The sequence below is a fragment of the Pinus tabuliformis genome, chromosome 9 (genome assembly GCF_031772625.1).
Source record: "Pinus tabuliformis cultivar Carrire ecotype Pingquan chromosome 9, CPIR1, whole genome shotgun sequence".
NCBI classification, from domain to species: Eukaryota; Viridiplantae; Streptophyta; class Pinopsida; order Pinales; family Pinaceae; genus Pinus; species Pinus tabuliformis.
The window spans coordinates 1356412497-1356700854 of record NC_142307.1 but is presented as its reverse complement, the minus strand read 5'-3'; the positions used below and the strand labels follow the sequence as shown (position 1 = coordinate 1356700854).

Here is a 288358-nt window from a genome sequence, read left to right as displayed (position 1 = left end):
TCTTTTGGGCATAGGGATATCTGTACGGCATGATGTTTGGAGGAACACTTCCTAGAATCAAATGAATAGTATGATCATGATCACGAATAGGTGGGAGACCTTTGGGTGTCTCAAATACCTTGGAATGATTGTCCAATACTTTTTGAAGATCTTGAGAAATAGATGATTTCAATGTGGGAACCTCTAGCGAGCATAATTGTGCAATTACACCTCATTGTTCCTTATTTAGAAGCTTTGTCATACTATTAGAGTTGATTATCTTTCCCAGCTTCCCTGCAATACCCCTTAATTCAACTTCCTTTCCTTCCGCACAAAATTTCATGAAAAGTTCTTGAAAATTAAAAACTATTGTACCCAAGGATTGTAGCCATTAGACTCCTAGTACAACATCAGCACCACCCATTGGAATGGAAAGAATTGGGCTATTCAATACATATTATCCCATGGATAGCTTGCTATTATGGCACTCTCCAGAGAAATTTATGGTTCCTCCACTTGCAACCATCACTCGACACTCTGGTGCTGGATATAGGAAGCGATTCAATTCCTTTGCTATCTTACAATGAATAAAATTATGGGTACTTCCCGAATCAATCAACACTATTACCTTTTTCTTCTTGATATGTCCTTCTATCTTGATAGTTTGAGGAGTGGTATTCCAGCCAATGCATTACAGGATATGGTCGAATTCATTTCTTCTTTATCTAGGGTTTGTTCCTGGAGTATATCCTCTTCTTTTGACATTTCTTGTTCCTTTTCTTCCTCCTCTTCACAATCTATGTAGAATAATTTCTTCTCATCACACTTATGACCTTTAGTGTATTTGCTATTGCAACTGTAACAAAGCCCTTTTGCTCTTTTTTCTTCCGATTGTTGTGGTGTCACCCTTGTAGGTTGTGGAAAGCTAGGGGCAACAACACTTCCATCTTTGTAGTTGTGAGTGGTAGGCTTCTTAGTTGCCATAATTTTGCTTTCCATTTTTCTTGCTAACCTGAATGCCTTCTCCAATGAATCAGGTTCCCAAAGGCGCACCCCATGTTGGATATTATCCTTTAAAGTCCCTATGACACATCAATCCTATGCTCCTCTAGAATATCTTTTACCCTTATGTTCAATTTTTGGAAGTCCTCAATGTGCTCCATCATTGAACCCTTTTGTTTTAGATTTATCAATTTGCTAAAAAAGGTGTTGCTTTTTGTATCCTCATAATGTGCTATCATTTCTTCCATAAAAATTGTCCAAGTGACAATTTATTTACGAGAGTGAAGCCATCGATACATACAAACTGATTTGGTTCCAAATATAAAGTTGCAATGCGTACCTTTTGTGTGTTTTTCACATTATGGAGATCGAAAAATTGCTCCCTCTGTAGTATCCATGTTCCGGGATCCTTTCCATCAAACTTCCTCGTATCGATTTTTGGAACATGGTGGGTCTTCAATCCAACATTAGAGTCTATGAAATCATGATTAACATTTCTTTTGTTCTCATCATGAGTTTCCTTTACTACCCTTTCACCACTAGTGACCATTTCTTGTAGCAACTTATTCAAATTTATCTTCAATTCTTCCCTCTTATCGTCCATGCCATTCATCTTAGCATCCATGCCATTCATCTTGGCTTCCATGCCATCCATATTAACTTGCATGCCATTCGTATTAGCTTCCATGCTATTCATCTTGGCTTCATTTACCTTTAGTGAGAGTGAAATTTGTTGTACTTGTTCTTGTAATTTTGATATATCATGTTGCATTTCTTCCTCTTCTTCACGAGTCATGCTAGAGCTTTCAAGTTGCTTACTAGGTGTTTCCACTTATTTCTTCGGGGCATTAATTAATGCTAATAATTCTTCACTATTCCCTTTGAATTCCTTCAAACTAAATTTTCAAACCAATCTTATGCAAAATTAACAAAAAACTACACACCTTTTTTATCACTTTGTAGGAGCTCGATATTGAATCTGTTGTATTTCTGTAACTGTGGATCTCGAATATCTGAAATCTCATTCTATAGTAGCCCTTTGAGTCCTATTTCTAACCACTCAAATTTGATCAAGATTGGATTCTCCAAGGAAGAGTTATGCCAAATCTCCCACGGTGACCTGATTACACACTAGTTCAGTAGAGCGAACTTGTACGACGTGCCACGTGTCACTATTTCAACCTTAGTACCTGAAACTGATCCACATAAAACTATAGGTCATCCTCTTTCTGAAACTTCTTATGAAATTTCAATCTGATTCTCAAAAAAAAAGTTATGACAATTTCCCCAGGTCAACTGTTTGGAATGTAATTCGATAGTCTACAAAAACCATAACTTCCTAAAATCATATCTCCGCAAATATAGCGAGACAAGCTCTGAAATTTGGACCCGAAGTTCAGAACAATTTCAGCTCAAATGGGTTTTTTTTGTAGCTTCTTAAACATCGTAGAAAAAAGTTATATAGAAAATGCCACGATGACCTGTTTGGAGCAGCGAAACCCTAGAATCGAAAGCTCTAATACCAAATGTTAGGAAACCAGCTCACAAAAAGATAGAAAAGATAGATCAACCCCTTATAATTCAGCCTCTTCGAGGGGGAAACCTCCTTTACATTACACAAATGAATAATTCTTAGATGATACAAATGACTAAACCTCACTTCTATATATAAGAGTCTAAGGGGTCATAATATAATCAAGTCGAAATAACAATAATAACATAAGGGCACAAAAATAACAATAGCGGGTTTCTATCGGGCATACTAATAACAATATGGGGACAATAGGGGCACAATAATAACAATAAGGGATACAATGACAATAGTAATGGAGGAATCACTAGTCTTATAGGGACCTAACAAACTCATAAAACCTATGCCAAGAGGACTTTCAATCTCTCTCAATTTGCATTCGAGGTCTGCCTGCAGTCAAATAAAATATCATAACTAATTTTAAAAAGAATTAAAAATTGTAAGTCCATAAATCCCTCCTCAAATAGTCATCACTTCAAAATTTTCAAGGCCGCAAATGGGATTCACACTTTAATACATCCGAAAGAATACTCGTTGAAATTCCATCGCATAATAGATAACATGAAGTGTCTTTATATAAATTTGGGATGTCACTAACCTTGGAAGCCAACTTACAAAAAAAAATTGATTTTAAATCTATTTCCAATTTGACCCAATAATTAAATTTAAGATTACAACCAATAACCTCTTAATCATTTAATTTGATTTTTCTTTTGTGGAACTTAATAATAATTTTCCATGTCATTGTGATGTTATGTCAATATCCATGGAAACTGCCACATCATTCATCCAACCATATAATGCCAATTCAACAACCCTTGGGGTCTTAGGCCACAAACTAGGTCTTCAACTTCAATTGGGCATATCTCACAAATCCTAAGGACCCATTGGATGCTTCGTATACCACCGGAATCAGCATGACGAGTAAAATCTAATGGTGAGGGCCTTCAAGGGAAATACATACATGTACTGCCTGAAAATCCTCAACACGTGTGGGGTGTGACCATCATCCAAGAAACCAAACCCTGTGGCTAGGTTTTCAGCCAATAACTAGGGTTTCTTTCTCCACCTATAATATCGACAACAACCATGACCCAAGAACATCAAACTACATCATCATTCTGCACAAGGGTTCCAAACCCTAGGGTTAGGGTTTCATCCTGTCAATTAGGATTTCTGCTCCAACTAGGGTTTCATGGTTAAGTTGCATCATCTTGTGAACCAATCACATCAATGGCCTCCAAGACCTAACATCAATGAAAATACTTGAACGTACTCTACATCCTGCACCAACCTCCACTATAGTACATGATTTTGCTTTGACATCAATGACAATATACTAAAAAATCTCCCCCTTTGACTTCAATGGCATAGGGTGATTCCTTGATAATCTACTTGATCCTACGGAACTTTGAACTAACTCACCCTGTCAATATGCCTTCCTACTGCATCTTGTAACATCATCGGATCTTGAGTTGTTGCTTCCCTTGAACAATATGCTTCTCCTACAAACTTCCCCTGTCTTTGTGAATCTACCAATCATGTAAGAGATCATTGAGAAACTTGTTTTCTCTGCCAGATCCTGGTGGTCTTATCTTCCAGCCGTGTGAATAACCTTCCTTCCTGGTTTTGCGAGGTCCACATCAAACTGCTTCTGCAATCTCATACAAAATGTCGAAGGTTATGACATATGTAACATTTTGCATTCCTTCCTTCTTGGTTTTGCGGGGTCCACTTCAAGTTGCATTTACAATCTTGTGAAAAATGGCCAAGATTATGGCATAAATAACACTCTACATTTGGTCTCAATAATGGAGAAAAATAATTGTAATTCCTACTCTCATAGGTGTATGGGACTTTGTCTTGTTTTCCAAAAAATCCATTTTTAGGGCTTTGATAAAACCCTTTATCAATACTCCTGTGATGTCTCATGTAATCTGAAGCTTTGTTGTTATCACTTAAAAAATGATCACCTAGCCATTTCTAACTAGGTGGATCGAAATACACCATGTAGGATTAATTTTACCATAGTAAAATCAATTTCACCATAGGAAATAATTTAGTTAACCATTTTTATTAAATTATTTATGTTTAAAGTTAAAAAACCCATGAAAATAATTGAATAAATCATTATTTATTTAATTTTCTATAGAAATAATTATTAAATCCTTATTTGATAATTACTTCTCAACACAATTGATTAAATCGATTTGGAATAATTAAATAAATCACTATTTATTTATTATTCATTTTTCTTTTTTTTGCAATAATTGTTAAACCATTATATAATAATTATTTCAAATTCACACTTTTCTTAATCTTCACAAAGTGATTAATAAATCATTTTATTTGTTAATTACTTCAACCATTTTCTAAATAAAGATATTTGACCATTTTGAATATATTTCCCTCTCCAAAAAATATAATAAAGTATTCCTAAATGTTAGCCTTTGATTTGGTCAATAATATTTTATTTTCCATTTCCTAATTTAGCTCAATACTTTGTTATAAATACAATGGTTTTGAATTCATTCTTCACCGTGATCATTATCATCGTCACCATTATCGTCTCACAACATTTGAGCTCCCACTTGAGTTCCATCTTGCTTTTGGGTTTTCTACACATTTGAGAGAGAAGAACAAGATCATTGAAGCACAAGGACATCAAAAGGACCCATCCCACGGAGGGGGATCTACAAACCCGTGATGTAAATCTTTCCCATCAGGTATTTTAATAAAATATTATTCATTTGAAGTCCTTCTATTGGGTTATTTCACTTTTCTTTACTGCTGCTATATGTTTTGGGCTTGCATCATATATTTTCTTACGGGGTTTTATCATGTTTTATTGCAGAACTGAAGCATAGAAGCAACCATTTTCTGTTGTTAGGGTGACATGTCACTAGTGACTTAAGTGAAGTATTTTTGGTACACTTGCTAAGAATTTTCATACTAACAAAATGGCGACTATGTTGGGTCTTTAGCTACATAGTCATCAAAAAATGGCGACTCCACTAGTGTAGTAATTTAGATCCTTGGTGACTATTGTTTCATCCCTCTTCTATGTTTTTCCAACTATTTTTAGCCTCTCATTTCTATTTTTAGATCTCCTTTGTCTTCTGGAAAACTTTTGGTTTATGTTGGGGTTCTGCATCTTTCCGCAGTCAAGTACCACCTAAGCAGGAGATGGCACATTCTGGGTGAGATATGTCAAGCGAGAGTTGCAGGAACAAAACACACTTTTTGGACTCTTTTTTGTGTCCCAACGCATTTTTTAGGACTTTTCTTGCATCCAGAAGCACTTTTCAGGTCAGTTTCTGCATTTTATCATATTTCAAAATTTCCATATTTTTCAATTGTGTTGCGTATGTGCTAGGAAGGGTTTCCATTCTTTCCTGAGTCACCCCTAGGCTTAGATTCTCTTAGTAACTTCTCATTGAGTAAGGAAAAATCCCCCTAGATTTTAGAGTACACCTCCATTATTTAGGAAGAGACTTATTAAGTAGAGGATTCTAGCGTACAATACTTTCAACCACTAATTTCTAGGGTTTTGTACATTGTTTTACAACCCTTTTGGATAGGTTTCTTCATCATCTTACTCTCTTGAGAGTTTAGTGTTTCCTCCCCCCTTAGGATCCCCTTGTGCATCCTAGGTTTCTGAGCTTCTTGCCTATCCTTTTCTAGCATTTTCACCTCTGATTTTTGCTTGTTTTTTGCCCCATTTACAGTAGATTGTTTTCTTTAGATCCCATTCCCTTTGACCTTAGATATTTTGGCCATAAGTGTGTCTTTGAATAACTTGTTTTCCACATCTCTCTTTGTTGCTTATTTTCCCATTTAGGTGGGGATTTGTGTGCGTAGATTGATTGTTTATTTTACTGTCAATTTTTAGCATTATTTACAGTTTTTCAACGCTTTATTTTCAGCGGCACATGGCATCATAAAACATGCTCAATTAACTCATCCACTTGACATGTCATTTTCACACACACACACCCTAAGCGAAGGTGAGATTAGTTAACACTGCAAAGCCAAGACTTGAAACAAGCCACATAATAATATCTTAACACACATAGATTAAGCCCACTTGGGCACCACAACCAAAACAATCTATGTAATTAGATGTAGGATCAATGGTATAGGCTTCCAATAACACCCACCAGTCACTTACATTGAGAAATAAATTTTTGACATATTAGGGAGCTTAAAATCTTTCACCATCCCTTGATTAAAATGGTCCATAGGGGGTTAGGCTAGGTCATCATGCGAGCAATTCTCTTAAGGGCTACCCAACAGGTGACAGGGAATCACATGCTTTGGATGATCAGCAAGAATCTCAAACTCGACCACCCCCATGGGACGAAGGTAACCATAGTGACCAATAATAGGAAAACACCTTATAGGACTGGTTGTGCGTAGTAGTTGCTTCTCTTCCCCACCTTTCTATAAACAGTTCTGCTTGCGGGGCTCATATTCCATCAACTAAGAAGTCTCTTAGAAGGCCATATGAAACTGTATATATAGGACTTGTTCGAGGATTTAGATCACCTATAGGTTAGAGGTCATTTTTTCTTTGATAGGATGTGTTTGCTTGAATTAGAGTAGCATATTAAAATAGTTAGTTTGCACTTGCACCATTGCACTAGTGTTTGCTTGTTGTTTGTTACTCTTTTCTCCTATCATTACCCTTTAGTCTATTGAGTCATCATTGTATTGACATCATTGCGCCCCCTAGGCATTTTTCGTGGAGACTTTGTGGCCTTTTCCCCTAGTTTCCTTTAGGACATCTTACTCCTCCCCGTTGAGTTAGAGTTCATCCTCCTATTCCTCCATTGAGTCCCCATACAGACTGTAGTTCTTCTTATTCTTCTACTTCTTCCTTTGATTACGCATCTTCCCAACCCCGTATTGCCACCATGTCAGGCACCAACGTGGCTGCGGGAAACCAAGGTGGTAACCAAGGTAACCCCATAGGTGGAACCTCTATCGGTATGGTCACTAACCTCCCATTGCTCCCCTATATGGTTGGTTTGAGCCTCCCTGATTTCAACCAACTCATCAACGATCCTATTCTCCATGACCCCAATTGGTATGTTATGCCCACCAAAATCCTTTCGATATCCCCAAGTTCAAAGGTAATCCTGGAGAAGATCCCACAAATCATGTTTGCTCATTTCATATGTGGTGTTCATCTAATTCGATCACTGAAGACTCCATTTTTCTTCACCTTTTCTAATGCACCCTTATAGAAGTTGATGCCAAATGGTATCTGAACCAACCACATGCATGCCATTCCACTTTCATGACTCTCTCCAAAGCGTTTCTTTCCTATTTCCATATACCTCTCTGATACGACACTGATACCAAAATTTTGATCTCTTTTCGTCAAACTTATGCCACCCATGTATTTGACCATGTTAAAAAATGGCGCAAAAGGAGGAGCATGTGTAGGGCCCCTGAATTTAAAGACTGTATCTATATGGATTAGTTCCTTAGAACACTTTTGGCCCTCATAGGTAAGGATGTCACCTCTCACTTCCCTCAGTTTGAGGAAGAAGCACTCCAGATAGATTTGAAATATGACCTGATATATGCATAGTTAGGTTATGTTTATATTGTCCTTACCAATCTGCCTCGACCTGGAGTTGCTAATGCACCGAGGGCATCTCATGTCGCTGACGGTATCGTTGGACTTATCTGACACCCTAAACCTGCACCATATCCTCAACCTCACATGATTTATGGTCAAACCCAAGGGGGGTCAATTCCACTTATACTTGTCCCCCTCTCAATCCTTTGTGCGTCATTGCTTACCAAGTTACAAGAACATCATATGCATATCCCCATCTGCATCAGTCGATGCCAGGGTAAGTTATTGCTCCCTTAGTTATCATAATGTTGTCATGAATCCTTTATATCCTTATGCACCGCCCATTGCTCTAGCCCCTTCGGCACCAACACCTCAACCTCCCATGCCTCCTCCACCTTTGCCACAACAGCAATCGCCTCCTCAAGGTCAAGTGTATGCTCAGCAGAGTGAAACCAATGCCCCCCAACCTCAAGAGAAGGAATAAGGAGAAAGGTAACTGGAACCACTCATCTCAAGGTAATCAAGGAAACCAAGGTCCACCACCTAATGCCCCTATGGGCGACCAACCTAATCCCACGACCCAACAACAAGGTGGACAACCTAAGAAAAACAAGGATTTTCGAACGAAAAAACCTTGTGGATGTTGTTGTGTATTCAACCATTATACTCACGAATGCCCCCTTTTACCTCAGATACGCCAAGCATGGGAAGCTCAAGCAACTGCTTCTAGAGGACCTCAACCCATTGCTCCACCTCCTCCCCCTCCTGCTTCATCACAACCAACTGTGCTTACCAATCCTTTTCCCCATTAAGGATATGTAGCTGCCCAACCCACACAAGGTAATGCAATGCCTCAACCTTCACAATCTGGCTAGAACAATTACCAGATCCTCATGATGAATTCTGAAGAAGTTAACATTGAACAAGTCAACCTCCAGACTCGGTCGCGTTAATAGACCAACCCCCTGCAAAGTCAACGACTGATTCCCAACCCAAAATTTCCACTGAGCCTCTGTCGTCACCAAATGGCACCTTACAGATCCATCTACCTAAAGTTGAGGTTACCCCCAAGATCCCCAAAGGTCCATTACATCAAACTGTTACTTCATTTAAAGCCACCAATACTTATAACATAGTAGATGACTTGGCACAGTCTCATGTTGCCATGTCAATGCTGGAAGTCCTCTAAACGTGCCTATCCTAATGGAAAGCTCTACTATCTGCTTTGGGCACTTTGGATCCCTCCGATGATCATTTGGTTGTCTTTGATGTTGAAAAATAGGAACATCCCCCCCTTCCTTCATATGTTTCCTTTTAAATACCAGTCTCCATAAAAAATGCCATTGTCCAATGGTGTATAAAAGTGAAGGTGCCTCCACTTGTGTGACGATTGTTAGTGTTTGGAAGCAACTTCGTTCGCCTCACCTGTCTCCATCCACTATCACTCTTCGTGCTTGGGACGGTCACCGTTCGCAACCCTCAGTTTATATCCCAACTACCCCATCATTGGTGTTGGCAAGACAATCTTGATTGATATTGAATTCATTGATTCCCCATTAGATTATAACATCTTGTTGGGTCATAGTTAAACCTATGCCATGTATATTGTTTCATATGTTGTCTTTCACAAGATGAGCTTTCCTCACAACGGAAAGATCGTCACTATCAATCATTTGACTTATTATGACCCTTAGTCTCATACATCTCCTCAGACAACTATCTCATAAATGACTCGTGATGAGCACCAGTATTGCAGCAAGAATGTTGCAACTCTTGGGGCTCCCAACTTTACTTCATCAACCTAGGGTTCGTACAAAATTGGAGGTGACAATGTTGTATACATAGTAGATGCAATGGTCCACTCTTGTAACTTTGCAACTGGGCGATGGACCACTAGGGTTTTTCAAACCAGCCTTCTATTGACTAGAAAGAGTCTGACTACCAAATGGAAAAGGGAAAATTATCCTTAATGCAAAAATGGAATGTTTCCTACTCTAGGAAATGAAAGTGCTGAATTGGAAGGTACTATAAACTAAAATGAAATCATCTAGCTAAAAATCTACACATTTTGCTTGCAAAAGAAACCTAACTTAACCTTGTTTATAACATTTAGTGACCTAGACTAACTAAGCATGGAATTTGATCTAAGAACTATTATGACTGTTGTGTGCAGGTGCTAACTTAGAAATTGCAGAAAAAGCCTTTTTGATGTTTAGTTTTATGAATGCAAATGCTAATTTCCAACTTGTTATTTGGCAAGGGAGACAGGTATCGAGGAAAAGGTCTGGACTAGTTTCAAGGGTATGGAAGCTAAGTGGAGGCCTAACCTAAGCTTATATGACCATTTATGCTCAATTCAAGCTTAAAACATTTTGGTACAGGGTTTCCCGTAGTACTACAGGATGCCTTAGTTCTACTATATGATGCCCTATTTTACGACAGGAAACAGGTTGAAAGCTTATAAGGAGGTAGGAAAGGTGGAATGAAGTGTGGGAAAGGTGTCTAATGGGGAAATAAGGCATAGATGAGGTGCACACTTCCCAAGGCTCAGTCAAATGCTTCAAGATGGTTGGATTTTCTCAATGGAAATGACCACTTTGCTTACAAAACAAGAATTCAAATTAGGGTTTGGTGGACCTTGGCAGCATAGGTGGAGAAGACTTGGATGAGGCAAATGAGATGAGGTCTCCCTACAGATTAGAAGCTCCTGCAACAACATACACTCTTTTCTTCATTTATGCACAAATTCATTTATACATGGAAAATATGAGTTGAATGGAGGAAAACAGAGTTATTAATAGCTAATGGCTAAGTTTATGAATGGAAGTGCTTCTAAACCATAGCAAACTCAAGATATAAAAATGATAATTGCATATACTTCTAGGAAATTTAGATACAATAATCTATTCAACAAGAAACCCTAGGTTATGCAGTAATCAAACAATAAATTTGTTTTCTTGGGTTGTGTGAATGGAACCCTCAAATCATGATTCCATAAGGGAGATGAGGTGAAAGCCACTATCACAAGATTTTCTGAAGTGTTTACTGACACTAGGATACCACTAATCTATCTATCCACAAATGGAAAAAAACTAATTAATCATCCAAATACTTGCAGATTAACAAAACCAAAATCACTTCAGCAGCAAACTATAAATGTAATCTAAGCATACATGTACAAAAAGAGGGACCTCTACTGCTATGGTTGGGCCCTAACCCAAGAGCTTCAACCCTCTGAGTCATCTTAGTGCTAGATCAATGGAATGCTTCTCATTTTCATTAAAATATTAAAAATACATAAGAGTTATCAGTCACAATGCCTTAGCTCGAAAATGCCTTTTGGCTACAACAAAAAAAGTCGAATCTTAATGAGGCTCTAGGCCTTCTTATTTCTACAACTAAAGCTACCAACAACTTCCTTAAATTTAGGGAGGCTTGGTTCCCAACTCAAGATCAACTTGTATTCAACTATCGTTGTCTTGGTTGCTTGTAAATCCGAGCTGATGAGATCTGGTGGAGGAATATTCGAGTAAGTGAGGAGTTAAGGAGGGAGATACAATCTCCAAAAATTTGTCTTTCTTGTCTACTTCGAGTTCCTGCTCTTCAATTAGCAAAAATTGCACCAAATCCTGCAATTAATGCACATTAGGCCACAAGACATAACATCTCATCTTTACCCTTCTCACTAAGAAAAATATAACAAAACATGTAAATAAATGTGAGAAAAGTTGATTTTAATAAGCTGGAGAGTGGCATTAAGGTCCATATAATTTACCCATTGATGAGCCTCATCATCACCCCCTACTGAAAGTGTTGCTCATCCTCTGAGAAACTCAATCTATGTCCATTTCTTTCATTGCTCTGGTGGCCTCTTTGACATTCCAAGATTTTGTTGATGTATCCTCCTCTTGTGGATAAAATCTTGCATGCTTCTCTATTTCCTCCCACTGATTTCTTTCTTCTTCTTCCTTTCTTCCTTCTAACATACCCAAGAGCAATGGTGGACTAAGTTTCAAGCCAATCCAGTTGATTTTGAGTCTCTGCAGTTCCTTCTTATACAGTGGGGTCCTCTCTAGTGCATCCCTCATTATTTCAGGGGAATGATACTCCCTGATCTTTAGGCTGTATTGTAAGGTTCCCCGTCTCCTTTGGCATGCTTGTTGGCTTTCATCCCCTAGCAATCTCAAAGTGTCCTAAAAATGAGTGATTGCTTGCTCTTGTGTAGCTAGGTATCTTGGTGCAAGTTGGGGATCATTAATGATGAGGTTGTGGGTGTTAATGACAACCATGGAATTGATATGTTCTGATCTGATGTAAAGGGGCTCTATTTCTTCTCTTTCCAACACTCTTTTACTTCCTTAGCCCTGGCCTCCTCATGACTCATCCATGATGCCAAGGCCATCAGTTGTAATTCTCGCAGCTTTGGATTGGGGTCCCACACATTCAAGTATGTTAAGGCCAAGTTATGTATGTAGAATTAAGATATCTTGGCCCTATCCTCCAGGGTGCTTTGGTAACAGAACTCAATGAACTTCCTATAATCTTGGAAAGGCATAGTCCCTCGTTGTGCTAGGGTCTTTATCTGAAATTATATCCATTTCTCTTTTAGGTACAAGGCATATGATTTTGTTGGCATCCTACACTAGAGTGCCTCCATTGAGAGACTTGCCATAGTGGCCAATTGCTCTCTTTTTCATGTACCTGCCTCCTCAACCATGTGTCCTAAGCCTCTAGTTGAGATTTCATCACTCTTTGCCTATCCCTTATCTCACTCAAATCTCTACCCATCTCTAGCAGCTTCTCTTCCATATGGCCCACATCCTCTACATTCTTTGATTTAGCAATTTGCATCCAATGATGTGTCCTTGCTCTCTCCTTTTCAAGCTCAAAGAATAGAGGGATGGAAAATTTCTGTGGTATTACTCTACCTCCCTCAATGAATCTATAATAGGAGCTGAGATTGGGCTATGGGCTAGGTTCCTACAACTCTTGGGATTATTCCTTTACTGTCTTTGGAGTATCTGTCTCCCCCTGTACTTGTGTTTTTGCTTCCTTTCCTTTCCTTTGTCCCTGTTGTCCTTCCTGCTCCTTTTTCTGTGTTTCTTGTAGTGCTGACAGAGTTTCTTATAAGACTATCTGTGTTTCCTGTAGGAGGCATTTCCCATTTTGAAAGGGGATCAAATTTTCTTTGATTTGCTTCGCTAAGGTTGACCTGGTGATAAGCCTCCTAACATAGGTGATTGGTGACCTTGGGGAAGCTTGTTTTGATGTGCCCTCTTCACCTTTCATTCCTGGGGAGACTAGCTTTTCTTATCCTCTTGGTGAGTCTTCAATGATGATAGGAGTCTTGGTAGGTGTTTGTGGTCTCCCTTGTTTTATCTTGGTGCTCCTCCTTGTTTTGAAGTATAGGGGAGTCTGCCTCTACCTTTTTCCTGTTGACTTTATGGGTGTGCTTAGGGCAGTCAAGGTAGAAGCTACCTCCTTCTTTGTGGGTTCAGGAGACACTCTTGGGGATTCCTCCCCTTCCTTGCTATGTATTTCAGGGCTTGTCTCATCCTTTTGTGCTTCTTCCCCACTGTTCTTCTCTCCCTCTGTTTCATTTATCTCTGCCTCCTCTTCTTCCTCTGGCTCATCCTCTTCTTCTTCTTCTTTGGGATCTTCTTCCTCTTCTTCTTCTGGTTCTTCTTCCTCTTCCTCATCACTAGAAGTTGGGTCTCTTTCATACTCAATCACTTGAATTACATATTCTCTATCCATGTTTGCAAATGTGGACCACAAAATAGGGATTCTTAATTGGCTTAGGGCCTCTTCTAGTATGAGCTTGATTAGTCCATGATGTGCCAACTGCTGATGTTTTCCTTCCTGTACCTTGATGCTCATGTCTATTATTGATTGCAAAAAGAAGTAGGGCACACTAAGTATTCTATTAGGAGGTAACTCTTCTCCAAATCTCAGCTCATGGAGGAGTCTAAACTGGTAACCATAGACTATATTGAGCCTTCCCTCACAAGAAATATACTTGAGAATGTGATATTTTATTTCATTTCAAGGATATGGAATGCTCTCCCTTCTAATCCCAATTTTGTCCTCAATTGGTTCCTACTAGCTTTATCCTCTTTTCTCCATTTTAAACCTAGAGGAAGTGTAGTGATTCTGCTGATGCTTTCAGGGGTAATTGTTACTGACAATCCTCTCACTGCAACAGTGGCACTGACTCTAGCTTGAGGTGTGAGTAACATTGCAAATTCCTGAGCTAAATCATCATCACATCCTCTAAGCAGCTCGAAGAATCCCAACCATTGATTCCTTCTAAATATCTCTACCAGAGGAGGATGGACATGTATTCTAGTTATTCTCGTGGGCTCCCTTTTGTTGAAACCTCCTCTCATCTGTTGTCTATGTCAATCTCATTGTATGTAGTTTGGTGGCTTTATCTTAATAGCTTTCCCAGGTAACTGAGGGTTTAGAGTTTAGGAGAGTGATGACTACAATTCCTCCTTTATCTCCACACAGTTCCTCCACACAATTATGTCTATCTCTATGCACACTGTAATTACTAGAAAAATGACAATTTCTTTTCCTTTCCTATTTACAAATGAAATCACAGAGGATACGGGCCACCTACATTTCACTGGAATGCCTTGTTTGAGGAGAATTATTGAATAGTTGGGCCCTAGGCACCCCCTCGTAGAATTTTTGACAATTCTCACTATTTCCTATAGTTTTCTTGCATTTCTTGTAGTTATCACGCAACCCTTTCTCGTAATCATCACCCACTCCTGTACAAATTAACTCGACCACCTTTCCAATTTATTTCCTTTGATGTGACCTCGCCACATGTCCAGCTGACTAAAACTTAAATTTTTGTTTTCGGGTTGAGGGTGGCCAAGTTAACTGGCCACCTTCAGCTTATAAAACCAACTTTTTCATATTCCTACAGTTTTTATCATATTCGTACTTAGGAGAGAGTGTGGATGAGGTGCCATACCAGTGGCTTCCTTTGCTTGGTTGATGCATGCTGGAGGGTGGCTCTGTTATGATGCTTCTGGTTCAAGTACATCTTCTCTTTTGCTCTTGTTTTGTTGATTTTCTATTGTTGATAGGTTGTCTTCTTGTTGTTATGTGCAGGTGTTGGCCTCTTCTGTTGCTATTGAGATTTAGACAGGTGCCATAGTGCTTGTAGGTGTGCTACTAGTCATCCTCTACATGGGTACTAAAGGAGGAGCCTGGAGGTTGTTGTTGTTACAATATAGGCTGCTACAGGGTTTCATGTAGTACTACAGGAAATCCTGTAGCTGCCTCTTTCTGATTTTTTTGTTTGTTTTTCTTTTGCTTGGAGGAGGAATAGGTGTTGAAGTAGGAGTGGAAGAGGAGGAAATGGGGATATGGAGTGGTAGGTTAGGTAGGCTATTGATGGTATGGCCCTTTGACTTTTCTTTGTTTCCTCTCTCTTTTTTTCTTATATATATATTTTTTCTTTTTCTCAGTGGATTTCTTGATGGACACATGGGTGACATGGTCATGAAATGGCTTTGGTTGAGATGTGGTGAGGTCAATGGCCTCCTCCTTCAACCCAAAACAGGCTTGCATTATGATTTCTCAACCAGGATTTCATTCCTGTAGATTTTCAGGACTTCCTGTAGTACTACAAGAAACTCCTATAGTAACTACAAGAAATCTTGTAGAAGTCAGAAAATTGCCTGAAAATTGGATTTTTGATGGTTGGAGATGAGTATGGATGAATGAGACATGGTGGTCATGGAAGATATGAAATGAATGAAGGAAGAATGGGGTTTTTCATGGCTTGCTTCCCTCTGAACTTGGTGTCCATTATTTTCTTGAAAACCTGCAAAAACCAGGAACTGTTATGAGTGGGCAGGTTTGAGGTCCCTGCCATTACATTTTTGTGTTTTTCTCTCTCTCTTTTTTTTGAAAGACAACTAGGTTGCCTCAAAGGAGGTTTTCAACCTGATGCCTACCCTAGGCACCTCAAGGGAGGTTTTCACCCAAGGGTCTTTTTTTTTCTTCTTTCACTCTTGGGCTACCTCAAGGAGGTTTTCAACCCAAAAGTGGGCCTTAGGTGCCTCATGGAGGTTTTCACCTAGGTCTCTTATTGTTTTTTTATTTTTCTTTTTTCATTTTTTTCAAAAATTCAATAGTCTTCAAGAATTTGGTGAGGTGGAAGTCGAGACTCCTTCAATCACCATTACTGCCTTACTGATACTACTGACGAACTCTTCCTTTGACAGAGGCTTTTTGTAGGCTTTCAATCTATACCCATTGACAAGCAAGGGGATACCTTATTCATCAATGGTTCTTATATGAACAACCCCATTGCCATGGCACTTTTATATCACATATGGGCCCAACCATTTGGTCATCATTTTGCCTTTGAAATCCTTGAACATAGAGTCATACAACATAGCCCAATCAGCTTCTTGAAACAATTTGTCTTTGATATTTTTGTCATGCCAAACCTTTCTTTGTACTTGAGTCACCTATGTGTGCAGGAGGGCCTGCATCTTGAATTCATCTAACCCATTGAGCTGGAGAAACCTCTCTTGTTGTGCCCTTGTAACATCCAAATCCAACTGTGCTTCCATTCTTAAAGTGTTGTACTCAAACTCAATGGAGAGCAAAGCCTTCTTCCCATAAACCAAATCATAAGGGGTGAAGCCAGTGGTTGTCTTCCAAGTTGTATTGTAGGCCCAAGTGGCCTCCACTAGTCTTTCAACCCAATCCTTCCTGCTGCTGCTCACCACCTTTGTGAGAATGCTTTCCATTGCTATGTTGGTAACTTCTTGTCCATTGGCCTAAGGGTGGTAAGGAGTTGATTTCATGTGCTTGATCTTATGTTGGCTTAACAGATACTCAATCATGTGTGAGGTGAATTGAGTGCCCTAATCAGTGACTAGCTCTCTTGAGTATCCAAACCTGTAAAGCACATTCTCCCTCAAGAAATCCAACACTTTCTCTTATGTGGCTACCTTGACAACCTTGGTTTCAACCCACTTTGTCAAGTAATCAGTGCACACAATTATGTACTTTTTCTGTCCTAATGGTGGATCAATGGGCCCAATGAAATCCATGCCCCACTTGTCAAATGACTCAAAATTCACTTGAGGTTGCAAAGGCATTTCATCCCTGGGAGCAGGTTTCCCCATTATTTGGCACCGACCACATTGGCTGGTATATCTTCTTGCATCTTGGTGGAGAGTGGGCCAATAGTAGACAAATTATAGTATCTTGAAGGCTGTCTTTTTGGATGCAAAGTGACCTCCACAAGGCCCATCATGACAGGCTGGAAGGATGTCAAAAAATTTCTCCTCCCTGACACATATTCTCAGAATTTGATCTGGGCCTAGCTTGAAGAGATTGCCCCTCATCCAAGTGAATGGGGCGCTTTTCCTTATAATTCTACTCTTTTACTTAGAGGACAGATTTGGAGGGAATTGTGTAGCTACTAAGTAGTTGGCTATGTCAACAAAACACAAAGAGAGAACTAAAATAACGAATAAATTCTCATCTAGAAGCTGGTCATCAACCATTCCTTCCTCACCTACAGGCAAAGCCAATGTCGACTAAATTTATTCAAGGAATGGACAACAACAAGGAGCTATTTTTCAGTCACAATATAGTTTAATTCAGCCTTGGACAGGTTTTTGTTGATGAAGTAAATGGCATAAGGTAGCTTGTCATATCTCTAGCCCAGAGAAGCTCCTATATCTTTGTTAGAGGCGTCAGCATGGATGTGGAAAGGAATATCCCAATTTGGGCCTCAGAGTATAGGTGCAGTAGTCAACTTGTCCTTTAGGGTTTCTAGGGCCTCTTGGCAGCTTTCTGACCATAAAAATTCGGAGTCCTTGGCCAATAGTCCAAACAAAGGTGAGGCTACCTTGCTGAAGTCTTTTATGAATCTCCTATAGTATCCAACTAAACCTAAGAAACTTCTAACATCCCTCTGCTTCTGAGGAGTAGGGACCCTCTTTATGATAGCTATCTTATTTGGGTCCACTTGTAGTCCTTCCTGGGATATTGAGTGACCTAGAACAGTCCCTGCAGTCATCAAGAACTCACACTTCTCAGGACTAAGGGATAAGTTCATTTCAATGCATTTGTTTAATACTTTTCCCAAGTTAGAGAGAGCCTCCAGGAAATCACACCCATAGGGGGTGAAATCATCCATATAAATTTCCACAGAGTCATGGACTAGCTCTGCAAAGATGCTCAGGACTGCCCTCTGAAAAGTGGCAGGGGCATTGCATAATCCAAAAGGAAGGACCCTATAAGCAAAGGTACCCCAGGGACAAGTGAAGGTGGTTTTATCTTGGTCCTCTAGGTTGATCTGAATTTGATTGTAACCATTGAATCCATCCATGAAAGAGAAGAACTTCTTTCCTGTAAGACCATCTAATACTTGGTCAGTGAAAGATAGAGGTAAATGGTCCATTTTTGCGGCTTTGTTTAGCTCTCTGTAGTCCACACAGATCCTCCACCTCCCATTTTTTTTTGGAACCAGAACCAGAGTAGATACCCACTCACTATCTGAGATGGGGTAAATGAACCTTGCATCCAACAACTTTTGCAATTTTTCTTTGACTATATCCTTGAGGGTTGGGTTCATTCGCCTCTAAGGTTGGTGCACTGGCTTGCATCCTTCCTTGATGTAAATGTGTTGATTACACACCGAAGGGTGAACTCCCTTCATTTCCTTGTAACTCCAGACAAAGGCATCCAAATGCTTTCTTAGCATGTCACATAACTCCTCTTCCTGATGTGCAGAGAGAGGGGTTGATTTTCAATGTTCTTTCTGGACCAAATTCTATCATCTTGACATGAGTAGGACTTGAGTCAACTAGGCACAAATCAATCCAAGGGTTATCTTCAACTTTCTTCACTAACTCCTCAAGAGACATGGTGTTGGGGGGTTGATTCTGGAGGATTTGCTCAATCAGGTCATCTTCATCAGGTTTCCCCCCTCCTATAGTAGCATCTAGGGTACAGATTGGGGAAGAGTAGACTTCATCTTCCTCCTCCTATTCTAACCATAAAGGTAAGTCATGCTCCAAAGATGGTTGGGAAGGAGGGTACAAGACCAATTGTTTGGACAAATGCCCATTTTTAATGGTCATATTCCTAGCCCTGCAACTTATGTAAGCATCAACAGTGGCTAACCATGGCCTTCCAAGGATGAGAGGATAACCATTGAACTTGGTCTTAGGTTGGAGAACTAAGAAGTCAGCAGGGTATTCCCAGGAATCTTTGGAGACCATAACATCCTCAACAACTCCCTTAAGAGCTACTATGGACCTGTCTGCAAGTAGCAAGACTGTTGTGGTCTTTCTTAATGATCCTTGGAGATTCAGTTTAAGCATAGTCTCCTTAGTCATCACATTGATGGCAGCCCCAAGATTGATCAAGGTATGGGGGACAATAATGCCATTGATGTGCACATCTACCACAAGACTTCTGGGATCTAGATACCTTAGGCAAATCACCTGCCCCAACATTAAGTCGGACAATTGTCCAATGACATTAATGGTAGGATGTCTTTCTTTCACCTCCCGGGATGTTTGAAACATTTCTCCTTGATTAACTTGTTGTAGATGCAGACATCCTTGATAGCTTGGAGGAGCGGGATTTTAACACACAGGTTTTTCAATTCACCCAAAAGTTCAGTCTCTTATGGGGTGTTATGGACAGGATGGATTAATCTCTCAGGAAAAGGAGGTGGATTTGCTTGAGGGACAATCTCCTCTTTTTCCTCTTCAAGCTCCATAAGCAGAGATGAAGGTTGATTATCTAGAAGCACTCTTCCAGACCTGAGGTTGATTTCTTTAATTTCCACAACAGAGGCAGGGTAATATGCTTCCCCATTGTAGACTTGTTGTGCCTGTCTATTATTCGGGTTCGAATTTGGTTGAGCATGCATCTGAGGTTGCTTAGGTGGAGAAGGGTGCAGGAGTTGTGGTTGAGATGGAAGTGGAGGCAGTAAGGCTAGAGATTGGTTGTATGGGGGCCTCCACCCTTGGGATGGTGCATTCCACTGATGTTGTGGAGGAGCATATGGCTGAAATGGTTGGTTGGTAGGTTGGGAATGGTACTGAGGTGCAAAAGACCAGGGAGAAGGTGTGGACCATGAAGGATGAGTAGGAGGGCACCAAGGGGGAATGGATTTATTATGGTTAGGTTTGTAATATGAATAGGATGCACCTTGCATGCCTTGCTAGTATGGTCGAGGTCCTTGAGACCTCCTTTGGTTGATATAACGGAGTTGTTCAATCACCCCTTCAGTTCCTTAATACACAACTTTCAATCTTGGAAGAGAAGGGCACTTGTCTATGGAGTGGTTCTCCTCATAGACCGAGCAAATATCTATAAGATTCAATGGACATTCATTCTTAGGGTGCCTTCTGGTGCATCTAGGGCAGAAGACAACTAAGGCTCTTTTTGCTTCCTCTTGATCTGCATGGTGTTCATTTGTAGATCCAGGGTATGCAACATCTCACTTTTGAAGTGTTCCAACATGTTCCCAATTTCACTTTTTATGGATGTGTTGGAGGAGGATGAACTCGCCAAAGCTTGACTAGCCCTACCCTTCTTTCTGGCAGCCTTAGAATGATTTTTGAAAACTGTCTTGATATCATCATAGGGTAACTGATAGATGTCTCCTCGTGACAACAGGTTTAAGGTTTCTAGGAGATCTTCCGTGATCCGTCTAAGAAGGACTAGCTTAAGTGATTTAGGATCGAGGGTGCACCTAACCCTTTTGTAGCTGAGTTGAAACCTTTCCTCATAATCTTCCAAAGATTCATCATGTCCAAGGACATTCTAAAAATGTCCTCTTTGGTATCTTTTGACTTGCAATAGTCCATATACTTATTGTTGAAGGCTTGTTACATCTGAACCTAGGTGGTGATGTTGTCCCCAAGTAAACCCATGAACCGGCGCAAGGTTGCATCTTTGAGGGTGGGGGAATAATTTCAACTTTTGGTCTTCAGAGGTGTAATCATAAGTTCTGCATATGACAACAAACTCAAACAAAAAGGTATCTGGGTCCTCTGAGGTCAAGCCATGGAAGTGAGGAAGAGCAGCAGGGCTTATTTTTTTCATCCTAGCATCTCCATTAGTTTCTCTAATGGAAAAATCACCCTCGGCTCTATTTTTATCTCCTTCCATGTCTCCAATCCCATTTCTATTTTCAGCCATGGTGTAGGTAGGTGGAATGGTCTCTTCTTCTTCCCCAATAAGCTCTTCAAAGATCTTTGGTTGTTCACCTAATGGGTCCTCTAGCTCAAAACTACTGAAGAAGTGGGAAGGTTGGTTGTTCGATGCGATGGGGGTATTTGGAAAAAATTTCCCTAAGTTGTCTCTACTCCTATTAGGCATGAAAGGAGTTTGTTTTTTACAATGTTTTTTTAGAATTACTTGCAAAATGGAAAGAAAGAAAATAATTGCAACTATTTATTGAATGAAACTACTTGCAGAATTGGATAGAAAGAAAAGATTGCAACTGTTTGTTGAATGGAACTAATTGTAGAATTGGAAAGAAAAAAAGATTACAACTATTTGTTGAATGGAATTACTTGTAGAATTGGAAAGAAAGCAAAGATTGCAACTATTTTCTAAATGGAACTATTTGCAGAATTAGAAAGAAAGAAGGAAAGCATAAATCACATCTACTTAGACACCTCCCTGACAACGACACCAGAAAATGATGAGCACCAGTATTGCAACAAGAATGTTGCAACTCCTGGGGCTACCAACTTTACTTCATCAACCTAGGGTTCATACAAACTTGGAGGTGAAAGTGTTGTATACACAGTAGATGCAATGGTCTAGTCTTGTCAATTTTCAACCGGGAAATGGACCACTAGGGTTTTTCAAACTAGTATTCTATTGACTAGAAGGAATATGACTACCAAATGGAAAAGGAAAATTATCCTTAATGCAAAAAGGGAATGTTTCCTACACTATGAAATGGAAGTGCTAAATTGGAAGGTGCTATAAGTGACATGAAATCATCTAGCTAAACATCTACATATTTTTCTTGCAAAAGAAACCTAACTTAACCTTCTTTATAACATTTAGTGACTTGGACTAACTGAGCATGGAATTTGATCTAAGAACTATTATGACTGTTGCATGCACATGCTAACTTAGAAATTGCAGAAAAAGCCCTTTTGATGTTTAGTTTTATGAATGCAAATGCTAATTTCCAACTTGTTCTTTGGCAGGGGAGGAAGGTATGGAGGAAAGGGTTTGGACTAGTTTCAAGGGTATGGAAGCCAAGTGGAGGCCTAAACTAAGCTCAGATGACCATTTCTGCTCAATTTGGGCTTAAAATAGTCTGCTACAGGGTTTCTTGTAGTACTACAGGATGCCCTGTTTTACTACAGGAAACAAGCCAAAAGCTTATAAGGGGGTAGGAAAGGTGGAATGAAGTGTGGGAAATGTGTTTTATGGATAAATAATGCATAGAGGAGGTGCACACTTCCCAAGGCTCAGTCAAATGCTTCAAGATGGTTGGATTTTCTCAATGGAAATGACCACTTTACTTACAAAACAAGAATTCGAATTAGGGTTTGGTGGACCTTGGCAACGTAGGTGGAGAAGACTTGGATGAGGCAAATGAGATGAGGTCTCCCTACAAATTAGAAGCTCCTTCAACAACATACACTCTTTTCTTCATTTATGCACAAATTCATTTATACATGGAAACAATAAGCTGAATGGAGGAAAACAGAGTTGTTAATAGCTAATGGCTAAGTTTATGAATGGAAGTGCTTCTAAACCATAGCAAACTCAAGAGATCAAAATGACAATTGCAGATACTTCTAAGAAATTTAGAGACAATGATCTATTCAACAAGAAACCCTAGGTTATGTAGTAATCAAACAATAAATCTATTTTTTTTGGGTTGTGTGAATGGAACCCTCAAATCATGATCCCATAAGGGAGATGAGGTGAAAGCCACTATCACAAGCTTTTCTAAAGTGTTTACTGTCACTATGATACCATTGATCTATCTATCCACAAATGGAAGCAAACTAATTAATCATCCAAATACTTGCAAATTAACAAAACTAAAATCACTTCAACAAATAACTATGAATGTAATCTAAGCATACATGTACAAAAAGAGGGACCTCTCCTGCTAGGGTTGGGTCCTAAACCAAGAGCTTCAGCCCTTTGAGTCAAATCAGTGTTGGATCAAGGGAATGCTTCTCATTTTCATTAAAATATCAAAAATACATAAAAGTTATCAGTCACAATGTCTTAGCTTGAAAATACCTCTTGGCTACAACAAAAAGAGTCAAATCCTAATGAGCGTCTAGGCCTTCTTATTTATACACCTGAATCTACCAACAACTTCCTTAAATTTAGGGAGGCTTGGCCCCCAACTCAAGATCAATTTTTCTTCAACTATCACTGACTTGGCTGCCAATGACCTCAATGGCTTGGCTACTTGTAACTTCAAGCTGATCAGATCTAGTGGAGGAATCTTCGAGTGAGTGAGGAGTTAAGGAGGCAAATCCAATCTCCTAAAATCCCTCTTTGTTGTCTACTTCGAGTTCCTGCACTTTAATTAGCCAAAATTGCTCCAAATCCTACAATTAATGCACATTAGGCCACAAGACATAACATCTCATCTTTACCCTTCTCACTAAGCAAAATATAACAAAACATGTAAATAAATGCGAGAAAAGTTGATTTAAATAAGCTGGATAGTGGCATTAAGGTCCATATAATTTACCCTTTGATAAGCCTCATCAACTCTTAATAATAATATCCCTTTTTTAACTGATGTTTCTCCTAGAGTCTACAAAAATTCCACGCTGCTTGGGGTTTATTATGGCCCACCGCCTACTCCTTTTGAGCCTATCTTTTCGAGTGTTTGCATGATTCAAGCATCATGGGCTATAGGCAAGTGATATAGTACTCCTTCTCAGCAACCAGGTCCTCCACAAACTCCTACTCCCAACTCAACTAAGCCTTTAGGGACAATTTCTCTTGGCCAGTTTTCGTTTGCTGGTATCTCTACCAATCCTTTTCAACTAAAAATTGTACCCCCACATCTTAAGCATCCCAGAGCTGTTCCCTTAGGTCATTACATTTTTGGTCAGATACCTTTCTTATTCCCGCCACCGGATTCTTTTCTACCCCTGTAATGGCTACGTTGAGTCTTCCTAACACCGCCTTAGGGATCCCAATCTAGTACATTGATCCTATCGCAACACTCCTCCTAACTACCTCAAACCTTATACAACTTTAACTTTGGTTCAACGCATTGTAACCACCCCTTTATTTGCTTTAGTTCCTCAACAACCTCAACAGGCCACCACTCTTGTTCCAAAAGAATCTGGTGAGGGGGGGAAATCCCAGGAAAAGGGAACTAAAGACAAGGCACCCCAAGCAAATCTCGCTCCTCCTAAACCACCCGAGCCTTATCCTCCTTGCGCTTTGTGTGATGTTGTTGGGTATGCCACCAATAATTATCCTAAGCTCCCTCATATCAAGAATGTGGTCTCTGATACCTTTTCTAACTCTAACATTCTTGAGGTCCATGTCACCTTACTCGAATCAGCTAAAAAGAACAAATCCTTATGCACGAATCACCCATGTGATTTGCGTGATAAGTATGGAAATTATTCCCATCATTATCCCTGTCTCAAATAATTTTGTGATACACTTCATGTGCTTCGTAAGTTAGATACCACTCGTAGTGAATCCACTTCTCCTCTACTTGCGAATTCTGGCCCCACTGCTATGCCAAAACAAGAGGTTTCCCAACCCACCATCATGATTCCCCTTCATGATGTTGAGATGACAGATAGTTCTGCTCCTATTCTATACCTGTCTTCATCCATGGGATCAATATATTCCGAGTCTTTATGAGTTTCCTATTGTGCGTCTTTTGAACTTACCTAGGAAGAAACTCCAGTTTCAACATTGGTAGATGTCACATATACTAGTCATCTGTCCAACCCTTCTTCCAATGCGCATTGAACCATGTCTCCCATGATGATGATTGGTTCCACCACCCCTTAATTTGAACCCATGAACTATAACCACATGCACCTTGTGGTCACTACATTGCCACACAATGTTTGGGTAAGGGGGCATCCATTTTTTGAGAGTTTAAGAGAATCAATTCTCCCAAACCCTCTTAGTGCATGTAGTAGTGTTGAATCTAGTGCCACTATTCTTCCCCATTTAGAAGAAACTCTAGATTCTCATACCACTTCAGATCACCCTAGGGGTGATCTGCTTAATCATTCCTCTACCTTACATCAACAACACAATCCCTTAGACATTGTTGTTGGTCAACCACAATGTTGTCTAGGTGAGCATCAATTCATTATATCTGAAGCCACTCTTTGGTATAGTGACACCATGTATGCGAACCCAAAAATTTAGTCCATTTGATTCATATATGTAGTGCCAAGTGAGATTGGTAATCCACCATTTCCTTTCTCATACTGCACCCATCATACATTCTTCCCATAAGAAGACAACCATAAACAACAAATGGCAAACAACGTCATCCAAATATGTTTAGAGTCCACTATTCTAAATACATTATACATGTCCATAACATGTTGCATTCATCCATAAAAAATTGGGGGCACCTATTCCCCTACATCTACTCATCATCCTCTAGAGGATCTCGTGCCATTCGGGCCAACTGCTTGAATCCCTTATTTGATCACTTGGAACACAGTGGTGCTCCACAAACTCCTCTAGCTAGGGGCATCATTCTCACCTTTTGCATACCCGATCAATTCCCCTCCACCACATATGCTGAGGAACAATATCTCATGCTTGGGGGCATGATGGCACCCTTGGCCGCCTTCTCACTTGATTAACATAAGTCTTGGCTTAGACCCCAACGATCTAGGTATGGTAGATTATCCTTTCATTCCATGGATAGTTTGTCCTACTAGCCTCTTCGACAAACCATATACACATCACAAATTGTAGATGATTGGCACCGTCTATTCAAACATTCTACTCTATGTGATGCCGCACTTACTACCCAGTCCTCATGATTGACTTGGCAGGCAGAGATGATTCTAGACCTCCTCTAGTATTTCATTCCCTCATTTTTCTTTCCTTAATTCTTCACTAGGAACCATCCTTCCAGGAAGCATTAAGGCCATTTTAGACAAGTAAAGACACCTACCTGAAAGTCCCAAATCTAATTCCGATGGTCATTTTTTTGCTATGAAATTGCCAATATTTAGTTCCTTCTCCTTCTCTCCAAATTCTCCAACAACTCAATGTGTAAATCAATTGGATTTAGGGGAAAGAAGCCCTCTTATAGGAATAATATTAGTTTTTTGGTCACTCATTACGACTAAATTGTAGCTCAGTTTGACGAACCATTTGTACTATTGGAAAGCTCTCACCAAGATCTATAATGGGTCTCTTTTTGTTTTTGGTAATTTGACACTTCACCAGGAAGTCATTTTTACTGCGAGGTCTCACTTTGTCGCCATTAAAATCAAATTTCTTCATATGAGATGCTTGTATTCTGGTACCACTTTACCTTTTCACTGGTCAACTCACGAGTCAATTTTTGTCATGAGTAACCATTACTTATGTTTTTATGGTCCCCTTTAGGCCTCCCATAGGTAGCAGCATTATTGAGTCACCCTTATTAAGAGCATTCGAGATGAGTCACCCGTGCATCCATGGCGTCTGTTCAGAGTCTCACTGAGTCATGTTACAATGTATCATCCACCTTTGTGTCACATTCATCCCATTTTTCTCATATTTGGCCTCCAACTATATTGCTATGTCTTTGAAAAGCCTTTGTTTGAGTAATTGACCATCCCCTCCGAAATTGAGTCAGTCGCTGTCAGGGAAACCATGCATTTCCTTCTCTGACAAGGGTAATTGTCAGTTTGCCTCTCATCTTATATCCTTCCATCATCATCCCTGGTGTCAGCCCATCAGCCACATTACTATGACCCTCGTGCCTTTATTGAGGAATCCTCATTGTCTGACCTATGGCAGGCCCTCTTCTGTCGACTTCAACACATTTATTCCAGGAGAGTGGTCTAGAGGACGATGTACCTTGGTTCCAACTTTCATCATTGTTTGGTGCCTCAGATCAAGTAAATGGAATCATCATTTCCCTTTGACTTGGTTGTGTCTCGCGTGCTCGATTCCAACTCATTATTTCATGATTGAGAATCATACACTTGATGGTTCGGTGATCCAATAGATTGTACCAACGTTTCCCGAGTGTGTGTGAGATGTTAAAGATCTCATGAGAGGGTGGCCATTTAGGTAGCCCTCCACATGCCCGAATGTCCACAACTCATGATCCAGCGTAAGATGTCGTTCCACAGATTTGATTGGTTCAATTTCAACTGCTTGCAACGCCCACAACATGCATGTCTCCTTCAGATAGTCCACTCAGATCTCCAGAGCCCTTTCCTGTTCAACCAAACTTCTTTGGTTGTGATCCCCCCCCCCCCCATCATGGCAACTTGAGGGGCATTATGTATCATGTACTTAGATCAACAAATGTTATTATATTTAGTCATGGTCTCTATTTTCCAGGCACATTATGTATATGGTACCCATTGAATTATTGTATCACATTCTATCCCATTGATGCTAGCATATCATGTATCATGTATTTTGTAGCTTAGTCCCACATTGTTGGGCACACCATTATTATTTGTACTCATTTATCTAGGTGGGTATGGGTATGCCTCCCCCGCCTCATTTGAGATCATGTAATCCAAAATAAAAGGAGACTTATATCATATTTGTAGGTATCGACCCTTCATTTCCACGTCCTTCCTTGCATTGCTTCAACTCTTTCTCTCTCTCCCCTTTGGTGTCTCCTGGAAGTGTAACATACAACATATTTCGGTCATACGATTTGCTCCTAATGCTCGTACGTTGGAGGGCAATTTGTTATCACCTAAAAATGATCACCTAGGCATTTTTACGTAGGTGGGTCGAAAAACACCATGTAAGATTAATTTTACCATAGTAAAATCACTTTCACCATAGGAAATAATTTAGTAAACCATTTTAATTAAATTATTTATGTTTAAAATTAAAAAAACTCAAGAGAATAATTGAATAAATCATTATTTATTTATTTTTCTCTAGAAATAATTATTAAATCATTATATGATAATTATTTCTTAACACATTTGACTAAATCACCCCGGAATAATTAAATAAATCACTATTTATTTATTATTCTTTATTCTTATTTTTGGAATAACTGTTTAACAATTATTTAATAATTATGTCAATTTCACACTTTTTTTAATCCTCACAAAGTGATTAATAAATCATTGTATTTGTTAATTGCTTCAACAATTTTCTAAATAAAGATATTTGACCATTTTAAATATCTTTTCCCTCCCCAAAAAATATAATAAAGTATTCCTGATGGTTAGATTTTGATTTTGTCAATAATATTTTATTATTTTCCATTCCTAATTTAGCTCAGTATTTTGTTATAAATAAGAGGGTTTTCCACTCGTTCTCCACCATGATCATTATCATCGCCACCATTATCGTCTCACAACATTTGAGCTCCCACTTGAATTCCATCTTGCTTTTGGGTTTTCTACACATTCAAGAGAAAAGAACAAGATCGTTGAAGCACAAGGACATCAAAAGGATCCATCCCATGGAGGGGGGTCTACAAACCCATCTTGTAAATCTTCCTCATCAGGTGTTTTAATAAAAATTATTCATTTGAAGTCCTCCTATTGGGTTATTTCACTTTTCTTTACTGCTACTATATGTTTTGGGCTTGCATCATATATTTTCTTACAGGGTTTTATCATGTTTTATTGCAGATTTGAAGCATAGAAGCAACCATTTTATGTTGTTAGGGTCGCTTGTCAACAATGACTTAAGTGAAGTATTTTTGGTAAACTTGCTAAGAATTTTCATACTAACATCTATGTCCATAGTTAGAACATGTATAATAATAACCATAAAATGCGCCTGTATACCTGGGTGTATAGGGTGAATATCTGCTAAAGGTGTCTCGCCCTTGAGAGTATCTTTGTTGCTCTCCACTTCTGAATGCTCTATTATGAATTGGTGTCTTGAATGCATCATCCTGATTTCTTGTGGCATAGGTCTTCCAACTTTTGGTGTTGGTTGATTTGTGCAAGACTTTGACTTTGGGCTTCTCTCCATTTTTGGCATGAGGCTTCCTCTCATGAAACTTCTTTTCTTCCTTGACATGTGGTTGCTCTTCACCTTTGGGATGAGGCTTCTCTTCATCTGGTTGCACTTCATCATTGGGATGAGGCTTTTCTTCTTCCTTGACATGTGGCTTCTCTTCATTATTGGAGCATGAGGACTCACCAACATATCCAAGACTTGTCTTGATAAGTGGTGATATTTGGCAATTGATAATGTCATCCAAGACCTGTGAACTCCTCAATTTTTGTTTCAGCCTGTCCACTTCTGCTCTTAATATGAGGATTTCTTGCTCATGGTTCATGCAATATTCTTCATTTTACTTCATTTGTGTCCTTACAACTTCCTCAGTTCTTTTGGTTTCTTTAAGTTCCCTTTTAAAAGAGGTGATATGCTTCCCTTTATCCTGCTCATTTCATTTATTCGGATTTTATTTTTCCTTTTCCTTGAGCAGGATTGTCAATGTGCTTTCTTTCTTGTTTGTGTCTTCTAACATGCATTTGAGATGCTCCACTTCCTTCTTTGCTTCATCAAGTTCTTGATCCTTTCTTGATGTTTGTAGTTCTTTAATTTGAGCTTCAAGCCGCTTGATATCAAGTATGGAAAATCTCCAACTATCGTAATACTTTTTCTTCTCGGCCTTCAGATCTTTATGTTCTCTATAAAAACTATTATAAAATCTCGTGGTCCTATCCCTGTCCAATGTCATTGCTCAAAGTTGGTCCTTGAGGGAATCAACATCTTATTTCCAATCAACAACCATTTATGAATGCTATGGATCTGCCTTCAAGCGGTTAAGCCTTTATGAAGGACCCACTCTGATACCTATTGTTGCAAATACTAAGAGGGGATGAATTAGTATATCCTTATTTTATTTTTTTAACCAAAACGAGTATTTTATTAACGGATGACCGAGACCAAATTCAGTGTTACATTTCTGATCATTATACAGCAAATTCTGCTACTGAGAAAATTCAATGAGCGGTATGGATTGCGACTGCCTTCCCATCGAATTTAAACTGGCTAAGATCTAATTCTTAAACAAAAAAGGAAGAATTGCTTTACGGAGTAAAGCCAGGGAGGATGGAGCCGAAGGGCGACTTGGCCGAGACCGCGAACAGGATCTGCTTCGAACTGAGAGCCCCTAAATTCAGAACAAACTACTTGCCTTCCCACTGCTTCCAGAACCTGGAAAATTGACGACGCCTCCCCTGTTTCTTTACTTGGAGGAAGTAAATTCGAAGAATTGGTTTGAAAATAGAACCTCCCGATCTTTAAATGATCAATCAGACCTTGCTCACTCCTTTAAGTCTGAAGAAGATGCTCTCACTGCTCTTTGCCCAGATTAAGGGATGGCTACCATAATCGGTTCGCCTGAGTTTATGCTTATCATGCTCTTTTCTAGATTGCATCCAATATTAGCCAGAGAGTCGGCTTCTGAATTCAATTCTCTGAGAATATGGTAAATTTGGACTAAAGGGATTTCCCTCAAGAGTCTGATCACTCTTGACATCTGTTTGTTCAGAACTAGATCATTAAACCTTTTGTTTTTCCTTAAGGCTTTGATCAGCAATTCTGAGTCTCCGAACACTGCGATTTCCTTTGGATTACTCTTTCTGGCGAGTTGGCAGGCCTTTAAGAGGCTAAGGACTTCTGCCTGGTTGTTGGTTTTTATTCCGAGACCCCAGCAGAAACTCTCTTTGCTTCCGTTCGGGAGATAAATGATCCCCCCCGCCCCTGACCTGCCTGGATTACCTTTCGAGGCTCCGTCAAAAAAGATAGTGCATTTTCCTTGAGATTTCCACCACTTCTGGAAGCCTTCTAAGTTGTCTCGAATCTGCCAATTTTCCTTGAGGAGAGGACGAGAGAATGAAGAAGGGCTCGATGTGGGAATGAAGCCACCCAACCAGATACATTCTTCGTCTCTTAGGGAGTTATCTTTAACGCTGAACTATCTCAAAGTCTCTAATAGCAGATTCTTGGCTTTTTCTGCAACCTTTTCAGCTGATATTTTTGTTTGGTTGAAGATTATATCATTCCGGGAGAGCCACAGTTTCCAGCACACATATTTCGGAATTGCTGTCCACACCTTGGACCAGAGGGACTTGGCAACGATGCTATGGGGATATCTAGCTTTCCAGGACAAGAACATTTCTGATATTGAGCTGTTCACTGGAGGTCTAACATTCAGACCGGCCAAGAAACTTGTCCAAGTCTTCTGAGCGTACTCACATTCAAGAAAAATGTGCACTGTAGTTTCCAGGGCTTTTTTACAAAACACACATCGGTGTGGACCGGCGATGTTCCTTTTACAAAGGTTCTCGCCAGTTAGAATTTTGTTTTGAAACAAGGTCCAGAAGAAGAAATTGATCTTCGGGATACTGAAGCACTCCCAGATCTGCTTCCACACTCCTTCCGGGTGCACTGAGTCTTTTTTACTTTGCATTTGTAAATACCCTTGTTTGGCAGAGTAGACCCCTGTTTGTCCCCAACCCCAAGTGTCTTCCTCATTCTTATGCACAGGTGCAAAATCTGCTATTTCAGCTGTAAAAAGGTTTAACTGATCGTTTAAATGCTCAGGAATGTTGGGCAGAATCCAGCTCTTCCAATTGCCGTCTTCTTCCCACTCCACGATATCCTCGATTTTCCTGATTCCTCTTGCCCTTAGCCAAACTCTTAAATCTGCTATTTCATTTATCTCTGAGAGAGGGGGGTGGCCCATGATTCGGTCCCTCCACAACCATGTCTTTTTGCCATTACCAGGAATTTTATACAGATGCCTTCGGAAAAAATCGATCCCTCTACAACAGAGTCTCCATGCCAAAGTTCCTTTTGGAGAAGAAGCGGGATTGAAGGTAATGATCGATTCGTTTCTGAGATATTTGAGGATTAAAATCTGGCTGATTGGGTGCGTGGGCTCAGAGGTTAGCTGCCACAGAATCTTACAGCCCAGCGCTAGGTTAGCTTGAAGAGGGTCTCTAATTTGCAGGCCGCCCTCATTGATTGGACGCTTCACCAATTCCCAATTAACAAGGTGGAAGCGATTACTGTTCCCCTTACCACCGCTCCACAGAAAGTTCCGAATTAGGCAGGAAATTTGATCTGCTATTTGCCTTGGAGCCAACAACAGAGAAGCTTGAAAGGTAGGCAGCGCGGAAAGAACCGACCGGATGAGAGTGAGCTTTCCTCCAGAGGAGAGCCAGACTCCGCCCCATGCAGCTATCTTCTTATTAAACTTGGAAATTACCTCCTCCCACAAGTTGTTCCGGTTGGATCCCATCGTCAACGGAAGACCCAGATATTTTATTTTGTCCCATTCAGTGAAACCTTTGAAGCCCAGCTCACTAGCTATCCTATCAATGGTTTGCTGATCAGAGTTCCAACCATATACTGCGCTCTTCCTTTCACTGATAAGGGCTCCAGTGATGCTGCAATATTTTTGGAGGATAGACTTGAATGCTTTAGCCATTCTCAAGGAGGCGCCGCCCAGCAGGAGTGAATCATCAGCAAAAAGCGCATGATTCACTGGAGGTGCTCCTTGCACGATTCTTATCCCAGGAATGGTACCACGATGCTGCTCCTGAGTTAATTTCCTGCTTAATGAATCCGCCATCAGAATATATAGAAAGGGAGACAGAGGGCAACCTTGCCTCAGTCCCCTAGTAGCGGAGAAGAAATCTGTTGGTCTCCCGTTCACCATTGGTGCGATCCAGACATTTTCTATGCAGGCTTTGATGATATTTATAAATTCATGACTGAACCCGAAGGCTTCAAGAACCCTGAGCAAGAAAGATCGATTAACACGGTCAAAAGCATTACTCATATCTAATTTGATAATCATACCTTGTTCTTTCCGAGCATGGCTGGAGTGGAGGGCCTCTTGAATTTGGATAACATTATCGAGAATTTGTCTACCTTTCACAAATCCACCTTGAGCTGGAGAGATAAGTTTTTGTAGGAGAGGCTTGATCCTGTTAGCCAGCAGCTTGGCCACGATCTTATATGATGAATTACACAGGGAGATCGGCCTGTATCTGTCAAACGATCTTGGGTTAGTTTCCTTGGGGATTAAAGCAAGGAATGTTGATTTTGTACCCCCTCCCATTTTTGCTTTCCTCAAGACTCCTCTTATCATTCTGAAGAGGTCGAATTTGATGATCTCCCAACAAATCCTATAAAAATGAATTGAAAACCCGTCGGGGCCTGGGGCTTTATCAGGGTCCATGGACCAAACTATATTGGTTATCTCTTCTTCCGTTACTGGGCTCATCAAAGAGACATTATCTTCCACGCTGACTAGATTGGGGATAGCTGAGAGAAACTCTGTTTCGTCCTCCTCCTCGCCATTTCTTTCTGCACTAAGAAGGTTCCGAAAATGATTTACCGCTGCCTCTTGAATTTGGGCGAAACCTTTGTATACCTGACCGCTGGAGCTGATTATTTCTGCAATATGGTTGCGCGAGAGACGGGCCCTGCACTGTCTATGAAAATAAGAGGTATTTCTGTCCCCTGATTTGAGCCACAGGCTTCGAGACTTTAGACGCCAATACTCTTCTTCCTTCCTGAAAGAGCAATACACATTCTTTTGAGCCGATTTTTCTTTGGCAAACTCCGTGACCGAGGGAACAGAATCCTCCATATCGAATTGTATTCCTTCCAATTGAGTTACGGCCTCCTTCCTCTGCCTGTTAGGGGATTGCTCGGATTTCTTTATCCATGCTTTGAGAGCAGTTTTTACGTTTTTCAATTTTTGTTCCCACACGAAGCTTGGGGAACCGTAAACTTCCATTCTCCATGCCGCTTGGACTGTTTCTAAAAACCCGTCCTTGCCTACCCAGAGAGGGTTGAAGCGGAATGGAAGGGGGCCTAAATCCTCTTCTTTTTTTAGACATATAAGGATTGGCTTATGATCCGATGTAAGTTTTGGAAGAATTTTAGTGAAAATAATTCTACCGTCCATCATTAAAGAACTGTTGATAAGGAACCTGTCTAATCTGGCTGAGATATGATTTTCTCCGGTTCTATTATTTGTCCAGGTGAATTTACCCTTCATTGGTTTAAAGTCTACCAAGTCCCAGCGCTGGATCAAATTGCCCACTGTTCTGCTGAAAGGATCTCTGGACTGGATCCCTCCTTTCTTTTCTTTGGGATCTAAAATTATGTTCAGGTCCCCTCCTATAACCAAATTGGTAGGACTGATTTGCTCTAAAAAATCTGTGAGTGACCTCCAACATTCTTTCTTCTCTTCATAATGAACTGGGACATATAAATTAAACAGGGCGAGGGTGAGATTACTTACAGTGTGGCGCAACTCTGTGAAAATCCAATGTTGTGTCACTGAAAATCATTCTAGGGAGAAGCTTTTAGTCCATAAAGTACCTAAACCTCCAGCTGTTCCCCTTGCACTAACAGCCTTTCCTGAGTCAAATTTCCATTTAGTGACGCTGGTGTTTAGAAGGGCTTCCCCTTCTACTTTGGTCTCTTGGAGCATAAGGATGTCCGCGGTCTCTATCTTCAGAAGATCTTTGATAGCCTCTGCCTTGTTGGGATTACCCAGACCCCTACAGTTCCAAGAGATCATCTGCATCATTTACCGCTTGAAGGGGTAGGCCCTCCTCCTTTGGAGGTCCTTGGCCTGACTGTTCTCCCTAGGGTCATTTCAATCGTTGCTTGACTGCCAAGAGATTTTTGTTTTTCTGACTCCTCTTCTCTGGTTTCCTTATTTGTTCTTCGTCCGACCCTTTTTGTTGACTTTTCTAGAGATTCATCGTCTGATGACCCAGTATTCTCTGTTGATTTTTTCTTTTTTTTGATTATCTCTGCGTATGATGGAGAAGAGATTTTGCCTGGAGCGATGCTTTGAGTGTTGCCTGGGTCTAGGGTTTCCATATTCACAAGCTGTAATGATTCTTCTTCCCCTACTTCCGGTGGATCTGGAGGAGGCGCGAGGGCTTCAAAAGGATTTTTATCTCCCTCATTGTCCTTTGGTTCACTACTTCCGGCGTTTTGATTACTTGTGCTTCCGTTATCTATTTTGCTCTCAGGCCCTTTCACCTTGCTTTTGTTGCTTTGCCTGTTTGCTGATGTCTTCTTTGCCTGTTTCCATTGATCTTCTTTTTCCTTCTCTGTTGACTCCCCACTTCTTTTTTTGCAATATCTAGCAAAATGCCCGTACTCATGGCAGAAACGGCACTTAAAGGGCAACTGTTCATAATCAAGCTCTTGGATGTGAGTCCAGTTTGCCACCGAGAGCTGAATCGCTTCGGGTAGTCCTATTTCCAGATCGACCTCCACACAGATCCGGGCACAGGAATACTGATCCTTCCTTGGGGCTTGGTCGATGAAATTTCCGAGAGCATTTCCAATGGATTGTAAAGAGCCTTGATTCCAGCAATGCAGGGGAAGATGCGGGAGGCGCACCTAGACCGGAACCGCCTTAGGCACGTCTTGCACTGGGTCGAAATCAGTTGACCATTTGTTCAAGTAAAGTCCTTGGGGCCCCATGAAGTAAGGCCCATTTCTGAAGATCAGGCCTCTATCTTCTGGACTGTCAAACAAAAAAACAAAAAACCCTTTGCCCACAAAATAAATCTTGATTCCTTCGTTGACCAAAGGAAGCCAGTTCCTTTTAACCCATTCTTCAACTGCTCTCGAGGATGGCCATAAACCGGTGAACTGACCGATCAGGCCGTTCTCTGCAAGATTCAGAGCTGATCTGCATATTTCTTCCTCAGGCAGAGCAACCTTGGGAATACTGTCCAGTTTCTTTACAAATTTCTGCTGCGGGCCAGAGACCGAGCGTTTACCAGAGGCAGAGACCAGGGCCTTGAAGGCCGCGACTTCAGGGGGAAGGGGGGGAGGGGCCTCAGGGCCACCTCCAGACGCCATGAGGAGCAGACGGGAGGGCGCAGGCGCGGCTAGGGCAGCGCAGCGAGCGCAGGGCGGGGAGCGAAAGGTTGAGGAAATTTTTCAAAAAAAAAAAAAAATATTCAAAATACTTACATACTATGATCTGTTATAATCTAATAACCCTAAATACTAAACCCTCAGTCTATACCATCTTAGTATATCCTTATTTTTCAATTGATTAGTTATTAACAATTAAACATTCAGAGCATCAACAATAGTTCAGAAGCATGAACCCTCACATCAGGAATAGTACAAAATAATTGGCTCAACAATAAGCTTAGTTATGTATGATGTACATACAACATTTACCAGGAAAACTTGGAAGGAAGGACAAGACTACCCAAGTATGAAGATATGCAGACTAAGTCTACAAGAGTATTCAGTCTCTGTTACAATCAACAAGTCAACTCATTGTTGTCACAAACATCAACTACCACTACTGTTGTTGTTGCTGCTCTCACTGCTTCTATTGTTGGTGTACACACTCACTGTACTATTGTCCAATATTTTGCTACTAATGTTACTGCTCCATTTGGCCATTATTCTCATTCTTCCTTCACCAAACTACTGCCACGTCAACTCTTCACTGTTCCACTCCTGTCCAAATATTTTGTTGTCGTTGTTGTTGCTCTCACTGCCTCTATGTACACACTCACTATACTATTGTCCACTTACTCTGCTACTGTTTTAACTGCCAAGTAGATCTCTACTGCAAGTCATGATCATTCTCATCCAACCACAATGGTGTTACTATCATATCGAGAGTGTTGTCATTAACCCGAGGTTGCTGCCAAATATCCTTCAAGGTCAAACACACATAAAATCCACAAACTTACATAAAAAAATTAGGCACGAGGGTCATTGTGTTGTCGATGGATTAAGAGTCTTGTTCATTCCATCTCATTGTTACATAAGTCATGGTTTCACTATCTTATAGGGCTCTTTCTAACTATAACAACCACACAAGGATACTTCCAACTCTATTAGATATGTGAATTTTTGTCACTGTTCACCAAATCATCACTTATCAAACCTAATCTACATATTCATTCATATACAAACCAAAGAGATATTCAATACGAGTCACAAAGCTATTAAAGTTGGATGATCACTGTTAACAAGGCCTGTGTAACAAGGTTACAGTCATATTAATGATATTGCCATGAGAGTATCCACAGGTATAACTATTAGGTCATATGACAGGTTGGATAGATCATTGTTATAATATCAATTAGGTCATTGTCAAGTCACTGTCTCAAAGGAACTGTCATCACAAGAACACTGTCGCATACTACATCATAGCATGTGGAAACATCCATATCATTATCGTATTCATGTATATTTCTCATATCAAAGTCACTACTCTTCAGGGCAAATATCAATGTCAAATGTTCTAGATCATTGTTATGTAATTCTCGTATTATCAAGATTTCTTCATACGTTCGTTAGAAAGAAAAAGATCAAATATATGTATACATGATGAGACAACCAATATTTTGTTCAATCTTCAAGAATTCAACAAACTTCAAGTCTTAAAGACGTAGTAACATAGTGGGCTGTTAACATTGGTCTACAAATTTGACTTTCAAAAAGTTGTTCCAGATTTCAGTGACACAGGTTCATAATAGAGACTGCCAGTGATTTATGATATTTTCCAGCATACATCCAAGGGTAAGACCGCATTGATAAGTTAGCAATATTATCCATTACATACACTTGACGAGAGGAATCACCCAAAACCCTATGCCTAGAGGCTTAGGCCGCAAAAATATTTTAGCCACAGATATGGGAGAAATTCGAGGAACATCGCGTGTTGCAGAGAAGTTCAAGAGTCAAGAGTGAGCCCTCAAATGAGTAGAGTATATATGCTCGCGACCAATATCCAATGACCTCATGAAATCAAGAATGAATGCCATCAAGCCAACAAATATCGATCACTTCTGTTGTAGAGATAGGTTGCAAGGATATGTTGCTTAAGACCTTCAATAAGGTAGTTGAAATAACCAAACGAATCTTCAGATAATAACCATAATTATATTCAAGTCTGCCTTCACTCTACTAAGACTTATTAATTTCAAAGATATGTCAGCGGAACCTAGAAAATCTATGCCAAGAAGACTTTCAATCTTTCTTAATTCGCATTCGAGTCCCACCTACAGTAAAAGAAAATATTGTAGCCCATTTTTAAAAGAAAGAAAAATTATAAGCCCATAAATCCATCCTCAAATAGTCATTGCCTAAAAATTTTCAAGGTTGTTGACAAGATTCACACTTTAATTCAACTGGAAGAATACTCGTTGAAATTCCACCGCATAATATATAACATGAAGGGTCTTTATATAGATTTGGGATGTCACTAATCTTGGCAGCCAACTTAAGAATTTTTTTTAGGAGGGAAAAGATTAAAAACTGATTTTAAATCTTTTCCAATTTGGCCCATTAATTAAATTTAAGATTACAACCAAAAACCCCTTAATCATTGAATTTAATTTTTCTTTTATGGATCTTAATAATAATTTTCCATATCATTGTGATGTTATGTGAATATCTATGGAAATTGCCACATCATTCATCCAACCATATGATGCCAATTCAACAACCCTTGGGGTTTTGGACCACTAATTGGGTCTTCAAATTCAATTGGGCATATCTCACAAAAAGTGAGGACCCGCTAGACACTCCACATACCAACATAATCAACATGATGGGTAGAATATAATGGTGAGGGACTTCAAGGGAAATACATTGATGTATTGCCTAAAAATCCTCAACACGTGCGGGGTGTGACCATCGTCCAAGAAACCAAACCCTAGAGCTAGGGTTTCAACCTATAGTTAGGGTTTCTTTCTCAAACCTACAATATCAACAACAACCATGACCTAAGAACATCAAATTGCATCATCATTATCTGCACAAGGATTTAAAACCCTTGGGTTAGGGTTTCATCCCATCAATTAGGTTTTTTGCTTCAACTAGGGTTTCATGGTTAAGATGCATCTTCATGTGAACCCATCACATCAATGGCCTCCAAGCCCTGACATCAATGACAATACCTGCGAGTACTCTGCATCTTGCACGAGCCTGCTCTACAACACCTGCTTCTACTTTGACATCAATGACAACATACTCAACAATTTTCTTTTCTAGATAGTGTGAATTTTGATTTCAAAGGTGTCAATTTTAATTTTGTAGTTGTTAATTTAAGTTCCTTGTTACTTCATGCCATAACTCTTTTGCATATGAACAATGTAAAAATAAATGTTTGTTTTATTATATACTTGTTGATTCTATATCTTTTTTACACATTAAAATCCATGTTTGCCCATCCAAATTTCTTTTTTTACCATTATCCCAAGTCAATATTCTATAATAAATCTTAAATTTTGAAGGGACATCTTAAATTACAGATCCTCACCCCACCACAATTTAAACCAGTATAGATCCATCTTAACCAAAGATTTAGCAAGAGCAGAGAGGGATCAAATCTCTTGAGGTGAAAACTTCTTTTAGAGTGCAAAATTTGAATAAAACATTTGCACCTCGACAAATTTGATCCTTTGAATATATATATATATAGAGCACTTTAATTTTTCATTGTTTATATTGCATTGTTGAATGTATAAAATTGATCAAAATTTAATTGGGCATAAAATAATGTCACTGCTTAAAATGTTTTAACTATAAAAAAATAATTTTTTAATTACTTTATATAATATAAACATAGTTCTTTTTGATCTTTTAACTATTTTATTAATCCTTCCGAGAAAACTTTAACAATATATTTTCTAATGTTTAACTTTATAATATATATATATATATATATATATATATATAAATAATGTTACTAAAAAAGCAATTTATAATGGTCTCAATGGTTTATATTTTGGATATCTTATTTCCACGTTAATGACACATGTAATGGAACCTAATGAAATCAGTGTTTTAGCTGAATTCTATGCCACAACTGAAATTTGTGCAACTGCATTTTCCCAAAGGTAAGAGAACTTTGTTAATGTAATTGTTTTTCAGTTCATGTTACCAAATCGTGTTCCCAAAATCTTGGAATTTTCAGTATTATGTAATAATCATTTTATAGAAAAATCCAAATGACACTGCGGGTGGACAATTTGTTGAGATTATTTAAAAATATAGAGGTGTCGCGCATAACGGGTGGACAATTTGTTGAGATTATTTAAAAATATAGAGTTGTCGCGCATAATTCATACGTTTTGGGCGATCAAGCTGTGGCATTGACGATTTCAGGAGATGTAGATTTATGAGCTATTAAGACACGCCGTTGGATTAAAGCGAGAGACATTGCTTCAGTAGCTGTTTCGTTGAAGGTGCCGCAAATTTCATTTGCAGTGATGGACAATCTGTATTCGAGGTAACGTATTCAAAGAGTGCACACACTTTTGAATATTATTTTTTTGTTTTAGGGATCCTAAAAACTGTGCGGGTTGTTTATTTGAAGAACTGTCATCTACATACGATCTCTATGATGAATGACGCAATTACAGCTCAGAGCAGAGGGTCTGCGAGAGAAGAGACCGACTATGTCTTTCTAAATTACAAGATGACAGGAGTTGGATCAATGTACATGATAGGGCATGGGGACGTTATTCCAGAGTAGTGTTTTCTTACACTTACATGGCTGACATTATCTTCCCACAAGGATGGAATACTTGGAACGATCTCGCCAAAGAATCGTAAGCTATCCTATCTCAGCAAATCGAGTGCATGTCTATGCATGGCCTGTCAAAATCTCATTTTGACAATATTATTGCTCTTCATTGTGCATGTGCAAGAGTATGTTCTACGCACAATACAAATGTTTTGGACTTTGTGCAAACATTAGAGGAAGAGTTTCATGGTCGAATGAACTGAGTGACTAAGAGGCTGCACCTTTCGTTAGCACTTGTTTCATTAATGGGGAGAGTTGGATCACAAACTTGTAATTTCGTCACTGCAGAAAGCTATCAATATGGTTCCACGAATTGGCTAAAATATAATCCCGTAATTCTATTTTTATAACAACACCTCGATCGTTGCAGAGTGAGAAGATATTTTTATGTTGAAGTGCATCATCATTTTAAGCAATCAAGTAAACTTACCCATCGACTAGCGACTTTGACTTGCATGTTTCTGTCGGTATGTCATAAGTTTGCTTTACAGACCGTTGACACCAAAAATCTGTTGGACTTCCTCCTTTCTACCGAACATTATTTATTTCTATTGTTCCATGGTGTCATTATTACCGTGCACAATTTGTGCGATATTGAATGTATATATAAAAATTCACCGTGTATATATTCAATCATTGTTACCGTGCACACTTTGTTCAATATTGAAATATATTCATGTATATATATAAATTCATCATGAATAATGTCAAATTTTGATGGATTCACTGTTTCTTCGGGATTAGCGCTATATTTCTGGATCTTTGATTTTTTTGGGATTTAGGCCAGATTTTAGAATCTCCATGTTTATGTTTGTCATCCATCTTAAATTGTAAAACTGTTTTTTATGGTGTCATTTTTTTCAAAGAAGAAAGAAAGAAAGAAATTATTTTAACATCCACAATGCTAAAAATAGTCTATGGGACAAATTGCTTATTCATTTGCTTGATGTATTTTGCCCTTTTTTTGTGAAGCTTCACAATAAATGCTCCGAGATTCTTGACAAACCTTTCGCTAAATAAATTATCCCAAGAGCTCGCTGCTTATATTTGCATAACTTTCCTTGTTGTCTTTGAAGACCTCGCATTCTAAAATGAAATGTTGTTATGTTTCCACTTTTCCGGAATAACAAAAAATGCATACTCTTTCCTCCCACACTTCTTTTGGCCTTTTGCAGCTCCATGTTCCACAACGGAGTTGATGAGGATTAGTCCTTAACTGAGCAATAGGAATTTTGGCTCTCCAAGAGATATTGGCCTCTATGTATGCTTTTGGTTGATGACTATGAGTGGGATTAAACACTTCAATATAGTACTTTTTCTTTCTTCCTAGCTAATTATCGCAAGTACCCTATAACAAAAGCTTTTATCTCTTTGTTGTTTATGGGACACACGTTCACGCAAATACCTCATTTACTAAACCATTTGTTATTTTGTTTCATCAAAGTTTTTTGTTTTGTTTTTGTTTTTTGTTTTTTTGTTTGTTTGTTTGTTTTTTTTTTTTTTGCACAATTTTTCATTAAAGACAACTTTAGGCCATCTACCCTCTTACATTTGCTCAATTTTTTTTAAATACCTTATGACTCGCACCATAGCAATTTCTTAAATAGGAGCAGCCCCTATTTCACTTAACAAGACAGCATAAGGAATTGCACTTTTAATATTGAATTTATTTGTAATCAAACGCTTCTGAATTTTCTCAATTTGTCTCCAATGCATGTCAGAGGTACCGCTGGCCCATAGTTCACAACCATAGAGAATCACCAGAATCACTAGAAGCCCAAAAAGAGTTTGAGTGGTTTTCCAGTTCCATAACTCTACCTCTCTACACCTATTTTGAAAAGCATAAAATGCTTTCCAACCCCCCAAAGTTCTTTTCTTTCTACACCCATCCCAACTTAGATTTTTGTTGAAGTCAATTCTGAGGTAATTGTAATCCGCAACTTCTTCCAGAATGTTGCCTTCAAAGTAGAACTTATGTTGGTTACGTTTTCTTTTCTTAGAGAAAACCACTACTTTCATTTTGCTGATATTGACTTGCATCCCCACACTTCTACAAAAATGCTCAAGGGATAGTAAGTGCTCTTGCAAACCAAGAATCAATTTAGCAATTAGAATAAGGTCATATGCATACAAAAGAAGCCTTATAACAAACTTGCCCAAATAGATACCATCACCCCCTTGCGAATTTAACCACTCCTTAAGCTTGTCGATATATAAACCAAAAAGGGTAGGAGACAGTGGGCAACCTTGCTTGACCCCAATATCACTTCTAAAACTTTCAAAAATGCCTGCTGAAGTTCTAATTTTGACTTTCACCTCTTCATACAGCCTATGCACAGTTGCTCTCAAATGTTTAGGAACCCCAAGTTCTTCCATTCTGTGCCAAAGCTTATCCCTAGGAATCGAGTCAAACGCTTTTCTGAAATCAACAAAGCAACAAAAGACTTCTTCCTTTTTCTCCCAAACTTTTTCATTGATGTCCCTTAAAGTTATACAATGATCAATTATGGAATGTTTAGGTCTAAAACCTGCTTGCCCTTTAGCACACTTATCTCTTTCTTCTACCCACTTGCTAATTTTATTTTCTAGCATGCTCCCAAATAGCTTTGCAAACAAAGGGTTTATCATAATGGTCCTATAATTGGAGGGATTATTGACGTCACTGCTCTTGAAAAGAGGTATTGCCAGACTAGTTGTCCAATCTGTGAGGAGCCCCTGTTGTATGATGTTGTTGAAAATTTTTGTAATGTGAGGTGCAATGATCTTTGAGCCCCACTTTAGATATTCTGCTTGGAGTTCAACTAAGTCTTTTGCTTTCCAACACCCAACTTCTTGATACCCATCTCTACCTCTTACACCATGAAGAGTTCAGTATCAATGTTGACCAAGGGGGGAGGGTTAACCTTGGGATTCTGTTCATAGAGTTGTCTTGCATAGTCAAACCATTTAGAAGCTGTAATATTATTTCCAGTTTGTATCTTTTTCGGTTGGAGCTCCTTCCAAAATAATTTGGGATTATTTTTCCCAAGGGAGATTAGTTCTTCCCTCCTTGAAACCATGAAATCAACCTTTTCTTACTTAATAACTACTTGTAAGCTTTGAGCTTTATGGTATCCTTGTTTGACTCTTTCCACATTCTCCTTGCCTTTTCACATTCCTCGTCAAACCAAGCATTAACCAGAAAGCAATTTGTTTCAGACTTCTTAATTTTTGCTCTTTTGCACTTTGCAAGTGCGCATTGAATTAAATGTGTTAATTCATGACTATGAAGGTTGTGAATTGTGATTTTCTCCTTCTCGAAGAGCCTCTCTAGCATCATTTTGAAGGTATTACAATTTTTCGGAGTCAAAAGAATTCTGCCCCATGGGATATTTTGTTGGACATGCTGATTTTTTGACTCTAATTATTTCTTTCTAGTCCAAGAGAAACATAAATAAATTGGCTTGTGATTTGATTTTATGTCCCACATCTGATCTTCAATCAAAACTTCCTCCATTTTCTCACACAAACCATGCGAGCAAATTACATAATCTACTACACTTGCTCCATTGTAAGTATTGCAAGTGAAATTACCAAACTTTGCCCATCTAGTCAAGCCATTACAAATGACTAAATCAAAGGCCCCACATAGAGTAAGCAGTTGTTCACCAAAGAGATTGCAACCCTTGTCCTCTGAAATTCTTTCACACTGATGATTACTCTCTTCTGCAAGCCAAATAGGGTCGCAATCATCTTTACAACAAAGAATGTTATCTTGCTCACTTGCGGTCCTAGCATTGAAATCACCCACTATAAGGACTTCACCTAGCTGCAAATATGTTGCAATATCCGCTTTTAAAGTTGCAAATGGATCTTTTTGGTCAAGCCCTCTACCTTTATAGGTTTTTGAAACTTGCGGCGGAAAATAGTGTGTTGCAATTCTAATGTGGTTTCCATTTTCTAATTTGTCGAATCAACTTAATTTTGTCTTGCTTACCAAAATTGAAAATTAATCATTTGGACTTTCCATAAATCTCGTGAACACGGGAGTAGTTTTTATAGTAGAACAAATAACATTAGTATATGTTTTTTTAATGATATTATGCGACGATGGTTGAGTATAACTAAAACTCTACGAGCATCTAAATTATTATGGCGAGAAGCTTAATTAGAGTCGATTAAGAGGTGATGTATAATTGCTTCTATTTTGAATATAAATGGTCTATTATATATATATATATATATATTTTGAAAAATACTATAAATATTTATTAATTTTAATTATTATAATGAAAAATATTATAAATTTTCATTAGTTTTAATTACTATAATGAAAATAATATAAATTTTCATTAGTTTTAATTACTATAATGAAAATAATATAAATTTTCATTAGTTTTAATTAAAGGAATATTTATGGTATTTTCATTATTATTATATATAGAAAAGACATAGTCTAACTTATAAACAAAATAGACTTTTTCACCAAAATCTGACTAAATAATTTTAAGAAAGATGTGATTTTTTGTTGTTTAAAATGCATTTTTCAATTCATAAATGGATTCAACACCCTAAAAAATCTTATGGGCACTCGAATTTTACAGATTAAACAACTTAAACTCAAGTTATTAGAATCTACTGGATTTTGTTTAAAATTAACCATAAAAAATGTCGCGAAAAAGACCATTTCGTCTATAAGTTAGACTACCCCTAAAATGTCAAGGCCTCGAGTTAACGAGCGCCCATGACGACCACCGGCGGACGGGAGAGTCAAAAAACCGAGATCGCGGGTACGGGCGTGCCCATGATGTGTGACAAGCATGCATACATAGTGGCAGACGTGTTCGGTTAAAGGTGTGCAGATGACGAGTTCAATTAAAGGGGTGTGTAGACAAGTTCAGTTAAAGGCGAGTTGATGGCAAGTTTGGTTAAAGGCGTGTACAGACAATTTCAGGGCCCTGACATCCTCTTGCTTGCAGAAACGCACTGCCTACAGAAACCCAGTATGTGGAAACCCGTTCCTTGCAGAAACCTAGTATGTGGAAACTCAACCTGCCTGCGGAACTCGACCACCTGCACTTCAGTTTTGCCTTAGTGAATTTTCTTCTTCTTCCTGCATTCAACAAACCTTGCTTGAGGAATGTTATTATTTCTTAATTGAATTATAAGATTTTGATTTTTTGAGAAAATATAATTGTCAAATTTTGTCATATAAATATGAATACAATTGTGCTTTGTAAAATAATTTCATGGAATAATCATTTTAGGTTAGCTTCTAGACATGAAAAATATATATTATTCTTCTTCATATTATACTAATATCAATTTAAATATTTCATAACTTCTTGTATATGTAACATGCTAGCAACTTCTATAAGCAAATTTCCAATGGCCACTATGCAAATTTTCAATAGCAGTGATTACCTTGCGACACTTGTTTCTTTATAAAAGTTGATTTAAGATAATGTTGTTTCATATGGACACTTAAATATTTTATTTGTGGTTGAGAGTGAGGGTGAAATATTTTTATCACTTCTCCTTAATATGGATAGAGTGAGATTATTGATATTTTATTATACTTTTAATTAAACAAACCAAACACGTATATTCATTTTTGTTTTTTTATTATATTTGACCTGAAATATTTTATTTATGGTTGAGAGTGAGTGAAATAGTTTTACCACTTCTAGTTAGTATGACCATTGAGAGTGAAATTATTGATGTTTTATTGCGCCCAGAGAGGCTATACAACCCAGTACATGAGGGAGATGTTGTCACATAACGTTACGTTAACATATATATATATATATATATATATATATATATATATATATATATATATATATATATATATATATATATATATATATATATATATATATATACATTCAATGTCGGCCATAAATAAAATACTTCAATTTTGACTTTTATTTTACCAAAAAAAAAAAACAACTTACTTTTTAGTATGAGGGATATATGTAATTTCTTCATTGAACTGAGATCTAATGTCTATAGTATGCTAGAAATGTGTAAAGTAAAGTACTAGAAATGTTACATTTTGACTCGATCAAAATAAAATTAAAATATGGTAGAGATGTGTAACTTAATGCAATGTAAATATTGTAGAGCTGAAAATAAAAGTAAAATAAAAGAATAAAAATAAAAATTAATCCTATAAAAATTAAATAATAATAAAAATAAAAACGGCCAATGGTATTGACCCATGGTTTTAAGAATCCATGGTATTGACTCATGGAATTAGTCTGAAATATAATATATTTAACAGGGAAATTAAACTAGCTTAGATCCATTTTAGTTTGATGTTATATTTAGATACATAATTAGTTGTAGAAAATGATGGCCTTGAATCCATCTACCCTATAAAGGTAAAACTTTCGTGTAAAGTAAAAACTTTTTTATGGATATGTTAGACATTTGTCTATAAATGAATGGAGGTGGGGAAATATTAGGAAAATTGTAATTATCAAATTTTATCTAATATTTCTACCTATCTCCATCCATTTTTTACTAGGTTATATTGGGTAAAATGTAATACTATAATATTACATTTTATCCAATATTTCCCCTTAGCGGGTCCACTTCTTATTGTAATTTTTCTTTATATTTGTGATTTAAAAGTAAACAAAGTAAAGTTACATTAAAAAAATTTAAAAAATATACATATGTGTGGTCTAATATATGTATATGGAAGAGATGTTGTGCTTAACGTTACATTAAAATATATATATGTGTGTGTTGGGGGGGGGGGGGGGGGGGTGTGCGTGCTAATATATGTATATGGAAGAGATGTTGTGCATAACTTAGAAAAAAATGTCGGTCATAAATAAAATACTTCAATTTTGACTTTTATTTTACATCAAAGTTAAAAATTAAATAATAATAAAAAATAAAAATGACCTATGGTATTGACCTGATTTTAAGAATCCACGGTATTGACTCATGGAATTAGTCTGGGATATAATGTATTTAACATGGAAATTAAACTAGCTTAGATCCATCTTAGTTTATGTTATATTTAGATACATAATTAGTTGTAGAACCTATAAAGGTAATGAAATGATATTTTAAGGTCCACCAGATTAAAAATAGTTTATGAGACCATTAGTTCCATGTTTTTAGCTTTTTGTAATTCAGTCCTTTTCGATTCAAATTGATGATCATCTCGCCCAACCTACCAACAATCCCCTCCCTAAAAAGACAATGCCAAGAAAATGATGCTAACATGTTCTCATAACTTTATCTGATGTTTTTGAATGCATCACATTCCAAAATGAAATGCTTTTCCGATTCCACAGCCCCAAACGTGCAAAATGTACACACCCATTCTTCCCAAGCTTCTTTAGGCATTTTCCACCGTCCTGTTTCACACCGAAGTTGATGTGAGTTAGTCTTTAATTGAGCAATAAGAACCTTTGCCCTCCACAAATGCTAGCTCCAATGAATTCTTTTTGTTGTAGACCACAGGTAGGGTTGAATTCCTCAATGTAATATTTCTTCTTTCTACCCAACTCTTTTCCCCATACCTTTTTCGAAACTTCTCCATAACAAAATCCTTTAGCTCCTTGCTATTTGTGGGACAGACATTGAGGTAGATATCCCATTTTTGCATCCATGTGTAGTTTTGTTTCATCCATGTTTTCTTTCTTTCACTCATGCCTTCATTGAAGACAACATTAGGCCATCTACCTACTCTCATTTGCTCAATTCTTTTTAGATATCTTATGAGCCACACCATAGCGATTTCTTCAATGGGAGTTGCTCATGTTTCACTCAACATTTTCTCATAAGGCACTGAACTTTTTATTTTGAACTTGCTCATGATCAAGCGTTTTTGGATTTTCTCAATTTGTTTCCATTTTGAGACGGGAGGGCTGCTAGCCCACAATTCACACCCATATAGCATCACTGGACAAACTAGGAGTCCAAAAAGAACTTTAATCGTTTTCCTATCCCATAACTTTGCCTCTCTACGTATGTTTTGAAGAGCATATAATGCTTTCCACCCTCCTAAAATTCTCTTCTTTCTGCAGTCCTCCCAATTGAGTTTGTTGTTGAAATCAATCCCAAGGTACTTTTACTCATTTACTTCTTCAAGAATGTTGTCTTCAAAGAAGAAATTATGTTGGCTCTGCATCCTTTTATTAGAAAAAATCATTATTTTGGTTTGCTAGTATTGAATTGCATCCTCACTGCTCTACAAAAATGCTCAAGGGCATATAAGTGCATTTGCAATCCATGGGTCGATTTAGAAATCAATACAATATCATCAGCATATAAAAGAAGCTTTATCACAAACTTCCCCAACCGAATACCATATCCACCTTGCAAATTTAGCCACTCTTCCAATTTATCAATATATAGACCAAAAAGAGTAGGGGATAGAGGGAAACCTTGCTTGAATCCAATGTCACTTCTAAAGATTTCTGAAATACATGCTGATGTTCTAACTTTGACTTTCACTTCTTCATAAAGTCTATGGACAACGGCTCTATAATGCATAAGAATTGCAAGTTCTTCCATTCTACACCACAACTTATCCCTAGGGACTGTGTCGAATGCTTTTTTGAAGTCAACAAAGCAGCAAAATACTTCTTCTTTGTCCTCCCAAAATTTTCAACAATGTGTCTCAACGTGATGCCATGATCCATAGTAGAATGTTTCGGCCTAAAACCCGCTTGTCCTCTTGCCATCTTTTCTTTACTTCTACCCACTTACTAATTTTGTCTTCTACCATACTGCCGAAACGCTTTGCAAACAAAAGGATCATAATTGTTCTATAGTTGGATGGATTATTAGTGTCTCCACTTTTAAAAAGGGATATTACTAGGCTAGTTGTCCAGTCTCTTGGGAATCCTTGCTGAATGATGTTGTTGAATATTTCCATGATGTGCGGTGCAAGAGTGTTCATTCCCCATTTTAGATACTCTGCTTGAAGTTCAACCAAGTCCTTTGCCTTTCCTATTTTCAACTTCTTAATTCCATTCTCCACTTCCTGTAATGTGAAGGGCTTTGAATTTGTGTCAATCCTAGGGGAGGACTCCGCCTCATATTATTTCTCATAGAGTTGCCTTGCATATTCAAATCATCGATTGGTTGTAATATTATTTTCAATTTGCTTCTTCCTTGGTTGCAGTTCTTGCCATAAAAGCTTTGGATTTTTCTTGCTTAGATATATTAACTCTTCTCTCCTTGTTTGCATGAACTCATCTTTTTTCCTTTTTAGTATCTGCTTATATAACTTTACATTCATCTTCTCCTTTCTTGCCTTTTTCAAGGTTCTCCTTGCCATTTTGCATTCCTCATCAAACCAAGCATTTACAGGAAAACAATTTGATTATGATTTCTTATTTTTTGCACTTCTCAAGTGCACTTTGAATTATATTTGTTAACCCATGACTGTTAAAGCTTTTGAAACCAGTTTTCTCCTTCCGAATTAATCTCTCTAACATTGTCTCAAAGATAGTAGAATTTTCTCGTGTTAGAATAATTTTGTTTCTTTATAGTGATTGTCGAGAGAATTGGGTTTTCCTCTTATGTTGCCTTTCCTATAACCATGATAACCTTATATAAATTGGGTTATCGTCTGATTTTAAGTCCCAAATATGCTCTCCGATACTAACTTCGTCTATCTTTTCTATTAAGCTTTGTGAACACATCACATAGTCAACGACACTTGCCCCATTGTATGTGTTGCAAGTGAAGTTCCCAGACCTTTTCCATCTATCTAGACCATTGCAAATAATTAAGTTGAAAGCCCCACACAGTGTAAGCAACTCCTCTCCAAAATGATTGCTAACTTTGTCATATTTTGAACACCTCACCCATTGGGGATTCTCCTCTTCAGTGAGCCAAATAGGATTGTTATCCTCTTTGCAACAAAGAATGCTAGCTTTATTATTTGTTATTCTAGCATTAAAATCTCCCACTAAAAGAATTTCTCCCTGCTGAGAGTACACAACAATATCTTGTTTTAAAGCTGCATACGGATCCTTGCTGTCAAGCCCCTTATTTTTGTAAGTTTTTGAGACTTGAGGGGAAAAATAACATGCTACAATTCTTATGTGATTCTCATTCTCTAATATTTTCAACGATAAATATTGTTTATTTGCGTCTTCTTTAATCAAATGAATGTGACAGCCTTGTTTTTCTTTCACTAAAACTAGTATTCCCCCATAGTACCCTTTTCCATTTTCTTCTACGTTGTTCCAAACTGCCAACTTCAAATAACCGTCAAACATAGGAGTTTTGCAACCATCATGCTCATGAGTTTCCGTGAGACAAATTATGTCTCTACCTTCCGCAATAGGCCCTAACCCAGGTCCCCTCCTCCAAGGGTAACCTCTACAATTCCAACAAACTAAACTTAGGTAGACCTAGGTAGGATTTGACTGCTACGCAGTTTGGCACATAAGACTCAAATTTGAGTCTTCACCCCTTTTCGTCCATGCTGCTCTTGTTGTTTTCGTCTCTATTATTGAATTCTCTGTTTTTTCTTTACTGCCAGCTTGCTGCCCTGATTTTCCTGGAGGCCCAAACACTGCAATAATGACTTTCCCATTGTACAACCATGCCCTTTTCCCTTCATTTCTTGTTGTTCTAATTTTCTCCACTTCATCCCTTCTCTCCTCTTGTTGTTTTTTGGTTAAATCTTCATCGAGGAAGAAGTGTGAGGCTTTCAAGAGTTTCTTTTTGCCCAAAAGCTATCATTTGTTTTGCACGCTTGCCATGGTGACTTTTATGGGCCGAGGCCTCTCTTCACATATCCTCCCAACCCTTCTTGCTTGGCAAATTTGCCCTTTCCAATGTAGTTTCTCTTTCAGAAAGTCTCTTGTCAAATTGAGAGTACTTTCATTCTTCCCATAATCTCTTATTCCCCTGATAATAAAGTTTGTTTTCCTGTCCTATCTTTCTTTGTGTTCTATTTCCTGTGCTCTATGAGCACTTGCATCTTCTTCTTCCTCTGTCCTTATGTAACCATTAGCATCTTCAACTCTAGCTTTGATTTCTTTTGGACTATCTTTCCCACTGTTCATTTTTGCCTTCTCTTTGGAAATGTCTGTTTGTTGAGATACCTGTGTATCTACCTGAGTTTGTTTAGAAATTATCACATCCCTGTTTGCTGTTATTAATCCTTTCATGCTTTGCCACACTATCTTCATGCTTTTCCATTCTTGTTTTCCTGTCTCTAGAGCCTCTTGTAACATTGTTACATGTTCTTTTAAAATTCTATTACCTTCCATTAGACATCGGTTTGCAACTGTGATCTCTGAAATTTTGCGGTCCCTTTCCTGTTCTCTGGCTTCCAAAATCTCTAGCCTTGTCCTAGCCTTCATCAGTTCTTGGACATATAGATCTGATGACCAAGTAAGAGGTGTAGATGTGGGATTGTAAATGATTGATTCTTCTTTATTTTTGTTTCTCTTATTTATTTTCTTTCTCTTGATTGATTTTCTTCTCATTTGTCCCCATTTAAGGCGAGCAAGCCTACGCCTTAAAATGCCCTCATATTGCTTTGTGTTTACCCAAATCCACTTTCCTGTTTTGTCTGTTGAAGCAATTTTGACTTGACCCAAATGATTTGTTTCCACAAAATCTGAAATTTCCTTGCTCTTTACGCCTTGGCTCTTCTGAGTGTTTACCTTGCACCGATTGATTCCAAACTGTTCAGAGTGCTGTTAGCATGTCATGAGGAGTTATGCTTTGTGCAAGTTTGAATAACTGCCCCTCTAATCAGTCTGTCGCAGTGATTGACATTTGTCTAGAAATGATGGGAGGTGGGGAAATATTAGAAATAATGTAATTATCAAAATTGATCTAATATTTCTACCTACCTCCATCCACTTTTTACTAGGCTATATTGGATAAAATATAGTACCATAATATTACATTTTATCCAATATTAGGGTGGGTGTGACGTGAAATATTAGGTAAAATATAATAATATTACATTTTAATTAGTATTTCCACCCACTCCTTGCCACTATTTATTAGGTGGGGGCGGTTATAAAGATTGGGCAACATATGATATAATATTGTAATATTATATTTTATGTAAGATTTCCCCTCACACGATTAATTTTTTATTAAAAAATTCTTTATATTTGAGGTTTGTAGGTAGACTTAATTCCTTTGTAAATATTTAATCCCAATATGGTAGAGATGTTGTAATATTTAACATTTTGACTAGATAAAAATAAAATAAAAAACATATTATTAACAATTATAATTATATTTATGATTATAATTAATTATAATTAATAAGTAAACCAACCTAGATCCATTTTAACTTTGGATCTCCCAAGGGTTGAGAGGGATCAAATTTCTTGAGATACAAAGCTCTTTTAAAATGAAAAAAAAATTGATCCCTCTTCCCAGTTAAGAAGGATCTAGGGTGGTAATACTTTTAATTAAACAAACCAAGAATTTATATTCATTTTTTTTTAAAGAACCCCTGTCAACTCCAAGTTGAACATGCACACACTTACACATCTCTCTCATACTGAGGTTGTAGAATAAGCTTCTTAACTTGATCATTAAATTTTGTTCTTTTACTAAAAAAAACTAGAAATTTTGATTTTGAAATTAGTGAATATAATAGACATTTTTATTTTTGTAAATCAACAAATAATATGCCTAAAAAATAACTAAATGTACTTAGAATAAAAAAAAACAACAAAATAATTTAAAACAAATGATAATGATAATTTTTTTTCAACAAAATCATTTAAAACAAATGATAATGATAATTAAAAAAAATTAGCTAATTATTTAATAACTTTATCAATTTAATATTAAAACTATATATTTTTTTCCAAATAAAATTATTCACAACACCCATATACTACCTGATAAGAAAAAATAGCAATTAATTTTCAATAATTTTACGTAAAAATTATAAATTATAATCAACTGTATTCACCTTTATCGACCTCTAACTTAACTCCACAAATGAAACTAGAATACTATACTACGTGGCACTCTTACATTCTACCGTGTATAAGAAAATCTTTCACTTTTCTATTCTACCTTATGCTGTGTAAGAAAACATAACTATGGGTGCTAACGATGCTATTATTTTCCAAAATTATGTCGTCAGTTGGGTCTGTTGGTCAAACTCTAGTGTCACAGTGCTGATTCCAATACACTGAAAATCAAACCCAAGCCAATGAAGTTAGATTCCCACCGAGTATCTGCCGAACCATAACCGACCAACGTCAATGCTGCTTAACAAATTCATCTCGTTTAGCTTAATTATGTACCTCATGATCAATTGGGTTTATCTTTTTGAATATAGCCACCAAAATCCGTGATAAAACTGATAGAGAGGTGCCTCCGTGCTCTGCTGGGGTGAAGGAATGTCGAGTGCAATTGGGTCATTGCCACTGACAAGGGACCAAACATTGAGATTGTCAATGTGCCATTTCTCACCCGGTTTTATACGTGTCCGGTCCTTTCCCCTTCCGCTGCAAAATGGCTTCTGCAATGCTAGATGTTCATCCACATTGTACCATACAAAACACTGGACTTCTCTCGCACTAGTTAGGCAATCGGCGCCGAACGAAAAGGGCAGATGTCTTCTATTGCATCCATTCAGTAGAACACACACTTCACACAGGAAGACCTTCAAACGGATCCTTGTTACAGGTTCTTTGCTCTACTTTAACTGTATTTTGAAAGTTTCAGTTTGAACTTGTAAATGAATAAGTTGTAGACAAGACATTAGAGGGGCAAGGATAAACCGAATTCTACATGCCCCTTGCTATATCCACATATCCAGGATAATGAATTTGTGTAGTCAGAGTGTTGTACCTCCCAGTAATAGGCTATTTCCATAATGTGGTGGGTGATTGGTTCTTTTTTATTTTGGGGATTTTCTGCAAGGGAACAGCTCATAGAGGAGATACATATTCCCTCCCTTAGACATTTTTCTGAGGGACCTTTATTCCCTCCCTTAGACACGCTCATTCAACCCAAATAAATGGGATGTGAACTACCAAGCATGGAAATGGCCGACCCAAAATTCCATTTCTCTTCCAATTATTTTTCGTTTGACGACCTCTCACAATATTATTGTTGAGTTGATTTTCTCCATGGGTTTTTTGTGGCCTTTTAACTCTCCAATGCGTTGCACACAATAACTTTTGCTTTCTCCTACTGCAAGCAGAGAGACCATGTTGATTGAAAATTTGTAGAGAACTGGTGCAGAGCTGTTATGAGCTAAAACATGGAATCTCTTTTATGCTTTTGCAATTTAGAAAACTGATAGGTGATAAAACTGACAAACAACAGAAACAAAAAACAACAGCGATAATCATAAAAACCGACAACATCGGATTTAGTACTAGCAACATAAATTCTGGCAATCTCCGAGCTGTAGATTTGGTAGCAGATTCTATAGCACTAACAGCAGACAAAAAGCCAAATGTAGGTACTAGTAACAACACCTAAATGCTCAGAATCCTGGACTCATAAACACTGAAATTTTTGGAGAAGGTACGGACAGCAACGCAGGTCAAATCCATAGTAGCATGAACCCTTTCCTTGGTCCAAATTTTTGGTCCATGATTCTTTGAAATGCTTCAAGTAGTCATTATGGATCCATCTTCATTCTGTGAAGTACACGGAGCAAAGTATGGCCATATGCATGGGAGAGGGAGGCCTTACAGCTGATAGGCAGTGATTTGACATGAATGGTTAGGGAAACTGTATGACTAGGGTGTGCTGATGGAGATGAGGAACAGGTTTTTATTAGGGGGATATCACGGGGTTTTGCTGCAGGTTGGGAGAATGCCTACTGGAAGTGAAGTCACAGGATTGCTTTCCCATGGAGTACATCACCGTCATTTGTTTGGATAGTGACGGATCTGTGCAAACAAGTGGTAATATCATTAAATGTCAAGTTTACACTAGTTGGGGCTTCCAGTTTGAATAAGTCCGAGGAAGATTGGCTACCCTTTCCTTTAATGTCAAATCAGTCACCATGGCTAATTACTCTTTTGATAATTATTGCTCTCATATGCATTTTCAGCCATAAAAACATCATTGTTTACCTAACTGTTGCTTTCCTCTTCAATAGCCTTTGCTCCTTTGTTGATCTTATCACTCATAGGCTATGTCTCAAGCTACTATATGCCATTGTATGCCCTAAATCTGAATATCATAAAAGCCCTAACTTATAACAGCCTTCTTCTAAATGATAAAGATCTTAGGAAAGTGTACTTGAACTCTTGACAGCTCTTATCTCATCCTTTCAAGGTTTGGCCAGCACCTTCCCCTTCAATTGTTAGACCTTGCATGGCCTTGAACCCTTTTTAGTTGAACAGTTTGTCGGTGATCTTTTCAGGTTAGCCTCCCTTGTGGGGATGATATCCACGACTAAACAACTGGAGAGAAGCCACTTGTGGTGAGAGTGGTGGCTGATCTCTTGTTGCCCTAAGACCTAGGTTGGCTAGTGAGGCTTTGCTGTAGGTCTGCTAGATTTTGCGGTAAGACGCTCAATTCTTCAAATCATGCAGGGTGTTAAAGATCTAGCACTTGTCTCATTAAAGTGAGGGGTTGGCCCGCACATGTGAGGTCTTTTAGGCCTTTTAAAGGGTCAAGTCTAGCTGTTGGTGCTAATTAAATGATGAAAAAGGTCAATTACTCAAGGTAAGTCAAGTTACCAAGCAAAAAGGTCGAAAGGAATTGCAAAATTAGTAAAATGGACCAACTCGACTTCCTCAAGATAGGTGTTTGACCTCTTGAAGTGGACATTGAAGGTGTAAAGTTGAAGCTAAGTGAACGCTAGAACATTTGTGGGAAAATCTAGCCATTGGAAGGCGTGCAAGTCTCTCTCCAAGCAAAGCAAGCCTCTCTTCAAGCAAATCAAGTCAATTCAAGCTAAATCAAGCCTCCTTCAATCAAATTCAGCCCTCCTAGGGTAGTTTTCTCCATGAAAGCAAATCAACCCCCTTTTGTGGAATATTTCTCATATAAAAAATAATTTTCATTGTAAAGACTTAGTCTTCGGGTTGTGGATGACAAGTCTTATTTTGGGGAGTGGGTTTCAAACTAGTCGTTAGAAAGAAAATTATAGAAGGCTAGTCCCTCATTCCGTTTGTGTTGTTGTGAACTGTAAGATCATCATGCCATAATAAGAACTTCTTTTGGTGCAAATAACTTGTCTTATGGATTGATTCTTCTATTATCTTTCTTCTTAGCCATTGTTAGAAATTGTTCTTCATAAGTCTTTTGCAGGTTTTTCCAAGTCACACAAAGTTTGTGGGTCGATCCATTGAGGGGCTACATAGTCACGTGGAAGAGGAAGGCTATGATGCTATTCCTCACTTTCTTTTTGTTGGATTAGGGCTATCAAAATCTAATTGTTGGACTCGTTGCCGCAAAATCTAGCAGGTCTAGTGCAAAGCCTGACTAGGCGGTTTCAAAACTCAAGGCAACAAGATATAAGCCGCCACTATCACCTCAATAGCCTTTTCTCTAGCTATTTAGTGGTATTCAACCACAAGGGAGGCTTCCCTAAGAGGATCAACTAAAAGGATATTCAATACGAATGGCTCAAGGTGATTGATGGGGTCTAATGATCAGGATACACTACCGATAGAGCCTAGAGAGCTGATATAATCTTTACCAAAATTTAGGCTATCCTTAGACCATTTGAATCAATTATAGCGCTGTTATAAGTTAGGGTTTTGCATATTTTCAATAATAGGGCATGCGATGTCATATAATAGTCGGAAGAAGAGGTCTTATAATGATGGATCAACAAAGGGTTGAGAGTCGAGACCCTCAATTAGATATGAAGGATCTAGTGTTTACAATGGAGTTTTATGGTTGAAACATTCATAAAACAACAATAGGATGATGATGCCATCCCTAAAAATGGGGTTTAATATGCAAAGAAATTTTGCTTTTAGAGAATTATTCAATGCAATTCCTATCTAAAGAGCAATGACATATCAAAGATAAATTACTTCTTACCAATATTTTACATAAGCTCTAACCCTAATCCTAAATATCTAGGAATTAAGAGAGAAGGTGAAATTTATTTAAGAATAGGGTTTGATCAACACCACCAACATCAGTGCCTTGTTCTAAATGGGCAAATGGAGTCTTCTAGGGAAAATCCAATGAGAACAATTTTGTTGAAGTGGATGGAATGACTAGGGAATCCACTTGTAAACCTTAGCGGCTTCCTTGTGAGGGGAGATTTTAAATTTAAGAGATGCACACTTGGAGTTCTCTTAAAGGATTCTAGGAAAACAATTTTACATATCATAGAGGAGTAAGATTCCAAGATAAATTTAACAATTTATATCATGACACATGTAGAAACCTTACTACACAAATACAACATGAAAATTATATAAAAGAAGTGGTAAACTTACAAAATTTTCCACAAGAATCACTTCAATCAATCCTAGGAAACCATCCTCAAGCAAGATACCATCTCCAAGAGCAATTTGCATCACAAAAGATCACATTTCGGCCAAATAGAGAGACAAGGACTAATGCACACTCCCAAAGAGAGAAGAGTGTGATAAGTGAATGATGATGATAAAATGGAATAAGGCCTCCTTTATTTATATGAGGTCTAACATGCTTTATTTCCAAAATTTTACAAGCAAAACCCTTAAACAAGTTTTCTTAAATGTTAAACGAGTCTAAGGTCACAAGACGACCTTAATATAGCTCAAAAACATAACATAAATGCCAAAAATAGGCCACAAGCATGAGAAATAATGATCTCCACCCTGACATCATCCTCCATAAATGCTTAAGGTTGTTGAATTTTTGTAGCTGTGGTTGGTCTTCATATTAATATATTTTTATTGATGTACTTGTTCATGTGAAGCATGTTCTTCAGGCTCATACGAAAATTAAATTATTCTTGTATTTATCAAAAGAAAAATTTAAATTTTGAATTTTTGTTTTGGCGCCATAAGTTATCCAAGTTAGCTCAGCTACTCAAGGCACCCATTTGGCCTATGGATCTCTATATATTAGAGTCACTCATCCTCCTCTCCATCATCATTCGATCTGAGCATCAAGCAATAGTATCTTCTAACCATACGAAGCAAATGAAGGAGTAGAACAAAGGAGATTAAAGAAGCATCTCAAGGACAAGTTTAATCTTTGTGAAGAAGTTGGATTCTCTGATTTATCTTTCTGTAAGAAGGACATATATCTGTGGTACATTTTTGTGCGAGAAGGCTGAAGATATGTGGTTCATCTCTGTGTAAGAATGGTTGAATGTTGGGAAAAATACTGAGAGGGGGGGTGAATAAGTATTTTAAACTCACATTAACTTTTCATTTCATATTCTGATTTCTATACGCTACTGTCATTCAGGAAACCCGCATATGTATGTGACTGTGGTAAATGCAAATCACGTATATCTAGATAACTAATTTATCATTTATTTTAGTAACTATTCATCCTTAACCGGTGTATCATTACTTCTTATTTATTCATTAAGCAAAAACCATGAGTAGTAAAGAGCAAATAGATCATCAACACACAAGAAACATACCAACACACATGAACACCAGGATTTTAGTTGGAAACCCAATGTTGGAGAAAACCACCACTACCGTCGTCTCTATCTTCTTCTTTTATTATAAAGGAAAACATCTTACAATCTTGTACTGGTGCAAACTCTTACTAGCATGCATGCGTCCAACTTCCTCTCATTCTCCAGCACCCACTGGAAGGGAGCTCCAACCCTCTGATCTCGTTTACTGGCTCCTACTAGAAGGGAGCACGTACCACCTGCACAAATTTACTGGCTACCACTGGAAGGAAGCTCTGACTTCCTTACTGAAGGCTCCAACCCTCAGCACCTTGTGGACCACTTTTCATAGTATTTCATATTGGATCCACCTGACTCAAACATCAAACCTGTAGGCCACCTTTCATCATATGTTCAGACTGGACCCACTTTCAACATTAAGCTCAATATCAAACTGAATACTAAATTTGAACTTTAATCACAGAACCAACTGAATCACTGTACCATCAGCAAACCAATCACTGAATCTCAAAACCATTGCAACAAGATCAAACCAATCCATAACAGATATAAACCATCAGATGCACAATCATATACCAAACCATACACTGCTCATCATCACAGAAATACAGTGTTGTTCATGCAAACCCTGATCACACATATATTAAAATGTATACACTACTTCTCCGAAGCACACCCACGTATGTACGCACTTCCTCTGTATCAACCCGCGCACAGATCTCAAATCACTGACAGCGGAATCTAAATTATTGTATTACTGAAACAACCACTAAATCATGTACTGAATCAATCACAAATCACTGAACCAATTACAGATCACCATACTGCAAGATCATCACTAATCGACATTCCTTTCCATAACCAAATCAACCCAATCAATACTGTCAAACACATATTATCATGATAGAGACATTATCGACAGACAACAACAAATAAACCATATATCATCAATTGTAAACATTAATCATTAAATCAAACCCTAGTTTGTATATCCAACTTCCCCAAGAAATATCTGCGTATGTACGCGCTTACCATACGCAACACCCGCATACATATTTGTACGTATTGAAAATTATTTCGCAGAATATATATGCGACCCTACAGAGACAGATCTGCGTATGTACGCGATTATCTCGAAGCAAACCTGTGTACAGATCTTGAAATTACTGAGTCAAACCTTCACTACAACAACAACACATACTGTGCATACTTCACTGTCACATATCCATATCAAAGCATTATTATCATCACATATCTATCATTGTTAGCTTACAACAGATCAAGCAAGTATATTCATTATTTTTTACTATACTTTCAGATCTATTAGATCCGAGCCTCCTCTATGCTCATTGGTGCACGCCTATTTCAGATCAGATCATACATAGATAACTCATTACTTGCACACCCAACAACTTGATCTCCGTCTCTTTATATAGTATTTGCCTTAGCCAATACCTTGGTTATGTTGTAAGTATTCTTTGGCGGGATAAAATAACCGTTGTTGCTCTAATTATTATGGGCCAATACCATGGTAATGACTCGTGGTATCCAAAATACCATGGTGCGGATTATATACGCAACTTTGACCCATAGGACTCACGTATGTACCCAACCTTTCTTCTTCGGACCCACATATACTTTCTCAGACTTTTCTTTTACCATCCATCTGTTTCTGAACTGACATTCTTTTATCCATATCACCTGTAATATCTGTACTAGACTTCATAATCATTCTGTTACCATAATGTTTCCATCTTTATCAAGTAGGTTGCCATCAAGGACAACACATTAGCCATAATCCCAACAATCTCCCCCTTTGGACTTGATGGCAACCACTTTGGTGTTTGGTCATCACTTGTAAATTTCTGCAAACACACCTGCAAATACCAAGACTGCTCATCAAGCATTCTACAAACACCAATCTTCTTTCCCCCTTTGATATCAAGGGCAAAGGGTTGACCAATGCTGAATCAAGATTGCCTTCCCCCTTTGTAGAGAGGATCACTGTAGATCTGATCTGCTGAGTATGAACACTACATATGACCATGCTCCCCCTGAGCATATGCTGAAATAAAGTACAAGATTTTATGACTGAACCAAAACTGACCTTTCCTATGACGACTGACTAGTGATTGCATTAGTTGCCCAACACAGTGGGTTTACATCAATGTCTCAAAAACTATATAGCAAGACTCAATAGCCTAAACATGACTGAATATTACAATGATTACATCAGGGGTCTTTAAATGACCTTTACATCAAGAGACATATACGACACTTATAACCAAAGACAAGAACCTCAACCATGAGGTAGTAAGACCATAAAATAGTCATCAACAACCATTATTCTCCATATAGGAATCTGCAACATAAACCTCTGAGAGCAACAACATGGACAACAACATGAACATCCTCATCATCAATCATGTAAGGTAAGACAATGTAGCTCCAATATCATTAACCTATGACCAAGTATGCAGTGTCTTCAAGCATCACCAATCAACTGTAGCAGCAACATATCAATAAACATCCTCTTGACTTTATGTAACATGATTTTTCCATATATAGGAAAAGCTATAATCCATAAGTAGCATTATCAATCTTTTGAACCATAATGCCATCATATGCATCCATCAAAGGTAAGGAGAACCTTCAATGTCGAAAATGACCATAACATATACTTCATCAAGTGTATCAAGTAGAATTATCACACCATAAACATCTTCATCAAAATGCAACTCAAGTGATCATCCATAAGATCACTATGTGCAATTCATCCATCATTGATAGCTCGTGACATAGTGACAACAATTTGTATATATCTTCTCATCATTGAGAGATGCCAACAACAATGAGTAAATCATGAACTCATCATCATCAACCAATCGTAGCATAAGATTGTGCAATCAAGCTCTGTTAGTAACTCATCTCCTAGATCTCATATCATCAAGATCAACATGCTCTCTTCACACATAAGAAGAGCCACAATCCTCAAGCAGCAATATCAAACACCATAGGCAACATATAAATGCATTAATGGCATATGTGTAAATAAAGAGAACCTTCAACATAACAACATAACCAACATCTTCAATGGACATAACATATATATCATTCTTGTCAATATTAAGCAGGATTAACTATTAGGTCCCTATAGTACTAGTGTAACCCCTTATTGTTATTAGTACAACCCCTTATTATATTGTTGTGCCCATATAGTCCCATAGTCCCAATATTGTTATTGTTGTGCCCCATTGAAACCCACTATTGTTTTTTTTCCAAAGAAAAAAGCGAACTTTTTATTACCAGGATAAAAAGTTACAAGTATATGCCGAGGCATTCGATTTGCTCTATAACTTGCTGATCATAGAGCTCACTGGATGAGAACATTTAGTCCAGCCAAACATTTAAAGGCACCACTAAGCAGATACACGGCCTCCTCATATGAGGAAATTTCGGCCAGTGTCTGTCAAAGGTGATAAACACATAAAAAAGAAAAAATAAAGACAAAACTGCAAGTGAAAAAGACCACAGCGAGAACAAAGGTGCTGACATTTGGGGGAATCATGACTTCCTCCCCTTTTTCTTCTTGACCTTTCGCCATTCTCCTTGGGGCGGAATTATGGGAACAATTTGGAGTGGATTTTCATCGCCGGGTAGGGGGTTTTCCTTGTCTGAATCAGAGGTGTTTGATGAATGCTGCCTTTTTGTTCCACTTAGTTCCATTGGATTTGAATTCTTTCCGGATTGTGATTCCATGGGCTCTTGTGTAGGAGTCTTTTGATTTTCTGTTTCATTTTGAACTGGTTCTTCCTCTTCATATTCTTCCTCCTCGTCCGAATCTGAATGTATAATTTTCCATCCCTTTTGTTGATTGCCGGTTTTCTTCTTTCTGCCACTGTTCTTTTTATATTCTGGACATGCATTTTGGAGATGTCCAGTTTGCCGACATTTTCTGCACCTGAAAGCTGTATTTTCATAATCTAATGACTGCATCCAGCTGCGATCTTTGTGTTTTAGTTTAATGTTTCCCGGTAATCCTTTACTGAGATCTACTTCCACACATATGCGTGCAAAAGTAAAGATTCTTTCATCTATTCTTTGTGTATCCATTTTGATATATCTGCCTATGGCGTTCCCTATGCTTGCAAGTATTTTTTGATCCCAGAAATGGATAGGGAGATTATGAAGACGTACCCATACAGGCATTTTAGATACAACGAAAGAATTTGCATCAAATTCCGGGAACCATGGAGTTATAAAGAGGCCCGATGATCCCCAGAACCAAGGTCCTTCCTGAATCACAAGATCTCTAACTTCTGATGATTGGAATTTAACTATAAAAAACCCTTTGGAACAGAGGTGGATCTCACAGTCCATAGACCATTTTGTGAATATCCAGTGAAACAGATCCAAGGGTTTGGGCCAAAATCCGTTAAAACGACATATGATGGCTAGCTTCTCATAGCTGCAACATACCTTTTCTGCTTCTGCTGTATCGATTGTTAGTTCTGGAGTTTGCTGCATTTGCTCCACTATGTATGGACTTGGTTCTGATCCAACCTGCTTTGGAGTTGTTGGAGAAGCTTTCCCTCCTTGTAAAATATTCTTGTAAGATGTTCCTTCACTTCTGTGCTGCTGGTGTAGATCTGGGTTGTGATTTGGTTTGGATCCGCTTCCTCCTTCTGTTGATTTGCTTGTTGCTGCACCTCCTCTTAGTCTCATATTGAGAATGATTGTAGATCCTGGTTTGACTTTGTAGTCCTTTATGGATCTGAAGTCCTGTAGCGATCTGCCCCCTGCTAATAAGTGTTGCTTGTCAGCCGGGTAGCCGATCTGATCTGCTATGTTGTTTTTCAGATCTATTACGTTGTCTGTAGCGTTAACCCAGGTCAATGTTGTATTCCCCGTGGGTGTTCTAATGAAAATTTGAAAACGCTTGGGTGTTATCTCCTCGTAGCTGGCGATCTGCGTCCAGGGGCCAGTTTTGTGGTCTTCCCTTCGCACTGAAGTGGCTTCGATACTATCCAGATCCGTCCCATCCAGATCTGCATCAGATCTATGTAGAACCTTGGTCTTATGAAAATAGCTGTGGATCTGCCTTGCCTTGGGGAGCCCTTCTGCGGCTGATCTATGGCAAGAGGAATCTGCGGCAAGAAAGGTCGATTTGTTTCCAGATCTAGGCTTTATCACTACCCACGGCCCAAGATCTAATCGCCCTGCTGCGAGAAGGCTTCGATCTGGCCCTCGGAAGCTCCTCTCCTTTGATTGCATGACAACATTTTGAAACCTCAGATTGGTCTTGAGTTCCTGGGCAATCACCCTCACCAGGCGCCGGAAGGGGGATCGCTCAGTGTTCTTCTGGTACTTACGGATTGCATGGAGGGCACCGGTGCTGAACCTGCCTCTGTGAGTCTTCTTTACTCCTCCCGTCGCTGGAACTGACTTCGGCCCAGCCTTCGTTGCATGCTGCCTCCACGGTGCCTTCTCGCCATTCGGCCTCCAGGCTGTCTGCTTCATGCGGGCCCTCCCTCCGTTGTTGCTCGAGTCAGCACCATCGCTGAGCTCGATTGCATAGGCCCTCGCAGAAACCCTCGCCATCGCCGGTTCCACTCTCTCCAGAAACCCACTATTGTTATTATTGTGCCCTTACATTATTATTGTTATGTCGGCTCTGATTATATTATGACCCCTTAGACTCCTATATATAGAAAGGAGGTCTTGTCATTTGTATCATCCAAGAATTGTTCATTTCTGTAATGTAAAGGAGGTTGCCGCTTGAAGAGACTTATTTTGAAGGTGTTTATCTATCTTTTTGTGAGCTAGTTTCATAACATTTGGTATCAGAGCTTTGGATTCTAGGGTTTCGCTGCTCCAAACAGGTCATTGTGGAATTTTCGCTATATCTTTTTTTATGCGACGTTGAAGAAGCTAAAAAAACCATTTGAGCCGAGATCACACTGAATCACAGGTCCGAATTTCAGATCTTGTCTCGCTATATTTTCGGAGATATGATCTGAGGAAGTTAGGGTTTTCGCAAGCTCCAGAATTCCATCTCAAACAGATTTGTCTTTGCTATATTTTTAGAGATACGGTCCAAGACATTTAGGGTTTCTGCAGGCCCCCAAATTACATTCCAAACAGGTGACCTTGGGAAAATCGTCACAACTTTCCTTCTGAGCATCATATTGAAGTTTCGTAAGAAGTTACAGAAAGAGGACAACCTATAGATTTCTGTGTATCAGTTTCAGGTCCGAAGATTGAAACAGTGACATGTGGCACTTCATACAAGTTCTCTCTTCTGAAAAGGTATATAATCAGGTCATCTTGGGAGATTGTGCATAGATCTTTCTTGGAGAATGCAATTGCGATCATATTGTTGGCATTGGAAAGAGGATGCAGAGGGCTACCGCAGGTAGTAATTTCAAAATTGGAAGATCCGAAATTATAGAGTTACAGTCATTTCAAGATCGAGCTCCTAAAATCAAGAAAAAACGATGTGAGGAAGTTTGATGGCAACGATCCGGTAAATTGGATACTACAGATGGAGCAATATTTTGATCTACATGAGGTGCAACTGTTACAGAAGGTATGTATGGCATCTTTATATTTAGAACCGAATCAATTTTAATGGTATAAAGGACTTTGTTCTTGTAAACCACTTGTCATGTGGTCAATTTCCACGGAGGAAATGATAGCACATTATGAGGATACAAAGAGCAACACCTTCTTTTAGCCAATTGATAAATCTCAAACAAAAAGGTTCAATGGAAGAGCATATTGAGAACTTTCAAAAATTGAATATAATGGTAAATGATGTTCCAGAGAAGCAGAGGATTGATGTCTTCATAGGGACTTTAAAGGATAACATTCAACATGAGGTTCGTCTTTGGGAACCTGATTCATTGGAGAAGGCATTCAGGTTGGCAAGAAAAATTGAAAGCGAAATTATGGAAACAAAAAATCCTGCCACTCACAACTATAATTATGGAAGTATTTTTTCTCCTAGCCTTCCACAACCTACAAGGTTTACACCACAACAATTGGAAGAAAAAAGAGAAAAAGGGCTTTGTTACAATTGTGATAGCAAATACACTAAAGGTCATAAGTGTGCTGAGAAGAAATTATTTTACATAGATTATGAAGAAGAGAAAGAAAATGATCAAGAAACATCAAAAGAAGAGGATATACACCAGGAACCAACCCCAGGGAAAGAAGAAATGAATCCGACCATATCTTGTAAAGCAATGACAAGAATTACTGCTTCTCAAAGTCTCAAGATAGAAGGACATATCAAGAAGAAAAAGGTTCAAGAAGTGAAAGATCACATCGAGAAAGAAGAAATGAATCCAACCATATCTTGTAATGCATTGACCGGAATTACCACTCAAACTATCAAGATAAAAGGACATATCAAGAAGAAAAATGTTTATGAAGTGAAAGATCACATCGAGCATCAAGAAATGAATCCGACCATATCTTGTAATGCATTGGAAGAAATTACCACTCCTAAACTCTCAAGATAGAAGAACATATCAAGAAGAAAAAGATTCAAGCTGTGAAAGGTCACATCAAGCATCAACAACAAGTTATCCAACTTTTAAAGGATAACACCACTCTGGTGCAGAATCGAATGAAACAACAAGCAGATCAACATCGCAGTGAAAGAAGTTTTGATGTAGGTGATTAGGTATTTTTATGGCTACATCTCAAGCAAGCTATTTATGAGAAGGAAATGTTGGAAATACTACATGCACTTAAGAAATGACGACCTTACCTAATGGAAGACACTTCAAGGTAAAAATGGATCATGATAGTCTTAAATACTTCTTGGAACAAAGATTATCTTTAGAAGAACAAAAAAAATGGGTCACAAATATGTTGGGTTATGACTTTGAAATCATCTACAAAAAGGGGAAGAAAAATGTTGTTGTAGATGCACTCTCAAGAAAGGATGAGGATGTGGAAGCATTGTTTTGTGCTATTTCTATTATCCAACCAGATTGGATAAACGAAGCAAGGGATGAATGGAAGAAGGACGAAGAAGTGTGGCCACTCATTCAAAAGTTGCAGAAGATCCCAGTTCAAACAATATTGCCAAAACTTGACGAGGAAGGAAAAATCATATTGGAACCTGGAGCAGTCACAGAAACAAGAACCCGACAGCTACGAAATTGATCAATTTCAGAGTATCTCATTAAGTGGAAGAACTTACCCACTGAAGATTCCACATGGAAGGATAAGAATTTTATACAAAAGCATCAAGAACTACTAAAGCATTGAGGACAACACTTTTTGAAGAAAAGGGGCATGTTAGGTCCCTATAGTACTAGTGTAACCCCTTATTGTTATTAGTACAACCCCTTATTATATTGTTGTGTCCATGTAGTCCCAATATTGTTATTATTGTGCCCCATAGAAACCCACTGTTGTTATTATTGTGCCCTTACATTATTATTGTTGTCGGCTCTGATTATATTTTGACCCCTTAGACTCCTATATATCGAAAGGAGGTCTTGTCATTTGTATTATCCAAGAATTGTTCATTTATGTAATGTAAAGGAGGTTTCCCCCTCGAAGAGGCTTATTTTGAAGGCGTTTATCTATCTTTTCTATCTTTTTGTGAGTTGGTTTCATAACATTAACCAATTTTCACCAAGTGTAAGTCATCATCCATAACTTTATCTCATGTAAACCATGCATCATTGATAACTCATGACAACAACATATGTATCTTCAGCGACAACCGTAGTAACAACTATACATCAACATGATATGTACTCATCATAAACATCATCACGCAACAAGAAACGCACAAGAAACCATAATGCCAACAATGGACCATTTAGAAGCATAGCAAATTCTCCCCCTGAATCTGTGCCAACTATTCACTGTTAAATCTGATCATATCCATCTCATCAATCAGCAAATGCATTAAAGAGCCATCATATCAGCAACAATATAAAGTTTTGCAACCCCATCATGAACCAACATCATTCCTATCATAAGGACATTATTAACAATCTGCAACAAGTTAATATCAGAACCAGAAAGCCATTAATAACTGATTGAAGCATATCAAAAGCTTCCCCTGAGTTTGTTCCATTGTTTCTTCATCTCAGAGAAACATATGCGACTGTCTAGATCAAAAGTCGTGTATATATGCGACTATCCTTCATGTGATCCATGTACAGAAAGTAAACTGCTGATTTTTAATAACTACAACTCCCCTTGAATATGATTTGTTTGTTCCTGTTCACTGTTACTTCATTAGATGTACTGTCAGTAATATAAACATTACCAAAATATCAAAAACATCATGGGTATCATCATCTAGATACACATGCATAGCTCCTTCTGAGATCATTTCTTATTGATCCTGTGGACCTGATAATTATCACTTGTTCTCCATGAGGTTATGTGCCTCACATTTACTTCTGCATAAGAGTAATGGACTGCAGTAGAGAGCATCTTCTTTTATTCTGACTTTAAAGAAGAGGAACTATCACTTCCATTTCCTTTTGAATTCTGTACTAGCACATACAATTTATCTGGATTTCTGTATCCTCTTGCTATAACCTTTCCAGTTTCTTCATCTATAACTTTGCATTTAGTTGATGTAAACACAATTATGAATCCATTGTCAGCTAATTGACCTACACTTAGAATATTTTGGTTTAGCCCTTGAACTAGCAATGCATCAACTGCTTTTCTATACTTATCAAGTTTGGCTTTACCTTTTCCTAGAACTTTTGCTGGAGCGTTATTTCCAAGAATCACTTTACCATCTTAGTTTTTATTGAGAGATTCAAACTTGTCCTTATCTCCAGTCATGTGATGAGAGCATCTGTTGTCTATGTACCATTCATCTTCATCTTCAAATGAACAAAGAGCAAGGCCACACCTTATCTGTTCTTCTTCTTTCTGCTTATTATGAGAAGTGTTGGTGGATCCATCTTTCTCAAGTCTTTTGGTAACAATGTTCTTATCTAGTTGCTTGCCATGTTGTCTGTGAAGATCCATTGATTTGTTCCTGCATTCTTTTTCTACATGCCCAAACTTGTTACAAGCATAACATCTTATATGACTAGAAAATGGAGCTGAGGAATCATAATATGTTTGTTTCATATTCCTTCTATTGCAATCAATAGCTTTGTGACCAAATATGTTGCAAGCAAAACAATATCCCTTAAAGAAACCTAATAAGTACTTGGGAGCTTGTAATATCCTTTTCGGGAATTTTGTGGTATTTTCCTAAGAATTTTCTTTATAAAATTTTATACTGGCATTTTCTCCAAAACCCATGAAATTGCCCCAAAATGCACCAGCAAATAGCAACCCAGAAATTATATAAGCATGACAAATACATTGACAATTTGCAGAAGTAAACCCAAAAACTCAAATAACATCAAAAAATGCAGCACAAGAAATGACCCAACTTCATTTATTATAATATAGCATGCAAAGTACAACTAGAAATATTTGAGACAAAATAGGAAAGATGATAGCTGAGTGGACCTCCAAATATTCTGCTGATATGCTGATCCTGATCTCTCAAAACTCCACAACTGCTGCACTCTCCCTCCAACAACAACTGCCACTAAATCAACTGAAAGACAATGAAGCACCAATTGAGGACCTGAATGATCCTCACTCCAATATCCCTGAAGCTCTATGAAACTCCTGGATGAAGTGTCCTCAAAGAGAGTTAGGTTTTTTTCCAACACTCAACAACATACCTGAGGGTTTCCGTCCTGGGGCTACCAATGAAGTAGAGAACCGGGTTCTCAACCTCTCATACAAGAAGAAATGTCAAATCCAAGATGTCCTCTAATGGCCGCCTCCTCCTCTTTTATAAATCTGATGGACCCCTCTAGAACCTCCTATTTTATTATTATTTTAATCATGGAGCACTTTTCCCTCTTTTATTTCAATTAAAATATTATTTTTAATGTGGGAAAAGGGTAAATTGGCCACCATGCCTCCTCAAGTCACTAAAAATCACTTCTAACCATCCCGTCCTGTAGATCTTCTCGTTCCGGTTCCAACAAGCTATTACACTAAGGTGTTCTTCCAAGTATTCCTCCCGAAATGCCACCTTAAGCGTAATTAATTGAGTCAGGCCCATTAATAACTCTGTTTTTTGAAAGTTGTCGGAATGCAACAAAATGAAAGGCAAACTGTGCGGATGATGGAATATACCAAGCAAATGCCATTAGACCTCATAAAAACTCCTCAAAACCACTCCAAAAGCCCTTGGGCCCGATGAGGACGTCAACCTGCACTTGTGACCTTTTTGCCCCCAACTCTGAAAGTCCATCCTATCCATGCCATAAGGTACACCAAAAAAAGGAATATTATAAATCCTCCTGCCCCAAGATTGCTTGCCCTCAAGCAATCCAAACTTGTGGACCAGTTCGGCGACCCAACGTAACTGAGACCCAATGTCTGGATCCCATACAAACCACTGTGTGATGGTATGCCCCTGTGTCAACCCACCATTAATGGACCCCTCAATGCCTAAATCCCTAACCAATCTTTGATTGAACTTGTCATCAACCAATCGTTCTGGATACCAATGCCACCCCGAACAAGTATTAATGCTCCATGGCTCCTGTTGTGCTATAACTCCAACCATGAGTGCTACTCCATGCACCGCGTACCAACTCATCACCTCTCTCCAATCCAACCCTTGGAATAGACCAAAGTCAATCTCACCATGTTGATGCTGTGTTGAAATACTTATGAGTGGCTAGTCTACATCCTGCTGCCAACTGGAGCATGTGGTATCCCTTACATCTAAGGGCTCTTGTAGTGCAATGCTCCTGACTAAAAATGATACTCCATCAATAGGGTACCAACTCATGATCTCTCACCAATCCAATGCACGAGCACTTGTGTAAGAAACAAGTCGACTAGGTTGATATGGGTCCCTGCTCAACTTAGGATGCTCTATCTGGTCAATCAACAAGATTTGTCTAAGGAAATCCGCCCCTTGCTCTATAATAGGCAAAAGTTGGCAAGATGTGCTACAAGCCCTGTCTATGTACTCCTCGAGAGGGATGCTCCCTGAAAGAGCTGTAGCTCTGCTAGCCGCCTGTGCAAGTACTTGCACCTCATCAGTGGGTTGGCCCAAAGATGGATGCACCACCATCTCAAAAAAATCCACCCTCATCTGGGTAAAAACTCCACGCTCCTCTAGTCTACCAAACTCTTGCAAAACTATCCGTCAGACCCTTGCACTTCCTGAGGACATATGTTTGCAAGTACTGCCACCCTGCTAGCTGTCTGTACATCTGCCCACCCCTCATCAATGGTTGGGCCCAAGGATGGTTACTCATCCTCCTCCCTCATGGGCTCAACATGAACCTCCAACTGGCTCTCCCCAAAAGGCTCATCATGCATACTATGCATATCATCTCCTTGAGCTGACTCATGCTCCACCATATGCTGCTCCTGTTGAATCATCATTGGTGACTCATCATCCCGAATGTCTCCCATAGGGTCCACTAACAGCTCACCATACAAACTAGAATATAAATTTGGCTTGCTGTTAGCAACTCCACATGACTGCTCATGCTCCCTAGAGGCATCCTCGTATGACCCCACAGACTCATCCAAAGAAGAGTCCTCATCTTGAAAGATAGAAGGAATATCTTCCTACTCTACCTCTGCCATCTCCTTTGCATCTCTCAAGCATGAGTGGTCAGGTCCCCAAGGTTCTTTGTAGAGGAAGCAACGACCCCTCCTTCTTAACTCATTCTTGCTACATGGTCCTCCAATCCTGAGCAACTCCTCCTTGGTCATCTGTCTTCTGAACAACACAATGTTCTGCTCAACCAACCTTTTGGCTAGCTCATAAGCAATAGGTGAAATCAACTGTTCCTTCCTCCAAATGGCCAACAACTCAGATTGCATCTTCTTGCAAATGGCATCACAGTCTCCCATAACTGAAGACAAAATGGACAACATGTTGGTTTTGACTGTGTCAGATGATGTTTCTTAATGCTAAAGAAGCATAAGAACCTCTGATGGATCAAGTCATCACACCCCAGATCAAACATTATTTCATATGTTCTAACCATGGCAATGATATATAGAACCTCAAGCTTCTTCCCGAAGGTAGAACTTGCACTGTTGTTCAAGTCCTGAAAAGTCTCTACTATTAGCTTGAAAACTCTCATCATAACATCATCATTGAAAGGATGTATAGGTGCGGTCAGTCTCATGATGTTACTGAGACAAGATGCAACTGGGAGTCTAACCCCTTCACAAGGTTCCTCCAAGAACTTGGGTTGTATGAGAGCAAGCATAGCTGGTTTTAGAGCCCAAATTAGTTTCTTCCCTTATAATTGGCTCACTTTGGAAAGGAGTGCATTCAGTTCATCTAGTTTGAAAAGAGCTTTCACTGTGACCCTCATGTGTCTCAAATATGTCCCCAGTTTAAATATTTTGTGCCCCAACTCATGCTCTTTTTGTGAGTGCTCCTGCTGTAAATCATAAATCCTACTGCAATCACTGGTTTACCATCTCCTACTTGTTTTTACATTCAACAAGTTATTTAATTATTTAAATAGTGATGAAAACACTATTGCAGACTACACATACATACAGATCATGAACTGAAATGAAATGAGACAAATACACAAGGGACACCATTATTTTTGGACAATCGTCCCCAAAAAAACCCAATTCGGGAAAACCGGTGCAACATATAGAGGGTTTGTCTTATTAAGCAGATTTCTGAATACAACTAAGGTGCCAAATCCAACTCACCCAACAGAGAATAAACCCGGCAGAAGTATCTCTATCCAGAGACAAATGAACAAACCCCAGAGGTGACTGCGCTGTTCCCAGCGCTGGCCAGTGCTGGTTGCTCCAAGCTTTGCACTGGAATTGCGTCACCTCCTCTAGGAGTTGCGTCACTGCAACACTGCGTCAGAGCTCTCCCCTGCGTCACTGTGTCAAAGTTCTCCCTCTGCGACATCTGTGACACTGCGACACTGCATCACTGCGTCGGAGCTCTCCCCCTGCATCACTGTGTAAGAGCTCTCCCTTTGCGACACTGCGTCAAAACTCTCCCTCTGTGTCACTACGTCAGAGCTCTCCCTCTGCGTTGTCTCTCCTGGTGCTGCTCTGCCTCTCTGCTATATATTCTCGACCTTGGACTGAATTCCCTCTGCCGAATTGCCTCTCTCACTGCAACTCAGATCACCTATTTGATTTTCTCAACAAACCACGCCCCAAAAAAATCGAATTGACTGATCTCTCAAGTGTATCTCCAACTAACCCTCAAGCCTCCTCTTATACTTTTCCTATTGATGAATCAACAACTGAGATTAAGTCCCTAATCAACGACTACGATTAAAACATACTTGATCCTCGTCACTTAGAAGTTTCTCACCCATATTCTTATTAATACCCATTAATATTTTTATTTTCCTAAGTTTAGACTTAGGAACCCATTAAAAATATTAATTATTTTAATAACTCCTCATTCGGGTGGAATTTCTCCAAACTATTTCTGGGTTCTGGAGATCTCATGTATTCTAGCACCTCCACAAAATTTCGGAGCTAGAGCACATCCGATGCTACCTAAAATCAACACATAGAGCATTAGAGGAGCAAACATTTTCCGATACTTGATATCATTGTCTTATCACTTGGATTCTGTCACACTTGCCATTGAGGCAAGCCCAGGTGCATTAATCCATACTATTTTACTTGCTCCATTGATTAATAAAATGGCTCAGCTGGTTCTACTTCTGGAGTTTTTATGCGCATGTACTGTTTGTTAAAATTTTCTGTGTTGAGAATTGTTTTTGCTTTATATATCACTATTTGTTTAAGTTAGGGACATTACAGTGGTATCAGAGCTATAATCTTGGCTCAGCCGGTGGGAAATATTAGAATCAAACAACATGGTGGTAACCTTGAATGAGGTGATTAGGTTGCAACAAATGATGGTTGATGTGGGGGAGAAGTTGATTCATTCCACAATTGGGAATCCAGACATGATTGCAACTGATGTGGAGTTATTGGGAGCAAACTGGAGGGCATACCAATCACTGGGTCATGGCATTCAGGCGTCCCTCTCTTTTTGGGAATTTTGTGAACTAAGGGGCATGCACAAACCAATGGAGATTTAGTGGGATTTTGCAGGGATGATGAGGAGTATTAAGGAAGAAGATGAAAGAGTAGTTGAAGGAGCCATGGTTGGCAAGGAGACAGTTGAGCATACACCCATTGATGAGGCATCATCCATTGTTGAGGTATCCATTGACGAGGTATCTGGGGTTGTGACTGAGTTCTTAGGTGATAGCAACACACCACAGGTTGATGAGGTGCCGGAAGACAACTCCACCATTGTTGAGGAGCCGATAAGTACAAAGGCCTCTAGGTCCATGACAGAGTTGCCGGACGACAATCACCTGCAGCTGACTGGTGAGCATGTCTTGCGTGTTGGGTTGTCTATGGAGGAGCAGTTGGAGGCTCATGTTGAGTCCATGATGGAGGAGGATGTGCAACCATCCTTTGGGCTAGCCATTGATGAGGGGCAACAGAGAGGCCATGCGTCGAGTTTTCAACACAGTTCGCTTCAGAGGCACACTGATGGGATCTACAACATTATTATCCCACCCTTACGCATTGGGTTGAGGAAGGCAGAGTTGTTTAGACTCTAGACATACCCAAGGGGATCGCCAGGTTAGCAGGATTGAGCGACGTGAGTTGAGTATGACACCATATCATCTTGTAGGGCTTGTTTCTTCCACATGGGATTGTACATTCGATCCCTTCTTTGGGATTGGATGGTACCCGATGGACCAGGCTAGGCGATTGGATACATCCATGGCCACAGTTAAACAGAGGCTAAGAATTACCAGAGGGACTCGAGGGCCAGATTGTTTTTGGGATCCAAGTGGGATTTCCCATCACATCATAGAGTTGTTAGGTGATGGTAGTAGCTATGTGATGGATTTGACGCTTGGGCGCACACACATTTTCAGATCTCCATCAGAGCCCCAGTCAGCACTAGTGACAGGATGGTTTGACAGGCAAGCAGACAAATTTCATGAGTTGTCTTGGCATATTGACTGTGCGTGGAGTCACAGGGTGATTAGCTTACTCTGGCAGGAGCTGGTAGGAGGAGGTGGCATCAACAGGCTATCAGACAGGGCATTGTATGGAGACAATGCTCTCTTATTGACATATGGGACGCAGGAGCTACTAAGGCTAGGCACAATAGTATCACTCCCATTAGCTTGTGAGGAGTTAGGCCACTTAGGTCTATCTGGGCAGATGAGGAGATATAGCTCACATCGTGGAGGGCTTACCAACAGAGTGGTAGTAGAGATGGTGATCCTGAGAGGATGCGAGATGTTGCCTATGGACTCAGTCTTAGACCTTGATATCCAGGGGTGTATAGGGGTATGCGACGATGCACAACAGTATGCAGAGGAGCACAGAGGTGTGCAGTGGTGTGTAGGGTTGCATCGTGGTGTAGGAGGAGCGGTTCACATATTAGTGCATTACCTCATAGAGTGATGGACACATTAATACATGAGGGATACCAGTTGATCCAGGATGATGCAGTAGCATGTAGCAGGGTCGGGCGGTGCACAAAGATGTGTGATTGGGTGCAGTTGTATGCCAGGAGACACAAGGATACATGGTTATATGCAGTAGTGTGCAGGGTTTCACTACGGACTGAGGGAGTGCTACTAGCAGGGAGATTCCTTGACGAGGATGTCAGGCATGTCATTGGGGTGGACATACCCAGGTTGGGAGAGCGGATCGGTCATGGGATGGGTTGGGAGTGTCCACGCGAGTTCTTGATCTTACCCATCAGAACCCACACATCTTCCACTCGTTGGCACCACATGCAGTTGAGGGGAGCCTTGTGTTCGATCCAAACCCATAGTGTGGATAACAAGACTTGGGATATTTTCCTGAGACAACACTATGAGATTCAGTGCCTTAGGGGCACGATAGGTATTCTCCAGTGGAGGAGCAGGGTCGGTGTGCGAGTTGATAGCCACAGGCTGGGAGATGAGGTGATCTTCTGCAGGGGTGGCATATTGTTCATCACTGAGCCTATACCTGGGGAGCTGGTCACGGGGGAGACATGTGCCACTCTTTCCACAAGGCATGTCAGGATCCTGCATGAGCAGGGGATATTGTGTATGATTGAGGCAATTTTCCAGTGGGTGTCCGGGCTCCAGACATTGTATTGGTACATTACCGAGAGGGTGGATGGCAGACTTAGTGGTGATGGTTGGCAGGAGCAGGATGGATCCACATACATTGAGTTGATTGCGAGTATCAGAAACCCATCTATTGGCTGCATTTAGGGGGTAGCTATTTGGCACATGCAGTTTCCAGCAGTCATCAGTACTACGCAGTGGCAAACACAAGGCAATTTAGCATGCACCAGATTAGTTCGTGATATATGGAGCATATACATTGATTGCACGCAGGGACCAGTGATGGGGCACGGATGGATTCTAATAACTGTGAGAGCTATGTCACAACAGGTCTGGGGATCTATTTGGTTGATAATTCACTCTGTCTCATGATGAGCAGAGTCATGGCAGAGAGTGACCTAGTTCACTTTTGGGTTGGCACATGGGGGTACACGGAGGCCTTCATCGACTGGCGAGGTAGGTTTTCTTTGTTGCTGCACAATTTCAGAGTTAGATTTGGATGGGTAGGCTTTGGCGTCATGGAGATGTCTTGGCAAGATGTGTCTCGCCTCTATCAGTATTCCACCATCGGGTTCCAGGAGAGGAGGATACAGTGTGCGCATGATGGGCAGTCTGTTAGAGCCAGAGTGGCATAGCGACAACATGGTGGCACCCTTTTGAGGCTAGCATGGGACCCAGACATCACAGTACTAGACAACTCAACGACCATTAGGGGTGAGCTGGTTGCTACAGGGGGAGGTCACTCAAATATTCCTTTAGGCTTTAGCGAGTCACTGATGACGTGGGGGACTTCTGGTATTTATACCAGACATGATAGTGAGTGGAGCAAGGGGTGCTCCACGTTGATCAGGTTGGCTTGGGATCCTAATATTTAGGGACTCCTTCACTATAGGATAGTACAACTATCAGGGACTATCCAATAGCATATTTGGGACCCTGGTGAAGTTTGCAGCGACAGTGGGGATGCACAGTCAGAGAGGGCGCTTGTTCAGGCATTGCTTGAGGACAAGCAATTTTTGGTGCATTGGAGGAGCTTGCCAGATGAGGATGCTACCTGGGAGGGCGAGCACATACTTGAGCATTCATCACTGAAGTTGCTAGGGGACAAACAACATTTGGGAGGGGAGGACTATCATGTCCCTTCTTAAGTTAATTTGGAACAAGACTAATTATTGCACTTTGGGGGCCAATTTTGGAGATAGTGGAGCCCATTAGACTTACGAGAAGTTATTTTGTTGTGGTTAAATTACACATGAGGGCCACCCACACTAGGGAAATACGCACTACCTAGTTTGGTTTACATGGTGGTGGTTAAGTGAGGGCCCACGATGGAGGTAAAATTGGAGGGAAAAGTGCTCCACGAAATCTATATAAGGAACTTAGCTCTCCTCATTTCATTCATCTTTTGGCATATCGATTTCTCTTTGGTTGCTCGAGCTTCTTAGCTGAGTCACTTACTGTTTAGCAGGAGTTCTTCAAGCAAAGAGCTCACCCTTTCTTTGGGGGACTTCGAGTGCCACCCTAGGAAGGTTTTTCTTCATTCTTCCGTAGGAGGATTCCATTGTGGTTTCCAACAGTTGCATTCACCTCCAGGTGGTGCGTATTACTAGAGGACGCAGTGAAGAGGAGGCTGAGTTTGCTTGTGGTGTCTTGCAGTGGAGTTTGGTTGGGAGATTTTCCGGATAGGAAGCATAGGAGGTTTGTTGTCACTTTGGATAGTTTGGGAGTTGGAGGAGTGTGCTTCTTTGCAGTGTGACTTTCGCACTTCCTGGGCCAGCGCAGAGGCAACACTTGGTGCACACGTGGGAGGTAGAGTATCAGTCTTTGAGGCTGAACTTTTTCGGGGAGGTTAAGGGAAGTATTTGAGGAGGAGATTGCTTCATTTTTGGAGCTTGGGAGGAGGATTTCGTTGGGGTTCTTTGCAGGCCGTTTTTTGGAGCAGCTTGGAGGGCGTAGGGCATATTGGAGGCCGAATTTGGGAGGTTGGATTCAACCCAAACCCTTTCTGGGTTTTTGACAAGGATCCAAACTACAATGTTTCAGCATTGTCTGAGCACCAGAGGTGGGGTTTTCAGCCGTATCTTTGCAGTAGACATTGCAGAATTGTTGGGGATTGCACAGTGCCTTTGAGGGTCAAATTTGGGAGGTCAAAATCAGGCCAAACCATTTCTGGGTTTTTGCGGGTTTTGGTCAAGGAGCTTGGGGATGAGTTTGTAGCATTTTCTGAGGAGCGGAAGTGGAGTTTATTGCAATTCCTTTCCAGCCAGCTGTGTAATTTTCTGGCCAGCGTAGAGCATTAGAGGAGCAGACATTTTCCAGTACTTCATATCATTGTCTCATCACGTAGATTCTATCACGCTTGCCGTTGAGGCAAGCCCAGGTGCATTCATCCATACTATTGTACTTGCTCCATTGATTAATAAAATGACTCCGCTGGTTCTACTTCTGGAGTTTTATGAGCATGTACTGTTTGTTAAAAATTTCTGTTTTGAAAATCATTTTTGCTTTATATATCACTATTTGTTTAAGTTAGGAACATTACGAACACATATTGGAGCATCCCGCGTTGAAGTTGCTTGAGGACAAGCAACATTTGGGAGGGGAGGACTGTAATGTCCCTTCCTAAATTATTTTGTTACAGGTTTAATTTCCCACAATTTTGGATAATTTTGGTGACCATGGAACCCACTCAATTTTGACTTAAGGACTTAGGGGAAAAAAGGAGGCTGAATTATTTTGTTAGTGGAATGTGGGGGCCACCCACATAGGAAAAACGCACTTGGCTAAGTGAGGAGTTCGAATAGCCTTGGAGGGAAGTCGAAAGGCAAGGAGGAGGGGCCCACATGGGAAGGAAGGCCCACGAAATTATAAATAGGAGGAGCTCATCTTCACAAGGGGTCTTTTGTCAATTGAACTCACTTTTGTTGCTCGAGATGCTTAGCCGGGTCACTTGCTGTTTAGCACTGAGTTTTCCAAGCGGAGAACTCACCCTTTCTTCGAGGGACTTCGAGTGCCACCCTAGGGAGGTCAAATCGTACCACTTTGGAGGAGAGCTGGAGGGATTTCAGAGCTTATCTTTCAGTCTTGCTCAACTAGTGCGTGTTCCAGGAGGACGCAGGAAGGGAGCACACAAAGGTTGTTTCAGGGGTCTTCTGGGTAGCACTTGCCGGGATAATTTTGGCACGGAGCTTCAATGTGATATCAACATTTTGGAGGAGTTTTAGAGCTGGAGATTGCTGCTTGTGGGCGTCACGCTTTACAACAACCTGAACCAACGCAGAAGCCTCTCATTGGGCACACGTGGGCGCTTGAGGAACGAGTTGGGGAGCGAAGATTGCTAGGGGAAATAAGGAGAACCTTTGGGAAGAACATCTCAACTCTTTGGTGTGATTTGGGGAGCTTTTTCTGTGAGTTACAAGCATACCGTATTTTCCAACAGTTGGTGGAGGACGTGGTATTTGGGGGCCGAATTTCGGGGGTCAAAACCAAGCCAAACCCTTTCTGGGTTTTGGTGAGGAGCTTGAGATTAATTTTGCAGAATTTTCTGAGCACCGGAGGTGGGGTTTCCAGCAGTTCCTTTCCAGTAGATAGTGCAAATTTCTGGGGCAGCGCAAAGCATCATTGGAGCAACTGTTTCTAGCACTTGGGCTTGTTATTTTGTCACCTGGGCTTTGTCACGCTTGCCATTGAGGCAAGCCCAGGTGCACTCCTTCCACACTATTGTACTTTGCTCCAATTGATTAATAAAATGGCTCAATTGGTTCTTATTTCTGGAGTTTACATGGGTGTTTGCTGAATGTTTGAAATTTCTGGTGTTGTATTTGTCATTTGCTTTGCATATCACTGTTTTTCCCAGTTTGGGACATTACAGGTACTTGAGTAGTCAACAAGCTGCATCCACATGAGATGACTCTTTTCAAAGGCAAATCAGGCTAGGCTAAAACCCTAACAATCGAATAGTGAGAGATACAACAATAAATAAAATGATTAAATAAATGAAACAGAATGAATATAACAATGAAATATATGCAATTATATAGTCGACAATGCATTCTAGAAGTTTTAGGATTTGAATGAAAATTGATTTAGAAGAAGGAATTGATTCATAAAATATAAGATATGCCCAAAAGAAAGGAAATCAAATTATGAAAATGCAAGTATAAACAGGAAAAGCAAGCATAGAGCAAATGCACTTGTGAGAATAGAGAGATGTGGATATTCCCAAGTTCTCGCGAATGCTATTGTGATTCTTTTTTCTTTCTCTTCTATTTACTTAATTCATATCCATGCATATTCCTTGATTCACTTTGTTTCATTGTCATCTCCAAATATATAATGCTTGCTGTATTCAAATTTCAATCTAAACATACTCTAAAGAAGCACTCAAGATAGGATAACTAGAGTCAAGAACATTTGTGACAACTTTGCCGTTATAGCAAATGTATTTTAATTTAGTTTTGAGTTACAAAGAGCCAATCCTTACTTCTTATAAGGGTTTATCACATGGATATCATTTATGGGTTATTGGACAAACTATTGTTTGTTAATGATTACTGTATATAGCAAGGTTTCCTTAGTTTACCTTGCATTGTTTTTTCTTGTGGGGCAATCTCCAAGGTGTTAGATCTCATAAATTTGTATGTTAAAAAGTGCATATACCATTGTCAAAAAGGGAAAAACATTCAATAATGTTTACAAGGATAGCCTTTTTTTTGTTTCTCTCTTTCATACCTGTTTGTGTTGAGAAATATAGCTCAATCGGGAGCTTCTTGCAAATGTTAGGTATGAAGATGCTAGAAGTAGTTCAAGACAACTTCTAGTGACTACTTAGTAAAGGTGGGAAATAATACCATTTTGTAATTTCACTTAAATAAATAAATGTGAAAGTCAAATTTTACGTGTTCTCTTACTATTAGAAATTTAAATGAAATATTCTAGAACATTAGTGAATTAGATTTGTTCTAATATTAGCCATACACCTCATTGTTGAGATAAGGTCGTTGCCAGGATTGAGTAGATTAGTTGCTAAGATATGGGAAATTAGTTGTTAGGATTGAGAAGATTATTTATCTCTCTCAAAGCATCTATAGGACAAGATGGGAGAAGTGGAAAACCCACATGAGAACATTTGAGAGAGGCGGGGACCAGGAGAAGAAGGAGAGTGCATTTAACTTTTAAGGATTTGAGGAGAAAGTGTAGATCTGCTGTAGCAAACAGCAAGAGGGAATCCATATGACAGCAGCATCGTATAGTTGTATAGCAGTAGCTGCTGTCTTCTTTCTTCTGCATATCCATGCTTCTATTTCAGCAGGTTATACTTCTCTGTTCTATAGTGTTTTGTTTACTGTATAGCTGCTAAGTTACAGCAGACTGTGGAGGTACCTTGTAAGCTTTGATCATTGGAATGATAAGCTGATTTGAAGGGAAAAATCACTGTGCATGTGTGTTATTCATTTATTGCTCCACTGTTCATTTTTCCAGCCATATGTGTGATTGTTGCATGTTTAGAAATATTCATTTATGTGATTAAATAAGTTCAAATCTGATTTATTTAATTAAGAGAAACATAGAACAGCACTCATCTAGGGCCTTTTGGAAAATTTGACAGTTTGCCATTCTCACCTTTTTAGATAAATCATGCTATCGTTTTTCAGGTCAATTTACATAATATAAAATGAATTTTGCAGAGAACCCTTTTGTTACTTTTTAATTTCCAAGTTAAATTAACATAAAATTCCTTAAGCATGGGTTTTGATACACACATATACGTATCCCATACCATGTTTCATGTTGGTTTTTAATCAGCTAATAGAATGGATAGTCAGAGATATCTTAGAGTGGTTAGGCACTATCATTAGTCATCATATTTTGAGGCATGCTAACCGCTAGCTTTACCACTGCTTTCCGTGTGGTAGTTTCAGAAAGCCAATTAAAGCCTTGGACTTCAACGGTTGGGGAGGCTGTTAGGAAATCTTCAAATGATAGATTTCTTCAAGTAGTGTTGCATTCTCCACAGGTATGCTTCAAATATATTTTTTTTTTAATTGCAGAAAAACAAAATGGACTTGTTATATCAAAGTTCTGAGAAGTCGTAAAGATAACATCATAGGATTTAACTTGGTTTCTCTTGATCTATGATTCTTCGATGCATTTTTATAGGGAGCTGCAAATATAATCTTAAATTGCATGTCATAGTAAGTATTCTTTGTTGCTGCAAGAATTTAATATAAATTTAGCCCTGAGGGTTAGCTCAATTGGTCGAGTCCCTATCGTTAAAGCACCTTTGCTATTGAGAGGTCATAGGTTCAATTATCTTGACACTCTCGGGGTCAGGCTCCGTGGTTGAGTGGGCAGGAAGTGATCCCATTGGGTGGATCTGCCTGGTATAAATAATCCGTGGACATAGCAATCAACAGTCTCCGGGGTTTGTGAACCACATAGAAAAAAGAAAAGAAAATAATTTAATATAAATTTTCATGGCATTATATGTTTTTGTTAGTCTCAAAGTTCTGTGCATCTTCTTCACAATTTTGTCCATTTTTGGCAGTTGTTATTTGATGCTTTTGCAATTCACTTTAATGTGGTCAGATTGGGATTTATCACTTTACCTAGGTAGCTAGTGTGCATGAGTGCAGGTGCGGGTTCCCTAGGTTTGAAATGTATGTATGTGGAGGATGCAGTACAGACACACACACATATACACATTTAACTATGTCTGAAAATTAAAATGGAAAATAGTATACAGAAATATGAATGCCGATATATAAAAGTTTATAATTAAAATGTGAAATAATATCTAGTACTATAATAACAATGTCACATTCATAATTTCTGTTCTACACGTGATTTAATTTTCAAAAATTTAGATTCAGTGATTCAAAATTTACTATAGTCATTATTTTTAGATTTATAGATAACTACAAAACATGCTCAACGGAAATTACTCGTGAGACAAATCACTAGTGTCTTGTCACTAACTAGTAAGGCCAACAAGTGAGTCTTCTTTATCCTCTAGATTCTCAGTTAAGATGCTCTGGAGGTATTCGTTGCTGTTACGTTCTGGCTTTCTGTTGGGTTTGTAACTAATCTGTAGCTCTACAAGACCATTTGGTTGGCTCTCATTGTCCGCACATATAATGTCATCCATGAATTGTTTCCATATCTTAGAAGTACCTTCCTTGTACTTTGTATCTTTTTGAGCAATAAGATGAAGAGCACTATGAATGCAAACTAAATTATCTGCCTTCTTAGATGCCAATCAGTTTCTGCAGAGGCAAATTGATGTCCTATTCAGCACATATGACCTTGGTAGTTGATAGTCAACTTGGGTAAAACCAAGGTTATGATCCTCATTGCATTGAAGAGTTCTCTTTTCAGTTTTTATTACTACTTGGGCGGGGAGGGGGGAAGACATGGAGATCATCATGGCCTATGCCTACTTGGGGTCCAGTTCATGGGCCACATTTCAGTGTGCATCAGGCCCTCCAGCCATGACTCAACAAGGAATATGGTTCACTTCCCTTCCTTTATAGGCAAATTTTCCAGAACTAATTTCATGACATCTATTCCTCTATGGTTGAAAATCTAATGGCTGAGTTTGCTTTAGATTGGATGGGCCAAGTTTGAGAGAATTGAGACTCTCCTTCTCAGATGCATAATCTGATGCAAGCAATTGTCCCCCAACACATTGTTCGGGCAAAGTTCATAGTCCATCCCTTTTGCCTTGAGGTCTGTCTAGTGCCATTCCTTCATAATGCTCATATCTTTGGGAACTATTTTTTCAGGAGGGATTGGTATCCCCATCCCACACTTTGTTTTTCTGAAGGCCATCACCTAAGTTAACCCCCCTAGGCATGCCCATGTTCTCATAAGCTTCTTGTCTTCTTAACTCTATGGCCATCTGTTTAGAGTGTCTGACCCTTTTCAGCTACTCACTAGACACACTAGGACACCTATTTCCATCTAAATAGGACTTGAATTAGGCTATCAGAGAGGACATTTATAAACAGTATATCCAAACCACCTAGACTGCACCTTCTAAGAGTCCTGGCCCAAAGACAGATTCGTAATTGGAGAACTTTATGGAGCTGACAGAGGACCTTATTCTTTGACTCTTGTCATATGCAAATAATAGATGCATGCCCTCACGGTCCCCTTGGGTCCATTTTGGGGGAGTTCTCACAATATTTGGGTAGAGACTGATCACCACTTCCCGTGACCGGATAGGATTTTCCAACCTTGACTTTTACAAGAGCCAAATTCAAAGGTAAATCTCATTTATTGGCACCCTCATAACTCAAAGGGCTCCCTTTCCCCCTTCTTTTGCTAATTTGGTTGGAGATGCCTTGGTCTCTTTGTGAGAGAGGTTTTCAAGTACAGATTTGTCTTTACAAGCCTTGCCTCGGTTAGAGGCTTTCAGAAGGATCACCTCATATTTCTTGGTCGGGTCATTTGATTTGAGCAACAATTGATTGGCAAAGACCCAAGATATTGCAAAGCTTATATTGGTGAGGCCTTGTGTTTCCTCTTGACCTTGTCAAGACACATGAGGAGTTGTCATTCCAAGTGATAAGATACACACCGTTAGAGGACATACACCACCATACTAGGAGGTAGACCAACTCCAAGTAGCTCTAGAGTCAAGCTCCCCCCTCCTAACATACTACTCATTAGGTTTAGCAGAGTAGCCAGGTTTCTATTAGGAGATTCTTCCCACTGGCCTCAAACGTTAGGAGTATTGATCTCCCTCATTCTTGTGATCCCCTTAGTGTCATACAACTAGGTCTTCTCAATCCCATTCACTCCTTGGAGGATATCATTCACCAGTGCATTAGCCTTTTCATAGTGCTTGACGACTCCGATGGTGAGCCCCTCTTAGTTCCCTTCCTCATCCTTGGCTGCCGACTTTAATACTCCTTGACATCCTCTCTCTTTTGCTCAATATGGAGAAATTTAAAGGTTTTGAAATCTTTCAGAGCTTTTCAATTCTGTTTGTTTTACCAAAACACCTTATCTTATACATTTTTTAGTTAGATGTTTAGCATCTAGTCTCCATCTTGATCTTATATCTTAATATCTTTATGATTTTAACATTATTTTGGGAGATGCCTTGGCACACTTAGTTTGTATTGACATTGTATGTATTATTTTGGTCCCTTTGACCTACTTTTGTGGTTATTTATTGGACATTAAAATGATCTTGTCTTATCTTATTATATGGTCTCATAGTTATCGTATGCGAATTTGGATTTGGATTTAGATTTGATACATTTAAAAAAATCGTGTTGGAAAATCCAGTTCAAAAAAATACAGGAGTGTACATCTCTCTAATGGGAACAAAATTGCAAGTAATGTCCGTGTTAATAGCTTAATACTACAGAAATGACCTAACAATGAAAGTCTTTTGTTTGTTTGTCAAGTGGTTTGAGTTCATCAGAGATTATATCAGGCTTGACTTGTGGCTTGAGAAACCGCGACCCAGAGGCATCTAAGCCGTCAAAATCACCCGGCCTTGGCCACACCAACCCTTAACATGACTGGATTTTTTCCCACAGAGTTTCGAACTGGTGACCTTCACATCAGGGAGTGACTTAACAGTACACCCCATCACTGTCTATTCTACACCCCATGGGCTTAACAATGAAAGTTTTAACCATGTACATAATTCCTATATACATTTGGAAGTAGTCTTCAAAGTAGAGTTGGGGAGAAAATGTTAGTTTTCTTTAGTTTTCTGTACCTACAGCGCTGTCTGCTGAGAACTTCCTGGATCTCTTGCTCTTGAGGAGAGGCTGGTGCTGGTCACTGTACTCGAATCCTGTGACTGTCTGCTTGCTTGTTCTACCCGCGGTCCCTGCTGCTACTGGACTAAAGGATCATCTGATGACTGATCTCCTGGAGGCAACTCTCGAGATCTTTTGAAAGCTCTGTCTTCCATGAACTTTACATCTCGCCTCACTACAATCTTCCTGCTGCTAGGAACGTAGATTCTGTATGCCTTTGAGGTCTCTCTATATCCTACGAGATACCCTTTTTCTGCAGTCTGATCTTGTTAATTTCTGGTAGCATCGGATGTGCTCTAAGTCTCAAATTTTGCAGGGAGGCTTAAACACATGCATTCTCCAATACCCAGAAATCGTTTTGGGAAATTCCACCCGGAGACAGTTTTATTAAAATAATTAATTATTTTTAATGGATCCCTAAGTCTAAACTTGGAAATTAAAATAATTAATGGGTATTAATCTAGACCGTGGGTGAAACTTCTAGAAGAAGGTGAAGATCAAGTCAATATGATCCTAGCCATTCATTAGGATCTAATTTGGGTCGTTGATTGATCAACGAGAGGATTATAAGAGAAGGCTTGATGGGCACTTGGAGAACACACCAGAGGCAGATACTCAGTTACCCGAGTAAGATCGATTTTCTCACTGGTTGAAGTTTAGCAAGAGAAAATCGAATCAGAGGGAGAGTTGCAGGTGGAAAAGAGAGTGAGGGTAATCAACATCAGTCAGGGGTGCAGGAGCAGAAGACGTAAAGCAGAGGGAGGACAACGCAAAAGCTGTGACGCAGAGGAGAAGATGCAGAGGCAGTTTGATGCTGGGACTGCGCAGTCCTCACGCAGGAGCTGACGCAGTAAGACGCAGAGGGGGCAACAAGGCCTCTCTTGGATCAGAAACCAGCCGGGAAGTGTCTGTAAATTTTCTCTTAGAGATTCCTCTTTTATTTTGCTGGTTGTAACTTGTACATGAGATTTTTGATCAAGAATAATAAAGAAACCCTCATCTGCTGCATCGGGTTTTCCACATTGTGTTTTTCCGGGGACGATTGTTCAAAAATAAATGTGTCATCGTGGTTATATTTGTGCCAATATTTTTCTTTGCATTTACTTTCCACAATATTTTAATTGTGAAGGCTACAGTGGAATTTATTTCGATATTTGCTGTAAGAACATTGTGAATAACTTATTTTTGAGTTGATAAGTAGAATAAATAATATTAATCACTGCAGTTGGCTTTCTATTTAGAATTTTTCACATGGTATCAGAGCTAAGGTGAAGCAAGAAGAAGCAAGAAGAAAAGAGCCGGAAGACCAAGAATTGAAGGAAGAAAGGAATTCGAAAATCCTGCAGAGGCAGTAATTCAAACCCCTAGAGGGTTTGCGCAGTTTAGGCCAGGAGGGCTAGATTTTCGTGGTAAATATTTCCCTGAGTGAGTCGACAGAGAGGTAAGATTTCTAGATCAAAATCTGTCAACGGTAGAAGGAGCAGCGCAGCAGAAGAATCAACGAAGAGGGGTTTCTCTGGTGGGACACAATATATATATATATATATATATATTTTATTTTCTTTAATTTATTTATTTTTTAATTTTTTAATTATTTTTTTTGCAGCAGTTGCTGGGGCAGGGTAGCATCAAAAATCATTTGAAAAATAGCACAAAGATGGATACTCAAAGTGTCTCAGAATTGTCTTCCAGATTAGAAGAAGAATTCGCATGCTTAGCAAATTCAACGTCAACAGATGTTTGGTACATTGATAGCGGGGCTTCAGCTCATATGACTGGAGTACGAGAACATTTCTCGAGCTATCAAGAAGAACAAATGGACTTCCAGATTACTATGGGAAACAAAACGAAGTGTACTCTAGTAGGGAGAGGCACCATAGCATTTCAGACGGAAGCAGGGACTAGCATCCGAGCCACCAATGTTCTGCATGTGCCAGGATTAGGAATGAATCTGATTTCAGTGTCCCAATTACAGGACAAGGGATACGATGTATACTTCATTGGAAAGAAAGTATACGTCAAGCATCCAAGTTGGAAGAGGAAGAGACAAATTAGAACTCGAAGCAACAAATTGTATAGGTTGCAGCTTGAGTTTCCAATAGCATTGATAGGCAACAACTATAACGGTGAAAAGGAACGAAATGAATTATGGCACAGGCGAATGGGACACTTACACCATGGAGCACTGAGGATGCTCAGAGAGACTGTTATAGGAGTACCAACCCTTAGTAGTGAGCATGATGACTTATGTAGAGGATGCGTACTAGGGAAGTACGCTAAAGCAGCTTTTTCTAGAAGTAACAATAGAGCATAATGTGTATTGGGATTGATACACTTAGATATCTGTGGTCCAATGTCCACAAGAGCTCTTAGTGGTGGCGAATACTTCGTCACCTTTATTGATGATCACTCTAGAAAAACCTGGATCTATTTCTTAAAGACCAAGGATGAGGTCTTTGATCGATTCAGAGAGTTTAAGGCTTTTTTTGAAAAAATGATGGGGAAAAAGATAAAGATATTGCGTTTAGATAATGGTGGAGAATATACGGACAAAGACTTCACAGATTTCTGCGCAAAGGAGGGTATCAAAAGAGAATGGACAACTCCATATAATCCGGAGCAAAATGGAGTAGCAGAGCAGAAAAATAGAACTATTGTTGGGGCAACCAAAGCTATGTTGTGTGATCAAGACTTGCCTAGATTCTTGTAGGCAGAGGCATGCAACACAGTAGTATATATCTAGAATAGAACTCCTCACAGAGCATTGGGGAAGAGAACGGTTGAAGGTGTCTTCATAGGGAAAAAGCCGAAAATAAGTCATCTCAGGATATTTGGAAGCATGGCATAGTGTCACATTCCAGACGAAAAGCGTAGTAAACTAGATCAAACCGCAAAAAAGGGTACCTCGTAGGATATAGTGAGACCTCAAAAGCATACAGAATCTATATTCCTAGTAACAAGAAGATTGTAGTAAGACGAGATCCAAAGTTCATGGAGGATAGAGCTTTCAGAAAATCTCGAGAGATGCCAGTAGAAGGTCAGTTTGAAGAGGTTCCATTAGTCCAACAGCAACAGGGGTTGCAAGGAGGACAGGCAGGAGGACAAACACCTGGATCGAGTACAGTGACCAATACCAGTATTTCCTCATAAGAAGGAAATCCAGACAGTTCTCAGCAAATGGAACGACAGGATCAAGAGGAGGAGTTGATTGAGCCTCCCACCACTAGTGGTAGAACCAGCAGAGAAGTACGACAGACACTGAGGGACGCAGAGGAGTTCGTTGGAGCTCCTAGAATTAAGAAAAGGCAGCGTAGACAACTGATAGATACTAGGCCTTGGTAGCTCAGGTTGAAGAACCCTCTAGCTTTCAGGAAGCCGTTCAACACCAAGTTTGGGTGGATGCCATGGTAGAAGAGTACAATTCTATCATGACGAACGATATCTGGGAAGTAGTACCTAGACCAAAGGATAGATTAGTTGTAGGATCAAGATGGTTCTACAAGATCAAGTATGCTGCAAATGGAAGTATAGAGAAGTACAAGGCTAGGTTTGTGGCAAATGGGTGCACACAAAAGGAAGGGATAGACTATGAAGAGACCTTTGTTTCAGTAGCCCGTTATACCTCTATCAGATTTGTTATATCCCTAGCAGCTCAAATGGGATGGGAGATTCACCAGATGGATGTCAAGACAACATTCTTGAACGTGGTGATAGAAGAGGAGGTGTATATAGAACAGCCCGAAGGCTTCGAAACTCATGAGAAGAGAACTCATGTATGTAGATTAAAGAAAGCCCTGTATGGGCTCAAGCAGGCACCTAGAGCATGGTATGGTCAGATTGATAGTTACTTGCAGCAGTTGGGATTTGTCAAGAGTGATGTTGATCCCAATCTCTACTATTTAATGGTAGAGAATGAGCCACTTATTCTGGTATTATATGTGGATGACTTGTTTTTAACAGGGTCATCTAGGCTCATACAGGACTATAAGAAGAATCTTGAAGCAAAATTTGATGTGAAGGATATGGGGTTGATGCATTATTTTCTAGGGTTGGAAGTTTGGTAGAAGAATGGGGAGATCTTCCTTGGGTAAGGAAGATATGCTACAAAGATTCTGAAGAGATTCAAAATGCAGGATTGTCGACCCATGGCTACTCCCATGATCACCAACTGGAAGAAAATAGATGCATTAGGAGACAAGGAAGTGGACCCCACCTTGTACAGACAACTCATTGGGTCGCTCATGTATCTGGTCAACACTAGGCCAGACATTTGCTTTGCTGTCAACACTCTTAGTCAGTTCATGGTGGAACCAAAAAGGGTGCATTGGGCAGTAGTTAGACACATTCTTAGGTATGTGCGTGTAATAGTCGGATATGGGTTGAAATACTCCCGAGGGGAGGATGTCGGATTGAATGGGTTCACAAATGCAGATTGGGCAGGTAGTTTAGTAGATCGGAAAAGTACCTCTAGGTACTGCTTCAGTGTTGGATTAGGAATGATATCTTGGTGCAATAGAAAGCAGAAGTTGGTAGCTCTGAGCTCAACAGAAGCTGAATATATGGCAACCAACATAGCTACATGCGAAGCTATATGGCTTAGAAAACTGCTTGTGAGTTTGTTCAGAAAAAGGATGGAAGCGACCAGGGTTTACTGTGATAATCAGAGTTGTATCAAACTCTCTGAGAATCTAGTATTTCATGATCGGTCGAAACACATTGATATCAGATGTCACTTTATCAGAGACTGTGTTTAGCATGGGGCAATACAGTTGTAGTATGTGCCCACAGGAGATTAGGTAGTAGACATACTCACAAAGGCTCTAGGAAGAGCTAAGTTCATTCAGTTCAGAGAGCAGATGGGTATGGTAGAGAATCCGTTTCAGTAGCAGAAACATGTGATTTCTCAATTATAGTGGCGAAGGGAGTTGCAGTACGGATGCAGTGTTGACAAGTGGCAGGGTTAGCAGCAGTACAGATACAACATTTGCGCAGTAGTTGGTGGGCAGGATGTCAGACATCAGCAAGCGCAGAGGGAGATGTTACAGAGCAGGTTGATGCTTCAACAGGTTGCATTATTAGAGCACATTCCTCGCTAAGAGGGAGTGTTGATTTTTGGTAGCATCAGATGTGCTCTAAGTCTCAAATTTTGCAAGGAGGCTTAGACACATGCATTCTCCAATACCCAGAAATCATTTTGTGGAATTCCACCCGGAGATAGTTTTATTAAAATAGTTAATTATTTTTAATGGGTCCCTAAGTCTAAACTTAGGAAATTAAAATAATTAATGGGTATTAATCTAAACTATGGGTGAAACTTCTAGAAGAAGGCGGAGATCAAGTCAATATGATCCTAGCCATTGATTAGGATCTAATCTGGGCCATTGATTGATCAACAAGAGGATTATGAGAGAAGGTTTGATGGGCACTTGGAGAACACACCAGAGGTAGATACTCAGTTACACGAGTCAGATCAATTTTTTCACTGATCGAAGTTCGACAAGAGAAAATCGAATCAGAGGGAGAGTTGCAGGTGGAAAAGAGAGTGAGGGTAATTAGCATCAGTTAGGGGTGCAGGAGCAGAAGATGCAGAGCAGAGGGAGGACAATGCATAACCTGTGACGAAGAGGAGAAGATGCAAATGCAGTTTGACGCTGGGATTGCGCAGTCCTCACCAAGGAGCTGACACAGTGAGAGGCAGAGGGGGCAATAGGTTCTCTCCTGGATCAGAAACTAGCCGGGAAGTGTTTGTAACTTTTCTCTCAAAGATTCCTCTTCTATTCTGCTGGTTGTAACTTGTACATGAGATTTTTGCTAAAGAATAATAAAGAAACCCTCATCTGCTGCACCGGTTTTCCCACATTGGGTTTTTCTGGGGACGATTGTCCAAAAATAACTGTCATCGTGGTTATATTTGTGCCAGTATTTTTCTTTGCATTTACTTTCCACAGTATTTTAATTGTGAAGGCTGTAGTAGAATTTATTTTGATATTTGCTGTAAGAACACTACGAATAACTTATTCTGAGTTAATAAGTAGAAGAAATAATATTAATCACTGCAGTTGGATTTCTATTTAGAATTTTTCACAGATCCAACTTACTACGCTTCTCATCTGGAATGTGACAATCAACCACACTCCCAAATATCCTCAAATGACTTACCTCGGGTTTCTTCCCGGAGAAGACCCCTTTTGGCGTTTTCTTCCCCAAAGTCTTGTGAGGTGTCCTGTTTTGAATGTACACTGCTGTGTTGCATGCTTCTGCCCATAGGAATCTAGGCAAATCCTGATCATACGACATGGCCTTTACTAAACCGATTATGGTCCTGTTCTTCCGCTCCGCTACTCCATTCTGCTGTGAATTGTAGGGAGCAATCCACTCTCTTTTGATACCTTCCTTTGCGGAGAAACCCGTGAATTTTTTATTCGTGTGTTCTCCACCATTATCTGAACGTAGTACCTTGATCGTTTTCCCTGTCATGTTTTCTATGAGAGCCTTGAACTCTTAAAACCGATCAAAGACCTCATCCTTGGTCTTTAAGAAATATATCCAGGTTTTTCTGGAATGGTCATCAATGAAGGTGACGAAATATTCGCCACCGCTAAGAGCTCTAGTCGACATAGGGCCCTCAAATATCTGAGTGTATCACTCCCAACACGCCATTGGCTCTGCTATCACTTCTGGGAAATGTTGCTTTTGCGAACTTTCCAAGTACACATCCTCGACATAGATCATCGTGCTCGGTGATGAGAGCTGGAACTCCTGTTACAGTCTCTCTGAGCATCCTGAGTGCTCCATGGTGGAAGTGTCCCATCCTCCTGTGCCATAGTTCATTCAACTCCTTTCTACTGTTGTTATCACTGCTTATCAGTGCCATTGGAGAATCGATCTGCAATCTATATAGCCTGTTGCTTTGAACTCCAATCTATCTCATCTTCTTCTAGGTAGGATGCTTGACATATACTTTCTTTCCCACAAAGTATACATCGTATCCCTTGTCCTGCAATTGGGACACAGAAATTAGGTTCATGCCCAATCTTGGCACATGCAGTACATTCGTCGTGCTAGTATTGGTTCCTGCTTTTGTCTGAAAATCTATGGTGCCTCTCCCTACGGGAGTACACTTAGTTCTGTTGTCCATAGTGATTTGGAAGTCCATTTGTTCCTCTTGATAGCTCTAGAAATATTCCCTTACTCCATGTTGTCGCACAAAGTGTCTAGGCACTGCGACAACGCTTAGAGTAAGTGCTCTCACTCTAATCCTTATTCCGTTTAGACTCTCTCCTGGACAAGTCAAGGGGGGTAGTCCCTAGGGGTAAATGAATGAAGAAAACCTGTGGAACACAAGCTCTAGGAGACTTAAGGATGAACAACTTGACGAATGTGAAACAAGTCCTGGTTAACTGAGATGGATAGATCAAACAATTAAAACAAATGCAACCTCAAAATAGAAATGATTTTAGACTAGTGCCTTAATATTCAATTAACCATAAACTAAATGAAAACAAGTTATCCAGAGCAATTTATAAATGTGATGAAAGTAACGATCATGAACGATTAAATGTAAATGCTCAAAACTTTATCATGCAAGATATTCTAGCAATTAAATACCATGAAGAGCTATGAAATTTAACTGCTAAGCAATATATGATTCTAGAATTAAAATGATTTTCTTCAATAACCCAGCTCTAGAATTTATCTTTTTCCTTTAGATATGATTCTGAAACATTAATCACGCTTGACAATAGAGAAATCAATACCACAAAATTCTCCCTTTAAAATTTCACACTCAACACAAAAAAGACACCAAGGAACTTTAGATTAGAATTTAATTATCCCTTAGGTAAATTTTTAATGTGCTAAGCTTGTGAAGCAAATTTAATGTGGCAAATATTTAATTAAATTTTTTAATGTGACCAAAGATAAAAATCAAGACTTTAGTTAAATTTAAATTTTTAATAAGCCGTAGGCTAGATTTTATTTTATTTTATTTTTTAAATGTGAAAGCTTAATTCTTCTTTCGATTTATTTCATTCGCTATTTCAAAGTCGCCAATTTTTTTTGTTTTTTTGTTTTTTAAATGTGTTTAAATGTTTTAAACAAAATCAAAATAATAAAATAAAAATAAAATAAAATGAATTAACGTGAAGCCTAAACCTATACTAAAGTTAAAAAAAATGAGATAAAAAGAAAAGAAACAAAATCTAAGTCATAACAAACAAAAGGAAATAAAAAAAACGAAATCGAATTTTTTGTTGGTCCTGTGTATGCAGGCTCTAGCAGTGGCGGAGAGGGGAGGAGATGCGCAGGTCTTAGTAGGTCGACGAGGAGGAGTTCACGAAAGAGCTGGAAGCAGGTTTGTAGATTCGATGAATGGCATAGTAGGAGCTGGAAGCTTAGGGAAACTTGGGTTTTAGGGCCGCTGAAAGGAAACAGATAGCTACGAAGGGATTCAGAGGTCGGGCAACAAGGATATGGCAGTGAGGGAGGAATTGTAGGAAAAAAAAAAAAAAAACTCCAGGCAACAAAATGAATTTCAAAATATTTCTAGAGTCAAAACGCAGCAAAAAGATGGAAAAATGCAGCAAGAGACAGCAACAAAATTTCGAGAGGCTTCCAGGCAGAAAAATGGTAGCCCAAAAACTCCAAAAAAAAAAACCTAGAAAGATTTAAGTTTCAAACCAATATATCTCTGCTTCAAAGTTTTTTCCCAGAAGACCTTAGATTTGAATTTAAAACCCTTAGGCTGTAAAAATTCTGAATAATATCCCTGCCAAGTGATATTGAGGCCAGATCTTACCCTCCAGGGCCTAGATTTGGCTTCAAACAAAAAATTCTCCTTCAAATCTACAACTGCAAAAAGAAAAACAAAACACCTAGAAACGATATATATAATGATGAACTTAAAAACCCAAAAAAAACCTAGTTAAATAGTTACAATAATTACAAGCTGAAGACTCTAAGTAGCCAGATCTATCATTATGTCGCACAATATATATATATATATATATATATATTTTAATTTAAAATGAGGTGCTAACTTGAAACCCTTATGCATCACAAAACAAAAATCTTATGATAAGCTCGGAGCTAATTTAGTTGGGCTCTTCAGGAAACACAGATCGGGAGTTGGCTAGTCCAACTGAAAACTTCCCCTAACGCCCGAGGATCTAAATCAAGATTTCCCTGCAAAACTCGATCCAGCCATTAAAAATAGAGCGAGAAAATAATAATAAAACTTAGACAAATAGAGATACCTGCTATTACGTTCAAAATTTAGATTATTATTCAAACCCTAGCGACTGAGCAAGATACCTGTACTCAAATCACTCTTCAGAAGCTATCATCAATGACTTTAGAAAAAAATATGCATGAAAATAAAACATCTTACAATATTCCCATGAAGAGTAACACCAACAAAAATTAACCCCAAAGTCTTTATTTATTATCTAGAAAAAGATTACACAAAAGCTTCTTGCTAAGCACACGACTAAGAGATCGGATGGATCGGCTAACAAATGATCTCTTATTTAAAAATAAATCCTCCAACAGCTAGTTCGAGTGATCCTCGTCAAAGTAATCTCGACCGTTGATGAAGATCAAAATTTCTTTTAATCTCATCTGTCGAAATATTTAATTTTTTGAGGAAATTTGAAATTTTCATTTAAATGCATTTTAATTAACTCAAAAATTAATTTTTTGAGTTAATTTCCCAAGAAATTTGACTTTGACTTAACCCAGGGATCAAAGGTTTAAAATTGATCAAATAACTAATTTACCTTAGTCCGTGGACCTCTTAAAATTTATTTTTTTAGGACCGACGAATTTTGCCTTTGGAGAATTTAAATTTACCTAGGACCTAGAATTAATTAAATTTCTGGCTTAGGATTTCAATTAATTTTGGGCCAGAAAATTTAATTAATTAACATATGAGGGAATAAATTATTTTTCCAATCCTCAAGGCATTTGATGTCATGATTTTCATATTTTTTACATCATAAGGGGGGAAACCCATTTGTAATAGACCCTCACGGATTACTCATTTCCGCGACACAATTATAATCTTGCAGACCAAGTAATTTGTAATAAAATAATCTAACCAAATATTTATGATTATTTCCAAATTACTTTTACATAGACTCGATCTAGAACACTAGGACTTGCCTAAGATCCTAGCGACACAATCCATTCCAGCTTTGGGGTAAGACTGGATGGAAAAACTTTGCCGAATCGAGGAGACGAAAAACCTCCTAGAATGGAGATCGTCACTAGAAAGGTAGGTTTATCCACGTTGTTACATACATGACACGGGCCTGCTGAGATTATTTACATTATACACATGCAGAATGGGTTTAAATAACATCTTGGAAGTTAGGCTGATAATGATAGCTGGACAACACAGACACATCGATCAAGCGCTATCCCTTTTGCGAAAAAAGGGGGTGTACCACTATGGGTCGTTAACACGTAGTGGTCCACACTCCAGCCATGTGAGACGAAGCTCCGCTATCAATATAGCAGACACCAGCCGAAGCTGATCTTGAAAAACACACAAACTCATCTTCCAATCTGGAAAATAATTCTGAGGCTTCTTGATTATCCATAATTTTCTGTGCTCTTTCCTTCCCAACACTGAATTTGCTGCTTTGCGTAGAAACTGCTGCGCTGACCCCTCTGCCTCTGACAAATCTCGATCCAAAAACTTTTATTCTTTGTCGACTCACTCAGAGAATTATTTTTCCACGAAAAAATTGTTCACTTAGCAAATGGATTGCGCAACCTCTCTAGGGTTTTGAATTGTTGCCTATGCAGTACTTTCGAAATCCTTCTTCCGTCTGCAATTGCGTTCTTGCTTTTAACAGTGCTCTGATACCATGTGAAAATTCGGTGATCCCGAATCCTACTGCATTAACTGATAATATTTCTTCTATTTGTTAAATTACTTAAACAAATTATTTGCAATTTTCTACGGTAAATATCAAAATACATACACTGCAGCCTTCACAAATAAAATTATGCAGTGAATAAATACAAGAAAAATACTAGCACATATATAACAACAATGACAGTTGTTTTTGAAAATTTGTCCCCAGAAAAACCCAACGTGGGAAAACTGGTGCAACAGATGAGGGTTTATTTTATTAATCTTCAACAGTAATTTCTGTACAAGACAAAATAGAGGAAGAGTCACTGAGAGAAATTTATTGGTGAATTTCTCACAATCACGACTCAAATACAATTATGAAGATCGATACTAGTTACATTCTTCAACACATCTATTAGCACAAGTATCTTGTTTTAGGTGTTGGGCTAGAGTAAGCACTCTAGGTCTAGTAGATCTGGGAGGTATCTCCAGATTTCTAGATCTCTTGTGTGGATCAAACCCCTTTTGATCTAATAATCTATTCTTTCGAAGTGCATTGAGTTACAGGTTGCTCCAGCCGTTGGAAATCCCAAGTACCTAGACTGAGTGAGGAAATCAATCTTGTTTGGCCTTAAGCTTTAATCTAACGATTTATTTTTGGCAGGAGGGTTTGGCCAGTATATTAATAAAAAAATTATTCCCATCAACTGCTTTCAAATTTTTATTTGGGCTAAATGAATTTATTTGCTAATTAGAGCTTGAATTTAATTGTAAATAGTATACATAATTTGTAAATTAATTTGTACATATTTTTCTACTAACCCTTGTATAGATCTGACATTTTGTATACATATTTTTGCATTTATCTAACATGGATTGTCTAAATCTTGTTTTTAGTTGTGAGGATTTTGTGTTTAAATACTTTTTGCAAGTGAAAACCCCATTGATTTGAAGAAGTGAGTTATTTTGCAAATCTAAAGATTCTTATCCAGTGTGTGGGGTTTTGAGGGTTTTTACCCATTTTTGGCTAGTGTTTTCATTTGGGAAAGGATTTCGTGGGGCTTCAAAGCGTATAGGCCCTTATTGGGCTCCGATCTACAAAACCCACGTTTTCAAATTTGAACGCTAGGTTTGGAGGAGACCCTAGCCCTAGAGGGTTTATTTGCTGTAGAACTGGGGTTTTTCTTAAGCATATTCCTGATTTGAAGTTTTGCAGGTTGATCTATGTTAGTTTTTGTAGCATTGGATGGTGTTCTAGTCTCGATAGTTGTCAGAGAGTGTGATATTCCCGCTTAGCAATATTGCTAAGAGAAATATCAATCTTGCCCAATTGTCTTATTTTATGTTTGCACTTAGGAGATGTGGGTTTAGAGGTCCCACATGAATTTTGGGATTAAGAGGGGGCCCAAACATTAGGAAGGAAGAGAAATATTGCGGCTCTAGTGGAGCGTGGGGGCCCATGGAGAATTACGACCCACATGTGGAGTACGCTCTCATTGGAGCGAAGTTGGTGGGGAAAAGTCGAGCTAGGCCCACATGGGCATCTCAGAGGCTATCATAAATAGAGCAAGAGGCACTCGTTTGGTCATTCATTTATCTATTCAGAAATTGTGTCTTTGACATAGTACGCTTGAGCGGAAGCCAAGTCTGCTGTGCTGTTTAACAAATGAGTGTCTCCGAGCAGAGATCTCAACCCTTGCTTCGGTGGAATTCGAGTGCCAGCCCAAGGAGGGAGTTCTACCTACACTAGTTCGTACCAGTAGCAGGGAGTGCGAGTTTGTGGAGAGGGTTGGCAACAACAATACATGGACTACGCAACTCTTGGATGAGGCATGCTCAGAAGTTGTGGAGTGAAGGGAGTTAGGGGTTGAAACTTGAGGTGGAGTCCAGGGAAGTGTTGTGGGGGCTTTTCCAGCATTTTGGCGGAGCAGCAAACACAACATTTGCTTCAGGTTACATCTTCTTCTTGTGGAGGAGGGCCAAACATTTGGGGGTCAATTTTGGAGCGCAAAAATAGGACAACCCTTTCTGGGTTTTCCTGGGTTTATTGAGGAGAGGCCAAGATTAATTTGGCAGAATTTTTTGGGCAGATTTGAGGGGTCAAATAGGAGCCCCAACTCAGCCAGCAACTAGAGGAGTTGGGGAAAATTGGGCCGAAATTTCAAGGTCAACAATTGGCCAATTCCCTCGTTGGTTTTTGTGGGTTATTGGTGGAGAGCTCGGGGTTAATTTCTCGGAATTTTTTGAGCATCCAGAGGAGGCCCTAGCAACCATTCTACACAACCAACAACACACTTTCTGGACATTTCAATGCAGAGCCAAGGAGAACCAGCTAGCACTCTTGGAGGAGATCTCATATTCATCACTTGGGCTTAGCTAGCTTGCCTAGGGCAAGCCCAGGTGCATACTTTCCAGCACCTATTGTACTTCATGATTTATTAATAAAATGGCTTAGCAGCGTAGTTTTGGCTTTAAAAAGGGTGTTCTAATGGTTTGAGTAATTTTCTATGTATTTTTGCTATGTTTGCTTTGTGTATCATTGTAAATTTCCATTAGGAATATTATAGTGGTATCAAAGCATGATTTTGGCTAGCTGTGGGTCTAAATCACACAAATGCTCAAGTGCTATTGTGGACTAGAATTCCAAAGGCTAAAACACTAGTCCCATATTATTCTCTAGATTGAGCTTATGCCCAAAAATGTCTCAGTAAGAAGAATTTGAAAATGTTACTAGGAGCATTAAGAGATTGGCGGGGCTTCTCGAAGAATGGTTGTTAGCAAAGGTAGCAAGAAGAACCGTAGTTGCCGACCCGTAGATGAAGGAAATAAGAGGAGCATGATTGTTGAATGAAACGCTAGTAGCAATACTACAGAGACGAAGATGGGAGGCAGAGGTAGTGACGAGATGAGAGAGAACATACCAAAGGAGGAGGGAGTTCACCTAGATACGTTCCAGCTGGTTGAACATGAGGCTAATGGCACATAGGAGGAGCACGAGGATACACCTAGTGTGACGCAGGAGTCACCCCTATTGGAGTTTCCTTTGGTAGCCCTAGTAGACAGATTGGAGGAGTAGTTGGGGGCTCATGTCAAGCCCATGATGGAGGAGGATCTACAACCATCCTTTGGGCTAGCCATTGATGAGGGGCAACATAGAGACCACATGTTGGGATTCCAACACAGTTTGCTTGAGAGGCGCACTGATAGGATCTATAGCGTTATCAACCCACCCCTACGCATTGGATTGAGAGAGGCGGAGTTGTCTAGACATACCAGAGGGGATGACCAGGTTAGCAACACTGTTGGGTCACCTTTACCCATTGGAGAGAGGGAGACAGAGCTACCTAGTTAGATCTCGTGTGTTGACCTCGATGGTGGGATGAGACGATTAGAGTTGCACAAGGTGCAACATCTGCATGTCAGGGTTGTTCTATGTGTGGGAGTTTGTGCATTCAATCCCTCTCTCGGGGTTGGATGGCAAGAGATTTTGAGTTGGTACCATGTGGAGTGGGCTATGGAGATGTTGGTGGACCCGGGTGTAGCTTAGCAGGAGCTTCCAGGCAAAAGGAAAAAGGTATATAATGAAGGGTGCAAAAATCAAGGTCGCGGCACCTCATGTACCACGATTGCTCCCTCCTATACATTACCTACCCAGGTGTGGGCTTCCCCTTATCTAGTTACCCCTATGCCCCACTATGTGGCCCAGGACTACCCCTCTCATTCCCTATTCCATCTCACTTATTTGTCACTTGCCACCCCTATTAGAGGGATGTACCTTGGACATACTATCTCCTTTAAGGGCTGAAACCACCTAATAAGGTACTTGGCTAACCCCCTTTGGAGCTTGGAGACACTAGCACATGTCAAAGCCCACTACGCAAGGGCATGCCATTATGAAGTGCTCAGTTTGTTATCCATGATTTATAAGCTCTTTTCCTCGATTGTTTTAATGACTGGTTGTACTGGAAGCCTAGGGGACGCATTGGATCTTATGCAGGATTACAGGTGGTTTTCATTTGGGTTTGGTTTCCCTATATGGGATCTTAACCCCTAGAGGTCTACATTGGCACATGTAGGGTGTGCATAGAGAGCCATGGGCCTCCACAGCAACAGACAACACTCCACGAGTCTTCATGGATGCTGAGAGACTACCAACGATCCACTTTTGGGATGATGGTGATATGCTTGGTACATTATGCCCAACAAGCCCCCACAAGAGCCCCACACTCTTGACAAGTGTCCCAGGACTTGTACGATGTCATGGAAGCATTCATTCCACCACTTGGACCCTTGTAGATGATCTACAGGAATCTTCGATTCATATGGAGACCCATGGGAAGCACCACGGGTCTACTACTTGGAAAACAAGGGGCCACCCCCTTGTCCATTATATTCCGAGGAATTTATTCCTCAATATGGCACTTCAAGATATTATTGATTCTTTGGAGGGCCTTACGACATGTACATATTATTATTTGGCCCCTTGTGAGGCTTATTTTTACACTTGTGAGCTAGTTTGGTGGGCTTATCACCAATAGGGGTTTTATTTGCACATTATTTTATCATTAGGGGCTAATGTAGGCCCATAGGCTAATTCGAACTCCTTAGGAGGCTATATATTGATGTTAGATACATTCATTTGGAGCATCATTTGATTTGGGATCTCTCTAATCATAAAGAACTTCACATTTTTTCCTTGGAGGATATTTTCTAGAGATGGATGAATTTTGACATATGGATTTCGGCTATTTATCTTGTCTTGGAGCTTTGTCTTGTGAACGAAATGCTGGTTGGATATACTCTATAACATTGTAAGTGAATTTTTATGCTATTATTCTTGTTGTTGCATACTGCTAAAATTAGGGCTAGTTGCTGCATAATCGAAATGTGGAATTGAGCATGTTTTAGCTAATTTAATGTATGGGCCAATGTTATATGAATGAAATGTCCTAGAGATTATTTGTCTTGATAAGCTTGCATCATTTGCTTTGAAGTATAAATTCTTGAAGGTCACTTTTCTTTTCTTTCTCTCAACATTAGATGAAGTTGACTTTTTGGGCCTCCTTGATCAAGAAACCAAGTTCTTACTCATCACCATCCTTGACTCCATATCCCCAAGTGAATTAGGCACTGGTCCCTTAAAGGGGTGATCATTTTAACCCTCTTTTTACCATTTTCCCCTTTTCCCCAAGTCTAGCCCCATTAGGTCACCTAGGGCATCAATTTCCCAGGAATTGACCCAAGGAAAAACTTCGATCTCCTATAAGCTACTGCGTTGGTGGGTCCCCTCCCTCTCCTCCAAATTTGAGGCAATTCTAACGGTGGAATCTCCGGGAATCCCAAGCCCTAGCTCTAGTATCGGATTTTGCCTAGGCATCCCCAAGGCTAGACCTCAATAGGATCAATTGAACCTTTTGAAGTAAATATTCTTGTTTGGTCTTTTCCCCTCACCTTGTCCAGGATAGGAACATCATTGGTTGTTGCATTCCATCCCTGAACCTAGGTTGGGTCCACTTGGCCTCGTGTGATCCCACTTCTCAATAAAGATTATTCGTCAAGGACCATTTGGGAATCCAAGTTTCCCAAGGATTATAGGGATTGAGAACCTTGTTTATAAGACTATCCTTTCTCCCTCAACCCTCCAATCCTTACCCCTTACCCCTGGTGGACCAAGTTCCTTGCTTAAAGAGCAAGCGAGTTCCATTCTTCACTCCATCCTTGGGAAAGGGTTTTCAGGGTCACTTTTTACCTATCCATTGACATATACTTTACAAGTGATCCCTACACTACCGAGACTCCTCCCATTGGTGAAAGTCCGTAAGGAGCAGGGAGACTTAGCTGCAGTGACAATGGGCTAAGCCTCCACCTTTGCCCTTAACCTAGCAGTTGCCCTCTTAGGAACCCTTTTAGGTCCCCTGCTAGTTTGAGTGGTAACAAGTCCCGTACATCAACCCCCTCCTCTCTCTTCCCTCCAAGAATGCATGTAGCAAAGGAGAGCGTATTTTTCCTCTTGGGGTGGCCCCCACCATCCACTAGCCATTTGATTTTCTCCTTTTCTCCTATGTTGGTCCCTTACTTTAGCTCAAAACTTCAAGTGGGGTCCCACAACCCACTTTTCCCAAGCAGTAACCCAAAATTTGACAAAATTGATATTTCCCTTAGCAATATTACTAACTGGGAATATCAAAATCCTCCCTGCCAAGATGTTGCTTGTCCCCAAGCAACTGCAATGCTGGCTGTTGAAGAATCTGCTCACCCTCCCAAGTGGCATCCTCTTCGGGTAGGTTCTTCCATCTGATCAGAAACTCCCTGATGACTCTGCTCCTCAATCTCCTCTCCCTGCTATCCAAGATGGCCTTAGGCCCTAGAACTAAATGCCCATCATCATCTAGTGGACGTAGCTTCGGGACTGCTGTCACTGGTTTACCCAGTACCTTCTTGAGGCACGATACATGGAAGACATTGTGCACTTGGCTCCTCGGCGGAAGCTCCAACTCGTAGGCTACCTCACTGACCCTCCTAGTGACTCGGTAAGGGCCATAAAATCATGGCTGCAGCTTCTCGACCCCCTTTTGCTTCAACGTGGATTGCCTGTAGGGATGTAGGCGCAAAAAGACTAGGTCCCCTACCTCAAAGTGTCTCTCAAACCTTTGCCTATCTGCTTACATCTTCTGCTGGTTTTGTGCTGTTTGTAAGTTATCCTTGAGGACTTTGAGAATGTTTTGGCTCTCCTGAATACAATCTTTGGCCCTTGGTGCCTGGTTGTCTCCAAAAAAATTGTCTGCAAAAGATAAAGCATCATAACCATACAAAGCGTAGAAGGCTGACATACCAATGGACATGTGATAGGTAGTATTGTAGCAATACTCCCCCAAGTGTAGCCATCGTGCCCAAGCTCGCTACTGTCTTGTCACGTAATTCCGCAAATAACCCTCCAACCATTTGTTGACAATCTCAGTCTACCCGTCGGTTTGGGGGTGGTAGCTGGTGCTGGGTGTAAGTTCTGTGCCCACTAACGTGAAGAGCTCCTGCTAGAAAGGCCCCATGAAGCGACTGTCCCTGTTGCTCACTATGGTCTTGGGAAGACCATGTAGTCGAAAAACCTCCTTGAAAAACAACTCTACAACTTGAGAGGCAGAGTACTGGGCGGGAATAGCGAAGAAATGGGCATACTTCGTCAGCCTATACACCACCACATAGATGCAATCACGACCATGCGCCATGGGAAGTCCTATAATGAAGTTCATAGAGATACTCTCCCACTTTCCCTCTGGAATAGGAAGTCGCTGTAATAACCCCGCTGAATGAGTCAACTCCCCCTTGTTCCTCTGACAAGCCTTGCACTCCTGCACATGCCTCAACACGTCCCCCTTGAGGCCCTTCCACGAGAAGCACTCTTTGACTGCCTTGTAAGTCTTCAGGAACCCCTGGTGTCTTGACAGTGGTGAATCATGGGCTATGTGGAGGGTTTTTTCCCGCAACTGCAAACCAGGAACCTAATAGATGCGCCCCTTGTAATATATAACATTTGCCATCACACGGTAGTGCTCATCCTCATAGGTACCCTCGAAGATCTCAAATGCATGACGATCCTTGGAGTACTCCACTAGCAACTTTGCTTTCTAATCATGGCAAATGCTTGTGAGGGAAAGTGTCGCGGGCCTCCTAGATAGGGCATCTGCCACCACATTGTGCTTGCCTTTGACATACTCTATGGCAAAGTCGTAGGCCTAAATCCTACTGACCCACTTCTGCTGCCTGTCGTTGAGGCCTTTCTGCCCCAGAAAATGGCGAAGACTGTTATGATCGGTCTTCACTTAGAATCTGTTACCAACCAAACGCTGTTGGAACTTGGCCAAAGCATGCATGATGGCCAACATCTCCTTGTCATAAATCAAATACAACCTCTCATGAGTAAGGAGCTTTCGACTCTTGAAAGCTATAGGATGGCCTCCCTGTGATAAAATTGCGCCAATGCCTTCACTTGATGCATCGCACTCCAAGGTGAATGGCTAAGTGAAATCAGGTAGTGTCAATACCGGACAACTGCTCATCACCTCCTTGAGGTGCTCAAATGCTACTTGTGCCTTGTTAGTCCATGCAAATGCCTCCTTCTTGGTCAGGTCTGTGAGGGGTGTTGCTAGCTGTGAGAAGCCCTTCACGAACTTCCTGTAGTAGGTGCAAATGCCCACAAACCCTCTTAGCTCGGTCACATTTTGGGGAACTGGCCAATCCTGGATGGCCCTACTATTCTCCTCGTGCACCCGCACTCCATCCTCTCCAATGATGTGCCCTAGGTAGAGCATCTCGGTAAGCCCAAACTCACACTTGGATAGCTTCGCGTAGAACTGTTGTCCCTCCAAAATGCGTAACACCTCCTCGAGATGCCGCAGGTGCTCCTCCCATGTCTTGCTATATATCAAGATGTCGTCGAAGAACACTAACACAAATCTGTGCAATTGCTTGTAGAACACGTGGTTCATGCAAGACTGAAAAGTGGTTGGGGCATTGGTCAGCCTGAAAGGCATAACCAAGAACTCAAAATGGCCATAGTGATATCAAAAAGCTGTCTTGGGGATATCCTGATCCCTCACCCGCATCTGATGGTACCCTGAACACAGATCTATCTTAGAGAAGTACTTGGCTCCTCTAAGCTCGTCCATAAGCTTGTCTATGTAGGGGATGGGGTACCCGTTGTTGAGCGTCTTCTTGTTGAGAGCCCTATAGTCAATGCACGTCCTCAGTGTGCAATCCTTCTTCTTCACCAGGACAACCGATGAAGTGAAAGGACTAGAGCTGAACCTGATGTGCCCCAATGCCGACAACTCATGAATAACCATTTCTATCTTATCCCTATAGGCCTTGGGATGTTAGTATGGAGTCATAATCACTGCATGCACTCTTGGTTTGAGCTCAATAGTTTGCTTAAACCCCCTGTTAGGTGGCCATCCAGGCGGAATGCACCCAAACACTGTTGGATACCTGTCTAAAATAGCTTGTACATCTGGGTGTGGTGGTTGGGGCTTACCCCCTGCATCAAATATCTTCATCTCCACTACCCACTCTATATCACCATGTCTCAAATCGACCTCCATCTTGTGCGCTAACACTGTCGGTGGAGGGTATGAGTGCATGCCTCTCAATAAAACCATCTTCCCGTCAGGCCCCATGAACTCCGTCTCCAGCTTTTGCCAGTCAATAGTAACGCGCCCAAGTGAGTACAACCATTGCACACCAAGCACTACGTTGGTGTCGGGAACATCAACCACAAAGAAGTGGTCCGTCATAAAGTAGTTCCCCATCACTACTGCCATCCTGGGGACATATCTGGTGCACTGCATGGTATGGTCTCCTGGTACCAAGACCGAGAATCCCTCAAAGGATTTTGTGTGTTTGCCCCTCCTCTCCACCATCAGGGCATCTACGAAATTGTGGGTAGCCCCACTGTCCACTAGTATTGAAACATGTTGCCCCTGCACCGTGCCCTTGATCCTCAAAGTGAGGTACTTTGACACTCCCCGAAGTGAAGCAATGACCCCTGCTGCTGGCAAGAAAGGAGGTCCCCCTGGTGGGGGTAGTGGACCTATGCCTCCTCTTTCGGCCATAGGTGGACCATCATCTCCAACATCTACCTCCTACTCCACATCATCCTCTGGCTCGTTGTCAAAAAATACCTCTATGAAGTGGGCCTTGCCCTTGGTACACCGATGTCTCGGTGCCCACAACTCCTGGCAGGTGAAGCACAACTTCCTCTGTCGGAGGTCTCTCCTAGCCTCATCAACCAATTGCCCATGCCCCTGAATGTCTCGATGTGGTGGGGGTTTGATGTCTCTTCCCCTCTGCTATAATACAGGCCTAATGGGCATCTGCGCTCTGGCCTTGGGCAGGGCGATCCTAGAAGTCCCAGGCTCTACCAACTACATCCCTCAAAGTGGTGGGTCGGTTGGACTCACCAAGCCCCTCAATGGCTCTGATAGCCCCTCCAAAAACATGAAGATCCTCCTGGCCTCTGATAAATCTGGTACCATCACTGACAATCTCAGAAACTCCGAGATATAGGCCTCAACACTCCCAGTCTGCTTGAGCCGTGTTAGTTCTCCAAAGTGCTCCTCGGTATCTCTCCTCTCAAAACGCTCTAGTACCCTTCGAGTGAAATCCTCATAGCCCGTAAATCTCGCATGTCTCATCGTGGTTAACCCAGGGAACCACCAATCATGGGCTTCCCCCTCTAAGTGCAGTGTGGCAATTTTGATTGCCTCCCCCTTTGTCATTTGGTTGAGTTGGAAATAGACATCCAACTTCTCAACCCATGCCCTCGTTGAGCTCTTAGGCGATCCATCAAAAGTTGGGAGGAATAACCTCCCCATCGTGTGCTGTAAATCAGTGCCATGTGTGTAGCCTCCTCCACTCTGTCCCCTGCTCCTATTGTTGCCCTTAAGCTGACAAAAGTCCTTGAAGGTGATGGCCTCTCTGAAATCAGGCCCATAGGATTGATACTCCACAAAATAGTCCCCCATGGGCATCTCCTCTTGCCCTTGCGGCCCTCCAACACCTGATGCTAGAAATGTGGGGATGGTTGACCTGGGTGGTGTGCTAGAAACAAGAGGTATGTTGGGTGGATTTGCTACATGGTGGTGCGAAGTACTTGAGCCTTCACCCAGATGAATTTCTCCCTGAATCCCCTTGCCCTTGTTGTTGCTGCAGTTTTGCTGCCTCAGTTCATCAATGCCCCTAGACAAATCGTTGATGGCCTTCAAAATATGTTGAGAAAACTCCTCTTCTTTACTCATCTTATCTCCCTCATTATCCCCCATATCTGGTCTCTCAACCTTCGGCTCAACGATTACTGGATCAGGAGTAATTTGTAGCTGCCTTTCTCTGCTTCTATACCTTTGCCTCCTGTAAGTGACGTTCTACTTATCCTCTGGTGTCATAGACTAATAGCTTCTCCCACAGGTTGAGCCAAGACTATGAGCTCTGATACCACTATAATATCCCTAAGGAGAATTAACAACGATAAACAAAGCATGCATGGCAAAAACACACAATATTAGACAAAAAACTCCAAATTCTGCGTAGAACCGAGCCATTTTATTATGATAAACAAGGGGTACAATATGAGATCGAAATGTATGCACCTGGGCTTGCCCAAGGCAAGCTAACAAGACCTAGGTGATGAAATCAACTGCTCAACCACTAGGAACTATCCCCCACAGAAGCTCTGCATTGGCCCCAGAAAACTACACTGCTGGCTGCAAGAAATCGCTGCTAGGTCCTCCTCCGGTGCTTAAAATATTCCAGGAAATTAACCCTGGTCTCTCCACCAATAACCCACCAAAATCGAGAAAGGGTTTGGCCAAACGCTGACCTCTGAAGTTCGGTCCAATTTCCAGTCACCCCTCTAGTTGTTGGGTATATCGACCCACCTGAAAATATCACTACTAAAGGCCCCCAAAATGGCTGCAATACTTAGCAATTTCCCCTCCGGGATTACCCCACAAGCCTCAACCCTCAATTCCTCCTTCTACTTTCCCACGTGTGGTACAAATGCCCTTGCGCAGGCCCACACAATCACTGATGATGAACTCTTGTGCACAGGAAATCCCCTCCAAATTTGTACTCCACTATCACTCCACCCTCCAACAATTTGTGGCTCCAATCACCCTCAGAAAGCCCAAAGAATTCCCTGCTACGAAATCAACTCCTCCTGGTGAAGCGTATTTCCTTTTCTGCGCCCAATCTTGCTGGAAATCCCCACGAAATGCTATGCCAAACTCCTAGACATCTCCAAATGTAGTGCAAATCACCTCCTTGGGTTGGCACTCAAAGTCCATTGAAGGTAGGGTGAGATTCTCGCATGAAAATCTCGCGTGCTCAACAACACATGCAGACTTGGCCCTTAGCTCAAACGTGCTAGTCAGTGAGTGAATGTCAAATGATCAAAGATACCAAAATGAGGAATGCCTCTCCTATTTGATCTTGGCCTCCAAATCTCCATGTGGGTCCCATACATCAACCCCCTCCTCTCTCTTCCCTCCAAGAATGTGTGTAGCTAAGGAGAGCGTATTTTTCCTCTTGGGGTGGCCCCCACCATCCACTAGCCATCCTATTTTCTCCTTTTCTCCTATGTTGGGCCCTTACTTTAGCTCAACTTCAAGTGGGGTCCCACAACTCACTTTTCCTTAGTAACTCAAAATTTGACAAAATTGACAAAGTTGATATTTCACTTAGCAATATTTATAAGTGGCAATATCACAGCCATCAAGAAGCCAATTGACCCTAAGGAGCTGGAAGTATACGAGGAATTGGATACGAAGGCGAGATTGATCATCCTAGATGGTGTGAAGTGTAATGACCCACCTACAATCACAAACATAATGTGAATATTAGCATGCATACGAGACATGCATATGATAGCTACATATGCATGCATCGCATGCACTACACTAGTATACATACTAGCTAATATAAGATAATGAATTGGTTTTGAAGTAAGTATCTAGCGCATCAGAATATAATGATTATATCAAATGAGGTACTTGATATGCGTACCATGATCATAATAGATGATTTTGATGGAGATGATGGAGACTACAGGAGCGCTGCAGGGTTTGAAGGCGGGTCTGGTTTACCACCACTGCAGTAAGGGATAGTTACCGGCCTTAAGTTTTTACAATATGTGGTCAGTTCTCTAACCTTGAAGAACTAGTGGGGTGCATCATTTGTAATAACGTTCTCCTGAGGAAGTGGCCGACAGTTTTCGTTTGAGCAGACCAATAAACCCTTATTTGTTTATTCAACCCTCGCATTTCAAGACAGGTTTCAAGCTTGTGTTAAGGGTTTATATTGACGGGAGAAGCCTTTGCAGCGGTCACGAGGATTAAGCCGGGTGGTTACAGATCTTGTGGGTCAGTCTTGACAGTTTTTCAAAGAACCGACCTCCATCCTTTGTCTCTTTTCAATAATCTGCTGCTGTTGAAGGGTATCCTCGTGGTTTTCTTGCAACAGCGGGGGAACGGCCTTAGGTCCCAAAGGTTTCGGGTCATTGTCGCAGTTACGAAGTCTTCACTGGGAGTTACGGTCGCTGTAGTCAGTTTACGGAGAATGGGGTTATTTTCTCTGTGGTTTCCCGGGAGATCCTTACCCCAGTCAACAGTGGTCCTCATTCCTTGGTTTTCTTGGAACGGTGCTTGGTTAACCCTGGCAGCTGGTGTTCGGATGGATGAGTAGCTAATAGATTACTCAATTGACTCCCTGACCGTAGAAGACATCTGGGTCAACTTCTCTCGTCCGGTTCCTGTTGTGACTAAGCCGGTGGCAGCTAGTTTACCGGTCACGAGGGTGGAAGAGGTTACTATGCTAATGGAAGACATGGAGGTTACTATTAAGGATCAGGACCTGCAACCGTTATCGGCGGTGACGGAGGGTATTTTTAACTCGGGAGAAGGCTCGGAGCCTCCTTTTCTCTCCATCCCTTCACCTTCAAAACTCCACGCTTGGTCTCAGGCGTATCCGGTGGGTGCAAATCCTCAAGGTGGTGCGGGCTCCTCAGGGGAAGGGGTTAGTGGGTTACGACCTCCTTCACAAGGTTTAACACCAGAACAGTTGGGCCTTCTTGGGTCTGCCCCTTTCTATCTGGCCTTCCAACCAGTGGGAACTGCCCCTCCCTCAGGCTGCTTCAATGGCATAGCCGGGCTAGAGCAAGGTACGAAGGATATCCGATCCTCGGACTCAGAAGACATCGGCCAAGCGGAGGGTGACCAGGTTGCCAATTCGCCGCAGAGGCGAACAAAAAAATCCAGGAACTTGAAAATAAGAGAAAGGGACAGGTGCTTGGTCTTTGGAGAAGGCATCACTGTGGCTCAAGCTGCTCTAACTGAGAGCACTATGCTCGTGGGAAGGGTTCGAGGCAGGAATTACATGCCTCTGCGATTGAGGAAGTGGACCGCGGAGATTTGGGGTAACCTATTGATGCAGCTCCCTGGCATTCTTTCACTGTCTCGTGGCTGGTTTGCCTTGATCTTTTCCCACCCTGATCAGGTAGATTGGGTCCATACCCGTTACTGGCACATTGAGATGACCCCTGTGCTGCTGAAAAGATGGTCGCTGATGTTCGACTCGGAAAAGGAGAATCACGGAGTTGGTCCGATTTGGGTTCGTCTGCCTGCTCTCCCGCTCCAGTTTTGGGCTGAGGAGATCTTCAAGGTGATCGGGGATGACTTAGGAGTTTATTTGGATCATGGCAAAACCTATCAAGACACAGGATGTTTGGCTTTGGCTCATATACTAGTGCATCTAGATACCAGAGAAGGTCTGGTGGAGAGCTACCTGCTCCAGATGGTTGACATCACTCGTCGGCAAATCCTGGTCTATAAAGGCATCCCCTTTTGATGCCGGAAATGTCATGAAGTGGGGCATCTTTACAAAGATTGTCCTAGAGTGACCGAGCTGAGCCAGATCCCAGCCAAATCATTAGTCTCATCTTCCACTCAAACAATGGAATCGGAGTTCCCTCCTCCCGCGGACAATCAAGAGACTTATTTACCTTCGCATCAGGAGTCGCATCAGCCTGCCTCCCATCACGACTCCAAGGTCACAGTGCCTCCTCTAGCCAGCTCTCGATCCAGGGACACGGCCTTCGCGGGTACTCCTCCTTCCTCTTTCCCTCGTTTATCTCATGATGTTTTGGGTACTGTTAATTTTACTTCATCTATGTGTTTTTCTGGGTCACTATTGGAGGCTAGTAAGCTGTGCTCCCCGGTTTCTCCGGTTCCCTCAGCCCCTCCTTCCCTACCAACCTCCATCCCCCATACCTCTGCTGATCGGACCATCCCTTCTTAGGGTGGCAACCCGCCTTCCAGTGGGTCGCATCGCTACTTCCTCTGTTCTCTCCCCGCTGCTCCCTCGTTGGCCTTTGGTCTAGAAACCAACCCCCCCTCCTATTCCCCATAAACCTACTCGCGGCCGACAATTCAAAATCTCTAAAGCCATCAAAAGGGCAGGTGCTGAAGTGGCTTCCGGGGTCCAATCCCCAATTGATTGGGTTCTTAGAGCAAAGGGCAACCCTCTTATCGCCCCCCCATGATTTGTCTCTCCTTTAATTGTAGGGGTCTAGCCAACCCAGACAAAAAACTGGCTCTCAAGAGACTTTGTCTTTCTGAAAGACTGGATGCTATTTTTTTACAAGAAACACTGGGCGAAGGAAGTCAGGTCAATAGGCTCTTATCAAGTTTTCTCCCAGACTGGGAATTTCACTTTCTGGATGTTAGGGGTCGCTCTGGTGGCTGTGCCTTGGGGTTTAATAAACACTCTACTAAAATCCTAAATGTCTGGGGGGGAAGGGTTTCTTGGGGCTGATATAGTCTCGGTGGAGCTCAACAGGCCTCTCAGGCTTATCAATATTTATGGGCCTTGTCAGAACAGAGAAGCATATTGGAACAGGATTATGGGGGCTGAGTTTATGCATCATGAGAATATAATCATAGGTGGAGACCTAAATTTCTCCCTTGGGTTAGCAGAATCGTGGGGTTCCCGGGGTCAAAGCGACCACCTCACGACTTTCTTTGAAAATATGTTGGACTCCCATGATTTACTGAATATTGATCCTGCAAAGATCAAGCCGAGTTGGCGGAACCGAAGATCGGGGGCAGAGGCTCTAGCTAGAAGGCTGGACCGTTTTTTGATCAAGGCTCCTCTCTGGCAAGTTTGAATCTGTTTCGTCAATGGGTGGGCTCAGGAGGGATCTCAGATCACTCTCCCATCTTTTTGGAGTTCAAGGATAATAACTTTAAACCGCCATTGCCCTTCAAATTCAACTCTTCATGGCTTTTGGAGGCGAGCTTTCGGAAATTGGTAGTTGACTCCTGGATTCACTGCTCCCTGGATGACCCCTCCTCTCCGGGGGTGGTTTTTGCCAAAAACTTAGCAGCATTAAAAGCCAAAACAATAATCTGGGCAAAGGAGAAACGAAGGAAAGACGAGGAAGACCTTCTAGGGATTGAATTGACCCTCAAAGAATTCGAAGACTCGGCTCCCAGCAGTATGACTTCGGCTGACTCAAGGGCTCAGCTGGCTCAGCTTGAAACAGAAAGAATCAAACTTCTACGATCGCAAGAAGAGCAATGGAGGCTAAAGAGTAGAGCACTCTGGTTACAAGCTGGAGATGAAAACTCAAAATTTTTTCAACAATATGCAAGGGGCTGGAAATCTATCAATACAATCTGGGAACTACAAGACCATGAGGGCAGAAAAGCAAACTCCTTTGAGTAGTTGGCTGACATGGGGGTTAGACACTTCTTCGAAATCTACAAAGCCCCCACAGGTATAACTCTGCCAAGCATCATCCATATAGCTGAAGCTTTGCCCAGGTTTGTAGATCCCGATGAGGTGGAAAATTTAAATTCCTAGGTTACTAGAGGTGATTAGAAGCGGTGCTGAAGTGCTGATGCAGGAGCATGAGGCTTGAAGACAAAAGACTTCGATTTTATTCCAAAAATACAAAAAAGGTTTACAAGAAAAGGAGTGGGATCCTTTAGCTGTCACTGTACAAAGCTTTCTAGATAGGATTTAGGCTAGAATTTAGGGGTTTGGATTACCTTGTAATAAATTCAAGTAGTTAGGCTTAGTTGAGATTCTCGAGGAGAATATCATGTAGATTAGATAGGATTAGGCAATTTTGATCTTTTAGGATCTGGTTGTTGTATGTACAAGTATTTATGTAAGTTCTGAATGAATGTAAAGGGATTTGGTTGTGGAAGATTAGACTGTAAAATTCGTAATCTCTCTATGTTTCAGTGTATTTTGTGCACGAATGGTCAATCCTGGAGGTTTGAATTTCCTTCGAAATCTCTTTGAATGTCGTTGATTTCCAATTTGGCCTGTTGAATTAGAGTTATGTAGGATCTTGTGTTATCGCGTTTAAATCCTCATTCACTGTGTATTAGGATAAATCGAATGTATTTCGAACCACAGAGCTTTAGTTAGCGATATTCTGAATTCAATAGATAAGAACTAAACTTGGCGAAAGTGCTAAAATCATAGCGGAATGAGAAAAGTTTGACAAATTCGCGCTAAATCCAAAAGAAGAGAGGAAGTCGTCCGATCAATAGATCGACAGATCTATGGTCATCACATGGGTTAAAAGCCTGAAGGTTAATCCAAAACCGGACATGATATTTTATTAAATTGGGTTAAAACTTAATAGCTCAATTAACTTGGCCACCCGATTAAAGGAGGCAGAACCGACGGATATCGCATGGAAAAATGCGTGTACGTTAATTTCATTTTTGGACCCGATGAGTTACCAACTGTGAATTATTCCAGTTGAAGTCCGGTCAATCAGATCCGTTCGTTGTGAAGGGCGCGATCTGACGGTGATCGCATGGTAAAGGTGCACATGGGTTATTTCAATGTTCGGACCCGAGAAGTTATAAACTGCATTTTATTTCTTTCGGTTTCGCGTGGTATTTGGGTTTTGGCCATATTTCAGGTAATTTAACAGTTCTGCTGTTCTGAGCAGAATAGCTACATTTAGTGGTGGATGACTGAAACTCCAAGGGAGATCCGAGAAGAACTTCCACCTGAATTAGAAACGATAGTCACTCGTTTTGAACGGTTATCCCTTACACCTGCAATCACCCCACCATTAGTGGTATCAGAGCAACTTATTGACACTGATCAGGATCTCCAAGATCAGAGAAAGAAATCCAACATGGCTTTCAGAGTTGGAGGAAGACGTGGTGGTGGTCGAAGAAGAGGAAGACCAGTTGCAAATGCTGAAGTGTTGGAAGCTATGCAACAGATGCAAGCTAGATTGGAAGCAGTAGAAATGGGAAGAGATGCAGATGCTGGAGATGTCAGTGAGCCTGAAGTTGAAGCTGCAGAAGAAGAGGAACCTGCAGATGTTACTCCTGAAATGAGATTCTTTAGGTCAGTGTTGAGATCCACATCTAAACCCAGACTTGAGGTTTCAGTTTACACAGGAGGTTTAAATCCTGAGGAGTTGATAGACTGGATTAATGACATGGAGAAATTCTTTGATTATGAAGAAACAAAAGAAGGAAAGAGAGTGAAATTTACTGTCACAAAATTGAAAGGACATGCAACACTTTGGTGGGATGGAGTGCAGGCAGAAAGAAGGAGACTTGGTAAGCAGCCAATTAAAAATTGGAATAGGATGGTGGCAAAGTTGAGAAGCAAGTTTTTTCCAAGTGATTATCAACAGACATTATTTAGACAGATGCAGAACCTTAGACAGAGGTCTATGATAGTAAAAGAATACACAGAGGAATTCTACAAAGTGAGCATAAGAGCTGGACAAATTCAAGATACAGATGAGAAGGTTGCAAGATATGTAAATGGTCTCAGAATGGAGATTCAAGATGAGATAAGTGTGTTGTCTCCTAAAACAATAGAAGAAGCTTATCAGATGGTATTGAAGGCTGAAGAAAAACTCACGAGGAAGCAATCTGCCAGAAATAGAGGTACTTTCTGAGGAAGGGGAAGTCAAGGTGGTAGAGGAAGGTCTACAACACCTAGAGATGGAGCTAGCAACGCAAGTCAGCACACACCCACAGGAGGTGATGCAAGTGGCAGAGGGAGTTTTTCTAGAGGAAGAGGAGGCAGAGGCAGAGGAAGAGAAATCAGATGTTACAGATGTAACAAGCTGGGACACAGAGCCTATGAGTGCCCAGAAAATGCAGGAACAAATCAGAGAAATGCAATTGTTGCTCAGACTGAAGAAGAAGCAGAAAAGGTGCCAAAAGAAGAAAATGTACCAGAGAGGGGAAACTTTGGTAGTTAACAAAGTTTTGGTAAAGCCAACAAAGGAAGTTGTTGAACCAGCACAGAGGAAGACTTTGTTCAGGACTGTGTGCAAGGTTCAAGGAAAATGCTGCCAAATGATAATTGATAGTGGTAGCACTGATAATTTGGTCTCTACAGAAGTGGTGGAGAAGTTGAAATTGAAGACCAAGAAACATCCAACACCTTACAAGGTGTCATGGCTTCAAAAAGGACATCAGTTGTTAGTAAATGAACAGTGTGAAGTGGAGTTGCAGTTGGGCAAATACAAAGACAAAATTCTGTGTGATGTGATGCCTATGGATGTGTGTCACATATTGCTGGGAAGACCTTGGCAGTATGACAGAGGAGCTATGCATGATGGGAAAAGGAACACATACAAATTTGGTAAAGATGGTGTCAATCATACATTGCTGCCTATGGAAGAAGAGGATGCATCAAGAAAGTCTGATCCAAAGACCTTGTTGCTGAGTGGAAAAGAATACCTGCAGCAAATTGAAGAGGATGAGGTAAATTTTGCATTGATTTGCAAACCCAAGGTAATAATTACTTCCACTAAGATTTCTGAATTGCCAATTGAAATTCAAGAGATGCTGGACAATTATTGTGATATCATTGTAGATGATTTGCCTAATGAGTTACCACCCATTAGAAAAGTCAGTCATCATATAGATTTGATCCCAGGGGCAAACCTACCAAATAAAGCAGCTTATAGGATGACTCCCACAGAAAATGAAGAAATCAGAAACTAGATACAGGAACTGTTAGATAAAGGACTGATTAGAGAGAGTTTGAGTCCTTGTGCAGTGCCAACAGTGTTGAGTCCAAAGAAAGATGGAGGCTGGAGAATGTGCACTGATTCAAGAGCAATTAACAAGATATCAATCAGGTACAGATTTCCTTTACCTAGAATTGAAGATTTGATGGATTGTTTGAGTAGAGCAAAGATATTTTACAAAACTGGGTATCATCAAATAAGAATTAGAGAGGGAGATGAGTGGAAAATTGTTTTTAAAACAAATGAAGGACTGTATGAATGGATGGTAATGCCTTTTGGATTATCAAATGCTCCTAGTACATTTATGAGGCTTATGAATGAAGTTCTGAAAGAATTTATTAGTAATTTTGTAATAGCATATCTGGATGATATATTAGTTTACAACAAATCTAAAGAGGAACATGTGAGACATCTGAATTATGTCTTACAGAGGCTACAACAAGAAAAGTTACTGTTAAATCTAAAGAAATGTTCATTCATGAAGGAAGAGTTGGTATATTTGGGCTTTGTTGTTTCTGCTGATGGGTTAAAGATGGATCCAAAGAATATCAAGGGAATCATAGAGTGGCCTTCACCAAAAAGTGTTTTTGAGGTAAGAAGTTTTCATGGTTTGCTAGATTTTATAGGGAATTCATAGGGAATTTTAGTAAGATCAATGCTTCTATTATTGACACTATAAAGAAGGATAAACAACCATTTAAATGGATTACTGAAGCAGAATAGAACTTTCAGCTGTTGAAAAGGAAGATCACTGAGAAACCTATATTAATTTTGCCTGATTTTAACAAACCTTTCCAATTGAAATGTGATGCAAGTGGAGAAGCTATTGGAGCTGTTTTGAGTCAGGAGGACAAACTTGTAGCTTATTTCAGTGAAAACTGAATGAATCAAAGAATAAATATTCTTCTTATGACAAGGAGTTTTATGCAGTTGTGTAGTCATTGAAGAAGTGGAGACATTACTTGATGTCTAAGGAGTTCATACTTTATTCAGACAACCATGCATTGCAGTACATTATGCAACAACCAAAGCTTAGTCAGAAACATGCAAAATGGATAGAATATCTTCAAAGTTTTAATTTTGTATTGAAGCATATAAATGGCCAATCAAACAAGGTAGCAGATGCTTTAAGCAGAAAAAGCATTTTAGTTCAGGAAAGTCAAATTCAAGTGTTGGGTTTTGATTTTCTTAAAGAATTATATGAGAAAGATTTAGACTTTAAAGAGACATCTGAAGCTTGTAAAAATCCTGTTTTGTTAGATAGAAGTAAGTCGCTGGATTTTTTTCTTGCAAGAAGGGTTGTTGTTTAAAAGAAATCAGCTGTGCATACCAAATTGTTCTATGAGAGAAAATTTAATCAAGGAGAAACATAGTGGTGGACCTGGAGGACATTTTGGTGCAGACAAGACTTATGAGTAGTTGAATAGGCTCTATTTTTGGCCAAAGATGAGATCTGAAGTGGAGAAGTATGTGAAAAATTGTAAAGTCTGTCAGTATGCAAAAGGAAGGAGCCAAAACACAAGTTTGTATGTTCCATTACCTATTCTAGATAGACCTTGGGATATGGTAAGTATGGATTTTGTTTTGGGTTTACCAAAAACACAAAGGGGAAATGATTCAATTTATGTTGTAGTTGACAGATTTTCTAAAATGGCACATTTTATTCCATGTTATAAAACCAGTGATGCTACTCACATTGCTAATCTGTTTTTCAAAGAGATTGTAAGGTTGCATGGGTTACCTAAGAGCATTGTTTCAGACAGGGACACCAAATTTGTTGGTCATTTCTGGAGGACCTTGTGGAAGAAACTTGGTACTAAACTGAGTTTCAGTTCGGCTTATCATCCTCAGACTGATGGGCAGACTGAAGTTGTAAATAGAAGCTTGGGTAATCTTCTGAGAAGTCTTGCAGGTGAACATCCAAAACAGTGGGATCAAGTTTTGGCACAGGCTGAATATGCTTATAATGATTCTCCTAACAGGAGTACAGGGCAGAGTCCATTCCATATAGTTTATGGAATGCACCCAAGAGGAGTGTCTGAATTAAGAGACTTGGGTAAAGCTGAAATGAGAAGTGCAAAAGGAGAAGATTTTGCTTTAGAGATTCAAGCAATACATGAACAGGTAAAACAACAGTTACAGGACAACAACATAAAGTACAAGAGCAGAGCAGATTTGAAGAAGAGGGAAGTTAATTTTGAGGTTGGAGATTTGGTTTTGGCACACCTAAGGAAAGAAAGATTTCCAAAAAGGGAGTATAACAAGTTAAAACTTAAGAAAATTGGACCATGCAGAGTCTTGAGGAAATTTTCTGCAAATGCATATGAAATTGAATTACCCCTTGATATTGGAATATCTCCAATTTTCAATGTTGCTGATTTGTACAGGTATGAAAGTGGAAATGCAGAAGATACAACAGAAGACAAGGAAGAACAGGAAGTTGACTGGGTAAAACAGTTACCTACAACAAAGGCATTGTAGCCAGAGAAGATATTGGATAAGAGAGTGTTTAAAAGGACAAGGGGACGAGTATTTTCAGTATTTGGTCAAATGGAAGGATCAACCAATTGCTGATGCTACCTGGGTGACAGAAGACATGCTACAGAAGTTGGGTAGTTTTGTAGAAGAGTTCATGGACATGAGCCCATGAAGAATTTTGTCCTTGAGAGTCTGATGTAGGAGCATGAGGCTTGAAGACAAAAGACTTCGATTTTATTCCAAAAATACAAAAAAAGTTTACAAGCAAAGGAGTGGGATCCTTTAGCTGTCACTTTACAAAGCTTTCTAGATAGGATTTAGGCTAGAATTTAGGGGTTTGGATTACCTTGTAATAAATTCAAGTAGTTAGGCTTAGTTGAGATTCTTGAGTGTTGAAGTTTCTAAGTTTACTTAGTTTAGAAACCCTTCGTGCACTTTTTCTAATTTATTCCTACCTACTTGTTATTTTTTTTAACAAGTTATTTACAAAGTAAATACTGAAAATAAACACCAGTGAATGCTCAACATATTACAGATCAACAACTAAAAGAAACAAGAACAAACACACCACATGACACCATTATTTTTAGACCAATGTTCCCGGAAAAAACAGAATGTGGGAAAACCGGTGCAGCTATCTGAAGGTTTTCTTATTAAGCAATATTAGAGTACAATCTGGGTGCCGAAACTGGACTACCCAACAGAGAATTTCCTTAGCAGCTATACCTCACAGTTTGAGAGAAATCTCTTGGCTGAAACCCCGGAAAATCCTTCCGGCAGCTCCTCAGCACAAAACTGCTCTGCAACCCCAGCGTCTGTCCAATCTGGACTGCGTCAGCCCCTCTCTGTCTCACGCTGGCCCTGCGTCAGCGTTCTGGGCCTCTGCGTCAAACACATTAGCCTCTCTGGTGCTCTGCGCACCACTTGGCTGCCTTTGCGTGGCCCTGCGTGAGCCTTTGCTGGTTCTGCGTCACTCTCTTGGCTGCTGCGCTGCTCTCTCGGCACAATCTCTGCCTTCTCTCTTTCTTTGTACTCAATGCCCCTCAGCTACTCTCCCGATCACTGATTCTATCTCTCTTAGCAAACCCCGCTCTAGAGAATAGAATGACTGATCACTCTGGTGTAATCTCCAAGTGATCCTCAAGTCTCCTCTTATACTTTTCCTGTTGACAATTCAACGACTGAGATTAAGTCCCTAATCAACGGCTAAGATTAGATTTGGCTTAATCCATGTCTTTTGGACCACTCTAACACAGATTCATATTAATGCTCATTAATATTTTATTTTCCCTAAGTTTAAACTTAGGGACTCCATTAAAAATATTAATTATTTTAATATATCCTGATCTGTTTAGAATTTGCCCAAACCCTTTCTGGGTATTGGAGATCTCATGTGCCCCAACCTCTCCACCAAATTTCGTGGCTAGAGCACATCTGATGCTATCCCAAATCAACACTCCCTCTTAGCGAGGACTGTGCTCTAGCAATACTCATTGAGTATTACTCTGATCATCCGGCATTGGTACCTGTGCTGATGCTAGGCCTTCCTGCCCAACATCCTCTGCACTGCTGCCTCCTGTACTGCTGCCCATGGTTCTGCCATTGCCACTGCTGCATCTGTACGACAGCTCCCTCTGCATCCGTGCTGCTGTTGGTCCTTTCTCCCAGCATTGCATCCGCATTGCACCTCCTCTCATCCTGTTGCATTGTGTTGCCCATTGTTGCATTGCAACTCAGTTACTGAGGAGTAAGTAAATGATCTCCCAACTGACCTCCCTGTTGGGCTAGAGACACCCACTGATGCTGAAGCTCCCTCTGCCGCTGACAAGTGCTCCCTCTCTAACCTCTGCGCTGTTGCAACAACTCCTTGCATCTCGCACCGTTGCACACCTCTTTGTGCCATCCTGCACTGGTGCAACACTCCTGTGCCTCTCGCACTGTTGCTGCCTGCTAGCTCTACGCTGTCTCGGGACTCTTGCATTGTAGCTCTCTCTGCCGCTACATCCGCATCTGTCTCTACCCACTCAGCCAGTCCTGCTACTCCTCGTCGGGGCCCTCGTAGCAAGGTCTAATCCAAGAGGCTGGGTACCTCAAGGATCCTGCCCCTCATTGCCTGTAGTCCGCCTAACTACAGCGCGATGTCTCCCCACTTCCGCTCAAGTGGCGCGTGTGCAATCATGGCACAGTCATCGTCTGTCAAAACTTCCATCCCTGCCCGTGTTGGCACTGCCTTAGTCTCTGAAGACTCTCCCTTACTCTTCTTCCTTGGGCACTGGGTCGCATAATGACCCATCTCCCCACAGTGGAAGCACTTGATCTTAGAGAGATCTTTCTTCTTCTGCTTCTCCTGCTTTCCCTCAGATGCTAGGGCCACATCCTCCTCCTCTTGCTTGACCTTGATCCCTTTGCTGCTGTTACCGGTCTTCGATTGCCGTCTGATCTCTTCCTGGCAAAGAGCTGCCCACATCTCGTCCCAAGGTGGGAGAGTCCCTTTGCCCAGGATACTCTGGACAAACACTTCCCAATCTTTTGAGACAGCATTCAGGGTTGTCCTTACCATAAGCTCCTGATCTGGTGTCGCTCTTATAGCAGTCAACTAGTCTTGGATCTCATTCAGTCCTCTGAGGAAGGTGTCAATCGATTGACCCTTCTTCATCTTACACGACCTCATCTGTTTCTCGAGCAACATTCTTCTCTACATAGAAGTATGTTGGTACAGGTTCTTGAGAGCCTCCCACATCTCAATTGCCGTTTCCTTCTCGGCTATATGTGGTACCACATGATCCTTGACCTCGTCAAGGATAATGCACTTGGCCCTCGCCATCGCTTCTTCATACTTGTCGTTATCATTGGGGTCGATTGGGATAGCTATAACCTTCAAGGCGAAGTTCTTGACACGATTCCTGTTAAGCACTGATAAGATTCTGGCCTTCCAGACTGCGAAGTTCAATGCTCCGTCTAGTCTATCCTTGTCTCTTACCCCGTGTAGTGCCATAACGCTCCTCTACTTCCCTCGTGGAAGTTCTCTGTTCGACTCCTCTGAGTCTCTACTTCCCGTTTGGAAGTTCTCTTCTGGACTCCCTCTAAGTCCTGATTTCCCTCCTGGAAATCCTTTTGCCGCTGACGAGATGCCCCATACTCTGATCGTCTTGTGCAACTGCACTGCTGATCCAGGTTCCTCGGCTAGAAACCCTCGGTAACAACTCCTCTGGCCCTGCTCTGTCAGGTACTGTTCTAACTACAATACCTCATCAACTCCACTCTGCAATATTTCTGCAGCCTTCTAGATTCTAGCAACTGCCTCTCTATGAATTGCGTCAGCCCCTTTCTGCCTTGCGCTAGCTCTGCGTCACCCCAAATGGGTCTGCGTCAGCCCTGGGATGCCCTGCGTCAGCCCTCTGGCCCTCTGCATCAGCAACACTAGCCTCTCTGAGGCTCTGCGCAGCTCCCGACTTTTTCTGCGTGGCTTTGGCTGGCTCTGCGTCACACTTCTTGGCTTCTGTGCTGCTAGAAACAACTTTTGTCACTTCGGGACAACTATTTTCTGCTGCTATTGCTCCGCTCGGCTAATGTCTTTTAGTCCTGTGATTTGCAATCACGCTCCAATACCATGTTGAAGTTTCTAAGTTTACTTAGTTTAGAAACCCTTCATGCACTTTTTCTAATTTATTCCTACCTACTTGTTATTTTTCTTTAACAAGTTATTTACAAAGTAAATACTGAAAATAAACATCAGTGAATGCTCAACATATTACAAATCAGCAACTAAAGGAAACAAGAACAAACACACCACATGACACCATTATTTTTGGACCAATGTCTCGAGAAAAAACCCAATGCAGGAAAACCGATGCAGCTATCTGAGGGTTTTCTTATTAAGCAATATTAGAGTATAATCTGGGTGCCGAACTGGCCTACCCAACAGAGAATTTCCTTAGCAACTATACCTCACAGTTTGAGAGAAATCTCCTGGCTGAAACCCCGGAAAATCCTTCCAGCTGCTCCTCAGCACAAAATTGTTGTGCAACCCTAGCGTCTGCCCAATCTGGATTGCGTCAACCCCTCTCTGTCTCACGTTGGCCCTACGTTAGCCTTTCTTGGCCTGCATTAGCCCCAGGAGGCCCTGCGTCAGCTTTCTGGGCCTCTGCGTCAGACATGCTGGCCTCTCTGGTGCTCTGCGCAACACTTGGCTGCCTCTACGTGGCCCTGCGTGAGCCCTTGCTGGCTCTGCGTCACTCTCCTTGGCTACTGTGCTGCTCTCCCGGCACAATGTCTGCCTTCTCTGTTTCTCTGTACTCAATGCCCCTCAACTTCTCTCTTGATCACTGATTCTATCTCTCTTAGCAAACCCCGCTCTAGAGAATAGAATCACTGATCACTCAAGTGTAATCTCCAAGTGACCCTTAAGCCTCTTCTTATACTTTTCTTGTTGACGATTCAACGACCGAGATTAAGTCCCTAATCAACGGCTAAGATTAGATCTGGCTTGATCCATGTCTTTTGGACCACTCTAACACATATTCATATTAATACTCATTAATATTTTATTTTCCCTAAGTTTAAACGTAGGGACTCCATTAAAAATATTAATTATTTTAATATCTCTTGATCTGTTTAGAATTTTCCCAAACCCTTTCTGGGTATTGGAGATCGCATGTGCCCCAACCTCTCCACCAAATTTCGTGGCTAGAGCACATCTGATGCTACCCCAAATCAACATCGAGGAGAATATCATGCAGATTAGATAGGATTAGGCAGTTTCGATCCTTTATTTTAGGATCTGGTTGTTGTATGTACAAGTATTTATGTAAGTTCTGAATGAATTTAAAGGGATTTTGGTTTGTCGAAGATTAGATTGTAAAATTCGTAATCTCTCTGTGTTTCGGTGTATTTTGTGCACGAATGGTCAATCCCGGAGGTTTGAATTTCCTTCGAAATCTCTTTGAATGTTGTTGATTTCCAATTTGTCCTGTCGAATTAGAGTTTTGTAGGATCTTTTGTTATCGCGTTTAAGTCCTCATTCACTGTGTATTAGGATAAATCGAATGTATTTCGAACCACAGCTTTAGTTAGCGATATTCTGAACTTAATAGATAAGAACTAAAATTGGCGGAAGGGCTAAAATCATAGCGGAATGAGAAAAGTCTGACAAATTCGCGCTAAATCCAAAAGAAGAGCGGAAGCCGTCTGATCAATAGATTGACAGATCTATAGTCATCGCGTGGGTTAAAAGCCTGAAGGTTAATCCAAAACCGGACGCGATATTTTATTAAACTGAGTTAATAGCTCAGTTAACCTGGCCGCTTGATTAAAGGAGGCAGATCCGACGGATATTGCGCGGAAAATGCGCGTACATTAATTTCATTTTTGAACCCGATGAGTTATCAACTGCGAATTATTCTAGTTGAAGTCCGGTCAACTAGATCCGTTCGTTGTGAAGGGTGCGATCTGACGGTGATCGTGTGGTAAAGGTGCGCATGGGTTATTTCAAAGTTCGGACCCGAGAAGTTATAAACTGCAATTTTATATCTTTTGGTCCCGCGTGGTATTTGGGTTTTGGCCATATTTCGGGTAATTTAACAGTTTTGCTATTTTGAGCAGAATAGCTACATTTAGTGGTGGATGATTGAAACTCCAAGGGAGATCCGAGAAGAACTTCCACCTGAATTAGAAACAATAGTCACTTGTTTTGAACGGTTATCCCTTACACCTACAATCACCCCACCAAATGCTTTAAAAAGGATAAGAGCCTGGGCCCGGATGGATGACCAGCTGAATTCTACAGCTCCTTCTTTGAGCTAATTGGAGACGATCTTCTTCAGACCATAGAGGAATGTAGAAGAACCGACAGAATGTTAGATGCTTTCAACTCGACCTTCCTGGCTCTTATTCCCAAATCAAACAACCCTTCCTCTTTCGATGATTACCAACCCATATCCCTCTGCAATAGTATCTACAAAATCATCTCTAAAACAATTGCCCTTCGTATCAAACATATCCTCTCCTGGATGATCTCCAAGGAAGCATTTGCTTTCCTCAGCCAGTGCCAGATCCATGGAGCTACTGGGATAGCCAGGAAGTCCTCCATTCGATCAAAAAGCTCCATAAAAAGTCCATCATTCTTAAAATTGATCTGTCCAAAGCCTTTGACTGACCCTGTTGGTCTTACCTTCGGATTACTCTCACCCACATCGGCTTTCCCCATGCCTTCATCTCCTAGATTATGTGCTGTCTCACTTCAGTCTCTTACAGTATCCTCATCAATGGTGCTGCCTCTGGTTTTTTCATGCGGAACGCGGACTTAGACAAGGCTGCCCTCTTTCTCTGCTGCTCTTCCTTCTCATTATGGAAGGGTTTAGCAGGCTGATTAAAAAAGGAAGAGAGGATGGTACTCTAGCTGGTGTTCGGATCTCTGATATGTCATCTCTAACCCACCTTTTATTTGTAGATGATGTTTTGATTTTTTTAAATGGATCCTTTAGTGACTCATATGCTTTCAAGTCCATTCTATCTCTCTTTTGCAAAGCTACAGGTATGGAGCCTAATTTTGAGAAATCTACAATTATCATTGTAACCTGTCAGCCGCATGAAACAAGATTTGCTAGCCAACAATTTGACTATGTGCGGAAAGACATGGATGCTGGTCTAAAATATTTGGGTTTCAGATTGAAACCAAATGGTTATCGAATAGGGGACTGGGCATGGCTCATCGCAAAGATTGAAAGCGAAATTAATATCTGGCAACAACGTTGGCTTTCTAGAACTGGTAGGCTCACTCTGCTCAAATTGGTTCTGGAAGCAATCTTGGTTTATTGGATGTCGCTGGCCTGGATTCCCAAAGGTATTCTAAAAAGAATCCAACAAATTTGCTATCATTTTCTCTGGAGAGGTCAAAGCACAGGGTGAACATTTGCTTGGGTTCGCTGGGATCGAATTGGTAAACCTAAAAAATTGGGAGGCTGGGGCATAAAAAACCTTCAGTTATTTGCAGAGGCACTTGTAGCAAAAATGGGTTGGCACCTCATAAACTCTAGAAGCCTTTGGCAGGAGGTAACTTACTACAAATACATCCATCCGCTCTCGGTCTTGGACTGGATCCGCAACCCCTCCAATTTTACGACTGGAGCCTCTATAATTTGGAAAGTAATTACTCAGTCCCTCCCCCTCATTAAGAGAGGACTGGCATGGAAAATTGGTAAAGGGGACCAAGTGAGAATTGGCTTGGATGCTTGGAGCGGCTGTGGAAATGCTCATATCCTTCCACGACAACTCTGTAATCACCTCCAGGACATAGGTATCACCCATTTAGCGCAAATTGCAAATGCAAATTAGGACTGATGGCAACAACAGAGCTGGCTGGACCACAAGATGCTTAACATCCCAGCTCGTTGGAGTGAGGATTGGCAGCGTTTTATTGGGGCTCTTGAGGAGGCGAATGTGAGGATCAGCGAACAACAAGATGTCCTTATTTGGGCCCCTGACCCACATGGTAGATACTCCCCTAAAGTAGGTTATACGACTTCTATGGAAGCCAGGCAAATTGGAGATATCTCTTGGTGGTGGCGCCACCTTTGGAAATTAAAAGCCCCTCCCAAAACCAGACTATTTATGTGGCGCATCCTTATGGACAAAGCCCCTACTGAGCTTATTCTAATGTGCAGAGCGATCGACGACCCCTCCAGATGTTGCCTTTGTAAGCAGCATGAGGAAGATACAAACCATTTATTTCTCACCTGCCCTATGGCGACTTTCTTTTGGTCAAGGATCACTACCTCCCTAAATTTGCAGATTGTTTGGTCTGGGCAAAATGTAGGTGAGGCTTGGCTCAGATGGTGGACAGAAGCGCAATCTCAGAAAGTCAGGAATCTGCCATTGCTTATTTGTTGGGGTATATGGATAAACAGGAACAAATCTATTTTTATGGATGCCAAGATAAATTGGGAAACCTCCTGTACAATGCTGATGGCTATTTTTAATTTGATCCCGGATGACCCTGTGAGCAAACCCCCTCGGGTCATTATCCCAGAATCTATTGACTCTAATCTTCCCTGGGCTTATTTTGATGGCTTGGCTCAAGCCGATGGCTGCGGCGGCGGGGGGGGGGGGGGGGAAGGGGGGGGTTTGCATATTAAGTTTTAACAACCTTGTGTCTTACAAAATTCAAGTTGGCTTAGGCAGGGGTACCAACAATTATGCTGAAATGAACAGTCTTAAATATCTCTTACTATTTGCAAGAGAACTAAATTGCCAAAAGATACAGATTTTTAGGGACTCACAGCTCACTATAAACTAGATAAACGATGTATATCACTGTCACTTGCACACACTTAGAGATACTCTGGCTGATATCATTACTCAAAAGTCTCAATTTGATTCTTTTGCATGCTCACATATATACAGGGAAAGGAATGAGATCACTGATTGTCTTTCCAAAGAGGCAGCGCAATTGAACAAAGGACAATGGCAGATTCAGGAATTCAGGGAGGCATCTTCTACCGTTTTTACCATCGACCATTCATGGAGATGAATGGGCTCATCACTGAATGATCCCTTGATCATTCCATTTTTGTTTTTCTTGGTTCTATGTACATAATCTTACTACTATACACAACTGTTTTACTTTGGGACCGAACTCAATTTTTATCCTATTTCTGATGTTATTTGGACTTCCTTTGAAGTTTATTATTAGCTACATCATGAAGGTTTTTTGTAAAGCTTATATATACTACTTGGTCTGCTCCTCAGAGATTGCATCTCATACATGCAACATGATACAACATGTAATTTTCTTATCTTATTAATTAAAATTACGCCTTTTTCCATGGAAAAAAAATAGATGATTCCAAAAATAAAGTTAATACAATGGCGATACAAAATAAAAGGAATTTTAATAACTAAAAGAACTTGTATATATATCGTATTAATTAAAAAAAGAGAAACTAAATAAGAATAATGGAAAAAGACAGGACATTATCTTTTCAAAATCCCAAATAAACTCAATAATTAAAAGTAAATTAAATTAATAAATAAATTGTAATAAAATATAAGATCAATAAAAAGACATTAAGAAATTAAGTGGCTAAAAAAAATAATAACTATGATTCTCATAAATTATATAAACTAAGTCCATCACTCAAATCGTGACCATCTCTAAGAAATGAAAGAGCAAGGTGGAAGCTGAAATTCACTCCACCTGTGATCGACAAAGAACCAACAAGAATATAATTTATTAAATCAAGACCTTGAGACCATGGAAGGGCTGATGTATAAGAAGAGAGGTGGGGGTTTTGTTACAGGATCTACAACGACTGTTAGTATTCTCTCTAGAGTTGAAAGAACATTTTTCCTTGGTTCTGAGGGGTTCTTGATCTTTGAAGAAATTTTATTGCATAGTAGGAATTTCAAAGAGTCACTGACAGAAGGAAACTGAGCCTTGGTTGTTCTTGAAGCTTTTGGGCATGGGGGCCAAAGTGTTGCAATTTTGAAGTATTCTGGAGCTGGGTACTGAGGTTGTGCCCAGTTTGGCAGGGAGGATTTGGTCATTTTGGTAACGAGAGCGAATTTGGAGCTACAACATCTCAGGATCGACTTCAAACACGGAAACTAGGTAGATGTTTGTGTATTAAATTGATAAATTCTTGCTTAAATTGTAGCTGGTAAATGCTAGATGAATTTAGAAATTTAATTTGCAAACTTAATTTTGGTTTGGGAAATACATGAAGGACTCCCTAATACCACATTTGTCTGGGAAGAACTTTGCTCATGAGATGTGGATGGCTCTTCAAAATTTGTTCCAGAATAAGAACGAGAACCGGGTACTGGTATTGGAGGACAAGTTGAAGTCCACCAAGATGTTGCAGGGTGAAGGCGTGACTTCGTATTTGACGAGGTTGTCTCAGGTCAAAGATGAGCTTGCTGCCGTTGGTGTGACTATTTCAGATTCTTATATGGTGAGGATTTCTTTGAAAGGGTTCACCGAGGAATGGAAGCCCTTCATCAAGGGGATCATTGTCAGAGAGAAGTTTCCAGACTGGAATAGGCTATGGGATGACTTCATTCAGGAAGAGTTGCGTGTCAAGGATCTTCATATGAATAAGAAGTCTTCAGATGATGATGTGCCACCTGTGGCAAGAATGAAGAGCAAGGAGAAAAAGGACTTGAGTAAGATCAAGTGTTTCCATTGTGGCGAGATGGGTCATATTTCGACAAGATGTCTGATGAAGAAGAAGACGGGAGATGACGAGAAGAAGAAAGGAAGCAGGTTGCCGAGATTGCCACTTCTGCTAAGATAAATACTCTCACTAGGAGATTGGAGGAGGAGCACTTTGCCTTGATCTCTCATTTCTTGCAGGGTACCATCGATGAGGCTACATGGTACATGGATAGTGGAGCGTCGAAACATATGACAGGGTCACAGGAGGTATTCGAGACTCTAGCTGAGTGGGACTTGAAGTTGCACATGGTGTTGGGCGACAAGAGTCAGAAGGAGATTTGAGGATTGGGAGTTGTGCCATTCAGGATGGATTTAGGAAAGGTGATGTGAGTCCAGGATGTATTGTTTGTACTAGGACTCAGATATAGCGTGATATCTGTCTCAACAATCGAGCAGAAGGGGTTTGAGGTCTTGTTCCAGAGTGGGAAGGAAAGACTCATGCCAAAAGGCTCTAGCTCGGTGGGAATTGTGATGGGTTTGAGGTTTTGTTCCATAGTGGGAAGGAAAGACTCACGCCCAAAGGCTTTAGTTCCGTAGGTATTGTGGTTGGAGTTAGAGAGCATGGTCTATACAAGCTGACAGGCAAGCCTATGGCTCATGGGAAGAAGAAACAGGAGGACTAGGTGCAGGTTCCAGAGAATCAGGGACAGGTGCAGGCTTCAGAGGGGTAGATATAGGTTCTAGAGAAGAAGGTCCAGGTTCGAGAGGCTCAGAGGGAGTCAAGTTCTAGAGGGAGTTTGTAGTTTCAGAAGTAGTCTTTGCCACATAACTTTTTGAAGTTCATTTCCATCGGTGTGGGTAGTGACTTGCATTCTGTCATTCTAAATCTTTCCAACAGCTTCACAACATATTTTCCTTGTGAAAGGAAAATCTCACCGGGCCTGTGCCACACCTCAAGGCCTAGAAAGTAATGCATGAGTCCAAGGTCCTTCATCTCGAATTCAAAGGCTAGCTCCCTCTTACACTCGATAATTAGGGGATCACTACCTGTTAAGATTAGTTCATCAACATATAAAACCAAAATCAACGACATACCTTGGACTACCTTGAAGTAGAGGTTGGGATCGACATTACTCCTCGTGGATCCCAACTTCACCAAGCAACAGTTTATGTGGGCGTACCATGCTCTGGGGGCTTACTTAAAACCATATAACGCTTTCTTCAACCTACAAACATGTGTTTTTCGATCCTTTACTTCAAATCCCCGTGGCTGCTCAATTTACACTTCTTCCTGTAACATGCCATGAAGGAATGCAGTCTTTACTTCATCTCATGAAGGGTCCATCCTTGACTTGTGGTAAGGGAAACTATTGAACGAATGGTTGTATATCGAGCCATAGGTTCAAATATAGCATGATAATCTTTTCCCTCTTTCTGTGAGAATCCTTGAGCCACGGACCTTGCCTTGTATTTCTCAATGCTACCATCAATTCCATGCTTGATCTTGAATAGCCACTTTGAAGTCACCACAGATTTTCTTTTCGGTCTCGACACAATATCCATACATCATTCTTCATAATCGATTTGTATTCTTCGGCCATATCATCTTTCCAAACTTGTTCCTTCATGGCTTCTTCGAATGTGGGAGGTTTGGCTTGAATCATAGTGCTCATGGCTGCAACCTATCCCTGGTACGTGCATGGCTTCTTTCTTTCTCTAAATGATCTTCGAACGAGAGTGTGTCTCTCATCATCTTGTAAAGTGTCTCGAAGCCAAAATGGCCTCTTCTTGGCGGGAGGATTGCTTGGAGGAGGATCTAAGGGATCCATGTGTTCCATGGGATTATCAACAATATCTGTATCAGATTTGGGTATGGAAGGACCATCCAAAATATCCATATCATCATTTCTCTCAGGAGGAGGAGGTGAAGGAAGGTCCCTTGCTTTTCCAAGGGCGACATCTTCATCGAATGTAACATCCTTGCTAATTTCAACCTTCCTTTGACTAGGAATATATATTCTAAATGCTTTAGAGTTTTCACAATATCCAACAAACGTACCTTTTCTTCAGAAGGCTTCCAACTTGTTTCTCTTGTCCTTCAGCACATGAAAGTATACGGGGTAGTCAAATATACGAAGATGACTAATATCAGGCTTGACACCTGTGAATACTTCTTCCGGGGTCTTGTTGTCCAATGCTTGATGAGGCACCCTGATTTGAACATATACGATGACATTTGTTGCTTGTCCCCAAAGAAACTTCGACAACTTTTTGATCATGGAGCATGGCACTGGAAACTTCTATGATGGGCCTGTTCTTTCTTTCAGCCACTCCATTTTGTTCAGGAGTATAGGGCACTATTGTCTTTTTATTGATTCCTTCCTTCTTGCAAAAGTCAATGAACTCCTTTGATGTGTACTCTCCACCATTGTCGGACCTGAATATTTTGATTTTCTTCCTTGTTTGATTTTCAATCAAAGCTTTGAACTCCTTGAATATTTCGAAGGCTTCATCCTTTTAAATAATATATCCGCGTCTTTCTTGAAAAATCATCAATGAAGGTGATGTAATAGAAATGGCCATCAAGAGAATGTACAAGCATCGGACCACCTAAGTCATAATGAATGAGATGGAGGATGTCATTTGTCTTGTTCTCGCTAGAGGGGAATGGTCCCCTTGTCTTCTTTCCACTGGCACAACCTGGACATACTCCATCATGTTGGGCTTGAACCTTGGGAATCCTTGAGACCAATTTCTCCAATTTCGGAAGAGCATCATAATGTAGATGGGCCAATCTTCGGTGCCATAACTCGCTTAGATGATTAATATCATGGACCAATGCTAGAAGTGGTCTTCCAGTAACCTTGTAGAGTCCTTCATATCTTGATCCTAATGTGAATGCATCTCTCATAGGTGATCCAATAGGCCAAGTAAGAACATTTCCCCTGATGAAGGCAACCCTCATCCCTTTGTTTTCCAAAGTGGATATTGATACCAAATTCTTCTTCATCCCTGACACATACATCACATTATGGAGCAAAATAGATTGTCCCGAATTCAAATGAAATTTGACGAACCCAAAACCTTTAATGGGATGAGTGGAGTTATCTCCAAGAATGATTTTCAAGTTTGACTCCCTCTCTACCAAATTAGAGTGAACTTCTTTATACCTAGAGAAAAGATGATTGGCCCCACTATCAACCAACCAACTATCCCATGAATCCAGATGAGAGGAACTAGTAAGGGCGGAAATAAGAATATATTCAGATTGTTTGCCAACATTACTTTCATACTTGGAATATCTTGTCTTCTTTTGAGGACGACACTCTTCTTCATGGTCGCTTGGAGCATCTCTTCTTCTTCTTTCATATCTTCCATTGCGATCATTCCTTCAATCATCTCTTCTTCTTTGATCATCAAACATGTTGTTGTTGCTTCTAGCGTTGTAGCGAGGACCATTGTTCTTCTTGGGGCAATCTCGAGCATAATGACCCTTCTTGTGACAATTGTAGCATTCAATGTGAGATGATGTTTTGTCATTCCTTCTTTTTGTATCTTGAGGTGGAGGCTTTCTTGAATTTGATGGACCTCCTTTTTCTTTCTTCTTCTTGTTTTGAGTGATGAATGCAGCACGTTCTCCCTCTTCATACTTTTGAATCCTTCCTCTTGATATCATCCTTGATTCTTCTTGAGTGAGCCTTCCAACAATTTGATCAAATGACATGAGGACATTGTTGTTGTTTATGGTAGTGACGAAAGTTTCCCAAATAGGAGGAAGACCTCCTAGAGTTATGATCACCAAGTCCCTATCAGACAGTTTCCCCAACTCTTTGCAATTGATCTCTAAGACGAGATATCCTCATTATGTAAGATTGCACAAACTCTCCTTTGTTCATCTTTGTGTCTTTGAGTTGATCTTTCAAGGAGATGATTTCATTCAAATTGTTGACTTCATACATGCCAACTACCTTATCATACATGTCCTTAGACCTTCTCAAGTTTCCAACATATGCAAGTAAATTATCTTGTAAACCATCAACTATAATTTGCTTTGCTTTTAACTCACCTTTCTTGTGCTTGTTCTTGACAACAACGAAAGCATTCTCCGGAGGCTCAGGTATTTTTCCTTGAATGTAATCCAAAACATCATTGTTATCAGCTATGATCTCCAACTTGACTTTCCATGCAACAAAATTGGATGAGTCACCCAACTTCTCATTTTCCTTGAAGAAGGAAGTCATCTTGACTTGACTAGATCGACTCTTTCAACTTTCCAAAGATGATTGCTTCAATGCTTGTCTCCTTTTGGGCTTGTCCTTCACCTTAGCTCTGATACCATGTTAAATTTTCAGATTGTTCTATGCTGAATCAATTACTTTAGTCCAATTCAATACTTCGATTAACAATTTTTCAGATTACAACTAGTCTTTCCATTCATTAACAATAATTGAAGATAGAACAACAAATGCAATGACAAAGGAGACAAACAACACATCAACAAGAGACACCAGAATTAGTCAAAGACCAGGGAAAAACCCTTTGAAATTCTTCTTCTATTAGATTGTCATAAAATGTTCAGCAGAGAGTACAATGAGGCAAGTTGACCCTGCCGTCTACACCTACCTACAAGTTACTGAGAAAAACCTTCAACCCCATAAGATGTGGTTGGTGGCAGGGAACTCAGAGAAGGGGCTGTCAAACTAATTCTGACTCTCTCCATTTGAGCTATCTCCAAGGTTAGCTAAGGGGGGTGGTCCCTAATGAAAAGTTAAGTTAAAAATGATGTGAGTTTCTAGGACAATTATTAGAGTTAAATAGATTATCTCTTTAAGATTTATAAGCAAAAATTGTTTTGAGCAATAACCATCATAAGATAAGCATGAAATACATAAACAACTAGTGCCTTCCAAGTATTTTCTCTTTAAGAAATGAAATTGTATTTTGTTTAAATTGAAGTGAAATGCTTTCAAATGGAAAGCCAAAATAACCCTGAAAAGTGAAACAATAAATTGTTAGCACAAGATATTATAAATGCTTTCAAGATGAATAAGTCTACAAATCAAAGCATGGAAACTATCTTGCTCAAAAGGATACAAGAAAAGAACTCAAATGTTAGACCAAGATGACAACATGCAACTAAGTTTACAACCCAAAATAATAGTACTTGAAAGTGAAATCAACCATTCATGACAATATGCAATTAAACCAAAAGATGAGTCAATTTCCAAGTACAAGAAAATTAAACTTGTTGCAAAATTAAAAGAGATTACAATGCTTGCATCCAAAGTGCCTCTTGAAATAAGATTTGCATGTGAGACTTTAAACCAAAGCAAATGTGATGGAATGTTGTTCTTGGTTCATTTTATTTGATTAGTGCTAAGGCAAAGTTACAATTGAACTCTAGTCCTCAGACTTCATCCTTGCCCAAATATTTGGATCTCACAATGTGGAGTCAATAGAGGTAGAGGGTTCCTAAAATTCTATTCAACCAACTTAAGTTGGAGGTAAGTTTTAGTGAGGCTTGGGCCGTCCTATACTAAAATGCCTAGATGAAGTGCAAATTGTGTTAATTCCCCAAATTAAACTAATGTTTCATGCAAATGCTTCAAAGAGAAATAGTTTGCAAAACTTGAGAGGCTAGAATGTAAATAAGCTCATATGTGTTTGCACTATTGAATGGAAAATAAGCAAGTAAAATGGAATAGATTTCTTTAAGCTACAATTGTTTCAAATAAATGATAGTGCTCCAATAGTTTTCATGACATATAGCATAAATTGACCAAGTAGTGAAGCATATACTTGAATAAACTATGAAACAATTAAAACTTGCCAAAGTATGAAGTGTTTACACATAAGATGATATTTTCTCAAGTTTACAATTTGAAAGCGTATGCATGTGGGAATTTAAATACAAGATTAGTAAAAATTTGCATGTGGAGTGAAATGTGTTGATTTTAAGCATGCACAATATGAAATTAAAAGCTAGAAAGCTAAGAAAACTAGAAACAAGATTAGGTCACCGACAAGAATCCCTCCTCTAAATGAGGAAGGGGGATGCCATGGGAAAAACCCAAGCTCCCTCCAACAATTTTTTTTTTATCTTTTATTAGCGCTTAAAGCGGGTAAAAATGCCTCTAAGAGGGCAACCCACAATACGAGAGAGATCTTTACAAAGATGAGACTCTAACAAAGCTAGACTCTCTCCCCAAAAATATAACAACAACAAACTTGAAGATGGAAAAAACTCTCCAAAAGAGATTCACAAAGCTCAAAAGGCCCACGACCTAGATGAGTTTGCAACTCTCTCCCAAGTGCTTATGGCCTCCCTAGAAATTAGTTTCTGGATAGCATGAGGGGGTCCTTCATACACACGAGTGAGTAGTTTTCCAAAGCTTCTCCTTAAGCTCCTTGTTACCCAATGCTCAAGCCTATGGGCTGCAACACACAAAAAATACCAATTGTCAGTGTGAAATTAGAAAAAGAAACCAAACTAAACTTGGAATTTAATTTAAAAAGTACTGACTCAACTAATGGGAGTGACCCCCCATACTTGCCTAAGTTTAGAAATGACTCTTTAATAGGAGATATAACTTTGAAAGAACTAGAATCAAAGAAGTATTTTGAATTTTAAATGGATGATCAAGTAGCTATAGAGTAAGAAAACTCTCTTTGCTCTTCGTTGGATGGAAAACTTGAAGCGAAAAAATGGTTGAGTCTTGGATCGCTGTGACTTTAGGAGTGAGTTGATCTAATTGAGATTTCTTCCACTTCCAGATGGATTCCTGCACACAATACAAAAGATCTTTCTTACACACTTGAACACGTATTAGTTTGCACAAGATTAGAGCAATATAATGAATAAGATAAACCAAGCATTCCTCCTAAAATGAATTGGCAAGCTTATTCCTAGAATACTACTCTAAATCAATGATATGTGCAAGATAGCTTGCACACATCAATCCAAGTAAGATGACAAGTATAAATTGATATTAATTCAACATGCGAAAGAAATTAAACACAATAGCAGTAACATGAAAGCACATCACTTTATAACGCCAAGAGAACACCAGTCAGATAGCCCCAAAGTCTTGATTGTATTAAGAAAATATGCAAGTACAAAATGGCAGAGTTTCTTCAAGCCCAATAGCTTATTACATGATACAATATGAGAGCATATAGCCTCATTATATAGAGAGTTGGGAGCAAATCCCAAGGAAGAATGCATGTGAGAATTGAACTTGGAGCAAATCCCAAGGAAAGATAAGTCAAGTTCGATGTGGAGAAGATAGAGACATCAGAGCAAAATCGAATTCCATATGTGCACATCAAGGGAAATCGAATTCCATATATGGCATAGTAAACTCATCCATGAGTGAATCCAAGTACTGTGATAACTCCAGTCAACAAATGAAAACTTGAACTAAGTGATGCCGCATGTGTAGATGATCCACAGATAGCTCTGTGTAGGTCCCTAGGCATTGTGTGATTCCTCCATGTGCAACTCGTAGTCTGGCCAAGTGAAACTTGTAATCCTCAAGAGTGGAGTGCTAAGAGTAGAAGAACCTGAGATAACTGTGAGATGAGGCCCCACCTAATCTTCAGTGCAAATATACCATAGAATATTCCTTCAGTGCATGAGCTCCTCTAATAAATTCAATTTTCCACATGTGCAACTGCTGCTTTATCTCTGAGAAATTCGATTTTATGAAATAATGGTGTATTTATGATGCAATGTGCTCAGTCATCTTCCACGTGTTCGTTGACTCGACTCTTTTACTTAGGATAATTACCAAGTTATTTCCACGTCATTTTGTCACATGGAATAATTTATTTATCTGTATTTTATTTAATTCTAGCCTAATTAAATGCCACAATTTCCACTAAACTTAGGAAATGTGGGTTTTGAGGGCCCAAAACACATTATTAACCACTAAAAGTGTGTCATCGTAGAAAGTTGAAGATGAGAGGTATAATTTTGATTACTCATACTCCATACAACTTCTCTAGACTACACTTATTACAATTTAAAGACAATTTTGTTTGCAATTTTTGACACGTGGGAAATCTAAAAAATTAAAAAATGACTACCTAGACCTAACCAAATTCCACGAATTTTTTTGTGCGATCTAGTATGGTAAACCGTAATATACATCGACTCTAGAAACTAAGATGTGTTAGGGGCTCAACATTCAAACCGTCACCCCAGCTTTGGGGTAAAAAGTGAGTGAAAAACCCCAGAAAATTATTTGCCTATGAAAAAAAAGGGATAATTAACCAGATAAAAAAAATACTCCAAGGTGTACTCGTTCGCTGATCGAGTCTCAACATCCTAGGCCTGTTACAGACTCAAAAATCATCATTACTAATATCACTTACTACAATTCCTCGTAGGGTGTGGAATCTGGGTACAGGAAAGATGATGAGAAGATAGAAGTAGAGTTAAAAAACTCTGTTAACTGATGATATCTGAGGGTACAAGTGTCTTCTGGATCATCCTTGGACGTGGAGTCTTGTTAAATTATGGTATGTTCTATGCTTAGAGAAATTTACTTAATTTTCTTCTTATTAGCTACAGATTAGCAATCACATATACATTAAGTGCAGATAGAACATTAAACGCTCATCAGAAAACAAGCCAAGACAAGAGATACAAGATGTGGCGGCTAGCCAGGGACAAACCCCAATGTGGGGAAACCCTTTGATCAAATCTTCTTTTATCTTCAATAGTTCAACAGAGAGAAATAGTACAAAATCAGAATTTTGTAATTTTATATCAGCAGCAACAAACCTTAGATCAGCAAAGTCAAAATTGGTCAAATGAGTTGAAATTGACCTCCAATATGCTTGGTCAATTTCCGGTCAACTAGCCCTCAAACAGCTTGAAGAAACAACCCTTGAACAACCCCAAAAACACAGTCAAACTGCAGTTGACTGAAGTCAACTTGCTGCCCCAAACTAGGGCAGTCAACACTGGTCAAACCAGAGGTCAGAGTTTGCGTGCCAAAATTTGCGGCTTGCCTAGGGGAGGCAGCCACACCAAATCCGCATTCCTAGATGGTCAATGCTAGTCAAAGAGATGACCTGCAGCCTTTGCGTCCTTCTTCCTGCCTCTGCCTTGCCCTACTCCATCTTCTTTTCCAACCACATGTGTGAGAGAGAGAGAGGCTCCTTTGATGCGTAGGAGAGAGAGAAGATGAGTGATTGGATGAGTTCCAAATGACTCAACCTCTCTTCTATTTATATGAAATGCTGGGCATGTGTGCGACACACTTAGCTGCTGGCTGACCTCGACAATTTGTCAAGTAATTAGAAATAAATTCATATCTCCATAAATACTTGTTGGAATCGGATGATCTTTAGATCAATCCTACACCTATCGATGAGAGGAATCTAGGAAAAATATCAGTAGCCATAAATAAGGTGAGCCACATGGAGTTTGGCCCTAGTTGCCAATTTTAACACTCCCTCTCAACTAGGGAGAACTCCATCTGCAATCCGTTTGACCGTCGCTACTATCCATCCATCAAATGCACTGCCCTGCACAACTTGACCCCTGCTCTGCTTTGCTCTGCTCTGATCTGCTCGAACTATGAAGAAGAAGAATGATCGAGGATGTATCATACCATCCTCCACTGACCCGAAGTCAGTCTCAGAGTGTGTACCACTCTCATTGATCCTAGATCAATGGAGGTCATCCTAGCATAGGGAGTACGGTAGATACAACGATGCGTCCATCGATAGTACTACTATGGTCCCTAACCTCATTTCCCTGCTGATTGATGAGATGAGAGGTACTTCCCATGAGTCCTAGACTGCATGCGTAGGATGCCTCGACAAGAGAACTAATCATCCTATCCACAGGAGAACAAATCGTCATGTCCAATAGATGCCATGGAGAACTAATCATCCTGGCCTATAGGAGAACTAATCATCTTGTTCCACAGTCGCCATGGAGAACGAATCATCCTGGCCCACAAGAGAACTAATCAACCTGTTCCACAGTCGCCACAGAGAACTAATCATCCTGTTCCACAGTCGCCACGGGGTGTCATAGCGGAAGGTTGAACCTTTTACCCTGTACATAGTGCACCACCAGGGGATGGTGAGTCGCCCTGTGGTCACATGTCGCTCCAAGAAGTACCCCGCGCCCCCCTAGATCTCCCAGAACTCAATACATCATACTTGACCCTCATAAGAGGGTCTCTGAACGACACCAACTCGTTCTCGGAAAGTCAAGAATTTGACCTTTCCTAGGGGCTTTGTCAAAATGTCGGCGACCTGTTCATCTGTACCGATATGTTGGAGCCTTATTGCTCCCTGCTGCACCATATCTCGAATATAGTGGTACCTGATATCGATATGCTCGGAGCAATCATGAAAGACGGGATTCTCTGATAAACGAATCCCACTCTGGTTGTCACACAGGATCACGGTGGTATCTAATGTAAATCCAAACAGCTCATTGAAGAACTTTCGCAACGAGACTGGCTCACAGGAGGCCATACTAGCAGCAATGTACTTTGCCTCGGCGGTGCTCAAAGCCATCGACTTCTGCTTCCTGCTCATCCAGGATATCGAGGCAGATCCTAAAGAGAAACAACACCCAGAAGTGCTCTTTTGGTCCACCACACTGCCTGCCCAGTCAGCATCAGTATATCCAAGTAGTCTCACATCTTTAGTAGTGTATCTTAACCCATGAATGATCGCGCCACGAAGATATCTCAACAGATCCTTGGCACCAATCCAATGTGAGTGGTGAGGCTCAACCATATGTTGACTCAATGTGTTAACTGCAAAGCATATATTCGGACGAGAGTTCACCAAGAACATCAATGCTCCGACGAGTTGACGATACTCGGTAGCATTTCGTAAAACAGGTCCGGCAACACTACCGCTTAACTTCTTGAAGTCAAGCTCCATCGGGGTAGTTACAGGCTTGCAGTCCACCATGCCGAATCTCTCCAATATCTTCACCACATATTTTCCTTGAGATAAGAAAATCTCCCCCGGCTTCTGCCAGACTTCTAGTCCTAGGAAATAGTGCATTAGTCCTAGGTCCTTCATCTCAAACTCAGAAGCCAACTCCCTCTTACATTTGTGAATGAGAGGGTCTGCCCCTATTAGAAAGAGGTCGTCAACGTACAACACCAGTATGAGAGGATTGTCATCTTCAACCTTAAAGTAAAGGTTAGGGTCAGCTTCACTCCTAGTGAATCCCAACTTCATCAAGTAGCTATCGATCCTTTCATACCACGCTCGGGGTGCTTGCTTCAGCCCATAGAGGGCCTTCTTCAACCTGCACACATGAGATTCTCGATCATGAATCTCAAATCCTTCGGGTTGCTCCACATAGACTTCCTCTTTGATCGAACCATGCAAGAACGCAGTCTTGACATCCATCTGATGTAGGTTCCATCCTTGCGAAGTAGCAAGGGCTATGATCGAGCGGATAGTGGTATATCGGGCAATAGGTGCAAATATCTCGTCATAGTCTATACCTTCCTTCTGAGAGAAGCCACGAGCGACAAAACGAGCCTTATACTTTTCCACACTTCCATCAACTGCATGCTTTATCTTGTAAAGCCATTTCGAAGTGACAACTGATTTGTCCTGGGGTTTGGGGACCACATCCCCACATTGTTTTTCATGATCGACTCATATTTCTCGGTCATAGCATCCTTCCATACTTGATGCTTGATAGCTTCTGGGAATGACGAAGGCTCATTTTGGATGATCGTGCTCATGATGGTCAGGTATCCCTGATACCTGTTCAGCTTCTTACTTTCATGGAAGGTTCCTCTAGGTGCAATGTGTCCTTCAGCATCATCAAGTGTCCCCCTAAGCCATGAAGGCCTCTTCCTAGAAGAGGAAGGCTCTTGCGGAGGAGGATCAATAGGATCGATAGGTTCTTCCACATCGGGCATCGTCTCATCTTCCTTTTCCTTCGGTTCCCTGGTGTCAGCTTCTTTAGGTCCTCTTAGAGTAGGAAGATTGTCTATTTTGTTAAGAGCCATATCTTTGTCAAAGGTGACATCATGACTAATCTCGACTTCCCTTTGACGAGCGACATAGATTCTATAGCCCTTAGTATTTTAGCTATAGCCCAAGAAGATTCCTTTCTTTCCAGATGCACCCAATTTATTCCTTTTCTCCTTCGGCACATGAAAATATACAGGGCTTCCAAAAACTATAAAATGAGATACATCAGGTTTCTTACCAGTGAACATTTCTTTGGGAGTCTTGGAACCCAATGCTTGATGAGGGCATCGGTTTTGTACATATACGACGCTATTTGCAACTTTGGCCCATAGAAACTTCAGAAGTCTTTGATCATGGAGCATAGCACGGACAACTTCCACAAGTGTATGGTTCTTCCTTTCCGCCACACCATTCTGCTCAGGAGTATATGGTGTAGTAGTCTCCCTCTTAATGCCAGCCTCTTTGCAAAAGTCATGAAACTCATTGGATTCATATTCAGTCCCATTATCAGGTCTTAAGATGTTGATATTCTTTTCGGTTTGATTCTCGATCAAGGCTTTGAAGTGCCGAAACCAGGAAAACACTTCATCCTTCTTTTTCAAGAAGTATATCCAAGTCTTGCGAGAATAATCATCTGTAAAAGTGAGGTAATATAAATATCCTCCCAAGGAGTTCACAGGCATCATACCGGATATCTCTGAGTGAACCAACTGCAATATATCGGAGGTCTTGCTTTGGCTTGAGGGGAATGGTCCGCTTTTGAGCTTTCCTTCGGCACATCCTGGACATACACCTTCTTGCTCCAATTTGAACTTGGGCATCTCGGTCACCATTTTTCTCACATCGGGTAGAGCTTTATAATGAAGGTGAGCAAACCTCCGATGCCATAGTTCGGACTGAAGAGATGTGTCACAAGACATGACACCCAGCGGACTTCCTCTGACCTGATATAATGAATCAACTCGAAACCCAAGAGTGGAAGCATCTTTAAAGTTCTTTTTCCATACACGTACCTTGCCATCGCTGAAGGCCACCTTGTAGCCTTTGTCTTCCATTGCCGAAATGGACACCAGGTTCTTTTTGAGATCAGGTACATACAATACATCTTATAAATGGATTGTATTTTCCTGATTCAATTGAAGAGTGACATTCCCTACGCCTTTCACGGGATATTTTGAATTGTCCCTAAGAACAATTTCCATGTTGGTCTCCTTCTCTACCAGATTAGAGAAAGCTTCTTTGTAACCAGTGAAGTGCCTTGAGGCATCACTATCAATAAGCCAATTTTCCAGCGAGTCCGGGGGAGCAATATTAGAGAGAGTTGCTAGTAGATAATATTCATCTTGCTTATTGTTAACAGCGTTAGATTCATACCTGGAGTTTCTTGCCTTCTTGAAGGGTTGTCCTCTTCCTTGATTTCCGACATTTCTTTTACCTCTGCCATTTGACTTGCCATTCCTTTGATTGCCTTGAGAGTGATTTTGATCATTGTCTCGGTGTGAGTATCTTTTATCAGGGCACTCCCTTGCATAGTGGCTTGTTTTATTGCAATTGTAACATCGTTATTTTCTTCCACCCTTCGGTCCAGCCTTTCCTTTGAATTTAGCCTCGGAATTGTTTCTTCTTTTAGCATGAGAAGAAAAGGTAGAGGGATGACTTTTAAGTATGGGCATTTCTTGCTCTTCCATCCTTGTTTCTTCTTGAAGGCATCTGGTCATCAATTCCTCAAATCCAGGAATTACGTTATTGTTGAGAAGAGTAGTCCTGAATATATACCATTCAGGTGGCAGTCCTCCGAGAGTTGTGAGTGTCATTTCCGTGTCAGGAATTACTTCCCCAATAGGTAGGAGATTGTTCTTGATCTTGGTGATCCTTAAGAAATATGCTTGCATACTCTCATCTTTGCCCTTCTTAATTTCCTTCAGCTTATTTCTAAGGAACAACACTTGATTTGCATCATTAACTTTAAATAAACTGACCAGTCTATCGTAGATTTCCTTGGAGGTGGTCAGCTCAGAAACATAGGCCACCAGGCGCTTGTCGATAGAGTCCTGGGTGATCTTACTTGCTTTGAATTCTCCCTTGGTCCATTTGTTCCTAGCAGCAGCGGATGCATTTGATGGAGGCTCAACAATCCGGCCTCTCACATGGTCCAACACTTCTTGCTCTTATAATGTTAGATCGAGAGACATCTTCCATCCATGATAGTCAGACTTCTCACGGAGTTTGTCTTCAGCAGGGAAGTGTGCTGAGGACCCCATGACTTCTTTAACATAGATTTAACAGCCTTCGGTGATTGCTCTTGCTCTTGCTCGGGCTTTGTCTTCACCTCAGCTCTGATACCATGTTAAATTATGGTATGTTCTATGCTTAGAGCAGTTTACTTAATTTTCTTCTTATTAGCCACAGATTAGCAATCACATATACATTAAGTGAAGTGCGGATAGAACATTAAACGATCAACAGAAAACAAGCCAAGACAAGAGACACAAGATGTGGCGGCTAGCCAGGTACAAACCCCAATGCGAGGAAACCCTTTGATCAAATCTTCTTTTATCTTTAATAGTTTAGCGGAGAGAAATAGTACAAAATCAGAATTCTGTAATTTTATATTAGCAGCAACAAACCCTAGATCAACAAAGTCAATCTTGGTCAAACGAGTTGAAATTGACCTCCAATATGATTGGTCAATTTCCGGTCAACTAGCCCTCGAATAGCCTGAAGAAACAACCCTTGAACAACCCCAAAAACACAGTTAAACTGCAGTTAACTGAAGTCAACTTGCTGCCCCAAACTAGGGCAGTCAACACTGGTCAAACCAGAGGTTATATCACCTCGGTTTGCGTGCCAAAATTTGCGGCCTGCCTAGGAGAGGCAGCGACACCAAATCCGCATTCCTAGATGGTCAACACTTGGTCAATGCTGGTCAAAGAGATGACCTGCAGCCTTTGCGTCCTCCTTCCTGCCTCTGCCTTGCCCTACTCCGTCTTCTTTTCCAGCGACACGTGTGAGAGAGAGAGATGCTCCTTTGATGTGTAGGAGAGAGAGAAGATGAGTGATTGGATGAGTTCCAAATGACTCGACCTCTCTTCTATTTATATGAAATGCTGGGCATGTGTGCCACACACTCAACTGCTGGTCGACCTTGACAATTTGTCAAGTAATTAGAAATAAATTCATATCTCCATAAATACTTGTCAGAATTGGATGATCTTTAGATCAATCCTACACCTCTCGATGAGAGGAATCTAGGAAAAATATCAGCAACCATAAATAAGGTGACCCACATGGAGTTTGGCCCTAGTTGCCAATTTTAACAAGTCTTCCTAAAATCATCAAGTGCCACTCCAGTGGTCAACAAGGCCAATACAATATCTTCCAATAAAACAACCCAACAACATTCATAAATATGTTTCCAGCATCAAAATATATCAAAGACAACTTTCCCTGTTTGTGGTCAATTGCAGTCAACTTCAATCCTTGGGAAAATTCGAGTCAAAATTCTCGGTCGCGTGCATGAGGAGCTGTGGAAGCGACTGAAGGATCCCAGTCGCTCCCTTGATTTCTGTAAGCTAACGATTGTGGTCGATTTTGCTCTATGGCAAACCTGCGACTGTAATCCAAAAACCCTAAAACATATGCGAGCTTCGAACCTTGTAATTTCAGACCTTTGTGAACCTTTGTTGTCGTCTCTGCCTCATACCTGTGCAAGCCAATCAATGAAGAAGAGCCAAAGATGCTTGGTGATGTCCAAATGAGCTTGAGGTCACTTGTATTTATAGGCTCCCATGGATGTCCAATTTTCTTTAAGGTTGACCTTGTCCAAATGTGCATATGTGGGCTTTCCTTCATAAGTACACTTTCCCTTATCTGATTTGAGTGATCTTTAGGTTGATTTTGGTCCTCTCAAAAAGAGGAATTCAATGCAATCATCATCTCCTTCAAATAAGTTGTCCAAAGTGGAATTTGACCGTAGTTGCATAATTTAACACATGCCTGAAAATATCTAAGAAAGTCATCAAAGAATGCTTCAATAGATGAGATACTCATACGTTTGCAACTATGTAACCATGAATTATGACCATGGAGGGATCTCATAAATAGCAACATGAGGACATCATGATGAACCAATTCAGCCTTTGAGGCAAATGTGGCAAATCTTGTCACATGATCAATTGCAGATAGTGGATCACTATCAAACTTGGGCACCCCACATATGATAGTCCAGGAATGCGAACAATGTCTAAGGCAGGGAAATCATCAAAGAAAGACATCCTATTAAGCTAGGCATATCAGTCATGTAGGAGTCATCAGGGTGAATTCAAAGTTGCTTAAAGAGATGCTTGCTTCACTCTACAATCATTGACTTTGAGGTTCAATGAGGAATTAGGGCTTTGTTCCTCCAATAGAGTCACCAAGAATGATATGTTAATATTTTCGTATGGTGTAATATCCCTTACCAGGAATATTCCTCAAACACAAGCAAAACTCCAACCAGAGATGGACTGGGAGGGCATTTACTAGATATGTCGCCTCTGAAAAGAGGACGAGATCTGGAGGCTACCTGGCCTTTTCCAGACTCTGTCTAAGAGTATACGAGAAACACACAAGTGGTATAATAGTCGAAAATGCTAAAAGAGATGCAAATAACAATGATGCAACATATAATAATATAACCATAAGCAGATACTCAAGAGATGCAGAGAGAATGCTGAGCCATTTTATTATACTGAGTAATAAAATGAATACAGGAGGTGATCAGGCAGATGGCACCTCGACTTGCACCAGGCAAGTGAAGAAATACACTCAAAATAGCAAAGGAATGACCTCTCTCTGAACTGCGTCCAAGCTGCTGGAGAACTGTCGTGCTGCTGCTGTTTCTAGAAATAAAATGAGGATTTGGGGCTGCTCCCCTCATCAGAAAAGGCTGAAACTCTGGAATCGGACTCTACTCAAGAAACCCAGAAAAGACCAGAAAGCTTTTCTGAAATGGCCGACTCCCGAAAATCACCCCCTTGGGGTTCTGCGCAGTCCCTCAATGCTCTGTGCTGCCACCGAATGAAACCCTCCAAAAAACTGCCTGAAACCCCTGCCAAAACTCTCCAATATGTAAGAGCTGATCCCCTACTCTACCTCTCAGGACAAATCCTCCTACAAACCCTCAACCCAGACTCCTGCTAGAAAGAACTGCGTCCTCCTCTCAGTGCTACGCAGTCCTCCACAATGCTGATGAAACTGCTGCTGAAATGCTGATGAAACTACTGTTGGAATGCCAATGGAAATACCTTGCCCGAGTAGGCACTTGAAGTCCTCCGGGGCTAAGGGTGAGATCTCTGAACGGAGACACTCAATGCACTAAACAGTGCTACAGACTAGCTAAACAGCTAGCGTGCTCTAAGTCGAAATGACTATCACAAATGCTCATAACAGGAATGATCAAAATGAGGGGGCTCCTATCTCTTTTATAGCCTTTGCCTCTCTCAATCCCAAGGCTCACCTCCTCCTGCGTGATTCTCCTCTTGCCACGTGTTTCTTCCCTCCTGCGCAGTTCCTCCATGTGTCTGCGTGGGCTTCATTTCTGCGTCCCCCTTTTGCCCCCTTGGCTCCCCTTTAAGTCACAACGTTGTGCTACTAGGAAGTGACTTTTTATTCTAAAAGTGAGTTATGTCCCCTTTCCTCACTTTTTTATTTACAAATAACTATAGAAGGCAAAAATTGAACAAAATCCAATATTCCAATTAGCCATGGCTAATTAGGAATATTATAGTCTCCCCCGGCAAAATGTTGCTTGTCCTCATGCAACTGAAGTGATGGATGCTGTAAGATCTTCTCATTCTCCGAAGTGGCATCCTCATTCGGCAAATGCTTCCACCTCACCAAGAATTCCCCAACCGTCCTGCTCTGCAGCTGCCTCTCCCTGGTATCAATGATAGCCTCTGACTGCAATACCAAATGCCCCTCATCATCCATGGGTGGTAGCTCATCTGTCACTGTCACCTGCTGCCCCAATGCCTTCTTTAGGCATGATACATGAAAAATGTTATGAATCTTGCTGTCTTGGGGCAGCTCCAACTCATATGCAACTTGTCCAATCCTGCGTATCACCCTGTATGGCCCATAAAAGTGGGGCTTGAGCTTCTCAGCCCCCTTCTGCTTCAGTGATGACTGTCGGTATGGCTATAATCGTAGGTAGACCATGTCCCCTACCTCGAACTGTCTCTCCACTCGACCCCTGTCGGCATACAGCTTTTGCTAGTCTAGGCTAGGTTTAAGTAGGTTAGAGTAGCCTAGGCTAGGGAAGGCCAAGCTAGGCTATGTTATTCTAGGATAGAGTAGGATAGGATAAGATATGATAGGATAGGCTAGGCTAGAGTAGGATAGAGTTGGTTAGGCTAGTCCATAATAGGCTAGATTGGGCTAGGCTAGTGTAGCTTAGAGTAGGCTAGGATAGGATGGGTTAAGCTAGGATAGAGTAGGTTAGGCTTGGATAGAGTAGGCTAGGCATGACTAGGCTAGAGTAGACAAGGCTAGGTTAGGCTAGTGTACGATAGTAAGTTAGGCTAGGCTAGACGAGATTAGGCTAGACAAGGCATGAGTAGGCTAGGCTAGACAAGGCTAGACTAGGGATGGCTAGGCTAATGTAGGGCAACCTAGGCTAGGCTAGTCTAGGATAAGCTACAGTAGGCTAAGTTAGGCTAGGCTAGTCTAGGTTAGGCTAGATTAAGCTAGGCTAGGATAGGCTAGGATGGAATAGGCTAGAGTAGGTTATGCTAGGATAGATTAGGCTAGACTAGGCTAGGCTAGGATATATTAGGTTAGACTACGCTAGGATAGAGTAGGCTAGGCTAGGTTAGGCTAGAGTAGGATAGAGCTGCATAGGCTAGTCTAGGCTAATCTAGTGTAGGCTATGCTAAAGTAGGTTAGAGTAAGCTAGGTTAGGCAAGGTTAGGTGAGGCTAGGTTAGAGTAGGCTAAGCTATGGTAGGCTAGAGTAGGCTAGGCTAGACTAGAGTAGCCTAGAGTAGGCTAGGCTAGACTAGACAAGGCTAGGCTAGGCTAGAGTAGGCTAGGCTAGATTAGGTTAGGATTTAATAAGCTAGAGTAGGCTAGGATAGGATAGAGTAGGTTAGGCTAGGCTAGGTTAGGCTGGGTTAGGAAAGGAAAGAGTAGGCTTAGTTAGGCTAGGAAAGAGTAGGCTAGGCTAGGCTAGGTTATGCTAGAGTAGGATAGAGTTGGCTAGGCTAGGCTAGAGTAGGATAGAGTTGGCTAGGCTAGTCTAGGTTAGGATAAAGTAGGTTAGAGTAGCCTAGGCAAGGAAAGGCTAGGCTAGGCTAAGCTATGATAGGATAGAGTAGACTAGGATAGCATAGGATAGGCTAGGCTGAGCTAGAGTAGGATAGAGTTGGCTAGGTTAGTCTAGAATAGGCTAGAGTAAGCTAGGGTAATGTAGCTTAGAGTAGGCTAGGATAGGATGGGTTAGGCTAGCCTATGATAGTGTAGGCTAAGCTTGAGTAGGCTAGAGGAAACATGGCCAGGGTAGGCTAGAGTAGGATTGTAGGCTAGGCTAGGCTAGGTTAGACAAGGCTTGAGTAAGGTAGGCTAGACAAGACTAGGCTAGGCAAGGCTAGGCTAGACAAGTTTAGGCTAGGCAAGGCTAGGCTAGGCTAGGCTAGCGTAGGCTAAGGTAGGCTACGCTAGGCTCAGCTAGGCTACAGTAGGCTAAGCTAGGCTAGAGTAAGCTAGGAAATGATAGGTTAGGATGGAATAGGCTAGAGTATGTTAGAATAGGCTAGGTTAGGTTAGGTTAGGCTAGGCTAGGCTAGGATAGGATAGTGTTGGCTAGGCTAATCTAGGCTAACCTAGAGTAGGCTATGCTAAAGTAGGTTAGAGTATCCTAGGTTAGGCAAGGTTAGGTTAGGTTAGGCAAAGCTAGGCTAGCATAGGATGGGCTGGTCCAAGATAGAGTAGGTAAGGATAAGAAAGAGTAGGCTTAGTTAGGCTAGGAAAGAGTAGGCTAGGCTAGGTTGGGTTAGGCTGGCATAGGATAGAGTTGGCTAGGCTAGGCTAGAGTAGGATAGAGTTGGCTAGGCTAGTCTAGGCTAGGCTAAAGTAGGTTAGAGTAGCCTACGCTAGGAAAGGCTAGGCTAGGCTAAGCTATGATAGGATAGAGTAGGCTAGGATAGCATAGGATAGGCTAGGCTAAGCTAGAGTATGATAGAGTTGGCTAGGTTAGTTTAGAATAGGTTAGAGTAAGCTAGGCTAATGTAGCTTTGAGTAGCCTAGGATAGGCTGGGTTAGGCTAGCCTAGGATAGAGTAGGCTAGGCTTGAGTAGGCTAGAGGAAACATGGCTAGGCTAGGCTAGGCTAGGTTAGGCAAGGCTTGAGTAAGGTAGGCTAGAATAGACTAGGGTAAGCAAGGCTAGGCTAGGGGACGCTGGCCCCAAAATATTTAACATATCTATATGCGAAAATAGTTTGTATATCATAAAGACAGGAACATAGTCCCACGATATACATTTGAGTCACCAACATAATAAAAAGTACATAAATCTACATTATAAATGGGAGAAAGTATTACAAATGGTAGCTTTATGAGTCTACCAACAACATTCTAGTAGATTTCACATTTTCAGGCCAAGGAAAGAGCATTCTTAATCAATGTTGGCCCATAATACCTGACACTCACCTCTTTGTGTGTTGTGGTTTCTCTGCGAAAATGACCCCCAGAAAGCCCTGAATGTAGTTATTTCAAAACTTTTTTAGAATCTTCCCATTCCAAACAATGAAGAAAAACTCCACCAATTTTGTTTTCTAAAAAGGATGTTATTCATTACATTGAAAGGAGTTTATTTGAGTCTTAATTATTTTATTTTCCTCACATCTAAATAATGAGTAGTGTCATGCGTCGGGAAGATATTGATATCAATATACCATGAGTAATAATTATCTGGAACACATGAAATTTCATTCTAAGTTAAAAATGCTTCATCATTTGAATATAAATCATCGTCATGTGCATAAATAGAATCAACGAATAGCTTACAAATACCTTTTCCTCTAACAATTTGGGATGGTTTTGTCTCAATGTCATATTGCTGGAGAGCTATTCCCCTTCAAAAGCATAGCTCATAAACGTGAAAGGGATTTCATCATTTTGATTGTTCTTTTAGGTGATAACAACAAAATATGCACTATCAGATGCAAACGTGTACATAGTGAAGTGGTTAGCAAAATTAGGACTCATTTATCAAGCCACAACAATCAATGTCCATTTCCCTCTAGATGTTGACACTAGAATTAATTAGCCCAAAAGTAATCATCGTATAATAAATAGTGCTCCATATATTTTTAAAGGTAATCTTATGCTAATCTACAGGATAGACCATAACCTAGTTGTAAACTAAAAATTTGTCCAATAAAAACAACATATCAGAGCCAGAGACGTGTTGTAAAATCTACTCCATGGGCGAAACATGATAGTTTTCATTATCTTAGGATTTATTAAGATTGAAAGAATGGACATAAAGTTGAATATCACTATTTTTATTTCTTACAAGAACTAGATTTTCTAACCACTGAGTGTGTTAGATAGTAAATATTATCCTAGCTACTAGACGTTTATATAATTCACTTTTAAAAGAAGGTTCAAGTTTGGGATTCAATCTTCTAAGTTTCTATTGAAAAGGAGTTGTTTAAGGTTTCATTGCAATCACATTTTGCATTACATTTTGGTTGAAAGTATTTAAATCATCATAAGTCCAAGTGAACACATGTTTTTATTCCTTAAACAGTAGGATGAAATATGACATTTCGTTTTTAGAACAATAAACCCTTAATTTTATATTTTTTGGATTGACTTTACTTCATAAATTGATAGTTTTATATGGCATACAGGAAATATTTGTTTTAGAATTCGCAAACACTATAAATTTTTCATGGAGATCATAAAAATTCTCTAATTGGACAATACATTTTAAACCCTAAGCATTTTATAACATTTTAAACCCTAAAACCTAAACCCTAATCATTTTCTAACATTATAACATAAAACCCTTAAGGAGAAATCAAATTACCTTGTAAATGCCCCTAGTCGCCAAGTAAACAAGGAACAAATTCCAACACAAATGTAACCAAGGACAAGGCTTAACGTAGAATGAGAGCAATAGAGAATTTTTTTTAATGAATACAAAAAAATTTAGTTTAATAAGTGAGTTATGTTAGATTAACAGATCTAGTATCGAACCTTGGAATTTAAATTGAGATGGAGTGCATAAAAGAACCCATACAAGAAATTACAATGAGTACCAAAGAAAAAGGATGGAAAAACAAGAAAGAAGCATTATAAATTGTTTCAAAGAGGTAAGTAAATACAAGAAACTATATGCATACAAATATATTAGTGAAATGCGAATGAAATACCTCTTCTTTAAGAGCGAAGGATGAACACTACTATTTATAACCAAGTTTTCCACGAAAATATCTAGCTGTGAGGAAAACACATGGCAAGTTTTGAATTGATAAAGGCTCGAATTGATAACTTGGATAACAATGTTGGTTTTAAACATTGCCAAGGTAGAAAATGTAGGATGAGGAAAATAGATTAGTATATAATGGAATAACCCTTACTTATAGTAGTAAGTTTAAATGTTGCTCGCTTGTAATTTACTTGGAGTGAAGGGAACCTTGAAAAAGGTAAATAGGAACAAAGGTGATTATAGTGAGTAGAGACAATATAGGGAACTAACTCTTTAGAATGGAAAGTATATAATTTGAAATGAATTAGAGGGAACAAAAACATAAACTAAGTGGTGTTATACAAGGAGATCTTGTAGTTAAATTATAATCATATTAAATGAAATTGATATCCTTTGCAACAAACAATGTCAATGGATAATAATGTGATACATTAAAGCAATAACTATATATAGCCAAAAATTGAATTAATAAATTGTCAATCTTTAGAATCCAAAATAGATTCCTTGTAACGTAATGAAAATTAATAGCTTATACTAGTAGTATATGACATGGAAATGGGGTAGATAAAACAATATAGATACTAGTATTTTAGATTCATGATCAATTTTAGTAATGTTAATGCAATTTTTTTTTTTTTTTTTTAGTATGAGATGGACCTATGTTACACTTAGCTTACTCTAGCCTAGCCTATCCTAGCCTGCTTTAGCAAAACTAAACCTATTCTAGCCTAGCCTAGTTAAGTCTAGCCTACAGTAGTCTATCCTAGTTTACTGTAGCTTAGCCTATCCAACTCTAGCCTAACTTACTCTAGCATAATTGTTCCTAGCCTACTCTCACCTAGCTTAGCATACTCTAGCCTATCCTAGCCTATCCTATCCTAGACAAGCCTAGCTTCCAGTAGGTTGGCCTACCCTAATCTATCCTAGCTTAATTTGGCCTATCCTAGCCTCACCTATTCTAGGCTATCATGGCCTACTTTACTCTAGCCTAGCCTATTGTAGCCTAGCTTACTTTAGCCTAGCCTACTGTAGCCTACACTAGACTAGCCTACATTACACTAGCCCTAGCATAGCCTACTTTATCCTCACCTAGCCTACTTTATCCTCACCTCCTCCACCTTCACCTCCTCCTCCACCACCTTCACCTCCTCCTCCTACTCCACCACCACCACCACCACCACCACCACCTCCACCTCCTCCTCCTCCGCCTCTGCCTCTGCCTCCGCCTCCACCTCGTCACAAAACCTAAAAAAAACCAAAATTGCATATCATTTCATTCTCTTTATTTATAATACTGCATATCATTTAATTATATTTATTTATAATACTTATTGATTCATTCTTTAGAGTGATAATTCAGATATCAATATATACATGATAATATAACAAATAACATGTATACAAATTTGCAATATAAATTAGTAATTATGAGAACAACAATTTAATTAAAAAAAATTGTAAAATTTATATAAATAGTATCAAAAGCTGTTGACAAAAATCAGGCTGTTGACAAAAATCACACCCAAGTCAATGTTTATTTTTAATGTCCAAAACTATTTAAAATCAATAGATTAATTATATAAAATATTTAAAAAATAAGATAAACAAAAAGCAGAATTACAATAGACATAAATTCTGGTAACATACAAACACAACACAACAAAACTTCATAAAACCTCCACTGGTCATAAGCGTTATTATTGTCGTGTTCCATCGTACTTCGTGGAGATTATTGTTATGTTATGGGTTCTATTTTCCTCACGGAAGCCCCTGCGGCTTGAGCTAACAGTTTTCAGTTTACAACATATGCAGCGTTTTTCTGTGGACAGTACATATATAATATAATTTTTTTTTTTCAAGAACTTGTGCTATTGCATTTATATACTGAATAATTTGATTTTCCCTAAACTAATCATTTACTTTCTTGATAATCACTTCATTGCCTCGAAATAAGAAATTAACCACATCAAGAAAATTTAAAACACAGAAGAAGATCAAATACTTGCTAGGGTCGGAGACTACGAAAACCTGTATGGATTCATGAAGCGATTTGACAGCTTCCATGCGATCTTCCTATCCCGCAAACTTCATACAAATCTTCAATAATTGCTTCGGAGAAATGGAGTAATGCAGGAATGCAAACTTTTTATTAGAAAATCGATCCACACGATAACGTCCTCCGCAGATATGTTCAGACGCAGGTTGTCTCTCGCATATTTATTCCTCTTGCCAGCGGTTGTCATGGATCACCATCTGTCGGACATGGTATTGCACGAGTATAACCACTCGCCGCCTTTGCAGAAACCACAAATTGAACGTCTGGAAGTGAACAGGCTCCCAAGATAAACCACAACAACATTGTGGATCGAACGCATGACCTCATATATTCAGTCTGACCTTCTCCAACAAAGATACATAGAAGCGTGGATCGAACACACGACCTTCATATATTCAGTCTTACGCTCTCCTAACAAAGACACAGAGGCAACAACATTGTGGATCGAACACACGACCTTCATATATTCTGTCTGACTTATTTTCTTTAATGGGCACACATTGAAACAATTGGGAGAGATTGCTATTTTGAAATCCGGCCTGAACGATGAAGAAACGACTATGAATTCCGGATTAACTAAATGCTACGGTTGAAGAGATTGCATTGTGAAATCCGCTTTGAACAATGAGGAAACGGCTACCAGCTCTTAACTAAATGTTAGGGTTGAGTTAAATAAATATTAATTACAACAACCCAAAAGAAGCAAAATGGAAAAAAGCAAAACGTTACCTAAATTTAGAAAGCGGAATATTAAATACATTATTGAAAATCCCAAAAACAAAACCAAAAAAGTTGCGATGGTGAAATCTGCTCGCAAGAAACGGCTCAAATTCCTCCACTAGCTCTTAACTAAATGTTAGAGTTGAATTCAACAAATATTAATTACAACAGCCCAGAAAAGCAAAAAGTTATCTAAATTTAGAACGCTTAATATTAATTACATTCTTGAAAGTTACACAAACAAAAACAACAGGTAACTTTGAATTAAAAAAACAAACAAACAAAAATAATTAACTTTTAACTTTGAATTAAAAGAAAAACAAACAAACAAAAATAATTAACTTTTAAATTTTAAAAAATGTAAAGTAAAAAATTAAAAGTTAAATTTAAAAAAAAACAAACCAAAATAATTAACTTTTAAATTTTAAAAAATGTAAAGTAAAAAATTGAAAGTTAAATTTAAAAAAAAAAAAACACTTAATTTCTTGTGAGGTAAAAGATTGGAAATTTCAAAGTTAGTAAGACCGAATTGTTGATGGAAAAATTAAAAGTTAAAATTTAAAATAACATTGATTTATTAGTACAACCCCCTTATTATATTGTTGTACCCATGTAGTCCCCATATTGTTACTATTGTGCCCCATAGAAGCCCACTATTGTTATTATTGTGTCCTTACATTATTATTGTTATGTCAGCTCCGATTATATTATGACTCCTTAGACTCCTATATATAGAAAGGAGGTATTGTCATTTGTATCATCTAAGAATTGTTCATTTGTGTAATGTAAAGGAGGTTTCCCCCTCGAAGAGGCTGAATTCTAAGGCGTTGATCTATCTTTTCTATCTTTTTGTGAACTGGTTTCATAACATACAACCTCTCGTGCGGAAGGAGCTTCCGGCTCTCAAAGGCTATAGGGTGACCTCCCTGCATCAATACTGCGCCAATACCCTCTCCCGATGCATCACACTCCAAAACAAATGGCTGCGTAAAATCTGGCAATGCAAGCACTGGGCAACTGCTCATAACCTCCTTGAGCCTGTCAAAGGCTCGCTGCGCTATATTCGACCAACTGAATGCCCGCTTCCTCGTCAAATTTGTCAGGGGTGTAGCAAGCTGTGAGAAACCTTTGACAAACTTCCGGTAGTAAGTACAAATGCCAATGAATCCTCGAAGTTCCATCACATTTCTCGGCTCCGGCCATTCTCTGATGGCCCTGATCTTCTCCTCGTGGACCCTCACTCCGTCCACCCCTATGATGTGTCCCAGATACAACATCTCCGTCAACCCAAACTCACACTTGGAGAGTTTGGCATAGAACTGCTGCTCTTGTAAGATACGCAATACTGTCTCAATGTGCTGGAGATGCTCCTCCCAAGTCCTGTTGTAAATGAGAATATCATCGAAGAATACCAACACAAACTTCCTCAAGTGACTACGGAAGATGTGATTCATGCAGGACTGAAATGTAGCTGGGGCGTTGGTTAGCCCAAAAGGCATCACCAAGAACTCAAAGTGCCCATAGTGACACCTGAAGGCGGTCTTGGGAATGTCCTGCTCCCTCACGCGAATCTGATGGTACCCAGATCTCAAATCAATCTTTGAGAAGAAACGTGCCCCTCTCAACTCGTCCATCAACTCATCGATCCTGGGTATGGGGTACCTGTTTTTTAGGGTCTTCTTGTTCAGGGCCCTGTAGTCAATGCACATCCTCAATGTACCGTCCTTCTTCTTCACCAACACCACAGAAGAAGCAAAAAGACTCGTGCTCGGTCGGATGTGCCCAAGAGCCAGCAACTCTTGGATAGCCCGTTCAATCTCATCCCAATAGGCCTTGGGGTGCCTATAGGGGGTGGTAATCACGGCCTGTATGCCTTGCTCAAGCTCGATGGTGTGCTCAAACCCCCAATCTGGTGGCTGTCCTGGTGGAATCTCCCCAAACACTATGGCATACCGATCAAGGATAGACTGTATCTCTGGATGTACTGTCTGCCCTGTAGTCCCTGCCTTTGATGCACGCAGCTCCACTGCCCACTCTATGTCTCCCTTTCAGAAGACTGCCTCCATCCGATGAGCCGAAACAGTCTGAGGCGGATATGTGTGCTGTCCCCGTATCTTATCATGCCTCCCTGTCTTCTCATAATCCCACTCCATCTCTAGGGTCTTCCAATCTGTCGTGACCTTCCCTAGAGTGATAAGCCACTGAACGCCCAGTATCAAGTTGGTGTCCGGAATATCGACCACGAAAAAGTGGTCAGTCAATGTGTAGGTGCCCATCGTCACTGAAAGCTCTGGAACATAACGAGCACGCGTCATGGTCTGATCTCCGGGACCAAGACTGAAAACCCATCGAAGCTCTCTCTCTGTATACCTCTCCGCTTAACCATCTGTGCATCGATGAAGTTGTGGGTCGCCCCAATGTCAAGCAAAACGGATACTCGCTGGCCACGTACTGTCCCTCGTACGCGTAGCGTCAGATACTTGGGAACTCCTCGCAATGTTGCAAGGGCCCCTCCGGTGGGTGCAAAAGATGCACCACCTGCTGCTGGCAGTGGAGGTGGCAAAGGTCCCCGTACGGCATGGCTATCTCCTGCCTCCACATCATCTTCGTCATCCTCTTCTCCACTACTCTTGGAGAAGACCTCAATAAAATGTGCTTTACCAGCAGCACAGGTACAGCTATGTCCTGGTGCCCATGGCTCCTGACATGTGAAGCACAACCGCTTCTTCATAAGCTCCCTCCTAACATTGTCATCAATCTGTACTCATCCTGGATTCCCCTTTGGAGGTGGAATCCTCACATCCTTCCCCTTAGATTGGAAATTCTGTCTTTGGGGGTAAGGTGTCCGGGTCTTGGGTAAGACATCCTGTAAGTCCCGGGTCCTGCTGATAGCGTCGTGGAGTGTGGCTGGTCTAGTGGATCGAACTAGATCCCGAAGTGGCTCTACTAATCCCTCAACATACATATAGACCCTTCGTGCCTTGGATAGGTCTGGCACCATCACGGAGACCCTCAAGAAATCTGCAATGTAGGTCTCTGGGCTCCCTGCCTATTTGAGCCTTGTCAACTCAACAAAATGCTGCTCTGGATCCCTCCGATCAAATCGCTCCATCAATCTCCTGGTAAACTCAGCATATGTCGTCACTGTGGAGTGCCCGAGTGTAACCATCCCATGAAACCACCAATCCTGGGCCTCACCATCCAAGTGCAATGTTGCCACCTTGATGGCCTTTGTCTCCGACATCTGGTTAAGCTGAAAATAAATGTCCAGCTTCTCCACCCAAGACTTTGCCGAACTGTTTGATGACCCATCAAACGTAGGCAAGTGGAATCTACTCGCTGCACGGTGGGTGTCACCATCATGGTAATGCCGGTACCCTCTGTGATGGTCACGGGGTTTACTATCCCGCTGGAGCTGAACAAAATCTCTAAATGAGAGGGCTTCCCTGAACTCCTGCCCATAGGCCTGGTACTCTGCAAAATAATCGCCCATATGTTCGGGCTCTGCCTCCTGCTGGGCTACGGCCCCCATGTCTGCTCCTAAGAAAGTGGGCATGGTAGAGCGTGTAGGGGCATGTGAGGCCACCTGATGCGCAGTATCATGCTGCTCTAGCAAATGGTGGGATGCACTCGATCCCTCACCACCCTGGAAAACTCGTGGGCTCTCACGCTGTCTGGCCTCTACTGCCGTGAATCTTTGCCCATCACCTCAATCTGCCTTGACAGATCCTGTACTGATTTGAGGAGCATATCCGCAAATCTCTTCTCGTCATCATCTGCCATCGGAGCTTCGCGCTCTGCGTCCACCACAAGCTCCCTCTGTTCTTCATCTACCACAGGCTCCTCCTGTTTTGCGTCCACCACCGGAACACAGTCTCCCTCTCTGTAAGTGTTCTCTAACCTACGCCCAGTGTCTCTGTACCTTCGACCTTTGTAACAGATATAGGGTTTTTCCCCCGGTGTCATAGATTGCTAGCTCCACAGGCTGAGCCAGATCTATGCTTTGATACCACTGTAATATCCCTTACCAGGAATATTCCTCAAACACAAGCAAAATTCCAACCAGAGATGGACTGGGAGGGCATTTACCAGATATGTCGCCTCTGAAAAGAGGACGAGATCTGGAGGCTACCTAGTCCTTTCCAGACTCTGTCTAAGAGTATACGAGAAACACACAAGTGGTATAATAGTCGAGAATGCTAAAAGAGATACAAATAACAATGATGCAATATATAACAATATAACCATAAGCAGATACTCAAGAAATGCAGAGAGAATGCTGAGCCATTTTATTATACTGAGTAATAGAATGAATACAGGAGGTGATCAGGCAGATGGCACCTTGATTTGCACCAGGCAAGTGTAGAAATACACTCAGAATAGCGAAGGAATGGCCTCTCTCTGAACTGCGTCCAAGCTGCTGGAGAACTGTCGTGCTGCTGCTGCTAGAAATCAAATGAGGATTTGGGGCTGCTCCCCTCCTCAGAAAAGGCTGAAACTCTGGAATTGGACTCTACTCAAGAAACCCAGAAAAGCCTAGAAAGCTTTTCTGAAATGGCCGACCCCTGAAAATCACCCCCTTGGGGTTCTACGTAGTGTCTCAATGCTCTGTGCTGCCGCTGAATGAAACCCTCCAGAAAACTGCCTGAAACCCTTGCCAAAACTCTTCAATATGCAAGAGTTGATCCCCTGCTCTACCTTTTAGCACAAATCCTCCTACAAACCCTCAACCCAGACTCCTGCCAGAAAGAACTGCGTCCTCCTCTCAGTGCTGCGCAATCCTCCACAACGCTGATGAAATTGCTGCTAAAATGCTGATGAAACTACCGCTGGAATGCCAATGGAAATACCTTGCCCGAGCAAGCACTCGAAGTCCCCCGGGGCTAAGGGTGAGATCTCCGAACGGAGACACTCAATGCACTAAACAGTGCTGCAGACTAGCTAAATAGCCAGCGTGCTCTAAGTCGAAATGACTATCACAAATGCTCATAACAGGAATGATCAAAATGAGGGGGCTCCTCTCTCTTTTATAGCCTTTGCCTCTCTCAATCCCAAGGCTCACTTCCTCCTACGTGATTCCCCTCTTGCCATGTGTTTCTTCCCTTCTATGCAATTCCTCCATGTGTCTGCGTGGGCTCCATTTTTGCGTCCCCCTTTTGCCCCCTTGGCTCCCCTTTAAGTCACAACGTTGTGCTACTAGGAAGTGACTTTTTATTCTAAAAGTGAGTTATGCCCCCCTTCCTCACTTTTTTATTTACAAATAACTATAGAAGGCAAAAATTGAACAAAATCGAATATTCCAATTAGCCATGGCTAATTAGGAATATTACATATGGGGAACAAGACACACGTCTCGTGTCGCCGAAAACAACGCCAAAATGTTACCGCTTAATCTATTAGGGGTCATTGGAGGGGTTCCAAGAGGCAACTACTAGACCAAATGACAACAACGAAATAGGGACCCACTGTCACCTTAGTCGTTTTCCCCTGCTCTTTACGGACTTTCACCGATGGGAGGAGTTCCGGTATGAAGGAAATGACAAGGATTATAAGGTCAATGACTAGGTGTGGTGTGATTTCCAAAGACCATTTAAAGGAGAGGCTAAGATAATGGCTTGCTTGCTTCAAAAGCAAGATAAAGGCTCTCCAAGAAAGGCTTAAGGATGGGAATCAAGGTCTAGGGATTTGTGATGATACAATAAGATAAGGTATCCTAGAAACAAGATCTCCAAGATGGAATAGGACCTCTCAAATAAGCTTTTGAAATAAGCAATTGCTTCTAGGATAGGTGTTGCTAGACTTGAGAGACCTAACGTGGGTCCACACGAGACCTAGGTTTTTAGGATTTTACCATGGGAGGAAAGCCTCCTATATGCACACTAGATCAAGTTAGGACAATGAAGGGTTCAAATGATTAACTTCCTTTGAGTTTTATGTGCAAAGATCCTCAAGAGGACCCTTTACCGAGACATTCAAAATGATTTCCAGGACGCCTGCTAGGGTTTGAGTTTTCTCACAATTTGATTATCGGAATGGGCTCAAATTTGGAGGAGAGCTAGAGGAAACATCAACGTAGAAGGCTGTCCAATTGGTTTTGTAAGAGCTCCTCTCTATTGCAATTCACACCAAGGCCTAACAGGCCGTCTAGGTTTAACGCAAATTTTTTAGAAAAGGGAGAAAAGAGAAGGAAGAAAAGGTTTGATCACCAAATTGGCTCAGATTAGTGCCTTGTCCTTGGTGTTGAGAAATCAATGCTAGTAGAATTAGGGTTAGATTTCTCCTTCTTGATATTTACTTGTGAATTATGTTGGCTTCTTTTACTTATTTGTTATATTATCTTTCATCAAGCAATTACCAAATTATGTGTGCATGAAGATCACAAAAACGCAAGACACAAGATGTAGGCACTCTCCCAGGCCTAATCTAGAGGAAAACCCATTCAAAAATCTCTCCTTACAATAGTTTTTCCTGAGACTCGTCAACCTAGACACAGACATCCTCCACAACAAGTCAACCTTTCCTTCTTCGATCCAACCTTCGACCTAGCAGCAACAACACTTCGACCCCAACAACTTCGACTTGGCAGCGACAGGCAACAACTAGCAGCAACAACAACTTTGACTTTGACAAAGAGACTTCGATCTCCTAAAGTAGCCCACATGAGAGGGAGAGAGACATCTCAAAACTTAGATTTTGTCCTTCCCTTCTTGACCAATTTCGCACTCCTTTTAGCCTCCTTCTTCAAGTTCGCACTTTTCCCAGCTCTTTCTTGGATATCGAACTCGTGAGAGAGAGAGTGTCCAAATGAATTCGATCGACTCCAATATATAGGCTTTTGGTGAGGTCGAATAGCCCAGTTGAGGCTGACTTGATCTCCTTGAGGCTGACTTGGTGTGGAGGTTTCATAATTCATCTTTGACTCAAAAGTAATTCTTTTTACATTGTTCAAAAGCCCAAGAAGGGTCTCATAAAATATATAATGACTCTAATGACTCAATATTAATCCTAGGAGTCCACAATGGGGACTTTGACTAATAAAATGATGACCCAAGCATGAAACCCATGCTTTAATAAGTTACTGTAACAATGATAATTTTTTTTTTTGATAAATACATTTATGAAGACCAAACCTAGTTACATTTTCCAACACTTTGCTATGGAGTCTGTGCTTCGAAATTTGGCTGAAATTGTCTTCAAGGAGGCTAGAAAATGATGCCCTAGCAAACACTCTCTAGCGTTTACCTACCCAAGGTTTATGGACTTTCATGGAGAGAAAACAAATTTTACTCCAATAGGAACATTCATCTACTTGTTATCAATGAGTAACACGCACAAATTTGCATTCTAACATTCTTTTACAATGATATTCAATAATTAGGGCCTGAAAGAACAAGAGCTAGTTGCATAATTTCCACACATTAGACATTATTTCATAAGCAATTTTTTCTTAACAAAATTTACTTTCAAGATAACAAGAGATATATCCAAATCCAAGATCAGAAGATGGCTCCAAGAGAACGAAATTTTCAACTCCAAGGATATCGAAACACATCAAGAGATCTCCAATAGAGGAGCCAAGAAAAACTGCAAAATTCTCTTGAAGAGAGCTAATCCCAATCCAAGTGATGATGAATGTTACAATGAGGTTTTCATGTATTTATCAGTGTTCCACGGGGACGCGTCCCCCAGGGTGGGGTGCACGCACCCCGCGCACCCCACGCACCCGGGACGGGGAGACTCTCGGGGGTGCGTTTCCCCACGTCCCCCTTTTGGGGAGACTCGGGGAGACGCAAGGGGGTGCGTTTCCCCAGTGTGGGAGACTCGACTCCCCGAATGGGGTTCTTCTGGGCGTCCCCCCCGAAAATGGGGTTCTTCTGGGCGTCCCCCCGAAAATGGGGTTCTTCTGGGCGTCCCCCTTCATTTTTGTCTAATTAACCTTTATAAACTAAATAAAAAATAAAAAAAAATGAAAATTCATTTATTAAAAAAACATAAAAAATAAAAAAAAAACTAAATTAATAACTACAAATAAAAAATTACATTAATATTGAAAAGTAAGTTAGGGTTCAAAACTTAAAACTTAATTCGACTTTTTAGTTTTGACTTGCCGCCTTTCATGAAAACGCATTACCCTTCATTGTTCAACGCATTTTTTCGGTTCTCTTCCATTTTCTGAGTTCTGAACACAACAAACCTTCAGCGCATACTCCAGGCCAGGCAGCGACAGGTTCAGGTTGCTGTTAGGTTGAGGTAGCAGCATTCTCCAGCCGCAGCGAAATCGTGGACAGGTTCAGTTTGAGGCAGCAGCGTTCTTCCACAGCCGCAGTGAAAAATCGTGGACAACATTCTCCCACGCCGGCAGCAACATCCTCCCACGCCCACGCCGGCAGCAACATCCTCCCACGCCCACGCCGGCAGCAACATCCTCCCACGCCGGCAGCATCATTCTCCCACAGCTGCAGCTAAATCCTTCCAAGCCGGCAGCGGCATTCTCCACGCGGGCAGCGCCATTCTCCACGCCGACAGCATCATTCTCCCACAGCTGCAGCTAAATCGCAGCGGCATTCTCCACGCGGGCAGCGCCATTCTCCACGCCGGCAGCGACATTCAGAATTCTCCCACAGTCCCACGCAATAGATTTTAAGTTTTAGCACTGAACAGAGGAGGAATTCATTTCTGAAGTGATTTTGTGAGGAGGACGTTCAGAGGAATTCGTTTCTGAGGTGATTTACTGATTTTGTGAAGTAATTTTGTGGGATTTTTTGCTGTCTCTGAGGTGGTTTCTGAGGGCTTCTCAGCCTTCACTAATCTGGCAATTTATTATTTAAATTTTAATGCTGTTATTAATTATTAAATTGTTTTAACAGACTTGTGCCAAACCCTCCACGCAGGCAGCATTGCTGCTATACCATGGTCCTCCACCCAGCCGGCATATTTCAATATTTGCTGTAACTGTAAGCCTGTACAGTGTAAAGTGTAATGCAACGCAGCTGCTCCAAAGTCCAAACTTCCACGCAGCTGCTCCAGACTGTACACAGTGAGTTTGACTGCAATTTTTTTTAATTTTTTTTTTTCATTTTTCACTGTTTCAGTGTTAAAGTTTTGAAGTTTTTTCATTTACATGTCATTAAAAATTAAAAAACTCAGAACTGTAAATTCAATTGTTTGTCAAATTCACTGTTATTTTTTTTTTTTTTTAACTCAGAACTGTAAAATTTAAATTGTTTGTTAAATTCACCGTTTAAATTTTATTTTTTTTTAAAGCAAACCCTTCTTGCAGGGCATTAAATAATACAAAATCTGCAAAATAAACTATTTGCAAAATGAGTGACAGCGACCAAAGTGGCAGTGACAGTCAAACTGAAAATGAATATGATTCTCAAACGGAAACAAGGAGTCCTCTTCAAACTGAAACGCAACCAACAAGGAATGAAACCCATTTCAGTAGTACAGCTAGTGCTAATGTCATTTCACCGACTCCAACGGCAACCCCATCAAAGTCATTGGCAGAATATGCAAAGGGGACATTCAATCCAAGCAAACCTCTTTTGCTATATGCTACCAAAATCACTGGCCCTTCAACCCAACCAAAACCGGGAAGCACAAGAGGTGGGACACGCCATTGGAAATGCAACATTTGTGCCCATTCTTGGGCTGGGAGTTATAGTCGTCTCAGGATGCATCTTTTGGGTGTAGGTGGCAAAGGGGTTAGCATATGTTCACATTTAACACTGCTGCAAAAATCAGAGCTCTTGAGAATGCAAATGGCAGCAGATGCAAAGGGCATGTTCTCAAGCAAAAATGTCATGGCCCAGCCTCAAGAAAATTCTAATGAAGCCACAAGCTCAAGAAGAAAATCAAAGAAAGATATGCCTCCACCACCTCATATTGGGACTAAGGGTTCCCGCTCTTGTGCAGTGGGACCAACTCTTGCAGGGATGTACAGTAAGTTGAACCGTGATGATACAGATGATGCCATTGGCAAATTTCTTTTTGCCAATGGAATTCCTTTCCATGTTAGTCGTTCTCCTTACTACAAGGAGATGGTCAAGGCAATTGCAACAGCAGGACCCTCATATGTGCCCCCAGGTGAACATAAGTTGAGGACAGTGATATTAGAAAGGCAAGTGGCCAATATTAATGTGCAAAAGGAAACTTTGAGGCAGACATGGGTGAGGGAAGGTTGTTCTATTGTTATGGATGGGTGGACAGACATTGCCAAACGTCCACTCATCAACATCATAGTCACTTGCCGAGAGGGGCCTTTCTTTCTTAGAGCTATTGATTGTTCTGGAAAGCGCAAAGATGCAGCTTTCCAATTTGAGCTTCTTCGTGATGCTATAGAGGAGGTTGGCTCTACAAATGTTGTACAGGTTGTGACAGATGCAGCAGCAGTGTGTAGATCAGCAGGATTAATGATTCAGAGTAAATACAAACATATTTTCTGGACCCCTTGTTGTGTGCATGCACTCAATAATGCATTGAAAGACATTGGCAAAATTGAGTGGGTATCTAACTTGGTGACAGCTGCAAGAAATGTGCAAATGTTTATTTGCAATCACCACACCTCCTTAGCCATGTACAGGTCTCATGCGAGGAAGGAATTCCTCAAGCCTACTGATACCAGATATGCTAGTTATTTTCTTTTATTAGAGAGGATGTTGGAGGTGCAGTCAGCATTGCAGGCCATGGTTGTGACTCCAGATTGGAACAGATGGGCAGAATCCAAGACAGAGGAAGGGAAGAAAATCAGGATTCAGATATTGGATAATGATTGGTGGACAGATTGTGGTTATTTGGTGTCACTCTTACGTCCTGTAGTTGAGGTCATTCGCTACACTGACACAGATTCTCCTAGTCTTGGAGAAATCTATGAGACTTTTGATAGTATGTTGGATCAAGTAAGGGTGGCCATTCGTGAGAAAGATCCTTCCTTAGAGTTCTATACGACTCAGATTCGACCCATTATTCAGCGTAGGTGGGATCGAATGAATACACCTTTGCACATGGCGGCATATGCACTCAACCCAAAATGGTATGTGGCAAGAAGTGGTAGAATTCTTCCCATTGAAGATCCAGAGGTCAAAAAGGGATTTCGAGCAGCCATTACAAAGATGTATAGTTCAGAAGAAGGGAGATCCATTAGGAGACAGTGGATGCAATTTTCAAGTCTAAGTGGTCCCTTCAACAAGCCGGATGCAAGGGAAGATCGCAATGATTTAGGCCAGACTGACCCCATTGGTTGGTGGACCATGCATGGGGATGAGGCTCCAGAGATCCAACATCTTGCTATTCGCTTATTGTCTCAGATTGCTAGTTCCTCTGCAGCAGAGAGGAATTGGTCCACATATAGCTTCATCCACTCTATCAAGAGGAATAGACTTTCCTCTAGGAGAGCAGAGAAGCTAGTTGCAGTGCATAGTTCTCTACGTCTTGCACATAGGAAGACACCAGAGTATCGGAGGGGACCAGCAACACGATGGGATGTGGATCCAGAGGATAGTGCACAGATAGATGATGAGGATGGACCAGATGAGTTGCAGCATGGTTTGGTTGGAGTTCCATTGGTTACTCAAGAGAGTGACTCTGACTCAGATAACGACATTCCCATTGATGTTCCTGATGACTTCATGCAGCAGATGGATGTAGAGGACCAATCATTGAGATTGAGTCCTTGAAGTTGATTTTATTTTCAGTGTTCATTTTGATTTTCCATTTTTACTTTTAAGTTTTAACTTTTAACATTTGAGTTGTGACACTAGATATTGATGACCGACTCTTCACTCTGAACTATTTTTGAGTTTGAAACTTTGAGTTATATAAATTGAAAATTTGAATTTAGTGTTCAATTTAGAATTTAGAAGACTAGAATGATGAATGATGTATTCAAAATTTTCAATTTAATTTTTAGCTCAATGATTCAATATAACAGTAAATTATAGAATGATGTAAATTATAGAATGATGATTGATGAATGATGAATGATATGGATCAATGTACATTGTATTTGAATATTTCATATTGAATTTTATTATTGAATCTTGATGAATTAGCATTATTGAACAATGAATATGAACATGAAAATTTCAAAATTATATACATATATATAATATATATAATTAAAAATTATATTATATATACCTCGACGTCTCCCCGTCTCCCCTAAATTTCCCTAAAATTTCAGGGTTCTCCCACACGTCCCCTTTGTGCGTCTCCCCGCACCCGCGTCTCCCCGTCCCGGAGACTTGGTGGAACATTGGTATTTATATGAGCCTTTGAGGTATTCGAATGACCTAATTTAGCCTAATGATGCCCCTAAAATAAAATTTGAATTTCCGTAAAGTTTTTATGACTATATAAATCCATGACCTCATTTTATTCGTTCTTGGAGATTTTTTGTATTATGATACAAATTGAAATTTTTTTCCTTCTATTTATTCTGTGTTATTTTTAAGACTTTCTGTACTTCTCTGAATGCTATATTTTTGTCACACATCAAATACATTAACCCCATTTTAATTGTATTTCGTGATAATACTTTGTATATGTTGATCCCAGCGAGGTGAGTTTTCAAGTGTTTTGCCCTTTGATAACTAGGTTCTAATGTTAATCTTGTCAGATTCCTGGTAATACGGGGTGTGTTGCTAGAACATGTGCAGCATCAGCAGTTGGTCTACATCTCATTGAGGTGATTTCTCTCTCAAAGACTACCATTTCTCATTTGATTGCATATCCAATATCCAGATGATAATAGCTGCAGACTTTTCGTGATATTTTTTTTGAGGCTGTTTAGGTGCATATTTATATTTTTTGGCATTATAGTGTTTTTTCTTTGATGTTTCTTTCATTGTGGATATTGTTATGTTCAGCCTCTAGGTTTCCAAATTGATGACACAAAATTGAAGCGTGCGGGTTTGGACTACTGGCCGTATCCTTTCATGCAGATTTTACTAGTGTCTTTATATCTGAAATCACGAAAATGAAGGAATTTGTCTGAACTAAGGTTTTTTAATATTTTTTGACAGAAGAATTGATTAGATATTTATCATCTTTTGACCTTGTTTTAATCCTGGAATGTAATTTCTTACTGGACATTATAATTAGTTTTCTTGTGGATAATCCATGCTTAGGCTGTCAATAACAGAAAGCCTTCAATTTTCAAAGGTGTATTCTTTATAGTGGTATGCTTCAGAAGTGTTAGCATATGCCCTTTTGTTTTGTATTACCTCTTAATATATTTTTGGCTAATGTACAGCCTGTATGATTCTATGATAGTTTATTAAAGGCTTTTAGTTTCCTTCTGGACAGAATCTTTTGGCACTGCCTTATAACATAATTCCCGTTAATGTACTTCCTATTTCCCACTCAAGTCCTCACATAAGGTGTCAAAGTCCTTACTCATGAGGCATAGACCTAAAGGCAACTTCGGAGGATTCATATGCTGTAACCTCACCAACTCCCTCCCACTCTTTAGGTTGGTTGATTTCCAACTCAAGGGGGGAATCCCTAAACACTATGTCTTGAATGGAAAGTGTAAATATGTTTTTATGATTAATTCCTGCCATAAATTCTAGATTTATGACATATCAAATAAGCCTTAGTGATAAAACAATGGGGTTTTTAGGCCTAAAGACAAATCTGAATGTATGGACGAGTTGATAATTTATTTCAGATTTTAGGACAGCCAAAGAAAGAGTCTTTGTCTTGAAAAAGGAGACTAAGCAAGCTGATGTTTTATATATCTAATTTTCTGATCTCAATGGAGCCCACAAGTGCATTTGGGCATTCAGGAATGAATATAAATTCATATTTTGGCATTTATTTACTTCAGATTTGACACCAGAAAGACATGATATTAAAGTTATGATTTAAAGAGGGCTGGAAAGCAAGACTTGTGCCTGGACTCATGCATGAAGAACTGGTGCACATGTATGAAACTGGAGACAAATGAGATTGCATGCATGGATCAAGGAGGTGATGTAGCATAAAAAATGAGTTAACTAGATGCATGTAGCAGTTAACGGGGATGCCTTCCTTAGTGGACTGAAGTCAAGAGCACTTCACATCAGTTTATCATCAGTTATACTAAGAGCATCTCCATTCCATTTAAGCGCATGGTTCCTTCTCTCAGTTCATCTCTAGTTCAACTAAATGCATCATCAGTAAACTAAAGCACATTTCTCTCTCTTTTTCTAGTTGATCACCACTCAACTGAAAGAGACTCTCATGTGAGCTAGTGCACATGGCTACTTCACATCACTTCATTAAGTGGAGTGAGTGCATGGGGGAGAGACTCCGCCTAGACTAGCACACGGATTCTTCAACTCTAGTCTCTCTAACCTCATCTCAACTTGAACTAAGAGGACTCCACTCAAACTAACTCAAGGCTTCACTTCAGCTCATGATAGCTCAACACTCCACTTGAACACAAGTGTTTGGACACTTCACTCTACTCTTTCTTTGGGTCAACAGAGTTCATCTTCGATTGGACAAAGGCATATCTTCACTTGCTTAGAGATTGATGACAAGTTCACTTCACTGCTGTCACTAATGCACATGAATCTCCTTGCATGTCTAATTCGACTCCACCTACTCACTAATGCGCATGGGAGGAATTGTTAAAAGAAGGTCCTTGTCCTTGTTTGAAGGTTGGATTTTTCTTCTTGGCAGCAGCATAACTCTCGTTTTTCCTCTCTCCTATTCTAGCTTCTATTACTTTGTGTAGGGAACATCATTGGATCAGTTCTGTATCTGTCTCTATGGTGTGAAAATTTCTGAATTTAACACATCAGAAACCCCTACTGCAATATCCGTTTTATTATCTCCTACTTGTTCTTTACATTGACAATTTATTTATATGCATAAATATCGAAATAAACACAATTGCAGCCTTCACAGACATACGGATCAGCAACTGAAATAAACTGAGACAACACAAGGGACACTGTTATTTTTGGACAGTCGTCCCCGGAAAAACCCAATGCGGAAAAACCGGTGTAGCAAATATGAGGGTTTTATTATTATGTAGTTTTCTGAATACAACTAGGGTGTTAGAAATGGCTCACCCTTCAGAGATTTTCCTTAGCAGAAGTACCTTGCTCCGGAGACAAATATTTCGGTTGATCAGCAACCGGATGATGAGCCCCATAGTGACTTCAACTGTTCCTTAGCTGGACAATGAAAGCTGCTCCAAGCTTCCTTCCGGAACTGCCTCACCCTCTACGGCTCTGCGTCTGCCTCTCAGCTCTCAGTTTGCCCCATGAAAACACCACAACGCAACTCTTTCTGCCCAGCGTTAGCTCTGCTAGCCTCTGCATCTGCATGCGTAGCTTCTCGGCCTCCTGCGTCCTCAGCGCTGGCCCTCCAAGCCTTTGCGTCAGCTCTGGCTTTCTCTGCATCAACTTAGGCTGCCTCTGCGCTGTCTCTCCTGCACTATCTCTGCCTCTCTGCTATGTATTCTCGGCCTTCTGCCGAACTGCCCCTCGCTGCAACAGATCACTAACTCGATTTCTCAGCAAATCTTGCCCCAGAAAATCGAATTCTTGATCAACTTGGTGTATCTCCAACTGACCCTCAAGTCCCTTCTTATACTTTTCTTGTTGACAATTCAATGATCGAGATTAAGTCCCTAATCAACGACGAAGATTAGATCTGGCTTGATCCTTGTTATTTAGAATTTTCTCACCCATATTATATTAATACACATTAATATTTTAATTTTCCTAAGTTTAGACTTAGGGTCTCATTAAAAATATTAATTATTTTAATATCTCAACATCCGGGTGGAATTTCCCCAAACGATTTATGGGTCTTGGAGATCTCATTGCCTTAGCCTCTCCACCAATTTTCATGGCTAGAGCACATCCGATGCTACCAAAAATCAACCTATGGTGCAATCAACCTTTTAGCTAATGCAGAATAAAGCTTGACTATGCTTCTTTTTGGATCTTGAAGTTTGTTGGTACTTTGTGACTTCTTTGTGCATTGTTTTAAATGTCTATTTAGCCTTGTATCTTGATAGTATTTATCATTTATAAGTGCTCTATCCTCTTTTTATTCTTACCATTTTTATGCCAAAGCAAGGGGAAATTTCCACCACCAAAATTTAAAAGAATTCTCATAATCTTTGGCTGCTTGATTGCATACTAAAGGTCATTTTTATGTGCTGTTATATTAGTTTATTTTGAATATTTTTTTTACACAAAAATGAGTATATTATCATTAAAATCTGCGCCCCGTCGCAACAAATACCCAGGAGTTACATCAGCATTTTCACATCTAACCAGAGAACAGAAGCATTACAGACCTTTGACATAGTAAGACTCAGGAAACTAACCTTAGACTCTATTACATTTGATTACAAAAAAGGAACACTAGGAAGCTAGCTATGGACTCAATTACAATCAGTTACAAAAAGAATAAAAGACCCCTGTAGCAAGAACCATGCAGTTTAGTCATTATCCGTTGCTAGTCGATTAAGATCAATCTCCCTTTTGCCAGACTTATCCTGATTCTGGGCAGTGCCTATAGGAGTTTTGCTGCTCAATTGGAGTTCCATAATTATGTTCTGGAGTGCGTCTACCTCATCAGTCAGGCGGGCAATCTGATTCTGGAGGACTAATAATTTCTCAGTTTGATCCACCTGGGTGTGATACATTTGGCAGAATTTCACTTGCAAGTCATAATCTGCCCTGTGGAGGGCTTCATGTGCTGACAGACAATGAGAACAGGGGCCGTCTGTTGATTTGGGGTAGCATCGGATGTGCTTTAGCCACGAAATTTGGTGGAGAGGTTGGGGCACATGAGATCTCCAATGCCCAGAAAGGGCTTGGGCAAATTCTAAACAGATTAGGAGATATTAAAATAATTAATATTTTTAATGGAGTCCCTAAGTTTAAACTTAGGGAAAATAAAATATTAATGAGTATTAATATGAATCTATGCTAGAGTGGTCCAAAAAGACATGGATCAAGCCAGATCTAATCTTAGCCGTTGATTAGGGACTTAATCTCGGCCGTTGAATCGTCAACAGGAAAAGTATAAGAGGAGGCTTGAGGGTCACTTGGAGATCACACGAGAGGATTAGTCATTCTATTCTCTAGAGCGGGGTTTGCTAAGAGAGATAGAATCAATGATCGGGAGAGTAGCTGAGGGGCATTGAGTACAGAAGAACAGAGAAGGCAGAGAGTTTGCCGGGAGAGTAGCACAATAACCAAGGAGGGTGATGTAGAGCCAACAAAGGCTCACGCAGGACCATGCAGAGGTAGCCAAGTGCTGCGCAAAGCACTAGAGGGGCTAGCATAGCTGACGCAGAGGCTCCTAGAGCTCACGTAGGGCCTCCTGGGGCTGACGCAGGGCCAACGTGAAATAGAGAGGGTCTGACACAGTACAGATTGGGCAGACGCTGGTGTTGCAGGAGCAGTTTTGTGCTGAGGAGCTGCTAGAAGGGTTTTCTGAAGTTTCAACCAGGGGATTTCTCTCAAACTATGAGGTATAGCTGCTAAGGAAATTCTCTGTTGGGTAGGCCAGTTACGTCACCCAAATTGTACTCTAATATTACTTAATAAGAAAACCCTCAGATAGCTGCATCGATTTCCTGCATTGGGTTTTTCTGGGGACATTGGTCCAAAAATAATGGTGTCATGTAGTGTGTTTGTTCTTGTTTAGTTTAGTTGCTGATCTGTAATATGTTGAGCATGCACTAGTGTTTATTTTCAGTGTTTACTTTGTAAATAACTTGTTAAAGAAAAATTAACAAGTAGGTAGGAATAAATAAAAAAAAGTGCATGAAGGATTTCTAAATTAAGTAAATTTAGAAACTTCAACATTGTCTTCTGAGGAGTCCTTTGATTTGTAATCTAATGTCATGGGGAAACCTTGTCCAAAATTTCGACATAAACCAAAAGCAAAGGGAAACCGCCAGATAATCCCCACACTGGCCTTAAAGCCAAAAACCAAGGGAGATTCGAGCTTAACTGTGTTAATTTTCCTTATGGCTTAATTGTTCTTTGCTTTAGATAATTGCATTTCATCCTTTCCATATTGAATTCACCCCACAACATCATAACATTTTTCAGATTTACAACATTATTCAACAACATATGCAATTCTATAGAATTACAATATCATCATCATCAATGTAGCGAAACATAAAGGAACAATAGAAGAAAAGCATTCACACATAGAGGCACCAAGGTTGGTCACAGACCAGGGCAAAGCCCACTACGAGGAAAACCCTTTCAAATTCTTCTTCTTATTAGATTGTCATTGAATGTTTCAGCAAAGAGAGAGTACAATGATCCATATCTTCAACTAGAAGACTATCCAATGAAATGAACTAAACAACATCCAAGAGATGAACCCAATAATGCTAATAATAAAAAACCTGATTCAGAAGCCTGCAGTCAACTGACGAAATCTCCAGTCAACTGTAAAACTCAAACCCTAGCTCCCAACCGCACGCAAAGAGTGATGTGCGTGTGACTGAAACCCTCCAACCACACGCATGAGCTTGCATGCCTGCGGTTGCGACCGAAATTTCCCTGAAGCATGCCTGCGGTTGGAAACCAAAACTCTACACACACGTGTGAGCTTCAGATCTTGCAATCTCAGACTTGTATGGACCAATCTTCGCGACCCAGCCTTAGACCTGTGCGAGCCAAACCCAAAGAAAGAAGAATGATCATAATGATATCCAAGTGAGGGTCACTTGACGTGTATTTATATCCATCCATGGGTGTCCAGTTTCTCTTTTGGGCCGATCTGACCTTTTGTGCACATGTGGGATTTTCTTCAAAAATACACTTTCCCTTGTCGAAATTGAGCACTTAAATACTCAAAATTGGTCCTCTCGAAAAGAGGAATCTAGTTCTATGATTGGAATTTGTCACTGAGCTGCCAAAAATTAACAAACTTGTCCACTTCATATTTACTAGGGTGATAATTGTCAGACTTCTTTGATGAGGGAATTAGAGTCGACTGTATGACAAAGGATGCAAACGAACAACGCCATTCATGAACCAAATACAAGCATAGATTTTTGAGGGGCCTTTGAGTAGTCGGGATATCATCCAACAAAGCCTTAGAAATTCTTAATTGGAATGAATTATTGTTCATAACTGTGAGAGACCAGCCTAGGCTTCTAGAATTCCCAACCAATTCGAGAAGATTTCCGAAATTTGAAATGAAAACAGGAAACAAAGTTGTACCTTTACGAAAAGGAGCCCGAACCAAACTGATGTCGTCTGGGAAAGGGTTTCTAGGTGATGCTGAGGTGGCTTTCGAGCTAGAGAGCCGTGACTGCTAAAATTCACATGAGCTGAAGTGACGAATCCATAGACTCAACCCACAGAGAGGAGATAGCAAAATTTTGAAGTGGAGCTCTTCACAGAATTCCCGGAAAATTGACCTCCTTGACGCCACCCTTGAAACCCAATACTTCACTAGAACCAAATTCATGAACTTCTAAGAGAATGGAGGATGTGGAGAAGCACCCACATACATGAATGCAATTGGATCAGGACTCAACCCAAATTTAACATTAATTCCCCAGTCAAGTCGCACGATTCGCACTAGATTGGCATTAAATTTCTCAATACTTCTATCGAAGGGATCCATCATTACCTGAGAGGATGGCGATTCAAGGTCTGGGGTAGAGGAATGTTGATAATCCAAGCATGCTAGAAGAAGATCATTGTCATTGCATGGCGATATTTCACACTATTCGCCATGTCAAGAGAGAAGAGAATATGAACATAAGGGTTAACTTTATTGTAAACAACATAATTCCAAAGGAAATAAAGAGTAATGTGGAAGAGGGAAGAGGGGATTTGGGGGTAGGGATAGGGATTAGTATTAGTTCTGAGGGGAACCACATTTCTACAATGGAAGGACCAAGGTGACAACCAAGCAAATGGGGCCATAAAATACTCAAGGAATGGAACATAGTCTTTTAGAGTCATTTATTTCTAACATAGTCTCTTCCAAGGAGCAGGCTTTATTAGCTTGCAGATCAACTTCCTCATTGTTGGTTCTGAGAATATCTGTGAAGTGAAAAAAAGCACCCGATCTTTTGATCCTTTGGAGCACCAATCCAAGAGAATTATCTTTTGGACTATTCTCATTATTAAGATACTGAATAGTAAGCAACAAATCTCCTAAAACAATGATATCTTTAACATCCTTATCCTTACCTATGCTTAGACCTTGTAGGAGTCCATATATCTCTGCCTGATTGTTGGATTTCCTTCCAAGACCCCAAGAGAATTTTACTTCCGTTGTTCCCTCGGGATTTAGTAAAATCCTTCCCCCTCATGCCACTCGTTTTATTTTGTAGATTTGTGTAATGTCCCTTCCTAAATTATTTTGGAACAGGATTAATTTCTACATTTTGGGGCCAATTTTGGAGGATATGGGGCCCATTTGATTTTTATTAGAAGACTTATGAGTTAGAAGTAAGTTACTTTGGTTTTTGTTAGTAGTGTGTGGGGCCACCCACACAAGGAAAAACTCACTCCCTAAGCCAATGTTTCGAAATGCATGAGGGAAATCGAAGGCTTGGTGAGGGACCCATGTAGGAGGGAAAAGGGAAGGAAAAATGATCCACGAAATCTATAAAAGGGAGGCAACACCCTTCATTTGACATCTTTTGGCATATCAAATTTCTTCTCAATTGCTCGTGTTGCTTAGCCGGGTCACTTGCTGTTTAGCATGAGTTTTCTAAGCGGAGAACTCACTCTTTCTTCGGGGGACTTCGAGTGCCACCCTAGAGAGGTTCATCCATAATCTTTCGGAGGTGATTTTCAATGTGGTTTCCAGCATTTGTATTCAGAGTCTTTCTGGTGGTGTGTATTCCTGGAAGACGCAGTGGGAAAATTGAGTTGAGGTCCTTTGCATTCTTCAGAGGAGTTATTGTTAGGGGAAATTCTGGGAAAGAAGCTTTGGGTGATTTGCTGTTCATTTGGGTGAGTTTTTGGGCTGAAGATGATAGCTTTCTTCAGTGAGGATTTTGTAGTTACTGGGGCCGGCGCAGAAGGCAGAGGCTGTGCACACGTGGGTGGTGGAGACTCAACTATTGGAGTTGTTCCTTGCCAGGAGAAATAAGGGAAGTATTAGTGGAGATGATTGCTACCTTTCCGTAGTGTTTGAGGAGTATTTTTTTGGTGTATTGACAGTCAGTGTGCTTCATCAGTTCTGGAGGACGTAGGGCTTTTTTGGGGTTGATTTTCGAAGGTCAAAACCAGGCCAAACCATTTCTGCATTTTTGTGGGTTTTGCTTGAGGAGCTTAGAAATAATTTTGCAAAATTTTCTAAGCCCTGGAGGTGGGGTTTTCTGCCATATCTTTGCAGTAGATAGTGTAAAATTGTTGGGGACTGTGTAGTGCAGCTGTTGGACAGTTGATTGTAGCTCCGAATTGTCATTGCTTCACCTGGGCTTTGCTTTGCTTGCCTCTGAGGCAAGCCCAGGTGCATTCCTTTCATATTTTATATTTTGGCACCCATTTATAATAAAATGACTCAGCTGCTTCCATATTTCTGATTGTTATGTGTGTATTCTAATTGCTTTGAAATTTTTGTGGTGAAAAATTGTTATTCGCTTGCATATTGTTGTTTTTCCTATTTTGGGACATTACAGTGGTATCAGAGCTCAGATCTTGGCTCAGCCATGGTGGACTTTCCTATGAGTGAGGAGGACAGATAGAATATTACCTATAAAAGGCAAAGGTACCAGAACAGGGTGAGAGAGCTAGAGATCACCTTAGACACTGAGGACCGTGGAAAGGCAATGATAGTAGAGGATATGGGGGAGCCCATGAGTAGAGAGGAGGTGGCCTTTGAGAGTCTCTTGAAGGCCCTAAATGATTTGGCAAAAGGGCAGAAGGAGATGTTAGATGAGATCAAAATGCAGAAGGATGGAACACTCACCGAGATTTTCTATTTGGAGAGACTCCGGGAGCCTCTCAACAGTTTGACCACACTTCACCCACTGCGCAGCCACCATCCTCTAGTGGGCCAACTAGAGCCACACTACCTTCTTTCCTACCTTTGGCACTCAGTGAACCGGGAGGAGTTGATGATCAGATGCCTATGGGAGAGCATTTCAGGGGGTGGCAGTCCATGGGAGCAGACTTCAGAGAAGCACTATCTTTTAGAGATTATTGCCAGCTCAAGCAAAATGAGAGGGGGAGGAGCTATGGGGGCCATCGCACACAGATGTAACAACCTTGGTGAAAATTCCATGTAATAAAAGTTAATAAAGGAAAAATAATAACCATGGTTGATGGGACACTTATTCCAAGCTGAATGTTGGACAAGGCATCCTAGTGTGGGTGTTCATTGGTTTATTATGGCTAAGGAAATTGGAAAAGGCAATGGCAAAGGCTTTGGAAAGGAAAAATGACATTTTTGGCACATTTATTTATGAAAATAATGGAAATTAGGAGAAAAGGGAGGTGAAAGGTCACATATTGCTTGTAAGTAGTAAAATGAAGGAAAATAATGGAAAATTAAGAAAATAGAGGCCTCATTGATTAAAAGGCTTGTAAGGATAGTTGGTAACCTTTTGTTAGTTCAGTTTTGGAGCTCTCTCATTATTCTCTCTCTCTCTCACTCTTGGACACTTAGAATTTTCTTGGAGAATTTTGGCATTGGATCAAGAAAGACAAAGAAGGCAAGAGGAAGCAAAGATCAAGCAGGGAAAGGTAGGATCAAGAAGTTACAACATGATTCTTTGCAAGTATCGATTTACATGTGTATTTTCCTTGCTAGATTTGGCATGCATGGTATTGCATGTGGTTCTTTTGCTGTTATGACATGAGTTTTGCCAGGTGTAACAATGTTTTTAGCCTAGCCTTGCCATTTCTGGATAGCCATGGTGTGATGGGGTTCTCATGTTTTGGTTGAGTTGGATTGTCGGATGGATTCGAAGCTGAGTGAGGTGGATCTCCAAATAATAGAGCACATGGCCTAGTGGTCCCTGAACCGGACTGTGGATCACGGTAAAGCCACTGGCCTAGTGATCCCTGAGCCAGACTATGGGTTGCGGTAAAGCCATGATTGTGTTGCTTCAGTGGGCCTAGGAATCCTTGCCGGTGAATGGCAGGATATACGGTAAAGCCAAGAGGTGGTTTGCTCTTTGTTGGGCCTAGTAATCCCGGTTTGGGATATGTGGTAAAGCCTAGAGAGTGGGTCTCGGTTTAGGGCCTAGTGATTCGGGTTTGGATTGCGGTAAAGCCTGAGAGACTAGGAGACATGAAAATTCCTCACGATGTAGGTGGAGAAATCCGGTGGCATCCATGCTTGTTTGGCCTAGTGATTGGGTGGAGATTGTTGACCACTGGAGTGGCACTTGATGATTATATGAAGACTCCATGCCCAAGGATGATCCAGAGGACACTTGTACCATCAGATATCATCAATCAACAAAGTTTTTTAACTCTATTTCTATCTTCTCATCATCTTTCTTGTACCCAGATTCCACACCTTGCGGGGAATTGTAATAAGTGATACTAGTAATGATGAGTTTTTGAGTCTGTAACAGGCCTAGGATGTTGGGACTCGATCAGCGAACGAGTACACCTTGGAGTGTTTTTTTATCTGGTTAATTATCCCTTCTTTTTTAGAGGCGGATAATTTTCTGGGTTTTTTCACTCACGTTTTACTCCAAAGCCGGGGTGATGGTTTGAAGATTGAGCCCCTAACACATCTTAGTGTCTAGAGTCGATGTATATTACCATACTAGATCACACAAAAAATTTCGTGGAATTTGGTTAGGTCTAGGTAGTCATTTTTTTAACTTTTTAGATTTTCTGCAGTGTGGAAATTGCTAATAAAATTGTATTTGTAATGTAATAATTGATGTCTAGAAAAGTTGTATGGGGTATGAGTAATGAAATTTGCATCTCTCACCCTCAACTTTCTACTATGACACACTTTGATGGGTTAAAAATGTGTTTTTAACCTTCAAAACCCACTTTTCCTAGGTTTAGTGGGAAATCTGTCAATTAATTAAGCCAGAAATTAAAAAAATGGAGAAATATAAATATCCACACATGCTAAATGTTGTGGAAATGAGGTGGAAAATTATGGGGGAGTTAAAGTGCAGTCCCAAAGTGATGTGGACTCCTAAAATCAAGGAAATGACATGTGCTCAAATAAAATCAAATTTCTAGCATTCAGTGAGAAAACTGCTTACTTGGAAATTTGAATTTGTGAAGTTAATGCACATTTGGGAGGATTTGGTGGAGACTTTTGTGAGAAATTGTCTCCACATGGGTTACCACCCATATACACTTGTCATTAAATGTTGTGGAAATGACGTGGAAAATTATGGGGGAGTTAAAGTGCAGTCCCAAAGTGATGTGGACTCCTAAAATCAAGGAAATGACATGTGCTCAAATAAAATCAAATTTCTAGCATTCAGTGAGAAAACTGCTTACTTGGAAATTTGAATTTGTGAAGTTAATGCACATTTGGGAGGATTTGGTGGAGACTTTTGTGAGAAATTGTCTCCACATGGGTTACCACCCATATACACTTGTCATTCCGTCATAAAATTCGAATTTGGCACATAAGGGAAGAAGAAATGATGTCCACTTGCCTGAATTTGATTTTTACACTTGGCATTGGAGCTCCATTCAACAAATTTGAATTTCTCTTTGGGATTGTCACCTCATGCCACTTGTTTAATCACTTCTACATTGGGATTGGCTCCCATAGTTCTATATAATAGAGCTTTGAGCTCTCATTTGGATCATAGATTGTTACTAGCTATTGTGATTGTGGAAGCGCTGCTGCCTTGTACACTTTCAGAAATATCAATAAAGACTTTGGGGTTTCATTCATGAGGTGTTCCTCCTTTTCGAGTGTTATGAATTGTTGATTATTGGTATAATTCCTTTTACTCATGCTTTGATCTAATTTGTTTCCATATTCTCTTGTAGATTTGTTAATGTAGAGCTATTTTGCATTGCCATTTGATTTAGAAGTATGATCTAGGTATAGAATGCTCTAGTTGGTTTTAAATAAATCGCTAGAGTATCTTATCATTGTTTATTGTTGAATCTATATGGAACTAATTCTTGATTGAAATTTTGTAGAGGGAACATCTTGTTGGGATCATAGAATCAAGCGTGAGTGTAATGACCCGCCTATAAATAAGATTAAAATCTACAATTTAAAATTAATAAAATAATAATATAAATTAATTAAAATTATAAAATGTATAAATTTAATTAATTCATTAAAAAAATAATAATAAATAAACTTTATTAAATCAAACTACGTATCCAAATAAAAAAATCAACGAAATCAAATGAGATTGGATTTCGTAAAAGTTACACGTAACCAAATTATTGACACAGAGATGTGAAGAAGGCGATGGATGAGGAAATAAAAGGAGAAGGGAAAAACCATTTTGGTGGGGGGAAACAACAGAGTGGAGAACAATTTTTGGATACTGTAGTACAACTATGAAGGGAACTTGAGTCTTGATTATACTGAAGTTTTTGGGCACGAGGGAATCAGATTGCTTCAATAGGAAAGCTTTCTGAGACTAAGTACCTAGGTTGTACTTAGTTCGGCAGGGAGGTTTTGGTCGTTTTAGTAACATAGTTGGACAAGAATTACAACAGAGCAGACAAATTTGTAGCAAAGCAGACGAATTTACAGCAGAGCAGACGAATTTGTAGCAGAGCAGACAAATTTGTAGCAGAGCAGATAGGTTGGTATTCATTAAATTAATCTTTTAAATTCATTAATTCAAATTTTCATGTTCTGGTATTAAATAAGACAAATTTACAATTAGGGTTCTTACAGTGAGGGGAAGTCTTTGGAGAGACCAACCCACTCTTGATACATTCTTAAAGGAGCTCTCATTTGTTCTTTGAGCCTTCTTAAAGTGGTTTTGCAGGGGTTTTGGCACATAGCTTGGACACAAGCCGAGCACTTCTAAATCTAAATCTCTTTTAAAAAACATTGTACTTCATTTCTTTCATTTATTATCTAAGATCTTGAAGATGGCTAAGCAAAGACGAGAGTTTACTCTCACTTTTTAGCTTAGCCTTTTGTAAATTATAATTGTACATATACATTATATCTTGTTGATTTTTTCACTAATACTTAGCTTATTTTGCAGTCATTGTTTGGGTTGTTTGCTAACTCTTGTGTGGCAGATTTTGAAGAGAAACCTCCCGCAACATCTAACAAGTGTTTGCAAGACCTTTGAGAAATGTCGGGGGTTCGATTTCCAAGGATGTTGTGAGCTCTTTTGAGGCTTATTATGGCCAAGTCGAGTTCACTAGAGGTCTGCCCATTTTCCTCTCTAAGTCATGGGCATTTGGAGGAAACTTACACCTTGTTTCCCTTACATAAGTTTTGTGAGATCTTGTCACTACTTTATCAAGAAAGGAGGTCTAGTGTCCAAGTTTCAAGCAATTATTGTGAGGACTCTCCTTGAAGTTTAGTTGAGGACTTTGAAGGGCCCTCTTCTCATTGTAACATTAATAAAAGATCTAATTTGCTTGTTGGAGCTTGGGATTTCTCCCGTGGTATCCTATCTCCCCATTTAGAGGGAGGCTTCTCTTGGGTGGATTGAGTCTTGACATTTGCATGGTTTAAGCTTTCAGACTTCATTCACTTACATGCATGCTTTAATTGGGAATTAACACAACCTTACAATCACATTTCGTTAAGTTAAAGTTTGTTACATTTTCATTTGAGCTTTGCATTCTCTATCTCATTGTTGTTTGAAGCTACAAGCTTACACTTTACTTTGGGCAATTCATCCTTTACATGCAAGCATTTTATATTCTTAACAAACTTTGATTCGTTTCCATTTACCTCGGTAATTTGTTTCATGAACACTTGAATACATGCTTCATTTTTATGCTACATTGTTATCTTGAATATTGGAGCAATTTATTGTCATTGTCTATTTGAAACAAATTTTACTTTCAAGCAAATTACTTGTATCATTTTAATTCATTGATGAGACACATGCAACACTTGTAAGCTAATTTTATTCCTCCAATTGAAGTTATAATTGCAACTTATGTTGAACACTATTTCATTTTCAAGCATTGCAAATCAATCTCTTTGAAGAATTTGCATGTAGCATCACTTTCATTTGGGGAATTAACACAACTTGCACTTCATCTAGGCATTTTAGTATAGAAAGGCCCTAAGCCTCATTAAAATTTTACCTCCAACATAAGTTGGTTGAAGTAGACATCTTAGGGACCCTCTACTCCTCTATTGACTCCTCATTGTGAGATCTATATCTTTGGACGAAGATGAGGTCAGAGGATTGAAGAGTTAAATTGTAATCTTGTTGTAGAGATAATTAATAAAATTAGCCAATAGCACTTTCCATTACATTTATTTTACTTGTCTCTTGATGGTTTGAGTTTTCATATGCAAAGTCTATTCCAAAAGCAAGTATTGTAATCTTTTCAAACAAGTGTTTTCTTTTCATGCTTCAAGTCTAATTGCATATTGATGTTTTGATTTAGCACTTTCTTTCTTTTACATTTCCAAGATAATTATTAATTTTTGGGTTTTGGCAAGATATGTTTCACATGTTTTGATTTATAAAGAGTATTATCTCAAAAACATTTTGTATCTTACATATTTTGTGCTAACAACTTTTGTTTACATTTTAGGGTTACTTTGCTTTCTCTTTTGAGAGCATTGCATTTTACTGTGAGCAAATATATCTTTAAATTGTTGAGAAAATTCCTTATAAGGCACTAGTTTTATGTTTTTTGCAATATTAATGATTGACATTATTATTTTAAGTTGCTTACTTCATATTTGCTCATAAATCATTAAAAGTAATCAATTTTCACTATAACACTCTCCTAGAAACTCACATCTTTTAACTTAACTTTTCATTCATTAGGGACCACCCCCCTTAGCTAACCTAGGAGATAGCTCAAACGGAGAGAGTCAGGATTAGTGTGACAACCCCTTTCATTGAGTTCCCTGCCACCAACCACACCTTGTGGGGTTGAAGGCTTTTCTCACTAACCTGTAGGTAGGTGTAGGTAGCAGGGGCAACAGAGATCATGGTAAAGCTTGTTATGACTTATTTATTGTGTTGGCCTAGTGATCCGGGATGGATTATTGTAAAGCCTGGTTTCTATTGATGAGGGTGAGGTGGTTTAGCCTCGGGATGCCTTGGTTGCTTCTTTGGTTTGAGTCCCACATTCATGCTTGGAATATGGCACGAGGGTGAATAGTTGAAGAGAGATTTGGTTTAGCCATTCTATGGTCGGGTGGAACGTGGTAGCCCCATCCTTGCTTTGGATTCTGCATCATTGATGAAAGGTTGTTTCTCCTTGTATTTCTATGAGTATTATACTGATTTATATGTGGATCATATGGCCGTGATTTCATTGGTATTTCTGCTGCTATTATGCTGGTTATGTATGTGTTTTATGATAGTGGCTATATATGGCTCTCATCATGTTTTTACTTGTAAATGAATGGACAATGTGTCTATAACCTAATAGATGATAATGCAACAAATAACATGAGGGAACAATGGTTTTTAGCGTTTCTCAGATAAGTATGAGATCCCTATGCTTAAATATGTTGGTTACACGAGTAGATTACATATTTTTGATATGTTTGATGAAACGCCTGTCGTGGCTAGTAGGGGTATGGTTAAGGGCTTGTTATACTAGTTGCTTTTGCATCATTGTTTCCCTGTTATTTTACTGTTCTAGAGATGTCATTCAATTCTGGGCAGTGACCTGTGCTCTGGGCCTGAAAAGGTGGCTCAAAACCCGGGGACGCTGGCACAACATTGGACAAAATAGTCCCTAGACGCTGGCATGCCTATAGCATCAGAGCGTCCAGAGCCTCCTAGACGCTTGTAGGCATAGAATATGGGAGCGTCCAGAGGTTAAGTGGTCAAAAACATCAGTGGGACCCAGGGTCTAGCTACTTGAAGAGTTGGGATGGTTCTCAAGGGTCCTGTAGCTGATGTGGAAGGTTTGTATGTTGTGTTTTTGTCGATTCCAATTCTTTAAAGTCACATAGGAGGTTGAATCTAATCATAGTAGCCTCTCGTTGCATGTTTACCCCTATTGGCCGGTTACTTGGGTAGATGTGGGATGAGGGTGTTAAAGTAGAGCTATGAGTTGCAACGCACCATTGGGAAGATGTACTTCCCCACATACGATGGCACTACCAAGTGCACAACTCGTGCTTGGGTGGAGAAGCTGGACACCTATTTCCAGCTCAACAAGATGATGGAGGTAGAGGCCATTAAAATGGCCACTTTGCATTTGGAGGGGGAGGCACATGATTGGTGGTTTCATGGCTTGTCCACTCTGGGGCATGCTAGTGTGACCTCCTATGAGGATTTCACACGGAGAGTAGTGGAGCGTTTTGATCGGAGGGATCCGGAGGCTCACTTCAGGGAGTTGACCTAGCTCAGGCAGACAGGACATCCAGAGCATTATATTTCGGAGTTCCTGAGGGTCTCGGTCATGGTACCGTATTTGTTGGATGCTAGGCGAGTATACACATTTGTAGAGGGGCTGATGGAGCCACTGCATGGACTGGTGAAGTCACGCAGACCCTCTACTCTACTGGAGGTCGTGACTTGTACGAGAGACTTGCAAGGGGTCATCCCCAAGACCCGGGCACCCTTTCCACCACGCCAATGTTACTTGGGAGCGGGAGCGGGAGCGACCATTTTCAGAAGCTCCCGGTTTGGGAGCGAATCCCGGAGCGATTTTTTAAAAATATATATATTTTTTATATTTTTTAATTTTTGATACATATATGTCAACAAAAACATGTAGAATGATGAAATAGACATAAAAAACATAAAAAAACATAAATTGATCATTGAACCATATCACATCAATCATCTAGAAATTATAATCGTCATCAACCTTAGTAAAATTAAAATACATATTACAACTGCAACATATTGAGTCTTATAAATCATGATTCATCAAATTCAATATTAAAGTTTCAACTTCAAGCTTTCAGAATTGAAAATTCAATAACATTTATCATCATTGATCACCAAAGTAACAAGTTGTACTTGTAAGCCAAGTTTAACCATTACAAGAAGTAATATCGAAGATATTTCTAAGTCCTGACTCCTAACTTCTAACTGTTAACATGATATGAAATGTTAAAAATTTATAAAATGAAACATGAATAATGAGATGAAATGAAACAACTTTAGTGACTAGTCTTTCACAAAGCATCATATTCATAATTCACAATCATTACCAATGAGTTATAATTGCCAAGGCCCAACTTCAAACTTCAAATTTTCATTGTCACAGTGATATAATGTTTACAAAAAATATCATAATGTCATAATGATATGAAAGAGTCAAGAGTCAAGAATCAAGGACTCAAAACTCAACACTGAACAGTTATGAAAACTAAAGTGACAAGTCTAATAGAAACTAAAAAAGACAAGTAAACTGTAAATCTACAAGTGGCCCTTGCCACGAGAGTCTCCAGGAGTATAAGTAGGTCGTGGTGGTCTTCTAGGAGTCTCCCGCCCAGACCGACGACCAGAACTAGAGCCTCCACGCGAGGGTGCCGATGGAGGTGGCGACAGCAATGGAACAAGACTCGGGCCCCGAGAACTGCTACTGGATGGTGGAGGTGGAGGTGCCATGGCTGCTGCAGCTGCTTCAGCTTCATCCCGTACAAGCTCCTCTTCTAGTTCTTCCATATGTACAATGCCATCCTCCAAATTGTCGTCCTCAGGGTGATTGTCCCAAATTTTATATGTGGGATCTTCATTAGCCCGATCACAATAATGGCTCAACAACCTCAAGTTGTAGTGCACATAAACCAAGCTTTCTGCTCGGTTTTCGTTGAGCCTGTTTCTTTTCACATTATGTATATAACTGTAGGTGCTCCAACACCTCTCTGCAGAAGAAGAATTTACAACCTGTGAAAGAACTTTTATTGCCAATTTTCGCAAAAGTCCGTGGCCGCCATATGTTTCCCACCATGTGAGAGAATCAAATTTATCTTTGTCATCCATTGCATGGAAGTTACCATACAAACCACTGCCAGTGAAGTATCTGCCTATTTCAAGGCGCACAGCTGCACCTTCCTCCCTGTCAGGCACCAACTTTTCTAATGCTTCCAGATATCCTCTAGTTACCTCTCGATCTAAATGGGGTTTGGTCCTAACACCACCCCCTGTTGTAGGTTTGCCCAACCAAGAATCTGAGTAGTATTTTGGCGTAAGGATATACGCCAAGCAATGTAGTGGAAGGTTAAGCCTATTCCACCGTTCACACACACAATCGTGAATCAGTTTGTACAAGTCGGGATCTTTGTTATGAACAATGTCTTTTATTTCCCCCAACATGGTATCCATTTGCTCATACACCTCGCCAATCACTGGTTTGTCTGTATCTGCAAACCGAATCATGTTATAAATTGGCTGGGTGAAATCCATTGGTATTGTTCATTTTTGTTTTTGACAATATCATGCAACAGAAGGTTCAATGTGTGAACCAAACATCCAGACCAAAATATGTTCGGGTATTTATCCTCAATAATTGCTCCCGCTGCCTTACAATTAGGAGCATTATCAGTGATGACTTGGATGACATTGTATGGGCCAATACGCTCAATTGTTTCAAGCAATGCTTCTGCAATGTTGATAGCGGTCTTGAACTTGTCTGAGTAATCATGTGCAGCTAGAAAGATGGGACCACTAACAGACACAGCAAGAACACTTATCAATGGCTTGCCTTTTACATTTGTCCATCCATCAGATACAATGGACACCCCATTGTCAGTCCAAGAACTTGTCATTTTATTCAAAGAATGTGATATTTTTGCTTTTTCATGATCAAGGCCAACAGTTCTTGCCTTGTCATACCCAGGGCTCTTGTATCCTTTAGGGGCATCATTTATGGCAGAAACCATTTCGTGCCAATAAGGTGAGCGTAGAACATTGAATGTTATCCCACATGCATAGAGGAACCTGTAAACTTTTGAATCCACATCATTCCTACACCCCTCATCAAGGAAATCTGATATGGTTCTACGGCGTAAAGATGATGACCCTGTGCCTCCATGTCCATATCCACTGCCTTGGGAGGATGCTGAAGGAGTTCTTTGTGAGCTTGGTTCAAAGAAACCCCTTGATCTTTTTGCTCTGTATTGGGCGTCCTCCTCTTCCTTTATGTATTTGGCTCTATCTGCTGTTGACACCTTGTCACAAGTTTTGATTCCTATTTGTTTCTCTCCATCCCATGGCCTTTTCTCGCAGAGGTGTCTTCTAGCACGGGTGTATGAGCCTGTGTAGTCAGTGTTGCAATGGGGGCAATGAAATTTAGTGGTTCCACCCCCTCTCCCTGTTTCAGCCCTGTGAACATATTTCCACAATGGAGTTTGGTCTTGTTTAGTTTTTTGACCCTCATGTTCACCCTCCTCCACATCCTCCTCACTGGGGTTTTCACCCATTTGACTTCCTCTGGCTTCTTCATCCACCTCTTTAGTTTCAGGCCCCCTCCGTTTCCTACTCTCCACCACCATAATAACTAGAAAGGGGACCAGGAAGAGGAAAATGCCAATAAAAATCCTCAGGTCCATCGTGTTTGATGTTTGTAGGGTTTGAGTCTTGAATCTGCAAATTAATTTAGTTTATTGGGATTAATTCATTTAATTTATTAATTTAATTTAAATTAATGATCTTTAAACTCAAACAGGTAAATGAAACTAACCAAATTAACTACCTAACCAGCTAAACTAACTAAATGATTAAGTTACTTACCTCTGCAAGCTTCCTCCTCGCTCCTTGGCACTTGCTCCTCGCTCCTCAGCTCTGGCTCCTTGCTCCTTGCTCCTTTGCTCTTGCTCAGCTCTCAATCTCAAGCTCAATGAAGTTGAAATGAGTTTTTTTTGGCCCATTGGGCTTATAAACAAAAAAAAATTAGTTAAATTTTTTTGATTTTTCGGGTCCGGCGGAATTTTTTTCCGCTGAACCGCTCCCGGCCGGTTAAAAATTGCTCCCGGAGCGTTTTTTAATGCACGGGAGCGATCGGGGAGCGATCGCTCCCCGATCGCTCCCGGGCATTAAAAAGCGCTCCGGGAGCTCGGGAGCGATCGCTCCCTGAAACGCTCCCTATCAGAGCAGGGAGCGTAAATTTTTTTAAGGGAGCGCGCTCCCGAAAATCGCTCCCGTCCGGGAGCGATTTTGGGAGCGCGCTCCTGACCCGCTCCCGAGCCGCTCCGGCCCGGAGCGCGCTTCGGGAGCGGGTTCGAGGGGGGGGGGGGGCGCTCCCCCGTCCGGGAGCGATTTTGGGAGCGCGCTCCTGACCCGCTCCCGAGCCGCTCCGGCCCGGAGCGCGCTTCGGGAGCGGGTTCGAGGGGGGGGGGGGGCGCTCCCCCGCAACACTGCACCACGCACTCCCTGCCCTTAGAAGGGGAGTGACACTAGACCACCCCTAATGCAGAGAGTAGCCCAAGGGCGTGGGCAGTGACACGATGAGACCAAGATAGACCTCAGGAAGAGGAAGTTGTGTTTTACATGTCGGGAGCCATAGGCATTAGGCAATCGATAGACAGCAGGCAAGGCCCATTATATCGAGGTCTTCTCGGACAACGATCAGGACGATGAGGTGGATTTGGAGTATGGTGGGGGAGACTATGAGGGTCCGACAGAGAGGGGACCACCACCACCACATGGGGAAGCATCTTTTGCACCCTCTGGGGGAGTCCTAGCCTCTTTTGTGAGGGGTTCCCAAATTTTTGACCATGAAGATCAAAGTCACAGTGTAGGGGCAGTGTGCCTTAGTCTTAGTAGACAGTGGGACCACCCACAATTTTTTTGATGCTCAGATGGTCCAGAAGAGAGGCATCACCACTACAGAGTTTGAGGGGTTTTCAGTTCTGGTACCAGGGGACAAAACTATGCAGTGCACTCGATATGTCCCCACTTTGACAGTGACCATGGGGAACTATTCGATGACAGACCATTTCTTTGTGGTGGATGTACCAGACACCAATGTGGTGATGGGTGTCCAATGGTTGTATTCCCTTGGCCGAGTTATCACCGACTGGAGGAAACTAGAGATGGAGTTTACTGGGCCAGATGGTAAATTAGTAGTTCTTCAGGGCATGCATTCATATCCTCCACAAAGAGTCTCGACCCACAGGATGGAGTCCGATTTGAGGCATGGGGACATAGCATGGGTAGTAGAGTTGAGGATTTCAGAGGCTGGGGGACGGACCAAGCTGCCACATCTAGACATACAACCTATATTGGACAGATATCCGGTAGTTTTTGGAGATATACCACCAGGGCAGCCACTTGACAGGGGGTTTGAGCACACTATATAGTTGGAGCCTGGTGTGCAGGAAGTCATTACTACACCCTATGGGCATCCCAAAGCCTATAAGGATGAGATTGAGAGGGCCATCAGGGAGCTATTGGTGTTGGGCCACATCAGACAGAGTTCCAGTCCATTTGCTTCTTCAGTCGTGTTGGTGAAGAAGAAGGATGGAACTCTATGCATGTGCATTGATTACAGGGCACTCAACAAGAAGACATTGAAGAATTGATACCCCATTCCGCGTATTGATGAGTTGATGGATGAGCTTAGAGGAGCCAAATACTTCTCTAAGATAGATTTGCGGTTTGGGTATCATTAGATTCAGGTGAGGGATCAGGATATCCCGAAGATAGCTTTCAGATGTCATTATGGGCATTTCAAGTTCTTGGTCATGCCCTTTGGGTTGACCAATGCTCTTGCTACCTTTCAGTCATGCATGAACCATGTGTTCAGAGGTCAACTGAGGAGCTTTGTGCTGGTATTCTTCGATGATATCTTGATCTACAACAGGATGTGGGAGGAGCACTTGCAACACCCACAGGCAGTGTTACATATCTTCTAGGAGCAACAGTTCTACACCAAGATGTCCAAGTGCGAGTTTGGGCTGACAAAGATGCTCTACTTGGGACACATCATCGGTGCATATGGGGTCAAGGTGCATGAGGAGAAGATCAGGGCCATTTGGGATTGGCTAGTACCTAGAGATGTGATAGTGCTGAGAGGGTTCTTGGGCATCTGCACTTATTATCGAAAGTTCGTTTAGGGCTTCTCATAGTTGGTGACACGCCTCATTGTTTTGACAAAGAAGGGGGCTTTTGCATGGGTAGATGGAGCTCAGACAACATTCGACCACCTCAAGGAGGTGATGAGTTGTTGCTGGGTATTAGCACTCTCAGACTTCATGCAACCCTTCACATTGGAGTGCAATGCATCGGGTGAGGGGATTGGGGCAGTCTTGTCCCAAGGTGGGCACCCCATTGCTTTCGAGAGCCGGAAGCTCCTACCTCATGAGAGGTCGTATTCCGTATACGATAAGGAGATGTTGGCCATAATGCATGCATTGGCCAAGCTTTGACAGTACTTGGTGGGTAATCGGTTTCAGGCGAAGACAGACCACAACAGTCTTTGCCACTTCATGGGGCAAAAAGGCTTCAACGATAGACATCAGAGATGGGTCAGCAAGGTGCAGGTCTATGATTTTGATATTGAATATATGCGGGGAAGCACAATGTGGTAACCGATGCACTATCCAGGAGATTTGCAGGACTTTCACTCATGAGCATTTGCCATGACTGGAAAGCACAACTATTACTGGAGTACTCCAAGGATCGCCGGGCATGAGAGATCTTGGAGGTTAATTATACAGATGAGCGCTATCGGGTAAAGGATGAGGTTATATACTACAAGGGGCGCATATTTTTTGGTTCCGGGTTAGTTGGGAGAGCGTATCCTTCATGCAGTTCATGATTCCCCTTTGTTTGGGCACCAGGGATTTAGAAAGACCTACATGGCAGTGAGAGAGCGCTTCACTTGGAGGGGCCTCAAGGGGGACGTATTGAGATATGTGCAGGAGTGTGAGGCTTGTCAGAGGAATAAGGGGGAGTTGACCCATCCAGCAGGATTGTTGCAACTTCTCCACATTCTTGAGGGGAAATGGGAGAGTATCTCTATGGCCTTCATCACGGGGCTTCCCTCAGTGTAGGGGAAGGATTGCATTTTTGTGGTGGTCGACTGACTGACCAAGTACACATATTTCTTTGCCATTCCGACACGGTATTCAACTTCTCTAGTGGTAGAGTTGTTGTTTAGGGAGGTCTTTCGCCAACACGGACTCCCTAAGACTATAATCAGTGACCAAGACAACCGATTTATGGGGGGATTTTGGCAGGAGCTTTTCAGGCTAGTGGGCACAGAGCTCACCCCGAGCACCAGTTACCATCCATAGACCGATGGCCAGACAGAGAGGGTAAACAAATGGCTAGAGGTTTATCTCAGGAACTATGTGACAGGAAAACAAAGGGCATGGATTTGATGGCTGCACTTGGGAGAGTACTACTACAATACCACACATCATATGTGCATTGGTATGTCTCTTTTCCGTGCTCTATATGGTTATGATGCTTTATCTTTCTCTGACATCGTTTTTGGAGACAGCTGGACTCCAAAGGCCAAAGATTGGATCCTAGAGAGCCAAAACATCCTCAAGGATCTTAAGGATAATTTGCAGACAACTCAGAATCAATAGAAGATATACGTTGACAGGCATCGGGTTGAGAGGCATTTTGAGGAGGGGGACTTGGTGTACCTTCGATTGCAGCGGTACCGACAGTCCACTCTGAAACAAAGGGGTCCGAAAAGTTGCAACTGCGATTTTACGGGCTCTACAGGGTGATCAGGAGGGTTGGAGATGTGAAAATTTGGCAAACCTCGAATCATATTGCAGCAGCTGATGTTAATTTTCCTAATTGTTAACTCAATTAAACAATTTACTTGCTGTGTGCTACGGAAAATATCGAATTAAATACACTGTTACCTTCACAAAATAAATACTGCCGAAGAAATAAAAAACGTTGGAAGAATAGATGCACACACACACAAATACATAGTTATTTTTGGACTAAGTCCCTGGAAAAACCCAACTCGGGAAAACCAGTGCAACAACTGAGGGTTTTAATATTATGCAGTAGTAAATTTGAGTACAAGACTATGGATGCTCAAATCTAGTAATCCATACAGAGAAATGACTGACAATAAATCTAGTGAGAAAAATCTCACTCCCACTGGCGATCTGACACTGACCTTGGCTCAAGTTGAGCTGCTCTTTGCTGCCTCTGCGCAGTCACTGCGTCAGCCTACGCAGTACTGTGTCCCACAACTCGGAACTATTTTCCCTCTTGCTATCTGATCAGATGCTGTCTGGAAGATGGATCCTCCTGGCCTCCAGAATCTCTCTCTAGCTTCTAGCACTGAATCACTGCTTCTCCCTAGCAAAATATGGAATCCCCTCTGAAGCATTACGTTGCCTCTACATGGCTCTACGCTACCTCTCTACAGTGCACTCACCGGAACTGGAAGGACTTCCTCCGGCCTTACTATCTCCACACCTCTTTCACTGCTTCGAGCTCACTAGCTCTCTCTCCAACAACTCATCTCTGCTACTCTAGAAATCAATCTGCCAGTGAAATCGAACTGCTGGTGTGTCTTCTCCAAGCCCTATCGAGTTTCTTCTTATAATCTCTTGTTGAGATATCAACGACGACGACTAAAACTTAATCGATGGCTAAGATTAACTACAACTCAATCCTTGGTTTTTTCTAGAAGATTCTCACCATGACTTAATTAATACCCTTTAATTAATTATATTCCCTAAGTCTAGACTTAGGAAACATTAAAAACTGATTATTTGTTTTAATTAAGTCGTCTCTAGGTGGAATTTCCAGAAACGATTTCTGGGTTTTGGAGAATACATGTATTCTAGCTTCCACCAAATTTCATTGCTAGAACACATCCAATGCTACAAAAACTAACACTCCCTCTTAGCGAGGAATGTGTTCTAGTGCTGCAACCTACTGAAGCAACACCTTGTCTCTGTACCACCTCCTGTCACGCTGCTGATGTCTGGCTGTTGCTGCCCACCAACTACTGCACAACTCTGATATACGCTACATCTGTGTTGTTGCTAGCCCTCCTGAACTGTTACCAACACTGCATTTGCACTGCAACTCCCTCTCTATCTGCTGCTGCTGCAACTGCAACAACTACAACTGAAAAGCATCCAAAACACTGAATCAACTGTGATTAGTATGATGGATCTCTCTTGAGTCTCTGACTGCTGCTAGTCTCTGTGCTGTCACTGAAGCCTCTGCGCTGTTTCTAACTCTGGTATGGGCCAACTGTACTGCTGCAAACTCTGCACTGCGCTACCCATTATCTCACTGCTACTAGCCACTGCATCTGTCACTTTGGCATCTGACTACGCCATCTGCCACTGATCCATCCTGCCACTGAAACACTGTGGGTTCCCGTAGTAAGGTTTTGATTCAAGAGGTGGACCTCCTCAAGAATCCTGCCCATGCTGTAGCTCTCTGGGGCTACAAAACCAAATCACCCCACCTTACTCCTGGAGGTATATCGGTGATCGTGGCAAACTCTTCCTCCAACTTGGAGGACAACCTGTCGATCTCTGAATGAGTTGCCGCATGGTCCTGCTTCTCCTCCTTGTCCTTCTCCCTGAGAGGACACTGGGTGCTGTAGTGGGCAAGCTCACCACATCTGAAGCACTTGACCTTGGAAAGGTCCTTCTTCCTCTTGCTGCCCCTTTGATGCGAGGGTCACATTCTCCTCTTCCTTCACTTGCTTCGTCCCACTGCTGCTGCTGGTGCCACTAATGGTGCTCTTCACCAAATCTTGCCTCATCTCCTCCTGTTGCAGATCAACCCACATTTGATCCCAATCAGGCAACTTGTCTCTGCCCAGAATACTCTGGATGAAGACCTGCTAGTCCTCGGAAACGCTATTTAGAGCTAACCGCACTAATTTTGTAAGCTGGGGCACTGACCCTACTGCAGACAGTTGATCTTAGACATCCTGAATCCTAGTGAGGAAGGGGTCTATGCGCTCCCCTTTCCGCATCATCTCAACTTCACCTCAAGATACATCTTCCGCTGCTTGGAAGATCCCTAATGTAGTGTAGTGAGAGCTTCCCACATCTGCCTGGTAGTATCTTTGCCCGCTATGTGAGAAACCACGTGATCTCGAATCCCATCGAGAATCAACCTCTTTGCTTTCACCATCTCTTTCTTGTAGGTCTTCATCTGATCTACATCTGTGGGTATACCTACCACACTATCGGTGTAGGCTTTGAAATTGTATTCATCTAGAAGATAGGAAATTCTTGCCTTCCAGATCATGTAGTTGGAGGCTCCGTCCAACCGATCCTGATCTCTCATCCCTGTTGATGACATCTCTGCAAAAATTCGAACTCCTCCTCTTCTCCTCTACGCAACTGCTGACTGGCTCTACGCACCCCCTGTTGGAGTGGGAAAATCGGCTCACAACTACAGCTGCTCTGTAGTGAAAAATCGAACTTCTGGACTAGAAGGTCCCTGAGGAAAGAATTCCCTCAGTGTGTGCTCTTCCTTCCTCTTGACGCTATTTTGCAACAACAAACTGTTGCAAAATAACTGCATCCTGGCTGAAGATCTGCTCTACAAGGAAAATACTACTTCTCCCTCTGCCTCTGGTAATATTTGATCTGGAAAATTTATTCTTGTTGACTCTCTCAGAGAAATAAACTTTTCCTCAAAAATTGACCCTCCTGGCCAAGAACTGCGCTGCCTCTGAGGGTTTTGAACTGCTTCCTACGTAGAGCTTCGAAATTCCTCTTCCCTTCTGCTACTGAGCTCTCTGGCTTACAATCTGTGCTCTGATACCATGTGAAAATTTGGTAAACCCTAAATCCTATTGCAACAATTGATGTTAATTCTTCTAATTGTTAATTCGATTAAACAATTTACTTGTTGTGTGCTACAACAAATATCGAATTAAATACATTGCAACCTTCACTAAATAAATACCGCAGAAGAAAAAAAAATGCTGGAAGAATAAATGAACACACACACAAATACACAACTATTTTTGGACTAAGTCCCCAGAAAAATGCAACTTGGGAAAACCGGTGCAACAACTGAGGGTTTTAATATTATGAAGTAGTAAATTTGAGTACAAGACTATGGATGCTGAAATTTGGCAATCCATACAGAGAAATGACTGACAATAATTCTAGTGAGAAAAATCTCACTCCCACTGGTGATCCAACACTTACCTTGGCTCAGGTTGAGCTGCTCTTTGCTGCCTTTGCGCAGTTACTACGTCAGCCTACGCAATACTGCGTCCCACAACTCAGAACTGCTTTCCCTCTTGCTATTTGATCAATTGCTGTCTGGAAGATGGATCATCCTAGCCTTTGAACTCTCTCTCCAGCTTCTGGTACTGATTCACTGCTTCCCCCTAGCAAAATACAAAATCCCCTTTGAAGCACTGTGCTGCCTCTGGGTGGCTTTGCGCTGCCTCTCTGTGGCACTCACTGCCTCTTTGTAGTGCACTCACTGGAACTGGAAGAACTTCCTCCGACCTTACAATCCTTGCCCCTCTCTCACTGCTTTGAGCTCACTAGCTCTCTCTCCGACAACTCAGTGCTGCTACTCTGGAAATCGATCTGCCAGTGAAATCAAACTGGTGTGTATTCTCAAGGCCTCATCGAGTTTCTTCTTATAATCTCTTGTTGAGACATCAATGACCATGATTAAAACTTAATCAATGGCTAAGATTAACTAGAACTCGATCCACGTCTTTTTCTAGAAGATTCTCACCATGACTTAATTAATACCCTTTAATTAATCATATTCCCTCAGTTTAGACTTAGGAAACATTAAAAAATGATTAATTATTTTAATTAAGTTGTCTCTTGGTGGAATTTCCAGAAACAATTTTTGGGTTTTGGAGAATACATGTATTCTAGCCTTTCCACCAAATTTCGTGGCTAGAACCAGTGTTTTAAAAACTGACTGGTTTGAACCGGTAACCAGTCAAATCGGTAGAAAAACCCGGTTTGACCCCTCATTTCGCCAAAAAAAAGGAAAAAACCGGTCCTAACTGGCCGGTTTATGGTCAAACTAGTCGGTTCCGTCCTAAACCGGCTCATTTGCTGCCATGACCGCGGAGGATCCACGCAACGTGGTTTTCCTAGGTTGTAGGGTGTTTTGGAGGGAAAATAAGGGTTCTTTTCCTCCAAAAACACCGTCTCCAAGCCTTTAAAAGGACCTTGTCCCTCTCATTTGTTTCACACATCTCATTTGGAGCATTTGTGAGTTTGATTGGGAGCTTGGAGAGTGTTGAGTTTTTGCTAGAGTAGTCATCTTGGAGGCTTGGAGTCGGAGTTGGAGCTATTTTGGAGATAGTTTGGACCTGTCATTGGAGTTGACATCTTCAAGAGGAGGCTAAGGAAGCTAGTTTGCTTTTCTAGGTAGGGATTTTCACTTGAAAATTCCTCATTTGACTGCTGTCCATGTATTAATTTTTTTATGTGTTCTAAACTTCTAACTTCTATCATCTATGCTATCAAATCTCTAGTTCTATGCTATCAAATTTTGTAGGCTACATTTGCATTTATTTTCCTAAATTTAGCTTTGGTTTTCCATGTTTCTTAGCTGTAAATTTTTTTAAATGGCAGATTTCTTTGCAAATTTTAATTATTTCAAACCAACATGGCTCCAAAAGGCAAGGAAAATGCATGGACTCATTGTGATTTGATTGATGGAAAAATGATATGCAAATTATGCCATAAACCTATTGGAGGTGGGGTATAATCAGATTGAAACAACACTTGGCTGAGATAAGAGGCCAAGTAAAGCCATGTGATGCACCAAATGAAGTGTTAGGTCCTATTAGGGTAGGATACCTTTCCAAGCTTGAAAAGTTTCATGAGGATAAGGCTAAGGAGAAGGCCGTCCAAGATGACATTGCAAGGAAGAGAGAATTATTAGAAGCCATGAAAGAGAGTGGGTATGCCGATTATGAGATTCAAGACTCCTCTTCTACTCCTTCCACCAATGAGCCCTTTCACAATGTTCATCCTTCTTTTGGCCAACTATCAAAAGGAACAAAGAGAACAAACATCCAGAGTTATTTATCATCCTCTGTCAACATTGCCTCTTCTAATCCCACTTCCTCCCAGCCAAGTTGTCAACCCACTTTGGATCAACATTGGAAAAAACAATGCAAAGAAACTTCTTATCAATACATTGCTAGATGGTGGTATGATGTAGATACCCCATTTAATGTTGCTCACTCATCTAATTACCAAGCTATGTGGGACTCTGTTATAGCTGTAGGAAAGGGCTTCAAAGGCCCTCGTATGCTTGACTTGAGGGGAGCTCTTTTGCAAAAAGAGATTTCTTCCATTGATGAGTATTTGGCCGAGTATAAAGATTCATGGCTCAAAACAGGTTGTTTCATCATGTCAGATGGATGGACTGATGGAAAGAACCGCACTATTATTAATTTCCTTATTTCTTGCCCTTAAGGAACCATGTTTTTGAGATTAGTTGATGCATCTGATAAGGTGAAGGATGCAACCCTTCTATTGGAGCTTTTGGATGACATTATTCAGGAAGTGGGGGAGCAGAATGTTGTGCAGGTCATCATCGATAATGCCTCAAATTATGTTCTTGCTGGAAAGATGCTTGAGTCTAAATATAGGACCATATTTTGGATTCCATGTGCTGCGCATTGCACAGACCTCATGCTTGAGGACATAGGCAAAGTGTAAAAAACACTGTAGAGCATGCCAAGTGCATTACAAAATACATTTACAACCACTAATGGGTATTGAGCCTAATGAAGAAAAAAACTGGGGCCAAAGAGATTGTTAGGCCTGCAATTACGAGATTTGCAACTCACTTCCTCACCTTGCAATGTCTCAATTCTCAACATAAAAACCTGCAGAAAATGTTTGCTTCTGATGATTGGACTAAATCTCGGTGGGCTCGTAGACAAGATGGCAAAGACACCAAAAAGAAAGTGTTTGACAATTATTTTTGGAAAAGGTTTGTAGAGCTTGTGAAAATTACCGAACCCCTTGTTAAGGTGCTAAGGATGGTGGATAGGGAAAAATTGGCCATGGGCTCCATTTATGATGCTATGAATCAGGCAAAGGAGCAGATATAGGCAACTTATAAGGGCAAGTTAGCTAAATATGGTCGTATATGGGAGTTCATTGATAACAGATGGAACAATCAACTCCATCGTCCTATACATGCAACTGGGTGTTTTTTGAACCCAAAGTATCATTATAAAGCTCGGCTAGGAGATCTGCAGGAAGGGGAGGTCAGAGCTGGATTGATTGATTGCTTGGAGCGCATGGTCCCTAGCCATGCAGACCAGTTGGAAATACATAGACAACTTACTATTTTCAGTATGGTAGTTGGTACCTTTGGAAAAAACTTGGCAAAGATGGCAAGAGATGTGGATCAACCGGGTAAGAAATTCCAATTTCCAATTTGTTCTTCTTTTCAAGTTAAATTGTTTACAAATTTACAATTCTAATTATCTATAAATGCTTGTAATTTGTAAATGAGTAATGAAATGAACTAAGTTACTAATTAATGTCTTTTTCTTTGCAGCACATTGGTGGGAGTCATTTGGCAGCCAGTGCCCTCAATTGCAAAAGTTTGCAATTAGAGTCGTCAGCCAAACTTGCAATGCTTCAGATTGTGAGTGCAATTGGTCTGTTTTTGAGTGCATATACATGAAGAAGAGAAACTGTTTGGAACAAAAACGGTTAAATGATCTTGTCTTCGTGCAATACAACTTTCGACTAAGATGGAACCAAATGATGAACAAAAGACCTGATCTAGATACCAATTATTAATCTTTAGAAGGGTTCGACATTTAATTTGATTAGAGGCCAAAGTTTTGCAAATTAAAAGCCCAGACTCATATTTTTGGGAGGTTGTAGAAATTCAAAAGCCATCAAGGCCAGAGGAGTTGAGAAATTAACCTTTTCCCGTGGGATTGCCAGACAAATCATTGAATCCCTGTGGATTGAGTACGTGGTTCAATTTCCTAACAAGAAAAAAAAGCGATTGGAAGCATTCTGCATTGTGGTGCCTGCAGGTAGTGAGTTCGATTGCACTATATGTGGAAATTGCCAAGGGCTAGTAGATTTTAACCACAGGAAACAAATTATCAAAGGTCGAAGGACAATTCCAGTGAGCCGAGAACCTTCTCCTGTTAGCAAATGGTGCATAAAATTTCTTTGCTGGAAGGAAAGGTCGAATTCCATTCTTTGAGTGGCATGAATATCCATGACTAAGCCACCGATCTCGCAGACAATATGAAGAAGCAATAGTGGTCGAATCTACTTATGAGAGCATAGGCAACTGTAAGCAATTTCAGTAGCTCGTTTTATCATTCGGGAGGCACCATTTTCAGTGGCCAAGTTAATTTGAGTCGGAGGCACGAGATTCTTATCGGAGAGCAAATTTTATTGTGTTGTTGGATGAGTTAATAAAGCAAATTCAGGGTCTGAGTTTCTCTTTTCCCCGCTGGACGGATTTCCTGAGAGCAAGGAAAATCGATTCATATATATTTGCAGAGTTGCTTCAGCCTGTGTACAAAGACGCTGGAGCCTTCGAAAATTCACTGAAAAGTATTTGGTCGTTGAAGGATCCTAAAATTCACTATGTTAGATATGGTGAAAGATCTATTATAGCTATAAAGGTTGCTCATCTCCTAGTGAAAAAATGTAGATATTATCTTCTAATTTTTTGGCAATGTTATTTCCATCTTTGGTCTGAACCGAATAGGGTTTGTTCTCATCAATTATCCAAGAATTTTGGTCAAACTTGCTAAAGAGCTTCGATTGATTCGATCAATCAAAGACTTTTCTGGCTTTACCCCCCCCCCCCCCCCCCCCCCGCGGCAATTTTTATTGGAGAAGAAAAATGCCAGTTATGTTCAATATTTGTCTAGATGATGCTTTTATTCATTCAAATAATCCATTTTTTGGAAAATTACCTGAGGCTTATGCGATTTTTGATCCAATTGTCGATGTAATGCCAATTATTACTGTCCTGTAGCTCGACATAGCCAAATGAAGCCTTAGGAATTAATTTTTGGGTTTGTACTTGACCACTGGAAGCTGATATCTCCCACCAAATAAATTGTTTTGTCCAAATCTACTTGCTAGAGTGTAATGACTCATTTCGATCTATAAGCAAAAGAGTATTAGCATGCATACAATGTATGCATATGATAGCTACATATGCACACATCACATGCCTCGCACTAGTATACTTAGTAGGAAAAATATTTAATTAAATGAAAAGGAACTAAATACTAAATTATTGAGAAAGGAGATTCGACACTCAAATATACATATTAAATACTTTGTACTTACCATGTTGTTAAATAAAATTTATAATTCCAATCCTTCTAATGTAAATCTTGATCATTATAGAGTTGAGTTATAAGTTATATATTATTCTTAATATATATATATATATATATAAGTTTTTTTAAGTTTTTTTAAATTTAAAACTTTTATATATATATATATATGTGTGTGTGTGTGTTTTAAATTTAAAAAACTTTAACTTTTATATATATTTATATTTTTAAGTTAAATTTGAAAGTTTAACTTACTTATCTATATATATATATATATAAAAGTTAAAGTTTTTTAAATTTAAAACTTTAAATTTAAATTTAAAATTTTAACATATATATATATATATATATATATATATATATCTATATAAAAGTTAAAGTTTTTTAAATTTAAAACTTTAACTTTATTATTTAAAACTTTAACATATATATATATATATATGTTAAAGTTTTAAATAATAAAGTTAAAGTTTTAAATTTAAAACTTTAACATATATATATATATATATTGATTTTATTATTATAAATTAAACTTTATAAAAGTCAAAAAATCATTTAAATTTAACTACGTCAATCATATCAAGCTAAAAACATACCCCATCTCCCATTACATATGAAAGCCTTACCTATCAAATAAAATTGAATAAAATCTAAATGAAGGATGTGGAAGAAGGTGGTGACCGCCTGAGAAGAGTATTTATCCCAAGCATGTTGAGGTAGAACGGGAGATTTGCGGGGAAGGAAAATAATATTTAGAGTGGGAGATTGAATTCTGAGCTGGGTATCCGATTCAAAAATTTCAGGGCTTTTGCAATTATTCTCGAGGTTTTTGGCCACAGGGGACCAAAATACTCTAATTAAGAAGAATTTTGGAGCTGAGTACCAAGGATGTGCTCAGCTTCGCTGGGAGGATTTAGTCATTTGGTATCGGAAGTAATTGGAGCTACATCAGCAAGGGATTGACATCAAACCGGGGAACCAGGTATGAAAATGTGAATTAAATTGATGAATTATGCATAGATTGTAATTGACTATAATTGTGTAAATTCTGTAGAGATTAATGGCTGATGTAATTGTCAATTCTGTAGAATTTAATGATTTACATTGTGCTGGTCTTTACATAGAGCGACTACCAGGTGCATTTGTTCTCATTTTACATTCATATTTCACGGAAGAAAAGTCTGTTGTATTGGTGTTATTTCCATATTGTTATGTACCAACTATATACTCTTCTCTGGGCATGGTAAAAGTAGTGTGAGTCTCTTTTGAAATCTGTTCAATACATGTTGAATGTTGTATAAGCCATTCTGGAAACAAATTAGGGAGATTCACTCACAACATGCATGTCAACTTATTATTTGTGGAAAACTGTCTAAATAATGTATCAATTAATCCTAGAAATTCATTGACATAATAGTAGTATTGTGCAAAGGAATTTTCTCCTTTGTTGGTTGTGCATGTTACACTGTGCGAAGTTGATTATACTAGTGGAATTTTCATCTTCAGCCATCATGAAAATCTCTAGTCACTGTGTTGATAAACTGAAGTTGAGTATCTGTGAGTCGTGAGTTGCCAAGAGCATTTGAGTCATTATATGTGACTGTCCATGATGCATTGATGGAGTGGGTTGTTTGTTTCATTGGGGTTCTATCCCACGTATGCTACTAGTGCCATGTGATAAGGTCTATATGTTGAGTCAGGTAGTCATAATATTGTTGTGCTGTTAGTCAAAGTATTGTACCTATCAGTCTTCAGCTAAACATGGATCAAACCTATATAAAATCTCTTAATAAACCAGCGGCAGCAAACAACAAACCCTTCTCAAAGGGGGTCTATGCCATTCTTTAGAGAGAAAAACCAAGGGATGTGCAAAAGGGGCAGGAAATAGGGCACAAAATATTTGCACTTGGGACAAATTGAAGCACATGAGGGTCACAATGAAAGCTCTTTTCAAATTAGATGAGCTGGATGCACTCCTTTCTGAAGTGAACCAATTAGAGGGGAAAAAACTAACTTGGGCTCTAAAACCGGCTATGCTTGCTCTCATTCAAGATAAGTTCTTGCAGGAACCTTGTGAAGGGGTCAGATTTCCAGTTGCATCATGTCTCAGTAACATTATGAGGTTGACTGCACCCATACCTCCTTACAATGATGATGTTATGAGGAGAGTTTTCATGTTGATAGTAGAGACTTTTCAGGACTTGGACAACAGTGGAGGTTCTGCCTTTGGGAAGAAGCTCGAGATTCTAAAAGCCATGGCCCTAGTTAGAACTTACGACATTATGCTTGATTTGGGGTGTGATGACTTCATCCAACAGATGTTCCAATTTTTCTTTAACATTAAGAAGCATCACCCTAACATGGTTAAAGCAAACATGCTGTCCATTTTGTCTTCAATTTTGGGAGATTGTGATGACATTTGCAGGGAGTTGCGGGCTAGATTGTTGACCATTTGGAGGAGAGAACAACTGGTCTCACCTATTGCGTATGAACTAGCCGAAAGTTTGGTTGAGTAAAACATTAGGTTCTTCAAGAGACAATTGACTAGGGAGGAGTTGCTTAGGTTTGGTGGATCATGTAGCAAGAATGAGTCGAGGAGGAAGGGTCTCTGCTTCATTTGTAAGGGACCTTGGGGACTTGATCACTCATGCTTGGGTGATACAACATAAATGATTGAGGTAGATCAGGAGGAGGATCCTTTTGAATCACCAGATGAGGATTCTTCTTTGGGTGAGTCCATGGGTTCATACGAGGATGCCTCCGAGGAGCATGAGTCATGTAGAGTCGTTGACAGTAGGCCAGATTTATATGATGAGCAGTCAGTGGACCCTATGGGAGATATTTAGGATGATGAGTCACCAATGGTGATTCAACATGAGCAGCATATGGTGGAGCATGAGTCGACTGAGGAGGATATGCACAGTATGCATGATGAGCTTTTTGGAGAGAGCCAGTTGGAGGTTTATGTTGAGCTCGTGATGGTGGAGGATGAGCAGCCATCCTTGGGGTCAGCCATTGATGACGAGTAGACAGATGTACAGACAACTTGCAGGGTGGCAGTATTTGCAGGCACTTGTCCTCAGGAGCTGTTGGTGATGGTGGTGCGTCCATCTTTGGGCCTATCCATTGATGTGGTGCAGATGGGGCAGTGGTAGCCGGTAGAGCTGTAGTATCTCCAGGACACAACCCTCTCCAGGAGTACATAGATAGGGCTTGTAGCACATCTTACCTTCTCTTTCCTATTATAGTGAGAGAGGTAGGTTTCCTTAGACAAATTTGGTTGATTGACCAGATACAACATCATCTGTTTAGTAGGGACCTGTATCAGCGCAGTAAAGTTGTGCCTTGCACAGGTGTCCATGCATTGGATTGGCGAGAGATCATGAGCTGGTATTCTATTGATGGAGTATCATTTTTAGTCAGGAGCATTGTATTGCAGGAGCCCTTAGAGGTGAGGGATATTACATGCTTTAGTTGGCAGCAGGATGTAGGCTGGCCACTCATCAGTGTTTTAGCACAACATCAACGTGATGAGATTGACCTTGGTTTATGTGAAGAGTTGGATTGGAGAGAGGTGATGAGTTGGTACGTGGTGGATGGAGCAACATTAATGGTTGGAGTTATAGCACAACAGGAGCCATGGAACCTTGATACTTGTTCTTGGTGGCATTGGGATCCAGGAGGATTTTTCGATGACAGTTTCAGTCAAAGATTCGTTTGGGATCCGAGCATTGAGCGGTCCGTTCATGGTGGGTTGACACAGGAGCAGAGCATCACCCAATGGTTCGTATGGGATCTGGGCATTGGGTCTCATTTGCGTTGGGCCACCAGATTGGTCCACAGATTTGGATTGCTTGAGAGTAAGCAATCTTGGGGTAGGAGGACTGTAATGTCCCTTTTTTTTGGTGTTCCTCGTGGCATGGTTAGGATGGACTTTCAAGGCTGGGGCAGACAGGTCACAGGTGCAGATTTACTTCATCAGCGGGCCCAAGGGCTTCTGGAGGTGCTTCATGGGGTTTTGAGGAGTTTTTATGAGGTTCGATGGCATTCACTTGGTATATTCTATCATCCGCATAGTTTGCCTTTCGTTCCTTTGCATTCTGACAACTTTAAAAAAAATATCATTATTATGGGGCCTAACTTAATTATTTATGCTCAAGGTGGCGTTCTGAGAAGATTATTTGATGGAACACCTCAGTGTAATAGCGCATTGGAACCGGAATGAGAAGATCTACAAGATGGGATGCCGAGAAGTGACTTCTAGTGGCTGGAGAGAGTATGGTGCACAATTTACCATTTTCCTTAATTAAAAATGATTTTAATTAGTCATTTAATTAAGGAAAAATAATTAATTGGAAGAAAAGGCCCAAAAGTGACTCAGGTGAAATAACTTTAAATTAAAGGGTCACTTAAGATAAAGTCAATGGAGGAGCTTCTAGAATAATAATAAAATAATAAAATAAGATGCTTCTAGAGGCTTGGAGATCTATCCATCGGATCTATAAAAGAGGAAGAGGAGGTCATTTGGAGACATCTTGGATTTGATATTGTTTCTTGTATGAGAGGTTGAGAACCTGGTTCTCTACTCCATTGGTAGCCCTAGGACGGAAACCCTCGGGTGATTCAGTGAGATTGGGTGAGTACCCATCTCCCCTTGGTGAATTCATCCAGAATTCACAAGAGAGCTCAACAGTACAGTTCAGTTCAGTTTGGAGGGCCAGCATAGTGGTGCAACAGATTATCTTGGAGGCCAATTTTTCATCTCAACGCTTTTGGTTGTATGTACATGTAACCCCTGTTTATATATTATGAATAAAGATGAGATTATTTCTGCTCATTATTGTTATTTACATTTCTATGGTGTTGAATTTTACATGGCAATCTTTTGTTTATGAATAAAAGTTTTGTTTGAAGAATTTTTGAGTTAGAATTTCAATAAAACCCCAAACTGTTCCATTTGGGACATTACACCCTCCTTCATTGGCCCACATAAACGAACTGCTAACCAATAGAATCGCGCTATTCACAAGCCAATCAACAAGAGACACTTGTGAACATACCATTGGCCGAATTGTACATAGTCAATTGCCTAGTCCCTTGCCTAGTCAGCGTATGGACTGCTGACTAGGCGTATCTGCAACCCAACTTTTAAAATTTTAGCTATTTGGCAATTCGATCATAACACGATATCGAGAGCATATAATATCGGTTTTGAGCGAAATGAGTTGTGTTGGATTCAAGTCGCCGAGATCTATGCATTGGTACATGTTTCGAGCATTTTTGAGCACTTTGAATTTTGAGCACTAAATTGATCCCTTGGATCAGAGTGATCATTTTGGGCCATTCATGATTATTTGAGTTTTCTCTTAAAGTAGCACACTTGAGCTGAAGCCAAGTCTGCAAGTGCTGTTGAGCACAAGATGTTTACAGGCAGAAATCTCAGACCTTGCTTCGGTGGATTTCGAGTGCCAGCCCAAGGAAGGAATCTCATCCTTTTCAGATCAATCCAAGAGCAACGTGGTGAGTGTGGGAAAGTTCCAGCAGTAGCAGCGCAGACACTGCGCAGTCCTTGATAGTGTCACATGTGGGGGTTCAGGAGAGAAGGGAATTTTGGGCTGAAACTTGTTGATTTTTGTAGCATCGGATGTGTTCTAGCCACAAAACATTGTGGAGAGTCTAGAATACATGTATTCTCCAAAACCCAGAAATCGTCTAGGAAAATTCCACTTAGAGATGGTTTAATTAAAATAATTAATCATTTTTAATGTATTCCCAAGTCTAAACTTAGGAAATATGATTAATTAAAGAGTATTAATTAAATCTGGTGCGAATCTTGTAGATAAAGACGAGGATCAACTCCCAGTTAATCTTAGCCTTCGATTATGTTTTAATCTTGGCCATTGGTGCTCCAACGAGAGATAATAAGAAGGAGCTTGATGGACACTTGAAGAACACATCGAGATATTGGGATCTAGAGATCGAATTCTCAAGAGTAGCAGCGCTGAGTTGCTGGAGAGAGATTGAGTGATATTCTTGTAGTGAGGGGCAGGGATAGTAGACTGGAGGGGATTTTTCCAGTCCTGGTGAGTGTAAGGAAGAGAAGGCATCGAGAGGTCCAGAGAGGCAGCGCAGTGCTTAAGAGGGAATCCAAAATTTTGCTGAGGAGCAGTCGAGATCTAGTGCCAGAAGCCGGGGTGTGGGAAAATTTTAGGAGCTAATCTTCGCCCAGTGGGCTAATTTTCCATGATTTTTCCAAAAAAAGATTTGCCAATTTCAATTTTTTATAAAAGACGATTCGCCAAAATTTTAGAATATAAAATTATTTTACCTTAAAAATCGCCAACATTATATAAAGACTATATTTAAAATCATTATAAATTTGAATAATTTTACAAATATATCAATAAACATTTTATAGTTTTCATATTAGGGATTAGTGAGATTTGCCAATGTTTTTAAACTTCAAGAAAATTTTCCATCCTTGAAAGACTCTCCAGAGGGCCAGAGGGTTGAGTTTCCAGTTAGTAGAAGGTTAGAAGGAGGAGGAGACGCAGTCCCTTGAGCTGTGACGCAATGACTGCATGAGCTCATGCAGAGATAGCGTAGGGTAGCTCATCCAGAGCCCAGATCAGTGTCTGATCTCTAGTGACAATGTGAAATATTTTCTCACTATCTCTTTGCCAGTTTATTCTCTGTATCGGATAGCCAGTTTGGGCAGCCAATGGTTTGTACTTAGAAAACTACTGCTTAATAATAAAACCCTCAGCTGCTGCACCGGTTTTCCCATATTGGTTTTTTCCGAGATGTTTGTCCAAAAATAACATTGTATGTGTGTGTGTTTATTTCTTTCCTGTGCAGTATTTTGTTTCCACAGTATTTTATGTTGTGAAGGTTGCAGTGGATTTTATTTTGATGGTTACTGTGTAACACTGTAAATAACTTGATTTAGAAATTAACAAGTAGGAGAAATTTAATCAGTTGCTGCAGTAGGGATTCGGGGTCACCGAATCTTCACATGGTATTAGAGCACAGTTCGTAAGCCGGAGAGTTCAGAGAAGGAGAGGAGAAGGAGGTTCGAATTTCTGCGTAGGTAGCAATTCGAAACCCCAGAGGCAACGCAGTCCTTGGGCCAAGAGGATCGAGTTTTGAGGAAAAGTCTATTTCTCTGAGTGAGTCGACAGAGAAATTAGATTTTCCAGATCAAAGCCTACTAGAGGCAGAAGGGAGCAACAATATTTTCCTTGCAGAGAAGATCTTTAGTTGGGACGTAGATTTTGCAGCAGTTTGCTAGTGCAAATAGCGTCAGGAGGAAGGAAGAGCACACACTGAGGGAATTCTTTCCTCAGGGGAGTTCTGGACAAGAAGTTCAAATTTTTCCTAGCAAAGCAACACTAGTTGTGTGCAAAATTTATCACTCCAGAAGGGAGTGTGAATAGTTGGGCAGCAGTTGCGTAGAGGAGAAGAGGAGGAATTCAACATTTTCTGAGAGATGGCATCAATTGGGTTGAGAGATCAAGATCGATTGGAGGGAGCCTCCAACTATGTGATCTTGAAGGCTAGAATTTCCTGCCTTCTAGATGAACATGATCTCAAGGCTTATATCGATAGTGTGGTAGCTGTACCCGCTGATGCAGATCCGCTTAAGAAGTACAAGAAGGAGATGGCGAAAGCTAAGAGGTTGATTCTCGATGGGGTTCAAGATCACATGGTATCTCACCTAGCTGGCAAAGATACCGCGCGATAGATGTGGGAGGCACTAACTATTTTGTACGAAGGATCTTTCAAGCAACAAAAGATGTATCGAGGAGAAGATGAGATGCACGAGGATGCAGAAAGGGGAGCGTATAGACCCCTTCCTTATTAGGCTTCAGAATGTCCGGGACCAGCTGTGTTCAGTAGGGTCAACGCCCCAACCTATAGAGTTGGTGCGATTAGCTCTGAATGGCATTTCCAATGAATGGCAAGTTTTCTTCTAGTCTATCCTGGGTAGAGAAAAACTGCCAGGTTGGGATCGTATGTGCGCTGATCTGCAACAGGAGGAGATGAGGTGAGGTCTGGTGAACAACACCATTAGTGGTAGCAGCAACAGTGGGACGAAGCAAGTAAAGGAAGAGGAGAATGCAACCCTCCCATCACAGGGGAAGTAAGAGCAGTGCAAGAAGAAGAAGGACATTTCCTAGATCAAGTGCTTTAAATGTGGTGAGCTTGGCCACTACAACTCTCAATGTCCTCTCGAAAAGAAGGACAAGGAGGGGAAGCAAGATTAGCAGGTTGCATCCGTTGAGATCGACAAGCTGTCCTCCAGATTGGAAGAGGAGTTTGCCATGATCACCGAGTTAGCTCCAAGGGTGAGGTGAGGTGATTTGGTTTTGTAGTCCCAGAGATCTACAAGATGGGCGGGATTCCTGAGGAGGTCCACCTCATGAATCAATACCTTGCTATAGGATCCCATAGTATGCAGTAGTAGGATGGACCAGTGGCAGCTGGTGCAATCAGGTGCCAGAGTGACAGATGCAGTAGTTAGTAGCAGTGAGATACTAGGCAAAGTAGTGTAGAGTTGGTAGCAGTGCAGTTGTCACAGAGCAGAGTCAGTAGTAGCACAAAGGCTTCAGTGACAGCGTAGAGTCTTGTAGCAGTAAGGACTTGGAAGACAAATGCATCATACTAACCACAGTTGGTTCAATATTTTGGATGATTTTCCATTGTAGTTGTTGCAATTGCAACAATAGCAGTTGGAGAAGGTTGCAGTGCAAATGCAGCGTTGGCAGCAGTTCACCAGGGCCAGCAATAGCACAGATGCAGGGCATATCAAAGTTGTGTAGTAGTTGGTGGGCAGTAGAGCCAGACATTAGCAGCGTAACAACAAGTGTTATAGAGACAAGGTATTGCTTCAGTGGGTTGCAACACTAGAAAACATTCCTTGCTAGGGAGTGTTGATTTTTGTAGCATCGGATGTGTTCTAGCCACGAAACTTTGTGGAGAGGCTAGAATACATGTATTCTCCAAAACCCAAAAATCGTTTGGGAAAATTCCACCTAGAGATGGTTTAATTAAAATAATTAATCATTTTTAATGTATTCCTAAGTCTAAACTTAGGAAATGTGATTAATTAAAGGGTATTAATTAAATCTGGTGTGAATCTTCTAGATAAAGATGAGGATCAACTCCCAGTTAATCTTAGCCTTTGATTATGTTTTAATCTTGGCCGTTGGTGCTCCAACGAGAGATTATAAGAAGGAGCTTGATGGGCACTTGGAGAACACACCGAGATATTGAGATCTAGAGATCAAATTCTCAAGAGTAGCAATGCTGAGTTGCCAGAGAGAGATCGAGTGATCTTCTTGCAGTGAGGGGCAGGGATAGTAGATCGGAGGGGATTTTTCTAGTCCCGGTGTGTGGAAGGCAGAGAAGGTATCGAGAGGTCCAGAAAGGCATCATAATGCCACGCAGAGGCAGCGTAGTGCTTCAGAGGGAGTTCGGAATTTTGCTGAGGAGTAGTCGAGATCCAGTGCTAGAAGCCGGGGTGTGAGTCCGAAGGGCCAGAGGGTTGAGTTTCCAGTCGACTGAAGGTTGGAGGAGGTGATGCAGTCCTTTGATCTGTGATGTAGTGAATGCACGAGCCCACACAGAGATAGCATAGGGCAGCTCATCCAGAGCCCGGATTAGTGTCGGTGTTATGGAACCAGCTCACAAAAAGATAGAAAAGATAGATCAACGCCTTAGGTCTCAAACAAAAGGGTTCAATAATGGAGCACATTGAGGAGTTCCAAAAATTGAACAATAAGGGGTTACACTAGTGGTATAGGTGCCTAACATGCCCCTCTCCTTCAAAAAGTGTTGTCCTCAACGCTTGAGTAGTTCTTGATGCTTCTGTATAAAATTCTTGTCCTCCCATGTGGAATCTTCAGCGGGTAAGTTCTTTCACTTGATGAGATACTTTGAAATTGATCGATTTCATAGCTGTCAGGTTCTTGTTTCTGTGACTGCTCCAGGTTCCAATATGATTTTTCTTTTCTCTTCAATTTCTGGCAATATTGTTTGAATTGGGATCTTTTGCAACTTTTGAATAAGTGGCCATATTTCTTCGTCCTTTTTCCATTCATCCCTTGCTTCGTTTATCCAATCTGGTTTGATAATAGAAATAGCACAAAACAATGCTTCCACATCCTCATCCTTTCTTGAGAGTGCATCTGCAACAAAATTTTTCTTCCATTTTCTATAGATGATGTCAAAGTCATAACCCAACATATTTATGACACATTTTTTCTGTTCTTCTAAAGATAATAGTTGTTCTAAAAAGTATTTAAGACTATCATGATCCATTTTTACCTTGAAGTGTCTTCCCATTCGATAAGGTTGCCATTTTTTAAGTGCATGTAGTATTGCCAACATTTCCTTCTCATAAATAGCTTGCTTGAGATGTAGCAGTAAAAATACCCAATCACCTACATCAAAACATTTTTCACTACGATGTTGATCTACCTGTTGTTTCATTCGATTTTGCACGAAAGTGGCGTTATCCTTTAAAAGTTGGAGAACTTGTTGTTGATGCTCGATGTGATCTTTCACTGCTTGAACCTTTTTCTTCTTGATATGTCCTTCTATCTTTAGAGTTTGAGGAGTGGTAACTTCTTCCAATCCTTTACAAGATATGGTCGGATTCATTTCTTGATGCTCGATGTGATCTTTCACTTCTTGAACATTTTTCTTCTTGATATGTCCTTCTATCTTGATAGTTTGACGAGTGGTAATTCCGACCAATGAATTACAAGATATGGTTTGATTCATTTCTTCTTTCTCGATGTGATCTTTCACTTCTTGCACCTTTTTCTTTTTGATATGTCCTTCTATCTTGAGAGTTTGAGGAGTGGTAATTCTTGTCAATGCTTTACAAGATATGGTCTGATTCATTTCTTCTTTCTCTGGGGTTGGGTCCTGGCATATATCCTCTTCTTTTGATGTTTCTTGATCTTTTTCTTCCTCCTCTTCATACTCTATGTAAAATAATTTCTTCTCAGCGCACTTATGACGTTTAGTGCATTTGCTATCACAATTGTAACAAAGCCCTTTTTCTATTTTTTCTTCCAATTGTTGTGGTGTAACCCTTGTAGGTTGTGGAAGGCTAGGAGAAACAACACTTCATCTTTATAGTTGTGAGGGGTAGACTTCCTTGTTACCATAATTTTACTTTCCACTATGTAACAAAGCCCTTTTACTCTTTCCAATTGTTGTGGTGTTGCTCTAAAGAAGGTGTTGCTCTTTGTATCCTCATAATGTGCTATCATTTCCTCCGTGAAAATTGACCACGTAACAAGTTATTTACGAGAACAAAGCCCTTTATACCATAAAAATTGATCTGATTCTAAATATGAAGATGCAATACATACCTTTTGTAACAGTGGTACACCATGTAGATCAAAATATTGCTCCATCTGAAGTATCCAATTTACTGGATCCTTGCCATCAAACTTCCTCATATCGCCTTTTCTTGATTTTAGGAGTTCGATCTTGAAATGACTATAACTCTATAATTTCGGTTCTTCCAATTCTGAAATTGCGACCTACAGAAGCCCTTTGCGTCCTCTTTCCAATGCCACTAGTTTGATCCAAATTGGATTCGCCAAGGAAGAGTTATGCCAAATCTCCCACAATGACCTGATTATAGACTAGTTTAGTAGAGCGAACTTGTACGACGTTCCATGTGTCACTGTTTCGACCTTTGGCTCTAAAAAATATATAAAAGAAACTACAGTCCGTCCTCTTTCTGTACCTTCTTACGAAATTTCAATCCGATGTTCAGAGAGAAAGTTATGACGATTTTCTCCAAGTCACCTGTTTGGAATGTAATTCAGGAGTCTGCAAAAAGACCAAATTCCTCAGATCATATCTCCGCAAATATAGTGCGAAAAAGCTCTGAAATTCGGACCTGAGGTTCAGTGCGATTTCGTCTCAAATGTTTTTTTTTTTTGCTTCCGAAACGTCGCAGAAAAAAAGTTATTGCGAAAATGCCACAATGACCTATTTGGAGCAGCGAAACCCTAGAATCCAAAGCTATCATACCAAATGTTATGGAATCAGCTCACAAAAAGATAGAAAAGATAGATCAACGCCTTAGAATTCAGCCTCTTCGAGGGGGCCACCTCCTTTACATTACATAAATGAACAATTCTTGGATAATACAAATGAAAAGACCTCCTTTCTATATATAGGAGTCTAAGGGGTCATAATATAATCAGAGCCGACATAACAATAATAATGTAAGGGCACAATAATAACAATAGTGGACTTCTATGGGGCACAATAGTAACAATATGAGCACTACATGGGTACATCAATATAATAAGGGGGTTGTACCAATAACAATAAGGGGTTACACTAGTAATATAGGGGCCTAACAGTCGGATCTCCAGTGACGGTGTGAGATATTTTCTCACTACCTCTTTTTCAGTTTATTCTCTTTATCGGATAGCCCGTTTGGGCATCCAATGATTTGTATGCAGAAAACTACTACTTAATAATAAAATCCTCAGCTACTGCACCGATTTTATTGTATTAGGTTTTTCTGGGGTGTTTGTCCAAAAATAATGGTGTATGCATGTGTGTTTATTTCTTTCCTGTGCAGTGGTTTTTTTTTTGTTCTCTTTTTTCGCAGTATTTTATGTTGTCAAGGCTGTAGTAGATTTTATTTCGATGTTTACTATGTAACATTGTAAATAACTTGATTCAGAAATTAACAAGTAGGAAAAATTTAATTAGTTGCTGCAGTAGGGATTCAGGGTCACCGAATCTTCACCAAACTTGTGGAGGAGTTCGGGAAGGAGATTTGTTGGTGATTGCAGTCATTTTGGGGGAATTCAACAACATGATTTTCAGGTGGGTCGAATTACCCAGCAGCAGTGCCATTGAGGGAAATTGGGCCGAAATTTCAGGGTCAACATTTGGCCAATTTCTTCGTGGGTATTTGGTGGAGAGCTCGGGGTTAATTTCCCGGAATTTTCTGAGCACCAGAGGAGGCCCTAACAGCTATTCTTCATAGCCAACAACTCATTTTCTGGGCATTTCAACGCAAAGCCAAAGGGAGATCAACCAACACACTTGGGGGACTTCATCTTCTTCACTTGGGCTTTTCTAGCTTGCCTTGGGCAAGCCTAGGTGCATACTTTCCAAGCACCCATTGTAACCTCATGTTTTATCAATAAAATGGCTTAGCAACGTAGTTTTTGGCTCTATCTCATGGTCTGATTTGTGGGCAAATTTTTTGTGTTTTTCTCTATGCATGCTTTGTTTATTACTGTAAATTTTCCTTAGGGATATTACAAGACGAGACATACTTTTGACATAAAATATTTTTCTTTCTATGATATAATGAGCCCAACAAGGGTCTATAAAATAATGACAATGACATAAGCCTAGAAGCCTTCAATGGAAGCTTGACCTAGAAACATATAGCATGAAACCCAGGCTAAAAATATTTTTTCTTTATGAAATTCTATTTTTCTTTTCTTTTGACAATTACATTATGACACAAATACAAGTAGGAAGACTGACATGTAGTATCCCTAATGGAAAATTTAATAGTAGATACCAGAAATGAACTCGAACAACAAAATAATAGCAAATAAATACGCAACCAACAAATTGATACACAGATAGATGCCAATAAAAATCACTGAGTCATTTTATTAATCCATTGGAAAGAGTACATCAGCATGAGGAATAGTGGACGCTAAGCTTGCCAAGCAAACAGAGCAAACCTAGAAAAAGATCTCTAACCCAAATGATGAATGACCCTGGCAATGATGTAGACAGTCCAGTGAAATGACTGCTGCAAACTTGCTACTGCAAAACTACTCTCCTCAAAACTCCAATGAAGCACTGTGAGATTTCTAAGTGAAATCTCCTCAAGAGCGTTGGGTTTCCGTCCAACACCCACTAGCACACCCGAGGGTTTTCGTCCCGGGGCTTAGAAGTTGGGAACTAGGTTCTCCAAACCTCATCAATAGAAAATAGCAATAATCCAAGATGTCCTCTAATGGCCTCCTCCCCCTCTTTTATAAATCTTATGGACCTCTCCAAACCTCCTATTTTATTATTATTTTAATCATGGAGCACTTTTCCCTCTTTTATTCAATTAAAATTTTCTTTTTAATGTGGAAAAGGGTAAATTGGCCACCATGCCTCCTTAGGTCATTGAAAATCACTTCCAACCATCTCGTCCTGTAGATCTTCTCGTTTCGGTTCCAACGAGCTATTACACTAAGGTGTTCTTCCAGGTATTCCTCCCGAAATGCCACTTTAAGCATAATTAATTGAGTCTGGCCCATTAATAACTGTTTTTTGAAAATTGTTGGAATGCAATGGAACGAAAGACAAATTGTGTGGATGATGGAATATACCAAGCGAATACCATCAGACCTCTTAAAAACTCCTCAAAACCCCTCAAAAAGCCCTTGGGCCTACTGAGGATGCCAACTTGCACCTGTGACCTGTCTGCCCCCAACTCTGAAAGTCCATCCTATCCATGCCATAAGGAACACTAGAAAAAAGAACATTACAAATTCTCCCGCCCCAAGATTGCTTGCCCTCAAGCAATCCAAACCCGTGGATCAGTTTGGTGGCCCAATGTAACTGAGATCTACTGCCCGAATCCCATACAAGCCACTGGGTGATGGTATGCCTTTGTATCAAGCCACCATGAACGGACCCCTCAATTCCCGGATCCCAAACCAATCTCTGACTGAACCTGTCATTAACCAATCCTCCTGGATCCCAAGAAGTATCAATGCTCCATGGCTCTTGCTGTGCTATAACTCCAACCATGATTGCTGCTCCATCCACCGCATACCAACTCATCACCTCTCTCCAATCCAACCCTTGGCATAGACCAAGGTCAATCTCACCATGCTGATGCTGTGCTGAAATACTGATGAGTGGCTAGCCTACATCCTGCCACCAACTGGAGCATGTAGTATCCGTCACATCTAAGAGCTCTTGTAGTGCGATGCTCTTGACTAAAAATGATACCCCATCAATAGGGTACTGATTCATGATTTTTCGCCAATCCAATGCATGGCCACCTGTGTAAAAAACAGGTCTACTAGGTAGATATTGGTCCCTGCTCAATTCAGGATGCTCTATCTGCTTAATCAACGAGATCTGTTTAAGGAAACTTGCCCCTCGCTCTATAATAGGTAAAAGTGGACGAGATGTGCTACAAGCCCTGTCTATGTACTCCTGGAGAGGGATGCTTCCTGAAAGTATTGCAACTTTGCCAGCTTCCCGTGCAAGTACCTGCACCTCATCAATGGGTCGACCCAAAGATGGATGCACCACCATCTAAAAAAGATCCACTCTCATCTAGCTAAAAACTCCACGCTCCTCCAGTTTACTAACCTCTTGCAAAAGTATCTCGTCAGAGCCTTGCACCTCCTGAGGACATATGTCTACAAATATTGTCACCCTACTAGCTATTTGTACATCTGCCTGCTCCTCATCAATGGCTGGCCCCAAGGATGGCTGCTCATCCTCCTCCATCATGGGCTCAACATGAACCTCCAGTTGGCTCTCCCCAAAAGGCTCATGATGCATACTGTGCATATCATCCTCTTGAGTTGACTCACGCTCCACAATATGCTGCGCTCGCTGAATCATCACTGGTGACTCATCATCTCGAATGTCTCCCATAGGGTCCATCGACTGCTCACCATACACACTAGAATATAAATCTGGCCTGCTATCAACAACTCCACATGACTGCTCATGCTCCCTTGAGGCATCTTCATATGACCCCACAGACTCATCCAAAGAAGAGTCCTCATCCTGAAAGACAAAAGTAATATCTTTCTGCTCCACCTCTGCGTCTCTCAAGCATGAGTGGTCAGGTCCCCAAGTTTCTTTGCAGATGAAGCAAAGACCCTTCCTCCTTAACTCATTCTTGCTACATGGTCCACCAATCCTAAGCAGCTCCTTGGTCAACTGTCTTCGGAACAATCTAATATTTTGCTCAACCAACCTTTCAGCTAGCTCATAAGCAATGGGCGAGACCATCTGTTCCTCTCTCCAAATGGCCAACAACTTAGACTGTAACTTCTTGCAGATGGCATCATGATCTCCCATAACTGAAGACAAGATGGACTGCATGTGTGCTTTGACTGTGTCTGGATGATGTTTCTTAATGTTGAAAAAGGATTGGAACATTTGAAGAATCAGGTCATCACACTCTAGATCAAACATGATGTCATAGGTTCAGAGTTTGGCCATGTCGTCCAAAATCCGAAGCTTTTTCCCAAAGGTAAGACCCATAGTGTTGTCTAAGTCTTGAAAGGTCTCTACTATCAATCTGAAAACTCTCCTCATAACATCATCATTGTAAGGAGGTATAGGTGTGGTCAACCTCATAATGTTACTAAGACAAGATGCAACTGGAAGTTTGACCCCTTCACAAAGTTCCCCCAAGAACTTGTGTTGTATGAGAGCAAGCATAGCTGGTTTTAGAGCCCAAACTAGTTTCTTCCCTTCTAACTAGTTCACTTCGGAAAGGAGTGCATCTAGTTTGAAAAGAATTTCCATGTGACCCTCATGTGCTTCAAATCTGTCTCAAGTGCAAATAGTTTTTGCGCTATTTCCTGCCCCTTCTGCACATCCTTTGGTTGTTCTCTCTGAAGAATGGCATATAACCCCTTTGAGAAAGGTCTGCTGTTTGTTGTTGCTGGTTTATTATGGGAGTTTATAAAGGTCTCATCCATGTCTAGCTATGATAATGAGGTCACTGTTTTTCTAAGTTTAATGCATTTTTCTATGTGGTATTTTGTCAAGCATTTCACGGATACACTGATAGTGTTGAGTAGTAGCTAAATGTGCATTCAAAATTGTGAAGAGATACACGAGCAAGGGAGACACTTTCCAGCAGTGGCAAAATAAATCAGTGTTTCATGTAAATATGTGCATATGCAGTCCCCCACACGTCCAACAAGTAGTAGAACAAACTACGCTTGTCCCCTTCTAGTCTACTATCCTCCAATCAATCGTGCCCAGTAGCTCCAACGCATAACCAATCCCTCAATGAATATGCAATCACTAGCGCAAGGAAACAATGAGCAGAGGGTGATTCTTCCAGCACCCACGTTCAACACTTTGCAACGGTAATGCAATGCTATAGGACTTCTTTATAACTGATATGTCACATAGAAGATTGGTATAGTTTCTCCCTTGTCAAACTCGTTCTTCAAGTCTGAACTTTGACCTCCTTCAGAACAAATGTAATTCTGCTTCAATCATGGTGATCTTTGCTACAAGAATAATTATGATGGAGTTAATCTTTGTGGTCGGCCACTAGTGAACGCAAGGAACTCGAACTCAAGGATATAATATTCCATCCATTGGGATCAGCTATAGGATGTTTGGAAATTCAATAACAATACGTCCTTAGTATCCAATTGCTTTCTTGTAGTGGCTGATCCAACACAGTCCTCTTCTTGAGATTGTCGCAGTCCTAAGAGATGATATACCAACACTTTGATTTAGAGGTACGTTGCCTAGGAGTTTGGTTAACAATCTAGATTTTCAAGGTGTTGAAATTTGATGACTAAAAAAAGTTTCCAACAATCCCAACCCGGTTTTAGTTTCACCTTATTACTCCCATTCAATTAAATGTGCTTTCCCATAAACATACATTCAACATCTGGAATTCTGGAAATGAAATTTTCAGATTAAAACAGATGGGACTGTGAACACATGCTGAAAATAAATATGGACATAACCAGACCAACAACACACATAACAATACACACAAATTTTTGGTCAACTTAGACCTAGGCAAAACCCCTTCAATCTTCTCCAGGGAAAACCTGTTAGAGAGCTCTTCAAATTTATTTATCTTTCAAGTTTAGGAAAAATACATTTGCAAACAAAACAAAACAAAACAAACAACAAAATACAACTTATCTCTTTAGCCCAAAATTCCTTGAAAACCGTGCCCACTTTGCCTCAATTGCCATGCCCACTTGAAGATGAAAATATGTACTATATGGACTATCCCGTACGGATTTCCGTACTACTGTACGGACTGTATGAATTTTTTTTCCAATTTTTTTTTCAAAAACTTATCTCAAACGGCGTGTAGATCACAACATTCAATGTTGTTCGTACTGTATCTTCTGCTGTCTTCTAAACCTTGATTTCCATGCCCAACTTTGCCCAAAAATCACTCCTTCAACTTGCTGCAACAAATTTCTCCTTCAAAACTTTTCTCCAACTCTTAGCCTCCTTTCTCCAATCTGCTCATGAAGAATGAATACAGTCTCTCTTTTATTTCCCTAAATGACTTTTGGCAACCCTAAGATCTAATGGCTCAGATTCATTTAGATCAAGGGATGAGAATAAATGTGCATTTAATTCTCACTTTCTATTTTTTAACTCACCCATTAAATAAAGTACCCACATTGTACATTATGTCTAAAGTCACTTTTCACTTTATAATTTAACATGGACTTTACCACTTATAAAGTCACTTTCACTTTATAAAGTCACACATAAGAAAACAATTATTTTGGACACTTTTCCCTAGGTAGAGACTAACCCATGGGAAACCACTTGTCCAAGGTACATTAAAAATCAACACAAGGTAATGCCACACGTCCAAGTGAACAATACATATTAGGGTCGAAGCTTGCAAGGAAGTACTCCATGATTGTTGAGAATATGTGAGCTCGATCCAAAACAAAATGTGATGGAAACTCGAAACCACAGAGATTTAAGCTTATGAGCCCAGATATATGCCAGCAAAAGGGTAACACGACCATCCCCAAGACGATATTGCTCGCTTCCTTCTTCAACTGTCAAGTAATGACTTTGTCTTGCAAATTGAAATGCTCAGTAGTTCGCACAACAAATCAACCCTTATTTTCCAAGGGATTCGGCCCGCCAAGTATGAGCTCGACTTCTTCAACGACAAAGGAATAAATATAGATTCAACGCGAATTAAAGAAATTTCTCATGGCCTATGGAAGATGCGTACCTCGGCCCCTCGACAAATAAATTTGGTTGCAGTGCGATCTCTTACAGGCTCGCCCTGGAAACCAACAATTCGGCTTTCAAAAATGACCACAGAATGCAACTCTTCAACAATCACATATTCGACTTTGAAATGAAACCGCAACTTCTTGCAAATAACAAGATGGCTCTTCAAAAGAAAAAATATTTACGACACCTTAATAAAATGTTACGGCCCTTTCAAAAATTAAATCGGCCAAACACACAACGCTAATTTTAATGCGACCTGTTGACCCTGCCGCCTACACCTACCTACAAGTCAGTAAGAAAAGCCTTCAACCCCACAAGGTGTGGTTGGTGGCAGGGAATTTAGAGAAGGGGCTGTCACAGTAAATCCCTTCTCTCTCTGTTTAAGCTATCTCCTAGGTTAGCTAAGGGGGGTGGTCCCTAATGAAAAGTTAAGTTATAAAAGAGATGCGAGTTTCTAGGAGAATTGTTAGAGTTAAATAGATTATTTCTTTAAGATTTATAAGCAAAAAACTGATATGAGCAATAACCATCATAAGATAAGCGTGAAATATATAAACAACCAGTGCCTTCCAAGTATTTGCTCTTTAAGAAATGAAATTGTATTTTGCTTAAAACAAAAGTAGAATGCTTAAAAAATTGAAAGCAAAGCAATCCTGAAATGGAGACAAAGATGACATGAAATAGTCAAAATGATAATCTACAATTAGTGTACAAGAATTAGATCAAGACATGCAAGTAGAACTCCATACTTGTTTAGTTAAAACAATGCTCTAGGTAGCAAATAAAATCCTTGAAAGCACAAGATATTGATCAAGAAAAATATTTAATTTAAATTTATGTGATCTTAATAAGCTAGAGGAAAGGAAACTCCCTCTTTCAAAATCGTTTGATGAGATCCTTGAGGCAAACTAATTGGGTCCTTCTATTCTTGATCTTGGGAGTTAGTTCGTCTATTGGAGAGCTACCCCACGCCCAAGTAAATCCTTTAACCAAATCTAAAGATCTCTACACACTTGGAAAAATATGTCAGCAATTATAAGGGATTAGATTATACAATGGAGGAGAAGGCTAGAGATTTCACCAAACATCTTCTAGTGTTCTTCTTCCTAGAGTATTTCTCTAACCCAAAAACCATACAAGATAGCTTGCATATGTTAATCCAAACAAGTGACAAAACGATAACTAGCATAATCCAACATACATGTAGAATGTAAAGCACAAAAATTGAAATAACATCACCTCAAGAAATGGAAGGAGAACACCAACACAATAGTACCCCAAAGTTTATTTTATTATATGAAAGATGAATACAAAATCCAGTAGAGTCTCCGCAAGCCCAACAACTCGTTCTAAAGATACAAAGATGAGAGCCAAAGCTCATTTAAATAGGCAAATGGGAGCCAATTCCAATGTGAGTGCAAGTGACAAGTGGAAGGGTGAAGATCCCAAAGCAAAAAACGAATTTGCAAGTGGCTGCAAGAACTGTCCAAGTGCTGGAGATCACTGTTGTAAACTGCTCCCTAACTGGCTGTGTATATCTCCCTTGAGAATCAGCGTTCATCCATTGGTAACCTGTGTGTGTCTCACTGCTGCCATGTGTATGAATGCTGGTGGAATGGGGAGACAACTCCTTAGTTAGCTGCTGTAAACTCCAGTGCATTCCCAATGAATTTGTAATAAAAAAAACCATGGTGTGACACCTTGCAATTTGAAACAACAAACTGCTGTTCATACTTTTTGTAGACTGCTGTGAAGTGGCAGCGAGTTCTTCTCTTTGCTGGCAGCGAGTTCCCTTGACTGATATGTTTATTATTTTCATGAGACAACTGCTAGACTAAGTAGGAGAAATATCCCAAAATGAAATGAAATGATATTTTAAGGTCCACAAGACTAAAAATAGTCTATGAGACCATTAGTTCCCTGTTTTTCGCTCTTTGCAATTCAATCCTTTTCTGATTCAAATTGATGATGAGCTGACCCAACCTTCCAACAATCTCTTCGCTAAAAAGACAATGCCAAGAAACTGATGCTAACATGTTCTCATAACTTTCTCTGATGTCTTTGAATGCATCACATTCCAAAATGAAATGTTTTTCCAATTCCACAGCCCCGACGTGCAAAATGTGCACACCCTTTCTTCCCAAGCTTGTTTAGACCTTTTCCACAGTCCTGTTTCACACCGAAGTTGATGTGAGTTGGTCCTTAATTGAGCAATAAGAACCTTTGCCCTCCACGAAATGCTAGCTCCAATGAACTCTTTTTGTTGTAAATCACACGTAGGGTTGAATTCCTCAATGTAATAATTCTTCTTTCTACCAAACTCTTTTCCCCATACCTTTTTACGAAACTTCTCCATAACAAAATCCTTTAGCTCCTTGCTATTTGTGGGACAGGCATTGAGGTAGACATCCCATTTTTGCATCCATGTGTAGTTTTGTTTCATCCATGTTTTCTTTCTTTCACTGATGCCTTCATTGAAGATAACATTAGGCCATCTACCTACTCTCATTTGTTCAATTCTTTTTAGGTATCTTATGAGAAGCACCATAGCAATTGCTTCAATGGAAGTTGCTCTTGTTTCACTCAACATTATCTCATAAGTACCGAACTTTTTATTTTGAACTTGCTCATGATCAAGCGTTTTTGGATTTTCTCAATTTGTTTCCATTTTCCCACTCAACGAGCTTCTAACCGAAACATATGAACCATTAGATCAATGCTGTCCCACGTACTCACAGTCCTCCAAACACGTGTAAATTTGTCCATTCATTGACTGTGTGTATAAGCTGATGATAAGTTGAGACAAGTGGAGTTTAATTCCCACGTGAAATTGATTCCAATGTGCTGCTGAAGTGTTGATTGGAGTGACTGCGTGCAGCTGAAATGTACAAGTGGAGACTGCCAGCGTAACATGTGCAAACAGCGTGGAAATAAACTTTAATAAAAACTCAATTTATTAACCTTTGACCGGTCACATGGCAGCGTGGACTTCATGCTGGGAAGTTCGAATGGGCATGTGTGTATTGCTGTTTGGATTTCCTCCTACGTAGCTTATATGAGGAGTGAAGTGGGGTCCAATCTCCACCCACTTTATTAAAGTTTAGACTTAGACTATGCCCCATCAAATTGTAATCCATAATATTTGAATTTTATCGAAGGTGAACTTTTAGCCATATGTGACATTTCATTCAACCAACGTGGTACTTTTGACTTCCATTTGACTTCCCCTCAATTTTCCTTGTCACTTGTTTGCCTTATTTTGACTTTGGAAAAATTTCTAAATTTTTCCAATTATTCATTTTTTTGAATTTTTTCCTCATTTTTGCTACTAACATTAGGAAAATTGGCTTTTGAGAGACTATAAGTCGTTTTTTGACCCCCAAAGTGGGTCCTAGGATAATGCTAGGTCTCTGAGGATGAATTTCGAGTAGTCACACGCCCCAGACATTTCCTAAGGCCACTTATTTACACCATTACATAGAAAATAATTAAAAAATCTCGTTTTACGGTATATTTTTAATTATTAAAAAATCTTGCTTAGACCTAGCCAAATTCCACAATTTTTTTTGTATGATCTAGTATTGTAATATACATCGAATCTAGACACTAAAATGTGTTAGGGGCTCAACCTTCAAACCGTCATCCCAGCTTTGGGATAAAAAATGAGTGAAAAAACCTAGAAAATTATCCGCCTCTGAAAAAGAAGGGATAATTAACCGGATAAAAAAACACTCCAAGGTGTACTCGTTTGGTGATCGAGTCCCAACATCTTAGGCCTATTATAGACTCAAAAACTCATCATTACTAGTATCACTTATTACAATTCCCCGCAGGGTGTGGAATCTGGGTACAAGAAAGATGATGAGAAGATAGAAGTATAGTTAAACAACTCTGTTGACTGATGATATCTGATGGTACATGTGTCCTCTGGATCATCCTTGGGCACGAAGTCTTCATATAATCATTAGGTGCCACTCCAGTGGTCAACACGATCCCTTTTAAATAATTGCTCAAATACAATATTTTCAAAGGCCCCACTTGGAAATAATATGCCACCGCTTCAACAATTTTGATTTTAATTCACACGCACTTTATGATTTTAATATGCGTGGTTCACTTTGGCTAATTTATTGAATCTTTATTATATTTGCAACAATTTGTCAGAGAATTTGTTGCACGTTCAGTAAGAAAAATTGTCGAGCTCTTTTAATGGATTATCATTCTGCTGCGGGAACTGGGCCTTCAGCTTCTCTGGCAAATAGAATCTGGCACCTTCCAAAAGAAACCCTTGAACAATCTGAATTTGAAATTGATACCCTCCAGGCTTGCAGGAAGAGCCAGCTCTGATACCATTGTTGTATCCCTAATGGAAAATTTAACAGTAGATACCGGAAATGAACTCGAACAACAAAATAATAACGAATAAATACATAGCCAACAAATTGATACACATATAGATGCCAATAAAAATCATTGAGTCATTTCATTAATCCACTGGAAAGAGTACATCATCATGAGGTATAGTGGAACCTGAGCTTGCCAAGCAAGTGGAGCAAACCCATAAAAATATCTCTGACCCAAATGATGAATGACCCTGGCAATGATGTAGATGGCCCATTGAAAAGACTGTTGCAAACTTGCTACTATGAGATTTCTGAGTGAAATCTCCTAAAGAGTGTGAAGATTTGAGATCCCACCCAAATCAACTACTATAGCAACTGATTAAACTTCTCCTATTTGTTAATTACTGAAACAAATTATTTACTGCTTCCTACAACAAATATCAAAGCTAATACAACTGCACCCTTCACTTAAATAATTAATTTGGTCAAAATAAGAACAAAACAATAGAGAAAGATACACACAAGTGACACAATATTTTTTGAACAAATTTCCCCGGGAAAACCCAATGCGGGAAAATCGATGCAATAGATCTGAGGGTTTTTATTATTATGTAGAAGTGTTCTGAATACAACTATGGATGCCCTCCTGACAATCTAGTTACAGAGAAAATCACTTGGCAAGAAAGACTGGTGAGATTACCTCACTCAACACTGCTGATCCCGGCTGATTCAGTAGTTGAACTGCGAGTTCCCCGACTACTTCTGCGCTGCCCCTATGTGGGCCCTACATCAACCTCTAAGTCATTGCGTTAACCCAACTGAGAATCGATCTGCCTTCATAAGCCTTTTCCAACCATCCCAGCTCAGAAACGTCAGCCTCCTCAGCAAACTCAAATTTCTGCGCTGGAAGCCTCTGCGTTGCTCTGCGTGGGGCTTGCGTGAGCCCTTCCTGGCTCAGCATCACCCTCTCTGCTCTCTGCACTGCCTCCTCTGTGTGTCTCTCTGCCTCTCTGCTGAGTATTCTTGGCTCCAGAGAAGATCCTCTAGCCAAAACTCCCTCTACCCCTCACTGCGTGATCACTACAAATCACTGTGTTGCCTCTAGCTTCAACAATTCGATCTGACTGATTAACTCTCTGTGTGTCTTCCAAATGACCCTCAAGCTTCCTTAAATAATCTCCTCGTTGACATTCAACGACCCAAATTAGAAGCTAATCAATGGCTAAGATCATTTCTGCTTGATCCTCGTCTTCTTCTAGAAGTTACACCCCTAGTTAGATTAATACCCATTAATTATTTTAATTTCCTAAGTTTAGACTTAAGGTCCCATTAAAAAAATTAATTATTTTAATTTAACTGTCTCTGGGTGGAATTTCCCAAAACGCTTTCTGGGTTCTTTTGAATACATGTGCCCAAGCCTCCTTGCAAAATTTCAGACTTAGAGCACATCCGATGCTACCAGAAAACAACACTCCCTCTTAGTGAGGAATGTGCTCAAGTAATGCCTCCCACTAAAGCATCACCTTGACTTCATGACATCGTTCTCTGCGTTGTTGATGTCTGACACGCTGTCCACCAAATACTGCGCCAATGCAACATCTGTACTGCTGCTGACCTTGCCACTGTCAACAGTGGATCCGTACTACAACTCTCTGAATTTCTGCATCCATGATGCTGCTGGCACTGGCACTACCAACTGCCCCTGCATTACAAACTGCTGCTGCTACTGCATCAACAACGAAAAAACATCCCAAATTACTGAACAATTGTTCAACATAGATGCATCTTGATGCTAAAGATCTGACTACTACTAGTCTCACGCTGTCCCTCTGAAGCCACTGCGTTGCTGCTGCTACTACATTGTGCCTCCCTGCACTGCTGCAACTCTGCACTACGCTGCTCAGATTTGGCATTCTAGCCACTGCATCTGTCACTCCAACACTCCTCTGCACCATCTGACACTTCTTCTGTCCTGCTACTCCTGATCTGGGTTCCCGTAACAAGGAATTGATTCGAGAGGTGGTCTCCTCAAAGATCCTGCCCATCTATAGCTCTTTCAAACTACAACTCCAAATCAGCCCACCTCCCTCCTGGAGGTATCTCGGCTATCATGGCGAACTCCTCCTCGATCTTTGCGGGTGCAGCCTTCGGATCGTGCTTCTCATCTTTGTCCTTCTTCTTGAGAGGACATTGTGTTGCGTAGTGACCCATTTCACCACACTTGAAGCATTTTATCTTCGAGACGTCCTTCTTCTGCCTCCGCTGCTCCTGTTGCCCCTTGGATGCAAGGGCTACATTCTCATCCTCCTCCTTGGGCTTCGACCCATTGCTGCTGCTTCCGTCAAGCTTGCACTTGACTAGATCTCTCCTCAACTCTTCCTGCTTGAGAGTTGCCCACATACTATCCCAATTTGGCAAAGCTGCCTTGCCCAGGATACTCTAGACAAAGACTTGCCACTCTTCTGAGACTGAGTTTAGGGCCAGTCTCACCATCTTGGAACCTTGAGGTGTAGACCCCATAGCTGCTAACTCGTCCCAGGTCTCCTGAAGCTTCATGAGGAATGGATCTATGCGCTCCTCCTTCTGCATCTGTGCAAATCTCAGTTTCTACTCTAAGTACATCTTCTGCTGTTCGGAAGATCCCTGATACAGCATAAACAACACATCTCACATCTCCTTAGCAGTCCCTCTGCTAGTGATGTGACAGACTACATGATCCTTTACTCTGTTGAGGATCATTCTCTTTGCCTTCGCCATTTCTGCCTTGTACTTCTTCAATGGATCTGGATTTGTAGGCTCAGCCACCACGCTGTCGTCATAGGTCTTGAGAGAATGCTCATCTAGAAGGAATGACATTCTTGCCTTCTAGATGACGTAGTTAGATGCCCCATCCAACCTGTCCTGATCTCTCAGCCCACTGGTTGCCATCTCTGCCATGAAAATGTCGAACAACTCCTCTCTGCTTCTTACTGTTGCTGCTCAGCCAATAAGAATATAGACTTTTTGGTGGAAAGTCTTATGAGGAAAAAATTCTCTCATTGTGCTCCTCTTCTCTTCTGACATCTTTTTGCCCAGCAAAACAGCCTGTAGAAAATCTGCATCCCACCAGCTCTTCCTCACGTAGAGGCTTCAGCGCTGCTCCCTCTGCCATGACAAGATTTTGATCTGGAAGCCCTTCTCTCTATCGACTCACTCAGAGAGAGACTGCCTCGAAATTCAACCCTCCTGGCTTGGATTGCGCAAACCCCTCTGGGGATTCGAACTGCTACCTCCTACAGCTATTTCGATCACCTTTTCTGCTTAGCGCTGGGTTCTCTGGCACTGTTCTTCTTGCTTCACTTGCACTGCTCTGATACCATGTGAAGATTCGAGAATCCCACCCGAATCAATTACTGCAGCAACTGATTAAACTTCTCCTATTTGTTAATTACTGAAACAAATTATTTACTTCTTCCTACAGCAAATATCGAAGCTAATACAACTACAACCTTCACTTATTCAATTAATTTTTCCAAAACAAGAACAGAACAATAGAGAAAGATACACACAAGTGACAACATTTTTTGGACAAATGTCCCCGGAAAAACCCAATGCGCGAAAACCGATGCAATAGATTTGAGAGTTTTTATTATTATGCTGAAGTATTCTGAATACAACTCTAGATGCCCTCCCGACAATTGAGTTACAAAGAAAATCACTTGGCAAGAAACGCTGGTGAGATTACCTCACTCAACATTGCTGATCTCGGCTGATCCGTCAGCTGAACTACGAGTTTCCCGACTACTTCTGCGTTGCCCTTGCATCAGCCACTACGTTAGCCCAACTGAGAATTGTTCTGCCTGCAGAATCCTTTTCTGGCCCTCCCAGCTCAGAAATATCAGCCTCCTCAACAAACTCAGACTTTTGCACTGGAGGCCTCTGCGCTGCTCTACGCGGGGCCTGCATGAGCCCTTCCTGGCTCTGCGTCATCCTATTTGCCCTCTGCACTGCCTCCTTTGTGTGTGTCTCTGCCTCTCTGCTGAGTATTCTTGGCTCTGGAGAGGATCCTCCAACAAAAACTCCCTTTTCCCTTCACTGCGTGATAACAACAAATCAGTGCGCTGCCTCTAGCTTCATCGATTCAATCTCACTGATCAACTCTCTGTGTGTCTTCCAAATGACCCTCAAGCTTCCTTCAATAATCTCCTCATTGACCTTCAACGACCTAGATTAAAAGCTAATCAATGGCTATGATCATTTCTGCTTGATCCTCCTCGTCTTCTTTTAGAAGTTACACCCACAGTTAGATTAATACCCATTAATTATTTTAATTTTCTAAGTTTAGACTTAGGGTCCCATTAAAAATAGTTAATTATTTTAATATAACCGTCTCTGGGTGGAATTTCCCAAAACACTTCCTGTTTTCTTTGGAATACATGTGCCCAAGCCTCCCTGCAAAATTTGAGGCTCAGAGCACATCCGATGCTACTAGAAATCAACAAAGAGCGTTGGGTTTCCGTCTAACACCCACTAGCACTCTTGAGGGTTTCTATCTTGGGGTTTAGAAGTTGGGAACTAGGTTCTCCAAACCTCATCGATAGAAAATAGCAATAATTCAAGATGTCCTCTAATGGCCTCCTCCTCCTCTTTTATAAATCTGATGGACCTCTCTAGAACCTCCTATTTTATTATTATTTTAATCATAGAACACTTTTCCGTCTTTTATTGCAATTAAAATATTTTTTTTTTAATGTGGAAAAAGGGTAAATTGACCACCATGCCTCCTCAGGTCACTGAAAATCACTTCTAACCATCTCGTCCTGTAGATCTTCTCATTCTGGTTCCAACAAGCTATTACGCTAAGGTGTTCTGCCAAGTATTCCTCTCGAAATGCCACTTTAAGCGCAATTGATTGAGTCTGGCCCATTAATAACTCTGGTTTTTGAAAATTGTCGGAATGCAACGGAACGAAAGGCAAACTGTGCAAATGATGGAATATACCAAGTGAATGCCATCAAACCTCATAAAAGCTCCTCAAAACCCCTCAAAAAGCCCCTGGGCCTGCTGAGGACGCCAACTTGCACCTTTTGCCCCCATCTCTGAAAGTCCATCCTATCCATGCCATAAGGAACACAAGAAAAAGGAACATTACACGACACTAGTTACATTTCTCAACATATTCATGGATCATATTATTTGCATTAAGATGTTTTTTTTAATTAATATATTTTTAAATACATATAAATATTTAACCTTGCTTTTGAAATTTCCTCATTATTATTATTTTTAAGAACTAATTGAATTTTTTTACTTTTTATTTACTTCATTTCTTTGAACACTGGAATCGTGTTATGGTCAATAATAAACTATCTTTCTTTTTTTACTTTTTTATTTTCTATCTATACATATGTAAACTTGTTGTTGAAATAAATTAGTTAATATGGATATTTAAATATTTTATTCAAGTTTTATATTGAAATATTTGTAAAAAGTATAAGAGTTATACATTTTCCTCATATTCAAAAGTGAAAGTTTCAGTGTTTTATTTTTTGAAGTCACTTTATCTCTTTTAAAAGCTGATATAAAATTATGTTGCTTCACATGAACACCAAACAGTGAGAGTGAAATATTTTTACCAGATCTGGGAAGTGAAAGTAGGATTATTGATGTTTTATAATGCTTTAATTAAAACTGACCAAATATGTATATTCATTTTTATTTTTATTATCGTTGACATTGTTTTTTATTTAAAGAATATTTTATTTTTATTTTTGAAAAGGACACATGTCAACTCCACATTGAACATGGATGGAATCATACATCGCTCTTACACTGTGCTGTAGAATGCACCGCTTGATGCAAACATAATTTTAACTCTCTCTATATATGCATATGTATCACTGTGTTTGTTATATTTAATATGTATTAATAAATAGATTATAAATAATTAATAATAAATAATCTCTGTTACACGGGAACCACTCCCAAGGGTTGGGAAACTCGTTCCAGTGGTTCCCGCGCTCCCGGGAGCTTTGGAACTATATGGGAACGTTCCCTTTTCAGCGGGAGCTACAGTGGGAGTTTGGGAAAGTTTTGGGAGCTTTGAAGACTGTTTTTTTTGAAGTTCCGGCATTCCCTAGGGTTGGGGAATACAAAGTCTGTAGAGAAATATGTTGAACTACCCACAAAACATGAGCCTAAGTTGAAACCTTCGCAGAAAGAAAGGCCAAAGACATCCTTAACACCGATATCCTTAATTGAGAAACTGGAACAATCTCTTGATGGGTTAAGGAAGCGTGTGGAACCTCGATGGAAGTGCGATATCTGGGATGTCATGCTGATGAGTATTTCTTTTCTTGTTTATGTACATATATCGCAGAAGATTGTGTGTGCATATTGTATGTGGCAGTCAATGCTTAAACATTAGAGGTTCTGTAGTTTTTCTCTTAAGAATAACTAGAGAAACATATGTAAAATTGTTCCTTTGTATTTTTAAGCCAGATTGTTTTAAAGACTCGTCATGTGTCATAATGAACTTGACATTTTAATATTTTATATATATAAAAGGGAGAGACTCAAGGAGAGAGACACCCAAAGAATATATTTATATATAAGAGAGATTATATATTTATTATTTATATATTTAAATTGATTTTAATATTTGAATATTTTGATTCAATATTAATTTTGATTATTATATAAATTATATAATTAAAAAAATAATTTTTATTTTTTTATTATATAATATTACCGCTCCTGATTAGCCGTTTCATGTAAATTTTGGGGAAACCTCTAGCCGTTCTTGACACCCATACCCAAGTTCCCAACGTTCCCACGTTCCAGAAACTCATGCAACATAGTAGATAATACACTATTTCAAATTATATTATAATTAATGTAAAATATAACATTTATTGTTATAGAAATTATAAATATAAATTAAACGAAATATAACCTCTTCTTCGGGGATAAACATAAGGCATCTATGGTAAAAAATTCCCAGAATCCGGCCTTTTTTTTTGCCAAAAATATGACAGTAGGAGTAGGACTGCTTGATCCTGTTTTTGATAGTGGAAATGGATTCAACACTGTCAAAACTCCTGGGGCACCCAAAATCTTGAAGCTTGACAGCTATAACAATGATTTCCAAAAATTTCTGCTGGATTTAATAAAAAATAGTGCCAGAATTTCCTTTGTTTTCCAGGGAAAATTGACGTCTCCTTAAACTACACGTAAACAAAAAAGGAAGCATAATAAGATTTTGTCAGTTGACCTGAGTTCTGCTGGATAATAAGTCAAAGGTCTCTGCAGAGATTGATAGATGACCTACAGGTTTGCAGTTTTGCCGAACAATAGGTCAAAGGTCTCAGTGCACATTGATAGATAGGCCTACATGTGGTATTAGTAACTGGTCTTGTCCCAACCAGTTTGACAGGCACACTTTACTTTGTCAACTCTTTGATTTGTCATTAGAGAATTTGGCCGATATTAACAATGCGTGGTAGAGCAGATCCTAGGTGGATCTTGGTGGATGTGGATCCGAATTCGTACCATATTGCAGATATGCAGATCCAGCCTCCCAGGCCCATGGATCTGGTGACATATCAGCTAACCTCCAAAAACATGGGACAACCCCTGTCCAAAAGTAAAATAATAATATAGCATGAGTGATGCCTCCACATGTGTGCACTATGGGAGCACTCAACATAGATAGTATAGATATCCATAAAAAATTGCATCTCCAATGTCAAAATATGCCAAGGAAGCAAAACACTCTATAATGAGGGCCACATGTGGTAGAAAAGGACAAGGTTGACCCGCATCAATGTAATATGTGACCGTAAAATGCATGCAATGAAGGGAGAGCTCCATGAAAATTATAGTAGATAGTAGATATATCAAACATCAAGTTATGGCCATCATAATCATCTCAAGAGCTAGGGTTCTCTCACTAGGAGGTATAGAGTCCCGTCTTTCTATATCACATTTCCCAAAGATTGTATGGACTTGAAACTGACATCAGTTTGCCATTTTTAGGTCCAGAGAGTCTATAATTGTTTCAATATTTTTGTTGTTAAAATATTAGAATTAAATACTAAAATCATTTCATGGAATAGTCATGCTTCTGATAATGTTTGAGGATTGCAAAAACTGCAGTGCTTTTCTGGCATTCCAACTTACCTACATTACGCTGCACTCCGTTATTTTGGTTACCATTTTTACACCTCTAATACCTATCCTTAAAATCGCATATCTCAGATATGTTGTTGTTAAGGTTCATAGTTCATGGAGTGAATTTCTTGACTACTTCAAGCAGCAGGTATGTTATCTGTCCCTGACATTTTATACGGTTGCTTTCTTAATTTCTCTTACAAGTATCTAGAGCATAAATTATCAGTCTTCCAGGACCATTTGTCCTTTTTCTGTATGAGAGCTGTCATGGTTATACAAAAATGATGTTGAGATTTCATCTTTTACAGGAAGGTCAAAAACGACTTTTGGCATTTACCAAGAGAGGCGAGACTGTACATACGGTATTCAATGTCTCTAGCAGACTAGCTCTTAGAACAGATCAATAATTTAAATTAAATTAGTTAAGTACTTTGTTTTCCTTGCTTTTCCGGGAATGAAGCAACCTTCCATCTCCGACGTCATGCTAATTTTTGTTGTGGACTTTTCCCATTGTCATAATGGTATTTTCTCTCTTATGTTGCTTCAGTAAGTAAAACTGAGCACTAATATAGGAATACCACTATAATAGGCAGAGTATTGTATTTTTAGTAGCAAGTGAGTTCTAGTTGAACTCGTTACCCAAAGAGATTGGAGGTAGTCTGAATTGTAATCCTATTTTATTTAATGCTAATTTGTGGAATTGAACAGCAATAGAGTGAAGGATTAATGATTGTAACAGCATGTAGGAAAAGCTTCTAACTCATCAGGGGTACCTTGACAGTCAACACAAAGTCTGTTGTAAGATTGAGTAGATTCATTCTCTAGAGAAGATCTATAGCTTTGTGTGGGGAGATGTTGTAAGATTGAGTAGATTCATTGTCTAGAGAAGATCTATAGTTCAGTGTGGGGAGATGTTGTGAAGTGTTAGATAAAAGACTAATAATAAAAAAACACAATGTCTGCTCAATTAAAAAAGTACTAAAAATAATAATATAAATAATAAGTCAGCTCAATTCTGGGCTTGTTACACACAGAAAAAAAGAAAAAAAAGAAAAAGAAAAAGGTGTTCAATAAATCAAACCAAACAATTGAGACTCATTGAGGAAATTGCGAAGGGAAGCAGCGGAGGATAATTTCTCATATTTTCATTTTCTAGGATGAAGAAGATGTGCAATTCTTTTACTATTTTTTTTTTTTCTTCGGGTAGGTAAGCACCCACAGGGGATTTGAACCAGTGACCTATCGCAAGGAGTGCATTAACAGTGCACCCATTCACCGTCAATCCAAAGCCCCGTGGGCTACTATTTAAAAATATTTCAATGTGGGCCTTAAATAAAATATTTGAATATCCATGTTATGTAATATATTTCAATATCAACTTCATATATATTTATAGAAAGGGTAAGAAAAAAATATTTTAATGATCATAAATAAAATATCTCATTGCCCATGTTAACCAAAATAATTTTTGAGAGAGAGTATAAAATTTCAATTACTTCCTATTTCCTGGTATGGGGGAGATGTGTAATTCATTCAATTTTAAATATAAAGTTGACAGGTAGCATTTAAAAGAAATATTAATGACAATAAAAATTGTGCATGCGTGTGTATATATATATATATGAAGAGAGAGATTTTAATGTGCACAATATGAGCCATAAATAAAATATTTCAATGCTCATGTTTAATAAAATAGTTCATTGTCAACCATGTATATATTATATAAAACAATTGAAAATAAAATTTTTCTTACTGTTAAAACATTTTATTAGTGTATATTTCAAAATGAAAGAGATGTGTAATATATTATAGAACTAGTGTAGATCCATCTTAACCCCAAATCTATCAAGTGCTGAGAATGATAAAATCTTACGAGGCACAAATTGTTTTTCAAGTTTTGCACTCTATTTTAAAGTTTGCACCTCTAGGGTTAAGATGGATCTACGCTGATTGGCATAAAATTAATGTGGTGTGTTGAATTGCCACCCGTCATGCACACTTAACAGTTAGTGAGAAAAGCCTTTAACCCCACAAGGTGTGGTTGGTGGCAAGGACAAAGAGTTGGGGCTGTCACCTATTCCTAACTCTCTCCGTCTAAGCTATCTCCTAGGTTAGCTAAGGGGGGTGGTCCTTAAATGAAAAGTTAAGTAAAAGGGTGATGTGAAATCTCTAGGAGATGCAGTTAAAGTTAATTGAATTGCCTATAAAAAATAACCTGTTTCCAAGAAAAAAGCAAGCATATGAATAAACGGGCAAACTTGAAATATAGATTCAAAATGTAGACTAGTGCCTTCAAGTAAATAACAATAGCTTGTTCAAAATGAAATCAAGATACAAATGATAGACAATTCAAATGATAGACCAAGATAAGCATATGAACATCAATTGCAACTATAAAAGAAATAGTACTTTGGAAGTGAATGCCCCAAATAACAAGATACATCAATTACTCATGAGCATAATGATCATAAAAGCAATAACATGAAATATAATTGCACCAATGAATAATATTCCAAGTACAAGAAAATTAGATTGTTGCAAAAGTAAAGGACACAATACTTGCATCATAAATGCTTCTTGAAATAAAAATTTGGTATTTGCAACTGAAACTCAAAACACATCAAGATAGCAACATGGGAAATTGCAAGTAAAGTAAAATAATGTAAATGTGCTATTGGTTTATTTTATTAGTTAAACTCTAAAAGCAAGATTTAAATTAAACTTCAATCCTCAGACCTCACCCTCGCCCAAAAGTTCAGGTCTCACAGTGAGGAGTCAATAGAGGTGGACGATCCCCAGATGTCTATACAACCAACTTAAGTTGGAGGTTAATTTTAATAATGCATGTAAGATTTCCCAAAGTAGCTTGCAAATGCTTGAATAGTGAGGTGAAATGAAATTTGATGTCCACAGTAGCTTTGCAAAAGAAACTCTTAACTTGAGAAAATGAGAGACAACTTGCTTGACATGAAAGTAAATGATTGCCTTGAAAGATAAATTTGCCCAACACACAATGCTCCAAATATACTCAAAATGGAAATGTGGCACAACCATAAAGCATGAATGTTTTGAACAATAGCCAAGCCAAGTATGTCAAAGTTTGCTAAAACAAAATAATGAATATGCTTGCACAAAATGTGAGTAAATTGCTTTGCAAAGGAAAATGTAAATTTGAGACTTGTAGCAACAATTGTAAATGGTGCAAGTTTAAAGGACTTTAGCAAACTTGAAGAAAGTAAATGAGATGTGTGGCTATGTTAATTACCAATTTAAAGCATGCATGTGATGTGATGTAAAATAAAATGGAAATGTTAGAGCCAACAAGTCAATCCAACCACAAGTTCTCTCCCAAAGTGGAGAGATAGGGATGCCAATGGGTAAAACCCACGCTCCCACAAAAGAGAAATTTTATTATTATGATTTACAATGATGGTTAGGGCCTCTTAGAGGGCTGCCCAAAAAGTTGATGGGAACAATACAATAATAGCTCTTTGAATAACAACGAATTCCCCACAAGAATGGGAGCCTCAAGAGAGAAGAAGAGGCATTACAATTAGAGATTAGAAGTTCCAAAGTGATGCACGGCCTATTTTCTTCCTCAAGCACCCCTTATGCCCATGACGACCTTGGAAATGAATCTTTGGAGCTTTTATGCCCACAACCTCCTTGGAAATGAACCTTTGGAGCTTGAGAGAACCTGCAAAACTAAAACCAAAGTTAGTGTGAAAAGAGGGCATGTAAGTGAGTGATAATGCTACAAAATGATATACAAAAAATAAATCAAGTGATGGGAAAAGACCCCATCACTTGTCTAGCTTATTAAAATCTCTTGACTAGCTAGATAAGAAATGAAAGCACAAGAGTAAATGGTGAAGATTTGCTTGAAATTATTGACTTAAGCACAAACTATGTCAAAAGGATCCCTGCAAAACCAACAATTTCGAAAGATAAGCTTATAAGATTAATGTAGGAGCTCCTTGAAGGCAATGCCAAGAGTGGGTTGGTTTCTTAAAGACTTCCCCTCACGCTTGCTATTCAATCTAAAATGTCCTCTACAAAACTTCAAAGTACATAAGTTCATATGGATTAAATCAATAGACAATGACAATAAAACTCTAGAATTTGTATGAAAATAGATAGAGTTGTCTAGCCTAGAGCATATCACTAAATCAATTGTAAACATAAGATAGTTGTATATTCACAACTTTATAAAAGTATATGAGAAAATACAAGATAAAACATAAGTAGAGAATTATACTATCATTGAATCAAGCACATGCTCCAAGAGAGAAACACCTATGAATGAACCTTAAAGTTTTTTTATTCATATGAAGCACAAGTGTACATAAGAGTAGAGTCTCCCCAACACAATAGCTAGTACAAAAGATGATACAATGAGAATCAAATGCTCATCTAAATAGAACTAAGGGAGCAAATCCAATGAAAGATCCATGTGACAAGTGGAACAAGTGACAATCCCAATGCAGCAAGTCAAATGCCAAGGGTTAAGCTGACTGTCAAGTGTGGAAATCAAACTGCTGAAAATACCTCCTGTTGGCTTGAGCGTATATCTTCATGGGCAATGTATCTCTAGTGCCATTTCCTTACTTCTGCCAAGTGTGAAAGCTGTGGAGATGATTTGGAGCAATATCCCACTAATTTCTCAATAAGAAAAATGTAACGTATCCATGTGATGACAACTCTGACTCTCAAACCAACAAACTAATGTGTGTAGATCTTGTAGGAGAGCTTACATACAACTTGTTATCTGCGTTGGCTTCCAAGCAAGTGCCACCCGTGAGATGAGCGTGGAGAATGGGAGACAAACTCCCTCAAAACCTGTGTTTATTTGTTGTATCAACTCTCCTATAAAACAAGTGGATCACTGCTAGCGTAAGTACTGAGATTGGATGAATATGATGCGTGGAGCTAGCAACATAATCTGTGCAGAAACGTGGAGATAGACTCCAATAAAAACTCGAGCCATCAATGATTTGACTCTTTACCAAACCCATGATAGCCATTGGCAGCGTGGACTTCATGCGTGGCACCTCAAATTGAGCATGTGCGTATTTGTTTTTTTTATGCGTGGAAGTTTCCTTTAGAAGAGATTCCCCTTTGATGTCTTATGCGTAGAACATAAGTAGTGAAGTGGGGTCCATTCCCCATTCACTAAACTTATCTTATAATTTAATTTCTCAATATTAGAATTAAACCAAAGTTGTAACTTCAAACATTTCTTTGCCTCATGAATTCAATGTGGTGCCTGTTCACTGCCTTTTGACTAGCCTTTGACTTGCTTTTACCTGAGTTGTATTTTATGTGGTGGGCCCCACTTGGTTGCCACATCATCTTTGACTTTCATTGGAATTTTCATGTTACTTTTGACCTTCTTTGACTTTGATTTTTTTTTTTTTGCCAATTAATGATTTTTCTTGAATTTTTTCCTCATTTTTGTCACTTATTAGACAAATGGACTTTTGAAGGACTATAAGTCGTTTTTTACCTTCAAAGTAGGTCCTAGGATAATGTTGGGCCTCTAAGGATGAATTTCGAATAGTCACACGCCCTGGACATTTTCGAAGACCACTTATTTACATCATTACATAGAAATTAATTAAAAAATCCTGTTTTACGGGAAATTTTTAATTATTAAAAATCCTACTTAGACCTAGTCAAATTTCGCAAAATTTCAGAGATGACCTAGCATGGTAATATACATTGACTCTAGACACTAAGATGCATTAGGGGCTCAACCTTCAAGTCGTCACCCCGACTTTGGGGTAATGCAGTGAGTGAAAAAACCTAGAAAATTATTCACCGCTAAAAAGCAAGAATAATTAACCAAGTAAAAAAAACACCCTAAGGTGTACTTGCTGATCGATTACCAACACCCTAGGCTTGTTACATGGCTTTATTCATCATGCTAGTGACATTTATACAATATCCCCGTAGGGTTGCAGAATCTGAGGACTGAAGAAGAAAATGAGAAGAAGAAGCAGAGTTGAAAAACTCTAGTGATATGATGATCTTTGATGGTACAAGCAACCTTTGGTACATCCTTGGGCATGGAGTATTCAAAAAAATTTTAGGTGCCACTCCAGTGGTCAACATTTAGCTCCACATGGGGATGCATGCTAGATAGGAAGTGATAGTATGCAAGAACTTGGAATCTGCATCCACCAACAAAAGACATATATCAACAACATCCATTCAAAATATCATCATATGAAATCAAGTACAAAAATGAAGAAATGGAAATTTATTCTAAGAGCATAAATGACAATTTATTCATGAAATGAAACTACTTAACCAAAATGACAAAGGATAGGATTAGAAATACAATACAAGAGATGCCCCATGGCATCAAATGTCTTCGGTGAAATCCATCTTGAGAACCTGCCTACTCACAAGCAGATCCATAGGTTCTTTCTCTGATGTGCCCTGTCCAATCCTGACTATCTTGGGACTTTGACTTGCCCCAATATTAACCTGTTTGTGGCCATCAAATATACCAAGCCTCTTCCTTTTCCCTTTTCGACTATTGATTTGTTGAGGCTTGATCCTGCTCAAAACTAGTGATTCATTTTTTATATTTTTTATATTTTTTCACTTTTTATTTATTTATTTTCTTCTTGGTTAGCTGCGATGGTGATGATGATGCAATTACTGTCAATCCTACTGCCTTGTCTTGAGAATGCTCTGATGGAAATTTGAAGTACCCAAGCATTTGGTGTTATGCCTAAATTCTTCATTTTGAATTTGCTCTGTTAGAATGGGGGGAAATTTGTCAACACTCCATCACTTCCTGGCTTGTATGACCCATAGATAATCTCATTGTTGGGTTTCCTTGGATCCTCAACATGATATCTTTTCTCTAACTCCTGATCAAGTTTGACAAAGGTATTATCAGGCATGGGGATGGTGGCATATGATAAGTCCATTTGAAGGCTACCACCTAAATCTGATGCCCATTTTCTTGATAGGAGCATTCCCCATGCATCATGCACATTTATTACAACAATATCCATAGTCATTATTTTGTTTGGGTATGCAGGTAGGAAAACCTGTAAATCTTTAATTATCCCATACACTTCAATTCTTTTAGAATCCATTGAACATATGTTGTGATAGGGCCTAGATACCCTTAAATTCAGTTTCTCCATGACTTTCTTGGTTAGCTACGATGGTGATGATGATGAAATTACTGTCAATCCTACTGCCTTGTCTTGAGAATGCTCTGATGGAAAACTTGAAGTACCCAAGCATTTGGTGTTATGATGCATAAATTCTTCATTTTGAATTTGCTCTGTTCGAGGGGGAGAAAATTTGTCAATACTCCATCACCTCCTGGCTTGTATGACCCATTAATAATCTCATTGTTGGGTTTCCTTGGATCCTCAGCATGATATCTTTTCTCTAACTCCCGATCAAGTCTGACAAAGATATTATCAGGCATGGGGATAGTGGCATATGATAAGTCCATTTGAAGGCTACCACCTAAATCTGATGCCCATTTTCTTGGTAGGCGCATTCCCCACGCATCAGGAACATTTATTACAACAATATCCATAGTCATTATTCTGTCTGGGTATGCAGCTAGGAAAATATGTAAATATTTAATTATCCCATACACTTCAATTCTTTTAGAATCCATTGAACATATGTTGTGATAGGGCCTATCTACCCTTAAAATTAGTTGCTCCATGACTTTTTTGGTCATTACATTTGATGAAGCCCCTGAATCCAAGATAATTTGAACTTCTTCCTACTACTATATACCCAAAATCATAGGGACCCATCCGAATTTCACTCTGCCATCATCGAACTTCTCTCTGCCTTTTTCTATCGAAAAACTCAGAGATGTATCGAACTAATTCACTGTGCTACTGTGAAAATCCTTCACTCTATTTATAGTGGTTGGTCCATATATTAAGCTGACATGACATCTTGAATAGATGTGTCTCCATATAGCTGAGCCGACATGAGTTATTATTTCATCTTGCAGGCCGACATAGGAAGAGGAGGATTGTGCTTGTCTTTGGAGGGCTATTTGCTAGAATACATTTGACATATCTTTATACATGACATTGAACTTTTGACAAATCCTAAGGCTCTCAATGGGAGCCATCTAAAAATAAATTTCTTGCTCATGAAACCCATGAAGCAAGGCATTACATTAATAAAATCATAACTTGAAAGAAGATAAGTTCGGACAAAATGTAGAAGTGTGATGAAGGGACAACGAGGGTTTGTTTAGGGCCAATCACAGAAATAATAGTTCGGATTTTTGAGGGAAGGTCTCGATACTTTAGCAGAGGAACACTGCTTAATCAAGGATGGATATATATATATATTACAGTTTGGTACCATGAAGAAGCCACAGTTCGTTGAAATGACAAGACTATGATTCGGTGCTATAAAGGAGACGCAGTTCAGTAATATACCATGGTGTTTCGGTGCTGCTACAATGATATTCCATTGAAGTATTTGGTGTTGCTACAGTGATATTCCAGTGAAGGTCACAAGTGTGTGAAAAAATCTCAGTGCTGTTACGAGGGAGAAAGGTCTCCATGCTATCAACAATATCTATGGTTCAATGATATGACTTCAGAATTCGGTGTTGCTGGAGAAGGAGAAGTTCAACATCCTTGACAAGTTCAGTGATCATAGTTCGGTGTCATCACATATGGTGCGAGATCTGAAGTAGGAGGAACCAAGAGAGTGTAAACAAGAAGGTGGAAGAGAACTTGTGTCTTGGTCTTGGAGGGGCTAATAGGTCAAAGGTCTTGGTCTTGGTATTCGTCAATTGGAATCTCTATAAGAATAATTTGTGCGGGTTTTCCTCTCAAAGAGTGAGAGGTTTTGGCCCTGGCTGATAGCCTACATTCCGTGTCTCTTGTCTATTTATGTTCATGCATTAGTTATTGTTTGATGAACAAGAACACTAATAATCTAAGAAGAAGAAGATTCTAATTTAAAGAAGTAGAAAGCATTCACAAGCAATTACTAATTGAAGAGAAATCACCTAATGGTTCTTGCTCATTGCCCTTGAACTTGACATCTTAACTTGAAGCAAATCATAACTGAGTACTTGAAGAACATCTAAGTAATCTCACCTTAAGAATCACTCATAATCCTTTCACATCATTCTAAGCTAGTCTTGCACTTAATTAAATTACCTCTAAGCATAAGTTTGGTTGATAGACAATAGGATCGCCTTTCTCAGTTTAGCTTGAGGGACTTAACACCTCTTTAGTGGTTAACATAATGACCTTGCAGTCGTCAGAGCCACAGTCTCAATAGTGTTGGAGGCATCGGGTGGTTAGAACACAGGGGGAGGTATTGTTAATCAAGCCTTTGCTTGCTTCCTGTTGGCTTCTATCCCACAACCTACTCTAGAGACTAGTTCCAAAATAGTTAAGAGGAAGGTTACACTTAGAATAGGCATCTAACTTAAAATCAACCAAGATTTTGCATTTCACCTAGCTTGTAGGATTTGCACTTCATCTAGGATAGTCAAGCATCCAAGCAGTGATTGTTCATCTGGTTACCTGACATCTAATTGATAATAAGCAAGAAGTTGACTCCATAAGGCACTGGTCTCACATTCAAAACTGATATGATCTTTAAGTCTTGCTAAAATTAACCAAGTGGCTAGGCCATTCAATTGTGTCTCCCGGACTCGTTGGTTGCCAACTTGTTTTTCATTTCCATCTTCCATAGGGACTACCCCCCATAGGCTGCTATTGGGAGACATCTAGAATAGAGAGGTCAAGGATCAAAATGACAACCCTGACCTGAGTCATTGTCGTAGTGCCTGTACAATCTGAGCGACAACATTTTTCGGCGCCGTTGCTGAGGATAAGTTTATCTTGTTCTCAGCACTTCAACGACAATTTCTCAAACTTTGTCATCTTTCATCATTCCTTATCTCATCAACACCACATTTTTGGCACTGTTGATATTTCATCAATCTCTTCAGATTCTCATCACTTCATCTTTTTTCCTCCCACTAACCCTTTCACCTTTTCTATCCGCATCTTAGCACCTGGGCATTTGGGTTAAGTTTCCTGTTTGGGTGGCGACTCCACTTATTCATCCATTTACAAAAGCTTACACTAGAAGAAATCCTAGTAGCTTGGTCAACCTTGCTCTTAGAACTTGGTTGAACAAATTACATTCTAGTAAGCATTCATTTTTCTTAGACAGGAAGCCCTCCCTGATATCCATCTGCTTCTCCCTAACTAACTTTTTAGTTTTTTCCTTTTGGATTTTGGAGTTAGATTCATGTTCAAGTGGTGACTCCACTTCTTTCATTTCTTGCAAGAATTTTTGCTAGAAGCTTGCTTCTTGTGGATCTCTTGTTTTTCTTGAACGGTGATCTCTCTCTTGACATCCATTAGCTCCTTTTGCCCTTGAGTAGGTCATCATGGATGACTTGTTCGCCCCCTGTCGTTTTACTCACATTCTCCATGATATGCCAGGAAATGCCATTGATAATTTGCCTTCTTTCACGGGTAATAATGCAGTCACTGCTAGAGTTCATCTTACAAAGTTCACTCATTGTATGCTAAAGTTTAGTGGCTATGCATATGATAAGCATGGAGATGTCAAAATGCGACTCTTTGTTCTTTCATTAGAAGAAGATGCATTGGATTGGTTTTGGAAGTTCCCTGATAAAACCTTTGACTCTTTACAATCAATTATTGATGCATTTGAAGATAGATATGGAGATCAAAAGGGCTCGGCTTGTGCCTCTAATTCTATAAAGAAGGATGAAAGTGATCTTGCAAGAAGAATCTGATATAGTAGAATGTTGGCGACAAAGGATCCAATTAATATTGATGATGAAAAAGAGAATGATAAGCATCTTATCAAGGAATTAAACCAAATGATTAAAAATATGCAACTCAGTCAAGCACAATTGATGAAAACCATGGAAATTAATAAAGAGAAATTGTCAGCCATAGAATAAAAGCATACTGAGGAGTTGAATATCATGGAAGTTAATCACTTTGATCAGATGGCCACTATGCAAAATCAATTGAAAATCATAGAAACTAATTATTCCTTATCAGATGTCCATCATGAGAGCAGAGCACACGCAAGTAATTCCGAAAATCGAAGATAATCAAGCAAAGTTAGTTACTAATCATGCTAAGTAGATGAGTTCCATGGAAAATAGGTTACAGGGAATGGAAGTTACTTAGTATAAATAGATGACCACGTTTCAGGATATGATGGATACCATGGAGGAAAATCATGCCAAGGAAATCAATGCTACACAGGATGAACATTCTTATTGAATGAATGCCATGAGAATTGAGCAAATAACTCTTCAGAATAAATTGCAAATAATGAAAAGATCACAAGTTCAGGAACTCCAACTCAGACCAGAGGATCCAGAGCATAAGCATCCCAAGCAACCTTCATCTTATTACGAAGAAGTCATTGATTCCATTGGGAAATGGTTAAATGAAGATGATCCAAGAAGGAAGGAAACTGAGGAGAATCAGATTGATGCTTGCAAGATTGATCCATCAACCTTGACAAAGAAGGTTCATGAAAATAAAGAAGAGCAGGTCACAAAAGTCTTGGACATTCCAAATTTTTCATATGAGCATTTTTTAGACCAGGTTGAAAGTTGTATTCCGACCACGTGATCATCAACATCACAGCTTGCCAGAAAGAAGCGTAAAAAGCAGAAAAGAAGATGGAAGAGGTTTGATGCATCGGATGGCAGAGAGCACCTCGATATTCAAATAAGTCAAAGTCCTAGCATTTTCAGAATTCAGCATGGCATGTACAAGAAGCAACCCACAAACTTGCTGGAAAGTCAGTAGATACTCAGTGTGCACTATGATGAAGACATCTGATGCCATGGGGCATCTTTTGTATAGTATCTCTAACCTTACTCCCTTTCATTTATGTCATTAGCTAGTTTTCTTTTATGAACTTATGTTTTGTCTTTATATTTCAGTTTGTTAGAGTAGATTTTTTCTATTCTAGCAGATATTCTATGTATGCATGATGATTTCGATTTTGAATGGATATCTATTTGATGGACTTCTGTTTTCTTGGATACAGGATTCTGGATTCTCACATTGCTCCATTGAAGCAACGTGTCCCCATATGGAGCTAGATGTTGCACCCATTTTTTCAACATTCCAAGGAAGCGGGATCCAGAAACTTGAAGGAATTTTTTCAAAGTTCAGAATCATCAGCCAACAACTTATTCTATCATTATAAAACCCATTCTGCACTTTTGTAATGTAAATGATGCTAGTACGACCGTTAATTGTGTAACAACCTAGGTAAGTTGTAATGACCAAAAGTCGTATACACAGTGGAAATCTTTAAAATACGTCAAAGACATAAATGTCCATTGTAAGACATGTAACTGTATATTGAATTGATGTAAGATGATTACAAATGAGAATGAGGGCCTGCTTATATACCCTAGGCAAGTGCCTTTTCATGAATGGTCATGTCTCTAAGACATGCCTCTTCGTTACTAATTAACTAACCATTAGTTAATTAATTATTATTATATTTATATTTATATTTATTAATTTTATATGAATTATATTCATAACATTGCCCCTCTTCAAAAATCTTTGTCCTCAAAGCTTACTGATGAAAGGTTGGATCTCTTTTTTCTGCTCGTCGCGAAACTGTCATCTTTGTTGTTACAAGATGATATGATCCTTGGAGCGATAAATAAAATTGTCGAATCGAAAATGGATCTGACCATCCTAGATTAATCCTCTATGAAATCTTCTGGTCATTGGAAATTTGTGATGAATTGTTATTGTAGGATTGGATTCTGCAAACTTCAGTATTCTTTGGAACATAAATTTGTTGTTTCCATTCTGAGTGATATTGGTACGTAGATTGATTGAAAAGTCTGCTCTTGTGATTCGGATGTCGATAAATAGTTCTTTTGGTTGGACTTTCCTTTATCATTTTGGCAGCTTCCTGATTTCCTTCAGGTGTTGTTGTTGTTGAGTTGGCTACTGAATCTTCATTTGGAATGTCTATTGTTTGAACTGCAACTTCTGAATATGTTTTAACTTCTCTAGATTTCTCTTCTTCTTTACTTGTGATATCGACTAGATCAATGTTTATTCCTTTATCTTCAACTTGGACTGAAATGACTGATGACTTCAATACTTCGTTTTGAAGTTGTTCTAACTTGTCATTTAGTGACTTCTTGTCATTTTTAAGCTTTTTTATTTGCGTAAGTAGGGTTTGGTTATGATTCCTTAGACATACAAGTTTGTCATTTTTTGAATTGTTGACTTTTTCCTTAGAATCCTTCTCTTTATCTTTTAAATTTTTGATTTGTTCTAATAACCTTTGATTCAGGGTTTTTAAATGTAAATTTTCTTCTTCCTTCTTTGATAGATTCTCGTTGAATTTCTCCTTAGAACTTTCATTCTCTTGCTTTAATTTTTGCTTCTTAATTTTAGACTTCTTGATCTGTTCAAGTAATTTTTGATTATGGTCTCTTAGGCACAAAATCTCTTCATTACCTTCTGTTGATTTTTCTTGAAACTGATCTTCGAGATCTTTATATTTCTTCTTTGATGCTTTGTTCTTTTGTTGAAGTTTGGTGATTTCTTCCTTTAATTGTTTTATTTGCATCTGCTCATTGTCTTGATGTTCTTCTGTACTAAATAATCTTCCACACCTTGGACATCTTAGATTGCAATTTTTTTTAATATAAGTATATCCAATTTCGTTTAAACAAAATGGACATTTAGTCCAAAATAGTGATTGTTGTGTGGGACTCATCTTGACTACTTCCTTCATTATTTTCGAATTAGGCTCCATTTTTCTTGACTTGATAACTTTCCTTTGTAATTTATTTATTTATTTTTTATTCTTAACAATTGTTTTTTTTCTTAGACTCTCTTCTTTTCTTTATAATTTTTTTTAGATTTTTTTTTGTTTTTTTTTTTTTTTTATAATATATATATATATATATATATTTGAAAAGTTACAACCCTAGTGAAACGTGGCTATTCACCTCTTTGGGGTATAATATAAAATATATGTCCACTTATGTGCCTTTGACTCGGTGAATTTTCTCCATGTAAAAAATAAAACTTACCATTCACATAAAGATAGTTTGTATTCCTTTTGTTCTTCTTTTACCTTGAAACCATGGGCAATTACCATGGGTTGCTAAAACCACGAGCTTATAAACCACCTAATGAAGAATCAAGATAATCTTATCTACTCCTCCTTCTCTTACGTATAGTTTTAAGGATATTTGGAAAGATTCCCTTTTGACTTTATCATGCACTTTTTTTTCCCCTGGAAAAAAGTCGTAATTTCTATTAATATGTAAGAAATTACATTTTGTAGATGCTTAAGCATATGCATGTGGAGGCATGTTGCCTATCAAGTTCAAAAGAACAAAAAAGATCCAAATATGTATTCTCCACGCAGGGAGCATTTGGTATCAATTCATCTGATTTCCAGAGCCTGTTCTCTACAAGAGAATCTGTATCAAAAATGTTTCTATCTCTTCTCAGAGAGAGAAATAAACATCAAAATTGGTGACTAAATATCTCAAACAGTAGTTCAAGTGCTGTAAAAATAAAATAGCATAATATATACAAGTGTTTATGCAAAAAAGATGGGCCTATAGCCCATGAACTTGGAGATCGATGAAAGGTCTATGATAATGCTGATAGTATGTCCCATCGATCTCTTCCTGAATTAACCAGTCATCGATCTGTCTAAGCGCTGCCTCTTTGGATAGGAAGTCTGCCCCCGAGTTGCGCTCCCTGTAAATGTGATGACAGATAAATGAGTCAAATGTAGAAATCAATCTGTGGGCCTCATCCAATATATGCCTCAATGAAAATGCATTGCAATGTGATGCTTTATTTAACCAATTGCAAACAATTTTGGAATCCCCAAAAAGCTGTAGATGTCTGCAATGCTTTTCTAATGCAAAGTGTATGAGGTGTTTTGCAGTGCATAATTCAGCATAATTATTAGTTCCCCTCCCTAGTCTCATTTGTATTTTGAAGCAATGTGATTCATTTAGGTATAGTATGGCTCCGCCACCACATCCCGCCTCTTGTGCGGATCCATCAAAGTATGCCCACGGGATGGTCTTGTCAATGACTTCAGGCTTAATGATTCTGGGAGGGGGATGGGGGTCTTCCTCGGGCAGGAGGTCAAAGTCCGCAGTGACTCTGATCATAATGGCAGGCCAGTGCGGGTTCTTCAAATTAAATATAGAATGATTTCTAGCAATCCAAAATGACCAGCACATAAGTAAAGGCATGTTCCTGGCTTTGCCATTATGGTTTTCACACCATAGACTCCAGGCATCCATGATGTTCCTGCCTTGCCAATTTTTTAAAGAAGGATAGAGAGCAGTAATGATATTCCATTGATCCTTGATGATGGGGCAATTAAGGAAAAGGTGTTCTGTACTCTCCTCATCTCTTCGACAGAGATGACACCAGAACGGACCATGAAAAGTTCTCTTCATCAAATTGAGGCCAGTAGGTATCTTGTCAAATAGTATATTCCACATTAGTAGACGGGCACGCGGAGCAGCTTTAAGTTTCCAGAGTGCTTTCCAAGTAGGGTTGATATGCTGAGGTTTGTAAGGCTCCATCAGCTTGATATATCCATCCTTTGGAGTGTAAGTGCCGTGCTTAGCAAATTCCCAGACAATTTCATCCGAACCTTCTGTAATTCGAATATGTGCCTGAGTAAGGGCCTTCGTATATTCATACCAATCCTGCTGCCATCGATCAGGTAGCTCCAAATCTTGGGCTGATTTCCATGCCTGTTGTAAAATAGATGAGTTGTCGATGTCTGCAATATGTCTGATGTGAGTGATATCCCTGTTGTGAAGGTGCTGTATCAACGCCACAGACAGTCTATGTGCATTGCCACAGCCAATCCATGGATCTGTACCTATGCGGACTGCATTACCCTCCTTGATTCTCCATGTTAAGCCTTCTCGGATGAGAGGAATAGAGTTTATTACTGCCTTCCAAATATTCAAAATGCTGTTGTTGACCCTGTGTTGCTGTCTAAACCAGTCCATAATGTCCATAGGGCAGATATATTTGGCATATGCTACCTGGGTCCAGAGACTATTTGTAGAGATAAGTTGCCAGCACAGCTTTGCAGCCAGTGCTTTGGAGAATAAGTCCAATCTTTTTATTCCCCAACCACCCCATTTCTTGGGCTTGGCGATCAAATCCCATTTAACCCATGCAAATAATCTGCCAGGTTGGTTACCCTTCCAAAGAAACCTGCAGCATATGTTTTGTAGTCTATTCAAGATACCTCTCGGGATCCAAGCAAGTGTCATCCAATACATAGGAGTTGCTTCCAACACAGCCTTAATGAGAACTAGTCTTCCAGCGCGAGAGAGATATCTATGGTACCAGACATTTAGGCATTTCTCCACCTTAGCTATAAGCCAGGTCCAGTCTGCGATCTTGTATCCATGAGGCTTGAGCCTGTATCCAAGATATTTCAATCCATCCTCTATCTTCTGAATGGTGAAGGGGAAACGCTGTGTTGCAAACACGATCTCATGCTGGGAGCAGCCAAAGGCAATAATGTTGACTTGCTGACATTAATAATCATCCCAGTTGCCTGCTGAAAGAGATTAAAAACATTCTGTAGGGCCGTAGTATCCCCAATACTACCATTTAAAAAAATGAGAATGTCATCAACGAATAAAAGATGTGTAAGAATGCAATTCTCTGTGATCTTGATACCAGCAATGTGATCCCTGCTCCATGCCGCATTAATAGATCTGCTTAAACCCTCCATGATGAGCAGGAAAAGAAGAGGGGAGAGTGGGCATCCCTGCCGGAGTCCTCTCTCCGATATGAAAAACGGGGTAGCAGCCCCATTTAAAAGGACACTGTAAGTAACATCCGTTATGCAGCACATTATCCATTTAATAAATGAATAAGGAAAACCAAGATGAGTCAGGAGCAATCTGATGTAAAGCCAATTTGTTCTGTCAAAAGCCTTGGATAAGTCCACTTTCAATATCATGCCTTTCAATTTCCTTGTCTGAACCGAGTGGAGAAGTTCTTGGGCCATGGCAATGGCCTCATGTATCTGTCGATGCTGTAGAAAAGCAAATTGTTCTGAGGAAATATGGTTAGATAGAATAGGTTTCAGGCGATTTGCAATGATCTTGGCAGTGATCTTGTAAAGGCAGTTGCAAAGGGATATGGGCCTGAAGTCATTGAAAGAGGATGGATGGTCAGATTTCGGGATGAGGGCTATGAAGGTGGATTTAATGGCCGAAGATAATCTACCTCTCCTTCTGCAGTCCTCCACAACTTTAAGCAAATCATCCCCTAGGATTTCGAAGAAGGCAATATAAAATTCAATAGACCATCCATCCGGTCCCGGGCTCTTGTCTTTCTTGAACCATTTGATAGTGGCCTCTAGTTCTTCCTTCGACACTTCCTTCATGAGGTCCTCAGCATCCTCTTGATCCACGAATCTAGGAAAGTGTTCAGCTGTTCGCATGACTTCCATTATATTTGCTGCCCTTGGAGCCTTGTATATATTTTTAAAGTGGGAGGTGGCAAGATAAGCTAGATCCCTGTAAGATGTGACAATTTGGCCCTGTTCATTTTGAAGCTCCCATATGGTGTTGATTGCTCTCCTGCCATTGGCAAATTTGTGGTAGAACTTGGTGTTATCATCTCCTTCTGTGAGCCAGATTGCCCTGCTTCTTAGCCTCCAACTCTCTTCTCTGTCCTTTAATATTTGAGTCTGCTTCTTGATAAGGGAAGAGTAGTGTTCTTTTTGTTCTTGTGTTATGAATGTGCCATCCGAGGAGTCTTCATGTGTGGCAATAGCTTGCTCCGCTTCATGCAGTGTGTTGTCATCAATCTTCCGTTTCTGATGTGCCCATGTTCTTGAGATCCCTTTCAGTGCCTTCAGTTTACGAACAAAACCATCAGTGAAGTCCTTGTCTTCCCTGATAGGATGAGACTGCCAAAATTCAGTTACCAGCTGAATGTATGATGGGTCCTGGAGCCAAGAAGAATTGAATTTAAATGGGGCTTTTATCCTTTGATTGCTGTCTTCCAGCTCCATATAAATAGGGCGGTGGTCAGATATACCCCCTGTTCCCACCCATTGCCTGATGCGAGGATGGGTGTTTAACAAAGCTTCCTTAATGAGATAACGATCCAGTCTTCTTGCCAAACTTTGTTCTCCACTTCGATTATTTGTCCATGTATGCTGAATCTTGGCAGATGGAATGTCTACCCAGTGGTGATCCTCCAATAAATTGGTGATTGTATCAGTTAATCCATCAACTTGAGCGAGGTGTCCCCAGGATTCTCTAAATCCTAAGGAGAAATTTAAGTCGCCACCGAGGATGATGTTATCAGCCTGAAGATTATATGAGCCTAAAAAACTTCTCCAGAAATTGGCCCTGTCCATACAAGGGCCATACACATTCATAATTCTGAGATCAGTCTCCAATGAGAAGGAATATATATCCGCACCGATATATCCCCTACCTCCCCATATATTTCTGAGATCAATAGTCTTATTACTGAAACCAATAGCAATGCCCCCAGATCTCCCAGTCGCATCCAGAGCATGAAAAGTCCAATTCAACATCCAAGAATTCAGGAGGGTAATAAGGACCTCGGCCGAACATAGGGTTTCTTGTAGAAAAATGATATCAACCAGTTCCGATGATAGAAGTCTCCTGAGAGCTAGTTTTTTATGAGGGCTAGCTATCCCTCGACAATTAAATGAAATAATCTTCATGGAGGGGGTGGGAGAGGGCCATTCCTTGCTCTAAGGACCCGATCAATAGTTTGCTGTCGCCCCAGGGCAACCTCTTCTCCTGCCGTATGCCTGGCTCTAGAGAGGTGAGATGGGCGCCCCCTGGTAGGCTTATGTGAGGTAGGGGTAGCATCCAAATCCAGTCCAATCGCATCACAGCCTCTGTCCCTGGATCTGGACCGCAGGGAGTATCTAGGAGAAACAGAAGGAGAAGGGAGAGGCAGAGGGGGGAGGGAGGACGATGAAATAGATGGATGACAGGGAGCGATAATAGGTGGCGGCAGGGGGAGGGAGCAATGAAGGGAGGAGGAAAGAGCCCGTCCAGGAGGACCCAGAGACAGGTGCTCCAAGGGGGAAGTGCTAGAGGAGTATGTCGGAAGTACGATGGGAATGGATGCATTATATCTAATATGGGATGCATATGAAACTGAAATACCAGATGAAGGAGTAAAGAGTGAGCAAGATGATGATGACATACCCGGTGGAGTGATGTCCCCCATAGCCGGACTGGATCTCGTCGGTGGAGGAGGGGATGGAGGATTAGTAGCTTCGGCCCTCTTATCGATGCCCGAATCAGTAGTAGCCCCTTGAGTGTCTTCGGTAGACTTGTTGATCTTCTCAGATGCGCCTTCCATATCAGGCTGTCTTGGAATGTCCTTGGGCGGTTCCGGATCCATATCTTGTGCTAATATCTTGTTCTTGCGATTGAGAGGGCAATCTTTAAATAAATGGCCAACCTTGTGGCATCTCCTGCAGCGATATGGTATGCCCTCGTAGTCAATCAGTTGTTTACGGGATGTATTCCTCCACTGAATAGTGATGTGCTCCTGCAATCCTCCCCTAGTGTCCAGATTGATCAGAATTCTGGCATATGCCATCATACCAGTGGTCTGGTAAGATTTGTCAAACTCCATATAAGTGCCAATAGAGTTACCAATCCGCCTGAAAATATCCTCAGACCAATATTGCAGAGGTAGCCCCGGGAGCCGTATCCATATCGGTCCAACTCCTATTTGCTCAGTCTCCGGGTCGAAGAGAGGCGTCCAACGTTTCAATAGAACAGGGGCATGTTCAAAATGCCAATAGGATGACAAAACCTAGTTGGTATGGTCTGCTCGAGCAAATCTCAGGGCAAACCATCCCCTCACAAAGGTCTGAACAAAGGGGATGTCCACTAGATGGTGTCCCCAAACCTCAGATGCCCATGTCTTCAATCGAGCAGCTGTGTAATTTCTTCCTCTGATGCGTCCAACCAAAACCCTGTCAGCAAAATCCATAGTATCCCCCCACTAAATGTCTTCTTCCAGTCTGAGAATGATATCGTCCGCCTTGGACTTGTGGCACTTGAATTTCTTGTGGGATTTGGACACCGTATGGTGAGACTGAACCAAAACCCTTTCCAAGCTAGGGCCCGTGGAGTCAAGGGTAGGGTTAGGGTTTGTCAAGGTAGGGTTAGTGTTCCGAGGAGCAGGAGGGATGGAACTAGATAGCAGAGGAACGGAGGTGAAATTGCCCGAAATCGGAGCAGAGGCGACCGGAGGAAAATGGTTGGCGAAAGGGGGTTCAATGCCGGAGGCAGCAACTTGTGGGTCAGCCTGTCGGGTCGGCACACCAGATACGGGAGGCTCCAACTCGGGGTTAGGGTTGATACAGCCCAAAACGAAACCAAGGGTAGCCGGGGAAGACAGAGGCGTAGAAAGAGACGGCCAAGTAGGAGGCTCGTCCAGAAGAACAACAGCATGAGATTGCGATGGTCCAGCAAAGGGAAATGTATCAAAATTGCCAGAGAAGCCTGAACTGAACATACCTACAGATGCAGAGTACGTGGCCTGCCAGATGGAGTCAGCCTCCAACGGTTCATCCGAGTAATCGACGGCTTCGAGGTCATCCATGTTGACAGCTGCACCTAGAACGGAGGAAGCCTCGAAAATGCTGGCCAACGGAAGTCCCAAAACGGTAATGGACGCCCTGTGAAAATGACGGGGAGCAGTAACAGTCTCAGGGAAAGAGCAGTAGGTTAAAAACAAACAACAGGTAATACCAAAACCCCTGACAGGTTGACAGGAGAAACGGATAACGGGAACCGTAGATGGTTAGTGCGAGCGGCCAGGATAAAAGTCAGGGTAAACTAAACCAGATCAATGGGTAACTGCATTGTCTGGTTGACAAATGCAGTACCCTGTACCTCACCAAAACCCTTTGCGAAAAATTATCTGTAGGCGCTCCATCTCATGCACTTTTTATCAATAATGTAGAACCTTTTTATATATATGAATGTTCTCATTCAAAATTTACATCGGAACATATATATTTTTTTAAATATAATTTCCTTCTTCTTTTTTACTTTTTTTTTAAAATGTGTTTTTGTTTTTGTTTTTTTATATGTATATTTATTATTTTAATTGAATTTTCCCTTCTTTTTTATTTATTTTTATTTATTATATATATACATTTTGACATTTTTTTTTCTTTTAATAATTTTTTTAAATGGCCAAAGGCCTAAATGCCGTGTTAATTTTTCATAGGGCGACATTGTTCTTTTTCTATGATAGTTGCATTTCATCATAAATACATTAAGTTCACCCCATATCATCATTACATTATTGAGATCTACACCATTATACATCAACATATGCAATTACATAGAAAGAAACAACATCACCATCATCATCAATGCAATGAAATATAAAAGGAACAATAGAAGAAAGCATGCACACACATAGAGACACCGGGATTGGTTTGAGACCAGGGAAAAACCCACTATAGGGAAAACCCTTGCAAATCTTCTTCTTCTTAGATCGTCATCAAATGATGCAGCAAAAGAGAGTACAATGATCCATAACTTTATCTATGCAGCAAAACAGTGATGACAACTATGAAATAGATCTAATCATGCTAGGAATCAGAATCCTCATACTGATGACTGTAATGTGCTGTCACAAATTGATGTTAAACGCTGTATACTGCTGTCACTGTGCCAAACACTGCTGAGTACTGCTGTCACTGTGTCGAATATTGATGAGTACTGTTGTCACTGTCGATGAACCCAATATATATGTTTGCAGCGGAAACTAACAAATCAGATCTACATATCTACAGATCTGTATAACAACAAAGAGAAACCCAAATCTACCTGACCAGTGAAGCCAATTGATGCCAAGATGTGAAAACACTAGATCTAAACTGAGGGTCGCCCTCATCAACATTGTCAGTGAGTGACTGAAACTTCTGGGTCGCTCTCACAAATACAATATGTGAGTGACTGTGATTGCAGAGTCGCTCCCAGGAGATCTCTATGCATGCGACTTTGGCACTGAATTGCAAAGACCCAAAGTTGCTCCCTAGCAGAGTTGTGTAAGCAACCGACAAATCAAAGTCGCACCCTTGCTGAGTTGTGCGAGCGACCGAGATGACAGGGTTGCTCCCAGGGCTACCTAGTGCGAGCGACCGGGGACCAAAACCTTTCGATCTGCCTCTGAACCTAGAGTCACTCCCATAAGGCTTTGTGCTAGCATCAAAGGGTCTATAGTCGCCCATAGGTTATGTGCCAGTGACTAGGGACCAAAATGCCTTGTTCTATGCTAGCGACCGAGATCCAGAAGACCCTAACCCAGAGCGAACCTTTCGCCTATGATTTCGGACCCTTGAGCAAACTCCTTCCATCAAACCTGTGCGAACCAAGACAAAAGAGAAGAGAAGATGTGTCCAAATGATCTTGAGGTCTCTTCTATTTATAGGATTTCTTGAGGGGTCACTTGGGGTTAATACTGACCCAAGCAGTTACTCATGTGGTTAGGGCCGACCCATTCCATAATACATGTGTGAATAAAATAATTCATAACTCAACTTCTGCTTAACCAAATTGGGTGATCTTTAGGTTGATTTTGGTCCTATAGAAAAGAGGAATCTAATGCAATCATTATCTTGGTCATTTGAGCTGTCCAAGGTGGAATTTTACTGCAATTGCAAAAATTAACATGGCGATATGGAGAAACTCCAAATTCTTGTATTGAAAACGCTTCAACGACGACAATGTTGATGCATCTGACGATTAAGGACTTGGATTGGAGAACACGGCTCTGTGCAGTGGTTGAGCGACCAAAGGATCGAACATCTCTGATACCAATGTAACGACCAAAAGTCGTATACACAACGGAAATAATTATAATACTTCAAAGACATAATTGTCCATTGTAAGACATGTAATTATATATTGAATTGACGTAAGATGATTACAAATGAGAATGAGGGCTTGTTTATATACCCTAGGCAGGTGTCCTTTCATGAATGGTCATGTCTCTAAGACATGCCTCTTCATTACTAACTAACTAACCATTAGTTAATTAATTATTATTTATATTTATATATTATAATTTTTAATTTTATATGAATTATATTCATAACACAAGCCTATGATTTTGGTGACGAATTTCATCTTAGGAGGTTTTTCGTCTCATTGATTATTTGTGTTTCTAAACATAGATGATCAACAAAGTTTTTCCCTCTAGCCCCAACTCTAAAGCTAGGGTGGAATTTATCGACAAGGTCTTAGTCGAGTCTTAGTGTTATTAGTCTAGTCCTTGTAAAAGTGATTTGAGAATAATTTAAGTTATTTGGCCAATTATTTTATTACAGATCAATTGATCTACTAGATCATATTGTATCGTAGAAGTGGGTAAGTTTTATGAGGGTTTATTACGAACGGGTATTCCCCCTTTGAGGGTTGAATTTATAAAATCTTATGTAAAAAATATTTTAGTGCATGGTCCCTCATACTTAGACATATGGCTAAAATATTTGAGGGTGGAAAAATAATTAATCCCCTCATGAGTCAATTAATTAATTTTTTTGGCAAAAATACTATTAATCCTAAGCCAGAAAATTAATTAATTTAGAGTCAAAATTAAAATGTTAGAGAAATTAATTTTTCCAAATGGAAAAATTCGTGGGTTTAAAAGAAGTTTATTTTTGAAAGTCCGCCACCAAGGGAATATTGGAAATTTCAAGAAAATTTGGACCTTTGGACCTTGGTGGTTGAGTCATAGTCAAAATTTGAAGAAATTAGTTCAAAATAATTATTTTTGAACTAATAAAAAATGGATTTAATAAGAAATTCGAAAATTCCTCAAAAATAAATATTTTTGACGACAAAGATTAATAGTTGATCAAATATTTATTGGCGGTCAAGATTATTTTGACGGGGATCAAACCAACTAGCTGTTATTTTCCACTTGGAGGGATTTCTTTATAAATTGAAGGCATTTTGCTTCTATTCACCACCTTGATCTTTGGTTAGATGTAATTTTGTAAACGTTGGTGTGAAGCCATTGTTCTGTTGGGAATGTTTGAATATCATGATAAAAGACTTTGGGGTATAGCTCATGGTGTCTTTGTCTCATTTATTTGTGATATGTGTTGGGTATGTGCTTTCCTATATTGTGCTTCAATATTATCTGAATCGTTATTTCATTTGTAGATCATAGGAACATTTTATTGGTAAGCTGTGGGCTTATCTTAGGTGATCCGATTCATTGTATGTTCTAACGATTTTTCCTAAGAAATATATAGAGTTTGCAGGTTCCCCGACCCTTGGGCTCAAAGTTCACAGACAGTGGGCACCGACTGACTTTGTTTGGACTTAGAATATCTTATGTGATTTTCTTACTTCGCTAAGACTGTGGATAAATATCTGGCTTTCGAAATACATCTAGCCATTGTCAAATTTTATAAAAATTTTTTTTCTTCAAAAATCTTTCAAGCATTGTATACTTGCATATTTTGTATAATATTTTTTGTAAATAAATTTTATTCTCTCTAACCCTTGTTTTGTCGCTGGGGTTTGGGGTTTTATTTTTGAATTTTTGTATATATTGGGGTTTTGGGCACTTGTAATTTTATTTGTGCAGGTAAGATTCAAGGAAATTTGTTGGACTAGAGCTAGATCTAGGCCCTTGAGGGTAAGATCTAGTCTCTAGAATTTTTGCAGGGTCAGCAAATTGAAGGTTTTGCAGTGAAACTAAATATCTGAAGCAAATTCGAATTGTAAATATTTTAAGGCCTCCAGGCCCAACGTCACCCTTCTTGGCCTCAACATTGCTCCTCAAGCCTTTCCGCAGGCCAAACTTGGCCCTTTTCTCCTTGCTGTAGGCCCCATCAACCCCAATGTTAGCCTTTTAGGCCCCTTAAGCCTAGCCGTAGGCCTAATTAGGCCTCGACCTGCCTGTTTAGCCCTTTCCGTGGGTGCTTGTGGCCTTTATAGGCCTGGCCATAAGGCCCAAGTCCCTCGGCTGACCTCCTTTGTCCTTGTTGTGGCCTTGGAAGGCCTTGCTCTCCTCTCTGCTGCCCTCCTAGCCCTGCAGCAGGCCTATTTCAGGGGTTCTCTCTTTGATGGCAGCCCCTTGTGGAGTTTTCTTCCTCTCGGCAGGGCTAGAAGGCCTCCTCACCTTTGACCAAATGCCTAATTAGGCCTTGCTATCTCCCCCTCCTAGCCTTTTCCCTTGCCTTCTGCCCTCATCTTCACCCTCTTTGCCCTTTGTGTCTCTGTCGGTAAGCATTTGATTTCTGAAACTAATCATTGGTGTGTCTTGCAGAGAAATTGGTTAGAAATTTGTGTTTCAGGTGTCATATCTTTTGGAATTTTTTTGGGCAAGTGGACTTCCCATCTTCAAGGCCTAAGGCCTAAGGGTTTGGTCTCCTAACCCTTCTTGTCTCACTGTTTTGCTACAACATTCTAATTAATTCATAACAGTGACAAAAAATCCATGTAAGTGACAAATAACTCATCCATAAGTTATCTAAACAAGTTTACAAAACATTGCATGAGTTTGGCATTCATTTTTTCGGGGAAAATTTTCATATGTTTCTATGACTGTCATATCTGTTTACAAAGCATACTGAATTCTGATATATGATAGTGGCATTTAGCATCTAAAGAGGCTTAACTCATTCTTGAATTGGTCTTGGCAAAGTGGTTTTGGTAGAAGGTTGTTTGGCTTGCATCTAGCATATAATTGCATCTAAAAGAGCTCTAAACTAAGGGTTTCATACTGCTGTCATAATATTCAATTACTGCTGTTATAAATTTCTCTCGCTTAGGTAACATTGAAATACAAGTTACAAAAGTGTTTTCATTGCTTCATGCTCCCATAAGTTCATTGTGGAGAGGGTTTGCTTCATTAATCAATGTACTATTGTTATTGGATAAGAACACTAAGTTTCATTGTCTTGTGAAGATCCATAATTTCAAATTCACATCTAATAAGCTCACTCCTAAAGCACTTGAAACACCAAGTTCTAATCTCATAATCGTGTTGAGTGGTTTAAATTATTTAGGTATCTTCGTTACATCACTTGTCTTGTGGAATATCTCATTGACATTGAAGTGTTTTGTTTCAATTGTGTTCTGAGCAATTTATTGTCTTGATCCATTGAAAATCTAATAATCGTTGTCTAAGTACTCTTAACTTAAGGATTGGCGAATTTAATTGCATTGTCTTGTTAAAGAGTCTAATTGGTTAAGACCATTTACAATCTTATTGCCTCTTTTGGATAATTGTCATTGGCATATCATATTGAACCATTGGTAAATGGTTAAGTGCTCTATCGTTTGCATCTTGTGTTTATTGAACAATTGTATCATGTGCAATTTTATCTCTTGTTGGCACTATTGAACTTGGACACTTGTCTTGTGGTTGAGATTACCTTTTCTAAACATTTTTAAATACTTGACATCTTAACTTGAAGCAAATCATAACTAAGTACTTGAAGAACATCTAAGTAATCTCACCTTAAGAATCACTCATAATCCTTGCACATCATTCTAAGCTAGTCTTGCACTTAATTAAATTACCTCCAAGCATAAGCTTGATTGATAGACAATAAGACCACCTTTCTCAATTTAGCTTGAGGGACTTTACCTTTTTAGTGGTTAACACGGTGACCTTGTTGTCGTCAGAGCCAGAGTCTCTGTAGCACTGGAGGCATCGGGTGATTAGAACACATGGGGAGGTATTGTTAATCAAGCCTCTGCTTGCTTCCTGTTGGCTTCTATCCCACAACCTACTCTAGACACTAGTTCCAAAATAGTTAAGAGGAAGGTTACACTTAGAATATGCATCTAACTTAAAATCAACCAAGATTTTGCATTTCACCTAGCTTGTAGGATTTGCACTTCATCTAGGATAGTCAAGCATCCAAGCAGTGATTGTTCATCTGGTTACTTGGCATCTAATTGATAATAAGCAAGAAGTTGACTCCATAAGGCACTAGTCTCACATTCAAATTTGATTTGATCTTTAAGCCTTGCTGAAATTAACCAAGTGGCTAGGCCATTCAATCGTGTCTCTCAGACTCGTTGGTTGCCAACTTGTCTTTCATTTCCATCTTCCACAGGGATTACCCCCCATAGGATGTTGTTGGGAGACATCTAGAACAGAGAGGTTGGGGATTAGAGTGACAACTCCCGACCTGAGTTATTGTCGCAATGCTTGTACAATCTGAGTGACAACAGTTCCCAAATGCGCCACTGAACTACTCCTCACTACAGTGCCACCACTACATGAATAAATCCCGTGGTTGTTAGAAAATCATAAAGGCAGAAAGATTTTCTCTTTTTGATAATTACTTTTGATTTCTTTATCATCTTATTATTTTCTTTAAGTTTCCTTTTATCTTTTTATCATTAAGCAACTACCAAAATATGAACATGAAGATCAAGGACACAAGATGTAGGCTCTCAGGCAAGGCAAAACCCTTCTTCGAGGGGAAAACCCAAAAATCTCTTCTGTTCTTCAAGAACCAAATCAAATGAGACAACCAAGACCTTTTGACCAAGACTATGACTTTCCTCCATCCACCAAGTCAGACTCCCAAGTTGATCAGTCAAACACTAGCCCATTCCTTCATAAGTCAACACAAGTCTGCTCCTTAATGAGTCAACAAGGTCTCGACCGACTCTGTCATTCTGAAGCTCATACTGTACCATTGGCCCTGCAACTTCGCTGTTCCATTGCAATCTTCTTTTGCATGTGTGACATCGTAAGAACATAAATTCAACCCTTCTTCTTCTTCGTTTGGTTTCCTTTAGTTATGCAAGGATACGTCCTTTCTTCAATAAGCTTTTCATACTCTTTTATTGGCTTGCCAGTAGCATATCGAATCTTGCTTTTCTTATCTCCAAACTAGGTCGAATGATTTGCTATAAATAGTGGTTTGAAGATGCTCTTTGAGGCCGACATGAACAGTGGGCAGGCTGACTCGATGGTGGATGAGAAGATGACCTAATTACATAAAGGTAATTTCATTTCTTTGATACAAAATGCCTAATAAGGGTCTAGACCATAATGTCAAGGACATAGACTCATGAATCAACCCTAGAAGCCTTCAATGGAGGCTTTGACCTAGAAATAAAATAATAAAGCATGAAACCCATGCTAAAATAATTTTTTTCTTTTTCTTTCTTTTTGGCAAATACATTACATAATGACTCAAACACAATTATGAAAACCGAAACTAGTTACATTTCTCAACACTCCTCTTAACTAGGGAGGTATTCATAATTGTTCAACTAGTATAACGTTGACCTCTATTTGAAGTGTTCAAGAAGAGTACAAAAACATACGCAGTGCTAGGGATACCCTAACTACCAAGTCATCCAACACATCAAAGATCCAAGTGTCATGACACTATTGTCATACACTCATGCAAGGATCTAAGATACTAATAGGGACTAAGGTGTTATCTAGGCATCTGCCACTATAGGTACCATCAAGCTTCAACCCTAACACCAACCCTCAGGGATCTAGGTATCTTATGCAAGGTTGGAGCTCCACAAGGCCAATGATATATTCCCTCACTGGGATCTAGACATCAGCAACGACCGACCAAGATGTCCTCCTAAGTTCCACTATACAGGAAATTTTATGGTACTTCATCTCTCCCTCAATCATCAATCCAAGCACGCTTGTTAAATATTCAAAATTTCTTAGGCAGAGATCCACGCATTAGCTACCTGTTCAACTAATAGAACATCTAGTAGCTTCACAACCCCAATCAATATCAAACATTCAATGTATATGTCCTTATGTGCTTGCATGAAACTCTGGGGTCTTCAACTATTCTGACATTGCTTAGGTCATCACAATATCCATATTCCAAACACATCTCGATGGACATTTCTTCAACTTCTCGAGCAGCACCAAACTCAGCCTCAACACTTTTCAAAATATCCAATTCTTATTCACAACTTCATCAATCATGAACACAACTTTATTAATCACAAATAACCATCTGTAGTGCTTTAGCCTTTCTTTGATCTTCATTCTTTCTTCATAGTCTTCATTATAGCTGTCACAACATGTCCTCCCTCTGAATTGGGGAGATATACACCTTCTTTATCCAATCTTCTTCTCTACTAGGAGATAAATCCATCAACAACTCAGCCACACAGGTTCTATCATCATATCATCAGAGAACTTTAACTTTCTGGAACATCATTCCTTCTATCCTCACTTGGCAACAAGGTCATCAACAATGTATACTTCAATGTTACCAAGATTCTTACAACGCCCTCTTTTCATCATGCTCAGCATCATCATCAAATCATTATCTAATATGAGGTAGGTAAGCATCTTCAATATCTCGAAGACTATGTGCCTGTAAACCTTCAACAACAAGTACAACCAAACACAAATATATATGTACAAGTGCATGAAGTCAACTTTATCAATATAAGGTTAGCATTTCATCGCAATGGGAGCATCTAGGTTTATCAAAACAATCAAACTTTAGATATCCAAAACCTAAACTTAGTTAGCAATCAACTAGGGTTTCACTTTCAAGCCCTAGATTCTTACAACAATCTTTGATAGGGTTTTGTCACAAACCCTAGATTCCATCAAAACTAAACCTTAGATATCACCAACTAAATCAAGTTAGCATTCCAATCATAGCAAAATCATTTTACATCTAGGGTTTCATTATCATACCTTAGAAACTTATATCAATCTCTACTAGGGTTCTATTGTAAACCCTAGACACAAACATCAAAACTTTAATGTTAGATATATAACTGCTCGACCAAGCTAGGGTTTCAATCAAACATAAGCATATACACCTAGGGTTTCATTCCTAGGATCTTTCATTATTACAAGGGTTTTGTCATAAACCCTAAATCATCAAACCCTAAAAATCTAGGGATTCATCATATGTTCTAGACATCAATAACAAACCCTAAAAGGCTAGGGTTTTATCATAACATCAATAAACCCTAAACATCTAAAGGGCTAGGGTTTTTACAGTGAACCCAAAAGGTTAGGATTTTACCAAAATGAACAATAAATAGTAAGACGAGGGTTGATCCAGAGATCAATTGTCCCAACATTACGGGAATCTTTCAAGGTTCTATAGCAAAACCCTAGACATGAGAGAGTTTTAAAGACAAAAATGATTGTACCTTCTTATGAAGAAGACCTGCTATAAATCTTATACTTTCATACATACCTTTAGTTGTTTCGTTTACAAACCTTGTAGGGATTTTTCTTGAAGGCTTCAGAAATGGTTCAAGTCTTCCTTTGGAGTCTCCCTTTGAATCTAGCCATAATCCTTATTCTTTTAGAATATACCTGTAAGCTTAGTCCTTCCAAGGAAAATACAAGAGAAAGGATAGCAACTAAGATAAAGCTATATAAAGGAAATAAAAGAACAATACTTATCTTTTGTGAGAAGATGGAAGCTCCCTTTGGAAGGGCTCCCTCTCACCATCAACATCCTTATTTCTATATGTACCTGTAACATTCATTGACAAGTACTACCAAAAATATCCAAGTACAAGAATATGATTACAAACTAGGGATATTAGATTCAAACCCTAAGTCATTTTTCAAGATATCAATTCTAGGGATTCCAATTTATCCCTAGACTATCTACAAACCCTAGAGACTAATAAGCTCAGGTTTCTATGAGGAGATAAACTAGAATAGGGTTAGGGTTTCTCAACTAGGGTTTACAAGAACTTAGATGCTACAAACCCTAGAACCAAACATGAAATTTCAAAACCCTACTCTAATAAGGATTAGACAATTCTATGGATAAAACGATTATACTTACCTCAAAGACTACTTGCCTTAGTCCTTCATGATCATAATATGTCTACTGCAACGTTTCCTCAAAATGTCATGATCTTCTTCTTCCAAAGACGCCGACTTCAAGGAATACTTCAAGGAGTTCTTCAAACATGCTTCCTTTATTGCTTTGACCTTTTCAAACATGCTTCTTTGAATATGGATACAACCTTTCTGTTTCAAATATACTATGGTTTCATTTGTGTATCACTATTATTGCCATTCGAGATTTCATATTGGATCATTGATTAGCAACTTGCATCATATACCAAAAATTGTTATCACATTATTTTGTAATTCAGGGTTTCGTATCCTTAGAACTTTAGGACGGAGCATTGGATCCTTATAACATGTATATTATAGCATATTTTTATCTTTGAATTGTTGTGCTTAGCACTGTACTCAACGCTCTTTCCTTTTTCTGCAAATTTGGTCTCATTGTTGTAGAGATTTCCTGAATATATATATATATTGTTGTCACCCATTCGTCCCATTCATGTTTATTGTCAGATCACTCCATATTCTTGTATATGTAATAATTAGTGTACTTCGCATCTCTTGTTATGTACCAACTTCTGTCATCATAGTACCAATTTCAATTTTTGTCATCTCAGCCATTCCTCTTTGCAATATTGTGATTCGACCTAATTTTCACATCCCTATTTAGATTATGTATCTACCTTCGCACTTCAATCCAGTTATGAATCATGTGTAGCTTGTATTAACTTTCCTGACAACCTTTACTATGAGGAGCTTGCATCAAAATTTACATTTTAGCTAGTGAACCAAAACTTTGCTTCAAAATTCTAGATCTTCAAGCTGCCTTTTTCCCTTCTTCTTCACCTTAGCTTTGATACCATGTTAGAAAATCATAAAGGCAGAAATAGTTTCTCTTTTTGATAATTACTTTTGATTTCTTTATCATCTTATTATTTTTTTAAGTTTCCTTTTGTCTTTTTATCATCAAGCAACTACCAAAATATGAACATGAAGATCAAGGACACAAGATGTAGACTCTCAGCCAGGGCAAAACCCCTTTTCGAGGGGAAAACCCAAAAATCTCTTCTATTCTTCAAGAACCAAATCAAATGAGACAACCAAGACCCTTTGACCAAGACCAAGACTTTCCTCCTTCCATCAAGTCGGCCTCCCAAGTTGATTAGTCAAACAGTAGCCCATTCCTTCTTAAGTCAACACCAGTTTGCTCCTTAAAAATGAGTCAATAAGGTCTCAATTTGCTCTGTCATTCTGAAGCTCATACTGTACCTTCGGCCCTGCAACTTCACTGTTCCATTACAGACTTCTTTTGAACATGTGGTAGAGTAAGAATAAAAATTCGGTCCTTCTTCTTCTTCATTTGGTTTCCTTCAGTTATGCAACGATAAGTCCTTTCTTCAATAAGCTTTTTGTACTCTTTTCTTGACTTGCCAGTTGCAAATCGAATCTTGCTTTTCTTATCTGCAAACTAGGTCGAATGCTTTGCTATAAATAGTGGTTCATGTGAAAATTTCTAAAATGGAAATCCTACTGCAGTGTTTAATATGACTTCTACTTATTACTTCAGAGATAAGTTATCTACTTTATTCTTACGGCAAATATCGAAGCATAGTCTAGTGCAGCCTTCACAATTAAAACATTGCAGAAATTAAATGTAAGTAAAATGCCGACAAATATACAAACACAATGACACAGTTATTTTTGGACAATTGTCCTCGGAAAAACCCAATGCGGGAAAACTAGTGTAGCAGATGAGGGTTTTATTATTCTTTAGCGAAAATCAACATGTACAAATTTTCACCCAGCGGTATAGAACTGAGAAATATTTACAGACGTTCTTGAACAAGTGTTTGACCCCAGAGAGAGGTTCCTTGACCCTTTGCATCTCTTTGGCTTGCCCAACATCAATTTGCCCAACACTGATCCTTTTGTTGCTCTGTGTCTTCATCCCTGTCTCCCTGACTGATGCTGAACCCTCTTTGCCTCTCCTCCACCTGCAACTCTCCCTGTGAATCGGTTTTCTCTTGCCGAATTTCGACCAGTGAGAAATCGATTTCTCTTGGGCAACTGAGTATCTGCCTGGTGCATTTTCCAAATGACCCTCAAGTCCCTTCTTATATCTTCCTGTTGAGCAATCAACGACCTAGATTAAAACATAATCAAAGGCTCAGATCGTTTTGACTTGATCCATGGCTTTTTCTAGAAGCTTCACCACTAATTAGATTAATACCCATTAATATTTTAATTTTCCTAAGTTTAGACTTAGGAACCCCATTAAAAATATTAATTATTTTAATAAAATCACTTCTGGGTGGAATTTCCCAAAACGCTTTCTGGGTTCTTTGGAATACCTGTGCCCAAGCATCCTTGCAAAATTTGAATTTTAGAACACATCCGATGCTACCCCAAATCAACACTCCCTCTTAGCGAGGGATGTGCTCTAGCAATATACTGCCTCTCTGCATATTGCTCTGACTCTAAAGCATCGTCTCTGCGTTGTTGATGCTGACATGTTGTCCATCAATTACTGTGTTGTTGCTGCTACTGTACTGCTGCCTTTGACACTGCTACTGTCAATGCTACATCTATATTGCAGCTCCCTCTGCATCCATGCTGCTACTCGTCATGCCACCCAACACTGCATCTGCACTGCGTCTTGCTCTTGCTATTGAAATGAATTTTCAATCATACCCAACTGCTCTCTTAACTGAGTAAACCTAGCTCTTCCGAGAGCCTTTGTGAGTATATCGGCTTCCTGCTCTCTTGTGGGAACACACTGTAGTTGTATTGCCCCATCTTGAACACAGTCTCTGATAAAGTGACAACAGATATCTATATGTTTCGACCGATCATGAAATATTGGATTCTCAGAGAGTTTGATGCAACTTTGATTATTGCAGTAAACCTTGGTCTTCTCTTCTCCATCCTTTTCCTGAATAGGCTCACAAGCAATTTTTTGAGCCATATGGCTTCACACGTAGCTGTGTTGGCTTCCATATATTCTGCTTCTGCTGACTCAGTGCTACCGATTTCTGCTTTCTGCTGCACCAGGATATCATCCTTGATCTAGCACTGAAGCAGTACCCAGAGGTACTTTTTTGGTCTACTGAACTACCTGCCCAATCTGCATCAGTGAACCCATTCAAGCTAACATCCTCTCCTCTCGAGTACTTCAACCCATATCTGACTGTTCCTCATACATACCTAAGTATGTGTCTAGCTGCTGCCCAATGCACTCTTTTTGGTTCCACCATGAACTAACTAAGAGTGTTAACCGCAAAACAAATGTCTGGCCTAGTGTTGACCATATACATAAGCGACCCAATGAGTTGTCTGTACAAGGTGGGATCTACTTCTTTATCCTCTGATGCATCTATTTTCTTCTAGTTGGTGATCATGGGAGTAGCCATGGGTCGGCAATCTTGCATTTTGAATCTCTTCAAAATATCTGTAGCATATCTTCCTTGACCAAGGAAGATCTCCCCATTCTTCTGCCAAACTTCCAACCCCAGAAAATAATGCATCAATCCCAAGTCCTTCATGTCGAATTCGACTTCAAGATTCTTCTTACAGTCCTGGATGAGCCTAGATGATCCAGTTAGAAATAGGTCATCTACATATAGTACCAAAATAAGTGGCTCATTTTCTATCAGTAAATAGTTGAGATTGGGATCAACATCACTCTTGACAAATCCCAACTGCTGCAAGTAACTATCAATTCGACCATACCATGCTCTAGGTGCCTGCTTGAGCCTGTACAGGGCTTTCTTTTACCTGCAAACATGAGACTTCTTCTCATGAGTTTTGAAGCCTTCAGGTTGTTCTATATACACCTCTTCTTTTATCATCCCGTTCAAGAATGTTGTCTTGACGTACATTTGGTGGATCTCCCATCCCATTTGAGTTGCTAGGGATATAACAGATCTTATAGAGGTGTAACAAGCAACTGGGGTGAAGGTCTTTTCATAGTCTATCCCTTATTTATGAGCATACACCTTTGCCATGAACCTTGCCTTGTACTTCTCTATGCTACTGTTTGTAGCATACTTGATCTTGTAGACCCATCGTGAACCTACAACTGATCTATTTTCTGGTCTAGGTACTACCCAGACATCATTCATCATGATGGAGTTGTACTCTTCCACCATGGAATCCACCCACACTTGGTGTTGAATAGCTTCTTGAAAGCTAGAGGGTTCTCCAACTAGAGCTACCAATGCTTGGTATCTATCTGGTTGTTTGTGTTGCCTTTTCTTGGCTCTAGGAGCTCCAACAAACTCCTCGACATCCCTCAGTGTTTGCCGCAGTTCTATGCTCGTTCTACGACTGGTGGTGGGAGGTTCAACCAATTCTTCCTCCTCGCGTTGTTGTTTTGTCTGTTGAGAAGCATCTCCATTTCCTTCCTCTGAGGAAATACTAGTACTGGTCACTGTACAGGTCCCAGGTGTATGCTCTCTTGCCTGTCCTTCTTGCCGCCCTTACTGCTCTTGGACTAACGGAACATCTCCTGACTGATTTTTTGCAGGCATTTCACGAGATTTCCTAAAGGCTCTATCTTCCATGAACTTTGCATCTCGTCTTACTACAACCTTCCTGCTGCTTGGAATGTAGATTCTATATGCCTTTGAGGTCTCGTTGTATCCTACGAGATACCCCTTCTTTGCAGTTTGATCCAATTTGCTACGCTTCTTGTCTGGAATGTGGCAATAAGCCACGCTTCCGAATATCCTAAGATGACTGACTTCTGACTTCTTCCCTGTGAATACTCCTTCGGGCATTCTCTTCCCCAATGCTTTATGAGGAGTTTTATTCTGAATATATACATCTGTGTTGCAATCTTCTGCCCATAGAGACTTAGGTAGATCCTAATCATACAACATGGCCTTGGCTGCCCCAACAATAATTCGGTTCTTCGGTTCTACCACTCCATTCTGCTCTGGATCATATGGAGTTGTCCACTCTCTTTTGATGCCCTCCTTTGCGCAGAAATTTGTGAAATCCTTGTCTGTATATTCTCCACTGTTATCTGAACGCGATACCTTTATCTTTTTCGCTGTCATATTTTCAGTAAGAGCCTTGAACTCTTGGAAATGATCAAAGACCTCATCCTTGGTCTTTAAGAAATAGATCCAGGTTGTTCTGAAGTGATCATTGATAAAAGTGACGAAGTATTCGCCACCACTAAGAGCCCTTGTGGACATAGGACTGTAGATATCTGAGTGTATTAATCCTAATACATCCCTTGCTCTATTGTTACTTCTGGGAAAAGCTGCTTTAGTGTACTTTCCTAGTACACATCCTCTGCATAAGTCATCATGTTCACTGCTTAGGACTGGTACCCCTGTAATAGTCTCTCTGAGCATCCTCAGTGCTCCATGGTGTAAGTGCCCCATTTGCCTGTGCCATAATTCATTTCGCTCCTTCTCACCATTATAGTTGCTGCCTATCAGTGCCATTGGTGATTCGAGTTGCAACCTATACAACTTGTTGCTTCGAACCCCAATTTTCTTTTTCCTCTTCTAGCCTAGATGCTTAACATATACTTTCTTTCCGATGAAGTATACATCATATCCCTTGTCCTGTAACTGGGACACTGAAATTAGATTCATCCCTAATCCTGGCACATGTAGAACATTGGTGGCTCGGATGTTGGTCCCTGCTTCCGTTTGAAAAACTATGGTGCCTCTCCCTATGGGAGTACACTTCGTTTTGTTTCCCATAGTTATTTGGAAGTCCATCTATTCTTCTTGATAGCTCGAGAAATGTTCTCATACTCCAGTCATATGAGCTGAAGCCCTGCTATCAATGTACCAAACATTCACTGATGCTAAATTAGCTAAGCATGCGAATTATTCATCTAATCTAGTAGACAAATCTTGGATATTTTGAGTATCCATATTGTGCCAATTTCTGATGCTAACCTATCCCAACAACTGCTGTAGGAAAAACTGCGTTCTCCTTGTTGAGTCTTCTGTTGTGCTATTTCCTCTACCACTGATAAATTTCGACTGGAAAAGACTTACCTCTCTGTCAGCTCACTCAGAGAGAGTTTTCCCACGAAATCCAATCTCTTTGGTTTGAACTGCTCAATCCTCTGGGAGATTTGAATTTCTGCCCTTGCAGGGATTTCGAATTCCCTTCTTTTCTTAGCGTTGGATCTTCCGACTTTTCTCTTCTGCTTCCTTGTAGCTCTGATACCATGTGAAAATTTCTAAAATGGAAATCCTACTGCAGTGATTAATATGACTTCTTCTACTTATTACTTCAGAGATAAGTTATCTACTGTATTCTTACAACAAATATCGAAACATATTCTACTGCAGCCTTCACAATTAAAACATTGCAGAAATTAAATGTAAGTAAAATGCCAACACATATACAAACACAATGACAGTTATTTTTGGACAATTGTCCCCAGAAAAACCCAATGCGGGAAAATTGGTGCAGCAGATGAGGGTTTTATTATTCTTCAGCAAAAATCAACATGTACAAAATTTCACCCAGCAGTATAGAACTGAGAAATATTTACAGACGTTCTTGAACAAGTGTCTGACCCGAGAGAGAGGTTCCTTGACCCTCTATGTCTCTTTGGCTTGCCCAGCATCAATTTCTCTGGCCTCTGGACTAGCCTGCACAATGCCTATGTCACTCAGGTCAGCATTGCCTCTCCTAGCGTCAGTTTGCCCAACGTTGTTCTTTCTGCTGCTCTGTGTCTTCGTCCCTGTCTCTTTGACTGATGTTGAACCCTCTATGTCTCTCCCCCTGCAACTCTCCCTTTGAATTGATTTTCTCTTGCCGAACTTCGACCAGTGAGAAAATCGATTTCTCTTGGGCAACTGAGTATCTGCCTGGTGCATTTTCCAAACGACCCTCAAGTCCCTTCTTATATCTTCCTATTGAGCAATCAATGACCTAGATTAAAACATAATCAAAGGCTCAGATCGTTTTGACGTGATCAATGGTTTTTTCTAGAAGTTTCACCATTGATTAGATTAATACCCATTAATATTTTAATTTTCCTAAGTTTAGACATAGGAACCTCACTAAAAATATTAATTATTTTAATAAAATCACTTCTGGGTGGAATTTCCCAAAATGCTTTCTGGGTTCTTTGGAATACTTGTGCCCAAGCCTCCCTGCAAAATTTGAGGCTTAGAGCACATCTGATGCTACCCCAAATCAAGAGTTCGAAGCTGCTCTTTGAGGTTGACATAAATAGTGGGTAGGCCAACTTGATGGAGGAGGAGAATATGACCCAATTACATAAAAATAATTTCATTTCTTTGATACAAAATGCCCAATAAGGGTCTAGACCATAATGTCAAGGACAAAGACCCATGACTCAACCCTAGAAGCCTTCAATGGAGGCTTTGATCCAGAAATGAAATAATAAAGCTTCAAACCCATGCTAAAATAAGTTTTCTTTTTCAATAAAGTTTTTCTTTTTCTTTCTTTTTGACAAATACATTACATCATGAATCAACACAATTATGAAAACCAAAACTAGTTACATTTCTCAACAGTGGCACTAGGGTCCCAAATCATCCTGACCCATGGGAAGCCTCCTTCGCTCCACTCGCTGTCCCATAAGATAAAGTCACCAGAAGCTCTTTTCACAAGTAGAGCACCCTGAAAATGTAAAAGCCTGAGCAGACCCTCGAGAAGCTGCCCTCCTGAGTAAATGATCTCATGCACTTCAGGAGTAGACTCTTGAAGATGCAATCCAATCCTTGTGGAGATGAACCCTCATCTGCATGTGTTCCCCTTGACCTCCTCCTGTTGGACATCCTGCCATACTCGCGAAGTCCCCCATGTCATTAGCATATCACTAAATCCCAATGGAAGATCTGCATGATCTTCCCCTGTAGAAATCAACTCATCCCCAAGGGTATCTGTATTGCCAAGTCCTGTGATGCCCAGATCCCATGCTATTCTAAAAAGTGTGCCACCATGCTGTCGCTGCGAAATTTTGATCATGATTTTCTGCCCATCGCGCGCAAGTTGTATCCTCCTCTCCTGGGACCTGATGGAAAAATATCTATAGAGTCCCAACGCATCTGGCCCAAGCATCTCCATGATGTCAAGACCTACCCATCCAACACTAACCTGGATCCATAGCAGCAACAAGGAAAATCAACCTTGCCATGCGACATAGGTCTCAACGCTCCCCCGCATGTCAAACCAAGTGTGAGCTGGGTCATCCTCTGACCTGATCCTGCTCATCACGGAATAGAGTGTCCAGTCAACTAAACAAATCCCTAGATCCCACAACTAGAACGACTGCGACATAGTCCTGACAGTTGTTGGCACCAACGTGTACCACATCTCAGGTCCCTATGTGCAATCAATATATGGTGTTAAATTGGCAACTAGGGCCAAACTCCATGTGGGTCAGCTTATTAGTGGCAGCTGATATTTTTATTGGATCCCTCTCGTCGAGAGGTGTAGGATTGATCTAAAGATCATCCAATTCCGATAAGTATTTATGGAGATATGAATTTATTTTGATTATGAAATTATTATCAAGCCGACCAGCAACTTGAGTAGGCTCAGAAGCCCAATAGTCACGCCTATTCATCACTTACGTTTTAGTATAAATTGGCAAGGACTTGAAGTCATTTCACACATGTATTCTTGAGGTGATCTCCTCTCCACGTCTTGGGTTTTTGGAGAAGGAGAGAACATAGAATACGCTGGCCTAGATGATGCCCTAGCTCACACGCAGATGATGCCCTAAATTACAGTCAGTATGCAAACCTATACGCTGTTCATGATGAATCTCTATACGCTGTTCAGGAAGTGAAACCCTACGCCGTTCATGGAAACACTTCATACATATACGCATGGCATTACGCTGGCCATACGCCTAGCATTACGCTGGCCATATGATAAACGCAGTGAAAGAAAGCTTCTATACGAAGCCCTTAAGGGACTTCTATACGCAGTCTAGGGTGCCACTGTCATCAAGCCGCAGTGATAAAAGAAGGCACAGCCGCAGTTGAAATGGAGCCATCCTAACTCACGCAAAGGATAAATGCAGTCCTGTTCATGCAATGGATACTCGCAGTTCTGTTCACACAATGGATACACGCAGTCCTGTTCACGCAATGGATACTCTGTTCACACAATGGATACACGCAGTCCTGTTCACGCAATGGATACTCGCAGTTCTGTTCACACAATGGATACACGCAGTCCTGTTCACACAAGGATAAACGCAGTCATGGTATTGCAATATTACGCACAACATTCATAAGATAGTCAACGTTCTACACCTAACATATATACGCTGGGCAGTCAACGTGAATCTAATCCGAAAAGGAACAACCGCAGTAAGGTTAATGGAGCCGCAGTCAAGGTTAGGGGAGCCACAGTCTAGAAAGCAGAAAGCACACATGCTAGATCTCGCATGGAGAAGCAGGATCTGACTGCACCTCGGTTAGGGTATGAGGTGCATTCATGACCAGAACTCATAAGTATGATATGGATGCATATCTGATCGATATTCTACCTATGGATCCATGCTCGGATGAACGAAGAAGGATAGATCTCGAATGGGGTAACTGCAGTAAGGTCTGAACTACATGGAGACCTAGCCCTTGGTATGACAGTCTTCGTATTACATGGATAAGGTATGACAATATGCAATCGTGGTACTCCTATAGAATACCTGGTATAAGGATGACCATGTCATGGATCTATTCTATAGATCACATGCCTATTTATAAGGAAAAGAAGTACCAAAGCTACTACAATCTAATAATCATTGTCTCAGTAATGATAAGGATATAAGATATAGTCATCATGCTGTAGACCTCATTGGAGACCTTGTTGACATAATGAAATGACTGTCATAATAGAAATCTCCGTATATCAATGAGAGTAGTAAACCAATCATTGAGTACACATCAGATGGGTGCAGATCCGTGATGTTGAGAACAGCATGATAGATGAAATCATGGAGCAGCACGACACATGGGCAACATGATGTATGAGGTCATGGACAACTTGATGTATGGGCAGCACAATGATCATGAGCAGCATGATGATGCATGATGCAGCTACACGGTAAGGTGCAACAGATGAACGAAATGGATAGGTGAAGTTGTCACCTAGGAGAATCAGTTGAAGCAGAATGTCTTCAATTGATCTCATGTATCATCGTTATAGGAGATGATCTATGCTCAGATCTAGATAAGTCAAAGTGTTGACTTCTGATGTAAATGTACTATTTCTCTCTCTCTTTCTCTGCTGAACTTTGAAGAACATAAAGGAAGAATTGATCAAGGGTTTCCCCACATTGTGGGGTTTGTCCCTGGCTTGCGCCACATCTTGTGTCCTCTTGTCTTGGCTTGTCTTCTGTGATTTATATTTATGTTCTATCTGCAGTTTACTTTAATGCTGATGTGATTGCTAACTGAGAAAATTTAAATAAATTGCTTTGGCATAGAACGTACCTAAAATTAACATGGTTTTAGAGCTGAGGTGAAGACAATGCCCAAGCAAGAGTGAAAGAGCAATCACCAAAGACAGTTGGGATAAGACAAAAGGATCAATGGGTTCTTCACGATTCACTTAGGGTGAAGTCGAAACAGCGCATATTATCAGAATGATGTAGCAGAACTTCTGATGGCATACCTAAAGATCACCTCATTGGGAAGTTCGGATCTAAGGGTGGAAGGATAGGTAGATGTCTTGGTTATGAGTTCGGCCCTTATGCGAAGGAGTGTTCGAATGACAGAGATGTAGGTCATCAAAGACACGGTCGTCTCTTCAAAGCAAGGAATCCCAGGATCTCTTTTATGTACCTGATCGCAAAAGGAACCTGGTGACCATCTCAAAAATAGAAGTCAAAGGTTTCAGGGTGGCACTCGTTGATCGAAAGGTACGTGTTTGAAAATAGAATTTTCAAAGATGTTTTTGAGTTCAGGGTTGTATTACGTTACAGGAAGTCCACTGGGGACCATGTCCATTGACACATAGCACCGGAGGTCTGTGAGTCAGATGGTGACAGGGAAGCCTGAATTCAAAAAGAGCATGAAAGTACATGTCTGAGATGTACCGAAGGAAAATCTTACAAAGGGACCATGTAGCAGGTCCACAGGTATGGAACAACCCGTGAAGTTTGAGATTCATGAACGGGAATCTCATGTATACAGGTGGAAGAAAGCCCTCTATGGCTTGAAGCAAAACACCTTGGGTGTAGTATGAGAGGATTGATAGCTGTCTGATGAAGCTGAGATTCACTAGGAGTGAAATCGATCCAAACCATTTGAAGGTTGTGGATGACAAACCTCTCATATCGGCACCTATGTATGACAGGTGCAGACCCTCTCATTTGTAGAAGACAGAGGGAGTTGGATTCTGAATGTGGAAAGATAAACTGCAAGCCTGTGACTACCTTGAGGATCTTAACTTTCAAGAAGTTATATGGTAGTGATGTCGGGCCAGATTTGGGAAATGCCTCTGAGTTTCATAAACTCATTCGCGTTGATGTTCTTGGAGAACCTCCGTCCAGACATATGTGTTGCAGTTAGCATGGTGAGCTCATATTTGGTTGAGCCTCACTGGATTGGTGCCAAGAATCTTCTGAGATATCTTTGGGGCACAATCTCTCATGGATTGAGATACACTGTCGGAAATATAAAAACTGCATGATTATTCGAATGCAGACTGGTCAGTGAGTTCACATGATGAATACCATTGTGATTCTCTGTAACAACCAGAGGTGGGATTCGATTATTGAGGAATCCCATATTCGTTGATTGCTCTAGCAGATAAACATCATATGCTGCCCTATCTGGGATATGGAGAACACTCCACAAGCCATATGCCTGTTCATACAATATTCCTTGACACCTCTCAATGTGGAGTCTCTAGCCTCTATATAGGCCTCATACATACAATACCATGGGTCATTACCATGGTTCCCTCAATACCATCTATCTAATACCATGGGCCCATTACATTATTACTAACTACTTGTGGTCCCTTACATAATACGGGTTAACCACATTATTTATTACTATGGCCCATTCCATTATTACATTATTCCCTTGGGTACCTCCCTTTGTACCCCATATTATCCCCCCTAGGTATATAACACCTTTGTACCCCATATTATCCCCCCTAGGTATATAACAAGCAGTTAGATGTAAAGACAACCTTTCTCCATGGGGATTTGGAGGAAGAGATATATATGCAGCAGCCACAGGGATATGAAGTAAAAGGGAAGGAGAAACTAGTGTGCAGGTTGAAGAAGAGCTTATATGGCTTACAAAAGGCTCCAAGGCAGTGGTATCTAAAATTTGACATGTTTATATCTGAACAAGGTTATACTAGATGTCACTCTGATCATTGTGTTTATCTTAAAAGGAAAAATGATGGCAGCGATATTATATTGTTATTGATGTAGATGACATGCTTGTTGCAGGTTCTAACTTGCAGGAAATAAATGTGCTCAAAAGAAAATTGGCAAACTCATTTGCAATGAAGGATTTGGGTGCTGCAAAACAAATCCTTGGTATGAGAATAACTAGAGACAGTAAGAATCACAAATTAACATTGTCTCAAAGTGAGTACATAGAAAAGGTTTTGAAAAGGTTTAATATGCAGAATGCAAAACCAGTTAGTATACTTTTGGCTAACCATTTCAAATTAAGTAAGGAGGAGTGTCCCAAGACTCGGGAAGAAATGGTTGATATGTCTAAAGTTCCATATGCATCAACAATTGGAAGCTTAATGTATGCAATGGTTTGCACAAGGCCTGATATTGCACATGCAGTGGGAGTTGTAAGCAGGTACATGAACAATTCAGGAAAAGAACATTGGATGGCGGTGAAGTGGATTCTCAGGTATTTGATCCTTGTAGAAGGTGACAAAGGAAGGAGTGACGTAGAGGGACTGCGTCATCAGTCTGAGCCACAGAAAGGCCAGCATAGAGGCTGAGGGAGGCAGAATCAGGTTCATGCAGAGCCACGCAGAGGCTAGAAGGGTTGACGCAGTTGGCTGAGGGAGCTGATTTGCCGTGCCGAGATTGCACAGAGCCAAGTGGCTCAATCCTTCAGTTGTTGGGGCATAGGAGGCTATGGGTAGTTTGTCGAGCGAAGCTAGTGGGGTACTGTGGTCAGGACAATACCTAATAGGGCAAGACCAAAGTAGAGGGAGTTGCTACCGAGGCAGATTTCTAGCTAAGGAATCTAGATCAGTGTTACAGTTGTACAGACGATTTGAGTGGGGCAACTTGACGTTGGCAGAAGGATTTCCAGAAGGGAAATCGAGACTCAGAGGGAGTCGAACCGAGAATTTCCAGACAGAAAGTTGAGAGACTCAGCAAGAGTCGAACAGAGGACTTTCAGGAGGGAAGTAGAGAGACTTGGAGGAGTCAAAAGAAGAGCAGCTAGATGGTTGTGAATGGGCTGAGAGATCAGGATAGGCTGGATGGAGCGTCCAACTTTGTGGTTTGGAAGGCCAGGATCGTGTCTATTCTAGACAGACATCGCCTCAAGGGCTTCGTCTCGAGAGTGATAGCTATCCCAGTTGATCCCATAGCTAATGAAAGGTACGAGGAGGCAATGGCTAAGGCTAAGTGCATCATCCTTGATGGGGTCAAGGATCATGTGGTACCACATATTGCTGAGAAGGAAATAGCAAAGGACATGTGGGACGCTTTGAAGACATTGTACCATCATACTTCCGTGTAGAGGAAGATGCTCTTGGAGAATCAGCTAACGGCATACCAGATGCAGAAGGGACAGCAGATAGATGTCTTCCTTGGTCGGTTGAAGGAGATTCGTGACTAGCTAACTTCCATAGGGGCCACGCCGGATGAGGAATTGATGGTGAGGACCACACTGAACGCAGTTTCCGAGGATTGGGAGGTATTTGTTAAGAGCATATTGGGCAGGATGAGTCTTCCAGATTGGGAAGAACTGTGGGTAGCTCTTTGTCAAGAAGAGATTAGACGGCTGACCAAGGTGGGGAGTAGCGGCAAAGGGGTTAGAATCAAGGAGGAAGAAGAGGATGCGGCTCTAGCATCTGCGGGAAAGTAGGAGAAGAAGAAGAAGAAGGACCTCTCCAAGGTCAAGTGCTTCCATTGTGGGGAATTGGGTCATTTTGCGAACCAGTGTCCTAGGAAGAAGAGTAAGGTAGAGGCTTCGGACTCAAAGGCAGCACCAGCGAAGGCGGAGAAAGAAGTCGAGGAAGATGACGATTGTGCCATGAGTGCTCATGTACCACTTGAGAAGAAGTGGGGAGACATCGAGCTGTAGTCAGATGGACTACAGGCGAGGAGGGGCAGGATCTTTGAGGTACCCAACCTCTTGGATTATACCTTGCTACGGGAGACCCCAAGAGGAGTAGCAGGACTAGTGGATGCAGGTAGAGACGGATGCAGATGAAGTGACAGAGAGTGCTACAGTGCAGGAGTCCCCGGACAACACAAGGCTAGCAGGCTGCAACAGTGCGAGAAGCACGAGAGTGTTGCACCAGTGCAGGATGGCACAAAGAGGTGTGCAACGATGGGAGATGCAGGGAGTTGTTGCAGCAACGCAGAGATCACTAGAGGGAGCACTTGTTAGCAACAGAGGGAGCTTCAACATTGGGAGTGTTTCTAGCCTGACAGGGATGTCAGAAGCTGGGTGGATCAGTTACTTACTTCTCAGTAACTGAGTTGTAGTGCAGTAGCACGATGCAGCATGATGAGAGGGGATGCAGTGCTGGGAGGATAGACTAGCAGCAGCACGGATGCAGAGGGAGTTGCCGTACAGATGCAACAGTGGCAGTGGCAGGGCCATGGGTAGTAGTACAGGATGTAGCAGTGCAGAGGATGTTGGGCAGGGAAGCCTAGCATTAGCACAGGGACCGATGCCGGATAATCAGGGTGATGCTCAGTGTGGAGTATTACTAGAGCACAATCCTCGCTAAGAGGGAGTGTTGATTTGGGGTAGCATCGGATGTGCTCTAGCCATGAAAATTGGTGGAGAGGCTAAAGCACATGAGGTCTCCAAGACCGAGAAATGATTTGGACAGATTGTACCTGGTTTGGGAGATATTAAAATAATTAATATTTTTAGGGTTCCTAAGTCTAAACTTAGGAAAAATAAAATATTAATGGGTATTAATATAAAACTGGGTTAGAAGGTTCCAAAAGTCATGGATCAAGCCAAATCTAATCTTAGCCATTGATTAGAGATTTAATCTCGGTCATTGAAGGACCAACGAGAAAAGTATAAGAAGAGGCTTGAGGGTTAGTTGGAGAATACACCAGAGTGATCAGTCATTCATTTTGCTAGAGCGGGGTTGCTAAGTAAAGTCGAATAAGTGATTAGTTGCGAGGGGCAGTGAGTACGAGGTAGAGAGGTAGGGACAATACTGGGAGACTAGCACAGAAGCAGAGAGAGCGAGAGCAACAGTCAGTCCAGGCTACGCAGAGCCCAGAGAGACTGCGTCATCCACACAGAGGGCAGAGGGAGTGACGCAGAGGCTCCCAGAGGCTGCGTAGTGCCTCAAAAGGCTGACGTAGAGGGTCTTGGGGCTGACGCAGTGGCTAGAAGGGCCAACGCTGAGCTTCAGTTGTGCCGGAGAGGGTTTCGTGGGACAGGTTTTTTGAATACCTATTTCCGGATATAGAGGTATTGTTGCCATATATTTTTCTCTGTCAGGTGAGCCGGTTTAGGCACCCAATTGTACTAAGATAAACTGCATAATAATATAACCCTCTGAATAGTTGCACCGGTTTTCCCGCATTGGGTTTTTCCGGGGACATTGGTCCAAAATAATGGTGTCACTTGTGTGCTTGTTTTCTTTCAGTTGATGATCTGTAGATGTTGATACTGTACTTGTGTTTATTTTCAGTATTTACATGGTAAATAACTTGTTAAGTAATTAAACAAGTAGGTGAAATAAACCAGATAGTACAGGAAGAATTTCTAACGGGTTAGACTTAGAAATTCCAACAACTGCATGGTTTTGTCCCTAGGCACAAGAACTGAGAACCCCTCAAACTCCTCAGTTGTGATGCCCCTCCTTTGAACCAATTGAGCATCAATGAAATTGTGGGTAGCCAAACTGTCCACTAGAATTGAGACATGCTGCCCCTGAACAATGCCTCTAATCCTCATAGTCAAGAATTTGGGAACCTCACGTAGTGATGCAAGGACCCTTCTAGTTGGAGCAAAGGAAACCCCCCTGGTAGTGGTGGTGGTGGTCCTCCCCCCTGAGGTGTTACGCTGTCCTCTCCACCCATCTCAAAATGGGTCTCATCCTCCACATCGCTGTCAGGGAAGATCTCGATATAGTGGGCCTTGCCCGTTGCACACTTATGGCCTGGTGCCCATAGCTCCTGACAAGTGAAACACAGTTTCCTCCTCCTGAGGTCCCTCCGGGTCTCATCATCTAGTTGCCCACACCCTTGATTGGCTCTCGATGGTGGAGCCATGATGTCCTTCCCCTCTGCTGGAAACCCTGTCTAGGGGGTAATGTTGCCTGTGCCCTAGGTAGGGCATCCTGTAAATCTCGGGCTCTCCCTACCGCATCCTGTAATGTAGTGGGCTTGTTGGACCTCACTAACCCGCGCAATGGCTCTGCTAGCCCATCCACAAACATGAAGATCCTCCTAGACTCTGACAAGTCAGGCACCATCACAAACAACCGCAGAAACTCTAAGATGTAGGCTTCTACACTCTCGGTCTGCTTGAACCTTGTCAGCTCCCCGAAATACTCCTCTGGATCCTTCCTCTCAAATTGCTCCAACACTCTCTTGGTGAAATCATCATAGGTAGTTACTCCCGCATGTCCCATCGTGGTCAATCCGTAGAACAACCAGTTGTGGGCTTCCCCTTCTGGATGCAGTGTGGCAATCTTGATTGCCTCCCCTTCTGTCATTTGGTTCAGCTGGAAGCAAACATCCAACTTTTCGACCCATGCCTTGGCCGAGCTCTTGGAGGACCCATCGAAGGTTGGGATAAATAACCCCCCCACGATGCGTTGCAAATTTGTCCCCTCCATGTAACCTCCTCCACTCTGTCTCTTGGGCTTGTTGTTGCCCTTTAACTGATAGAAATCTTTGAAAGTAATGGCCCTTCCAAAATCAAGCCCATAAGACTAATACTCCAAGAAGTAGTCCCCATAAGGTACCTGCTCCTGCTCTGGCCACCCACCTGCTCCAGATCGTAGGAATGTAGAAATAGTGGATCTAGAGGGTGTATTATGAATCAATGGCATGTTAGCATGGAGAGATGCATGGTGATGTGAGGTGCCAGATCCTTCTCCATAGTGGAAATCCCCTTGGACTCCCTTACCCTTATTTCCATTGCCATTTCGCTGGCCCATTCCTTCAATGTTTCGAGACAAATCCTGCACTTCCTTTAGTAGGAGTTGGGCAAACTCCTTCTCCTCCTCCCTTTTGTCTCCTTCATTCTCCCCCATGTGGGTTTCTTCTACCTTCGGTTCTGTAGTCACAAGATCAGGGGTGATCTCTAACTGTCGCTCCTTGCTTCTATACCTTTGCCTCCAGTATGTCACGTTCTGCCTATCCTCTGGTGTCATAGACTGCACTGCTCCCACAGGCTATGCCAAGTCTATGAGCTCTGATACCAATGTAATATCCCTAAGGGAAAATTAATAGTAAATATTCAAAACAAAATAGACAAACACACCATAAAATTAGAGCAAACAATCAGACCACGAATTTGCATCCAAAACAGCGCTGTATGCTCATTTTAATAATGGAAAGAGGTGTACAACAAGGTGTTGGAATGAGTGCACCTAGGCTTGCTCTAAGCAAGCTAGCAAAAGCCCAAAATGATCAATGAATCACCCTCCTCCATTCTGCTGTAAATTCGACCCAAGTGTTGCATTGTAAATGCCTAGAAATGGTGATACTGCCTGAAATGATCTGCTGCTAGAGCCCTCTTTGCTGCTAAGAAAATTCTAGGAAATTAATCTCGGCCTCTACTCAAGAAACCCATAATAACCCACGAAGGGTTTGGCCAAAGCTTGACCCCAGAATTTCGACCCTCTTGGGCTTGGCTGGCTCTCCTGCTGGGTAAATCGACCCACCTGAAGATTTTGTTGCTGAATGCTCCAAAAATGTCTGCAAACCCTGTTAGAAGGCTCCCCAAGCCTTCCCTCCTGATTTCCTCCACAAACTCCCCTATCTCCACAACTTCCCGGAGTGCCTCTAGCTATGACTGCGCAGTCCCTGTGCTGCTGTAACTCTCCTCACTAATGTAACTCGACTCACTGTCGCTGGGACGAATCGGAATGAAGTAGAACTCCCTCCTTGGGTTGGCACTCGAAGTCCACTGAAGCAAACGCTGGAATTTCTGCTCAGAAACATCCGATGTACTGAACAACACATGCAGACTTGGCTCACTGCTCAAGCATGCTCTTGTCAAAAGACAAATTTTGAAAATAATAGATGATGAGCAAAATGAGAGCCCCTCCTTCCTTCTGTCGATTTGCCTCCAAGGCTTCCCATGTGGGCCCACATCGAATTTCTCTCACCAATTTCGCTCCAATGAGAGCATGCTCTCCATGTGGGCTGAAATTCCTTTGTGGTGGCCCCCACACTCCACCAAAGCCACAATCTTTCCATCGAACTCTAATGTTGGCAAGCTTCTCATGCCAAAAATAGAATGTGGGTCCCCTAAGCCCACTTCTCCTAAGTGAAACAATGTAATACTCCAAAATTGAGCAAAATTCAATATTCACTTAGTGAAACACTAAGTAGGAATATCACACATAGCATCATTTTCTTCCAAAGTGAAATCCATAGACATCTTCAATGTATGATAGTCGTATTTGTCCTTACACTTGTCCTTGGATTTGAAGTAAGATGTAGTCCTCATTGAGACTAGTTCCAAGTTCTTGTCCAACAACTTCCCTTAGTGATTTTTTTCCTCACTCTTGCTTGGGCTTTGTCTTCACTTGAGCTCTGAAACCATGTTAATTTTAGATAACAATGGTATGTTCTATGCTTAGCACAATTTACTTCAATGTTCTTTTAGCAGCGCAATGACAATTTCTAATTATTTCCAGTAGCAATTACATTAACTTAATCACATCGACAGTAAATGCAGATAGAGCATAAAAACATATGCAGAAGACAAGCCAGGACAAGAGGACACCAGATTAGGCAGATGCCAGGGAAAAACCCTTTGATCAAATCTTCTTATTATTATTCAATTGTTCAGCAGAGAGAGAGAGTACAAAGATCAAATTCACTTGCCCAATACACAGTCAAATCAGCCCTGTAAAATTCTGCAGTCAACTGCAGTCAAACTTGCCCTAACGCTGGTCAAAACAGCAGCAAAAATTCACCAACGCAGCTCGGTCTTCCTTGGTCAAACTCGGCCTGAAGAGGAGGTCAAACGCTACCCAAAACAGTTTGATCAAACACGGTCAAAGGAGAAAAAATCTGCTGTGATTTTCTGTGGTCAAAACAGAAGTCAACCTGAAGTCAACACTGGTCAACATGCCCAGAAAACCTCGATTTCTATGCCCAGAAATGTGGCCTAAGGAATTCGAAATTCTGCCCCATAACGCAGTCAAACTTGGTCAATTACCCTCTAGTCAATGCTGGTCAACTCTGTCCTGAAACTCTGAAATTTCGGCCTGCAATCTGTACCAGAAATTCGTCCTTCATCCACATGTGTGAGAGAGAGAGATGATCCTCAAGCTGTACGAACCAATCAGATTAGGAGAGAAGAAAATGATGAGTGAGTGATGTCCAAATGAGGAGAGAGGTCACTCCTATTTATACAATTTGTTGAGGGTGAAAGGGCACATCTATTGGGCTTCTTGAGCCTACATTAAGCTGAGGCCGAGCTTAACAATTTGTGCATGAGAGAATAAATTCAAAATTCCACTTCTGCTTGTCCGAATGAGATGATCTCTATATCAAACTTGGACCTCTCGTAAAGAGGAATCCAATGCAATAATCATCTCCATCATATGAGCTGCCCCAAGGTGGAATTTGGCCCTAGTTGCCAATTTTAACAATATTGCTGTGAATTACACTTCGGAAGTGCTTCAGAGAGATTTTAGGACCCTTCTCTGTTTGCATTTTATTTTTGGAATTATACTGGTACATTAAATACTGATTTCTACAAATTTGGGTTCCTGATTCCATTTATTCTTATATCAGTAACTTGCAGTACTTGCTTTATGTTCTACCCTTTCTCTCGTAGATGGACAGAATTACCCCCGTAAATTTTGGACTGTAATTGCCTATTCATTTATTTGCTTATTAATGAGTAACACTGTCTTTGCCATGCAAAATTTAGAATGCTTGGTTGGTTGTTGAAACTCAGCAATAGAGTTAATGTGTATTTCTAGATTTCTCTGAATCTGGAAGAACAGTCACTAATGTACAAATTTCGTTCTTCATTTCTTTTCAGGATATGACCTACAAACCTGGGGATTGGCTCGTTTTTGGTTCAGAACCAAGTGGTCTGCCTCCAGAGGTTTTAGCTGACTGTGCAAATGAGGTATATGGTGGTCGAACCATTCGGATTCCTATACTGGAGACCTATGTCCGATGTCTGAATCTCTCAGTGTGTGTGGGTATCGCTGTTTATGAGGCTTCAAGACAACTTGGATATGAACAATTTCATGATGTATCTAGTGACTTTATAGAAAGTGAAGTCAATGGAAAGGTGTTAACATCCACTGAACTGTAAATACATCAGTTTATGATGGATGATTTATATGCAGAAGATTAATCAGTCTGTTGATTCTTTGAAATGTCGTCTTCGGATGCATACATTTATGATTTTACTGTATTTACTAAGGTTGTCTGTCTTCGGTGTTTTATGCGCTTGTAAAGTGATTTTCTCTTTATCAACGTAGCTAATGCAAATTAATAATAGTGAGAATGAATCTTCACTCAGCCACCGTCGACCTCCATTATACAAGCATTAAGTTTAATTGAAAATTGTATTTATGCTGGAATAGATTCTTTTTTTGCTGTGTCAGTGGCAGAGGCTAGGTTTGGTTCAGAAGGCATAGCCTGGGTAGGGCAAATCTGGGTTTGTTGGAATTCCAAAGTTGCAGATGTAATGATGGGATGAAAATGATCAATTTGGACTTGTAACTCACTGTACTGTACGGAATAAACGCAATTTTTCATGTAAACGCCCTTTGTGGTAGGAGAATACTGTTCTGGGTTGTTCTACTTCATAACAGAATATTTCTGATACTTTCTATGATATATTTTTTTTTCAGAGAAGAGAAATCATTCTTTTCATTAGAAAGAGGAGTACAATTACAAATATATATAGCCCAAACTACATCATAAACATAGACAGCACTGTCAGCTGAAGCAAACATCACAACACTGACTGACAGGAACCAAAAATGGACATGACAAAAACAGCAATAAGCTGAGATATACATACTCAAAATTTGCTGGAAAGTGGATACATAACCCGAAAGACTGAACTAATTTATCTTGATGACAAAAAGGAATAACCAATTATAGTCGAATTAAGCTATTAATGGACTGACAGAAAATGAAAGAACATCATGACATATCAAAAGATTGGAGCCAGCTGAAAGCCACTTGGGAGTTGAACTGATTCCCTCCTCAGTAACTGCAGGCCCTTTTGTAACTTGTTCTTCAAAGAAAATGAGCCCTTCCTCCTCCTGCAGAGCTTTCTTGGACAGATAATCCGCTTGCTGATTCCATTCCCTTAAAATGTGCTGAAAGGATAGATTATGAAAGAGACCCTTCAAAAGTTGAATTCAATCTATCTAGTGTTGGAGGGAAAGAATTTTCAGATGTCCTCTCCCCACAAGCTAGTCAATCACACACTTTGAATCTCCATAAATCTGAAGAGAGACAATGTTCATGGATGCAACAATATATAAGAGGGCCCAAACAGCTGAAACCTCTGCTTTGGTGTTTGACCCTGAACCAGTATTCAGCCAGATCTGAAAAGTCACATTGTTAGGTAGAAATATGATGGCACCCCCTCCACAAACACCAGTCTGATATGCACCATTGAAGAAGCCTACATTTGCAGATAGAGGACTAGGAGGAAAGCATAAAGAATGACTCCAAGAATGCTTCAAAGGCCTGATATAATCAGTGAAGAAACCCATAATCTGAGGTAGGATACCTGAGATCTCAATAGGTCTACCTTCAAAGATATGTTTATTCCGGACTTTCCAGATGCCCCATGCGATGAAGATGGGCAGAGCTTTGAAGATGCCCATATTGTGTTTCCACCCCAGTAGACAGTGATCAAGAGGAGACATAAGACCAAGGTCCAGAATATTAAATAAACTGAGTGCTGCAACCCAAAGAGCCCTAGAAAAATCACACAGGAAAAATAAGTGATGGACAGATTCGGAGTCCTTTGAGCAGAGGATACATATATTTGGCCCAGAGAATCCTTTGCGCAGCAAAAGGTCCCATGTGTGTATCCGCTTCTCCAAAGCCAGCCAAATGAAACATTTTAGTTTTGGGGCAACAGGCCAGCACCAAATCTTCTTATACCACCAATTGATCCTAGGCTGGGAGACACAGACAGATATAGCACTATAGGCATGACTAGCAGTAATCTGCCCAGATGAGGTGTTCCAAACCCAGGCAATTGTGTTATCCTCCGCTGATAAGATTAGTCCATTAAGAATTAGATTCTTGACAAAGTTATGCCATTCATCTGCTAGAGGATCCTGAAGGCTCAATTCAGAAGCAAATTTCCCCCTGCAATGAAAAAATGCTGCCTGGATAGGAAAAATGCATGGCAAAGTTTGTAAACACCCCAAACATTAAGCTGTGAAATGAGCTTTGGAGATAATAGATAGAAGGAAGATCCCCCAATAAAAGGATCAATCCCCAGCTTGACCTGCTTTCCATTACCAACCTTCCACATCAACCATTTGGTGATCCATGGAATAGTGACCGCCAGACCCCTCCAAATATTTGAGCCATATTTAAGAGGCTTAAAAGCCCAAAGCCATTTCGGAAAAGGATTATTATGTAAATATTTCTCCTACATAATGCTGCTCCATATACCATTCCCAGTGATGGCCTGCTAGGTATTTTTCATGGCCAGTGCATGTCCAAACCAATAGAGGTTCTTGAACCCCCAACCACCCTGACATTTGGGTTGGGCTAGGATATCCCACTTGACCAAATGATGATATGTGCAGCTTCTTTTACCATTCTAGAGAAAATTGCTCATACACTGACGAATCTTGTAGATTTGGCAATCTTAGTGAGGGAGAGCCAATACAACGGGATGCTTTCCAATACTGACTTGGTCAATGTCATTCTGCCTCCAATAGAGAGCCATCTGTAGCACCAATTGTTTACCCTTCCTTCAACCCACTTCTACTGCCAGTTCCAATCCTCCACATAATAGCAATTTGGCTTTAGGTAATAACCCAAATAGAAAAACGATTTATCCAAAGGGGCCATCTTATATGGAAGCACATATTCTATATGAGAAATAGTCTGGAACAAAATATTGTTATGAAAAAAAACAGAATTTTGTTGACTAATCAGCATTCCAGAGGCAAAACAAAAGATAGAAAAAATACTATTGTAGGTGTTCCATTCAGATTCAGAACCATCACCCAGGATAAGGACATCATCAACGAACAAGAGATGAGTGAGCTAGATAGGTTTTGTCACCTTAACTCCTTTTAAGCACCCTCTCTCTTGGCTAAGATAATCATCCTGTTTAATCCTGTGAAATTTTATTTAAATTGCAGCAACTAGAAATTTATTCTTCTCACTGATTAATTATGCAGTTTATTTGCTACAGAAAACAACGAATAAATCACACTGCAATTCTTCACAAATAAAAAAGATTGTGGAAATAAAACAGGGACTGAGAAATATAGATGCACACATACATAAGAATATGACAGTTATTTTTGGACAAATGTCCCTGGAAAAACCCAACTTGGCAAAATTAGTGTAGCAGATGAGGGTTTTGTTATTATGCAACAGTGAAATTTTGAGTACAATCTATGGATGCCCAACTGGCTATCCAATGAAAAAATATTTGACAAAAATAATTAAAGAGAAAATTCTCTCACTCCATAAGCAATCTCAGCCTCTGGCTCCCTCTGAAAACTGGTTGTCCAACCCTTCCGCAGACCCTTACATATGTGGTTCAGATCAGCCACAAATCAATCTGTCCTGCTTGTCTCTGCTGCCGGAAGTGACACTCCGGATCTCTGGAAGACTTTCCTCGACTTTGGAAGCTAAATCAACCTCCCTCTCAGCTAAATCGAACTACTCTGTTGAAGCTACTACGCAGCCCCTGCACAACTTCATTGTGGAATACTTCTGTCACTTGTTGTTGCCTCTCTGAAACTGGAATCTCCTCAGAAATCACTGTCCCTTCTCCTCAATGACTCTACTTTCCTCTGGCTCAAACTCCTCTTCCCTGCTCGGTTGCTGCTTCTGAATAGCTCGATCTGCCAAGGAAATCGATTTCAATTGTGTCTAGCTCCAACCCCATTGACCTCCTCTTATAATCTCTCATTGGCTCTCCAACGTCCTGTTGAAAAGTGTAACTAGGTTCGGTCTTCATAATGACATGTAATTGTGACTTTTGTAAATGATGTAATGAAGAAAATATAATTATTATTGTAAGCCTTGCTTCATGGTTTCATGAGCAAGTGATTTTATTTTAGATGGCTCCCACTGAGAGCCTTATGATTTGTCATTAAAGTCAAAGAGTCAATGTCATGTATGAAGAACCCTTCTTGGGCATGTGTCAAATGTATACGAGTCAATAGCATTGTCAAAAAGCCCTCCAACGATAAGCACAAGTCCTCCTCTTCATGTTGGCTTCTAAAGGAGCAACAAACTCATGCCGAATCACAGTTTGAAGACACACCTATTCATAAGTTCATGTCGGCTTAAAATGACGGATAGACCACTATAAATTGGCATCTCGGCCTATTCCATAGAGAGAATTTCGGTCACATGTCTATGAGTTTTTCGGATGGGTAGCATAGAAGACAGGTTCGGATGAAAGGGACAATGAAGAGATGAAGAAGGCTAATCTCAGTCAACAGAAGTTCAGATCCTTTTCTGAGTTTGGATTAATACATCATAGTTACAAAGTAGAAGAACAAGTTCAGATTACAGTGAGAGAGGTGTAACTCTGTCTCGGTACAACAACGCGTAAATTCAGTGAAGACTATAGTAATCACAGTTCGGTATAGGTACAAGAAGGGTCTCCCTCTGTTTCAGTGTAATTACAGAGGTAATATTTCGGATTGAAGCAAAGAAGCTTGGCAAGATTTCTATGATATCACAGTGACATACCCTCACTATCTTGGTGCTATACCACAGTGATGATCTTGGAAGAAGATCACTAGTATGTGACATGGTCTCGGTACTATCACATGAAGAAGGTCTTGATACGAAGAAGATCAAAGTGGAAGAGGAGCGAAGGAGAAGGTTGACTGTCAAGAGAACTTGTGTCTTGATCTTGGAGAGGCTACTAGGTCAAGGGTCTTGGTCTTGGTATTCATCAATTGGAATCTCTATAAGAAGAATTTGTTCGGGTTTTCCTCTTAAAGAATGAGAGGTTTTGGCCCTGGCTCATAGCCTACATGTTGTGTGTCTTGTGTTTTATGTTCATGCATTGGTTACTGTTTGAAGAAGAAGAACACTGAGAACTAACATAAAGAAGATCCTAATATAAACAAGGAAAAATCATTCACAAGTAGTCACTAATAAAAGAGAATTAAATTAATTCTAATGCCCTAGATTCCTCAACATGGTATAGAGCTAAGGTGTTGAAGTCAAAGGAAGGTCATCTAATCAAAGAGACATTCAAGGATCGAGTTTTAAGAAAGGCATCAAAGCAAGTCGAAGGTTATCAAAGAAAAAGATCAAGATCTACATTGAAGAATCAAACCCTAGAT

General features: G+C 40.3%; 1 protein-coding gene across 3 annotated transcripts; it reads left to right on the top strand.

Moving 5' to 3' along the window:
* The first annotated feature begins 53978 nt into the window (after window positions 1–53978).
* Window positions 53979–283299, top strand: AGL26 (tRNA (cytidine(34)-2'-O)-methyltransferase). 3 transcript variants are annotated; one of them, XM_089439430.1, is made up of 7 exons: window positions 53979–54537; window positions 82548–82642; window positions 167328–167396; window positions 167578–167636; window positions 231600–231660; window positions 231821–231883; window positions 282856–283299. In XM_089439430.1, the coding sequence occupies exons 1-7, from the start codon at window positions 54249–54251 to the stop codon at window positions 283135–283137; spliced, it is 918 nt and encodes a 305-aa protein (XP_089295556.1). In that variant the 5' UTR covers window positions 53979–54248; the 3' UTR covers window positions 283138–283299. The 3 variants fall into 3 exon arrangements, with proteins under 3 accessions (XP_089295556.1, XP_089295555.1, XP_089295557.1); XM_089439429.1 differs by having other exon boundaries at window positions 53986–54537; window positions 82542–82642; window positions 282856–283268; XM_089439431.1 differs by having other exon boundaries at window positions 53990–54537; window positions 82542–82642; window positions 231821–231874; window positions 282856–283268.
* The last annotated feature ends 5059 nt before the right edge of the window (window positions 283300–288358 follow it).

Bases quoted from the DNA above. Each gene is read 5' to 3' on its own strand.
- AGL26 (XM_089439429.1), top strand. From the start codon at position 54,249: ATGTCGAGTGCAATTGGGTCATTGCCACTGACAAGGGACCAAACATTG. The intron at 82,643-167,327 runs GTATGCTTCAAA...TAATCTTGTCAG, and splicing joins TAGTGTTGCATTCTCCACAG to ATTCCTGGTAATACGGGGTG. The intron at 167,637-231,599 runs GTATCCTTTCAT...CGCATATCTCAG, and splicing joins GCGGGTTTGGACTACTGGCC to ATATGTTGTTGTTAAGGTTC.